General features: G+C 42.4%; 10 protein-coding genes across 11 annotated transcripts; 6 read left to right on the forward strand and 4 right to left on the reverse strand.

Moving 5' to 3' along the window:
* Positions 1 to 11,075: 11,075 nt before the first annotated feature.
* On the reverse strand, positions 11,076 to 12,011 carry LOC139476944 (splicing factor 3A subunit 2-like). Its single transcript, XM_071259502.1, has 2 exons — positions 11,512 to 12,011; positions 11,076 to 11,115 (listed from the first exon to the last, which is right to left on the reverse strand). The coding sequence occupies exons 1-2, from the start codon at positions 12,009 to 12,011 to the stop codon at positions 11,076 to 11,078; spliced, it is 540 nt and encodes a 179-aa protein (XP_071115603.1).
* A 37,641-nt stretch (positions 12,012 to 49,652) lies between these two features.
* LOC139477006 (axonemal dynein light chain domain-containing protein 1-like) lies at positions 49,653 to 91,497 on the reverse strand. The gene is made up of 26 exons (XM_071259566.1): positions 91,446 to 91,497; positions 90,000 to 90,158; positions 88,977 to 89,149; positions 88,402 to 88,502; positions 87,853 to 87,961; positions 87,074 to 87,159; positions 86,213 to 86,269; positions 85,094 to 85,202; positions 83,807 to 83,881; positions 82,141 to 82,235; positions 80,926 to 81,018; positions 80,324 to 80,390; positions 79,412 to 79,570; positions 77,982 to 78,250; positions 77,751 to 77,832; positions 73,261 to 73,443; positions 72,357 to 72,408; positions 70,803 to 71,019; positions 65,864 to 65,957; positions 62,530 to 62,720; positions 58,564 to 58,660; positions 57,198 to 57,437; positions 55,604 to 55,837; positions 53,921 to 54,010; positions 52,691 to 52,788; positions 49,653 to 51,982 (listed from the first exon to the last, which is right to left on the reverse strand). Exons 2-26 carry the CDS (start codon positions 90,121 to 90,123, stop codon positions 51,676 to 51,678), a joined length of 3,402 nt encoding a protein of 1,133 aa, XP_071115667.1. The 5' UTR covers positions 90,124 to 90,158; positions 91,446 to 91,497; the 3' UTR covers positions 49,653 to 51,675.
* A 35-nt stretch (positions 91,498 to 91,532) lies between these two features.
* Positions 91,533 to 101,005, forward strand: LOC139476984 (surfeit locus protein 2-like). The gene is made up of 6 exons (XM_071259533.1): positions 91,533 to 91,629; positions 91,939 to 92,096; positions 93,900 to 94,003; positions 95,175 to 95,330; positions 97,514 to 97,629; positions 98,404 to 101,005. The coding sequence occupies exons 1-6, from the start codon at positions 91,534 to 91,536 to the stop codon at positions 98,452 to 98,454; spliced, it is 681 nt and encodes a 226-aa protein (XP_071115634.1). The 5' UTR covers position 91,533; the 3' UTR covers positions 98,455 to 101,005.
* A 6-nt stretch (positions 101,006 to 101,011) lies between these two features.
* On the reverse strand, positions 101,012 to 130,950 carry LOC139476985 (serine/threonine-protein phosphatase 1 regulatory subunit 10-like). Of its 2 annotated transcripts, none has more exons than XM_071259534.1 (20): positions 130,634 to 130,950; positions 120,539 to 120,582; positions 115,401 to 115,498; positions 114,809 to 114,895; positions 114,126 to 114,310; positions 113,541 to 113,624; positions 112,014 to 112,347; positions 110,545 to 110,699; positions 109,588 to 109,802; positions 109,002 to 109,176; positions 108,169 to 108,345; positions 107,579 to 107,646; positions 107,247 to 107,300; positions 106,685 to 106,809; positions 106,265 to 106,340; positions 105,248 to 105,466; positions 104,671 to 104,749; positions 104,265 to 104,405; positions 103,801 to 104,073; positions 101,012 to 102,939 (listed from the first exon to the last, which is right to left on the reverse strand). In XM_071259534.1, the coding sequence occupies exons 2-20, from the start codon at positions 120,548 to 120,550 to the stop codon at positions 102,830 to 102,832; spliced, it is 2,667 nt and encodes an 888-aa protein (XP_071115635.1). In that variant the 5' UTR covers positions 120,551 to 120,582; positions 130,634 to 130,950; the 3' UTR covers positions 101,012 to 102,829. The 2 variants fall into 2 exon arrangements, with proteins under 2 accessions (XP_071115635.1, XP_071115636.1); XM_071259535.1 differs by having other exon boundaries at positions 120,525 to 120,582.
* Positions 130,951 to 131,668: 718 nt separating this feature from the next.
* LOC139477021 (small ribosomal subunit protein mS40-like) lies at positions 131,669 to 142,297 on the forward strand. Its single transcript, XM_071259582.1, has 6 exons — positions 131,669 to 131,716; positions 132,911 to 133,067; positions 137,126 to 137,220; positions 138,698 to 138,769; positions 140,086 to 140,212; positions 141,813 to 142,297. The coding sequence occupies exons 1-6, from the start codon at positions 131,669 to 131,671 to the stop codon at positions 141,893 to 141,895; spliced, it is 582 nt and encodes a 193-aa protein (XP_071115683.1). The 3' UTR covers positions 141,896 to 142,297.
* Positions 142,298 to 148,177: 5,880 nt separating this feature from the next.
* LOC139476987 (hamartin-like) lies at positions 148,178 to 177,213 on the reverse strand. The gene is made up of 22 exons (XM_071259538.1): positions 177,127 to 177,213; positions 170,742 to 170,937; positions 170,128 to 170,231; positions 168,888 to 169,037; positions 168,416 to 168,560; positions 166,902 to 167,056; positions 165,873 to 165,946; positions 165,085 to 165,242; positions 163,186 to 163,383; positions 161,442 to 161,524; positions 159,346 to 159,880; positions 157,899 to 158,510; positions 156,901 to 157,056; positions 156,428 to 156,594; positions 154,883 to 155,013; positions 154,348 to 154,444; positions 153,878 to 153,973; positions 153,341 to 153,482; positions 153,047 to 153,135; positions 151,562 to 151,630; positions 150,407 to 150,524; positions 148,178 to 148,990 (listed from the first exon to the last, which is right to left on the reverse strand). Exons 2-22 carry the CDS (start codon positions 170,863 to 170,865, stop codon positions 148,599 to 148,601), a joined length of 3,795 nt encoding a protein of 1,264 aa, XP_071115639.1. The 5' UTR covers positions 170,866 to 170,937; positions 177,127 to 177,213; the 3' UTR covers positions 148,178 to 148,598.
* Positions 177,214 to 177,665: 452 nt separating this feature from the next.
* On the forward strand, positions 177,666 to 209,924 carry LOC139477049 (uncharacterized). Its single transcript, XM_071259612.1, has 23 exons — positions 177,666 to 177,931; positions 181,796 to 181,854; positions 182,850 to 183,020; positions 184,389 to 184,502; positions 185,066 to 185,144; positions 186,688 to 186,769; positions 187,551 to 187,652; positions 191,041 to 191,116; positions 192,170 to 192,334; positions 193,825 to 193,892; positions 194,457 to 194,542; positions 194,675 to 194,778; positions 196,059 to 196,153; positions 197,066 to 197,160; positions 200,016 to 200,131; positions 201,025 to 201,169; positions 201,315 to 201,478; positions 202,026 to 202,290; positions 203,552 to 203,628; positions 204,341 to 204,701; positions 205,412 to 206,075; positions 206,448 to 206,620; positions 208,403 to 209,924. The coding sequence occupies exons 1-23, from the start codon at positions 177,745 to 177,747 to the stop codon at positions 209,191 to 209,193; spliced, it is 4,239 nt and encodes a 1,412-aa protein (XP_071115713.1). The 5' UTR covers positions 177,666 to 177,744; the 3' UTR covers positions 209,194 to 209,924.
* An 11,205-nt stretch (positions 209,925 to 221,129) lies between these two features.
* LOC139476945 (uncharacterized) lies at positions 221,130 to 227,509 on the forward strand. Its single transcript, XM_071259503.1, has 6 exons — positions 221,130 to 221,170; positions 222,302 to 222,350; positions 223,596 to 223,713; positions 225,653 to 225,832; positions 226,956 to 227,002; positions 227,383 to 227,509. The coding sequence occupies exons 1-6, from the start codon at positions 221,130 to 221,132 to the stop codon at positions 227,503 to 227,505; spliced, it is 558 nt and encodes a 185-aa protein (XP_071115604.1). The 3' UTR covers positions 227,506 to 227,509.
* A 1,654-nt stretch (positions 227,510 to 229,163) lies between these two features.
* On the forward strand, positions 229,164 to 236,506 carry LOC139477030 (uncharacterized). The gene is made up of 6 exons (XM_071259590.1): positions 229,164 to 229,272; positions 231,048 to 231,093; positions 232,579 to 232,691; positions 234,750 to 234,929; positions 235,553 to 235,599; positions 236,352 to 236,506. The coding sequence occupies exons 2-6, from the start codon at positions 231,053 to 231,055 to the stop codon at positions 236,475 to 236,477; spliced, it is 507 nt and encodes a 168-aa protein (XP_071115691.1). The 5' UTR covers positions 229,164 to 229,272; positions 231,048 to 231,052; the 3' UTR covers positions 236,478 to 236,506.
* A 4,986-nt stretch (positions 236,507 to 241,492) lies between these two features.
* LOC139477027 (uncharacterized) lies at positions 241,493 to 247,152 on the forward strand. Its single transcript, XM_071259586.1, has 6 exons — positions 241,493 to 241,599; positions 242,658 to 242,698; positions 244,189 to 244,301; positions 245,000 to 245,179; positions 245,795 to 245,841; positions 246,982 to 247,152. Exons 2-6 carry the CDS (start codon positions 242,658 to 242,660, stop codon positions 247,105 to 247,107), a joined length of 507 nt encoding a protein of 168 aa, XP_071115687.1. The 5' UTR covers positions 241,493 to 241,599; the 3' UTR covers positions 247,108 to 247,152.
* The last annotated feature ends 13,889 nt before the right edge of the window (positions 247,153 to 261,041 follow it).

Here is a 261,041-nt window from a genome sequence, read left to right on the forward strand (position 1 = left end):
CATGCGTGACGAGAGCTCACGTGCCATGAATGGTATGCACGTGCAGCATGCTACCCTCGAGTATCTCCTAACGTTTTAATTGCTTTCTTTAGCTCGGTTTTAAACAGTTATTCCATGGCATTTTGTGACCATGGCACGAAGGCGATTATCAAACTCTACAGGATGGCAAATAATCGGCATGCATAACGCAGGAATGTCTTGTAATGCCATTGGTCGGAATTTGGGGTATCGTCACACTGTCGTAAGCTGTTTAGTCGAGAAACATGCTCAGACCGGTGATGTACAGATCGTGACACATCGCGAAGACAGGGACCTTCTTCGTCTCATACGCCGAGAACCCTTTTTAACAAGTACTGGTCTGAAACAGCTGTGGTTGCCCAATCGTCGCTCAGCACCAGAACCGTCAGGAAACGACTGAAAGCAGCAGGACTGATGGCTAGACGAGTCCTTGTTGAGAGATCATCACAAAGCTGCTCGTTTAGCATGGTGTCTTGCGCGACAGAACTGGAATCTGAGAATTTCGAGACGGATCCATTGGTCAGACGAAAGTCGCTTTCTGCTCCACGTCACTGATGGAAGAACGAGAGTTTGGAGGCACCGGAACACGGCCTACACCCCCAGGAACATTAAACCGACTGTTGCATACGGCAGGGCTCGGTAATGGTTTGGGGGTGTATCGGTCATGATTGCAGGTTGGATTCGGTCACCATTAGGGGCAACTTAACAGGGGCTCAGTACATCCGGGACGTTTTGAGGTCAGTCGTCGTTCCTCATTTTGACAACCAACCTCTTGCTGCTCGACATCAGTACATGGATGACAATGCTAAGGCCTCGTCATTCGCATGCAGTCATGGATTACCAATGCAATAACGACTCTGCCCTGGCCAGCAATGAGCCCAGATTTGAACCCCCTTGAACATGTTTGGGATATTCCGGGGCGGTGCATATAGGCACGATATCCTCCTGTACAAGATTTACGCCAATTGGAAGCAGCATTACATCAGGAGTGGTTGTTGTTGACAAAGTCTGACTGGCGGTATGAGACGTAGGGTGGAATGCGTCATCCGGGCATGGTTATACCCGCTACTGATCTGTTTCACGTGTCATGTCAAGTAGAGACTTTAAGGAACAGTTTCACATGAAACATCAAACATAACTCGTTTACTTAATGCTGCAGCTTCATACTTTTTTAGGTATTGTTTAAGGTAAAAAACAGTACCTGTGTTACCATGATGTTTTTGTCGGTAAATTTCAATCACAACTCACCAATATCTTCTTTATTTGTTGTCAAATGTTTGGTCTATCCGATGACATTGGTATCTCCCAGCTCCTGTGGTCAGTCACCCCATGCATTGATTTTTGCCATTTGTCATGGTTCAGAAATAGGGGTGTGCTTAACTTTTTTCTTTGTGTATATATTTCAATTTATCTACAATCTGCGACCGCCTCCGTGGTGTAGTTGTAGAGCGTCCGCCCGGAGAGCGGAAGGTCCGGGGTTCAATCCCCGGCCACGTCATACCAAAAGATATTAAAAGATGAAACTTGTTGTTACCCTGGCATTAAGTGGCTCAAACAAGGACCGGTCGGCTCGGAGTCAGTATACTGTGTCTGAGTGGGGCATTCATGCTAAACTGCGGCATGGTATCTCAGTGGGTTAGCACTATAAATCGGCATCAGTCCAGACTATTACAAGCAGCCACACACACACACACGTGCATGCACGTCGCTATATATGTGCAATAATCTTGGACGCGACGTTAAACCCCATCTACAATCTGCTACTTGTCCACCTGTAAAATGTCTATAAATGTTATCTTAACATGAGGTGGGGTAGCTGGTGGTTAAACCTTTCGCTCGTCACGCAGATTACCGTGTTCGAGACCCCATATGAGTCCATTGTGTCACACTGTACATATTGCTCGAATAGTACTAAAAGCGGCGTAAAACCATACTCACTCACTCACTCTTAAATGCCTTCAGCGACAGCATAGTTCTATAAGTTTGTTTGTTGTTTATCGCCACACTCGGCAATATTCCAGATTTATGACGGCGGTCTGTAAATAGTCGAGTCTGGACCAGACAATTCAGTGATTGACATCATGAGCATCGATCCACGCAACTGGGATACAATGACATGCATCAACCAACTCAGCGAACCTGACCACCCGATCCCGTTAGTCGCCTCTTTCGACAAGCATAGTCGCCTGTTACGGCAAGCATGGGTTGCTGGAGACCTATTCTACCCCAGATCTTCAAGGCTCTGTATTTCTATTGATACCAGATAGGCTTGTGTACGTGATGTCGTGAAAATAATGTGGTTCAGAAGAATGTCTTGTAAAAAGCAAAATAATATTACAACTTGTTGTCAACTTGGCCTCTCTTCATGTTGCGTTTTGGCGCCGTGTTGATGCCTGGCATCAGGGCCCATACTTACTGTTTATGCAAATTGTTAGTGGCGGGTTCTGCCGGTTGGGCAGGACATGCTTACCCTTTTCGCGAACACCTGGTGTCATCACTGATTTTCAGTGGTCCATTCATATAACTTCACAGCTATTTCACCCTTTGCACCAAAATGTAATCTGTTTCGGTGGATAATCTAGACTGGCATTCTCTGGCATTGACTATTTGTATGTTCATGTTCTTACAACAACGGGGGCACGGGTGGCCCTGTCGTCTAAGGCGCCGCGATTCGCTGTGCAGAGTTGCGCCCCTTGGGCACGCCAGAAACCTATGATTGTGGGTTCGAATCCCGGTTCGCCCCGATTATGTTTCTAGGTTTGTCAGCACCACCGAAGTGGTAAACGTCTAAGACCTGCATCACTTCGGGCTTTCCTCCCACATTAAGCTGACACGCCGCGATATAACTGGAATACTTCTAAAAGCGGCGTTAAACCCAACTCACTCCCTCACTCTTACAACAACATACTTGTGCTCAGTATATCCGTTTTCAAGAACTGGGGTTTTAGTTGAATATTTATGTTGGATATACATGAAAAACTTTGCGTCCGTCGAGCTCAGCCAAGCCAATTCATAAATATCATGCTTGCCGGACAAATAGGTCCTATAAACAAAACATGCTTGTTTCTCTTCACTTTGTCCAAAAAACAATAATTGTCATCATTGGTCGTCAGGACGGGTTACCTCAAAAAGTGAAACTTTTAAAACGGAATTAAAAAACGAATTAAGCATGTAAAGAATATAAACAAATAAATTCCCAACAGTCGGTCGGTGGTGAAACGAAAAGGGTGTTTATGTGGCCTAACCCGGATAGTGAAGGTCATATCTCCAGTACCAGTGGAGCTCTGTTGGAGGGGTTTATGTAAGACTGGGAATGTAGGTAAGTGGGGCTGGTTACGGAAAGGGCAGGCCGTTTATTTCTGTCGAGAGGATAGATGAGATGCATTATGCCTGTCGAACATACTGACCTTTGTCTAACATTGAACCTGGATCTGTAAGGAGTATTCTCGAGGAAATATTCATTCATTCAGTCCCGAGATTTTAAGGAAGGGTTTTCTTCCGTGTTTATAATTTCGAGTAGTCTCTTCACCTGTGATTGTTTTCGTTTTTTTGCTCCAATTTCTTTATGGAAGATGATTGTATGGTTTGGATCTTCGGTTGTTTTCAACCTTTAGTTTGACATTTTGGTAAGGAATATATTCCTGATATTCGTGCCTGGTATTAAGAGGATATTCCACCGTTTGGGGATATATGGCTCACGTGGTCTGTGTTTGCACACACACACACACACACACACACACACACACACACACACACACACACACACACACACACACCATAGTGGGATACGCTGGTCAGAATAGGGGGTCATTGCCGGCGTTGCCCACTAGACTTCCCGTCTCGCATGGTACCTGGGTGTCAAGCTGGCGTTGTCCACTAGACTTCCCGTCTCGCATGGTACCTGGGTGTCAAGCCTGCGTTGCCCACTAGACTTCCCGTCTCGCATGGTACCTGGGTGTCAAGCCGGCGTTGCCCACTAGATTTCTCGTCTCGCATGGCACCTGGATGTCAAGCCGGCGTTGCCTACAAGACTTCCCCTTTAGCATGGTACCTGGATGTCAAGCCTGCGATGCCCACTAGACTTCCCGTCTCGCATGGTTTCGTCCTAGAAACCTATGATTGTGGGTTCGATTCCCTGTTCGCCCCGATTATGTTTCTTGGTTTGCCATACCCGTGCTCGTGAGTTTCACCAAGTGGTAAACGTCTGAGACCTGCATCACTTCGGGCTTTCCCCCTACATGATGTTGATACGCCGCGATATAACTGGAAATCTGTTAAAAGCAGCGTTAAGACCAACTCACTCACTCACTAATAAGAGCTTTTAGAGCTGATTTACAGTATTCATCAGACTGTATGACATGAGGGCTGACTGAAGCTGTCCAAATATCGAGCAATATTCCAGCCTTTGGTTCAACATTTCACAATTTTTGAGATTCAATCGAGCATGCTCAATCTAATAAGATGTCAAAGAGCGTCATACAACTCTTGCCCAAACGTTACATCATTCAAGGAACCGTGAAGATCCGGGGTAGAATAGCTCTAAAAGGCGACTATGCTTGTCGTAAGAGGCGACTAACGGGATCGGGTGGTCAGGCTCGCTTACTTGGTTGATGCATGTCATCGATCCCAATTGCGTGGATCGATGCTCATGATATCAATCACTGGATTGTCTGTCCAGACTCGATTATTTAGACCGCCGTCATATAGCTAGAATATTGCTGAGTGCGGCGTAAAACAACAAACCAACCAACATCATTCAAGACCCCGGTAAGGCTTTCAAAACGTTGAATGGAAGACTAGTGAGGGGAGCATTTCCAAATTTGATGCATCAGTGACCAAAATGATGTCCGAAGCATTTCTCTATTTTGACTTGTACCATATGTTCCCGTGTTTTTTCAGGTGTACACTGCACCTACTTTTGCATATGTTTGTGTCGGGTGCCACAGGTGGGGATGGATTACTCACCTTTTCGCGAACAGCTGGTACCATCACTTTTTGATAGTGATTCATAAACACATGCTTATGACATAGTCGGAATCGTACAACAAATTTCATGTTATTATGGGAAGGGTTTTGTCGCATTTATATTGTATAGTGAGTCCTTGCTTTCTGTGCAGCCACGTGCTCCGATAACCTTGATGAGTCTCCATGCTATCACGTGCAGACTGTTTTAAGATGTGAGGTGAAATTGAGACTATTGCATTTATATAGGGACGTGAATGCACGTGTGTGTGTGTGTGTGTGTGTCTGCGCGCGTGTGTTAGTGTTAGTGTCAGTGTGTGTGTGTGTGTGTGTGTGTGTGTGTGTGCTTTAGCAGTACTGGTGGGTTGTTGGGTACATGGATGTATGACTCCACCAATAAATGCTTCATATAGCGTGAAAGGAAATCTTGTCTCATTTGCAGTAACTGATGCTGTGTCAACACTCTGAACATGTGACGTGTTTAATGAGAAGATGCAACTGTGTTTATCTCGTTGACCTTAATTTGACAAACATGAAAAGTGTATTAAAATTTTATACTTTTATTCAACATCGCGTAATTGCATGTTTGGGGTAGGTGAATGTCAAGGGCGGTGTCAGGTGAGAAAACGTCCGGGTGGGATAGTGACAGAATATCCGACCGGACCATCTCTCACAGCCTCTTAACTCTAGAATATAGACTGTCGCTATCTCTGAAAATATATGATATTATATTAATAGAATCAACTCATAAATTGAAAAGGAGCCCTAATGAGAAGGAAGAACCTGTGAAAAGCTAGACTTGCTTCATTTAGGGCTTTCGCATTACAGAAAGAGGTAGGCGGAAGGAAAATAATGGTTCAGGAACTGTGAGACAGGCTACCCAGAATGTAATACTAAATATTCCATTAGATGAGAACGACCTTGTTCGTTCCAAACCCAAAATACCCATCGCTGCTTGTTCCTCGGCTCGTCAATATTTAACCCACAACTGATCTTCCATATGTCGGTGTCATCAGTGACGGCGTGACTGCTTCAACAACATCATCAACGAAGAAGCTTAGGCTGTATGTTGATACATGTGTTTGTTTTTGTAACCAGTAATATACCTTGTGTTAGTTGTGCAGAACCCGCGGAGTACCGGGGTCACAAAAGGTCTCCCGCAACCCACGCATGTAGCGTCGACATAACGGGTCGAGTGGTCAGGCACGGCTACTGGGTGGTCAAGCACGGCTTCTGGGTGGTCAGGCACGGCTACTGGGTGGTCAGGCACGGCTACTTGGTGGTCAGGCACGGCTGCTGGGTGGTCAGGCACGGCTACTGGGTGGTCAGGCACGGCTTCTGGGTGGTCAGGCACCGCTACTGGGTGGTCAGGCACCGCTTCTGGGTGGTCAGGCACGGCTACTGGGTGGTCAGGCACGGCTTCTGGGTGGTCAGGCACGGCTACTGGGTGGTCAGGCACGGCTACTGGGTGGTCAAGCACGGCTTCTGGGTGGTCAGGCACGGCTTCTGGGTGGTCAGGCACGGCTACTGGGTGGTCAGGCACGGCTACTGGGTGGTCAAGCACGGCTTCTGGGTGGTCAGGCACCGCTACTGGGTGGTCAGGCACGGCTACTGGGTGGTCAGGCACGGCTGCTGGGTGGTCAGGCACCGCTACTGGGTACACAGGTGTAGTAACATGATGTCCGCACGTCAACAGGTGTAGTAACATGATGTCCGCACGTCAACAGGTGTAGTAACATAATGTCCGCACGCATTAGAATAAGCATAGTCTAACAAATCCCCATAAACAGCCGTTCATTAAAAACTCCGAACGCTGTGTTAACCGCCTGTAACTACACAATGGAAGGAGCCCATTTGACGTCAGTTAATCCTAATTACACAAAAACCCAGTTCGAATCGATTACAGTGAGCTGTTTGAAGTGTGGTAACAACGTTTGAAGTTTGAAGTGTGGCAATAACTTTTGAAGCAAATTATGACAAAGTGAAGTTAGTTTTATTTACATTCCAATTTAAAACGTCACGTGATGGCCATTTAAGAAATGCAATATTTTAATACGTGTTATGCGTAATTACATTTGCATAAATACGTTTGTCTCATAGTCGCCGCATGTAGTTGGAAGAAACGTGTACTGTGTAACTGCGCGTTTGCCATATCGAGAATGATGACAGACTACCATGTTTCGGGGCGGTCGGGTAGCCTAGTGGTTAAAGCGTTCGCTCGTCACGCCGAAGACCCGGGTTCGATTCCCGACATGGGTACAATGTGTGAAGCCCATTTCTGGTGTCCCCCGCCGTGATATTGCTGGAATATTGCTAAAAGCGGCGTAAAACCAAACTCACTCACTCACTCACTACCATGTTTCGGAGATTTATAACAGAGTAACTGTTGAGTCAATCAGTTGAGTAAATGGTACTCACTAGATAATCAAAATCAGAGTTCACCAATTCAGTGAACACATTTCAGTTTTCGTGTACATATTTCAGTTTTCGTGTACATATTTCAGTTTTCGTGTACATATTTCAGTTTTCGTGTACACATTTCAGTTTTCGTGTACATATTTCAGTTTTCGGGTACATATTTCAGTTTTCGGGTACATATTTCAGTTTTCGGGCACATATTTCAGTTTTCGTGTACACATTTCAGTTTTCGGGTACACATTTCAGTTTTCGGGTACATATTTCAGTTTTCGGGTACATATTTCAGTTTTCGTGTAAACATTTCAGTTTTCGGGTACATATTTCAGTTTTCGGGTACATATTTCAGTTTTCGTGTACATATTTCAGTTTTCGTGAACACATTTCAGTTTTCGTGTACACATTTCAGTTTTCGGGTACATATTTCAGTTTTCGTGTACACATTTCAGTTTTCGTGTACATATTTCAGTTTTCGTGTACATATTTCAGTTTTCGTGTACACATTTCAGTTTTCGTGTACATATTTCAGTTTTCGGGTACATATTTCAGTTTTCGGGTACATATTTCAGTTTTCGGGTACATATTTCAGTTTTCGTGTACACATTTCAATTTTCGGGTACACATTTCAGTTTTCGGGTACATATTTCAGTTTTCGTGTACATATTTCAGTTTTCGTGTACACATTTCAATTTTCGGGTACATATTTCAGTTTTCGGGTACATATTTCAGTTTTCGGGTACATATTTCAGTTTTCGTGAACACATTTCAGTTTTCGGGTACACATTTCAGTTTTCGGGTACATATTTCAGTTTTTGACACTAACCAAGGAGTTAATCCCCTCCTAAAACAACAACACACATCAAAGGCGTACCGGCGCACTAACAATAACGTCGAGGGGTGGAATCACAAACTCAACAAACTTGCCAGGAAGAATCATCCGAACATTTTTGAAGTTATTTCAAAGAGAACAATCCAACGTAGAAGTCGCCATTCAACGAATTGGAGCCCACCGGTCAGCACCACCCAGAAAGAGAAGATACCGACTGATTGACAACCGTCTTCAGGCTCTGAAAGACAATCTCGTCAACAACGTCATCGGCGACGTTGAGTACACAGATCACGTTGGTTACCTGATCCACTTGGAGTGAATGACTTGAACACAACGTGTATGCCAGTGCAACCGCAAATTTATTATAGAATGTATTTATGTATTTACCATTTTATTTTAAGATATAAGTTATTGTTGTTTTTGTAGAAATTATAATGTACATCTATGAAATATTAAAGTATTAGAGTTATTAAATTTGTTAAATGTAAAGTACTTTTGTGCAACTATACTATACTTCAGCATCTAATAAATTACTACTGTAATTACGGTTTACGCATTTCTGTGTTTTTCTTGTAATTTGAGAGTCCCGGCATAGCAATATCCCGTTTTTACTGTAGCGTGACCAGTCTTACTGTAGCTTCACGAAAGCGAAGAGATTTTAGAGTTGATTATGGCTAGGTTTCGCTCTTCCGGCCCATAACCTCCTGCGAATGGAAAAAATCGAAGGGTCGTCGTCGTCCTGCGAATACCCCGTTTCACATATCGTTTGGGGGAATCCAGATATGACGTATTCTGTGTCAGAGGCAGTTGGACGTAGCCGAGGGTTAGTTTATACAGAGACCATATAATAGATATGGTCTCTGGTTTATATTAATATATGGTCTGGTGTTGACTAACATTTAGTCCCAGAAATCAAGTTTTCCTATTTAAAAATATATATCTACAAAATAAAAGGTAAATGTAAAATGGTCCTCATGCAGAAAAAGTATTAATTTCTGGCCTAGAGCCAAGGCAGTCTAGACTTGCGAAATTATTCTAGATTTGGGTTGGATTCAATTTTAATTTATGCTCTAGGGTATGGGTAGACTAACATTTAGTCTCTGAAATCTTATATTACACAATAACCATCTTGACTCTAAAAATAAAAAAATATTTCCCTGTGCTGATTCCATATGTGGAATAAAGCTAGCTTAAGTTGGCTAGACTTGCTTTTGTGTGCGTTTCTAGATTTTTTTTTTTTTCATCAAATAAATATATTCCACGGTCATGGTGCGGGACTAGGGTATGGGATACAGTCTAGATCTGGTGTAGACCAAAAAATAGTTTCTGAAAATAAATTATTTTAAGCTTTGGATTTCGTTAATTGTCTGAGTCCATATGATATCTTCGTGTTCAGGCACTGGGGAAGTTTTGACTTGACTATCTATGCACGTGACAAGAATATGTTCTTGTTTTTAACGTCGCACTCGGCAATATTACAGCTATATTGCGGCGGTCTGTAAATAATCGAATCATGACCAGACAATCCAGTGATTCATATCATGATCTACGCAATTGGGATGCGATGACCTGGGCTGACTGAAGCTGTCCAAATATCGAGCAATATTCCAGCCTTTGGTTCAACATTTCACAATTTTTGAGATTCAATCGAGCATGCTCAATCTAATAAGATGTCAAAGAGCGTCATACAACTCTTGCCCAAACGTTACATCATTCAAGGAACCGTGAAGATCCGGGGTAGAATAGCTCTAAAAGGCGACTATGCTTGTAGTAAGAGGCGACTAACGGGATCGGGTGGTCAGGCTCGCTTACTTGGTTGATGCTTGTCATCGATCCCAATTGCGTGGATCGATGCTCATGATATCAATCACTGGATTGTCTGTCCAGACTCAATTATTTAGACCGCCGTCATATAGCTAGAATATTGCTGAGTGCGGCGTAAAACAACAAACCAACCAACATCATTCAAGACCCCGGTAAGGCTTTCAAAACGTTGAATGGAAGACTAGTGAGGGGAGCATTTCCAAATTTGATGCATCAGTGACCAAAATGATGTCCGAAGCATTTCTCTATTTTGACTTGTACCATATGTTCCCGTGTTTTTTCAGGTGTACACTGCACCTACTTTTGCATGTGTTTGTGTCGGGTGCCACAGGTGGGGATGGATTACTCACCTTTTCGCGAACAGCTGGTACCATCACTTTTTGATAGTGATTCATAAACACATGCTTATGATATAAACGGAATCGTACAACAAATTTCATGTTATTATGGGAAGGGTTTTGTCGCATTTATATTGTATAGTGAGTCCTTGCTTTCTGTGCAGCCACGTGCTCCGATAACCTTGATGAGTCTCCATGCTATCACGTGCAGACTGTTTTAAGATGTGAGGTGAAATTGAGACTATTGCATTTATATAGGGACGTGAATGCACGTGTGTGTGTGTGTGTGTGTGTGTGTGTGTCTGCGCGCGTGTGTTAGTGTTAGTGTCAGTGTGTGTGTGTGTGTGTGTGTGTGTGTGTGTGTGCTTTAGCAGTACTGGTGGGTTGTTGGGTACATGGATGTATGACTCCACCAATAAATGCTTCATATAGCGTGAAAGGAAATCTTGTCTCATTTGCAGTAACTGATGCTGTGTCAACACTCTGAACATGTGACGTGTTTAATGAGACGATGCAACTGTGTTTATCTCGTTGACCTTAATTTGACAAACATGAAAAGTGTATTAAAATTTTATACTTTTATTCAACATCGCGTAATTGCATGTTTGGGGTAGGTGAATGTCAAGGGCGGTGTCAGGTGAGAAAACGTCCGGGTGGGATAGTGACAGAATATCCGACCGGACCATCTCTCACAGCCTCTTAACTCTAGAATATGGACTGTCGCTATCTCTGAAAGTATATGATATTATATTAATAGAATCAACTCATAAATTGAAAAGGAGCCCTAATGAGAAGGAAGAACCTGTGAAAAGCTAGACTTGCTTCATTTAGGGCTTTCGCATTACAGAAAGAGGTAGGCGGAAGGAAAATAATGGTTCAGGAACTGTGAGACAGGCTACCCAGAATGTAATACTAAATATTCCATTAGATGAGAACGACCTTGTTCGTTCCAAACCCAAAATACCCATCGCTGCTTGTTCCTCGGCTCGTCAATATTTAACCCACAACTGATCTTCCATATGTCGGTGTCATCAGTGACGGCTTGACTGCTTCAACAACATCATCAACGAAGAAGCTTAGGCTGTATGTTGATACGTGTGTTTGTTTTTGTAACCAGTAATATACCTTGTGTTAGTTGTGCAGAACCCGCGGAGTACCGGGGTCACAAAAGGTCTCCCGCAACCCACGCATGTAGCGTCGACATAACGGGTCGAGTGGTCAGGCACGGCTACTGGGTGGTCAAGCACGGCTTCTGGGTGGTCAGGCACCGCTACTGGGTGGTCAGGCACGGCTACTGGGTGGTCAGGCACGGCTGCTGGTTGGTCAGGCACGGCTTCTGGGTGGTCAGGCACGGCTTCTGGGTGGTCAGGCACCGCTACTGGGTGGTCAGGCACGGCTACTGGGTGGTCAGGCACGGCTTCTGGGTGGTCAGGCACGGCTACTGGGTGGTCAGGCACGGCTACTGGGTGGTCAGGCACGGCTACTGGGTGGTCAAGCACGGCTTCTGGGTGGTCAGGCACCGCTACTGGGTGGTCAGGCACGGCTACTGGGTGGTCAGGCACGGCTTCTGGATGGTCAGGCACCGCTGCTGGGTGGTCAGGCACGGCTGCTGGGTGGTCAGGCATGGCTGCTGGGTGGTCAGGCACGGCTGCTGGGTGGTCAGGCACCGCTGCTGGGTGGTCAGGCACCGCTGCTGGGTGGTCAGGCACGGCTACTGGGTGGTCAGGCACGGCTACTGGGTGGTCAGGCACCGCTACTGGGTGGTCAGGCACGGCTACTGGGTGGTCAGGCACGGCTTCTGGGTGGTCAGGCACCGCTACTGGGTGGTCAGGCACGGCTACTGGGTGGTCAGGCACGGCTTCTGGGTGGTCAGGCACGGCTGCTGGGTGGTCAGGCACGGCTACTGGGTGGTCAGGCACGGCTGCTGGGTGGTCAGGCATGGCTACTGGGTGGTCAGGCACGGCTACTGGGTGGTCAGGCACGGCTACTGGGTGGTCAGGCACCGCTACTGGGTGGTCAGGCACCGCTACTGGGTGGTCAGGCACCGCTACTGGATGGTCAAGCACGGCTACTGGGTGGTCAGGCACGGCTACTGGGTGGTCAGGCACGGCTACTGGGTGGTCAGGCACCGCTACTGGGTGGTCAGGCACCGCTACTGGGTGGTCAGGCACCGCTACTGGGTGGTCAAGCACGGCTACTGGGTGGTCAGGCACGGCTACTGGGTGGTCAGGCACGGCTACTGGGTGGTCAGGCACCGCTACTGGGTGGTCAGGCACCGCTACTGGGTGGTCAGGCACCGCTACTGGGTGGTCAGGCACGGCTTCTGGGTGGTCAGGCACGGCTACTGGGTGGTCAGGCACGGCTGCTGGGTGGTCAGGCACGGCTACTGGGTGGTCAGGCACGGCTGCTGGGTGGTCAGGCACGGCTACTGGGTGGTCAGGCACGGCTTCTGGGTGGTCAGGCACGGCTGCTGGGTGGTCAGGCACCGCTACTGGGTGGTCAGGCACCGCTACTGGGTGGTCAGGCACCGCTACTGGGTGGTCAGGCATGGCTACTGGGTGGTCAGGCACGGCTACTGGGTGTATTGCGTATCATCTTACCCCAACGGCGTGGTCGCATGCTCATAATATCAATCACTGGTTTCTCGGGTCCAGACTGGATACTTAAAACGGCCACCGTCATAACTGCAGGGCAAAAGCAAATATACACTTGAAAATTGGATTTGACCAAAACATTACAAACGTCATCAACACGTTACAAGACCGAAAGCAGTCGCACTGCAAACTTCAGGGCCAAAACACAACTATGATACCCGTCTCAAGTACTTCACCATCGAATAACCATTTCTTGTTTGTTTCATTTTTAGCCAGCATTAACCATTGGTATATATTTTCCTTTGTCCGGCAGTGTAGGTTGAATAGTGATGAGTGGCTCGTTAAACAACAAACAAACAACTCGAAACGCAGAGTCATCCAGCTTATATTCAATGATGTGCATCCTTGTAACACAATTTTCGCACGTCAACAGGTGTAGTAAGATGATGTCCGCACGTCCACAGGTGTAGTAACATAATGTCCGCACATCCACAGGTGTAGTAACACAATGTCCGCACGTCCACAGGTGTAGTAACATAATGTCCGCACGTCCACAGGTGTAGTAACACAATGTCCGCACGTCCACAGGTGTAGTAACACAATGTCCGCACGTCCATAGGTGTAGTAACACAATGTTGGCACGTCCACAGGTGTAGTAACACAATGTCCGCACGTCAACAGGTGTAGTAACATGATGTCCGCACGTCCACAGGTGTAGTAACATGATGTCCGCACGTCAACAGGTGTAGTAACATAATGTCCGCACGTCCACAGGTGTAGTAACACAATGTCCGCACGTCCATAGGTGTAGTAACACAATGTTGGCACGTCCACAGGTGTAGTAACACAATGTCCGCACGTCAACAGGTGTAGTAACATGATGTCCGCACGTCCACAGGTGTAGTAACATGATGTCCGCACGTCAACAGGTGTAGTAACATAATGTCCGCACGTCCACAGGTGTAGTAACATGATGTCCGCACGTCAACAGGTGTAGTAACATAATGTCCGCACGTCCACAGGTGTAGTAACATGATGTCCGCACGTCCACAGGTGTAGTAACATGATGTCCGCACGTCCACAGGTGTAGTAACATGATGTCCGCACGTCAACAGGTGTAGTAACATAATGTCCGCACGTCAACAGGTGTAGTAACATGATGTCCGCACGCATTAGACTAAGCATTAGTCTAACAAATCCCCATAAATAGCCGTTCATTAAAAACTCCGAACGCTGTGTTAACTGCCTGTAACAATGGAAGGAGCCCATTTGGCGTCAGTTAATCCTAATTACACAAAAACCCAGTTCGAATCGATTACAGTGAGCTGTTTGAAGTGTGGTAACAACGTTTGAAGTTTGAAGTGTGGCAATAACTTTTGAAGCAAATTATGACAAAGTGAAGTTAGTTTTATTTACATTCCAATTTAAAACGTCACGTGATGGCCTTTTAAGAAATGCAATATTTTAATACGTGTTATGCGTAATTACATTTGCATGTAGTTGGAAGAAACGTGTACTGTAACTGCGCGTTTGCCATATCGAGAATGATGACAGACTACCTTACTTACTTACTTACTTTGGAGATTTAGCGTGCGCTTTCCGACTGATGCGTATTTCGCACACGGGCCCGGCCAGGCCATTTAATGTGTTTCCGAAAGGGGCGAAGGTGGTCTGTGCAACCCAAGAAGGGGCTTTAGGGGTTGCTTATATATAATTTGGGAATTTTGAGATGTGGAATAGATGCCGATGGGGTTGGGGACGAGAACTAAGGGAGCTGGGTATGGTGGATGTTTGTTTGTTTATGTGATTTTGATTTGGTAGGTTATTATGTTTTTAGACGCGTTTTATTAGTTCCGTTTTGATTACGAATACGCCTAAGGCCTTGAAGTTTTCTAGTTTATTTTGTGGGTTTAGTAGTTCTTCTAGAGTGAGAGCCTTGTTTAGATTGAGGGTGGTTTGTAATGCGGTTCGATGTGTGAGGTAGTGTGTGCAGTGGATGAGTGCGTGTTCTGGGGTTTCTGGTTGTTTGCAGTGTGGGCAGTTACCTGTAGTGGTTTTTTTTATTTTTTTAGGTGGTTATTTAGGTTGGTGTGTCCTGTTTGGAGTTTAGTGATTACTCTGTCGATTTTTTTTGATGGATGGAGAATTTTTGGTTTGGTTAGTGGTTTGATGAGCACTCTTTTGATTTGGCTATTTGAGTTTAGATATAGGTTATGCCATTTTTGTGATTTTTTGTTTGTTTACACTTTTAATTTCTGATTTTGAGATGGGTAAGTTTAAGCTTATTTCTGGGATTTTGAGGGATAGTTTAGCTGCTTTATCGGCGTTTTCATTACCGTATATTCCTACGTGGGCGGGTATCCACAAGAAGGTTATTTGTTTGCCTGCCTTAGTTAGGTCGTTGGAGCTTTTAAGTATTTGATTTATTAATTTAGGTCGGTTTTTGGTATTTTTGTTTTGGAGGGCTTGCAGTCCACTTAGGGAGTCAGTAAGTATTAGGATTTTTTTTTGTGTTTTTTGGATTCTTGATTGTGGAGGGCTGAGGCAATGCCCATTAGTTCTGCCGTGAATATTGATTGGTTATTTGGGAGTCGGAAGGATTGTGTGGTTTTAGTTGGTTGTGTGGTATGGACTCCGAAACCCGTGTGTTTGGAGGTCGGATCTGAGGATCCATCCGTGTAAATGTGACACCAATTTGCCAATTTTTGTGTATGTATGCTAGTGTGGTAGTTTTAGCTATGTTTGGGTCGGTTTGTTTATTTATTTGGCTAGCTAGTGTTGTGTCTATTTTGGGTATTTTAAGTTTAGGGGTGAAGATATTTGATTGTTTGCAGTTTTGTTTAAGATTTTTAATTTGGTGTTCATTTAGGTAGTTTGTTATTCTTTGGGATATTGGGGTAAGTAAGGGGTGTTTACGAGCTAGAGCTTGGTTTTTAGGGCTGATGTTTTGGTTTATTAAGTTTTGGATGAGAGGGTTTGATTGGGACGCGGCCCAGAAATTTAAGCTTAGCTGTTCCCTGCGTAGACTTAGTGGCATTTCTCCTGTTAAGGCCTGAAGTGAGGTGTAGGAGGTGCCATGTTGGGTGCGTGTAATGAGTTTGAGAGCCTGATATTGTATTGAGTCAAGTTTTTTAGATAGAGAGTTGTTTAGGGTGTTGTATATGGCGCAGCCATAGTCTAGTTTTTATCTAATTAGGGATATGTAGAAAGAGAGGAGAGTATCTTTGGAGGCTCCCCAGTTAGAGCCAGTTAGGCATCTTGGGGTGTTTAGGTCTTTACTGCATTTAGTTGTTAGGTTTTGGATGTGAGCATCCCAGGTGAGATGTTCATCGAAAATAAGTCCTAAGAATTTGGTTTGTTTTTGAAATTTGATTGTTTGATTGTTTAGCTGGAGGATTGGGGAGGCGGGTTTCATGTTTTTATGTTTGAATACTATTCCTGTTGTTTTTTCTGAGTTAAGGGAGAAGCCCCATTTGTCAGCCCATTGTTGTATTTTATTAAGAGATTTTTGGAGTAGATTTTTGGCCATTTTCATGCTTTTAGTGCGGATCCAGATGGCTCCATCTGAATTTTGATGTGTTTACTTTAGGGGATAGACCCTCGAATAGATCGTTTATCATTATATTGAAGAGGGACTACCATGTTTCGGAGATTTATAACAGAGTAACTGTTGAGTCAATCAGTTGAGTCAAATGGTACTCACTAGATTATCAAAATCAGAGTTCACCAATTCAGTGAACACATTTCAGTTTTCGTGTACACATTTCAGTTTTCGTGTACATATTTCAGTTTTCGTGTACACATTTCAGTTTTCGTGTACATATTTCAGTTTTCGTGTACACATTTCAGTTTTCGTGTACATATTTCAGTTTTCGTGTACACATTTCAGTTTTCGGGTACATATTTCAGTTTTCGTGTACATATTTCAGTTTTCGTGTACACATTTCAGTTTTCGTGTACATATTTCAGTTTTCGTGTACACATTTCAGTTTTCGTGTACACATTTCAGTTTTCGTGTACATATTTCAGTTTTCGTGTACACATTTCAGTTTTCGTGTACATATTTCAGTTTTCGGGTACATATTTCAGTTTTCGTGTACACATTTCAGTTTTTGACACTAACCAAGGAGTTAATCCCCTCCTAAAACAACAACACACATCAAAGCCGTACCGGCGCACTAACAATAACGTCGAGGGGTGGAATCACAAACTCAAAACAAACTTGCCAGGAAGAGCCATCCGAACATTTCAAAGAGAACAATCCAACGTAGAAGTCGCCATTCAACGAATTGGAGCCCACTGGTCAGCACCACCCAGAAAGAGAAGATACCGGCTGATTGACAACCGTCTTCAGGCTCTGAAAGACAATCTCGTCAACAACGTCATCGGCGACGTTGAGTACACAGATCACGTTGGTGACCTGATCCACTTGGAGTGAATGACTTGAACACAACGTGTATGCCAGTGCAACCGCAAATTTATTATAGAATGTATTTATGTATTTACCATTTTATTTTAAGATATAAGTTATTGTTGTTTTTGTAGAAATTATAATGTACATCTATGAAATATTAAAGTATTAGAGTTATTAAATTTGTTAAATGTAAAGTACTTTTGTGCAACTATACTATACTTCAGCATCTAATAAATTACTACTGTAATTACGGTTCACGCATTTCTGTGTTTTTCTTGTAATTTGAGAGTCAGGGCATAGCAATATCCCGTTTTTACTGTAGCGTGACCAGTCTTACTGTAGCTTCACGAAAGAGAACAGATTTTAGAGTTGATTATGGCTAGGTTTCGCTCCTCCGGCCCATAACCTCCTGCGAATGGACAAAAATCGAAGGGTCGTCGTCCTGCGAATACCCCGTTTCACATATCGTTTGGGGGAATCCAGATATGACGTATTCTGTGTCAGAGGCAGTTGGACGTAGCCGAGGGTTAGTTTATACAGAGACCATATAATAGATATGGTCTCTGGTTTATATTAATATATGGTCTGGTGTTGACTAACATTTAGTCCAAGAAATCAAGTTTTCCTATTTAAAAATATATATCTACAAAATAAAAGGTAAATGTAAAATGGTCCTCATGCAGAAAAAGTATTAATTTCTGGCCTAGAGCCCAGGCAGTCTAGACTTGCGAAATTATTCTAGATTTGAGTTGGATTCAATTTTAATTTATGCTCTAGGGTATGGGTAGACTAACATTTAGTCTCTGAAATCTTATATTACACAATAACCATCTTGACTCTAAAAATAAAAAAAATATTTCCCTATGCTGATTCCATATGTGGAATAAAGCTAGCTTAAAGTTGGCTAGACTTGCTTTTGTGTGCGTTTCTAGATTATTATTTTTTTCATAAAATAAATATATTCCACGGTCATGGTGCGGGACTAGGGTATGGGAAACAGTCTAGATCTGGTGTAGACCAAAAAATAGTTTCTGAAAATAAATTATTTTAAGCTTTTGATTTCGTTAATTGTCTGGGTCCATATGATATCTTCATGCTCAGGCACTGGGGAAGTCTTGACTTGACAAACTATGCACGTGACAAGAATATGTTGTTGTTTTTAACGTCGCACTCGGCAATATTACAGCTATATTGCGGTGGTCTGTAAATAAACGAATCAAGACCAGACAGTCCAGTGATTCATATCATGATCTACGCAATTAGGATGCGATGACATGCATCAACCATGTCAGCGAGCCTAACCACCCGATCGCGTTAGTCGCCTCTTATGACAAGCATGGGTTGTTGAAGACCTTTTTCTAACCCGGATCTTTACGGCAAGTTTTGGTTGGGATGGGCGTGGTTAGGGTGTATGGTTAGGGTTATCGGTTACTGCAACTGAGACAAGATTTTCTTTCACACCTGTGTGTGAGAAACCAATTTGAGATAACTGGTATTAAACATATTAGTGAGATCTAATTCAGGTCAATGATTGGCTACTCCATGGTGGTGACCTAATGACGGACTACGTTCCTGATCATGAAAATAGACAAAATATACATCAATTCGGTGCTATATAACTATAGTGACATAATCAAATAACCATAAGTATCTATACGTATCGCGATACATTGGTCACGATATGATACATATCGCGATACATTGTCACGATACAATACATATCACGATACATAGTAATGAAATGATACATATCACGATACATAGGTCACGATATGATATGTATCGCGATACATAGGCCACGATGTGATACGTATCGCGATACATAGGTCACGATATGATACGTATCGCGATACATGGGTCACGATATGATACGTATCGCGATACGTAGGTCACGATATGATACGAATTGCGATACATAGGTCACGATATGATACGTATCGCGATACATAGGTCAAGACATGATAAGTATTTTGATCGAATAATCACATCCAATCGAGTGGAAACTGTTTGACAATATGTATTTTAGAACAAATTCACAATGAAAAGTTAGCTATAGACAGATGTTTGTAGTGGCTATTGCCTGTTGTGAACTTAAAACGCTAATAACAACACATTTTGCAATATTTGACAAACAAAAACGCTGGGGTCATTAAACGAGTAGTAATATATTTTAGCAAGTGTATGGTCTTGTATCGACACAGAACAAATGTATCGTGCATCGTATCGTCGCATGTAAACTCACGATGCACCACTACACCGATGAATCGTTTCACCCCTAATGTAAATACATGTAAATACATGTAAATGTAAATATATGTAAATGTAAATGTAAATGTAAATAAATGTAAATGTAAATATATGTAAATGTAAATAAATGTAAATGTAAATATATGTAAATGTAAATAAATGTAAATATAAATAAATGTAAATGTAAATAAATGTAAATAAATGTAAATGTTGGTGCACATCCCCGAGGTTGTTTTGTAACTATTTGTAAAGCCAATACAATCAACGTAACTTTGGTCTGTTGAGGTATGAGGTGTTAAGAGATTTGATTGTACAAGACAAGGTGCAGTTACCTGCTTCTGAATAATGTCTTAATGTTGGACCACAAACACCAACTGCTATAGTATAAATAGTGATTATTCGATGCACGAAGCACACCTTCCTGAAAAGCTTATATGTGAATGTGTTCAGACAGGTCCAGACATCTGGTTCAAAAACGTAATTTGAGTAATGCTCGTTTAGAGTAATGACGGTACTTTAAAATATGTCCTGGTTGGTAACGCCATGAACGGGTTATTACGTTCTATGTTTATTAATGACGTAGCTGTGGGAGTATTCAGTGACAAACGTGGTCGTAATCTTTGAACTTTGATCGATCAGCAAACTCGAGCTTTTACATCATGAAAACCAGATTGCAAGCATCACGAGAATTGAAAACGATCTTTCAAGTCCTTCACTCTGTCATCAGCTGGTCACTGAAACACCATCTGGCGTAGATACTCCCGAATTCCCCCGACAAGCTGACGACGTGCGATTTAATCAACAAGCCACGCGTGAAACGAAGAAAGAATGGAGGCAGTATGTTATTTAAACGATGCAACATGTGCCTCGTTTCCCTGTGGTCAGTGAGAGACAATGCACCCAACGCGCCAGACAGACTTGGCAATCCCGAGTAGACAGGTTGTACATTACAGGGAATACATTGCAGAGCGCACGGACTTAGCATGCAGGTGGCATGTATTTCACTCGTCACCTGTCAGTCAGCATGGTGTATTGACATGCAAGTTACATCCCACTCTATCTAATGCGTTTCATGGACATGTGGGAATTGTGTGCATATGTGAGAGAGAGAGAGAGAGAGAGAGAGAGAGAGAGAGAGAGAGAGAGAGAGAGAGAGAGAGAGAGAGAGAGGGAGGGAGGGAGAGGGGGGAGGGAGGGGGGAGAGAGAGAGAGAGAGAGAGAGGGAGGGAGGGAGAGGGGGGAGGGAGGGGGGAGAGAGAGAGAGAGGAGAGAGAGAGGGGGAGGAGGGAGAGAGAGAGAGGGGAGGAGGGAGAGAGAGAGGGGGGGAGGAAGAGAGAGAGAGGGGGGAGAGAGAGAGGGGGGGAGGAAGAGAGAGAGAGAGAGAGAGAGATCCTGTTATGTACAAAACAATTACATGTAATATGCCCTTTTCTATTTGTTTAAAAAATATAATTCAGCAACTGTTTTTGTTCGAAATCGAGCCAAAACATTGTGTGAAATCAATGATTAAAAATAAAACTCCATCAAGTGCTCATGATAAACATCCATTTCATACCATTTGCAACAGCTTGGCTAATTTGGTAGCCTAGCCCATGAAATTGGAATATATTGTAATTCAAACAGGACTAATCCACTTTAGTCATGCGTTAACGGCTAATCGCATATTATTAATAACACAACCAAATGTAAATGGCACTTGCTTATCAGATGAAAATGATCACACATTTACACTGATTACAACTATTCAGTTTTATTGTATGTGCTCACACGTGAACATAAATTGCAAAGTACCTGTCTAAAACGAGAATCAGGTAATAATTTTGCTGAGTAGTCGTTACGTTACAGTTCCGCCTCAGCAATAATTGGTTGGTTGTTGTGTTTGTTGTTTAACGCCACACTCAGCAATATTACAGCTATATGACGGCGGTCTGTAAATAATCGAGTCTGGACCAGACAATCCAGTGATTAAAATCATGAGCATCGATACACACAATCGGGATCGATGACATGCATCAACCAAGTCAGCGAGCCTGACCACCCAATCCTGTTAGTCACCTTTTACGACAAGCATGGGTTGCTGAAGACCTATTCTACCCCAGAATCTTCACGGGTCGCCTCAGCAATAAAGTACATACGGAACGTATTAACATGTACACATTGAGACAGTTCAGTTATACTACTCAAAAGAAGTAAAGGATCACCCGATTCTTTTATATAACTACAGGTAATCTCTCATTTCAGGGCAGATTAAGAATAGTAATATGCCAGAATCGATTATCCTTAACTTCTTTTGAGTAGTATATTTTTAATTTTCATAGCTATCACGTGATTTGAACCATAATTATCAATTATTTACTTATAAGTGACATATTATTGCAATTTATTGGAATCGTTTGGTCATGTACACAACAACACACATGTACTGCTAAATAAATATTTTATGCAGAATTATTAAAACATGTTTAACACGTTTTCGATTTTGTAATGGACAACAGCTGTGATGCATGTTGATTGTTATCTAATAATATTCATTTACCTAATTAGAAATACCAGTTTTGTAATATGTCATGTCCGAATAAAAATATTTTCTCAATGTTATGTAATTTTATGATCGTTGACACGGCCTTGTAGTGGAGGCTAAGGACAGAAGATTTAACGTCTCACAACAATGACGCGATGTGTGTTAACAAGCTTGCTCCATGCGTGACCTAGGTCACCCTCCACCTCTGGTTATACCAACAGTGTCGGTATAGGAGGGAGATGTTTTGTGACGTTGACATATGTTCTCAAAGGATAACGTGATGTTATTCGTAAGGTGTATTGTTTTTTTTTAACTTGAATCAAAAGGAGAAACATCCTTGATATTTGTTCGTTGTTTCAAAAAGAGACCATTGCATGCAAAAAGCACATCTCGAAATACTTTATCGTTAATTAATTATCTCCATGATAAGCGTTTAAAATCTGCAGATGACGAACCAAAGGGGCCATCCCAAATCCCAAAAGGAAATAAAAGCTGACAGTTTTTATGAGCGGGAATCGAGATATGTCGTCCCACCTATCGTTACTGATTTAAATACTTATATGCTTGCTGTAAAAGGCGACTATGCTTGTCGTAAGAGGCGACTAACGGGATCGGGTAGTCAGGCTCGCTGACTTGGTTGATGCATGTATCGTATCCCAATTGCGTGGATCAATGCTCATGATGTCAATCACTGGATTGTCTGGTGCAGACTCGATTATATACAAACCGCCATCGTATAGCTGGAATATTGGTGAGTGCGGCGTTAAACAACAAACAAACATATTAATAATTCAGGGACTAAATGTTGACTTCACTAGTGCTCGTGTGTCCTTGTCATGAAAACAAGCAGGTAGTTAAACAGGTGTTTGTTTGCACCCGTATAAATCATGAGGAATCACGTGTGAAATCAACACTATTGTCTATGAGTGAGTGAGTCAGTATATGCACGTGATTCATCATGGTGTATATTTGCATTTGGGGGGTGGGGTAACTTTTTATACAATATCTCTGCCTCTGTGAAATATATTTTCATTGTGTGTTCTGTCTAAGCTCGCATAATGGTTCAGGCAGATTTCGATACACAGTAATAGTGGTTTTATTGTCACAGTTCAATGGTATTTGTGTTTTACCTACTCACAAGGTTTGAAAATGATGTAAAACAACACGATGTTTGTCAATGTTTACGCTGTAAATTAGAATAACAATTAAATGAAACATTTTTGTCAAATTCATTTAACCAACCATAGCACCCAAAACATAATTTGGATAGTTTAATGACTTAATGAAACTGTTACTTCCAGTTTTGTCACATTGTGCATTTTCCCTTGAATTTATGCAGTTTTGACCCCCTGAAAATTTACGCACACACGTGCAAGCTTATTATCCAACGAAAAGCGTGTATAAATTCCCTTTTTATGGAATAGAAAAGATTGTATGTATACAGCAAAACGAGAGAACGAAAATCATGAATCCACCCCTGGCCATCTGTCGACTGTAAACGCCAGCAGCAATGGGCGGTCTTCTTTAACGTGTCTGCTTTTTCATTTTCAAGTGTCACTTGCACGCTTGTTTAAAGTCATTCATGAGTTTCTTCTTTCAACACTAAATGCATAAAACATTTTGAAAATGACAGCTCTTCTGGAAGCACTGTTCGCCCCAACTCAAGTGAACCAAGTTCATTACGATGTCGTTCTGTTGTTAGGAAAATACAAGATCTTGAAAGGAAACAAACACGTGCTCTTAGTTCATTAGAGAGTCAGTTGGCAATGAGAAACGAGGCTTAATGAGTTATTACTAATACCCCGAAACCCTCCACAGAATGCAGAGGATATTATGTGCAGAACATCCACATTAACGATGGGTGAATCAGTGCGTGTTTGGACGGGAACAGATATAGATAGCCTTGCTCCAAGGCTGTACTAAAAGATAAGTCCATGGATGTGTAGTAATTCTGTCCTCCTAATAGGCAAGTCTAGATCTGTGGACAGTACCCAGTCTCTTATGAGGACAACGTATTCTTATTATTACATAATCTAGAAATTATGAATTAAACAAATAATCGTTGCCTGAGAGACTTGTGCAAGTCTACGATACAGACAACTGTTTCTTTTGAAGAGGACGACCAAACTTCAAGATTTCCTGACAGTTATGAAATATATGTCATATAGAATTTACGAGAATCGAACTTCGCACATCTTTATCTCGTTTAAACGGAACTTGATTGCGACTTCACATAAAATAGATATCATTTGTAATATTGAGATAGTCAAAATGTCGCCTTGAAGAACAGGTTGTCTCGTACATATCTGGAATTATTCTAACGATCTACTACCAATGACTAATCGAAAATCTTTAATAATTAGGCCAGTCAAAATCTTCAGTTTCTGAATTTTAAGTAATCTTTATTTATGTTTACATTTCAGAGACAAAATGTTTGTTTGAAGTGTATGAAGGATTAGTAAATTTAAAAGTGAGTGAGTGTGGTTTTACGCCGCTTTTAGCAATAATCCAGCAATATCACGGAGTGGGACACCAGAAATGGGCTTCACACATTGTACCAATGTCGGGAATCGAACCCGGGTCTTCGGCGTGACGAGCGAACGCTTTAACCTCGAGGCTACCCGACCGCCCCAGTAAATTTAAAAGGCAATCTTAGCGCTACCATGATCCTAGCTTTAATACTCCAACAAAGGTTGATGGAGTCGATATTTAACAAGGGTAACATTTAGTCCCTGAATTATTAATATGTTTGTTTGTTGTTTAACACCGCGCTCAGCAATATTCCAGCTATACGATGGCGGTCTGTATATAATCGAGTCTGCACCAGACAATCTAGTGATTGGCATCGAGAGCATCGATCCTCGCATTTAGGATACGATGACATGCATCAACCAAGTCAGCGAGCCTGACTACCCGATCCCGTTAGTTATCTCTTCCGGTAAGCATGGGCTGCTGCAGATCTATCCTACCCCGGACCTTCGCGGGTCTTCAAATGATATGAACCCTCAGGACTTTAACTGATAGACAGACGGCATTCGAGCATCGAACGTTTTATTAAACAGACCATGGTCCCTCAGTAAAACGGTTCCTCGACGATTGGTTTGTATTAGCCCTTTTAGCTGAGCTGGTTTATTGGTTAAGTGTTGCCCAGTTCCGCCAGTTACCACTTCACACAAGGCAGCAGTGTGAAGTCGACGTGAGCGACCTAAAGACATACCCACGTATATTGTTAGGTACAGTGAGAACCGCTTTCAAGAATAACGCGGCACGTGTTTGTTGTTTCCAGCCATGTTCGGGTTCACCGGGAAACCACTGCTGTTAGGTGTCCAACTTAGAAATAACGACCGTCATAAACGCCGCGTTCCCCAGCTGTGGGTACGTTTGCACCTACTCGAGTTGTTAATGTCACAGTGGAAACCGCATCACGAGTTATCCTTGAAAGTTCATTTATCCCAAATACTTAATTGTTTCAATGTGTTTCCGGGCAGGACCCCCAAACTCTAGCGCTGTCCCTAGATGACAGTTAACGTCACCTTTCATTGACGTATCTTGCGTTTGTACATGTACGCGGGTCACTGGCCCTGCAACACGTCATGTAATACCTCTCTCTACAAAATGGATGACGTGCCAAGATCATCAACAGATGAGGACGTATTTATGGAAGCCTTTTAGGGCCATTTGTGTTTTAATTTTGTTCGATACTATCTTGAAATTTCAAGATACTTAGTTGAAATTTCAAGAAACTAAGTTGAATTACAAATTCAAATAGTTGGATTTGGCCGAAATATGTTTAAATAGTTACCGTGTTTCGTTTTGTCGCTGTGTGTACATCTGACTACACTTCTTAACGTTATGACAGGACAGACCGACTGTCAACAACGTCTGATCGTGGGCGTGACGTCTCATAGACTAGGGTTAGAGTAGCTTCCCTTTGACAAAGGGCAGTTACTCAAGCGGACAGACCGATGGATTGCCGCGAAAGGAAAATAAAAACAATTGTTGTTTTGCGTATATCTTGCTTCGCCACTGTATAAGAAACAGATTTCAGTTGGATCTATATTGGCTACTGTCACTGTCCGACTGACACATCACTTAACCTGTCACGTAATAAATATTAATGCGCGCATTCCAGGAAAACTCGCAATGTTTCGGTAATGTTTGTGAGAGAGGTAAAGTGATTTTGAAGCACAGAATTAAGAATGACATTATATGATAAAGAGGTTATCACGCTTGTGTGTTTGTGGATGGGAAATATCCTCTATTAGGAATAAACACTATGTATTTAGCTGGCCAAGGCTCGGTAAATACAATGTTTATTCCTAATGCAGGATATTTACCATCCCCATACACACAAGCGGGAAAAGGCTCGCTAAATACAATGTTTATTCCTAATGCAGGATATTTACCACCCCCCAACACACTCGCGTCTCTGGGCGCTGTAACCACTTTACTAATCTCGACATATTTCGCAATCCGTAACACTGCATAAAATATGAGTTACACGATATTAATGCTGAGATGATTAGGGTGGTGATGGTTATAATTTCATTCAATGAACGTCATAAATGTAATGGAAATATACACTGTCGTTTTCTCATGTGTACCGACCATTCCGCCATTATCGACAAAAATATACAAAACGTGTAAATAAACTCTATACAGTCGGGAAAAATTCTTTCTGACTCTCAGGTCATATTATTTCTTATGAACAAGGATTTTGTCTGAAAATATTTACGTGTATTTACGTGTATATGTTACATGGGTGCATAATCAAAATTCGCCGTCATTCTCTTGGTGTTCAAACATGGCAGAAAAAGGCCGAGAAGAGCGGTAGCCACTTTACTAATCTCTCCATCGCGATCCTAGCATTGTATAAAGTATGAGTTACACGATGTTAAAGGTAAGATGATTGGTGTGATTATGGTTATATTTTTTACTTTGCGCACTCAGTGTTTGATCTAAATTCACAGTTGAAAAAAGGGCATTTTCTCGGGACCATATATGGTCCCTTGGCACTATGCGGGTGTGAAAAGTGAGGGACCATATATGGTCCCGTGGCACCAAGAGGGTTAACGCCGCTTTTGACAGCGTTACCAGTTATATCACGGCGTGTCAGCTTCATGTTCGAGGAAAGCCCGAAGTGATGCAGGTCTCAGACGTTTACCAAATTTACCACTTCCGTGAAACCCACGAGCACGGGTATGGTGCTGACAAACCTAGAAACATAATCGGGGCGAACCGGGATTCGAACCCACAATCATAGGTTTCTGGCGTGCCCGAGTGACGCAGATCTGCACGCGGCGCCTTAGACGACTGTTCCACCCGTGCCCCCATGTTGAATACTAAATGAGCTGCCGATTAATACTAATTTTATGAAACGAGGGAATAGATCTGGTACTGGACGAGTGAAAGCGAAATATGAACGAACTATCGAAGTGCATTTAAGATATGCGTCCTGCATTCGTATCTAAAGACAGATGGCAAAATCTTTTCCTTTAAACGATACAGTAATAAATTATGTAATTTCCTTTCGTCAGCTTAAAGTAAATCCCGAGGCAAACTTTAAACCACTTTGATCACACAATGTGACAGGATATGTTAATTAATTTCTCTTTTTTAATGTGCACCGGTTGACGCGTGTGACGTTAAGTGCAAACACTCTTGCCACGTATGTGTTAATAAGCGAGCCATACTAAACTGATGGTCAAGTTAAACCGCTCGTCACACGTGCTTGAAGTACACCAGGTCGTGTTAATTTCACTTTACAGGTGTCAGGTGTCAACATGTCGGGCAGATGCACGTGCAGCACGCATTCCATTGATATGACACATGGAAACATTGGACTCCCTGACACAGGTCTCGATATTAATGCATGAAAAAAAATGTGATTTGTTGAAGCACGTGACACATTCATTGAACTCTCGCGGGAAAGAACGACATTAAAAAAAATCTGTGTGTACTCGACGAGGGCTCTGCGGTCGTAAAAACTGAACCGAAAAAGAGTTAATTAAAGAACATAAATAGCAGAATATGTCAATTTGCAATCATGAAAAAAGGAATGCCAAGAGATAAGATATCGGACGATGTCGAAACTCACATGTAAGATTGCTTTAACGTGCATGGAAATAAATTACAGAGTTATCGTGTGGGATATCGATTACAAGTGGTATTCGGGTTGAGGCAATGAATTATGTAGTGACTTCCTTCATTTAAAATGTTATCTGGGCGCTGTCCTTACGTGAACCATGGGCTGCATGTACCTGTTCAATAAGGGCGGTGAGCGAGCCCCGTGGTTAAAGCGTTCGCTCGTCTCGCCGAAGACCCAGGGTCTGTTCCCCAAATGGTACACTGAGGCACATTCGGGTGTCCCCTGCCATGGCCGGATGTTACTAGAGACTATATAGTGTCTGATGGTACTGTGAGTGTGTGAGTGAGTTAAGATTTACAGTCTGAAATTGAATGACTGTGCAGTAACTGATCCTTTGATGGCGACCAGATAACTGCAGAGTCATAGCCCACGAAGAGTGAGTGGATGTAAGTTTACGCCGCAGTTAGGGACATGTCCCGCTATATCGTGGCGGCCTATAGATGAGCGTCTGGGGCAGGTAAACCAAGGGTTGACAGCATGAATAACGATTTACGCCTTCGGAGTGGCCTGTGGTGTTTGAGACAGAATATCATTTCCAGTCAGCATCAAAACATTAATAGAAAATTCTGAAAACTTGAGCAAGTTTAGAGAGAGAGAGAGAGAGAGAGAGAGAGAGAGAGAGAGAGAGAGAGAGAGTGTGTGTACTGTGGTATTTTTGTCTGTGTGTGTATGTCTGACTGTGTGTATGTGTCTGTGTTGGGTGTATGTGAGTAAGTGGTGTGTGTCTGCGTGGTCTCTATATCTGCCTTGTGTGGTGTAGGTGTGTCTGTCTGTGTGTATGTGTCTGTGGTGTGTGTAGGTGAGTAATGTGTGTGTCTGTGTCCCTCTCTTTGTCTTGTGTGGTGTGTCTGTACGTGAGTGTGTGCATGGTGTGTAAGTCTGTGTGTGATGCGTCTGTGCGTGAGTGAGTGTGTGGTGTGTAAGTATTTTTGTTGTTACGCCAATTATAAATCTATGTTGGTATATATACATATAAACGAGAACAAAGCTCCCTTTGACGCACGGGCCCTCGGGTCATGAGTTCGGCGGCTGTTGAAACGCTCTACTCTCTAAAGATCCTCCCTTTACTTACCCACGTTGGAGACTTTTATGGAAAACAGTGTTAACCATAAATACGTTACACTGAAAAGACGACTTGTTAACTCATCCATTCCCAGACCCACCCTAAGACGAGACTTGGGATATAATTTCAGCCCACCGGAAGCCTGACATAAAAGAACAGATAACAGAAAAATGCTGAAAAAATGAATACATTTTACATTTAATGCACCACTACCGAGACGAAACATTCCGCCATTATTATCACCAACACAACTCCTTTGATCACAGAGCCACCGGGTAATCTCATGGTATCGTGTTTGCGTGATTATGCATACAGAGGTAATCACGCGCGTGGGTGTGACGGTTTTACTTTGTTTTATGACGGTTTTATTAGACTCATTAGTTTGAGTAACTGCCTCTGCCAATTGACATATGGTGATAGTTACCGTTACGTAGTATTTCCACTAACAGGACACAGAGTGCATGGCCCAGTTTGGTGGTTGCCTTTCCCCAAGGTATAGCGTGAGTTGGTGAGTGAGTTGGGTTTAACGCCGCTTACAATAATATTTCAGTTATATTACGGCGTGTCAGGTGAGGTGAGGTGAAATGGGGCTTAACGTCGCGTCCAAGATTATTGCACATAGCGACGTGCATGCACGTGTGTGTGTGTGTGTGTGTGTGGCTGCTTGTACTAGTCCGGACTGATGCCGATTTATAGTGCTAGCACACTGAGATACCATGCCGCAGTTTAACATGAATACCCCACTCAGACACAGTATACTGACCCCGAGCCGACCAGTCCTTGTTTTAAGCCCCTTAATGCCGAGCGCCAGACAGGGTAATAACGAGAACCATCTTTCGCTCTCCGGGCAGACGCTCTACCACTAGACCACGGAGGCGGCCCACTCTCCGGGCAGACGCTTTACCACTAGACCACGGAGACGGTCCCACTCTCCGGGAGGGCGCTCTACCACTAGACCACGGAGGCGGCCCACTCTCCCGGCAGACGCTCTACCACTAGACCACGGAGGCGGTCTCACTCTCCGTGCAGACGCTCTACCACCAGACCACGGAGGCGGTCACTTGCAGAAAGTACTTTAAGCTGAAACAATAAAAAAAACAATAAAAGGACGTGTGTAGTTTGAAAGCAATGGTGAGAAAGAATATCTCACAAACATGAGAAATGTATAAAAAGAGTGTTACATTGCCATACAAGCCATTACAACACCCGTTCACCATTAGTAAACGGCGAAGGTCCGCACCAAATGATCGCTTAACGACATAATTATAAACATTTTCCCTAATGGGGCCTTTACACAGGATGGCGACCTTTGTGCCTCCCGCGTGCGACCTTAGAATTTGCCAGGTCGTCGTTTGAGGCTCAAAGGATGCAGAATGGTTGCCTAGGTCGTTCCAAGGTGGTACACAGGAGGTTCAGACATCGCCATGGACACCATGGTCGCCGTGAATTTTTGAACATGTTAAATCAGTCGCACAAAGGTCGCCGAGGAGGTTGGTTGTTCAAAGGTGTCTCAAAGGCGGCAGAAGGGAGGCACAAGCATTGCCGTTGTTGCAGAATGAAGGCACAGGGGTCGCCTAATGGTCGCCAGGTAATAGATGCGCTCTGCTGAAATACTGTCCCGTAAATCTGGGCGATGCTTCTGCCTCCCTTGTGCCTCCTTTGGGCGGCCAACAGCGTGCATTGAACGATGAGTATGGCGACCGCCGTGCCTCCATTCGGCGACCATGGCAACACGTGAGACACCATGGCAATGTTTCTACCTCCTTTTCTGCCTCCTTTGAGCTACCTGTAGTGCCTCCTCGGCCTGCCTATAAATGGAGGGCTTGTACCTGCAGTGTTTCAGCACGCACTACCAAACCCACCGAGCAACACTCCAAACAAATCTAAAACTAGATAAAGCCATAACCCTAGAATCAATCCTAAATCCACATAACAATATAGAAAAATTTAAAGCACTTGGCGTATACTTAACTAAAACCAATCTAATGATCCGCATCTAAAAACACTCAACCACACCACATAAACAAACAAACACACACCAACACACTCCCTTAGTACACTACCACACCCCTAGGCATGCATTCCAAATTTCAAAATCTCCAAAACTTATATAAGCAACCACTAAAACCCCCCTCTGGTTGCAACACCTTTATTTTCCCTTCAAAACCACGCTAAATGGCCCGACCGGGCCCGTGTGCGAAATACGCTCCAGTCGGAAAGCGCACGTTAAATCTCCAAACGTAAGTAAGTAAGTATGCAGTGTTTCATTGTGGTTGCAGACGTTGAACAACTCGGGCAGTTACTGCTGAACAACTGCTGGAGCAGTTACATAGAAACATGATTTTCTGGGTTTAGGCGACCATTGAGCGACCTGGCCAGTTTTTGATCGCTCAAAGGTGACACAAAAGTCGCAGCCCTGTGTAATGGGGGCTTAAATTAGCATCGCGGATGAAAACATGACCCTCGTTAATCTTTCCTGCTCATCAAAATTCTCAACAAACACGTATCACACGTGCAAGTCTCATGTTTGTCATCCTTCATCTGTAACTTCAAAAACACGCCACTTTGTCAGTGGTGTAGAGGACCCGTGTAGATCCGGGGTAGAAAAGATCTTCAGCAACCCATGCTTGCCATAAAAGGCGAGTATGCCTGTCGAAAGAGGCGACTAACGGGATCGGGTTATCAGGCTCGCTGACTTGGTTGATGCATGTCATCGATCCCAATTGCGTGGATCGATGCTCCTGATGTCACTCACTGGATTGTCTGGTCTAGATTCGATTATTTACAGACCGCCGTCATATAGCTGGATAATTGCTGAGTGCGGCGTTAAACAACAAACAAACAAACAAACAAACAGTGTTGTAGAGCTGGGCGGAGTGTGGACTCTGTGCATGGCCCTGGTATGGGTTGTGTGGTCGTTAGCGCATTTCGCCCTGACAGAATGTCAAGTCCATGTGGGGTTCAGAATAGTTGCAGTCAACCGAGATCTCGATATGATGGACCTGTGTTCTCCTCCCATAAACCAACCTCCAAACTGCGCAAGTGTTCTCATGCGTGAACTAGGAAACCCAGTTTATGACAGCGGTTGGTGATGGATGCATTCTGTGGTAGTTAGAATGTCCCCTTTGTTTGCTGGATATGTATTTGTTTGTTTGTTGTTTTACGCCGCACTCACCAATATGACGACGGTCTGAAAATAATCGAGTTTGCGGTCACTGTTTTCGGTCATCGGGTACCTCACATTAGCGTGTTCATAAGTACCCGTGACGATCCGGGGTAGAATTGGTCTTCAGCAACCCATGCTTGTCGTAAGAGGGGACTAACGTTTTGTTTGTTGTTTAACACCGCACTCAGAAATATTCCAGCTATATGACAGCGGTCTGTTAATAGTCGAGTCTGGGCCAGACACGAGGTTAAAGTGTCCCTCGTCACAAGACCAGGACTCAATAGGCCGCCGTTAGACTGCTGATATAGCGCTGCACATTAACAAACAAAAAACCTTTATGAAAATTGATTTTCAAGTTTTTATTATCCAGCACTTGCACAACCTCAATTAAGAGAGGCTGCCGTCAATTTATATTAATTATTATATCCGCGTTCATATTTATTTAGTAGCATCCTTCATGTTAATATGAAATCCAATATGTATTCTGAAAGTCTCTATTGTTTAGCGTATTTTGACACAATCTGTAGCGCTTTATATTAAGTAAATGAGATATTCTGGCTCAATTATTAAAAGGGCGCCATTATTCATCGTCCGTTTGATATTCCTTTAACGTGACGCAACAACCGGAAATATACAGGTGCCTATGTCACGTGGTCCACTTTTGACTGATGCAAGATACCTGATATGTACACGCCAACGTCACGCGCCCATCACTGATGTGTGTGGTGTTGCCATCGACATTTTTATTTTCTACTTGGAGAACGCGATGGTGACCTAAATTTTTAAATAATGAATAGAATTACGAACATTGATTTACTATTATTACAATTGACATGATATTCATAATTGTTAATTCAAAAGTTAGTCTATGAAATCTTATATTACACAATATCCTTCTCGACTCTAAAAAAAAAAAAAAAAATTCCCTATGCTGATTTCAGATGTGGAATAGAGCTAGCTGGAGCTGGCTAGACTTGCTTTTGTATTCGTTTCTAGATTATTATTTTTTCATAAAATAAATATATTCTACAGTCATGGTGCAGGATTAAAGTTAGTGGTATAACTGGACTTGATATTATTAGTAATCCAGGATAAGATGAACTAACTCACAAAACGTGTTTAAGACAAGAAGGCGGTGCGCAGATATTCGGCACACATATTTTGGTTCTTGGAGAGGGTGTACGCATGTTATGCACGTGCAGTTCATGACGATGAAATTGACTACACTCCCGTGGACACACGTGCTGCTCATAAGCCTATGAAGAGGTCGGTATGACAAGTCGATACCTGAATTCTGAAAAAGTCGTTTGATAGAAGTTAATTACAAACAAATAAACATGCCAAGGCTATGATTAGCCAGTTATGTCTAAATAAATCCAGCTAGCATCATTACGTTGACAGTGTGCTGAAATCACATAAACGATCACATGCGATTAATTAAGGAGTAGACCCGTGAAGATTCCGGGGTAGAATAGGTCTTCAGCAACCCATGCTTGCCGTAAAAGGCGACTATGCTTGTCGTAAAAGGCGACTAACGGGATCGGGTGGTCAGGCTCGCGGACTTGGTTGACACATGTCATCGATCCCAATTGCGTGGATCGATGCTCATGATGTCAATCACTGCATTGTCTGGTCCAGACTCGATTATTTTACAGACCGCCGTCATATAGCTGGTTTATTGCTGAGTGCGGCGTTAAACAACAAACAAACAAACAAACAAAATTAAGGAGTATGGATTGCTAAGACCAATTCTAATCCGGATCTGGACCATCCTCGATAACCGTGTCTTTTATATCTCAATGCTATTATGGTATATGTATATCAAAATAGAATTGAGATAATTGATGTAATTATACCCTGGATACACGAGGATGGGATATGGCCAATGGTCTAATTATCTCAAACTGTTCGGAAATCGCGGTTTTTATAAATGATTATAGCTTTATTGTTAAATTCAATGCCAAAACATAGTTTCTATACAGTCGAACACAGAAAACAGATGTGTAACACTCCATTGACAACCATTTTTTCAGCCAAGAGATAGTCTTAACAAGTTACTTTCAGAAATAAAATTATCTTATTTAAAAATATATATCTACAAAGTAATAAATAAAATCCAAATGGAGCCCTGAACAATGCTTAATTTCCACATTTCTCAGCTTGAGTCAGATTCAAGGTTAATTTCTCCTCTAGAGACAGACTACCAGGAAGACTAATGGATTATCTAAGCGATTTTTTCAACCCATGTTTCTTAATTTCATCAAAGACCATTTGTAACAACAAACCAACCAACTGATTCAAAATATTCGGAAACAAACTATAGTGTATGTAGATACTCCCTTAACAACATATATATAATTAATCAAAATATTTTTAATTCATTTTTCCGCCTGAAATGATATTAGGAATGTAGGCCAAAGGTTAAGCACATGTGTATCCCTTCTTAAAATGACACTTCAGAACCGAGTAAGGATTCAATTGAGATACAAGATAATCATTGTTTGTGTTCTTGTGAAGGAAATATATGTAAGTGATATACCTTAACACGAGACTGCTTTTGTATACCTCTACAGTCGCGGAATACAATTGATGACATGTAGCTACTGTGTATTCCGGGTGACAACAAGTCCCCAGTTACCTCTAAACAGGACGTGGTCTTGTGGTAGAGCGTCCGCCCGGAGAGCGGAAGGTCCAGGGTTCGATCCCGGGCCGCGTCATACAAAAAGACGTTAAAAGATTGTACTTGTTGTTACCCTGTCTGGCGCTCGGCATTAAGGGGCTAAAACAAGGACTGGTCGGCTCGGAGTCAGTATACTGTGTCTGAGAGGGGTATTCGTGTTAAACTGCGGCATGGTATCTCAGTGAGCTAGCACTATAAATCGGCATCAGTCCGGACTAGTACAAGCAGCCACACACACACATACACGTGCATGCACGTCGCTAGATAAGTGCAATAATCTTGGACGCGACGTTAAACCCAATTTCACCTCACCTCTAAACAGGAGACAAAATTGATCGGGTTGTCAGGCTCGCTGACTCGGCTGATGCATATCATCGTATCCCAACTGCGCATATCAATGTTCATGATATCAATCACTGGATTGTCTGGCCCGGGGCGCTGTTCATAATAATAACCACATGTGTCCGATTCAGATTCGATTTACATGCCACATTGCTATAGCTGGAATACTGCTGAGTGCGGCGTATAACAATATTCAAACACATAGAGGAACTACAGCATGGAACAACGCGAGAAGTTTACAGCCTAACTTAAACAATTACAAGGACGTCTCTTAAACAATTACAAGGACGTCCAATTCCAGTGGGTTTTGACAGGGGCGGACGTTTATACATTACCGAACAATGAAGGCTCCTTAAGATCTTTACCCAATCGTTACAAAGTTACAAACCATGCAACGCACAAACAACTTGAACCTATGACAAGCCGACATGACAATAAAACCACGGATATAAACCCCATTGACCTATATATGTCCGACAGACGAAATACCCGTTTCCTGTCGTCTCGGGTAAAGATTGTTGTCTTTAATTCCCACGGATATGACAGGTGCTTAGAGCACGATATTCAAACATATAAAAACTACCCTACCCACACCAATACGCACCCATACCTGCTTTTGTTAAGCCCGATACCATATCAAAGGGGAGCGTCACTTCAATACCTGGTTATTTGGCTCATGATGGAATTTTCGAAAATTAATCGAAAATGATAAAATTAGTTTGAAGTAGGAAAATTCAACAAATTGATCGCAAATAACAGTGGAGTATTTTTATGTCTTAAAAGCTTCCGTGCGTCTTTGTTGAGGTGTAGAATTTCGATATTACCATGCGTGACTCATTTTGTTGAAATAGAGCCTCCTTTGATATGAGGCCTCCGGGGAAAGGTGAGGTGAGGTGAAATGGGGTTTAACGTCGCGTCCAAGATTACTGCACTTATGTGTGTGGCTGCTTGTACTAGTCCGGACTGATGCCGCACACTGAGATACCATGCCGCAGTTTAACATGAATACTCCACTCAGACACAGTATACTGACTCCGAGCCGGCCAGTCCTTGTTTTAGCCCCTTAATGCCGAGCGCCAGACAGGGTAACACCAAGTACCATCTTTTAACGTCTTTTGGTATGACGCGGCTGGGGATCGAACCCCGGACCTTCCTCTCTCCGGGCGGACGCTCTACCATTAGACCACGGAGGCGGTCCTCCCGGGGAAAGAGACTCAACTGCTTCAACAAGGCTGTCGGTCATATAAATGTATGTCGACTCTAGAATGTGATTATATTGTCAGAAAATGTGTGACCCATTCAAAGACATTGAACAAATGTAAACTATCACAATATCACCAAGTCAGGACGCCGTGTCCAGGGTACCGAGGAGCCGTAATTGACATGTCGTTCAGAATAAAACTCTGAAGGGTAGAATTTGTTTGTTTATTTATTTGCTTGTTGTTTAACACCGCCCTCAGCAATATTCCAGCTATGTGACGGCGGTCTGTAATCAATCGAGTCTGGACCAGACAATCCATGATTGATATCATGAGCATCGATCTACACAATTGGGATACGATGACATGCGTCAACCAAGTCAGCGAGTCTGACCACCCGATCCCGTTAGTCGCCTCTTACGACAAGCATAGTCACCCCTGACGGCAAGCATTGGTTGCTGAAGACCTATTCTAACCCGGATCTTCACGGGTCTTATTTGAATCTCTATCCGCATATGACCACTCGGATATCGAAGCCTATGTTAGCTTAGCTTAGTCTAGCATGTGTACCAAATAATAGCCAAACATGAGTTTGTCAGACCTTGTTCTGGGGTATACATTTAACGTAAACCAGCTTGCACTGACATAAACAGACACTCCACTTCAACAGCTATGCTTTAACAATGAGGTATATCTTCGCTTTATTAGATATCAACGGTTGGACTTGTGTAAATGGATTATAAATATCAAAACTGGGGCAGTTGTATTATATTTTAAAAGGATGTAATTGCTAAAATGTATATTTCGGTGATTATCTGGTTATCTAGGATTCTCTGCGCCATCATTGGCTATTACGAGTTCTGTCCCTTCTATCGACCAATCAGATTCCATCACTCATATCACGTGCATTTGCTTCAAACAAATTGGCGGCGCCCAGTGAAAACGATCTGATTGATAACCAAGACCTATATTGTAATAAAACGGATCGTACGACGCGAAAAACCCAAATCACTTGAGCATTTTGATTAAAAAAAAGAAAGATTTGCAAAGTATCTTTCGACACCCATTTGACGGTACATATGTTTCGAAATCTGCACGTTGAAATCCTTGTAGGTCGTTAGGTCAATTTTGATTGGACTATGCAAAGACTCGTTAGTCCAGCCAAAATGTAACTCCGGAATACCAAGTTCGTCAAGAATGGAAACTGGATTTTATAGTCAGTTAACGCCCTTGCCTCACGAAGATGCCCCAACCATTGACGCGCCTCTTACGAGGAGCATAGGCTACAGGAGAATCTCCCCAGGGTTTGAATGTTTATTACATGGTCTCAAAATGTTGTTGGTATATATCTCTAGACATGGTGGAAATGATAACTTTACCCGGGTCCGGTTTGTTTGTTTGTTTGTTTGTTTGCTGTCAAACGCCGCACTCAGCAGTATTCCAGCCATATGACGGCGGCCTGTCGAGTCGGGACCAGACAATTCAGTGATTTTATTATCCAGTTCTTTCACAACTTTCAATTAAGAGAGGATGCTGTCGGTTTATATTAATTATTATATCCGCATCCATTATTCGCATCCTTCAAGTTAATATGAAATCCAATATAAATTCTGAAAGTCGTTATTGTTTAGGGTTAATGAGATATTCTGGCTCATCTATTAAAAGCAGCCATTATTATTGGCATGATATTCATAATTGTTAATTCAAAAGTTTACGCCTGTGATAAAACTGGACATGATATTAATGGTAATACAGGATAATTTGAACCAAGTTTGAGACAAGGAGGCGGTGCGCAGTATTTGGGCCACATATGTCGGTTGTAAGAGAGGGTTTTCGCATGTTGTGCACGTGCAGGTCATGATAAAATTGACAACACTCCCAAGGTCACTCGTGTTGCTCATAAGACTATAACGAGGTCGACGTGACAAGTCGACACCAGAATTCTCTGAAAGTCGTTTGATAGAAGTTAATTATAAACAAATACACATGTCAAAGCTATGTTTATACCATCCTCCCGAGGCTAATAGCCACGGTTGGTGCTACGATCGTGCCCAGTAATTCCAGCCTGGTTCGGCGAGGGTGGAAACTGGACTTTTATAGTCAGTTAACTCCCTTGCCTCGGGAAGATGTGTTTATCCAGGTATCTGAATATGGATTCAGCTAGCAATATTAGTTTACAGTATGCAGTGTTAGATATTGGCACTAGTCCTGTAGTCCTTGCCAAACTGCCCAAGGGTTTTGCTATATGTTATCATTATAAGCACTAGTGAACTAAAACTGTCAGTTTCTACCTCTGGTATGCTGTTCATTATTGCTTTCTGGGGTAAAGATTATTCCATTTTTTCAGCAAAAGAATTGCCTTCGTTGTCAGGATCCTTCTCAATTGTTGTTATCTATGCAAATTTGATGTCACCGTTTTCAGTCATCAGCACGTACTATAGTGTACCAATGGCGATCCGGGGTAGAATAGGTCTTCAGCAACCCACGCTTGTCGTAAGAAGCGACTATGCTTGTCGTAAGAGGCGACTAACGTTTTCTTTGGTGTTTAACGCCGCAGTCAGCAATATTCCAGCTATATGACAGCGGTCTGTAAATAATTGACTGGACCAAACAATCCAGTGATTGACATCATCAGCATCGACGACATGCATCAACCAAGTCAGCGAGCCTGACCACCCGATTCCGTTAGTCGCCTCATACGACAAGCAAAGTCATCTTTCACGACAGGCATCGGTTGCTGAAGACCTATTCTAACCCGGATCCTCAGGGACAGACAACTGGAATATTGCTGACTGTGGCGTTAAACAACAAACAACAAACCTACTATTATGTGCCACTGAACTCGCCATTAGAACTATTTGTTAGCCGACACAGGAGACGCACATGTCAATCGTACTACTTGCTGCGGACCACCCACTACCCCTCTCTTCATAATGGTACGCGCCAGTGGGTGGACCTCAGACTTAGTCATAATTGTCAGGTCACGACTAAACTTATCCTTGGTTACAAGTTCCTACGCAGAGATACCACGGTAAAAAAGCGTGAGCAATGCACGACTCTCTGAACATTCTGCCGACATTTTGCACGAGTTGTCCGTGCTTACACAGGAATATCACGGTAAGCACGAGCCATGCACGACTCTCTGAACACTCTGCCGACACTTCACATGAAAACCCACGCTTTTCCACGTTGATACCACGGTAAACACGAGTTATACGTGCTTCCACGTGGATATCACGAGCAATGCACGACTCACACGTGCACATTGTTTATCCTGTGAAATGTGTTTGTGTTAGTCATTTTACACCAGCGTCAACCCATCAGCACCCTTTCATACAGTTTACAAAATATGATAGGATGAGCGCTGAACACGATGCCGTATTCAATCACTCGATTCAAGAACTCGAAAAGTGACCGAAATATCACCAACACGTACGTCCATACCCTCCACCCCTTGGTGACCGCCTCCGTGGTCTAGTGGTAGAGCGTCCGCCCGAAGAGCGGAGGGTCCGGGGTTCGATCATCATACCAAAAGACGTTAAAAGATGGTACTTGTTGTTACCCTGTCTGGCGCTCGCCATTAAGGGGCTAAAACAAGGACTGGTCGGCTCGGAGTCAGTATACTGTGTCTGAGTGGAGTATTCATGTTAAAACTGCGGCATGGTACCTCAGTGAACTAGCACTATAAATCGGCATCAGTCCGGACTAGTACAAGCAGCCACACAAACACACACACGTACATGCACGTCGCTATGTAAGTGCAATAATCTTGGTTGTTTTCAAAGTAATAGCTACAAATTTGCAATATTATGTGATAATGAATTAGATCTGCATATGGAGACATGCAAATATTGTTAAAATTGAAACCCACAACGTTGTGAGTGCGTTTGCTATTTTTAACCATGAACCATATTTCTCTATGAGACTTACCTCCCTAATGGTAATAGGTTTACTCCTGTAGCATGACACGTCAATTATTCACACTGTGCAAAAGTGCTAATATCTCCCGACATAGAAACTGGGTCAACGTTTCACCACAGCGAAATGTTGTATGGGGAAATAGGTCAGACAGAGCTCGACTGGTATCCTGCCCTTCGCCCGTCAGCAGCTGCAGGGAACGAGCGCAAGCGATCTACTGCATTAAAACCTGTCTGGGACATCTCGTGTTTCACTCTTATGATTGTTGGCGAATAACATAAACATGAGAGAGCATGAAGCCTAATGTTTTCTCTGTCGCCACATCGTCTTACCCATTTAAACATGGAAATCTCCGTTCTATTATGATCTTAGATTAATAAGTGTATGCCAGTTAGCCAGTTAAATCTCTTAAAAGCCACCACAAATTCAACCGGAATCGAAGGGGACATCCTCCACCCCAACCCACGACCTCAGGAATTCTCTTTAAAAGTCACGTTAAAATGACCTTTGGAGAACTTTGACCGACTAATAAAACGACGATATTAGCCAATCAGAAAGCAGCTTTCTCAAGTTTTACGACACTAGATTCAAACTATCGACTTCCATTTCAGATTACGCTTTGAAAAGTTTCGATTCAAATTGTGAAAACCGACCAAAGGAAACTTCTGAAATGTCTAACAAATGGCCGAGATTGTACGACAGTATTTCTCATGCACGGGCCATGGAAATCTCTTCCGTTTGAAGTGCGAGACAGGCAATGATTTTGACGAAATCAGTCGTTCACCCCGAAACTGTCGCTCGGAACACCTCGCATTAAATTTTTCGAGGATAAATGATTAGAAAACACATTCCGACTGTCACCTTCCCGATCCCGTAAGCGACGAGCCGATTGGTGGGATGAAAGGTCGTTCTGAGTTGACCTGTAATGAGATGTTCTCAGATCTTTGTTGAGCGAAGCGAGAACCAGGATCTGATTTTAATGAGATTGTGATTTGATAGATAGATGGCTGGCTCAGTTTAGGCAGCTTTTTAATGTAGATCTCTGCCGTACTCGCGTTCAGAGTAGGCATTTTGATTTGTTATTGATTTCAACCTCATGAGCCAGAGAAAGTTTGTGTTAAAATAGTGAGAAGAGGTGTGTGTGTGTGTGTGTGTGTGTGTGACGTCATTTTCGACACGAATCTGGTGGCGAATGTGTGTGTGTGTGTGTGTGTGTGTGTTGGTGACGTCATTTTCGACACGAATCTGGTGGCGAATGGATCCAGGGCATATATACCCAACGGAAGGAAGATAGTATACACTTGATATATATGAGGATGTAATAAGACTGTTGCTAAATGCGGCGTAAATTGATATAAGGGCTCAATCTTGGGCGCTAACCTTAAACCCCATATCACCTCACACACACACACACACACACACACACACACACACACACACCATATATATATATATATATAAATATCGTCAGCGCGTTTTGTTTTAACTTTCCGCCTTGTTTGTTTGCTAATACTCACTGATTTGTCGCTGTCATTCACCCACAATCGGCCGTGTTATAACTGGAATACGTTTCTAAGCGGCGTTTAGCCAAACTCACTCACCCACAAATGAAAATTTATAAAAGGCTTAAGTAAGTCTATATATTGCCGAATCTAACCACGGTATATGTAACTGCTATTCATATTCTATACCAAGAATCTCTCAGACGTGGCCGAAGGGGAGTTTGTTAGTACAGAATATTAGTTACATGATCCCTGTTAGATTCAGCAATATCTAGACTTACTGAACAACGCGTTACACGTGTTTCTCCAGCAACACCAAGAGGCGGATCTCTGATTCTGAGATTCGCTGTGCAGAGTTGCGTCCCTTGGGCACGCCAGAAACCTATGTTTTAGGGTTCGAATCCCGGTTCTCCCCTCTAATGTTTCTAGGTTTGTCAGCACCATACCCGTGCTCGTGGGTTTCACCGAAGTGGTAAACGTCCGAGACCTGCATCACTTCGGTCTTTCCTCCCACATTAAGCTGACACGCCGTGATATGACTGGAATACTGTTAAAAGCGGCGTTAAACTAAACTCACTCACTCACTCTGATTCTGAAAACGGTAAATGGCGTAAGTGTATGTTTATATCATACCGAAGTCACGAAGCGAAGGAAATCACGTGATCAGCTTACACATGTTTGTTGTCTGACGCCGCACAGTATTCCGGGTATGGGACGGAGGCCTGTAAATAATCGAATCTGGACCAGACAATCTAGTGATCGATAAAATGAGCAACGAAACACTCCGCCGGGGTACGATGACACCAGCAACCAAGTGATCGAACCTGACCGTCCAAAATACGTCGCCTCTTATAACCAACATCGGTTGCTGTGGGTCAATTACGTCGCCTCTTATAACCAACATAGGTTGCTGGGGGCCAATGACGTCGCCTCTTATAACTAACATAGGTTGCTGGGGGCCAATTCTAACCAGGAATTCTCAGTAATATGTCTGAAAAAAGAAGGGGATTGGTGAAGAATACGGAAGCCTCTTAGGGCCAACTACATTTTTATCTTTTGAAATTTCAAGATACACAGGTTGAAATTTCAAGACAATAAGTTGAACTTTCAAGATATTTACTAGACAGTTCTACTTATTATCTTGAAAGTTCAAGATACTAACTTGAATTTTCAAGTTAATACGCTACCTCGGAATATATTTACATAATGTAAATGTTAAGGTGTTAGTTCACTACACTGGTGACGGCAAGTTGTGAACAGGTTAGTAGTGGTGACGTAATGTCAAATTATAATCTTGAAATTTCAACGTGGTTTGTTAAACATAGAATTTTGAAATTCCACCATAGAATCCTGAAATCTCAACTTCGTATCTTGAAAGTTAAAGAAAAAAAGAAGGAAACAGCACATAGCCCTAAAAGGCCTCCGTAGAAGTGAGTGACTGCATAACGTGCGTGCTTCTCTAAGTCTGTCAGCGACGCCCATTGTACATGAGTGCGTTTGTGTTTATTATGGGCAACCGGACTTCTCTTTTGTCTACACATAATCCTTAAAGCGTAACTACCACTTGATCTGCGTTTTTCTATGGCTGTGTACTCTTAGCTCCCTTCCCCGTGCCAGGATCTGCCGATCGCGGGAAGAGTAATGCCGATTATGTTCGTTGGTTTGTCAGCACCGTAGTCGTGTGATGAGCCCCTTTTGCCTGCTTTACTTGGTAAATCCTCGATATTACTCCGAAACACTGATAGTTGCGTTATGACCAACTCATCCTCGATTATAAAGAGTATTTTGTATACATTTTCAAAATAAAGATGAGATTTAATGCACTGGGTAATCGAGGATGCGATGAACTTACACACGTTTGGCTCTGAAACGTCTAAAGATCCTGGTTGGAATAGGACTCCAGCAACCCATGCTAGTCGTAAGAGGCGACTCACGGGATGGGGTGGTCAGGCTGGCTGACTTGGTTGATGCTTGTCATCGTATCCCAATTGTGTAGATCGATGCTCATGATGGCAGTCACTGGATCGTTTGGTCGATTACAGAAACGTCAGCAAGGACGACATTTAGTCTAATGCCTGGAGATTCTGAGTGGGTCCCCGGACGTCATGCTTGACCCAAAAGTGGCCATGTTCGATTCTTTACAGATCGTTGTGATAAAACTTGAATATTGCCTACTGTGGCGTTAAACAACATTGACTGGACGTGGAAAGTAACTTCAGGCTTTCTTCCCACATTAAACTTTCTTCCCTTAATTATAAAGTATAGCAAGGAGGCCTGATCAATTCTCATTGGTACACAGATCGTCTCACTCATCAACGCTAACCATGACGTCACACATTTGCCCGAACTCCGAACAGCGATACCTCGTTCCTGTCAAGAGCTTTAGAATGTTCCCGCGCTGGAAGAAAATCCTTCTGTGTACTAATTCGTGACGGTACTTGCGTTGTGTAATCTTTATGACGTGTAGAGGCGGATTCTAGAAGATCTTTTCTCAATGTATCGAGTTTTAGCTGATGGACATGCTGATACCTTTTGTTAAAGGCCTGAAATCGGTCAATGAAATAGGTACCAAATTTACCCAATTACTAAGATTACCCAATGAACTAAGAGAACGGATTATTTGTCCCGAGTGAATGGATTGTGTTAATCCCAAGCCTTTGGCTCGTATTTCCGAGTTTCGTCCAGATTATGACTTATAACCAATTGATTTTTTTAGGGAGAAAGTGAAGAAAAAACGTATGAAATGTCAACCCTGCAGAGAAAAAACTCCATTGAAAGAAGCCTATTGTTCAGGGCCCCGTTCCACAAAGCGATCTTTGCGCTACGACTGTAGTAAGTCAGTGTTAAAGAATGGGAGTTACGATCGACTTAGCGCTAAGATCACTTTGTGGAACGGGTCCCAGATGACGTTATGTAATCAATGTGTGGCGTCATGAATAATTGATGACGTCATATCGCAATTTTATTAACAATGAAGCACTGTAACGTCACATGGCTTCCTTTGACCAATGTGCAAATATTGGAAATGTATTACAGATCAGATGTTTGTCCGGCAAATCAGTGGCACAAGCTGTGCGGGCTCATTTCTTGAGGAACCACTTCTGCAATGCTCTTATCGTGTTTGATGGTTATTGTGGTGTTTTTCGACCAAGGATGAGACCCATCAGAGAAAAACTGGAAGTGAGATTGGAGTGGATGTGGATTTCACACCGGACATGATTCTGAAAATGAAGAAAGACCCTTTTGGCAAATGTGAAAGAAACAAACAGAAATTCATCGCTCTGTTGGGGTCAAAATCGAAAAAGGTGGGTTTTCAGATTACACACTCATCCGGAGATGCTGACTATGACATTGCAATGACGTCTGCCTGTACATTGGCTCAAACACAGCCTGTGGTAGTGGTACGGAATGACACCGACCTTCTCATCCTGTTGCAATATCACTTCAAACCCGATACCATGAGGCCATCTTTCTTCAGACAAGTACAAAGATCATTGACATCTTCATCCTATAGATGATCCTTGATCCTAATCTCAGCCATTCTTTGCTTTTTGTACATGCATTGTCAGGGACCGACACAACATCGAGGCCATATTGCATAGGGATGGTCTCAGGAACATTCAAAGGTTTTCATGGTGACAGGTGGAAGCCATGCAGAAATCGAGCAGGCTGGTAATCAGGCACTTGCAATCCTCTACGGCTGTATGCCTGGCTTGGATTTGAATTCTGAACGTGTGACAAAATTCATTGAGAAGGTATGTATCAAGCTCAAATTACCTACCCCTTCGACACCTTAAGCTTCCACCGACATCAGATGCTGCCAGATTGCCCAGCCAACGAGTCTGACTCCAAATGCAGGCCTGGCTAGGCAACAATATGGATGCGACAGAATGGGGCTGGACGCTTCACAAGAGCAACAAGGGCACTATATTGAGACCAATCACAAGGCACCAAGCTGTCACTCCTAAATATCTGTTGAAAATAATCAGATAATGCAAAGGGATGTCATGTTCAAATGGACCAAGTCATGACTTTTCTGACATTACTGAATAATCGTCTCTTCATGTCCAGTATACATGGTATATGAGTGTGATTATAAAGACTGTCTTGAACTTTAGACATTTAAATTGATAGTAAGTTTGACTTGTAAACTGTATTATTGCAGGGTTATTCCCTCTTTATAAGCCCGTGTTAAGTATTTTGTACTCCGATATGGAACAATTGCATTTATTTCACATTTCGGGCAGCCGTAATTTATTTCTGTGCAAGATTTCATTTCAAATTGTTAAATATATATTCCCCTGTCTTGATCCTATGAAGTTGATTATAGAGTCATCGTCCATGTTTAGATTTTGATTGATTCTTTTTTTTCTCAATTTTTCGATTTTCGTTTGTTCTGATGGCGGCCATCTTGGATTTGACCTTTTTGGGTGTTTCCCCAAGTCAAATTTTGGTAAACTATTTTTTTGTTAGAGTAGACCTATCAAGGCAGTGAAATGTGTTAAAAAACCTTTTTCGTCAATTTTGTTGAACCTTCATGAAAAATAAACCTTTAATTACCGGACTATTACACCCAATCGTTCTACCCTAGGTACTATGTACAGATGTGTTGCCAAAGGTTTAATATAACTCGTATGAAATAATAAGAAATTAAATATTAAAATTTAAAATCTAGGAGTTCTGATCTCGCACTTTTAATAACACCTGTACGTGAGGACACACGCCACTCATTATCTCCTCCAACAGAAAGTTGTTTATGAACAAACAGCGTCCCGCATGCCAGATGAGAAACCTGATAACACACGCACCCGTCCGAGATAGCCTTATCGGATCAGCTCTCAATGCATGGCTGTCCCATGATGCAACAGTATGAAGATCCGCATTTCTCTGCCTCTGTTGTAGTCGTGTAGCTGTGGTCGGGAAGCCCATTGGTTAAAGCTTTCGCTCGTCACGCCGAACCGGTTCGAATCGCCACATGGGTACAATGTGTGAAGCCCATTTCTGGTGTTCCCTGCCGTGATATTGCTAAATGCAGCGTAAAACCTTACTCACTCAATCACTTTTGTATTGTCTGTCTGCTCTGTTGTTTTGTGTCTGCCTGTTGTAATGCCTGTCTGATCAATTGTATTGTATGTCTGCCTGCCTCTCTTGTATTGACTGTCTGCCTGTTATATTGTCTGTCTCTAATGTATTGTCTGTCTGATCTATTGTATTGTCTGTCTGCCTGTTGTATTGTCTGTCTGATCTGTTGTATTGACTGTCTGCTTGCCTCTGTTGTAATGTCTGTCTGATCTGTTGTATTGTCTGTCTAATCTGTTGTATTGTCTGTCTAATGTGTTGTATTGTCTGTCTCTAATGTATTGTCTGTCTGCCTGTTGTGTTGTCTGTCTTATCTGTTGTATTGTCTGCCTCTAATGTATTGTCTGTCTGATCTGTTGTATTGTCTGTCTGCCTGTTGTGTTGTCTATCAGCCTGTTGTATCGCCTGTCTGCCTGTTGTATTGTATGTCTGCCTGTTGTATTGTCTGTCTGCCTGTTGTATTGTATGTCTGCCTGTTGTGTTGTATGTCTAATCTATTGTAATGCCTGTCTGCCTGTTGTGTTGTCTGTCTGCCTGTTGTATTGTATGTCTGCCTGTTGTATTGTCTGTCTCTAATGTATTGTCTGTCTCTAATGTATTGTCTGTCTCTAATGTATTGTCTGTCTGCCTGTTGTATTGTATGTCTGCCTGTTGTGTTGTCTGTCTGATCTGTTAAATTGCCTGTCTGCCTGTTGTGTTGTCTGTCTCTAATGTATTGTCTGTCTGCCTGTTGTATTGTATGTCTGCCTGTTGTGTTGTCTGTCTGATCTGTTATATTGCTTGTCTGCCTGTTGTATTGTATGTCTGCCTGTTGTGTTGTCTGTCTCTAATGTATTGTCTGTCTGCCTGTTGTATTGTATGTCTGCCTGTTGTGTTGTCTGTCTGATCTGTTGTATTGCTTGTCTGCCTGTTGTATTGTATGTCTGCCTGTTGTGTTGTCTGTCTCTAATGTATTGTCTGTCTGCCTGTTGTATTGTATGTCTGCCTGTTGTGTTGTCTGTCTGATCTGTTATATTGCCTGTCTGCCTGTTGTATTGTATGTCTGCCTGTTGTATTGTATGTCTGCCTGTTGTGTTGTCTGTCTGATCTGTTATATTGCTTGTCTGCCTGTTGTATTGTATGTCTGCCTGTTGTGTTGTCTGTCTCTAATGTATTGTCTGTCTGCCTGTTGTATTGTATGTCTGCCTGTTGTGTTGTCTGTCTGATCTGTTGTATTGCTTGTCTGCCTGTTGTATTGTATGTCTGCCTGTTGTGTTGTCTGTCTCTAATGTATTGCCTGTCTGCCTGTTGTATTGTATGTCTGCCTGTTGTGTTGTCTGTCTCTAATGTATTGTCTGTCTGCCTGTTGTATTGTATGTCTGCCTGTTGTGTTGTCTGTCTGATCTGTTATATTGCCTGTCTGCCTGTTGTATTGTATGTCTGCCTGTTGTATTGTATGTCTGCCTGTTGTGTTGTCTGTCTGATCTGTTATATTGCTTGTCTGCCTGTTGTATTGTATGTCTGCCTGTTGTGTTGTCTGTCTCTAATGCATTGTCTGTCTGCCTGTTGTATTGTATGTCTGCCTGTTGTGTTGTCTGTCTGATCTGTTATATTGTATGTCTGCCTCAGTCTGTGTGCCCAGTGTCTACCCTCCTGCCTGTCTCTCAACAAGTATATCTACCAGAGTCTCTCTGCACATCTATATCAGTCTGTGTGCCCAGTGTCTACCCTCCTGCCTGTCTCTCAACAAGTATATCTACCAGACTCTCTGCACATCTATTTCAGTCTGTGTGCCCAGTGTCTACACTCCTGCCTGTCTCTCAACAAGTATATCTACCAGACTCTCTGCACATCTATTTCAGTCTGTGTGCCCAGTGTCTACACTCCTGCCTGTCTCTCAACAAGTATATCTACCAGACTCTCTGCACATCTATTTCAGTCTGTGTGCCCAGTGTCTACCCTCCTGCCAGCCTCTCAACAAGTATATCTACCAGACTCTCTGCACATCTATTTCAGTCTGTGTGCCCCGTGTCTACCCCCTGGCGTCTCTCAACAAGTATATCTACCAGACTCTCTGCACATCTATTTCAGTCTGTGTGCCCAGTGTCTACCCTCCTGCCAGCCTCTCAACAAGTATATCTACCAGACTCTCTGCACATCTATTTCAGTCTGTGTGCCCCGTGTCTACCCCCTGGCCTGTCTCTCAACAAGTATATCTACCAGACTCTCTGCACATCTATTTCAGTCTGTGTGCCCAGTGTCTACCCTCCTGCCAGCCTCTCAACAAGTATATCTACCAGACTCTCTGCACATCTATCTCAGTCTGTGTGCCCCGTGTCTACCCCCTGGCCTGTCTCTCAACAAGTATATCTACCAGACTCTCTGCACATCTATCTCAGTCTGTGTGCCCAGTGTCTACCCTCCTGCCTGTCTCTCAACAAGTATATCTACCAGAGTCTCTCTGCACATCTATCTCAGTCTGTGTGCCAGTGTCCACCCCCTGGCCTGTCTCTAACCCACGATCACAGGTTCCTGGCATGCTCAAGGGATGCAACTCTGCAAAAAAACAAACTCCACACGACGTTTGTTGCCCTTCATGATTTAATGTTACAAATTGTAAAACACAGGAGAAAGAATCTAAATTCAACATTTTATAAATATCACAGACAAATACCTTCATACAATATTCAATATAGATAAAACTTTTGACATTTGGTAACAGCAGAATGGTATTCAGCAAAATATTCAGTTTAAAATACTGGTTTGCATATAGATGGTATAGTCATATCAAAACAATGAAAACAAATGTTTGGACGGAAATTCAAACTTCACAACTTCAAGGCAAATATTTGACCTGATCTTGTGTACCTTGGCAAGCATTGATGATAAAAATATTCAGCAGTATTACATGTTATGGATTGGATGGTTAAACGGCGCTTGAAACACAATGTCTGCGATCTACATGCAGGCTCAGTATGGGCGAAATCCCATGGTGATGCAGATCAAAGACGTTTACCATTTTGGTCAAACCCACATGCCTCTGTATGGTGCTGACAGACCAAAGATCATTATCACACACAATGTGGAATTCAGCCACATGATCATGGGATCCTGCTGTGCCTAAGGGACACAACTCACAGTGAATTGTCATAGAGACAGACTTGACACAGTGTCTGGCATGTACATGAAGTCCTCGGGAAACAGCACACTGCCATTTAAGACAGAACCATCATCTACAAGTGGTTCAAGCATGTCTTCATACACACAAAATGCACAATAAATAAAAAAAATATCAAAGCAAAATATTTCAAATAACTGCAGGCCTTCAGGAGTACACAACTGTTACATGCAAAAACCGGTCATACATACACGGGTGTTGCATACAATCATGACTTTCATCACACATAGCCGTGAAGATAACACTCAGAGCAATATCAGGAGTTGGGTTAAATGCCGCTTTAAACAATACCCCAGTCATGTCACGGCGTGTCATCTTGATGTGGGGGGAAAGCTCCTGTGACGCAGGTCTCAGACTTTTACCACTTTGGTGAAATCACAAACATGAGTATGGTGCTGACAAACCAAGACACAATCAACATGATATGAGATTGGAACCCAGTATTACCGATTCCAGGCAGGTGGAAAGAATGCAGATCCGCACTGTGAGGGTCACCTTGGACAACTGGGCCACCTTCCTATTTATTAAAATATGAATTATGAGGAACAAGATGTTTATTTAATGCGGCCCTACAGAGAGAGGTTTGGAAAATGTGAAAGTTAAAAATTTGCTTTTTATCATTTTTATAATCTGCTAGCTCAGTGAGTGAAAAAAGTTGCATTAATTCCAGTTTAAAAAATATGAATATATGAATTGTTGATTCAGTGCACTCTGTTCAGAGCTTCCATTACCACACGTTTCACAGATAACATGACATTGCCTTTTTATCCCACACAGGATATTGTTAATTCAGCAGATGTGTCTAATGTTACAGACTCCTACTAAATACTTACATGCCACAACAACAGCATACCATAGCCAGATAACTGCATATATTCATAAATATACAGAAATATATATAACAATGAGTAGGTGCTGGAGATTTTCCATGGTTTCTACTTTGGTGTGGTGTTGACAAACCTCACAGAGAGGGAATCTGGGATTCGAACCCTCAAACGTTTCAACAGGTCTTTTTTGTGAAATCACGAAAGGTTTTATAGACAGCAGTCGAAATACCAATTACAACTGCAATTCAGTAATACTTTTTATCGTTACCAATATATAGCAAACCTAATTTTAATATTTATCTGTTTAAAGGCATATGGTTCGGATGACTTCATTGAACATAGTTACAAGATAACACATGACATATTTTAAGCTGTTGAGATGGGCTGGGGGTAAGGAATGAAATATGATGACATCTCCCCCTTCCTCCTAATCTACTTCTTCTTCCCTTTGGCCGATGACTTCTTTTGCGGACTGTGAGGAACAGGAAGCTTCTTCTCCTCCTTCTTCTCAGCCCGCCGGACGACGGGGGTGGTGGCTGGGGTTCTGCTGGAGGTAGGGGTGTGGGTGGAGATGGAGGAGGGCGTGGTGAGGCTGATGGGCGTGGTCTCCTCCTGGTCCCGGCCGGTCAGCTGGGTCATCTTCTTCTCCAGGGCCCGGAGCTGCTCCTTTACCACAGTCAGCTCAATCTCAGCCGAGGCAGCTCGCTCTTCTGCCTCCTGGGCGCGCTGCTCTGTGTCTCTGTGGGGAGTGAGTGAGTGAGTGAGTGGAGGGTAGTTGGGATAGTGAGTGAGTGGTGGGTAGTTGGGATAGTGAGTGAGTGGTGGGTGGGTAGTTGGGATAGTGAGTGAGTGAGTGGAGGGTAGTTGGGATAGTGAGTGAGTGGAGGGTAGTTGGCATAGTGAGTGAGTGGTTGGGATAGTGAGTGAGTGGTGGGTGGGTAGTTGGGAGAGTGAGTGAGTGAGGGGTGGGTAGTTGGGAGAGTGAGTGAGTGAGGGGTGGGTAGTTGGGAGAGTGAGTGAGTGAGGGGTGGGTAGTTGGGAGAGTGAGTGAGTGAGTGGAGGGTGGTTGGGATAGTGAGTGAGTGGTGGGTGGGTGGTTGGTAGTTGGGAGAGTGAGTGAGTGAGTGAGTGATTGGGATAGTGAGTGGTTGGGATAGTGAGTGAGTGAGTGAGTGAGTGCGTGAGTGAAGCAGCTCCTGGCTGACATGGGTGTGGTTGGGTGGATAGTGACGATCAAATCAGTTTGCTAAATCAATTTGACTTCCTAGAAGTATGTTTCTGTTTCCTAGAATGATTCTGTTTAAGTTTAATAATCTTGTTACAAATAGTTGCAATGAGACAACGGCAGTGATTTTCAACGTAGCAAACATTTTCAGAGTTTCCATCATAAATTGTCCAGCATCATTAAGAGATGATGACAAGGATGACCTCCCTGATGTCAACTTACAACAACTGGCTCTGCAGGTTGCCAACAGCAGCCAGGGCCTCAAAGGCTCGTTTTGTGTCTGGAGTTCCCGACTTGCTGGCAGTCTGTGTTTCAGGAGCCTGGAAACAACAAACATTATCTATATACCACTCAAAAGAAGTTAAGGAAACCCAATTGTTACATGTGAAAACAGTTAATTTATAGTCATATGAGTTAGGAAGTGAGTTGGGTTTACACTGCTTTTAACAGTATTCCAGTTATATCACAGCATGTCAGCTAAATGTGGGATGAAAGCCCGAAGTGATGCAGGTCTCGACGTTTACCACTTCGGTGAAACCCACGAGCACAGGTATGGTGCTGACAAACCTGGAAACATAATCAGTGCGAACCAGGATTTGAACCCACAATCACAGGTTTCTGCGTGCCCAAGGGACGCAACTCTGCACAGCAAATCGCGGCGCCTTAGACAATTGGGCCACCCTTCCCCTTATAGTCACATGAAACAATGACATGGTAGATTAACTGGTCATATGAAAAACTTAGATGTTCTTTTACTTCTTTTGAGTAGTATACACTGACAGTGTATTACTGTATAAGTGTATTACACACCACCAAATGAGTGAGTGAGTGAGTTGGGTTTAACACCGCTTTTAACAGTATTCCAGTTATATCGCGGCGTGTCAGCTGTATGTAGGAGGAAAGCCCGAAGTGATGCAGGTCTCAGACGTTTACCACTTCGGTGAAACCCATGAGCACGGGTATGGTGCTGACAAACCTAGAAACATAATCGAACCAGGATTTAAACCCACAATCATAGGTTTCTGGTGTGCCCAAGGGACGCAACTCTGCACAGCGAATCGTGGCGCCTTAGATGACAGGGCCACCCATGCCCCCTTGCCACCAAATGACGAAAACTCATGGGATCAGTCTCTTGCTGTGTAAGAACATTGTATTACTATCTGATAAATATGTAAATGAGGTACCTCAGCAGGAATTACATTTAATAAAGCTTCATGAATTCATGCAATGTATGCTTGCTCGATATACTACTGTCTAAGGGAGCAACTATTTGATTTTCATATTTTGGTTTGAGATCAGCATTTATTTTTTCAAATGTTTATGAGCTCAATTTTTGTGATTATTTAAAAAAAAAAAAAAAAAAAAAAAAATGAACTATATTTTAGGGGCACTTTAAAAAGGTTCAGTCAAATAGGGATTTGATTATTCTTTTAGCACACATATTCCTCTCACTGCCTGGACATCGGAATGTAGCCCTTCCACGTGGGTGTTGTCATCCGTGCCGATCAGTTCCAGCTTCTCTCCGGCGTCCTCCACAGGGGCCTGGGGGATACGTGACACGTGAAAATCTGACATTCGGAACTATTTTTCAAGGTGTATCAGCCTAAACAGTTACAATATGGAACTAATATATTCACTTGAAACATTTCAGAAACTGAACAATTTAGTAAATGATACATCTGTCACCCACAAATGTCAACAGCTTGACAATCAGAACGTTCAGAGTGATTTATTTGAGGCTTGTGAAATTTAAGTAAATAATCTTAATGTTGCAACATAAGACTTCATAGGTCGATGAACACTTACACTCGTAAGTAAAGAGGTGAGTGTGTTGGGTTTTACGCCGCTTTTAACAGTATTCCAGTTATATCACGGCGTGTCAGCTTAATGTGGGAGGAAAGCCCGAAGTGATGCAGGTTTCAGACGTTTACCACTTTGGTGAAACCCACGAGCACGGGTATGGTGCTGACAAACCTAGAAACATAATAGGGGCGAACCATGATTCGAACCCACAATCATAGGTTTCTGGCGTGCCCAAGGGACGCAACTCTTCACAGCGAATCGCGGCGCCTTAGACGACTGGGCCACCCTAAGTAAAGAGGAGGTGTATCCCCAATACACCTCTGGTTAAAACAAGGTGGGTGAGATGAAATGGGATTTAACATCGCGTCAAAGATTATTGCACTTACATAGCGACCTGCATGCACGTGTGTGTGGGGCTGCGTGTACTAGTCTGGACTGATGCCGATTTAAAGTGCTAGCTCACTGAGATACCATGCCGCAGTTTAACATGAATACCCCACTCAGACACAGTATACTGACTCTGAGCCGACCAGTCCTTGTTTGAGCCCCTTAATGCCGAGCGCCAGACAGGGTAACAACAAGTACCATCTTTTAACGTCTTTTGGTATGATGCTGCCGGGGATCGAACCCCAGACCTTCCGCTCTCCGGGCAGACGCTCCACCACTAGACCACAGAGGTGGTCGGTAAAAACAAATAAATCACGGCAACAAGGCTATAAGTGAGTACTTTTCAGTCTTGTACATGCGACTTCTGGCTGAAGTCGGCAACTGGAGTTAATCAACTTGCCTTTGCGCTTGGCTTGTGACAATCAAAGTTTGTTTCCCCGTTTAACAGAAAACATCAAATCAAATTACTAAATCAGCACTTTTAACAAACCCAGTGGCAGAGGAAGTATTTACCAGTTTTTGATACCAGTCCCAATACAAACTACATCAGTCTACCAGTTTCATTCAAGAAATGTGTAGACTATCACCCAGACCGAGCAGAAACAACAGAGAGTTGGTAGCCAAGCATACAGCAAACAAGTGCTAAAGTGAGCGTGGCTCACTAATACCCCCGACCCGCCTAGTGTGTCAGTAGTTACAAATTAAATAGCTAGGATAGGGTTAGCTTAGGGTTTGAAAAATTCATAAAAAAATGGAAAATTAATAAAAACATTTTTTTTCTTTTGACTGCACCCCTTCATATGTACTAAGATTGAGATGAATCCACTGAATAATTTAAGAGAAATCGCGGGGACAAAGTTTTCGGACGGACAGAAGGACAGACAGACGGAACCTTGGTATAACTATATACCCCCCGACATTTTGTCGGGGGTATAATAATCTTACCGGTTGATTCTGTTCTTGTTCTTGTTCTTTTGTCTTCTCTGCATCGGCTGTTTCTTCAGCTGTTTCCTCGACTGTCGTCTGCTCCACACGTTTGTCTGTCGTCTGCTCTTCCGTCTGCTCTTCTGTCTGCCCTGCCGTCTGCTCTTCCGTCTGCCCTGCTGTCTGCTCTGAAGTCTGACCGGTGCTGCCCTCTGCTGGAGTGGGAGTGGGGGCCGGAGTAGTCTCCTCTTGTTTCTGCAGATCAGAGGGTCCTACAGTTACTTCCTCTACAACTTCTATCTCAAGAAATCAAGAAATTTCCATCATTGAGAAATCACCGCTTTTTATGAGATAATTGATTTCAGTCCCTGATGCACCCCAGTATGTGGTATTTAATAATAGTCACTCTGAAAAGGAAAACATCCCATCTGTGGCGATGTTAGACATCCAGACACTCAACTTTAGTTTTCAGGAACATAAAACAAGCCTTGTAAGGGTCAGTTCTACACCGCATGTCAAATTCCAAGCTCTCTGTTGTCCCAAAACTTGTAATACAATCTCTTCGTCGATTCTATCGTGTTTTCTGTCCCAAAAGTATGGCCACACATATACTGACTCTTGAAATAACTTTAAATCAGCATCACCTACTATTACACATATTGCGATTCCAAATGCCTAACAACAATGATTGAGAAGGAAGTATGGTACATTTCTTTAAATATTAGATTCCGCGGTGATGCGGTTGTATTTCAGTCTTTCTTTATTGTTTAACGCTGCACTCACCAATATTCCAGCTACATGACGCCGGTCTGTAAATAATTGACTCTGGACCAGACAATCAAGTGATTGACATCATGAACATCGATCTACACATTTGGGATATGATGACATGCATCAACCAAGTCAGTGCTGGATCACCTGATCCTGTTAGTCGCCACTTACGACAAGCATAGTCGCCTGTTACGACAAGAATGGGTTGCTGAAGACCTATTCTTTAACTGGACCCAATGCGGTTATCAACCCAGCTGTTTCAATCAGAAGTGGTTATTCTGATTTGAAACCTCAGATCGACCAATCAATTTGGATTATTTTCCAAATTAATGGTAGAAGCCATCTTTAATGGCTTTTAAAATCTCTCTCTCTCTCTCTTTCTCTCTCTCTCACTAGCCCACGGAGATGGTCAAAACACAATGAACATAATGCTAATTGAATGCAGTTTGCAGAATGATGTACAGATTTTTTTATTTCACTGAATCAAACTTGCAACCTTTGTATGTGAAATCAAAGCTGATAAAACACTTCACTTGTTAAAAAGGTTTGGTTTGAGATGTCAGTGATAAATAAATATGCTTCCTCCAGTTCATTGAAAGAGTGTTTGAAATATAAAATATACCATGGAAATTGTTGTTTATGACAAGATTATCAATTAGAGAATGGTACCTCAGCAAGCTCAGAAAAGACTACCAATCCCTAAGTTACAAAACTACTCGATACTCAGTAATTCAGGGTAAGTACACCTCCACCTCAGTCATTCTCAGATCAATGTTCGGGTTACGAAACATCTTCAGTTTGGTTCTACTCCCTGTAAAACAATCAATGTTCTCTCTTCTCCTACCTGGGGTGTTGGAGCTTCTGGTGGTGGCTGCTGCTGCTGCTGCTGCTCCGGTGGCTCCTGTGGCTCCTGTGGTGGCTCCAGTGGCTCCTTATCATGGTATCCTTCAGGTCTGACTGAGCTGACCTGTGTCTTGGACTGACTGTCCGAAGGTCCGAGGCGAGGGAACAGCTCCTCCACCGTCTCACCGGTCAACTGACTGGTCAAGATCTTAGCTGTGTGGGTCCAGTCCTCACATTCGCCCTGATGGACAGATATTTCAACATCAATTATTTCTTGACAAACATGCATATTGAAGAAATTCTCTGTTCTTGTCAAGGGCCGACCACATAAATAGAGTGTCAGTCAGACTGGTGACCTGGCTGATTGTGTGTCATCATACCCCGATGGCATGGGACGCTGCTCATAATATCAATCAAGGGTTTGTCTAGTCCAGACTTAAAAACATACAGGCCACAATCACATGACTGGAAATTGTGTGGTGTTAAACACAAAGAAAACAAGAAACACTTAAATAGCCACAACCCACACTGAAAACACCGGCCTATATTTCTTTAGGAAATCAGCTGGGGTCACAGACTCATTGACATTCAAGTAGAGGGAGAGTGCTTCCTAAAGATGGAGGACATGAGCATTATTGACAGCATTTTAGCCACAGCTCTGCATTTGGTGTTGTCAAAATTCAGGTGTTGAAAGTATTTTTTATACACATTAATAAACTGAATTCAAAATGATTTCTAAATTTTTTGCTCATTTCTTTAAATGACGGATTGGGGTCCCTATCATCCCCGTCCTTAAATAAGCCTAGTCTAGTGGATCTGGTCCCTATAATCCATGTCCTTAAATTTGTCCGGTCTAGTGGATCAGGTCCCTGTCAACCACGTCCTTAAATGAGTCCGGTCTAGTGGATCAGGTCCCTATCATCCTCGTCCTTAAATAAGCCTGGTATACTGGATCAGGTCCCTCTCATCCCCGTCCTTAAATGAGTCCAGTCTAGTGGGTCAGGTCCCTATCATCCCCGTCCTTAAATGAGTCTGGTCTAGTGGATCAGGGTCCCTATCGTCCCCGTCCTTCAATGAGTGAGTGAGTATGGTCTTACGCCGCTTTTAGCAATATTCCCGCAATATCACGGCGGGGGACACCAGAGATGGGCTTCACACATTGTACCCATGCTGGGAATCGAGCCCAGGTCTTCGGCGTGACGAGCAAATGCTTTATCCACTAGGCTACCCTACCGCCCCCATCCTTAAATAAGCCCGGTCTAGTGGATCGGGTCCCTATAATTATGTCCTTCAATAAGCCCCTTCTAGTGGATTGGGTGCATTTCATCCATTTCCGTTACGGGGAACAATAATGAGGATGTACTCACCCTCAGCCTCCGCAGGTCCCGGAGTTCCTGGTCGGCGTGCTCCTCCATGTTGTCCTGGCGCTGCAGCGTGTTGTCCAAGACGATGCCGTCACAGCAGCTGGCAACACCACAAGCGGAACAACATAACACGCTGTTTCCTACAAAGTCATGTCATCTTTCACTAATTTAATTACTTCAATTTATAGATTCTTAAAAAAAAGTATAAAAGTCTGAAACAAGAAACAATTCCTCAAAAAAAGTTGCAGTTCCAATGATGTCTTGACTAGGATTGTCATCTAGTGTTCAATGACAGTGCTATACCCAAAAACATGAACCCAAAAATAAGGTAGGAGGCACATTGCAGTAATAGATTTAGTACTTGTTTCTTTTAATTACAAAGTGAGATTATTGTAATAAATGTTATATTTGGGATAACACTTTCTTAGTAAAGTACAGATTCTAGTACTTTTTGGGGTTGAGTCCCGTCCGGGATTCGAACCCGTACCACCTGAGTGAGGCACCTAATCGCCAGAACGCAAAGATTATTACTTTTATTTTTCCCCTTCTGCCTTCCAACGGCTTGAATATTGCTGAGAGTGACAACAAAGAAGCAAACAAACAAACAAACAAATAAACAAACAAACAAACATTTGGCAAATATGATTCAGGACACCATATTAACAGATAGAACCATACATGACATAGGTCTGTACCGATACACATGTCGCAGTATGATGCCTATCAAGACAGTGAAATTGCGGTATGATACCCATCTTGATAGTGAAATTCTGATATCATAAATGATAACTACCTCAGGAGCAGGGCTGGACGAGTCCAAATTTAGTACTTGGGCACCCGACTCTACCTAATCTGGGTACCTGCTGTAGGTCTAAAGAGTTGGGTACAAAATGTCTGATTGGGAATTGTTTTACTGCAGCCCTGGCAAAAACTATTTAGATACATGTCATGGGCGGATACAGCTTTTTTGAAAAGGGGGGGTGCGCAATTAAGATCTATTTATTGTCTTTGGTGGTAATTTATACAGAAATACAGATTTTTTTCGAAATAAAAAGGGGGTGTGTGCACCCCCCCTCTGTATCCGCCCATGCATGTATCAAACGATCATATCATGGTACACTGAATTCGATGGAAGCTTTATTTTTACTCAAACATATACAAGTCAAAAGGAATGTGTGCATCGTCAGAAAGAAATGGGAACATTAATTACTTGTAGTGTAACCGCTGAGCTATAGTGATTTTTTTGTCATTAAACAATATATCACGTGACTAACCATCAGTCCAGGTAGTACTGTGGGTACCGGGGTCCTACTCAGGACCCACCCGACCCATGTACCCGAGCTACCCGTCCCAGCCCTACTCAGGAGTGAAATTGTAGTACCGGTAAGATACCCCCCAAAATCTAGAGTATCTAATGGTTAGTCCCTCCTCGTGCCCTGAAAATATTCAAATTAAAATGCATCCCGTCTCACACTGGGATGAAAATCTAACAATGAATGGATTCAGGCCTTGAAGCATATAACGTTTCAAGTTGAAAATACAGCGCCAAACATTTCAACTCCAACAAACATGAAAACATAGCGCCAGAACAATGTCTGGCTTCCAGATGGCCGAGACCCAACAACCTTCACTTCATGGTGAACAGACACCACTGGGCCCCATCCACAAAGTGATCTCAGCTTCGACTGTTGTCAAACTATGGGAGCTAGAATCATCTTAGCACAAAGATGCAAATTCTTTCCAAAACCTTGGACCAGTTGTCAAAATAGAACAAATGACGCTTAGTCAAAATGTGGGGTGTGAGGTGTGTGTGGGGTGCGTGTATGTATGGTGTGTGTGTGTGGTGTGTGGAGTGTGTATGTATGGTGTGTGTGTGTTTGGTGTGTGTGTATGGTGTGTGGTGTGTGTATGTATGGTGTGTGTGTATGGTGTGTGGAGTGTGTATGTATGGTGTGTGTGTATGGTGTGTGGAGTGTGTATGTACGGTGTGTGTGTGTGGAGTGTGTATGTATGGTGTGTGTGTGTGTGGTGTGTGTGTGGGTTGTGTATGTATGGTGTGTGGAGTGTGTATGTATGGTGTGTGTGTGTGTGGTGTGTGTGTATGGCGTGTGGAGTGTGTATGTATGGTGTGTGTGTATGGTGTGTGGAGTGTGTATGTATGGTGTGTGTGTATGGTGTGTGGAGTGTGTATGTATGGTGTGTGTGTATGGTGTGTGGAGTGTGTATGTATGGTGTGTGTGTGTGGTGTGTGTGTATGGCGTGTGGAGTGTGTATGTATGGTGTGTGTGTGTGTGGTGTGTGTGTATGGTGTGTGTGTGGTGTGTATGTATGGTATGTGGAGTGTGTATGTATGGTGTGTGTGTGTAACACACTGTGTATGGTGTGTGTGTGGGTTGTGTATGTATGGTGTGTGTATGTGTGTATGGTGTGTGTGTGTGGTGTGTATGTACGGTGTGTGGAGTGTGTGGGGTGGTGTGTGTGTTTGTGTGTGTGTGTGTGGTGGTGTGTGAGAGTGTGTGTGGAGGGGTGGCGGTGGTGTGTGTGTGGAGGGGTGTTTTGTGTGTGTGTGTGGAGGGGTGTGTGTCTGTGTGTGTGTGGGGTGCTGTGGGTGTGGGTGTGTGTGGAGGGGTGGCGGTGGTGTGTGTGGAGGTGTGTGTGTGTGGAGGGGTGTGTGAGTGTGTGTGTGTGTGTGTGTGGTGGTGTGTGTGGAGGGGTGTGTGTCTGTGTGTGTGGGGGGGGGGGGGTGGGGGGGGCTGTGGGTGTGGGGGTGTGTGGAGGGGTGGCGGTGGTGTGTGTGGAGGTGTGTGTGGAGGTGTGTGTGTGTGGAGGGGTGTGTGAGTGTGTGTGTGTGTGTGTGTGTGGTGGTGTGTGTGGAGGGGTGTGTGAGTGTGGGTGGGTGTCCTTGAGGATTACTCCTGCAGTACTTGCATCAATGGACTCCCTATATCTTGAACTATTAGCATTACGGTTATGACAAGGTCCCCTTGACTTTCTTACCTAGCTTCAATCACCGTTAGACCCTTCAATATATAAGAAAATAAATAAGTTTGATCACATTGAAAAAGAATAGTGTTAGCAGGGATGAGATCAAATGGCCAAATCTCGGTTCTTTTGATCATGTGGAATGTTTGTGTGATGTGACATGAAGTGTCACGTTGTTGTTGTTATGTTGCCATAGGAACCATGTCCCACACAGTTAAAGTACTGATGAAACTAGGAATAGTGAAGTTGTGGCTACATCATACACTCAAAGCAACATGTATTACTTGTCTGGAGCAAGCTGGGAAACAATTATTCTTCTGTTTTTCCATAAGTTTGATTTTCAGGCCTGGAGGTCATGTAAAAAAAGCAAAAAACAGGATTTTTTTTCACTTTCTACTTTCAGGCAGATCTGAACCAAGTCGTACAAAAGCCGCCGGACATCCCTTTGTGTCGTGAGGCCCTGGGTTAACATGCCAAGTTGAACAGACAACGGAACCTGAGTCAACGCGAGTGACTCACAAGGTGAGAGGGTGAGACAGAGAGGAGGCCGTGGCCACCACCGGCACGTCTTCAACGTAGATGTAGACGCTGTGGTTGTACACCTCCAGAATCCGCCTGGCAGAGGGACGTGTGCACAACATGGGTTAGATAAGTTCACAGGCGGGTTAAAACAGGGTTAAAATAGCCAGGAAATGAAAGACCAGTCTTTGTCTGAGGTAGTATTGAGGTAGGACTGGATAGACTGGTAGTACAGTGGCAGAGAATGGTAGAATGGTTAATAAGATCATGACAGCATTATGGTAGGACTGTGGCAGTATTGAGGTAGGGCTGGGTAGACTGGTAGTGTGGTGGTAGAGAATGGTAGAATGGTTAATAAGATCAGGACAGTATTGTGATAGGACTGTGGTAGTATTGAGGAACTATTCCTGGCAGTAAAGCGCTTGCATGTAGGAAGAACTAACACTATGTAATGTCACAGGCACTTACAGGGTGACATAGTTGGAGAATTTCTGCAGCCTCTCAAACAGTGACTTGGCATTCTCGTGCAGCAGGGGTATCGACGAGCTGCCCAGTAGCACCATCTCACCAGCCTCCACAGAGTTACCCTCCTTGTCAGGTGCAAGACGCAGCAACATCTGCACCATCCACTGCACCATCTCAGCATGCAACGTTGACACCTACACACCAGACACCAGGTTCATCATTGTCCTACACAAGTGGAAAGGATCTCGAGGAAAACAGAGGAACTCTATATACTGCTCAATACTTGCTAAGGACATCATGCCTTCGACTTAAGATGACTATTTTGGTCCTTAGCTGATGTTGTGTAGTATATGCTACACAAACAGTCTCACTTATTTTACTAACATTCATTTCATCAATTCATCTATTCCATTACGACACAGTAGGCCAAGCGATTTAAGGCACTCTGATTGGAGTTAAGTCCCTTAGGTATGGTTAGGATGTGCTGATTGTGGGTTCAACTTCCAGGTTAACCTTGATTCAGATCCATGCTCTTGGGTTTCACAAAAGTGATAAATAGAGATTATTATACGAGCATGTGTGTCATAATGATTTTACGAAACAAGAGTAGAATTCACGAGAGTGAATTCTTGTATTTCCTGACAAACATGAAAACACAAATTCTTACACAAGTTTTGTAAAATCAGTATTACCCATTATTTCTTTAACCTTCGGAGCTCCGCTTTAGAAAAAACACTGATCACGACTGCCAACTTAGAAAACAACAATGACATCAACATCCGGATAACATAAACAATAGAGTCTAAGTCAAAGTCATTGCTTTGGAAACTAAAAAAATACATTTTTCAAAAATTCCAAACTATCAAAAGGCACCAGTTCACTACTAGACCTACCTATGTGCCAATTTTGGTTAAGATATCTCTTATGGTTATTGAGTTCTGTAGGGATTATCCTTGAAATTTTTACCTATGAGAGAAAATCTCCCTGGTCGAAAAGCAATGAGATTTGGGGTGTGATGAGATTTTGCTAATTTTCTGAGATACATGTATTTCATCTTGACACAGTGGGGAAACTGTATTTGATTGTTGGTACTTGTGACACAACTAATGTTGCAATTAATGTTACTAGATTATAAAGATATATCCTCGGATATCCTTTTTTCGAACACTAATCATTCCACTGTGAATACATGTATTTAAAAATATTAGCATTAGTATTCACATAAAATTACATTCGACTCATATTTCTGTAGGAGAAATAACACTAATATTCATGTATTTCTGTTCATTGTCGACTTGATGGGAAATTATTCACGAGGACAATTATAGATTGTTTAGGAGGCATGTTTAACACCATCAGCTGTTCATTTCATTGGCATGCAGGAGACAACAATCTGCAGGTATCAAATTTCAACAATGTGTGTTTAGATCGTAATTCAATATATTTGACATGAAATAGCAAATGTTGTAAATGGTATTACAGTTTGTTGGCAAAAATATATTATTCACATTCCAGTGCTTTCGTCAATTTCCGTCTGACATGTGTACAATATCAGAGGCCGGGTTTCTGACCATATCAAATTAAATCTATCAATATGGACTTTTCAATTATTTAGATGTGACAGTTCATTATACAATGACTATTGCTCCATGTTCACCCTGTGGTTTTATTAGCAACAATTAATTCATTTATTTCACACAGAAGGCGGCGTGTTTGCCATGTGCAGCAGCCAGAAAATGTTTACGAAAAAACTGTTGACATTCACGATGTATAAGAGTTACCTTTGAATGATTAAGTCATAGTTCCCAATTTTATGGACGAATTTGGAAGCAAAGTATCGTAGCATATTCTAAAAAATCTAAATCCAACTTGCTTTTTGGCCACAAGAATTAGTTCAAAATTTGTAATTCACGCACAGTGGCCATTCTTGCACGAGTCATCTTCCCGAGGCAAGTGAGTTAACTGACAATAAAAGTCCAGTTTCCACCCTTGACGAACTAGGCTGGTATTATGGAGTTACATTTTGGCTGGACTAATGAGTCTATGCATAGTCCAATCAAAATGGCACACCGAAATCGAAATCCGGTTTGTAAAGTGTCAAGCTTAGTTCGGTCAACAAATATTTTCTATATCTTTTCATGTTTTTAATCAAGTTGCTCACGTGATTTGATGCACTTCGTGCTGTAAGACTCGTTTGATCACAATATAGATCTTGATTATCGATCAGATCGTCTTGACTGGGCGCCACTGTTTTGTTTGGAGCAAATGCAAGTGATACGAGAGGTTGAATCTGATTGGTCAATAGGAGAGGCATAGGTAGCACTACGATCGAGCCCAGAATTTCCATCCTAGTTCGGCAAGGGTGGAAACTGGTAACTCTCTTGCCTAAGGAAGATGTGCACGAGTGTACGTTCATGAAAACATTGTATATGAAGGCTATAGACGAATCTCAACTAAAATACGATTGTTTCTGATCTGAAATTTGCAGATTATTATGGAGAAAGAGTTGTTTGTATATTAATTTAGTTTTTGGTTTGCCGTCATTCCCAAATCGGAATTTGCTCATGTTTTGAAACTTTACCAGTGATTGCCTTTTTGTCTCTTGATTTCTGGACGGACGCACATACATTTAGATCAATGGCTTTGATTTCTGCTAGGATTTAAGTCTTAAAAAAATATGTTAAACGACTTGGAGTTGTAGATCACGGAATAAGATTTTCGTGCGCTGCCAAAGTGTTTGGTTTGTAAAAGCAAACACTCGTTTTGCCAATCGGGGTTGCACTCTCCACCATTGTCAGCTGATGCAAAGCTCCATGCAATGTTATAGGAATCGGTTATGAATAAACTTGCGTGTAAGTTTTTTATTGACATTTTTAGGTACCGTAGATAAATTTATTCAAGCAATACGACATTTTCGATTTTCGTAGGTGAAAATGAGAGTGTTAATGCAGATAAAACTATTAAAAAGATCTACGCGGTTTCCAATCGTGCTGATTGACTGTTGATGCAATATCTATGACAACTGTGCGAGAATATCGCGGAATCAAGGCCTAAGTTAATCCCTGGTTCTGCTTCGGTAATGAAACGTGACGGACGGATGGAGAGCACCCACTCCAATATCCCCCTTCCACTTCATGGGGGGGGAGATAATAAATAGGGATACTTAGTTCAATAAATTTTGGTCATGTTGCCCCACAGTATCAAATATATCAGATGCTGAGTAGTATATTATTGTCTGCAACCTGCACTACTCGGTGATGGCGGATATTATGCAGAAATACTGAAATATGACACAAATACTGTTCACTCAGTCTGTCCATCAATGGCCTTGACCTACCTGCTCAACCAGCTTAGCATCCTCGCTGTCGATGGTGTTGCTGGCAGTGGTCGCCCACTTCTGCGTCTTCCTCACCGTGTCGTGGATGTCAATGCTGCAACAGACAACAGCTCATTGCTTATAGTTGGGCAGACTTGCGTCTGTGTAAGTTGCCCTGACATGGATCATCCTTGGTTATCCAGGGTATTATATCTCCAGTCTATCAGAATAAATACCCTGGACCCATTCACAACCACTTTGTTTCAGCGGCAACGTCCTCCATTTCTCATGTCACTAACTTAATGATTTTCTCTCATTTAAATCAAAACCAATCAAACCTACTGAAGACACAGATCTACAAACAAAATACCAGCCTTGTATGAATGAGCTCTTTAAAAGTTTAATCTAATCAGAAAACTTTGTTTGCCTGAAAAAGTTTTCCGGTGTACAGGTACTAATAATGAAACAAGCGAGTCAAGTGCTGGGAACATCATAGATGTTATCTGGCTGTTGATATTGTTGAGAGTTTGTCTTTAGTGATTGTAAGTTGCAGGAAATGATTGAAGTGCTAGCAAAATGTTTTGAGTGGCCAGATCTTAACAGGAAGTATGAAGTAGACATTTTGTTTGTTGTAATGTTTCATGGTTTTTTAACATTTTTTTCTCCAATTGGTACATAAGTATGTTTGTTTGTTGTTTATCGCCGCACTCAGCAATATTCCAGCTATATGACGTCAGTCTGTAAATAATCGAGTCTGGACCAGACAATCCAGTAATTGACATCATGAACATCGATCCACACAATTGGGATATGATGACATGCATCAACCAAGTCAGCTAGCCTGAACACCTGATCCCATAAGTCGACTCTTACGACAAGCAGAGTCACCTTTTACCAAGCATGGGTTGCTTAAGACCTATTCTACCCCGGATCTTCAAGTATCTGGTACATAAGTCAAGCATGTTAAACTGATGTGTGGATAGGATGAACCAGCTTGGATTCAGCTAGGATTCCTCTGCGGATTCAGGTCTACATGAAAAAGTCAGTAAAAATTCCAAAATGGAATAAAAAATTAATAATTTTGTTTTACTATCAGTGTTAGCAAATAGAAAAAGATTACTTGTATTTTATTACTAACCAGACCAATAAAAGACTTGGATAAGAAGCTTAGCAATATAACATTGGAGATAACAATGTGAGTGAGAGATATTCCAAATTTTATACCACAAAAAGTTAGATAGTTCCATGAGTTGTGCGTGTTTAAAATGAAACTAAAAATTATATGCTTTCTTAAAAATAATTACCAAGCATAGATGAATATGCAAAAAACACAAAGCAAAATATTACTCAAATTTGAACTCTTATTTGAACCCCTGAACAAAAACGGTTCATACCATGTACATAAATTCATCCATTATATATGACAGTGTGTTTCTTCAACATGTCAAGACTGACTTTTGTATCAAAAGAAAAAAGCTGTGCAGACAATAAGAAAATTAGAAACATCATGTTAGTAAGTCGCATGCATAGGTGGATCCAGAGGGGACGCTTTCAATCTCAATAAATTCTGATTTATATTAAAAGATTAAAAGAATGAGTGATCAGGGTTCTGAACCCATGACCAGTGTATCCTGTCATCACCAAGGGATGCAACTCTGCACAGCTAATTGCAGACCCCACTGTACCCCATTACATGAAGTGTTTGTTTGTTGTTTAATGCTGCAGTCAACAATATTCCAGCCATATCACAGCAACCTGTAAACAATCAAAGGAGACAGACCAGTGATTGATATTACAAGCAATGTCCCACATCAGGTTACGGTTGCACAGAATCAAACAAGTCATCATCAGCCAATCCATTTCGTCGCCTCTTACAACAAAAAAGGCTTGTCACTAGGGCTGGGACGGGTAACTCAGGTACTCGGGTACTCGAGTCAGGTGGGGACTGAGAAGGACCTGGGTACCCACAGACCTACCCGAACCCGTGGTTGGTCATGTGATATATTGTTTAATGACAAAAATGATCTTGAACTGTATCGTTACACCACAAGTCACTGATGTTCGCATTTCTTTCTGACTATGCACCCACACTATTATGTTTGAATAAAGATAAAATTTCATGCTGTAAACTTCAGTGTATGCATGACCAGATCGTTTTATACGTGTATCTAAATACATTTTGTCCAGAGCTACAGTCAAACTATTCCCAATGGGACATTTTGTACCTATCTCTTGAGACCCACAGCGAGAACCAGGGTGGGATTGGGTAATAGGGGGGCGGGTACCTGGGTAGGGTCAGGTACCCGGGAAGGGTCGGGTAATAGGGGGGCGGGTACCTGGGTAGGGTCGCGTACCCAGGAAGGGTTGGGTAATAGGGGGTGGGTACCTGGGTAGGGTCGGGTACCTGGGAAGGGTTGGGTAATAGGGGGGCGGGTACCTGGGTAGGGTCGGGTAATAGGTGGGTGTTGGTACCAGGGTAGGGTCGGGTAATAGGGGGGCGGGTACCTGGGTAGGGTCGGGTACCCGGGAAGGGTCAGGTAATAGGTGGGTGTTGGTTCCAGGGTAGGGTCAGGTAATAGGGGGCGGGTACCTGGTTAGGGTCGGGTACCCTGGAAGGGTCGGTTAAAAGGTGGGTGGGTACCCGGTCAGGGTTTGGTAATAGGGTGGCGGGTACTACGGTAGGGTCGGGTAATAGGGGGGCGGGTACCCGGGTAGGGTCGGGTAATAGGTGGGTGGGTACCTTCGTGTAATAGGGGGGTGTTGGTACCAGGGTAGGGTTTGGTAATAGGGGGGCCGGGTACCACGGTAGGGTCGGGTAATAGGTGGGTGTTGGTACCAGGGTAGGGTCGGGTAATAGGGGGGGGGTACCCGGGTAGGGTCAGGTAATAGGTGGGCGGGTACCAGGGTAGTAAATTTGGACTCGTCCAAGCCCTACTTGCGACCTAATCTAACATAGAATCCCCACATAATTGGAAGTTAGTTACAGAAGCGGAAAACAGAATGAAGGTGGAAGGGTTAACTCACACTGGTGTAGAAGACAATGCGGAGAGAGTACCAGTGACAAACTAGCAACATTAGTGAACTAGACAATGCTGGGAGAGTGTCACCACAGAACGTACTGGTGCTGGGTTGTTCTGGCAGGGAGCAGATTGTACACAAGTCGTTTATCTGTACACTTAACATATACAATATCAATAACGTCGTTAAGACACATACTATTTCTATTTAATCAGGACTATTTTTTATTTCTTTTGTCATGATTATTTTTCTAGTTTTACTTTGAAACATTCACCTTTAGGTTTTTGGAAAAGAAACCTCGGCCCATTTCCGCATAGTGATTTTAGCACTAAGGTGATCGTAACTCCCCTACTTAAACAGAGGCTTATGCTTATCGTAGTGCTAAGTTTCAAATCATATTCAAGTGTTTAGAGTGAGTGAGTGAGTGAGTTGGGTTTAACACCGCTTTTAACAGTATTCCAGTTATATCACGGCGTGTCAGCTTAGTGTGAGAGGAAAGCCCAAAGTGATGCAGGTCTCAGACGTTTACCACATCGGTGAAACCCACGAGCACGGATATGGTGCTGACAAACCTAGAAACATAATCGGGACGAACCGGGATTCGAACCCACAATCATAGGTTTCTGGCGTGCCCAAGGGACGCAGCTCTGCACAGCGAATCGCGGCGCATTAGACGACTGGGCCACCCGTGCCCCCTTCCAGTGTTTAGAAATAAAGAAATAAAAAAATAGGAAGCCTGCTAGATAATATCCATAATCTGAATTATCGAGCTGGCTTCCATTTCTCCTTTGCTATTCCTATTCTTTACCTATCAGTTCTAATTACCCCCGGCCTCCCGTTTGGCCATTGTCCATTACTAATTACCAATCAGTGATAATTTAGTCCTGGCTTCCAGTTGTCCACACCATCAGCGCTAATTACTGTAAAGTGTTGGCTTTCATTGTCTGTTGCTAATCACCTGCATGTTTCAGCATCAATTATCTGCTGTCTTCCCTTGTTAGTTTCCGCCTTTTGTTATCTTATTACTTTTGTTGTTCTTACATGTACATTTATCATCCAAAACTGGCTCCCACAGGAGATATCGCTTGGATGAGATCAAGCGATATCTACACTGTAGATATCGCTGCAATGAAATTACATCACAATGCTTTGCAGACCATTGTGACATCACTGGTTACCATGACGTCACAATCAAATGACATCACTAATGACTCTGCTACTGAAGCTGTTAGCAGTACTTTTTATACTGAAGACACTGCTAATTACTGTCTACTAACTGAAAAAGTCGGAAGTATGATGTTGGATGATAAATAAAATCTCACCCTGGTGTCTTTTGATATCAAATTTATCAACACTTGTTGATAAAAGTGGAAAAAATCCTTGGCAAGCCTCGGAATATTTCCACTTTTATCAACTCGTGTTGATATATTTGATATCAAAAGACACTCGGGTGAGATTCTCTATATATACAGCTCAAAAGAAGTTAAGGATCACCCGATTCTTTCATATTGGTAAAGTTAATCAGTCATGGCATGAGAGATTAACTATAGTAATATGAAAGAATCAGGTGATCCTTAACTTCTTTTGAGTAGTATATATGCTCTCTGCCTCATAGCATTCATTCATCTGATGACAGAGTAAGCATGTACTCCGAAACGTTGTGTTCCTCATAATAAAGAAGTTGACATCCATAAAATTCTCTTCCTTACATCTTGCAAAGTTTAAAAGTATCCCCGAAGTTCAGAACAGATGTGGACAAGTGTGGCTATTACTCTACACTACCTTGATTAACATGACCATGACTCAAGTTCCCCCTGTATGCCTGAACTCGGGTAAGAAAGGAAATAGCAAACTCTGTGAACAACCTGCTCCAGGAACGAGTAAGAACAGCAGCCTATCATGGCCGTCATGCTGCCATGCTGCATGGCATTGTCGTGTCTACCTAGTGTGTTCCCGCCCCTCCTGCTTGTCCTCCTGCTTCTGGGTGGTGCCGACGTACTCCAGACACTGGTCCACGGCCACCACCCAGTCGTCCAGGGTGTGGTAGAAGCTGCTCCAATCTGTCTCCTGCAGGGTCATGGTGCCGTTCAGGGCCGACGTCAGGCGCGTCTCCCACAGCTCGATAGCGTTCGTCAGGTGGATCACGCTCGTCGCTACTCCTGTGAATGAGTGAGGCAACTCTTTTTAATCATTCAGATTATGGATTCAACCAAATCGTCTCCAAGACCCAATAACAAAATAAAATTAAAAAGTTTTCCAAATTTAGTCACTTGTCTGAAGCCCAATTCTAGTAAACTTTGGTTCAGTCTTGTAAGGTCAGCTAACATTGCATCCAAGCTTACTGCACTTATATAGCAAGTGGGGGTATTCATATGGCGACACTAACACCTGATCATGAAGATGCAAAGAGAGAAGCTGAAGATGATAGACTCAAATGTTTTTGTCACAGATTGAAAATAGTATATATTTCTTGACAATAATAATAAACAGTCCAAAAGTCCAAACAGTTCCAAAATAGATTTCTGGGGGTCAATGACTCAAGAGTACCTGCGAATCTGAAAGCACACAATATTTATCTCCTAAATGTCATCTCAACCACAGCTCATTATACATCAAGAGACTTCCTTGTTCTTGTCTGGTGTTTGTTTCTAGTGTCTAGTGAGGATGAGATGGCTCGTGTCTAGTGTCTCATGTTTAGTGTCTCGTGATGTGTCTAGTGAGGATGAGATGGCTCGTGTCTAGTGTCTCATGTTTAGTGTCTCGTGATGTGTCTAGTGAGGATGAGATGGCTTGTGTCTAGTGTCTCATGTTTAGTGTCTCGTGATGTGTCTAGTGAGGATGAGATGGCTCGTGTCTTGTGTCTCATGTTTAGTGTCTCGTGATGTGTCTAGTGAGGATGAGATGGCTCGTGTCTTGTGTCTCATGTTTAGTGTCTCGTGATGTGTCTAGTGAGGATGAGATGGCTTGTGTCTAGTGTCTCATGTTTAGTGTCTCGTGATGTGTCTAGTGAGGATGAGATGGCTTGTGTCTAGTGTCTCATGTTTAGTGTCTCGTGAGGATGAGATGGCTCGTGTCTAGTGTCTCATGTTAAGTGTCTCGTGATGTGTCTAGTGAGGATGAGATGGCTTGTGTCTAGTGTCTCATGTTAAGTGTCTCGTGATGTGTCTAGTGAGGATGAGATGGCTCGTGTCTAGTGTCTCATGTTTAGTGTCTCGTGATGTGTCTAGTGAGGATGAGATGGCTTGAGTCTAGTGTCTCATGTTAAGTGTCTCGTGATGTGTCTAGTGAGGATGAGATGGCTTGTGTCTAGTGTCTCATGTTAAGTGTCTCGTGATGTATCTAGTGAGGATGAGATGGCTCGTGTCTAGTGTCTCATGTTAAGTGTCTCGTGATGTGTCTAGTGAGGATGAGATTGCTCGTGTCTAGTGTCTCATGTTTAGTGTCTCGTGATGTGTCTAGTGAGGATGAGATGGCTTGTTCAAGCTGCTGAACTTACCATTTTCTCCACTGATTCTGTTCGTGAACTGTTTTAATAATTCCTCCACTTCCTGAAAAATGACCAAATGACAGAATGTGATACACACTAAAGAACTCAATATCTGCCTTAATTGAAATAGATTTTCTTTTCAATGTTTCTTTGGAGGTTTCTGAGGAGATGTTTAGCTCAGGTATCAGATGGCATTATCGTTTGTTCAAATATTTTCAACGCCAGCTATATGACAGCTGTTTCGAGTCTTGACCAGACAATCCAGTGACTGATTGCATGTCATCGATACACACAATTGGGATTCAATGACATGCATCAAGCAAGTCACCAAATGAGGTTGATTCTACACCACTGTGCACAGTACTTCAGTCATAGCCGTTTTAACAGTATTCCAGTTATATCACGGCGTGTCAGCTTAATGTGGGAGGAAAGCCCGAAGTGATGCAGGTCTCAGATGTTTACCACTTCGGTGAAACCCACAAGCACGGGTATGGTGCTGACAAACCTAGAAACATAATCGGGGCGAACCGGGATTTGAACCCATAATCACAGATTTCTGGTGTGCCAAAGGGACGCGAATCTGCACACCGAATCACGGCGCCTTAGACGACTGGGCCACCCGTGCCCCCAATGCCCCTTTTAACAGTATTCCAGTTATATCACAGTGTGTCAAGTTAATGAGGGAGGAAAGCCCAAAGTGAAACCCACGAGCACGGGTACGGTGCTGACAAACCTAGAAATATAATCGGGCCAAACCTGCATGAAGCAAAACATACAGAGAAAATTACAGGAAACAATTTCACCTATAACCCTAAAACAGTACACTGAGAAACCATCTGCATCATCATCATCAGTTAAACACAAGCCTCAACAATAAACATGCAAGAAAACAGCTTCCTTAGCATCTGCTTACATCATTGAGGACGATCATATTGTCCTGCTCCTGGTGTGAGCGTCCATCGAGGCCCGAGTGACGTCCGAACACCTTCAGGGCACTGTCCGTCCAGCCATCCATCTCTTTCCGGATGTGGATCAGCTCGTCCTCATTGGACAGAAGTAGATCTCCCGCAAACACTTCTGCCTCCTTTGACAGATTCTGAAGATAACACAAATGACATCTATGACATTTGCTATGAATAAAATCCAAATGTTACTTTGGTCCACGGCAATTAATTTTAATTTTTTTATGAGCCTAAAAAATAAATGTTGAATGTTGTTTTTCAAATTCCTGCACTTTGCAATAATGACATAAATTTGTAATTTTGTTAAAACTTTAAGTAATTAATTAAATTATTTAATTCAATTCAAATCAACCCTGAAACATTGTAATAATTGTCATCTCCCTCTTTGCATGGTGTGAGGAATAATCCGTTCTACAAGGAAATGAACTTCTCTGGTTATGAAATTTTAGAAAATTTGTTAAAAATTAAGCTGAAAACATATACCATGGTTGTTCCTATAAAAGATATAAGGATGGATTGATCATATACTGTAAACCAAGAATTTGATGCAAGCATGAAATTAATGTGAAAAATGCGAGTGTTCCCTGCATGCATGAATAAAGTGACAAATGGACATATTGAAGTACTGTAAATCTTGAAATTAATGCGTCTCCAAATTAATACGACTGCTGACCCCTAGCCGAAAATGCGACTTAAAACCCCTCCCTCAACCCCATCCCCAGTGGAATGATACATATCCTTACCTTAATCCAATCAAACATCAAATAACACCACTTATTAGCGCTGAGTAAAGCACTTCCGTAAAAACATTAGACAGTGTTTTCCAAAATACAACACAAAGTATATATGTTTTTTTTCTGTTGACTGGCATTAAGGAAGTTCAAAGGCTACAAAATAATTGAACCAACAACAGTTCACTGATTGGTGTGGTCAGTGATGCCTAGTTTGACACAAGTGGGTAGAACTCTTGACCCCAGCAGTGATAAATCACCGGATGCCTATTGTGTAATTCCTATTCTTTAAATAACATTATTATATACTTGTTACAACTGCTGCTCAATAAACAGTGTTTGTGTTTATATTCAAGTTGGTATTTCCGCTATCTAAAGCATGCAGATTGTTGATAGTCATTTTGGAGACATGAATGCGAAGTTTCATTAATGCAAACAAAGACCACTTGCATTTTTCGCATTTAATTCACGCTCGTGTTAATTTCAAGATTTACAGCATTTTGTCATGTCAGATTCACTGTATATGGGTGAAAACAATGACACATATAACAAAGCTTATACTGAACAATGGAACTGAGCCGTACATTTGTCCAGCTACACTTCTCAACTTGGGCAACAACACCTGGAAACTACAACCTTCTTTGTCAGCCCGACCTATCCCATTTGAATATGCCAAGTATGCGTTATTTGGAATTTCCTGCTTTTGAAATCATTGAAGTTCGATCGTATGTCAACAACTTGAAGTTAAGTCAAAATGCAATCCCATACTGAGTCTACAGTCTTGGTTTTACCGTTTGCTGATTAGTTATAAATGTTCATAGACAGGTCCACTCTCACTAATTTCATGATGTACTTTTGGCCATGGGTTGTCACTCGAATTGGGGGACACATTAACTTCGTGATTTACTTGATTTGTCTTGCTGCACACCCTCTTAAATACAACTAACACCGTCACTCCCCAAATGGTAACTATGGTGGATGGCCCCTGGGGATTTGTCATGGAGCTTGTACATACATCTATACCATTCAGTGAAGCAAGCAGTTGGATGTCTGAAGAAATTGGCTCAGTTAGCCATAGTTTTGTAGTGCAACAGTGCATCCCATCATGCCGAACAAAATTTGCAAGAAAACATATGATTCATTTTTATGATTACAGAATATTATATACACACAAAACACCATGGCATGGGACCTGAGTCTGGACCACCCTGCCCTGTATCAGGTCCATGCCCTGAAAATACTTCTATTAAGGGCGTATGTTTTATCAAAAGACCTAAAGAATTACATTTGGGGTTTCAGATCATTGTACAGAAAATTGTATAATCCCAAGTATCTTAGACCACCCCGCCATGGACCACATCCTGTACCACCCACACCCTGCCCTGGACCACGTCACCCTGGACCACCTCATCCTGGACAACCCTGCCCTGGACCACATCACCCTGGACAGCCCTGCCCTGGACCACCCCATCCTGGACAACCCTGCCCTGAACCACATTGCCCTGGACCACATCACCCTGGACCACCCCATCCTGGATCACATCACCCTGGACCACCCCATCCTGGACCACCCTGCCCTGGACCACATCACCCTGGACCACCCTGCCCTGGACAACCCCATCCTGGACAACCCGACTCTGGACCACGTCACCCTGGACCACCTGACCTGGACCACAGCCCTGAACCACCCCGCCCTAGATCAGCATGCCATAGACCACCCCACCCTGGACCACCCATTCTGGACCAGCCAATCCTAGACCCCACCTGGACCAGATCCATGCCCTGAAAAGGCTTCGATGGAGGTATTATGTTTTTATCAATGAAACCCTAATAGTTGACAACACTTCTAGACACCTCAGTCAACTGCACCACCGCCCCTGGCCTGCTTGTGACATGAATACCTCCAGTTAATGTGGGAAAAACATTTGTGAAACATGCATGCTCTGTGACTTTCTTGATGCAATAGTGAAGCACATACAGCTATTGTGAAAATATCATACAGCTCAACTTTTGTTAGGGGTATCAGACAAAAACTCTCAAAACTTTTTGAATTTGCACTCATTGTGGCAGGCATGTTTGACGTTGGATAAAAATATTTTCCTTCAGTTTTGAAAGATACCTCACACCTCTTAAACCGTATTTTTGTTTAAAACATACTCAAAGACTTCAGAAAGAAAAACATTGAAATCCTTGAACCATTGTGAAAAGTCAAGTCCGACGAACCAGTGATCGACGTTAAGACCATGTCACACCCTATCCTGGTACAGTGACTTGCAATCAACAAAACGACCGAGCCACCATTCAAGTCGCTACAAACCTAAAACAACCGAAATTGTACAACTGTAGCCGGGTGTGGAGTCATCCCACAGATGACATCCTTACCTTGTCAGCTTGCTGACGGGGTTAACCTCTTTGGTCATGTGGACAAGGTGTCCGACCTCGGATCAGAAGGTCCGTGGTTTGAATCCTATCACGGGACTCGGAAATTATATTGCCGCTACATTGGCGTCCAACCTGGGGCTGAGCACGTTCATATTAAATTTGAGCAAGATAAGCCTCAGTACCCTACTTTGCGGCCCGGGACGTGCCTTCTGTTGACGGGGGAGTATGTAGCAGGGCGTAGAGTCGTCCCACAGATGACATCCTTACCTTATCAGCTTGCTTGCTGGTTAACCTCTTTGGTCATGTGGACAAGGTGTCCGACCTCGGATCAGAAGGTCTGTGGTTCAAATCCCATCACGGGACTCGGAAATTATATCGCTGCTACTTTGACGCCCAACGTGGGGCTGAGCACGTTCATATTAAATTTGAATAAGCCTTAGTACCCTTCTGTTGACGGGGGAGTATGTAGCAGGGCGTGGAGTCATCCCACAGATGACATCCTTACCTTGTCAGCTTGCTGACGGGGTTAACCTCTTTGGTCATGTGGACAAGGTGTCCGACCTCTGATCAGAAGGTCTGTGGTTCGAATCCCATCACGGGAATTGGAAATTTGATGGCCGCTACACAGCAACACCAACTCACAAAGGAAGGTGTCTCAGTGGGTATGATGTTTGGTGTATTCTCTCTCATATTACTATGACTGTGATGATCGTCATTTTGTGGGAAAGGTAAGATGATTATGTGAGTTATTTAGTCGAACTGTCAGAACATTAAAAAAAAGATGTTACTGACAGAAGGAAATGCCTATTTCACCCGAACCAACTCCATCCACCCAGACTTAGGAAATAAAAAAAATCATCTGACATCAAACAGAATCGTGGAGTTGTGTTTGCAAAGGTCAAGGGCAAGTTTTGAGAGTATGTCCTTGACCCCTTCAGATAATGACCTCTGTGGAATCTGTTCAGCAAGGTGAAGGACAGTTTATCCACAAGGACACAACCAACTTAACAAAAGTTGAGCAGTGTACAGGCAAATGGTTTACAAACTCTGTTTTATCCTTTGGAGGCAATGTTTGGAAAGAAATGCACATAAAATTACAAACATGTACACTGATGTATGCAGATTTACCATCATTTTACTGTTTTCACTGTATAAACAATGGGAATTCTATCTGGCTGTAATATAGTGAACACAAACAATAATTGTTCTAAACAACAGTAAGACAGTTTCATCTTTATCAAAGCAGTATGTGAGTAATCAAACAATGCAATGATGACACACATCATCATCATCATCATCATCATCATCATCATCATCATCATCATTACCTCCTCCCAGGCCTGGATGTCGTCTCGGAGACTGATCATCTTCTTCTTGTCGGGGATCTTCACCATGTTACCCTCCGCGTTGCTAAAATGATAACACAACATCTCATTACAGGAATGTTATAATGAACTAATTCATACTATACCAGCTAATTTTTGTGTGCCCTGTTAAAGACAGGGATCTTATTAGTAAGACAGCCAAAACTCCAATACTTGGACCATGGGCCTACTCACAAGCAGTTCTTCTGGAAGTCCAGCACCCAGTGCTCCACTCCTGCCCTGATGCCCCGGAGGTGCTCTCTCATCTCCTCCTCCCGCTGCTTCAGGGCGATGTTGAAATCCTCAATCTGGTCCCGCCACACTTCCACATGGCCCTGAATCTCGGTCAGCTGCTCTGTGTCCTTGTCGCTCAGTAGCACTGTAAAGTGGTTGGCCAGCTTGGCCCAGGCCTTCTCGCTGACATGCATCCGTTTGGCCGTCGTCAATCTGCATTCTTCTGTCACCTGATTGAAGAAAACATTTTTTAGTGTTTGTTGTTTTATGCTACAGTCAACAATACTCAAATTATATCACAGGAGTGTACTGACCTCGAGGATGAGCTGTATGACTACAGGGAGTGTACTGACCTCGTGGGTGAGGCTGTATGACTACAGGGAGTGTACTGACTTCGAGGGCAAGGCTGTATGACTACAGGGAGTGTACTGACCACGAGGGTGAGGCTGTATGACTACAGGGAGTGTACTGACCACAAGGGCAAGGCTGTATGACTACAGGGAGTGTACTGACCGCGAGGGCGAGGCTGTATGACTACAGGGAGACTACTGACCTCGAGGATGAGGCTGTATGACTACAGGGAGTGTACTGACAACGAGGGTGAGGCTGTATTACTACAGGGAGTGTACTGACCTCGAGGACAAGGCTATATGACTACAGAGACTGTACTGACCACGAGGGTGAGGCTGTATGACTACAGGGACTGTACTGACCTCGTGGGTGAGGCTGTATGACTACAGGGAGTGTACTGACCTCGAGGGCAAGGCTGTATGACTACAGGGAGTGTACTGACCATGAGGGTGAGGCTGTATGACTACAGAGACTGTACTGACCACGAGGGTGAGGCTGTATGACTACAGGGAGTGTACTGACCTTGAGGGTGAGGCTGTATGACTACAGGGAGTGTACTGACCACGAGGGCGAGGCTGTATGACTACAGGGAGTGTACTGACCTTGAAGGCGAGGCCGTATGACAACAGGGAGTTTACTGACCTCGAGGGAGAGGCTGTATGATTACAGGAAGTCTATAACCTTGAGGGTGAGGCTGTATGACTACAGGGAGTGTACTGACCACGAGGGTGAGGCTGTATGACTACAGGGAGTGTACTGACCTTGAGGGTGAGGCTGTATGACTACAGGGAGTGTACTGACAACGAGGGCGAGGCTGTATGACTACAGGGAGTGTACTGACCTTGAAGGCGAGGCCGTATGACAACAGGGAGTTTACTGACCTCGAGGGAGAGGCTGTATGATTACAGGAAGTCTATAACCTTGAGGGCGAGGCTGTATGACTACAAGGAGACTACTGACCTTCAGGGCGAGACTGTATGGTTACAGGGAGACTACTGACCTCGAGGGCGAGACTGTATGGTTACAGGGAGACTACTGACCTTCAGGGCGAGACTGTATGCAGCCGTGCTCCACAGCTCCCTCTCATCAGACAACATGAACACTTGGCGTTCCAAGCGCCGGCGCTGCAGCTCATACAGGTCATGGTACTCTGCCAGCAGACTGGCGTTCTTCTGTGCATCGCCAAGAGCTGTCTTCAGCTGCAGGACATTCACAGCATCACGTCAGTGAGGAGAAAAACAGGCTCAATTCTTTCTTTTCATTCAAAAACAAAAAACACATTTTTCTGTTTTCAAGCCATGAATAATTCCTACCCAGTCTGTGGTCTTACATATTCTCAAGAAGTGTCAGTTCCCATGACACTTTGAACATGGAAAAAGGACTGGAAAGTCCAGACCTTATTTCTCAGTATCCAACACCTAAATGACAATACATGTGCACATGCAAACCTCCAATAGGATAATACTACTCACTGCAAAAAAAGCATATAGATCTAGGAAACACAACAATAGGTCTTGAAACATTACATTTTAGGAGCCAATTGCTTGTAGAGAAAACATGTTGGGACCACTGGCTTATAGGGAAAACATGTTAGGAGTCACTGCCTTGTAGGGAATACATGTCAGGAGCAAAATTGCTTGTAGGGAATACATGCTAGGAGCCACTGGCTTGTAGGGAAAATATGCTAGGAGCCACTGGCTTGTAGGGAATACATGTTAAGAGCCACTGGTTTGTAGGGAATACATGTTAGGAGCCACTGGCTTGTAGGGAAAACATGCTAGGAGCCACTGGCTTGTAGGGAATACATGTTAGGAGCCACTGGCTTGTAGGGAATTCATGTCAGGAGCCACTGGCTTGTAGGGAATACATGTTAGGAGCCACTGGCTTGTAGGGAAAGGAGCATGTCAGGAGCCACTGGCTTGTAGGGAAGGAAGCATGTTACCGAGACTCACATCTTCCTGAGCTTTCTGTGCCTCCCTGGTCACTCTCTGGTCATGCTCCTTGACGTCGGTCAGCTCACTGAAACACAACATGACTTACACTAAACCCATCAATATATTGTCAGGGTAAAGGCGAGGTTTTTATCAGTTTTACATTTTTTAGAGTTTTACAGATCACAGGACAAAAGCAAAAAAAACACAATCAGTTGCTTGACAACAATATAAGGTTCTATACCGAAACACGCCTCCACAGTAAATAGAGAAGTTGTTAGCCATTAATTGCCTCTATTTTGTCACCCGTCAACGTCTAAGAAATGCAAAGCAAACAATTCAGAAATATGTTGAATTTACTTTTATTTGCCCTCCAAAATATCTGTGTGGGATTTATATAAAAAATACAACCAAAAACATACACAACTACAAAAATCTTGATCAAATGCAAGGTAAAGTCTCAGGCCATGGGAAACACTTCACACAGACCTCAAGGCCTTCTCTGACAGAATATATTTGTTACTGTGAAAATAGTCACCATCTTTCACTGGAACCCAAATTAGTATTTATTTTTCCCGCTGAGCTACCCAATGATGATAAGAAGAAAGGAAACATTGACTCACTTTGTTAGGACACTGATGGTAGATTTGAACCTCATGAGTTCCTCGGTGAGCCGCCGGTCCAGTGCCCGCTGTGCCATCACCTCCTCATGAAGACTGTAGAAACACAGGAACACATTGTCATGAACACATTGTCATAAACACATTGTTATGAACACATTGTTATGAACACATTGTCACGAAAACATTGTTATGAACACATTGTCATGAACACATTGTCATGACCACATTGTCATGACCCCATTGTTATGAACACATTGTCATGAAAAAACATTGTCATGAACACATTGTCATACACACAATGTTATGAACACATTGTCATGAACACATTGTCATGACCACATTGTCATAAACACATTGTCATAAAGACATTGTCATAAACACAATGTTATGAACAGATTGTCATGAAAACATTGTCATGAACACATTGTCATAAACACATTGTCATCAACACATTGTCATGAACATTGTCATGAACATTGTCATGAACATGTTGTCATGAACACATTGTCATGAACATATCATCATAAACACATTGTCATAAACACATTGTCATGAACACATTGTTATGAACACATTGTTATGAACACATTGTCATAAACACATTGTCATGAACACATTGTCATGACCACATTGCCATGAACACATTGCCATGAACACATTATCATGAACATGTTGTCATGAACACATTGTGATAAACACATTGTCATGAACATATCGTCATGAACATATCGTCATAAACACATTGTCATGAACACATTGTTAAGAACACATTGTTATGAACACATTGTCATAACACATTGTCATGAACACACTGTCATGAACACATTGCCATGACCCCATTGTCATGAACACATTGTCATGAACATGTTATAAACATTGTCATGAACACATTGTCATGAACACATTATCATGAAAACATTGTCATAAACACATTGTTATGAACACATTGTCAAACACATTGTTCAGAACACACTCCACAATAGAAAATCTTTCCACATTTCTCTTTAAATAAGAAAAAGGCCAATTATTTTCTGAACATATCAAACAATAATTGCCATTTCCCTTCAAATCTTTTCACTTTGCTCAGTGCATCCTACAAACAAATAAAGCCCCACAAAAACCAGCTTGGGTTACCATCAGGAAAAGCTAATAACAAGCTTAATACACTGCATCCAGGGGACGACATAAAGAAGCTGTTGCTGTGAACTGACTGACCTCTTGATCTGCTGTGGCACTTTGTTGAGGAGGGCGCTGTACTTATCTCTCAGCATCGCCAGCAACTCCCCTCTCTCCACACACTCCACGCTCACCTGGACACAGATACAACTCAGTAGGCAACATCGAACACGTTACTTCTGTCACAGATCCCCCCTCACTTAGCCTCTGTCCCAAACATCTAAACATTCTTGTAACAAGCAATAACCACATCAAGCAGCCTTTTATCTAAACATTGACAGTGACATTTTGACTACAGTATAGTTGTCCTGCTCACTCCTGCAAAGACTTCACCTTAGAGAAGTCACAATGAAAGCATTCCCCCCACCCCCTAAAGCAATATTCCAGCTTATGACGGCGGTCTGAAAAACAATCGAGTCTGGACCACACAATCCATGATTGACATCATGAGCATCGATCCACTCAATTGAGATATAATGACATGCATCAACCAAATCAGCGAGCCCACCACCAGTTCCTGTTAGTTACCTAATGACAAGCATAGTCGCCTTTTATGGCAAGCATGGGTTGCTCAAGACATATTCTACCCCGGATCTTCATGGGTCAAAAAAGTTCATGAAACAGGTTGGTGTGTATTATACACAAGAAAACATAGCAACAGGCACAGTGCAGTAATAAATTTAGCAATTAAACTGAGAAATGTATTTTGATTTTTTTCTCATGCAAATATGTTACAGATAAAAATCTGAAATACAAGTAAAAAAATTTGCCTGACTCTGATTATACATAAACTGTAACATGAGACTCTTGGTATTATTACAATACCAAGAGTATACATGCTTACCTTGTACAGACACAATTTGGGGGTCTCAGAATTTGTGAGTGAATGTTGTTTTATGTCACAGTCATCAATACAACAGCTACTGAAGCTGTAACATGCTGTTACAATCTTGCCCGCAATATCTCAGTGCTGTACTTCAGTGGCCACCCATGGACCTCCAATCTCCTAAATACTGTCTGTTTGTATTTCTTTCTTAAAATACCACAGGGGGTAAAAAGATTTTACGGAATACTTGACAATATTCCAGCTATTCATATCTGGACCAGACAATCCAGTGATTGGTATTATGATTGATATTATTCCATCAGAGAACGATGACATCCAATCAACCGAGTCACCGAACCTGACCACTGAATCCAGTAAATTGCCTCTAAAGACAAGCATAGGTTGCTGAGGCTGACTTCTAGCCTGGAGCCCGGTGCAGCTGTGTCCAAAGACGGTATCTCAATTAACTGATATCAGCCAGAAAATAAAATGAATCATGTCTTTTTTCCCTCCCACTGGTGAGGCAAGGTGAAATGGGGTTTAACGTCGCGTCCAAGATTATTACTTATATACCGAATGCATGCACGTGTGTGTGTGGCTGCTTGTACTAGTCTGGACTGATGACGATTTATAGTGCTAGCTCGCTGAGATACCATGCCGCAGTTTAACATGAATACCCCACTCAGACACAGTATACTGACTCCGAGCCGACCAGTCCTTGTTTAAGCCCCTTAACGCCGATCCCTGCCACTGAATTTTATAAATAACACCAGTGTCTGAAGCAGGGAAAGCAGCCCTTGGTAGGTGAGTAGAATGGTTGATGGATGTATGTTGGAACCCAGCAAATACAGGGTAGTGAGAGAGAAATAGTGGACACACCTGTCTGATCAGCTCATGGAAGATTATGTTGTAAACATTTTGCTCTTTCTTGATCAGTTCCAACAGATTGTGCATCTGAAACATTCACACACAATGTTGTTAAGAACAGGTTTCAATAGAGTGTTGTGTTTATGGCATACATTTAAACACTGATGTTCACACTGTGTAAATTTGAATAGTGAATTTACGCAAAGTCTGCACGTTGTGTTTTTCGTTGATACTTCATGCACACAAATATATTGATGTCAGTTCTTATAGATAAGTCAAAAATAATAAATTCACAGACTGCTTATTTATTGAGCAACAAAAAAACTGAAGACAATGATACGAAATCAGTGCCATCGTCCATCGCAATAATGCAATACAATCTCCGGCAAGCCTTTTATCAGTACCCTTAAAGTATGGCCGTTACGGCCACCTTAGCACTAAGATATTGTGGAACGGGGTCTAGATCACTAAACGATGGTCAATACAAGTGATGGAATAGCTCGCCCTACCTGTAAATATCCCTGTACACGGGCCCCAGGCAATGGTACTAAAGTTTCCCTCGCTATTGCACCCTTCAATATAGCGCTAACTCAGCCATAATGCGCAATAACACATGGCTCCCAAAATATACTTACAATTTTAATAAACTCAAGTTTTACACTGACATGATGTTTTCACAATCTCACAAAATTTATCAGCTGATCACTTTGAGCTTGTAACATCGGAAATACCAGTCAAAAAATCTGAACCGAAGTATGCATTCAATCCCATTATTCTACTATCTGGTTAAACGTATTCATCGTAAATATAAACTTACGTTTGCAAAATGTTTATTAATTATTTATTAAAAATTTCATTTAATATTGTTTACAATAATTTCAGCGAAATCATGTGTGAAGTGATCGATAGATCGCAAAACTCACCGTTATTTACAGCAACCATGGTCAGATTTACCGCTATTAACGCCTTGAAACAAACTTTAATTGACAGAGAATGGATACGTATATATCATAAATGCCATACTTTGACTCGTTAAAAGTCATATTTGTGGCAATTTGACTATTATATGTCAACATAACGTTTCATAATCAAAATACATGGCATAAAAGCCCCTACAGTGACTGGACAAAATGTTCCATACGTAAAAATATCCTGCAATAGCAATCAGCTGTACCAAAGTGCTGTGCTTTGGTTGCTATGATTCTACATATACAAAATAAAAGCTGCAACTAAAGTAACACGATATTGGAATATAGTAACATGCTGCCTGTGTGTGTGAGTGTATGGTAGAGCGCTCACCTGTGTTGGTCCCTTGACGACGACATCGTTGTCCGCTACACCAGCCTTCTCCAGCATGTCCTCCAGGGACCGCTTCAGCTGGAGGACCTCGTACCTGCTGGCCGGCTTCCTGCACACAACATACAGTCAGTCAGTGAGTGAGTGAGTGAGTGAGTGAGTGAGTGAGTGAGTGAGTGGGAGGTGGTTGTAAGTGGGTGAGTGAGTGAGTGGTAGGGGTGAGTGAGTGAGTGAGTGAGTGAGTGAGTGAGTGAGTGGGTGAGTGAGTGGGTGGGTGGGTGGGTGGGTGAGTGAGTGAGTGGTGGGGGTGAGTAGGTGAGTGAGTAGGAGTTGGGTGGTGTGAGTGAGTGAGTGAGTGAGTGAGTGAGTGAGTGAGTGAGTGAGTGGGAGGTGGTTGTAAGTGGGTGAGTGAGTGGTAGGGGTGAGTGATTGAGTGAGTGAGTGAGTGAGTGAGTGAGTGAGTGAGTGAGTGAGTGAGTGATTGAGTGAGTGAGTGAGTGAGTGAGTGAGTGAGTGAGTGAGTGAGTGAGTGAGTGAGTGAGTGAGTGAGTGAGTGAGTGAGGTCAGGTTAATGTGGGAAGTAGTGTGCCCAAGTTGATGCAGGTCTTACATCAACTTAAAACCATCATCAGCCTAGCCTAGATTAGAGTACAGGGTACGGGATTTATGAAAGTTGCAGAGCTAAGATCACTTTTCAGGGAGAATGGCTGACCTGCACAAAGTGATCCTACTTTCTCTATGGAAACTCCAGTCCTTTAATACAGACTTACGTCAGACATAGTGATAAGACCCCTTTGTACAATGGTCAGGCTCGCTGACTTGGTTCATGCATGTCATTGATCCCAATTGCGTGGATCGATGCTCATGATATTAATCACTGGATTGTCTGGTCCAGACTCGATTATTTACAGACTGCCGTCATATAGCTGGAATATTGCTGACAGAGGCGTTACACAACAAACCAAACCAACCTTTGCACAAGTGGGCCCTGGGCCTCTACAACATGACCTCCACTCTGGATGACTCCAAATGATTGACTAGTCCAACCTGTTTCACCAACACGACACAGACAGACAATGTGGCTCGTGTGTTTGTGGAAGTGGGTGAGAACTAAAGACTTACAGAGACGGGAACTTGACCAGGTGCTTCTCATGGTCGTCTGGCTGTGTGGAGTATTTACTGGAATCAAACATGCGTAAGTAAACATCAACATCAACCTGAGGCTTTCAAGGTCATTTATGAATTTTTTAGCTCTAAACATAAAACTGGTGGTCATAAAATTAAAATATTCAAATTTCTTTTGTGTCAACACTCGTATTTTGTATTTTTTATAATTCTATGTCATGAAGGTCAAGACCCTGACAGTCTTTTGTCGGGACAGGCATGGAAACACCTTGTGATATAGTTCATTACTGAATGGGGTTTCAGACTCGGCAGTAATAAAAAAAGTCTAAATTGGGAGTTGTAGTTTTGTCTACTTTCTTGAATTTTACGCTTGGTGGATCTGTAAACCAAATAATAATACTGACTGAGTATGGTTTTACGCCGCTTTTAGCAATATTCCAGCAATATCAAGGCGGGGGACTCCAGAAATGGGCTTCACACATAGTACCCATGTCGGGAATCGAACCCGGGTCTTGGGCGTGACAAGCGAACGCTTTAACCACTAGGCTACCCGACCGCCCCTCCAAATAATAATAAGCCAGAAATGAAACCTGGGTGTTGATCACAGCTACCAAACTGACCACTAGGTGACCCCACCAGGTGAAACACACCTTGTCGTAGGCCAGCATAAAGTAATCAGTACATTAGCACCTCATTCGGATTGTGTCATGGCTCAAATCGGAGATACCGGGTCATATTCTTTCTTTAAAATAAGAATGGAAATAGAACGCCTTCTTCCTCACATTATGGGAAAGAAGATGTGTAACAATTACTTCCTACTGGGCTTATTGACAGGAATGATGTTGTTAGTGTCCTTACTCTTCATGATATTCAATCCCCAGGACGCCCTTGTTCTTGACGATGTGGTACTCGTCTGGCAGCAGGGTGTCTGGGAGCTGGAGGGCCTGCAACATTGACCACTGGTTATTGTTGGAACATTGACCACTGGTTATTGCTGGGATGTTGACCACCGGTTATTGTTGGGACTTTGACCACCGGTTATTGTTGGGACTTTGACCACCGGTTATTGTTGGGACTTTGACCACCGGTTATTGTTGGGACGTTGACCACTGGTTATTGCTGGGACAGTGACCAATGATTATTGCTGGGACTTTGACCACCGGTTATTGTTGGGACATTGACCACTGGTTACTAACTCACATCATCAGCTCTAACCCCCATCATCAGCTCTAACCCACATCATCAGCTCTAACACACATCATCAGCTCTAACTCACATCATCAGCTCTAACTCACATCATCAGCTCTAACCCACATCATCAGCTCTAACTCACATCATCAGCTCTAACCCACATCATCAGCTCTAACCCACATTATCAGATCTAACCCACATCATCAGCTCTAACCCACATCATCAGCTCTAACTCACATCATCAGCTCTAATCCACATCATCAGCTCTAACTCACATCATCAGCTCTAACTCACATCATCAGCTCTAATCCACGTCATCAGCTCTAACCCACATCATCAGATCTAACCCACATCATCAGCTCTAACTCACATCATCAGCTCTAATCCACATCATCAGATCTTACCCACATCATCAGCTCTAACCCACATCATCAGCTCTAACCCACCTGTCTTGGTTTTTCCTCAGTGTCTCTCCTGACAATGCTCTTGTCAATTTTCTCCGGCCGCTCTGCTGTTGCCTTTGTTTGAGGAACGTCGTAGAGGAACGAGATGTCCCTGTGATGCAGATCATATCACGTACATCTTCAGAACAGACATGACTGAAGCAATAATGTTAGCATTTTTCTATTTACGGATCCTGTTGTTCTGGTATTTACACTGACACAAGCTAATGAGTCAGCAAATTGATTGGTCCCCACTACAGTGAGTGAGTGAGTGAGTGAGTGAGTGAGTGAGTGAGTGAGTGAGTGAGGTTTTACACCGCTTTTAGCAATATTCCAGCAATATCACGGAGGGGCGACACCAGAAATAGGCTTCACATATTGTACCCATGTCAGGAATCAAACCCAGGTCTTCGGCGAGACGACAAACGCCTTAACCACTAGGCTAAACGACTTTCCCTTCACCACCACAGCCTAAAGTGACATTTGCTTTCCTGGATCATGGAACATAGTGGAGTCCACTGTAAAGTCCTGACACTGCATGTTCTGAGTTACCTCCCTGCACCACACGTGCATGCTGTGTTCTCAGTGAGATGCTTGAATCGATCCCGTCGCTGGAAGTGCCACACATTGGCTGGACGCTGTCGGCCTTGAACCTTTGTAATACATGAAAACTATCTCAAACAAAGACGAGTGATAGACGGTGTGACTTGGTGGGCTTGCGTTTTGTGCCACAACATTTTGATTCTACTAGCCTGAAATTGCATCTTTGCATCATTTATGCAGATGTTAGTGTTTTTGAATAAGCTTTTTATGTTTGTTTGTTGTTTCGCGCAACAAGCAGCAATATTCCTTCTATATGATCGTTGTCTGTAAATAATCGAGTCTGGACCAGACAATCCAATGATTGATATCATGAGCATCGATCTGACGTACGCATTTGGGATCGATGATATGCATCGAACCAGCAATGTAGTGAGCACTAAGATTTCATTTTAAAGAGATTTTGTATAACTCATGTCTTCCAAGCACTAGGTGTACTTTTTCTGAACATTCATAACCATCACAAAATTTATTTGGAAATTTGTCTTTTCTCTTCGAAAGCAAAAATTTCTTATTTTGCAACGCACTGAGGAAGTATTTAGATTCCTGTGTCGAGATGGCGGTCCTAGTTGGTCCTTCAACACAGGAGCCTGTGTAAGAGCAAAGAGGACGTCTTCCGGGAGGAAGTCACTCTGCAGGGATGTTGGGAGGGGCTTCGTCTTGTCCACTGATGTGCTGGACCTCAGATTAGGCAAGACACCTGTATAAAAGTTGATACAAATAATCAGTACTGATGGACAAGGCAATCAAAGCTAGTAAAGAGACAAGATTTGAGAACAAGCAGACATTTAACATCTTTAAGTTCATTGAAGCCCATATAATTTTATGTACCAATACTGTGGTATTGCTAATTAATGATGATTATAATTTTTTTTGTTTTGTTAATGCTGTACTCATCAATATTCCAGATGTATGAAATAAAAAACAAGGCAACCCCGACCTCATCTCCAAGATATTTTTAATTGCCAGACATGACAAAAAGACATATTTTCTCAGAAATTCCACTTATTGGGAAACTTTGCACTGCACCTCTTCTATTAGTATGGAAACTGTTCCCTAAATTTGAAAAGAATCCATGAAGTAGTTTTCTAGTTACAAGTCGCACAAAGGTTTAAGTAAAAAACTTTAAGGTAAATAAACTTAAAAAGCTGTATTTTTTCAGAAAATCAAGATAGTGAAATCAAACTTTGCACTGCGCCTCTCCCATTGGTATAGAAAGTGTTCACTAAGTTTGAAAAGAATCTATGCTGTAGTTTTCAAGTTATGGTTTGCACAGAAATGTCCTCGGAAGGATGGATGGAACGACAGGTTTCCTTGGTATAACTCTATAACCCCACCCTCTAAGTCAGGGGTAAATACTAAAATAATGAAGTCTGGACTAGACAATCCAGTGATTGACATAATGAGCAAATAAAATTAGTAATAATAATGACGATGATGATCTGACCTCAAATACAACATAAGAAGCACTTTCGTAGAAAACAGTAATCTATGCATCGCTTGTTATCAGATCTGTCCAGGAACACAGAATACAAAATAAGAATCCTTACTCTGGTTGCTATCTGCAGGCACCATAGTGCCACTTCCCTCCATCCCAGCAGATCGGTCCATCAGTGGAGGGGTCGGCATCGGCATCTGGGGATCCATAGCAGCTGGCGCCACGGTGGCACTCATTGTCTTACTTTGGAGAGTCCACTGTAGTTAGCTGGCTGAAACCAATATGTAGAAGTTGTCACATGGAGGTTTTCATATCAAACCCCGACACCCCATATCAGCCAAATTATAAAATGTGTCTATTTTCAAGTGAATGCAATACACTTTCTCCTTATTCGGAAAACATTGTCTCGGGAAAGCTACCCGAGCAGCTGAGAAGACAACGCACTAAGGGACATAACTCTAATTTTTTACCACCCGGGCTGATAGCGATCACCAATTTAAAATGCATTGATAGTCAGATCAGCCTGTTGGTGAGGTGAGGTGAAATGGGGTTTAACGTCGCGTCCATGATTATTGCACTTATATAGCGACGTGCATGTACGTGTGTGTGTTTGTGTGGCTGCTTGTACTAGTCCGGACTGATGACGATTTATAGTGCTAGCTCACTGAGATACCATGCCATGGTTTAACATGAATACCCTACTCAAACACAGTATACTGACTCTGAGCCGACCAGTCCTTGTTTTAGCCCCTTTATGCTGAGCGCCAGACAGGGTAACAACAAGTACCATCTTTTAACGTCTTTTGGTGAGACGCGTCCGGGAACGAACCCCGGACCTTCCGCTCTCCAGGCGGACGCTCTACCACTAGACAACTTATCAATATCATATCATGACAATGGCTCCGTCTTAGACCAAGGACCAATTGACTACAAAATATAATATTCTGTAGACGACAGTACACACTAACATTCCCCATTTCATGTTGCATTTGTCTTTGTTTTCACTTATCTTACATAACTGTTGCAATCATTATAAGCCCATTATTACGACTTTTAAAAAATCAATTTGAATATCAAAATTAAAGCTTTACATGATTTGTTAGTTGCTAATGCCACAATAAGCAATATTCCACCTATTTGACAGTGGCCTGTAAAAACATCGAGTCAGGGCCAGACAATCCCGTGATTGATATTATGCGTCTTGTACATCACAGGTAGCTGGGGACCTATTCTTACCTGCAATACCCACCGGGATAATTTTCAAGACATCTAGTTAGATGATTAAATAATGGGGTGTGACAGTTACAATTCACCACGTATAAGGCCATACAAATGATTAATCCGAATGTACTAATTTTGCACATAAACGATCAACCTCAGGGTTAGAATAGATCCGAACGGATCAAGATCGATCTATCATCATATTATTTCCAGGTATTCCATATCATTCAAGTAAAGCAAAGCTTTTTGATAACACCAACATGATATATATCTATTAAATCAAACAGTGGAACTAAAAATCAAGCAACACATATAATAAAAGACAACATAAACATACTTTTGATGGGGACAGAATTCATGCTTCGGCCATTTTGGTTTATACGTCGCCATGGACAGCGGAAGCGGAAGTAGGATTAGACTCAAAGATGGCTTCCAAAGAACACGTGAAAGCATTACCAAAAGAAATTAAGGAACTGCTGAATAAATACCCCGTTTTAGAACACATAAAAGATTCAAATAAGGTAAGTTTGGTTTACACTTGGCAAATTTGGTAGTTTAGTTCTTTTCCAAATAAAGTTTAGACAATTTGTCTTCTTATCTGTGATATTTTGTTTTACAGTGTGTGTCATACATTTATCGTATTAACAGTAAAGGGGTTAATAAAATAATTAACACCATGCTATTAAAGTGATTTACTTATATTTACGGAACATAATTGATGTTTTACCGGAATGTGATCTAAATATTAAATGATACCTCTTAGCAAAGGGAGACAACTTTTGCATCCATGAAATATGATATGACCTGTCCTTTAAATTTTGCTCTTGCAGATAAAATGTACATTGAGTGGGCATGAAATGCCTTGCAAGACAGATATCGTGTCTGGTTACGTGAATGGGAAGAAGTTCATCAAGTTGTATAAAGATAAGGAATATAACTACGACAGATTAAAACCACATCTTGTTCCAAGCACCAGGAGACATCATGAGTAAGTGCGATTATCATTATAAATTGGTTTGGGCCATCATGTATAATACACTATGGTATAGTTGTCAGTGCTCCAGATAGATGCTGCACATTCTAAGATGCTTTGCTAAAAGATCAAAGGTGCGACTGTACTTTATCCTGCGACAAAGTACAATTTTTTAGTTACGTCATAACGGACTGACGTCATGGCGCTGTTCAAATCAGAGCCATATGTATTTGAGTATAAACACATTCTAGTTTTTTTATGTTTTCTTGATGACAAATTAGACTTTACTGAAATTGAGGGTAGTGCTCGTTTCTGGAGCAGAACTCCAAAACAGTTAAATATTCCTGGATGAAACTTGCAATATAGATCATTCTTATGGTGAACTGGTGCCTTTTAATGATTTGGGATATCGAAAAATACTGAACAGCATTATTTTTTTCTTCACTGAACTGAAGACATCCAATGGCAATGAACCGAAAGTTGGGTATAAGAGCCAAACTCATTTCTGAATTGCACCAGACCTGGGGGATCTGTCATGTCCTGATGACTCTTGTTCTCAAGACACCTTACGTGGCAACCTGTGTTACCCTAGCATGTTCTGGTCACTTGATGACAAACTTGGCTAATGTGTAGATGTAAAACACTTCCATGAAGATCTAGGTCAGAATAGGTCTTCAGCAGTTTATGCTTGTCGTAAGAGGTGACTAACGGGATCGGGTGGTCAGACTCACTGACTTTGTTGTTGTCAACTTATCCCAACTGTGTAGATTGATGCTCATGATGTCAATAACTGCATTGTCTGGTCCAGACTCACCATCATATAACTGGAATATTGCTAAGTGCGGCGTTAAACAACAAATAAATCACACACCTCCAGATGTGCCTCAATTCTGGTTATCATTGTTTGTGAATGATTCCTATTCTAATGTGTACTGATGCAATGATAGATTTGAAGTGCATGATTGGATGTGGAGAATTATGCTGTTGGATGTCAGTGATAATAGATGCATCTTCCCGAGGCAAGAGAGTTAACTGACTTTAAAAGTCCAGTTTCCACCCTTGCCGAACTAGGCTGGAATTCCTGGGCTCGATCGTAGCGCCACCAGTGGGTGGCTATTACGAGTTATGTCCTTTCCAAGCCTCTCCTATTGACCAATCAGATTCCACCTGTCGTATCACTTGCATTTGCTTCAAACAAAACAGCGGCGCCTAGTCAAGACAATCTGATCGATAATCAATGTCTATATTGTGATAAACGGGTCTTACATCACGAAATGCACCTTGATTAAAAACTTGAAAAGATTTGGAAAATATCTGTTGACAACGAGTTGGCGGTGCACATGCTTTGCAAATCCTTTAATCAACCGAAATCTGCACGACAGTTTACAAACTGGATTTCGATTTCGTTGTGCGATTTTTATTGGACTATGCATAGACTTGTTAGTCCAGCTAAAATGTAACTCCATAATACCAGCCTAGTTCAGCAAGGGTGGAAACTGGACTTTTATAGTTAGTTAAATCTCTTGCCTCAGGAAGATGCTATGGATGATGTATCCCCAATCATGTATTTCATTTATGGAATGCTTTTTAATTTTGTAAAGTATGGTTAAAACAAGTTATTTGACCAACAATGTGTGGAAAGAAGCAGTAAAAAATGCAACCGATTATATCCTGATGATTGATCAATTTGAACAAATATGACCCATGTTTGATGACAGCTGTCCATTCCATCACTAATCTGTGATATACATGAGTGGAGTATGGCCAGAGAGATTAAAGTATGGAGGATTTATCAGGACGACACATGTTTTGTTCCAGACATCAGTTGTTCTGCCTCCTGACATTCACCCACATCAACAAGACGCCGGTGGCCGTAGACCGTCACTTGAAGGGGAGGAAATACAGCAAGGCTTTGAAGAGATGTATGGTTATCAATTCTCTCAGTTGCATTATTGATTTTATTTTGCCTATACATTGAACTTTGAATAGTTGTTCCCACCAATGAGGGGCGGTCGGGTAGCCTAGTGGTTAAAGCGTTCGCTCGTCACGCCGAAGACCCGGGTTCGATTCCAGACATGGGTACAACGTGTGAAGCCCATTTCTGGTGTCCCTCGTCATGATATTGCTGGAATATTGCTAAAAGCGGCGTAAAACCACACTCACTCACTCCCAACAGTGATGACGCCAAAGTTTGAGGTTTGGGGTTCGAATCTGATGGCTGGCACAGTGGCCATATTTAAAAAAATCTGCTCATTGCCATTAATCAGCCATTTTGTACAAGTTTGTATATATTTTTTTTGCGGGTTTCAACGATTGTTCTTTTTACAGTATTCCAATTTTGACGATGCATGTATAGGTTTTATGGTGACCTCATATTTTGTTCAAATAATAAGAATTTAGTATTCATGCAGTAAATGCTTGACTTTTGTTAAGTGTCTGACTTTGTTGACATTTTAACCTGTGGACTTGATAGTGCTATGTTGTGACCGAAACTGAACATTAAGTGTGATGTTTCGAATGTTAAGCAGAGCACTGCCAATTATGCAGGTAAAGCCAAACTTTCCTTCTTTCTTGGTTATATTTTGTGTAAATCCCTGGGCACAGTGGCTGATAAAAAAATAAATAAAGACATTTTCTTTTTTCAAGTAGTATTGTGAGTGTGTTTTCATTTGTGTAATGAATACAGGTTGAAGTACTGTTCTAATATTCATCTCACAGAACTCTCGAGTTGGAGATAGTGGGACTTAAATCAGATGCATTAATCATCGATGTGATGTTGGATAGATGAATTAAGCAATACGTGTGTGGTGCATGGGGTTATAAATAAGGGGGCGGTCGTGTAGCCTAGTGGTTAAAGCGTTTGCTTGTCACGCCCAAGACCCGGGTTCGATTCCCGACATGGGTACAATGTGTGAAGCCCATTTCTGGTGTCCCCCGCTGTGATATTGCTGGAATATTGCTAAAAGCGACGTAAAACCATACTCACTCACTATAAATAAGGTCTTGACTGTCACCTGTTGTAGTTGTAGTGCTCGATTTAAAAACTTGAAAAAACACTTCTGTTATCAATTATGTTGGTTTGAATGATTCAAGGGACCAAGTGCCAGGAGACGGGGGAAGTGTTCCGTCCGTTACGCAAGAGGAAGAGGGAGGAAGACGAACCTGAAGATGGCAACAGTTTCCATGATTCTGACAGGGACTCTGACGAAGACGTGGACACAGATGATAGCTACAGTGATCTATATCCACGTAAGGCAGCAGAGATTATGCCAGCCTGCCTGGTATCTATTGCCAGTTATGGTTTATAGGTCATTGGCGCTGTGTGAGAAAGATATTGAATGTTAAAGTAATCCCCGTGGGGATTCTGAGTAAGATTATTGGTCCCCAGACACCCATGCTTGTCTCTCTGAATGGATTCTGGGTAAGATTATTGGTCCCCAGACACCCATGCTTGTCTCTCTGAAGGGATTCTGGGTAAGATGATTGGTCCCCAGACACCTATGCTTGTCTCCCTGAAGGGATTCTGGGTAAGATTATTGGTCCCCAGACACCTATGCTAGTCTCTCTGAATGGATTCTGGGTAAGATGATTGGTCCCCAGACACCTATGCTAGTCTCTCTGAAGGGATTCTGGGTAAGATTATTGGTCTCCAGACACCTATGCTTGTCTCTCTGAAGGGATTCTGGGTAAGATGATTGGTCTCCAGACACCTATGCTTGTCTCCCTGAAGGGATTCTGGGTAAGATGATTGGTCCCCAGACACCTATGCTTGTCTCTCTGAATGGATTCTGGGTAAGATGATTGGTCTCCAGACACCTATGCTTGTCTCCCTGAAGGGATTCTGGGTAAGATTATTGGTCCCCAGACACCCATGCTTGTCTCTCTGAAGTCCCCAGACACCTATGCTTGTCTCCCTGAAGTCCCCAGACACCTATGCTTGTCTCCCTGAAGTCCCCAGACACCTATGCTTGTCTCCCTGAAGTCCCCAGACACCTATGCTTGTCTCCTTGAAGTCCCCAGACACCTATGCTTGTCACACTGTAGTCCCCAGACACCTATGCTTGTCTCCCTGATGTCCCCAGACACCTATGCTTGTCTCCCTGAAGTCCCCAGACACCTATGCTTGACTCCCTGAAGTCCCCAGACACCTATGCTTGTCTCCCTGAGGTCCCCAGACACCTATGCTTGTCCCTGAAGTCCCCAGACACCTATGCTTGTCTCCCTGAAGTCCCCAGACACCTATGCTTGTCTCCCTGAAGTCCCCAGACACCTATGCTTGTCTCCCTGAGGTCCCCAGACACCTATGCTTGTCTCCTTGAAGTCCCCAGACACCTATGCTTGTCACACTGAAGTCCCCAGACACCTATGCTTGTCTCCCTGATGTCCCCAGACACCTATGCTTGTCTCCCTGAGGTCCCCAGACACCTATGCTTGTCCCTGAAGTCCCCAGACACCTATGCTTGTCTCCCTGAAGTCCCCAGACACCTATGCTTGTCTCCCTGAAGTCCCCAGACACCTATGCTTGTCACACTGAAGTCCCCAGACACCTATGCTTGTCACACTGAAGTCCCCGGACACCTATGCTTGTCTCCCTGAAGTCCCCAGACACCTATGCGTGACTCCCTGAAGTCCCCAGACACCTATGCTTGTCTCCCTGAGGTCCCCAGACACCTATGCTTGTCCCTGAAGTCCCCAGACACCTATGCTTGTCTCCCTGAAGTCCCCAGACACCTATGCTTGTCTCCCTGAAGTCCCCAGACACCTATGCTTGTCTCCCTGAAGTCCCCAGACACCTATGCTTGTCTCCCTGAAGTCCCCAGACACCTATGCTTGTCTCCCTGAAGTCCCCAGACACCTATGCTTGACTCCCTGAAGGGAGTATTTTGGGGAACAATTTATTTTGGGGGGCGATAAAATCCCAGCCAACCCCCTCCCCACTCCCTGAATATCAAATGGTTGGCCCCTTAACCCCCTTGTTCATAAAAAGGACTTGTCTGACATTGTCCAGGTTGGATTATATTCAGGGATTCATCATTATTTATAAAGCTGTAAAACATATATATATTTATACATTTTTTCAACTTCCTTAAAGAGGCTGTACATAATGTTGATATCTCATAAAAGAAATAAATGACGAGTTGTTTATCGTACAATAAAACACCGCTGGGAGAACAAACCACTTGTCTCAGGTTGTTTATTCTTCATGCAGTGTTTTATTTTATGATAAGCAACTCTCACTCATCATTTATTTCATAAGTAAGATCTTAGCATGACAACCATATGGAGTGACAATAGACAGTTGTATGTATGTGTTGTGAATGTTGTAAACAAGTAAATCTTCGCCATTACATCTGGGAGATACACCTGCAGGCTGGCCACACACGTACACAGAGGTTAGAGCTGTGTTCCATAGTTTGTCCTTCGTGTTTCAGCTCAGTATTTTGGCGGGGACGGCCTGAACTCGGACTTCGAGTGTGACGTGGAGGAGGACGAAGGGGCAGCGGTCACGACACTGAGCAGGGGGGCCTCAAAAAAGACGTCAAAATGGGTGGGTTGGATGATGTGTTTTAGCTCACCTGATCAACCCTCCTCTATGTCTCCAGGGCTAGCATTTCAGTAAAACTACACTAACACCACTAACATCCATTCCTGTGGTGCTTGCGATCACAAATTACCTGCCCTTGATTTCCATTTGCCAGTTTGATTGGCTACACTACTAGGTCTAACGTACCAATCAGAATGTGAGTTAGAAACCAGCCTCAATGTTGGGTTGGCCAGTCCCATTTATTATGGCTGTATGATAGATGAGGCAAACCAATCTGATAAACATGGGATTACAATCCGATAAGATATGCAAATGAAGTCACCTAGCTGGAACTACTTTCAGTCTCTACACGTCAATCAATGCCTTTTTTCTCAATAAACTATTGGCTACCGTTACCAATATGCCGAGACAGGAGTTTCCTAATGTGCCGCCGAGTTTCTGCAGCAGACATAGCTGCATGTAATTTGGCACTATATGATAAATGGGCACTTCACTCAAACATTGTATTCATACACCATGGACTGATTGACTTGAATTACGCCTTAAATATTTGTTGACTTGAATTACGCCTTAAATATTTGTTGTTTTAAGAATGCCATTATTTGTAAATATCATATTAGGTATAAAGAGTATGTGTATTATGTATGCCCACCAAATGTTTGCATAAAACAATTTTTGTTCCTAATGTATATTTACAATACAGATAATCTCTTCTAGTAATCTCTGTTGATTTTTAGTCAAATTTTGACATGTTCTTTTCATTTGTTTTAATTGCAGGCCAAACGAAAACATGACAATAAACATAAGAAGATGAAATCCGGAGATTAACATTGCCGATGGTGTGGTTATTCTGACATGGACTCCATCTCTGCAAGGCTGGATGCTTGTGTGTGAACTTACAATGGAACAGTGAGGGGATTACCTAGGGCTGATGATGATGATGATAATGATGAACCTTGAAGACTATTCATTCAATGAGGACGAGGTGGAGACTGACTCAACCACTCACTGTTTGACAGTGTCGCAGGTCGGGGCTGTGTGGCATCAGTGCATTGCTTGATCGAGGTGAAACACGTCTCACATCATTATAGAATTTTGCAGAAATAATTTCCAGTGACAATCTGTGTGCTGTAAAGAGACTGCAGTGGAGTTCACTGAAAGGTGTTTGCAAGTCTGAGTGAGCAGTACTTGACATCAAGATTCATGTGTCATTTTTTATTCTGAACTGAGTACATTTCACAAGGTCTGAGACGGGTCCAAATTTACTATCCGGGTACCCACCGTAGGTCTCAAGGTTGGGTACAAAATGTCTGGTTAGGAAGCCCTGGCAAAAACTGTTTAGATAATGGTCTGATCATGCATACTCTGAAGTGAACTGGAGTTTATTTTTACTCAAACGTATAAAGTCAGAAAGAATATGTGCATATTCAGAAAGAAATGCGAACATAAGCGACTTTTATTGTTATTGAAATATAAATAATATATCACGTGACTAATCTTGGGTCCTACTCAGGACCCACCCGACCCGAGTTACCAGCCCAGCCCAGCCCCGCCCAGCCCAGCCCAACATTTCACCCTTATGAAGGCAAACCATCTTCCCAAGGCAAGAGTGTCCACTAGCCTATGTTAAAGTCTAGTTCTCTTGGCTCGATCGTGGTGTCACCCCGTGTAGAACACAAGTTATCTCCCTTGTGATGAATACACAATATCCAATCAGATTGCTTTCTTATTTCAAATGGCTTTTAAAAAGATGACTACAAAAGCAGATGACCTGGTTGATCAAATAACAAAAATATTCCAGATTTCACTCCCGACAGACAAACAAAATGACAGATTACAACAGTGAAGATACTTATCACTGCACTCTTACAAAAGGGACACGGGTGGCCCAGTCGTCTAAGACGCCGCGATTCGCTGTGCAGAGTTGCGTCCCTTTGGTACGCCAGAAACCTATGATTGTGGGTTCAAATCCCGGTTCGCCCCGATTATGTTTCTAGGTTTGTCAGCACCATACCTGTGCTCATGGGTTTCAACGAAGTGGTTAACGTCGAGTCAAAGACCTGTATCACTTCGGGCTTTCCTCCCACATTAAGCTGACACGTCGTGATATAACTGTAATACTGTTAAAAGCGGCATTAAACACAACTCACTCACTCACTCTTACAATAACAGAGGCCTACAGACTACACAGTATCAAGTAACACTGCACGGCACGCTAACATGAAATGTTCAGCAGGGGTTGGCTAAAAACAGCACTGCATCTCGTCACTGCAATAAGCATTTATTTGTGGTTCCGAGTCCCTTAACAATGAAGTTTGCACTCAAAGATATGAAAGTACTTGGACTGGTATAGTCGATGTTCCCTTGGTGTAGTGTTATTTACAATGTTATTTGTTGTATGTGAATGTACAATCAATAAATATTACGTTATTGGTAGACAATTCTGAGAACACACTGTTTAGCAGCACTGAGGTGCTCAGGACTTGAGTTGTGACTAATAACTGAAGTTTTGGTTCATTAACAGATTAAGATACCATATTATTATTTCTGGTCATGTGTTGATACAGGTATACAAGTATTTGAATGGATACTTTGTTTGTGAAGTTAACACAACCAACAGATTTGTAGTTTCTATTGACAAAATAGGGCTTCTCAACTTGTGTGCCATCACATCAAAATGGAGGACGGTGTATGTTCAATGACAGGACATTTTGAGGCATCGAGTTTCCAAAAGTTTCAGTTATGAAAAATATGTCACTTGGCCGACACTGGACTGGTATTGTGCAATCTGCTTAAAATCCTACTCCCGTGCAAAACCTCTGCCGAGGACACTGGTGAATTTCCTAATTGGCATTAAGCCTTTTAAATCATGGTATGAGGGAGCAAAGCAATTAGACCAGCATATCTGATTTGTGTTTACGAGAAATGAGATAAACGACCAGTTCTGAATGTAAATAATAAAGGCTACACCATTATAGTGTTTTGAATATTTCTTGCCATCGTTTCTTAACATCAAGGCATCTACACCCAAAGAGTATACATTGAAAGAACATTTGTGATCTGCGGGGGATATTTAAAAAAAATCAAAATTTCAGAATTGAGTGAACACACAATGCCATTTAGAAAGTAGTCAAATGTAACAAAACACTTTCTCAGTAAAGTACAGATCCTAGGTCTCTTTTGGGTTGAGTCTTGTCAATTCAGAATTGACAGTTTTTCTTTCATGAAGCTGATATCTGACTGGGCACTCATTGCTCAGTTCACTCGAGACAACCCTCTGTGGATCGATCTATGCAGAGAGGTATCATGTAGAGTAGAAGATTAAAAACAACTGCCTTGATTATTTGTTGTTCATATACAATGAAATAAAGATGTAACACATGGGTACAAAATATGAATTACTTTTATTCAGCTGCATTATGCAGCTGCGCCATCAGCTGCTCATGTAGTGCACATACGATGCATACAAAGATTGCATTGGAATATCTTACACATGCAGGAAAGTTGCTTTCCGTCATGCATGCTATGTACAAAAAATCACAGGTGAGCGGTGAGGACGTCCTGATAAGGCATCCTCGCCAGTGTTGTGATTCTAGCACTGTCAACACATGTCAATGTTTGAAAGACCATCATTTCGTAAAGGCATAAAAATTTAGCTTCTCAGCACTCATGTCAAGTCAAATGAATTTAAAAATTTCACATTGGACTCCCATGGGCTGATAACTTCGATGATCAACATACCAGTTAATTTTCATAAATTGTCAATTTCTACCGATTGAATTATCTTACATGTACAAAGAGGTTTGTCTGCATGCTAAAATCTTGATCACTGACACTTTGATTGATCATGCAGTGTGTTTGAATTTATCGAGAACATGTACATAATAATCACAGAAAAATAGTTTGAACATTTTGTTTCCCATGATGAAAACAAAGTTTGATTTCACACTGTTTCATAACACCATCCGTTCAACTCCTTGTGAGCATTGGAAAACAAGCACCATTTCTCTTGCCTGGAACATTCCCAATCCTGTACCATGGCGGTAACAGTAGGTCATTGTTAAAAGGTTCATAGAATAGATGGTCAATTGCAATATTTGAGCATGTCTGTTGAATGGTATTTCAACCTGAATGTCGAACAATATTTGGATCATATTCAAAATAAGACTTTCATTTCAATACATTACACGCTGTTCAATAAGATCTGTAATTAAGAATCTACATGGTCTTCGTTGGAAGAGCTATCAAAGATTGTGCGGCATAACTCTTACACTTCATGGAGTAAGGATTGTCAAGCACATATGCCAACAAGTCCGCAAGGCTGGTATCAACTGAGATCGAATCTCTTCACACTCCTGTTTGAACAATGAACACACTTGACTGAGATCCGATTCCGTGACCATGGAATGCTCTTGGAACTGTCCACATTAAGATGTCAACGACTTCAGTGGTTGAGAAATCAACTCCCAAGGTTTGGGGATGCATTAGCAGTTCTGTGTGGGAACAGACATGGGTATGATGAATAAATAAGTCTTTGGTCCATGTTCTTTGGAGAGAAGTTGAGTGACTTAGTCCCACTGGGAGTACTGACTGAGGTGCACAAGTCGAGCTGCTAGCGCAAGACTGTTGTGTAATACTGCATACAGCTGCCCCATGGCAACACTGCTAAATTACATCAGTGTTCTTGTTAATTCTGAAAGACTGGATGAGCTACACGCCGACAGAGACTTCTCCTCACATCGTCAGTGTATCTTGTAGCATGGTGGTGAAGCTTGAGGGTCAGCCCGAGGACTGTCATTGGCCGTTCACATTTCAATCTGGCTTATGCCATATTTGTGTCATTCACATTTAACAATGTGTTGTCACACATCCATATCGTGTTCTTAGCATTCAACATCAACATCTTAACATTCCTTATGAATACAGTAACACCACTGTAACGTGGCTGCAACACCACTGTAACGTGGCTGCAACACCACTGAAATGTGGCTGCAACACCACTGTAATGTGGCTGCAACACCACTGTAACGTGGCTGCAACACCACTGTAACGTGGCTGCAACATGACTGTAACATGGCCGTGTGCCACCTGAATGACTCACTGGTGCATGGTGCACGCTGCACCCGCTCCCTCAGCCCCAGCGACGGACGGCCTGCCTGTTGCCAGACTGTAGATAACCTTATTAAGCTGCGTGGGCGGATGGTCATGGGTTCGGTGGGCCGTTCACACCAGGATGTAGAAAGTTACAGCTATTGCCAAACCTGCAGCCTCCTGGCTGAACAAAGTGTCGACAGACAGGTCGTGTTCTCGGCCCTGGAATCAGTAAGAAGCTCCGTTGTGACAAGGTAGAGGATTCAGGACATATCTTACACTCATACATTAAGACAACAATAACTGAATTTTTAGATTCTATCAATTTCTTTTCGTCAAGTGAAGCGGAAGGTATTATATGTTTTCTTAAACATACAAACTGTTCAAAGCATCTATGTACAATAACTGTGAATGTCATTAAAATCAGATTTTAGTTCTTGCAACTTTTAAACAAAGATCCGAGAACATCCTACATCGTGTCAAAGGTTATTTTCAACATTCAATTAGAGGTGAGGTGAGGTGAGGTGAAATGGGGTTTAACGTTGCGTCCAAGATTATTGCACGTATATAGCGACGTGCATGTACATGTGTGTGGCTGCTTGTACTAGTCCGGACTGATGCCGATTTATAGTGCTATCTCACTGAGATGCCATGCCGCAGTTTAACATGAATACCCCACTCAGACACAGTATACTGACTCCAAGCCGACCAGTCCTTGTTTTAGCCCCTGAATGCCGAGCGCCTGACAGGGTTGTAACAAGTGCCATCTTTTAACGTCTTTTGGTATGACGCGGCTGGGGATCGAACCCCAGACCTTCCGCTCTCCGGGTGGACGCTCTACCACTAGACTACAGAGGCGGTCCATTCAGTTAGAACATTGCATTCATTGCAATAATGGAACACAACGCATTACATCCTCCTCATTTCTCCTTGTCCTGTTATCAGGTAAAAAAAAAGTTACCTTTCAAAGCCAATAACAGAAGTGATAAACAATAGTCTGCTGCAGACTTCGGGCCAGATATCGGCCTCTAAATGGGTCCAGACACCGTAGCCTTACAGTGGTCTTGAAAGTTGAACACATACCTCCTCGTCCTCCCCGGCCTCTCATCATGCGAGGGGGCAGTCCTCGAGGTGGTCCTCCCCTCATGTAGGGCATTCCTCCTCGGCCTCTCATCGGGGGCCCGTGCGGAGGTCCCCCCATCATGTTCTCCCCCCAGTCATCGCTGTCACCAGGGCCTCCAGGCCCCCCGGGACCACCTATCCCAGGCCCCCCTGGACCACCCATTCCAGGGCCGAGGCCACCCATACCAGGCCCCCCGGGACCACCCATTCCAGGGCCAGGGCCAGGACCGGGACCTGAAACAAACCATGTACAATGCTAAAATGCTGATCACAGGACACAAAAAGGGCGATCACATGACACAAAAAGGGCGATCACATGACACAAAAATGCTGATCACAAGACATCTCGTATAATGATCACATCTGATCACTAATATTAAGACAAAAGCCTCTGGATCAAAAGCAAATGCAATCTTGTGACTAACCTGGAAATCGAGGTGGCATTGGTCCCCCCATGGGAGGGAATCCTGGGGGTGCTGTCCCCAGGAGTCCTGGTCTTGCTCCTGGGATCATGGGGCCATGTGGACCAGGTGGACCATTTTCTGGACCGAACCCCTGCATGAAGTCTGAAACATGGCAACACATCAATATTGGACAACATATTAAGTAGCAGAAACTATGGCAATCAATGTCTCACCACGACAGAGATAATCAATTAAAACATCCACTCAGGGTTTCAGATCAGTTCATTTTCAAAAACACTGACTGATTGTCATCCAAACTTTCTAAAAGATACTTTATAATTTGTCATTGGGGAATGTCCTATCAAACAATGCTGACATTATGACAATGTCCAAATGGTATTTAGCTCCAGCAGATTCCTCCACTTACCAGGGAGTTGTTGTTTGAACGGCTCCAAAGCATGTCGCAGATTCTCAGATAGTTCCCCGGTCTTTCCTTCAGATCCCGCCTAGAAACAGAAGTGACATATTGAGAGAAATGTCCATTTGAGGCTAAAATTACAATCAGAGAGCATCACAACCAAATTAATTCAAAACTCACTGAGGATATCAGTTACCTCCCTTGGGATAACGAGTGAATGTTTTTTTATAATGTAGTTGTCAGTAATTCAGCTGTAACTGCAGACTGGAATTTTTCTAAACTGTGTGGCAAAAGAAAGTGTACACTGAAAATGGATTTGACCCAAAAATGACAAACATTATCAACACGTACTATGCTGAAACAGTCATCAAAACACTCCAACATGAGGGTCCAAACATCACAATCATATCCGTATCATAAACATCACCATCACCATCGAATAACAATTTCTTGTATTTATTCTTGACATATTTTTTGCCGCCATCAAACTTTCTTCTACGTGGCAGTTTAGTCTGGGTCAGTGTGCACCATGACACACATTCACCCAGGTCACAGATTCCCTTGGAACCCTTCCACCTACACTTACCAGATAAGAAGCAATGACATTCTGGATGTTAGCCAGCGCTGTGTTGGTGGCCTGCTGTGCTGATGGATCGTGCTGTTGTTGCTGGATGGACGCGAGAACGTTGGCCAGTTCTGGGGGCAGGCTATAGGGGTCGACTGTGGGGGGTGGGGGAAGCTGCTGTACGGTGGTCTGGGGGTACAGGTTTTCATACGTGTAACTCAGCTCCTCTCCTGCATTCTCCTGTGAGAGAGAACAAGGGGTGATGTACAGCTCATTGGTTACTTTACATAACAAGGTATTGGAGAACACAAACACTTCCAGACTTTAACAAGTGTAACGCTGTACTCGGCAATATCCCAGCTATGTGATGGTGCAGTTTAAGTAACTGAATCCGGGGCAGACAATCAAGTGATTGATATTATGATCCCATCCTGGCAGCTGAGTTGCCTCTTATGACAAACAAGGTGGACTGGACGTATTCTGAGCGGGAATCGATTAAAGCGATTGCCTTGGAAGCTGAGAGTGCTGGCAGAGAGGCTGCCAATCACAACACTGTAATGAAATCAGACTCGCAAGTGACAGTATTGTTTGTTTGTTGTTTAACGCCACACTAAGCAATATTCCAGCTTTATGTTGGCGGTCTGTAAATAATCAAGTCTGGACCAGGTAATCCAGTGATTGGCATTATGAGCACTGATCCATGATGACATGCATCAACCAAGTCAGCGAGCTTTACCACCCGTAAGTTGCCTCTTACTTATGGCAAGCATTGGTTGCTGAAGACCATTCTACCCTGGATCTCGACAGGTCACAAGTGACAGTAACATTCCAAGACAATAGTGTATCGTCAATACAGTTGACACAGTGACACTAAAACAACTGTGCACATATACTAAAACATTTGTGCACATACTTTCCAAAACTTCATGTACATTCAAAACAGAAACCTTTCATTGACATTGTAATACATGACATAACAATTGCATTGATATTTTATTTCCCCTCTCTCTGCCTGTACAACTAAAGGATTGTACTTACGTCTTCAAGGGGAATGATTCTTGGTTGCGAGGGTTCAATTGACTCTAGCTCTGGTTCACTGGGAGTGTCTGGGACCCTGCATCATCAACAGGTGACATTGTCAGGATGTTGTCAAGCCATCAGTGTTACTTACTATTCAGCCATTTAATTTCAATAAATTATTCTTTTCCATCTGAAGCATCATTCTAAGTATAGGCATTCATGTTCATGTCTCAATGTTGAAAGCGTAATTCCTAAACCAGAAACATACTTCAGATGACATAGAGAAAATAAATCCCTGCAATTAATATCTTGTGATAATATTTTACAAAATTTATTTAAATATTTCATAAAGACATACATCTAAAGAAATGATACTTTAAATGATGCCATTTTTATAGGTTTGAAAAGGAAAATTAAAAAATTAATGAAAATACTTACATAGTTTTTGAGAAGAAAATTGCCTGTAGAACCTTCTGTTCTCTGGCCTTCTGAATGTCCTTCTCCGTACTGTTGGCGCCATAGTCAAAGACGGAAGAATCATCAAAGAATGGAGGGGTTCGCCACTGCAAGACAGACCATAAATACTTAGGAACAAAGGTAAGTGTGAGTCATGAGGTTAACACTGCTCTGGACAGTATTCCATTTATATCACGACCTGTCAGCTTACTGTGGGTTCCAGCCATGGGTATTGTGAGACAAACCTAGAAACATAATCACTGCTCCCCAAAACAATTAAACAAGCTTATAGTTGTCAAAGAGAAAATCTCGGGTACGAATTTGTGAGAGAGCTAGCTTCAATGTTGCTTTGAAGGAATTTCAGTTGTAAACGAGTGTTTCAACTAAATAATGAATGTGAACTAAATTTATATCCTCGCTGAAGGGATACAAGTAATGCTTTGATGATAAAAATAAAACCCCGAGTAGATTAGTGATTATCGGTAGTAACCATTTGATAATAAAATGAAAACTATTGCTAATCACTTATTATCAAAGTACTCACCGGCAGAGCCTCAACCATGTTGTCGTTGATTAATCTTTTAGCACTTTCCATGGCCTGAAATAGAACATTTTAAATGAAACAGTTGTTACATGTACATACAATACATGGAAAGCCACAATTTATTCAAATTAATGTGAAAACAATACTGTTAATATTTAGTCAGCCTTGAAAAGAGGCAAAAGCAAGGATTGCTGACTATAAAGCAAGTTATAATGATTAATCAAACTATACCCTCCTTGCATGTCAACTCAAACTTGAGGACCATACCCATTGTGTATTCCTCGGCAGTATACAATGTACTTCAGTACTTCAGAATGATAAAGAACCCCTACCTTCCTATCCATCATCATCTCTTGCTTCTTCAGCATGTTGAAGGAGTCCTTGGGTCGGTTGACATTCACTGAAACACAAAACATGGTACTCATGTTTACCTAGTTCTAGTGACTGCCATCAGGAAGAACATGCTTAGGCATCGTAACATCCACACTCCAGATATCTTAGTGGATAGGAAGACATGATAAAAGCATGAGTTTACGAAACGATTGTCAGAATAGTATTTCCCGTGTAAAGGCCAAGGTAATATTTCAGTTCTTACACAGGTTTGTAAAATCAGTTAACACACAGGCGAGTGTAATAATTTCTTTATTGTCCATTATTTCTTATCCTTTTGAGCCCCCTTTCAGAAAAATGCACTTATCCCGACTGCCGACTTAAAAGAAAACCACAATTGTCGAATGATGTCAACAATCTTTAGCTATGACATCGTTTCTATGTGACATTATGTGACCTTACATCACAATATGATTCAAATGCTGTCAACAGTGCCATTTAGGTGACGTACACAATACACTGGTGCTCGTGATGTGATGTTTGCACAGGTGCACAAGAGATCTTAATGGACAAAGGTTAATATGCTAATTACCTCGTTCAGTTTCATCCAAGTCAAAGTAGAAGAATTCCCGTATTCTCGACTCGTCTGCCCAGGAGACATTCTTCTTGGGTTTCCGCCTCTTTGTACTTCCTGTTGTCAACAAGGACTTGGGCTCCTGCGTGGAGTACTCGGGGAGATCATCTATCATCGGCTCTGCATTGCTCTCAGCTGACAAACCAATCACATTCATAAACATCTCAATTTCAAAATAATGTCATTTTAATCCATGTCAATCCAGTGTTCATATTTGGGTTGGTTGTGTGGCCTTGGGGTTATGTCATATAGTATTGGCGCCAAGGGACCCGACATGTTTAACTGTTCACATACGAGTTAGGACAATTTCGAACACACCCATCACTTGTGCACACATTTTTACAAACAAATAAATATTTCAGCTTGGTTGGTTGGTTGGTTGGTTGGTTTGTTGTTTAACGCCGCACTAAGCAATATTCCAGCTATATGACGGCGGTCTGTAAATAATCGAGTCTGGACCAGACAATCCAGTGATTGATATCATGAGCATCGATCCATGCAATTGGAATCGATGACCGTGCATCAACCAAGTCAGCGAGCCTGACCACCCGATCCCGTTAGTCGCCTTTTACGACAAGCATAGTCGCTTTTTACGGCAAGCATGGGTTGCTATTCTACCCTGGAGGTGTATTTCCCATTTCAGTATACTCAACACATACAAATAATCTCTTGATGTAAAATGTGAGAAACCCTTCATTATACATTCATTAATAGGTAGCAAAAAAGGTTTCAAAAACTGAAAGAAAAAATATCTACAAAAGCTGTGACTCGGCCACAAGAATTGAACATACTTAGTTGATCAGGATCTTCATTCAAGTGGAGGTCATGGTTGGCCATTTCTCCCTCTAGTTTGTCCACTACTGATTTCATATCTGCATCCTCCGTATCCATCTTCTCCTCAGGAGACGGGGATCTCCGGTCATCCTTGGATGTCTCTTCTGCTGTTTCCAGAGTATCTTTGTAAAACTGATTAGGAAAGATATTGTTTTATTATCACAATGTATAAAACACTGCTCAGACAATTGCAATCATCAAAGCTTAAGTCTTAAATAATAAAACATATATTTCCAGTCCAAATACATCACTAACAGTTCACAAACTTAGACAATTTCTCACAATCCAACAATTCTGAACAGCAAAGTGACTGACATGGGATAGAAATTAGCACTAGCCTGGACCAGTTTTGTTAATAAGATATCCTTAGGGTGAGTAGAATGTTAAACAATTTTGGTGGGCACTGCAATATGTTATTGGTATTCAGGCTAGTAGGCTTTCTTGGTAAATGTCCATCCTTTAGACTAATGTTCCTTATATTGAGAACAAGATGATTTCAGAGATTAAATATGACACCTAGGAAGAGATTTCCTCAATACTTACAGAGGGTACAGAGGGCAGCTTCTGAGCCAGGGCTGTTGTGGGACTAGGTGGGACTTGTGACGTGGGTGATGTGTTGGACATCGTGGGTGAGGTCGGCGACGTTGGGGTGGTTGTGGGTTTCCCTGGGGAGATCTTCTTTCTTCGCTTCACAGCGTATGATGTAGGTTTGGTGATTAAACTGTCCATGAAACCACTGCTTTCGTGAAACTCTGGAGCTGGAGACAAAACAGTTCATGCATGAAAGTCATGAATAAAAAAGTAGGTATATTGCAAACACTGGTTCAAGTTTGCTCTTTTTTTATATTCAGCAATATTCAGGCTATATGACTGCGATCTGTAAATAATCTAATCTGGACCAGACAATCCAGTGATTGACATCATGAGCATCAGTCCACGCAATTGGGATACAATGACATGCATCAACCAAGTCAGCGAGTCTGACCACCCGATCCCGTCAGTCACCTCTTACGACAAGAATAGTCACCTCTTACGGCAATCATGAGTTGCTGAAGACCTATTCTACCCCGGATCTTCGCGGGTCCTGTTTCAAGTACATGATAGCAGTGATATATTCTAAACTCATCCCATTCTTTCAAGCATTTATCAAAACATTAATCAACCTTGGTAGGAAAAGTTTTTTTACAACAAAGTCAGTCATATTCCAGATATATTATCCCATCCTGCAAATAAACAGAGTTTGGGCCAGGAAAACCAGTGGTTGATAACCTGAGCAGCGATCTCTCCAACTTAAGTTACATAACAGATTGCCTGGATGCTTCATGGGTGAATCTCTGAGAGGTGTACACTGCTAGCTCCATGTCATACTGACTGTAACAGAACAGTAGCCTTCAAACCAACCAGGAATTGGGATGATCGGCATAACTGTCAAATCATTTGAAAAAAAGACAAAATTTAAGTCAGTTAACATAATACAATGTTAATATGATGAACACTTACGTTTTTTAGGTGGAATGACTTTTATTCTGCCATGTATCTCTGTTGGAGATACAGCAGCACGAGAAGAGTTGAGAGCGGAAGCAGTAGACAGTGGTGGCATGCTTAACGTGAGGCGGGGTTTCTTCTCAGGAATTTCATCTGGCTTAGCGTCTTGACTGCAATATAATTCAGCAACGTGAGAAACTAATTTTTGTACACATTCCTGTAATAATTAACTTGCTATAGAATCCTTAAAATTCTAATAGCTCTTAATATCATGTTAAGGGGAGATAATTTGTCCCTACAGAGTTATCTCCCCTGTAACATAAACTTACACAACAGGAGCAGCATTACTTGGAAACATGTTTCAATTATTTTTTTAAATAAAATTAGTTAATTTTATATTTCGTATAATTTGTTTGCAATATAAATGTTTTGTACCCTTGTCATACATAACCATCATAGAACTAAATATATCAGTATTCTGATTCTGCGACACAGTTATTTTGCTTGATTTTATGTATGACCTGCCGGAAGAAAAGGGTGCTATGGATTCCAGGAAACAATTGTGATGTTTGACGTCATTTTAATAGTTTCAAGATTGTCATAAAGACTGAAAACTGGGACTTTGCATAAAATGAGTACAAATGGTTTAGGCCATTTATCTCTGTAATAAATAGAAATTGCTGCTGGAGAATTGTATTTTTGTGGCCCTAAGAAATGCATTTTTCAAAAATAACGAGAAGTCAAAATGTGAGTTTTCCCCCATGAGGTCCCTTATGTCATTGTGGGTCACATTTGTAATCTCCCTTGAAACACAAACCCGCTTTTGTTGGTAGGTGGGGGGAAATTTCAGATTTTGTTTTCGTCAAAAAGTTTGTAACATGTTGTCATGTGTGCAGAGTTATTTAATCTTGTCTCGTTAACCCATTGTAAGCAGTGGTAGAAACTAACATTTTAGTCCACTAGTCCTTATGATCCCTTAACTATTGGGTAGTTTGGCAAGGACTATAGGACAATTTCTCATGCTGTTAAGCTTTATTTTCTTGTTGCTGCGTCTATTGTATTTAGTTCAATTTGTATATTGTGTTCTCCCACTATTCCTTTTCAAGGCAGAATATGTGAACCATATTTTTATAAAGTATCCCACCTTAATATTTTGTTGTGCATGCAACTTTAGATAAGACCAGAATTTCACAATGTCATGAATGACTTTTTGTAAAATTTTAGAAAATTAACAGTGAATTTCACTGAAATCAAGCATATTCTAACAAATCTCTTATCTCACGTAATTTACAGTATGTGATGTTTTGTAATATGGTTCTAAAGCGGGTCAAGAAATAAACAGACCCAAACTGTTCGTAATGGTAATAAATACAAGAGAACTGACCAAAATCTCCATAGTAACTGCAAACTCTTTCAAAACAAAGCAGTCATGAGACCTGTCAATGATTGAAACCCCCTCAATCTTCTGGGATTCAAATACTTACACAGAACGCTTAAGCAATGGAAGTTTATTTGTGTCTTGGGACTTCTTTTTAACAGGGGCTACTGCCTTATCTTCACCGATGCCAGTCGACCGAAATTTGGCAGCAAATGTTTTCACAGTCTTTGGTCGTTTTTTGGCATCCTCCTTACTACTGTCCTTATCTGACTTAGAATCAGGCTTCTGCCCTAGTCTGTCACTGTGATCACTGGAGTGGTTGGACCCATCCTTATCGCCCTCCTTATCACTGTGATGATGAGATTTCTCCCTCCTCTCCTTACTGTCTTTCCCATCCTTTGTCTCTTTATGCTTGTCCTTCTTCTTCTTTTTGTTCTTATCTGAAAACAAACACAAGTTTGTTTTTTGTTCTGATTCAGTTCCAACACTGGCCTTTCGGGAAATAGTTGTTGTTGGTTTGTTGTTTAATGCCGCACTTAGCAATATTCCAGCTATATGACGGCGGTCTGTAAATAATAGAGTCTGGACCAGACAATCCAGTGATCGATATCATGAGCATCGATCCACGCAATTGGGATCGATGACATGCATCAACCAAGTCAGCGAGCCTGACCACCCTATCCGTTTGTCGCCTTTTACGACAAGCATAGTCACCTTTTACGGCAAGCATGGGTTGCTGAAGACCTATTCTACCCCGGAATTTCGGGAAATAAATCTATGAACATCTTCCTGAGGCAAGGGAGTCAACTGACAATAAAAGTCCAGTTTCCATCCTTGTCGAACGAGACTGGAATTATGGAGTTATGTTTTGGCTAGCCTAACGGATCTATGCATAGTCCAATCCAAATCACATAATGAAAACAACATCAGGTACATAAACAACATGGCAGACACCGTGCAGATTTCGGGGGATTGCAGGATTTGAAGAGCATGAGTACCATCAACTTGGCATTGACAGATGGATAACAGAATCTTTTCATGTTTTTAATCAAGTTGCTCAAATGATTTGATGCACTTCGCAAGTCAAAACCCATTTTATTACAATGAAGATCTTGATTTGCTTATTTGTTTGTTGTTTAACACCACACTCTGCAATTTTCCAGCTATATGACAGCGGTCTGTAAATAACTTGAGTCTGGACCAGACATTCAAGTGATTGATATCATGAGCATTGATCTACGCAACTGGGATACAATGACATGCATCAATCAAGCCAGCAAGCTTGACCACCAGATCCCATTTGTCGCCTCTTACAACCAAAGTTGCCTTTTATGGCAAGCATGGGTTGCTGAAGACCTATTCTACTCCGGATCTTCATGGGTCCATTTTGTTTGAAGCAAATGTAAGTGATATGAAAGGTGGAATCTGATTGTTAAATAGGAGGGGCACAGAAGGAACATTACTCGTAGTAGCCACTGGTGGCGCTACAATCGAGCCACGCAATTCTAGCCTAGTTCTGCAAGGGTGGAAACTGGACTTTTACAGTCAGCTAATTCCCTTGCCTCAGGAAGATGAGCTATGAACTGATGCCTCAGAAGAGAAGGTTTCTCCACCTGCCAATTATTATACTCACCATTTTCGTTTTCGGCATTGCTATTTCTCCCACGGATCTTCTTCATCCAACTTTCAACAATATTAGTTGATAAGATTTTTATTTCTGTAAAGAAAGACATTAACATTAATAAATGAACTTTGAAATCTTCAACACTGCAGCTTCTGTGACACATTATCACAGCACAATAGGTTTAGAATTAAAGAGTTGTGGCAATGACTAATAGATAAACCTATGCTGTGTTCAAATTAGACGTTAACAACAGTTTCGTAATCCATAAATAGTCCAGGTCTAACAACAGATTCTCATGCCATTGTGTTTAACTTCAAATGAAACAAGTATCAAATCTATGGTTAAAACCTCTAAATTAGTTTGTTTGTTGTTTAACGCTGCACTTAGCAATATTTCAGCTATATGATGGCGATCATTAAATAACTGAGTCAGGACCAGACAATCCAGTAATTGATTAACATTGATCCACGCAATTTGGATACGATGACATGCAAGCAACCAATTCCCCAAGTCTGACACCCGATTCGTTCAGTCGCCTCTTACGAGTGTTGGTCCAGAGTACAGGAGTACCAACATGACCATCGTTTAACTTACTTTCATCCTCAGACTTGCTGAGCTGTTTGATGAGTTTAGCTGCATTATTTTGCTTGAGTATTTGAATGGTGACGGGAAGGTTCTGATACAGCTTGAGCATCTCTATGAGGAGCGGTTTGTTGTCCTCATCCTTGCACTCCTGCAGCCAGGAGTTGAGGGTCGTCCACCCATCACTCTCCAGTAACCTGAAAATGATCATCCTTTACCAAATGCCCTTGTTATACATTATAAGTGGAGTGACCATTCTAATCACACCAATCTAAATACGCAAAATAACGTACAAAATGTTGCACATCTGTGAATGTATTATTCTGCTGGTACAACTCAAGATTTAATGACACGTTTTTATATTAGAGCACACATCATGCTAGTGTAGTAGTTTTAATTACTTATCTTGGAATATACCTTCCACACCACACCCTTTTGGGTGTAGATGTCAGAGGCCTCACAAATGACAGGACATGTACAACAAACAAAAATATAGAAGTGTGGCTTTACTTTTTTGCATTCTGAACTATCCAATCATATTCGTTTTTCGACACACAGACCCCCCCAATCTTCATACAGAGAGGTATCATATCGAAGTATGAAAACATGTTTTGATAAGTCAGAGTGTGTTGACACAGCAACCGTATCAACGAACACAGAATCCAATGAAGAAACAAGATGAAGGATGCACCTACTTGGCCAGGGCATCCTCGGACTGGGTAGCTTTCAGGATGTTGATGTAGATGCACTTTCCCACCTTCTTCACAGCATCTTTCATTAAACTGCAATATCACCAGTACAAGATTAATGTCGTTGCAACTTGTGATAAACTTCTCATGCTCAAATGTGTTAATATCATGCATGCTTACATTTAAAACTATTCTGAATTCAATTGAGTGAATGTCGTTTTACAGCATCGTCAGCACTATTTCAGCTATCACGGTGGCCTGTCAATAATTGAAGCTGGGCAAAGCAAACCAGTGGTTGATAGCAGGGAAGGACTCACAATGAACTGTGGTCATACGCTGCAACCAAGCCCAATCTCTCGAACATGGGATGCTGATCACATATTTCGCAGAGAGAGAGAGAGAGAGAGAGAGAGAGTGAGAGAGTGGTGTTCATGTCACTTTGAACAATATTCACGTTATTTCATGGTGTGTCAGCTTGCGGGGAAAGCCCAAAGAGAAGCAGGTTTGCTGAGGAATCCCAACAGTGAATATTTTTCAGTGGTATCTCAACAGAGAATATTTAAAATAAACACTTGATAGTCAATGATAAAAATTGTACCCTGATATTCTGGCTGCTTCGTCGGGTCCCTTAATTCCTCCTGTGCGGGTCAACAAAGGACTGAGAGCACTCAGAAGCTGCTGTGGATCTAACGGCCCCTGGTAACATGTGCAACTGTTGTGTCAATATCATGGAGGGGAGGACAATGGAATACACAGCTTGTTTCTCTTGCCCCCCTTTACTCTACATGGAATGGTCAAAATAGGTGCCCATCGCAATTATAAAACATCGCTAACCAATGCAACAGGGCACTGGGAACAAGAATTAAATATTGATTTTTTTCTCAGCTTAATGAATGTGCGGTTAAACAGATTTCAAGTATCAGAAATTGTTTTTATGAGGTAATGTTTACTCTAAATGTCTTAGCTTTGTTTGTTTGTTGTTTAACGCCGCACTTAGCAATATTCCAGCTATAATACGGCGGTCTGTAAATAATCGAGTCTGGACCAGACAATCCAGTGATTGGTATCATGATCATCGATCCACGCAATTGGGATCGATGACATGCATCCACCAAGTCAGCCTGACCACCCGATCCCGTTAGTCGCCTTTTACGACAAGCATAGTTGCCTTTTATGGCAAGTATGGGTTGCTGAAGACCTATTCTACCACGGAACTTCCAGGCAAAATGTCTTAGCACCCGTAGTAATGTTCTGCTAATGACAGGTCATATCTTGCGTTAAATCAAGAGAAACAAGACGTTCACCCCACTCAATCAAGAATTTCTTGTTTTATACTTTTCATAGACTTTTTTTATTGCTTGCCTATCAATGTTCCATGAGTATTTTAATTATATCATTATAGACTTTGTTGTCTTGACAAGATGTTTGAAAAACAGTGACACGGCACTGTAGCTCACCTGGATATGTTGTCAACAGTTTAAAATGTTAACAGACGGACAATCAATATAAATTGCTGTCAGCATTAATATTCAAATATTTTTGTTAAACACAGGAGTAGGTATTAACACATAAGTCTTATGATTTGAACAAAAAAAATCATCCTAAAACATACATCAGCCACAGTTCAGCTCTGTCATTCTTGCAATTTTAGAGCCGAAGTTTAAAGATCCAAATAAGAATTTTGAGACAATTTAGGAACATTGCCAGTTTGAGTTCAAATATAAAATAGCCCACTACTAACTACAAAAGTACCAAGCTTCATCTTGACAAAAAGATGACTGAGCATTAATAGGTTTTTCAATATGGCTGCAATGGTGGCCATATTGAAAATCAGATCCAAACCTCTTGAGCAAATTTGGATGCCACCATTGGTGGAACAAGTGTTTGAAGTTCCAACTTCAGACGTTCAATTGTTTCTGAGATGTTTACAGTACGTAGAAATGAGCATGGTAAAACAGTCAAGGTAAAAAAAATCAAAATTTAAAAAAGAAAAAGGAAACAACTATTGAGGCCCACTTCCAACAACACATACCAAAGTTCTTACTTTATGACAGAATCGGTTGGGTAATGCCCATAAGAAGTTTCAGCATGGTTGAAATGCAAATGTTAAATCCCGGTCAAATTATAGAATATCACACACAAAATGGAACATAAGTTCAACCCAACTAACTACTTTTGAATAATGATGGCCAAGTATCTGCCATGAATAGGTTTTCCAATATGGCCGCTGTTGCGACCATATTGAAAATGAACATGGCTGCTGTGGCGACCATATTGAATATTGGATTGAAACCAGTAGAACAAATTAGAGTGTCATCATTGTTGGGAAGAATTATGTGAAGTTTCAGCTAGTTTAGTGGTTTCTGAGACGATGTGTACTCCGGACAAGCAGGCCACGACATCAGCTCACTTGACTTTCAGCCAGGTGAGCTACAAATTCATAATTGAAGTTATAATTATTGCATATTCAGTCATGTTTGCCTTCAAATACTTCACATCTGAGTCAAAAAGTTATTCTGAAAAATATAATTTGGTGGCCCTTACACTATATATCAAGAATGAATGTTTGCATCCACAGCTGACACTACAACATGGTCAATTTTAAACAATTCTGATGCCTTAGAACTATATACTTTGCATACTCTTTATTGGAATCAAATCAAGAATTCCTTGTTATTCATGTTCAATAGATCTATTGTATTTTCAATGTTATCGGGTTTTATAATACCCATGTAAAGTAAAGCAGTTTGGAAAAAGACAACCCAGTATTTATCCTGCTCAGCTGACACCACTTTTTTATATTCTTTTCTTCTTTTGTTAATTTTTTTTTAATAACAGTTTTGCATAACAACAAACAATTAAAATTCTTATAGTTTAAGAACATTTAAATTTTTAAGTCAATTTTATTTCATATCTTAAATCGTGAGATGGACTAGGATATTTTGAGTTATTTTTACACATTATTGTTATTGTTTGGGTTTATTTTGAATCAATTTTTATGTAACTAAGATTGTAAAAATATTAATAGTCCCAGATTTCCTAACAACGGAAGAAGTCAAAGAGTGTGGGTAATTTTACTACAAAGTAACAAATAGTGCACACAGGTATACGTTTTTATTTTCATTTTCACCACTGTCATATACTGGTGAGTGAGTGAGTGAGTTTGGTTTTTACGCCGCTTTTAGCAGTATTCCAGCACTATCACGCCGGGGGACACCAGAAATGGGCTTCACACATTGTGCCCATGTCGGGAATCGAACCCAGGGCTTCGGCGTGACGAGCGAACGCTTTAACCACTAGGATACCCGACAGCCCCTATATACCGGTAGCTGTAACGGTAACTGTAGCTGGAATATTGCTGAGTGCGGCATTAAAAAAACAAACAAACAAACACTTTGATTTTTTAGGTAGAGGCTTCGCGCTTTTGGCAACCAATGACATTAATATGTATAAAGAATTGAGGGAAAATTCAAGCAATCAAAGAAGGAAAGTACTACAAATACAAGATTAATAGGGATAAGGATAAACAAATGATGAAGGGAATTCTTTAAAGAACAGAGATATAAACAACAAGGACTGTACTTCAGTTTGGTAGAAACAGCTGTTATGAGGAAATGGGCGGTAACTATGTAAACTGAAATAATTTATTACACCCCAAACTAACCAACATAGCATTTGTTCCAATTTCAATCAAACCTTTCTTTTCAAACATACACATATTTGTATATTTCTTAACTGTCTCAGCAATAAATGTTCTTGTAATACTCACATATTCAGATTTATTGTACTGTTATAGTATGCGCACTATTCATAATTAGAGTTAATCATATATTGGACAATATATTATTGTTTTTAAACATGTACTCTTGGTAAATGGAGTATTTAAATGGATATCTAGAAATAATATATCTTTTTCGATAATAATGAAGAGACAGGGTGGTTTTATGCTGTTGTTAGCATTATTCAAGCAATATCACGGCAGGGGACACCAGAAAAGGGCTATTATACCCATGTGGGGAATCGAACCTGGGCCTCCGGTGAACACTTTAACAACTAGGCTACCCAACACTGCCCTCAAATCATTAGATAATTAAGCAAAAGAAACATTAGCCCAGGTCGGCCATTTTTGTATGGCAGAATAAATACTTGTCTTGAACTTGGTTCAAGTTGAAAACCTGTGCAGCAATTCTAAATTCGGGGTAAGTAAAAAATAACTTCATGGATTAATTAAAGAAAATTACAAACTTTTCTGAACTGGGCAGGGCCACAAAGTGAAATTTGCCAACAATCATCTCTCATTCTTTAACAGGCTCACACTAACCATGGCACCGAGATCTCTTTGTGGGGTGGCCCAGCTATTGTTCCACAAGCCCTCACAATATTTACTAGTCAAGGGATAGAATGCCTATGGCAATTTGAGAAGGGGTTCACACTGTACAGCTTATTCAATCTAGTAATGGAGGATACTTTGGAAAGCACTTAACATTCAACGATAGCCTGAAAGGGTGTAGGTTTTAGACATTTACCATTTTGGCATTACAAACATGCAAGGGAAAGGCACCAACAGACCACACATTTTCAAGTTAATTTCTCGTATTATTGATAGACAGCAACTTAAGGATTATTTAAATGTTTAAATTAATTGCACAGACCTCTATTGCATAGACGTTTGTCAGAATTGTTTCAACTGGTCAAACTTGACTGTCATTCAATGAACATATTGTAAATTTCTCATTTTATTATCCAGCACTAGTGGGAGAATCACAACTGATAAGTTAATTTGTTTTTAATACTGATTTAATTTCTAGCATGAGGCAAGGCTCCATTAGTAATATACAGATGTACTAAGACATTGCATTCATGGATTCCAGTCTTGGGTGGTGAGGCCAAGAGATATTCATAAAAAGTTTTCTCAGGAAACTACCACCCACTTTGTAAAAAAATGGAATCTTTTAGACATTTTTTTTCTGGATGTGTTACAAAACAAGGTTGTCTGATGGTAACTGCACATTCAAAACTAATATTATGATGCCTGACAAGTCCCTTTAACATTCAAATGTGGTTTATGAATTTCCAATCAGCCGTTTTTGGCCAGCATGAACAATTTGGAACCATACGCAGCACAAGATTGTTCCACTAGTCCTATATTTTATGTGCCAATTTCGAAGAATTAGGTCTAAAAGAAAAAGTCTTGCCTACAAAGCCAACTGATTACTGTGCTCAATTGTCCATCGAGTCAACCCTAGTTTAGACTTTTTTCATTTCACTTAGATATCTAAGATGAAAAAATACCAACATGACATAATCAAGGACAAACTACTCAAAAACATAACTGCAAGTTACTTGGTAATACTGCTTAGAATATGTTTGTAGTATTCAACAACCAATAATCTAATCATTTTTAAAAACTACTTTTAATAATCAATTCCATTTCAACATACCCCAAAAAGGTTATATTTTATCCATGCAAACCAACAATTTGAAATAAACTTACATTTTTTGTTTAGGATATAATTATTTTTTTTTCAATCAGTTGAATACCATATACCTCCAAAAGGACAAACATGACTGAACATGCTACCTGCTCCTAACAATGAAGTCCTGAAAGATTCGGACAATAGACTCTATGGAACATGGATTAGCTTTCAGATAGAACTTACGCAAATACTTTAGAGAAAAAGTATTTATTCTTGAACTAATGTATGTAGTAATCTTTATATACCATTATTGCCTTACGTTGTTATCCATACCACAACTGCAGATACAGGGCAAACTTCAATCTGGAATTAAAATTCAACCATTTCAATCTCCAAGAACTCTCTGAACATATTCATGTGTCACCGAGGCAGCCATTATCATCTGGCTGTGTGTCAGGTGTTGTTGCTATGGCCATTATTTCTGGCGTCATGGTCCTATGCTAGTGCATGCTATGGCTCTAGACTAGTTTTGTTTCACATCAATTGATGTGAAAGAGGCAGATCTGAAATGTAAATCTCAATTTCTTGGCTGGACAGGCCAACCACATAATTTGGAATTCTGGAACAGATCATTTTCTTTGCCAAAAAGCATCAGTCTTTATTCCAAAAAATGAATAAAGACTTTCTGATTTTCAAAACTACTATTCAGAATATCAAATATTTATAAAAATCAAAATCAAGTTCCAGCCTTCTTTTTACATGCTGCTGAAATCCATCCTTGGGGAGTTTTCTGGAAAGAAAAGATTCCATTTGCTCACATACAAATTGACTCAAGGTTGTCGCCATATTGACTAGTGTTTACCAATACCAGAACATTACCTTCATGTGGGCAGATGATCCAATCCTCTGTGAGTCATTGTACTAAGTTAGCTTATGTCACCTACCTTGTGTCCTTGTCTTCGCCAAATACACAGAAGCATATTAACATCAGAGTAAAAGCTATTTGTTTAATACATGTGCCATTTCTTCTCAATGCCACAATCTTCCCGATTCAGCACTACTATTGGCCTTGACCTTCACCCTGCTTTATTAAAAAAAAAAAAAATCCCATGGTTTTCAGGTTGTTATGCCCTTGACCTTAACTTGGAATGAATGGTGTTTCATGGTGCTGTCCATTTCAGTGGTGTGCAAATGAACACGAGACAGTGAACATGAGACATTCCATGCAAATAGTTTGGTTTCAAAGTGTCAAACTGTAATCACATGGAACCTTTATCTTAGAAAACCCCCAAAATATTCCTCAACCTTTTACGATCACATTCTTTTGGGAGTGCCATTCGATCCAGTGTCCTTGACCTTCAAGGTCAACAAATCAATACCCTTAAAACTCAATGGAATATTGTTGAAATCAACAGTGCCCAACTTCGGATATTCAGGAAAATCATGACATACCAGCTTCACTTCATAAAGTCCAAAGGTCATTACACCATCAACATACAAAGGTCAAGACAGGCGGCCCATGGCCACATACACATGACTTGTTCGAAGTATTTATGATGAAACTTACAAAATGTTGACAATTTGAATGGATAAACAAATTAGCTGACTTTTTAAACGATTGAAATGGTCAGATTATTATTGCTTAACTTGACATAACTTGACCTTAAAGGTCAAATACTGCAGAATCTGCTTTAGTTATTTTATAGAGAGATATGCTAAAAAAAATCCAAATTTCTAAAGGACTTGTTTTTCAAACACTTTAGGAGACCAGATTAAGAACAAGGTCACTTTCCACCATAAATAACCTTGGTCTACATGCAGGGAATATATATCAGAGTTCTGTTCTGCAAACATGCGAGTCACTTAAATGGCCAAAACTTCTCCCAAAATAAAGTTATTGTTTCAGGTCAAGTTCATTTTTCAATACAAAGAAAGTTGCCTGATATCGCAAGATTGCAAATGGGTATCAGTTGGATAATGTTTTAGAACTGATTCCTACATTTTTCTAAAATACTGGATAAAAGATCTGAAGACAATCTCACTAAATACCAAATTGTTTGACTGCCATAAATTCCCTACAAAGATTCAGCTTCACAAGCCCAGAACTTGTAGTTATAAAGAAGATCTTTTGTGTCAAACATCACACAGAAAAATGGATTAATGTTCATATCATTGCCAACATAAATCCGGGTCAAGCGCACAAAAGGTCATTTCCAAGAACATAATGTTGCTTTAACATAATTTTAGTTCTCTTGAAAATTTTCGTTTTTTGAAATTAACTTTCGTCGTGTAAAAAATCAGAGGTACAGAAGCTCACCCTTACTTAAAAATCAGAGGTACAGAAGCTCACCTTTACTTGATCTAAACTTGAATGGTATTGCATTATTATTTCTGGAAATATCCTTACACATGGTGCTTGACTGATACCAAATTATTAAGACATACAAACCGAACTGATTTATAGTGGTCACAAAATCTAAGAGTTAATTACTTGAAGTGCCATGAGAGAAACGTCATTTAACGAAGCCAATATTAATTGAAAATTACCTTTTCACAAAGTGAACCAAATCAAACAGTCCAAAAATAACCGGGAGCTCAGCATCAATTTGACTGAATAGCAACCACATCATAAAGAATGCTTTCAACATTTGTGAGGATTCCATGTTTGTAAACCAGCAAAATCCTAGAAGGGTTTATAGTTTGTTGTTTAACGCTGCACTCAGCAATATTCCAGCCATATGACAGCAGTCTATAATATTCCAGTCTGGACCAGACAATCCTGTGATTGACATCATGAGCATCGACCCACGCAACTGGGATAAGATAACATGCATTAACCAAGTCAGCGAGAAAGTAGGACATATCTGGCAAGTACATTTGCCACAAATACTATTCAAAATCATTCACAATCCATATTTTTGATGGTCAATGTGGCAGCCATTTTGATTATTTTCAAAATTAAAATCTTACCTTTTTTAAGAGCAAGTCAATGTTAACACCTGTCTGCAATATTGAAGGCTTTTTTTTTGCGGCAGCCTGTAAATAATTCAGCTTGGGCCAGACAAATCAATGACAAAGCAATGATCTACCAAGTCAGGGAGTCTGGGACCCCAAATCCTCTTGGTCAGGTCTTAGGACAAGCAGAGAGTACCGACGGTAGCGTAACAGATGTATCAACATTCGATGCAATAGAAAATGTTCTACATAGTGTTACTGAAATTTACAGTGTAACGTAAAACGCTATCAAACTATTGGAGGTTTTTTTTATATTACTGTGTACAAATTCATTAAAATATACCTAAAATTGAAACATAATTACATATAACTTTATGGTTCATTCCTTGGTGGAAAGATATGGACGACATTAATTTGAAATGCTCTAGTTTGAGGTCTTGTTATCAACATCAAGGCTAGCTTCAGGAAAAGGAAGATCTTGAAATCCATATTATTCCTGTTCTTCCAACATCAATTTCCATTCAACCATGTGACCAGACAAAGTGACTGCCCCATGTTCTTCACAAACAGTACTTGTAGGGCCAAGATAACCTTGAACTGTGATAATGTTTGATGTTTAACGCCGCACTCAATAATATCCCCGCCACATGACAAAGAAAAATCAAATTAAAAAAATCAATAAATAATAATAATAATAAAAAAAAAGCCTGTGATGAAGATGAGCATCTATCCATGCAACTGTGTTTGTTGTTTAACGCCACACTCAGCAATATTCCAGCTTTATGACAGTGGTCTGTGAAATAATCAAGTCTGGGCCAGACAATCAAGTGATTGATATCATGAGCATTGATCCACGCAATTGGAATGTGATGACATGTATCAAACCAAGTCAGTGAGCCTTACCACCCGATCCTGTTAGTCGCCTTTTATGTCACATCACTGCCTGTTTGTGGCATTGGTTGCTGAAGACCTATTCTAACACAATCTTCATGGGTGCACTGTGATAATGGTGGAATACTTCACACAAGTTCCACATCATTTCCAACTTCAACAAGGAGTGAGTGTCATGTCAAATCCATGTCAACACTCATCAACCACGCCACGGTAGCTTGGAGGTCTACTGTCACATGGTTAGCCTGGAGAGGAAGAGCTCCTTCTTGTTGTCCAATGACTTGTTTATTTGTTTGTTGTTTAACACTGCACTCAGCCATATTCCAGCTATATGGTAGCGGAATGTAAATAATCTGGACCAGACAATCCAGTGGTTGATATCATGAGCATCTATCTGCGCGACTGGGATACAATGACATGCATCAACCAAGTCAGTGAGCATGACCACCCGATCCCATTAGTCGTCTCATGACAAGCAGTTGCCTTTATGGCAAGCATGGATTGCTGAAGACTTATTCAACCCCTTAACTCAATGTCTAGAGCTAACAGTAAAATGATTCTCGGTTTTTCAAGATTTGCAATTGAAATGTAAAATGGTTTACAATTACACGCTCTTGAAAACAATGCCTGAATAAAGACAAGTTTGGCCTTAACCAATAACATTCAAAAACAAACCTGTTTCCCCTTTTGGTGCATTCTTAACTTACAATGGTTGCATATGGCAAAAATAATTATATTAAAAATATTAACTTGCCAACACATTTTCCTGACAAAACGATAGAAACACTTACCTCAAACAAGCGATATGACCTCCCAAGAAAACATATCAGACAACTGCTTCCAAAGGTTAACGTTTCTGTATTTAAAATATCTGTATATAGTTTTGCATGCATATGCCATTTCCTAGCTGCTTTTGCAAAGCATCAAAACACTATCAGTTGAGGTTATCTATACTTTCTCAAAGAAGAAAAAATCCTAAATTATTACTGGAGTGGAATTTGTTATTTTGAAGCCCTCTGCAAAAACCTTCTTGCCTTCACTCTTTTTACTTCTTGCTGACCAATGGTGTTATACTTAAAAAAAATGAATTCATAATCAGGGATAATTTTAGGGTGGGGTTCTGTGCTTTAAGGCTCTAAATTTGAAAAAAGGCCCATATTTTCAAATTCATAATGGCATTTTAACATTGTGCTTTATGGTGTTCCTCTGGAATATTTGAATTTTTCACATATAAGGCCCATGTCAGAAAATTCCTAGAGTGAACACGACTTTGTATTCAACAATTTTCTGTGAATCCCTTGAAACTTGGAATTAATACTAGTATATGCACAGCATTAGAAATTCATTTTTAAGCCTAGACCAAAGTACTTGTGAAAAACATTTCACTGTCTTCAAGAATTTATACCTTGTCTAGTTCTACTCATTTGTAGTGAAATAATTCTGAACTGGTAAAGAATAGCTTTCAAATGTTAGTGATTGGAGCTGTATTTATTCAGTCAAATTACTCATGGACTGGCAGAGTGAATTTCAAAGCTGAATGCATACAGTACACTATTCATCTTTTACAAAAATAACCTAACTTCATTCAGTGGCAATTTTTTATTTTCAATTTCTTTAACTCTAAGAATAACTTGTAAAGGATACTGTGCACGTACTCAACACTGACCAATGGTGGTTTTTAATGATATTTAAGCCGTGTCTGTCCCGGCTGTGCCATAAGCAATCATATACGTAAGTATTACATACATTAGTTTTAGCAAAGTTGAAGGGCACTTTGTCAATTTATGCTTGCACATATTCCTTTTAATTGTAATCAGGTTGGAAGCCCATTGTGACTTGACACGCAAGTCATGCTCTTTTGTTCAAAGAAACAGCAAACTGACTTGTAAGGAGGCCGAAAATTGTTCAAGTCTTGGATTTGTTACCATGTCATTGCACTTGACAATGTCACCACTGTTCTCCAAAAAGCCCATTGTGAAAAGCCTGTCAATTCTGCTCGTAGCAATCTGTCACTGGGTAAACATGTTTTAAGGTAAGAGTTGGATGAACACAATTGGACCCAAACTTTTAATCATAATAAAATTTAGTCTATTTTTTTATAACATTTATTTAAAGCATAGGTATTACAGTAAATGTAGTATATAGCTAGCATTGAGTATTAACTTTTGAATAATGTTTGATTTATTAGCATTTAGAACGAAGAAATTGTTTTTTATAAAGGACAATAATCCAAAATATCAGCAAAAAAGGTATGAAATACAAAAATAAACATAACCATAGCTTGACATGATTTTCATCCCAAATGCTCCTTATGTTTTTCACTAGTCCTATTTAAAACAATGCCTCTTTATCAGTTGGTGATAGTTCCGACAAAATCATCCAACAGACCAACAAATTGGTTTGTTTGTCATTTAGTGTTAATCAACAGAATCTTAATGGTGTTAATGATCAGTATCTTGGGGACATCCTGCAGGGCCCTGGTCCACAAAGCGACCGCAGAACTAGGACTGTCGTAAGTCTATGACAAAGTAGAAGTTACAATCGTTTTAGCACAACAATCACTTGATGAAATGGCCCTGGACTATCATGCCCAGGCATAGGACATGCTTGGAGTCTTGACTCGTCCGTTTTCATTGGTTAGGGGATACTTGCACTGACATTATACACAGGCATGTCGGGACACACATCAATACCCAGGTTAATCCACATATATTTTCCAATCCACGGACACTTGACAATTTAGTGTACATTAATAAACAAAGCCAAGTTGTTTATTTTTTCATAAATAAACAAGTTTAGAAATAAACACAAACTGGTATAAGTTTTGTTGTGTATGAACCAGCTCAGCTTATTACAAGTCACACGATGGGGAATCAAGTATTTAGATAGGTCCACAGTTTTGCTGCTATTATGCTATTGGCTGTCGAGCTGGTTTACACAATATTACAGCCAAACACGAACACCACAGGGCTTCTGACATAAACCCATATGCATGTCCCATATTTGATTCCATTGTTCCAAGCAACCACAAACAATCAAACTGAACTGGTATTTTTCATGCCTTTTTGAATAATTAATTCTGTATGTACTATTTTCTTGGAAGTATTGCACTGAATGTATATTATTTCAATGTTCAACATTGTCTGCTGTCTGTATATATTTATGGACAACTTTTACACATTTGACCATCTGATGTGAATACACTGTTTAAAACAAAAGCTTGCACTGACAGTTGAGAAAAAAATGTTTTCAATACTAATCAATATACACTGCAATTAACCATCATGAATTACAAAACATAGCAGTAAATGTTTAACTGTGTTGGCAATACCTATCCAAAATGTCATAGTTTGAGAAATAAACATGTAGAAGAAGCATGTACCAAGCATTTAAGTTTCTAGAAGCAGTCTCAAAGAGAATGACAAGCATGCTGAAACAGCCTTGATTTCAGTAAATAGAGAGAAACTGTTAGTTCAAAGATAATCTTTCCATGCAGTTTACAGGAGGAACACATCCACTTTGTTGTAAATAATACCCGTCTACAGATAGTATTTATTTTTTATTTTTTTTATGGATGTCTGAACCTATATTTATAGTATAAGGAATAAAACTTAAATAACGAGTCATTTTTTATTTCCCCAAAGTAACAATAAATTTCAATCAAAACAAAACGATAGTGTCAAGGTTAGAGGTCTATTTTTGAGGCCTGTACACAATCGTAGTTACCATTGATTACTTGTCCTAGGATTTCTCTTGAATAGTTACAAAACTAGACATGCAGTTTTATTTACTGACAATATTTATTGACAATGTAAAATTTATGGTTTTGTAATATTTGTATTTATTCCTACCACCAACACTGTTTTTGAGATAAATATATTTGAAAAACAAGTAAAAACACCCATAGTATGCCTTAAAAGCACCAAGTGCCCTGAAATCTGATATCAACCAGCTCTTGGTCTCAGCCCTCACATATTATACACTGCACTCTGTATGTCTATTCATTTCCTTGAACAGTCTTAAGAAATAACTTCAAGACTTGTCCAGATGCCTAGTGTAAACCTTAATTCACTAGTAGGTAAAATGTTCACAATGTCTTCATTTGTCAGTGATATTCAGTTCCAATTTGAAGTCAAACTTGAAGTATTGAGACCTGGTTCAGAATAATCCCCAAATGCTACTAGTCAGTAAGGACTACATAATTGGATTTTCACTTGTACTCAAGATGAGCTGACTGGTGTTTATTTCAAGGTCTGCTTGTATGAAGTGTATCCGTTTTCTTCTTTCATAATTCACAATGTGCTGAGTTTCTTCAATGAATGGCTGTAAACTATTGATCGAGTGAATGCATTGTGATGTGCTGATTGAAAGTTCTTATTTAAACCATACATGAAAACTGACAGTGTGAAATATGTATAAAATCATAAATAGCCAGTCCATGAATAACAATCTTAAAAAGTCAAACCTTATTCAAAAAATAGTTCTCACTTGCTAAAAACAAATAAACATCCTAATTCTCATACCTTTTCAATTTTATACTGTCCGGAAGAAGCATAACTATTAGTTTATTTATTATAGTTTATTTATTTATTTCATAATTCAACAAACACAATATTGTAAAGATCTTAAGGGAAACAATCTATTGTTTGTCACAAAGCAAATTATGAATATTTTTGAAGATAAGAAAACATTGACCTACCACAAATTGGTTACTACTTTCACCTTTATTCATCCACAAGTAATATATTAATTCACGATGAGTCATTGACAAAAATGTGATTCTTTTATCCCCTAAAATGCTGAATGATAAATGTCATTGTCTACTAATTGTTAGGATGGATAAGTATTAAGCAACAAGTTATGTCAGTGTATACTTTCAAACTACAAACATCTGACATAAGCCAATCAGACATCTTTTATTAATACAAAAATCTCATAAAGATTTGTTTTAGTCACATCACCCAATAATTTCAATATAAATAAAAAACTATTTTTTTTAGATATAACACCATATAATTTCGCCAAAATGTTCGACTTCAAATAACCTCAACTATGCAAGAGCTATCTGCAACTTCAAACGAATACTCAGAGATCGATGACCAGCTGATGACATTGTCAAATCTTTGTGTGAATGTTCCAAATATTGAAAAAAATGTCATATGTAGTTATTAAAACCATACTGTAGGGTTATCTGCAGGAACAGTCAACTTCAAGGTGTTAAAAGACGGCATACCTTTGCTCATCTAACATCAATCATTAAAAGTGCTTCCATGGTGCGTCACGAGTTATCTCCCTTTGCCCGCACCGCTCAGTGTGCAGTTCGTTGAACGATAGCCTAATCATGCTAACTGTTGAAATTCTGAATGTACAATGCGTAGATGAATAAGAGTTCACAACAACAAATTAAATTTTGGTCTCCGTCTAATGACACGTGCACGCTGTGTCACCATTATGTGCGATATTGCTTCAACAATTATTTCTCTTAATTACTGAAGCGTTAGTTTAAGCCTTATTCTGGCAGGTTGACGAAAACGTGTTTCAATGAGTAGGCTAACGTTTAGTTATATATTTGTTGACGGCACATTTTTTACACATTTAGTAAAAGAATGTTTCATTATCCATTAAAATGTGATAGATGTGATGATGTGCACGTTAATTATTTCTTTACTCAAACGCCAAACAAAATCTAGTTTGTTTCATGAAACCAAGATGCCCCTACATGATATGTTTACATAAAATGTTGCTTATAATTTTGCATAGGCAATGTTTATAATGCGTTAACTCAAAAACAGGACAACGTAGAATAAAATAGGCTACTTATATGTGTAAATTTGTTTTGTCTATCAGTCAAGATCTACATCTTAATAGGCAATTGTTGATGATGCGCAATATTCATATATTCCATTATTCAAATGTATTTCTCCGTTGCTATACAGTGAACGTGTGTTGTTACATGCAGTTGTTTTGAATGCGCGTACATGTTTACCAAGTCAACACGTACATGCAATCACAAGTCATGGTCAAAGACGCTATGTACCACACCCACGTTCTAGCCACGCCCCTTAACAAGCGCATGCCATATATGGAAATAACGGCGCAGTTTTTTGGTTTCTGCATAGATGCAATATTAAACTGATTCGCATGTTAACTGATCCTTTAAACATAGAAAAGATGTTATTTGAATGTTCAAGACAACTGATGTGTTGGTAAAAATATTTGAAGTTGAATTGCACTTTCCTTGCAAGATGGAGAACTTGCAGATATTCAATATGGCGACAGTGCAACCTTGGCCTACCTGTGTGTGAGCACCATCCAGGAATCCTTTGTTTAGGAACATAGATAAACCTGTAAACAGCCTCAAACTTGCTAAAATAGAAAATTGAATTAATTTATATTTCTCACGAATAATTACAAATGGAAACAACGTGAAAACACGTTGCTATACATTATGCCGTCCATTTTCTTTCTCACAGAATGTTCGTGAGTCTCGTCTTCATATTCCGATTACGAGCCAATCCCATATATATAACAAGTAAACGCTAGATGTGGAAGAAATAATTCTAATCACCTTATATCTGGTGATAAAAGAGACTTGTTTTACATGATCGTGAAACCAGTGTCTCTTTACAATATTGAAAGATTATGAAGTTCGTGATTCATGGCCTCGATTTCAGGGGGCCCCGATTTCAACGATATGAGCTATCAAATCTTCAGTCCAAACAAATCCCTCAGCAGACGATATTTTCCATGGTATCAGGCTATATCATATCTTGTAACTTGTGTCGAAGATTTAAGTGTCGATGTGTAGCGAGAAAAAGACAATATTCCAGAAAATTTCCAAGCTCAACGCACAGGGCCAAAACAAAGAAGCTCAAGCGCCCAAATGTTGAGACGAAGGGCGTTACTATGACGTCAATAGTGTCATCGGAGAACCGACAGGGGAATGCAAGGAAGCGCGCCTCATGTTTGACAACATTGGTATGCAAATGCATGCTGCTCCATATCTCAGATATCCGTGATTGTCAATATCATGATTGAATAACGATAATAATCCGGAATTAGTTGCTTAAAAATGAAATATTAGACATTTACATGGGATGATAATTCAATTCCGACTTCTCCGTTCTAACTCTATGAATAATTCATCACTTATACTCTCCAACCAACCAACTTACAAGTTCATTTCACAACAAGTAGCATTAATGTAATATATATACATTATTATGAAATCACTTTAGATAAATTAAGGCAAAAATTGTCTTACCTTTAACAAAGAATGATCAAAAGAGAAAAATAGGCATGTTAACCGACTGCTTCAAGACTAACTCCCTCGGAATATACCATTTGCAGAAAGGGTTTTCCTCCGACACCTGTTAAAAATTAATACGCACATCTATCTAAATTAAGAAGAGTCGGCATACATTTTATCAATAAGTAGATGTCAGTATTGTAGTGTTATTGCATAAAACTTCCCTCCTGGTCACAGATGCAATATGTTGGTTTATTTGATCCGATTGTAGAGACAATATACCCCGCATGGTATGGTCCATTATTATCATTATACGCAAGGACAGATAACTCTAGACTATTTCTAAGCTGCAGCATGGCGAGATTGTGTGTTGAAGTTGTACACAAACTTCTAAATATTCCGGTATTCAGACTTTGCATGCTCTTTGCCCCAAGTGCATTATGTTACCCATAAAATGATTCTAAGTTAACCATTATTCGATGACTGGCGTAATTTTGCACTTGCCATATCTATTTGAGAAAGGTTTCGATACTTAAATGAAGAATAAACTGGATGACATTGACATGGTGTTATTTTCACCCTATTACGATTTCCTTTCCGCTTAGGCCCCCTGTAGTATCTCAAGTCATGTATACTCCTGTAATATATCAGGATCAAAATCATACAGGTTTGTTTGATGAAAGAAACAAGAAAAAAATATTTTGCTGTGGTGACAGATCAACGTGGGTTTTCATGTGCTTTGAGGTTGTGTTCAAGATTATTGCACTTGATTAGCGACGTGCGTGTGTTTGTCTGCTTGTACTAGCCTTACTTACTTTGGAGATTTAACGTGCGCTTTCCGACTGATGCGTATTTCGCACACGGGTTGTACTAGCCTGGACTAATGCCAGTTTTATAGTGCAAGCACACTGATATACCATGCCACAGTTTAACATGGATACCCTCCTCAAACGCAGTACTGGATCCAAGCCGACCAGTTTTTGTTTTATCCTCTTATGGCCAAGCTCCAGGCAGGGTGACAGGTATTAGTACTTAACACGTCTTTTGGTAAGATGCTCCCTGTTATCGAGCCACAGACCCTCCGCTCTCGGGGCAGACATCTTTCCCCCAGACCTTGAAGGTGGTTAAACTGAAGTAGTTATTATGTGTTTCAGTTTAAAGTACCTTGTCCTCAGGTGACATTCAGAAGTTGTGGTATGATGTAAACAAGATTGATTTTATTCAATTAATGGTACAGATGGCAGTTACTCCAAGAACCTTTATTAATTTTCTGTTGGACACAAGATATTTTTTTGTTAGCTGCTACTGGACATACATTTTTGGGGTACAACATGTGAAGCCCATTTCTGGTGTCCCCTGCCGTGATGTTGCGTGAATATTGCTGAAAGTGGCATACAATCACTCACTTTGATACATGTTTTTCACTTAAAGAAGGCGTCAAACAGTCATTTCTTTTGTCTACAGCACATGTGTTTCAGGACATTCTACCAACCGTTTGTATTGCCTCCAACCTTAAACATCACTCCCATCAGGAAACTAGCAGAATCCATTCCCATTAAAATATTTGGAATAATAAAGTATGTTTCTCCATCCCAGGCACTGCGACTGATTCGACCTATCAGCCAGTCTACATACAGACTGCAGACTGAGAAGGAAGATGCAGATCCCGAAGATGATGGACCAATGGAGCGACAGCAACCTAGACGTCAAATGGTTGATCCAGATACCAGCATCCGGTATTTAGCCAGTTCTTGTAAGTGGTGAAATTCAAAGATATCCTAGGAAAAGAATCTGTTGACATCAGAGAACCTATGCATGCATGTTGATATATTGCTATTGTTTCCATCACATTTGATTGGCTGTGAAAGGTATGCATTATTTTGGGGTTTCTATTTCCATAAACCAAATGTAAAATGGCCCCACCCACGAACCAACTACTGCTCCCTGATTGGCAGATAACAGAATGGCTTGTGTTGCCTTATTGTGCTGAGCAATGTCACTGATTCCATATTGTTGTTTACAATGTTTTAAGTGTTAATCATTAAATAAGCAGTCTGAGAAGTTATTACAGTGAACATATTTATTTATAAGAATTAACTTCAATACTTCAATATGATTTTGCATTTATGGAGGTAAAAACACTTGGGTGCACACTTTGCATTATTCTGCGAAGCGGATTGACACAGTATGCACAATGCACACAAGACCCTTGAAGATCTGGGGTAGAATAGGTCTTCAGCAACCCATGCTTGCTGTTAAAGGCAATTATGCTTGTCGTAAGAGGCGACTAACGGGATAGTTTGGTCAGACTCACTGACTTGGTTGATGCATGTCATCATATTCCAATTGCGTGGATCAATCACTGGATTGTCATGTCCATATTCGATTATTTACAGACCGCCGTCATATAGCTAGAATATTGCTGAGTGTGCCTTAAACAACAGACCAACCAACCAACCAACCAAAATGCACACCATGTTTAAAGGGGCACTGATCTAACGCAATTCCCCGGGACTGGTTGTTGCCTTTGTTATTGTTTTTTCACAGTGAGTACCCGGATGTAGAGCAGAAATCTAGACTAGCTCGCGACCTCTGTTGCGCCATTCGTAAGCGCATCAGTCACTTTTATGGTAATAAGAGCGTATGGTCACATTGATCAACAAAATGAAATACAGTTTTCGAGATAATAAGGAAATGTAGGTATCTTTGTGGGTAGCATCGGTAATGGTGACGAAGTTTTGATTAGTCACTTGCTTGGTAATTTTGCGATTTTCGTTTACACTATTTTGACTTGCAACACAAAGTAAATATTTCATCTGAGCATTGCTTTTTTTATAGTGTGTATATTTTTTTACTGTCAAAATGTGTAACATATTTATTAAACGTCTAAATATTCAGTTATTTTACAAAGTGACTGAAAAACGTTTCCATCTGTATTATTATGATAACGAATTCCAAACATTTTGATGTTTAATGTCATCACCAAGAGACTGAAAATGTTACGTTGAAAAGTACATTTCTATGTTGTTTGGCTTCTAATCCTACATAATAATCTGTTGTGATGTTTGTAGGCCCTTTTGATCGTCTTAATCAATCTGGAAAGATTTTTTAGTCAAAATGACTGAAATATTTACACATTTTATAAATTGCCTGAGAGAATCACATTTTACAAATTGACGGTAATCTATACACGCTTACAAAGGAAATGACCTGTGGAAACAACGTCTATCGCGCATTGAAGAATTTCCCAACCAAGACGTAGAGAAACAAGAACGAATCGGTTCAAATGAAGGAAAACAAAATGCAAATACCATAATTACAACTTACCAAATTTATGTGTATAAATTGGCTGCTTCCTTGTTCGAGGAATGTATCCGTGAATATCCACACAAAGGAATAATGTGCCACTCATCTGCAGCTATACAAAATAACTTATTCGATGTCACGTGTCTCTGTAACTATCAAATATTCTAAAAGATATATATCGTTTCGGGATATTATAACCAGTGTTCGTTTCTCAACTGATCACTTGGATTGTTTCAGGTGTTTCACATAGGTGTCAAGTCTCAAGGGTTGGCTGAGAAAGGCCACGTGACAACTATTTTCATTACGTCCACGGTTCCTAAAAAATCCACTGAGTTTGATAACAATGAGCAACCAATCAACGTATTATCAGTTAACCCTTTGAACAAAGTATGTTGTTTTTACATCGGCACTTCACGCCATGATATGAGTGTATTCCCTTTGTTTTAGTAAACCTAGACATGTAAACACTCACTTTTGACATATCCACTGTGCAAGATAACAGTGATTAATCAATCAACGTATTTTCTGTTAATCCTTTGATGACTAGGAACGATCCGTTGATTTACCTAAAAAAATTAAATCAACTGATCATTCATCTCTTGCTGGGCTGCCACGTGCATATTACATAACGCACATTTCACCTCACTTCAAACCTGGATTTAGATTGAATAATTACCCCAGACACAATAAATGCCAAATGAGAACCTTTGTAAGGTAATCTAAGTGGTGCTACCACTAATTGTACCTGTAATAAATTCATTAACTGAGCATCAAGTGAATGACGACAAATACACAAGTGTAGGGTTATACGAGAAAACGTGGATGACAACAAGGGAGTAGTAATCGTATTATTGACGCAATCCGAAATCCGAAAATGCTTTCACTGCATGGATACTTTTTTTTAGTATTAAACTATAACCATCTGGGGTATTTCCAAATGACGACTTCCGATGAGCTCCGCCGTTCTTTTTGTCTGTTTGTTTAAGCTGAAGAAATTAATTAACATGCGCCCTTTGTCGAATCTTTATAGATCACATTTAACCAATCAGTGTTTATTCAAAAATGCGTAAAACAAATATTGCCTCCGGCCTCCAAGTGTATTTAGCTGTCCTTGCAGACGGTAGCCCAGTCTCTGGTCACGCTCAGTTGCGTTGCGTATCATCCGGGTACTCACGGGGGAAAAAACAATAACAAAGGCAACAACCAGTCCGGGGAATGGCGTTAGATCAGTGCCCCTTTAACGTATCACATTGGCTTCAATCCCACATGAAGCTGACCTTCAGTCATATGGCTGACATACTGCTCAACATGCTCAATGCAGCATTAAACCAAACTTGCTGGTAACATGACTCATGTTTATTTGGGTGTGTTGGAGAGTGGCAAATATTATCTTGGTATTATTTAAAGCCATGCATCACTTGGCTTATGGAAATATGGCCTAATTTCCAAGTTTGTGCTGTGATTGTTACCAAATGAACATGCCTTTGTGAAGTAAACAAGCCCAACCTAATATCATACTACTGTATTATGAAGTAAATGTGTAACTTAGTGAAATTAAGAGCCAAGTGTTGTGACATGTCATGCTTGTATGGCATGTGTTGTGACATGTGTCATGCTTATATCGGATGTGTTGTGACGTGTCATGCTAGTGATGTAAGGGAGATAACTCTCATTCCAGAAGTTCTGGTGGTGTTATGATAGCGTGTTAATTGTATCGGTTAAGTTGACAGTTGTAAGTATAGAATGTTACCTTGATTGTGTCGTGTGTTGTCATAGTGTTTTGGAATGATTGTGTCTGTTGAGATGATCGTTTTGTCAGTTGTATTATGAAAGTCTAACGAATAACGAGTTCTGAAGCTTGTATGGGATGTGTTGCAGCGAGTTCTGTTGTCTATCACTGGATATGGTCCCTTGTCAATAGATCTGTTTGATATTGATTTGGATTGACCTTGAGTGAAGCTCTGACTATTTGGAACTTGAAATATTGGGTAGGATGAAAAATGACAAGCTACTCAAAACACAAATTGCCTAGTAACACATTATCTAGCCGGTCTGGCTGGCTAGAACTGCTGAAATCTTTTTTCACACATTGGCTCAAGTAACGCAAGTAATGCATTTGGCATTATTAAATCTATGAGTTTGATAATACTCAAAGTCACCAAGAGCACCCGTGAAGATTCGGGTTAGAATAGGTCTTCAGCATCCCATGCTTGCCTTAGAGGACTATGCTTGTCGTAAGAAACAGGATTGGGTGGTCAGGCTCGCTGACTTGGTTGACGTATGTCATAGTATCCCAATTGCGTAGATTGGCACTCTTGATGTCCATCACAGGACTGTCTGGTCTCGACTCCATTATTTAAAGAGCGCCTTCATATAGCTGGAAAATTGCAGAGTGCAGGCTTAACAAACAAACTGAAGCTGATGCTGATGCTGATGCAGGGTGTTGCATGTACAAGCCTGTGTAGTACTGAGGGTGTGTCATCTGGGGCAGTGCTTGTGTTTCAGCCTACAGGGAAGCGTATGGGGACGACCCTGTGTGGAGACACTACAGACGGAACTTTAAGGGTTCACTGCCGCCCAGAACACGGAAGACATGTGTGGTAAGTCCTCAGACTCTGACACCGGTAGTATTGGATCAGAATCTCTAAATGCTATGTCATTGAAATATGCTGTGATAGGGAAACTCAGTGTGCAGGTGGGGAATAAATCTGACTGGAGCATGTTTGGATTATTACCTGTGAGAAATGACAGACATTCTGAGAGATCTGATTTCAAACTTTCAGTATTACTTTGTGAGGGATGGGTATTCCTTCCATTGTTATGACAGGTGTGTCCACTATTTCTCTCTCACTACCCTGTATTTGCTGGGTTCCATCATACATCCATCAACCATTCTACTCACCTACCAAGGGCTGCTTTCCCTGCTTCAGACACTGGTGTTATTTAAAAAATTCAGTGGCAGGGATCGGCGTTAAGGTACTAAAACAAGGACTGGTCGGCTCGGAGTCAGTATACTGTGTCTGAATGAGGTATTCATGTTAAACTGTGGCATAGTATCTCGAGGGCTAGCACTATGAAACTGGCATGAGTCTGGGCTAGTACAACAAGCACACACACACACACACACACACACACACACACACACACACACACACACACACACACACACACACACACACACACAATGACGTCACAATGGTCTGCAAAGCGGAGCCAAGCAATATCAGTTTTGCATGATAATTGGGGTTTTAAGTTCGACTCATTGGTGACAATGGCGTGACACTGGTTATTACTGTTTACCTTGTTTACATGTAAACAAGTTGAAAGAATGATTTTGGATGATATATATCAACACCCGTTGATAAAGTTTTGTTTCACCTATCCTTTTAACTCACCAGGACCAAAGGCTCCGACTGAGGCGTAAAACAACATTCATTAAGTCATTGATTGTTTGGATTCCAAGTAATCTGTTGTGTCAGACAAATATTTATATACCAGGGTGGGCTAAAAAAAACTAATAGTCTTGGTTCTCAGGCACGGCCTGCATCATCATAAAGTTTGCCACACATTTCATTTTAATTTCCATATTTACAAAAAAATTCTTAATCATGTTAGATATTCAATGTCCAGTGGTAGTCAAATACTGTATTCAAGTATTTAACTCATCAAGAAATACTTCCAACATGGGTACAATGTGTGAAGCCCATTTCTGGTGTCCCCCGCCGTGATATTGCTGGAGTATTGCTAAAAGCTCACTCACTCACTCACTCACTCACTCACTCACTCACTCACTCACTCACTCACTCACTCACTCACGCCTTGCCCAGGGCCCTGTTCCACAAAGCGATCTTAGCGCTAGGTCGATCGTAACTCCCTTTCTTTAACACTGACTTACGACAGTCATAGCGCTAAGATTGCTTTGTGGAACTGGTCCCAGATTGATTGTACACAACAGTTCAGTTTATTTGGTTACATACTAAATAAACACATGCACAAGCACTATATTTTCAAAAGCCATTGCCTGATAACCAATTCTGTTATTTTTTTAAGCCTCACTTTGAAACATTCTGTTTGCAGAGGAAGGGGGAGATAGCAACAGGCAGTCCGTGTCCAGTTTGTCGAGATGAGTTCCTGGTGTTGGACATGACGGTGAGAACTCCTGCTACATCAACCTGGAGCTGTGTGATATCATGACACAGCGATAGAAACTAACAGTTTTAGTCCTTGTAATGATACCATAAAGCAAAACCCTTATAAAGGGCAAGTATATATTAGTCCTTATGATACCTTAACTTTAGGGCCTTTTGGCAAGGACTACAGGACTACTGACAGTTTCTAATACTGAAACATTGAGCTAACCGGACATTGTATGCCATGTGTGAGACATATTCCAAGGACTACAGGACTACTGACAGTTTCTAATACTGAAACATTGAGCTAACCGGACATTGTATGCCATGTGTTAGACATATTCCAACAGTGTGAGATATTGTATCCCATGTGTTTGACATATTCCGACAGTGTGAGATATTGTATGCCATGTGTCAGACATATTCCGACAGTGTGAGATATTGTATGCCATGTGTGAGACATATTCTGACAGTGTGTGATATTGTATGCCATGTGTCAGACATATTCTGACAGTGTGTGACATTGTATGCCATGTGTGAGACATATTCTGTCAGTGTGAGATATTGTATCCCATATGTTTGACATATTCCGACAGTGTGAGATATTGTATGCCATGTGTGAGACATATTCTGACAGTGTGTGATATTGTATGCCATGTGTCAGACATATTCTGACAGTGTGAGATATTGTATGCCATGTGTCAGACATATTCTGACATTGTGTGACATTGTATGCCATGTGTGAGACATATTCTGACAGTGTGTGATATTGTATGCCATGTGTCAGACATATTCTGACAGTGTGAGATATTGTATGCCATGTGTCAGACATATTCTGACATTGTGAGACATTGTATGCCATGTGTGAGACATATTCTGACAGTGTGTGATATTGTATGCCATGTGTGAGACATATTCTGACAGTGTGTGACATTGTATGCCATGTGTGAGACATATTCTGACAGTGTGTGATATTGTATGCCATGTGTCAGACATATTCTGACAGTGTGAGATATTGTATGCCATGTGTGAGACATATTCTGACATTGTGAGACATTGTATGCCATGTGTGAGACATATTCTGACATTGTGTGACATTGTATGCCATGTGTGAGACATATTCTGACAGTGTGTGATATTGTATGCCATGTGTGAGACATATTCTGACAGTGTGAGATATTGTATGCCATGTGTCAGACATATTCTGACATTGTGAGACATTGTATGCCATGTGTGAGACATATTCCGACAGTGTGTGATGTTGTGTTCCAACAGTGTTAGAGATTGTATGCTGAGGGTATGTGATGTATATTATTTTGAATCTCTCTCCCTCAGAATGTTGGTTTGCTGGAGCAGTTCATCTCTCCGTACACGGGGGAGGTGTACGACTACATGAAGACGGGACTGTGCCAGACGCAGCACAAGAAGCTGGTGCTGGAGGTGCTCAAGGCCAGGAACCACGGTGAGGGGCCACAGTGTGAGGCTATGGTGTAACCTGTGTCTCTCCTCCACCTCCCTGACTTAGTGTCAGGTTAGGTACACTGTAGGCCCTGTTTGACTGGTAGATTAATGTCAACTATGGTAGATGAATGCCGACTGTGGTAGATTAATGCTGACTATGGAAGATTTATGCCGTCTGTTGTGGATTAAAGCTGTGATGGATTAATGCTGACTGTGGTAGATGAATGCCGACTGTGGTAGATGAATGCCGACTGTGGTAGATTAATGCTGACTGTGATGGATTAATGAGGACTGTGACAGATTAATGCCGACTGTGGTAGATTAATGCCGACCGTGGTATATTAATGCCGACTGTGGTGGATTAATGCCGACTGTGGTGGATTAATGCCGACCGTGGTAGATGAATGCCGACTAAGGTAGATTAATGCCGACTGTGGTAGATTAATGCCGACTAAGGTAGATTAATGCCGTCTGTGGTAGATTAATGCCGACTGGTAGATTAATGCCGACTGTAAAAGATTAATGCCGACTGTAAAAGATTAATGCCGACTGGTGGATGAATGCCAACTGTGGTAGATTAATGTGGACTGTGATGGATTAATGTGGACTGTGGTAGATTAATGCCGACTGTAGTAGATTAATGCCGACTGTTGTAGATTAATGCAGACTGTGGTGGATGAATGCCAACCGTGGTGGATTGATGCTGACTGTGGTAGATTACTGCTGACTGTGATGGATTAATGTGGACTGTGGAAGATTAATGCTGACTGTGGTAGATTAATGCCAGCTGTGGTAGAATGTGGTAGATTAATGCCGACTGTGACAGATTAATGCCGACTGGTAGATTAATGCTGTGGTAGATTAATGCCGACAGTGGTAGATGAATGCCGAGTAAGGTAGATTAATGCCGACTGTGGTAGATAAATGCCGACTGTGATGGATTAATGCGGACTGTGATAGATTAATACCAACTGTGGTAGATTATCGCTGACTGTGTTAGATGAATGCCGACTGTGGTAGATTTATGCAGACTGTGGAAGATTAATGCTGACTGTGGTAGATTAATGCTGACTGTGGTAGATTAATGCAGACTGTGATAGATTAATACCGACTGTGGTAAATTAATGCTGACTGTGGTAGATTAATGCCAACTGTAAGGGATTAATGTGGACTGTGATAGATTAATACCGACTGTGGTAGATTAGTGCCGACTGTGGTAGATGAATGTCTACTAAGGTACATAAATGCCGACTGTGGTAGATTAATGCAGACTGTGATGGATTAATACCGATGGTGGTAGATTAATGCAGAATGTGGTAGATTAATGCTGACTGTGGTAGATTAATGCAGACTGTGGTAGATTAATGCAGACTGTGGTAGATTAATGCTGACTGTGGTAGATTAATGCAGACTGTGGTAGATTAATGCTGACTGTGGTTGATTAATGCTGACTGTGGTTGATGAATGCAGACTGTGGTAGATTAATGCAGACTGTGGTGGATGAATGCCGACCGTGGTAGATTAATGCCGACCGTGGTAGATTAATGCCGACTGTGGTGTATAGTATTTTGCTTGATCCAGGGTGTTGTCTATTGTTGCAGGTCTCATCCAGTCAGCAGTTCCCTTCAGGAGATATGATTACAGTGAATATATGGAAGACCGAGGGAAGAAAGAAGATGTATGACTGGCCAGTGTCGCGTGTGTTTGTGAATAAAGTGGACAGAGCTGGCCCTGGTTGTGTCTCACTGCATGTGGGGAGTCGGGTTAGAACATGTCCCCAGCAATCTGTGCCGGACGTAAAAGGAGACGCAGTGGATCAGGGAGTCAGAATCAGTGACCAGCTTGATTGCGTCTCATTGTATCCTGTACCAGATAACGTTGGGGTAGCGTCAAGATAACCCTGAGGTACTTTCAGCCAATCTAAATAAAGGATGCGTGGGTTCTTGAGGTGATCAGATGTGTGCTCATTTCTTTACCACCTGAATTTTGATGTTTTTTAACATATGAAAACACACAGACTGAATCTTCCATCAATGGTTCTCACCTAGTGTATCGTAGACGAGGTGATCAGAAACAACCAGGTGCATAAAATATCCACACTAGTGAGTCTTATATTATATATTGACGAGGTGAAATGGCTGCTTGTACCAGTCTGTAGTCCGCCCACAGTGACCAGTGGCAGTGGAGGAAGATCCGGGGTAGAATAGGTCTTCAGGAATCAATGCTTGTCGTAAGAGGCGACTAACGGGATCGGGTGGTTTGGCTCGCTTACTTGATTGATGCATGTCATCCTCTCCCAACTGCATGGATTGATGCTCATGATGTCAATTACTGATTATCTGGTCCAGGCTCCGTTATTTACAGACCACCGTCATATAGCTGGAATATTGCTGAGTGTGGCGTTAAACAACAAACAAACCTGTTGTTACCCTGACTGGCGCTAAAACAAGGACTGTTGGGCTTGGATTATGCTGTCAGATATACCATGCCACATTGAATGGGGTATCAGTGGGCTATCAAATCGGCATCAGTCCGGACTAGTACAAGCAGCCACACACTCGTGCATGAACGTCGCTATATATATATGCAATAACCTTGGACGGGACGTTAAACCCCATTTCACCTCACCAATTCTCAGCTCCCAGGGGAGTATACAGCCAATCTGCTTGTTAGGGGCTAGGCCCTTGACAATTACCATCTTATCCTACCGGGTACCCATTCATTGCTGGGAGACAACTTGAGTGAGCAACGTTACCACCAACCTTTGTTCAAGGTCAAAGTGTCAAGGTCATGTATTCATCTGCACACCTGTTACAAGTGATCTCTTCATCCATGCCACAACAAACAGGATTGCATACAACAGGATAAATATTCATTTATTTTCAGAAGCGAATTACTGACACATTGATCTTGTCTGCAACGCAAAACAGACTTGACATACCATACTGTCTTGGGTACAAGCTCGGGGGCCTTGAATGATGGATCCAAAAGAGCAACCTGAACGTAATGTGAAAATAAGGATTGACATTTCTTATGTGAAAGTGCAAGAGAAACAAAACCCTCTACACCTAAGGCGAGGCTTTTCCGGCTTGGCTTACAGATCATTCTGTAAAAAAAAATCCAGCCCTGTTCCGCAAAGCAATCATAGCACTGACTATCGGAAGCCAATGAGAGGTACAATCACCTTTACGCTACAACTATAAGCTTTCAATAGTTGTAGCACAAAAACTGCATGAGAAAGTTAAAAGAAAATTTTATACAAAAAGGGGTTCATAACTTATACCCAAGACATTTTGGTTCATCTGGTATGTAAGTAATAGGCAGGATGTTCGTGTAAGTCATTCAATGTGCACTGGGGAAAAAATACTGGATTGTCTCAATGCCCATTTAGTAATAACAATCTGGTTGCTAAGTTCAGTGAATAGGACTACATATTTCATACAGACATTAGGGATAATAGTTTCATGAGCTAATAAATATCACAGACCTTGCGAAGTTTCTAGTCAGGATCTCACTGCAGCAGCGGGTAACTTCCTCACTGGGGTACCACTGAACTGTACCCAGGGACGAATGTACCACGGATCCATTGCTGATTGCCCTGGACCATAGGATTATATTACGTACCACGATGCCATAGCTTTGTGCCCAGGACTGTAGGATTATATTACGTACCACCGCTTTGTGCCGAGGACTAGGATTATATTACGTACCACCGCGCCATTGCTTTGTGCCCAGGACTGTAGGATTATATTACGTACCACCGCGCCATTGCTTTGTGCCCAGGATTGTAGGATTATATTACGTACCACCGCGCCATAGCTTTGTACCCAGGATTGTAGGATTATATTACGTGCCATTGCTTTGTGCCCAGGACTGTAGGATTATATTACGTACCACAGCTTTGTGCCCAGGACTGTAGGATTATATTACGTACCACAGCTTTGAGCCCAGGACTGTAGGATTATATTACGTACCATAGCTTTATGCCCAGGATTATATTACGTACACCGCGCCATAACTTTGTACCCAGGACTGTAGGATTATATTACGTACCACAGCTTTATGCCCAGGATTGTAGGATTATATTACGTACCACCGCGCCATAGCTTTGTGCCCAGGACTGTAGGATTATATTACACACCACCGCGCCATAGCTTTGTACCCAGGACTGTAGGATTATATTACGTACCACAGCTTTATGCCCAGGATTGTAGGATTATATTACGTACCACCGTGCCATAGCTTTGTGCCCAGGATTGTAGGATTATATTATGTACCACCGTGCCATAGCTTTGTGCCCAGGATTGTAGGATTATATTACGTACCACCGTGCCAAAGCTTTGTGCCCAGGACTGTAGGATTATATTACGTACCACCGCGCCATAGCTTTGTGCCCAGGACTGTAGGATTATATTACGTACCACCGTGCCATAGCTTTGTGCCCAGGACTATAGGATTATATTACGTGCCATTGCTTTGTACCCAGGATTGTAGGATTATATTACGTACCACCGTGCCATAGCTTTGTACCCAGGATTGTAGGATTATATTACGTACCACCGCGCCATAGCTTTGTGCCCAGGATTGTAGGATTATATTACGTACCACCGTGCCATAGCTTTGTGCCCAGGACTGTAGGATTATATTACGTACCACCGTGCCATAGCTTTGTGCCCAGGACTGTAGGATTATATTACGTACCACCGCGCCATAGCTTTGTGCCCAGGACTGTAGGATTATATTACGTACCACCGCGCCATAGCTTTGTGCCCAGGACTGTAGGATTATATTACGTACCACCGTGCCATAGCTTTGTGCCCAGGATTGTAGGATTATATTACGTACCACCGTGCCATAGCTTTGTGCCCAGGATTGTAGGATTATATTACGTACCACCGTGCCATAGCTTTGTGCCCAGGATTGTAGGATTATATTACGTACCACCGTGCCATAGCTTTGTGCCCAGGACTAGGATTATATTACGTACCACCGTGCCATAGCTTTGTGCCCAGGACTGTAGGATTATATTACGTGCCATTGCTTTGTACCCAGGATTGGAGGATTATATTACGTACCACCGTGCCATAGCTTTGTGCCCAGGATTGTAGGATTATATTACGTACAACCGTGCCATAGCTTTGTACCCAGGACTGTAGGATTATATTACGTACCACCGTGCCATAGCTTTGTGCCCAGGACTGTAGGATTATATTACGTGCCATAGCTTTGTGCCCAGGATTGTAGGATTATATTACGTACCACAGATCTATTGCTTAGTGTACCACGGTGCCATTGCTGTCTACCCAGGGAAACAACAGACGCTTTCACACGATAAAGACACTTTGCGACAACATGGCCTCTCCCAATCTGCTGGAGAATAGTTGGTGAGTTATTGCTGCAGGGTACATGGGGGGGGGGTGGGGGGGGGGGGGAAGGGATGGATGATGCAGGGTACACCACAGTCACGGTAAACACCATCAGCCTCACTGCTGCTTGTACTTATGTTGGCAAGATTGTTAAGGCTTTGTAAACTAAGCAAAAAAAGGTATTTTGTTTCAAGGTTGTTTGGTTTGGTTTGGTTTTTTAACACCGCACAAAGCTATATGACAGCGGTCTGTAAATAATCGAGTCTGGACCAGACAATCCAGTGATTGACATCATGAGCATCGATCCACACAATAGGAATACGATGACATGCATCAACCAAGTCAGTGAGCCTGACCACCCGATCCCGTTAGTGGCCTCTTACGGTAAGCAAGGGTTGCTATTCTACTTGTTTCAAGTACTTGCTCCACTCCTCTCATAGAGATTTGTGTATGGATCAATTAAAATGTCCACATTGATTAACTAGTTGCACATAAAAGTTTCACCAAGCAGCATCTCTGTAGGATTCGCACACAAATATTCCTGTCTGCATCAAATACAAGGTGAGCATCATTGATAAGTAACAGACAGACACTAGGGCCTGGCCTGGAAATTAAACATTATTTTACAATGAATACTGTTGGTAGTATAAAACAAGCTGGAGTGATAATCAAGACTTTTATCATAAACTACTTCACAATGGGAAAAGAAACTGCCATTTCAGCAGTAGCTGAGCTTGTAATGATGTTGTGTGGGTAGATGTATACTCATATTGAAAGGGCAACATACAGGAATCTTTTCAATCCACTGACTTGCCCCTAAGGCTTATGGACAATTGATTTGTTTGTTGTTTAACACCGCACTCGGCAATATTCCAGCTATATGACTGCGGTCTGTAAATAATCGAGTCTGGACCAGACAATCCTGTGATTAATATCATGAGCATCGATCCATGAAATTGGGATCGATGACATGCATCAACCAAGTCAGTGAGCCTGACCACCTAATCCCCTTAAGTCGCCTCTTACGACAAGCATGGGTTGCTAGACCGATTCTAACTTGATCCTGTTGGTAATGAACATTTTGTAACCATACATAAGTTTCTTTGGCAGATCTGAATCTATTAAACATACCGGTGATATGACCCTCCCAAATCTCCCCATAATTGACTGTTAAGACTCGCCTAATTATCTAACTGGAAATTAGAAACAAAAGACTTGCTCTCATTCATAATTGTTATAAGTTTGACACCATTTGAAAAAGACTCAGAAATAGTTTGTAAAAATATCTTTTCAAGTGGCACAACAGAACTGTAGCTCACCTGACAATAAATTAACAACTAAAGATTAACTTTGGTTCATATGTGCCTGTAGGCTTCATTTACACTTCACGACCAGATGATGAGGGTGTTGACATAATTCAGTGAGTTTCGTTGAATATTGAGGATGCAGTATCAGAGCAGAGACGGCAGGAATGTCGGGGAATCAAACACAGACTTAGGCATGACAGGACAACACTTTACCCAACTCTACCACCCTGGAGCAGAAATTTCCATTTTAAAAATGTATAAAAAAATCCTTAAACATTCCAAGTCCAATGGCAGTAAAATACTGTGATCCAGTATATTACTCATCAAGAAATACATTTATGTCGGGAGGCCCTTTCCCAGGTTGATTGTGCACAACTGTTTATTTGGTTACATACTAGTTTGAACAACAGAAAAATAACCACAAAAACACCGCCCACCTGCCCGCACCATATTTTTTTTTAAAAGCCTTTGCCTGAGAACCAATTCTTTTCTTTTTTAAGCCTCATGGAACCAGCATGCATGTTTCCAGGAAGCAACAGTTGCCAAGTTTAAATTCCAATTAAACTTGGTACGCATTTATTTCATATCATCAAGATAATTATTTCAAAATTTCAGTGTTTATTGGTGAACAGTATTTTGTGAGTAAATGAGGAGTCATTTGGGCCACTTGCACAAAGCGATCTTAGCGCTAAGACTATCGTAAGCCTGTGTTAAAGTATGGGAGTTCCGATCATCTTAGCGCTAAGATCACTTTGTGCAAGTGGGCACTGGTCCAAACCTGGCTCAGTGTCATCTTATGGTGTTTTATAAGCTTGTCCTACTTGACTAAACAGACTCTTACTAGACTCAGGCTTCGGACGAGTGGTTAAAGTTGCACTAAGCAGTATTCCTGGGTATTCCTGGGGACACCAAGAACCAACAGTTTCAAGTACTGTTAGCTCACCTGGTAGTCTGAGTGACCTTATATCCCAATCCATTCTTTGCCTGACCGAGCCCATCTGACGGACAAACATGTCATGTCATTGTTATGGCCACAACACCTCAAATTCAAAAAACATATAAAGTATTCAACCCAACTGTAAGCACAACTGATTGTCACAGCAAATATTTTTTAAGATTAATATGTAGTAAGGATGTTTTAACTCTGATTACAGTATTGTATAAAACCCCACCTATATATTTAAAGATGAATGCCTTTTCAAAGAATTTGGCAATGTTGTGCTAAGTCCATTGCTCTTCTGACATTTTCCCTCCATGTCATAATATTGAATGAACAATACTGAAATGTATAAGTACAAATCATCATATACTCAACACTGGCAAACAAAAAACAAAATCAGGATTGTCTCCCTTAGCGAGGGAGATAACTCACATCAAAGCAGACGCAGATGGACATGAAAAATTCGTTTCTGCAAGAATATGCAATTTCACAGTGTACTGCACTCGACAATGTCAGACATTGGTGGAAACAGCCTTGTTCCCCATGATGAGAAGTAATATTAACTGAAGATAACCAACCCCAAGCCATGTGGTACCATACTCCAGAATGAAAGCAGATGGGTTGTCTCCCCTTGATGCAGTGCCATCTATCCAGCTGGAATTGATGGCTGAGCAAGTAAGCTGCAGCATGAATGAAGACCAATTGGCAACATAATACAGATAGGACTTCACAAGATCAACTGAAATTTGTCATTTAGTATCCAACACAGAGATGTCACTTTGTTGACTTCTCCCAAACGCCGCTGTCCATTGTTCGTGTGCTCTGAGAAGACAAAGACTGGATGTCTTCGCTGTCTGTTGACTTCGTCTTCCCGTCATACCCTAAAGGACTTGCTCCATCTTGGGACGTGATGGACATAGAATCGTAACTCTTTGAAAGATGCTTGCCGTGTACTAAGCTTGGATCATCTCCAAGCTTGGATGTGTCTTGAGTTACTGTTTCCGATGCCACAACACGACGTGTGTCGGAACTGTCCTGCTGTCCTGGAGATTCACATTGCCCTTCAACACACTCCACCACTGACTTGTCGCTGTCAGGCGGAACAGATCGTGCTCTACTGATGGCTGACTGGTTTTCAGTTTGTTTTTTTGGTGCATTTCTGGAAACTGTAAAAAAAAGTTTCAATTTGTACTCCATCTATGTCTAGATTTGTGTGTTGTTTAACATTGCAGTCAGCAATATTCCAGCTATGTTATGGAATCCTGGAATAAATGAGTGGACGAGACAAACCAGTGGTTGACATAATGAGCAACACACCACACTGTCTGGGTACAACGACATGCAATCAGTGAAGTCGCCAAGGACCACACAATCTATTCTGTTGCCTAGGTTACTGGAAACCTTTTTCAACCTGGAATCCTGCAGGGAATTGAATTTAGAATGAAACCAAAATCTAGAACCAGAAAAAGAAAGAATTTAACAACTGTCAACACCTCCTTCAACAGATGGAAATATTATTAAGAAATAAACAATGAGTGGGAGTGTTTATCAAACAATAAAACACTGCAGGGAGAATAAACCATGAGGGGCGCATTTATTTCTTTTATGAGATATCAAAATTACGTACAGCCTCTTAAGGATGTTAGTAAAAAGTACACACTTTAAAAATATTTTCCCATATTTAAATAAAGATGCCCCCTGAATAAAATCCGACCGAGGCAATGTCGGACAAGTCCATTTTATGAACAGGATTTGGTCTTTCCCACATATTCTCACTATCTTCACATTAATTATCTGTACCTTTCTCCCAATACAGATTGTCATATCTCTCTCACTTTTGGAAGGGATCGTTTGGGCATTGCGTTTATCTACGTTGCCAAGCTACATCTATGGGGAACAACTCACGAGACACTTCCCTCTCAAAAATAACGTTTAATTTACAATGTCATCAATGTTCGAATCTCCAGAAAACACGCTTTGTTCTTCATTGTTATTTGCAATTTATCGCGTAGCTATCTGATATTATCAATTCAAACAACCATCACAGGTGATGAGCATAGTTGAGACTGTCACAAACCATCATTAGACGACATGACATCGAGAGACTTTGCAACAGTGGATGACATGGTTTCTGAGGCCAGGCGTTTTATATTTTTGGAATTACGGACCCGCCGAATCTAATTTTTGAGAAAATGTAAAAAAAATAATTTAAAAAATCAGATTTCCATTTTTTTTCCCCCGCCAAAAGACACGTTGTCAGTTATTTTATTTGTTATCATCACCTTCCAGTAAAAAACATATGAATTTACCGTTGTAAACTAGTATAGAGATACATAATTGATCTTTGTTGATCTCGAAGCCGAAAACATGAATAGCCTCCCTTGACAATTGTCCGTGTTGTAAGTGGTAGAATTTTTTTTATTGTTACAAGGGGCTTTATCTTCACAAATGGCGGTCTTTTTTAAAAAAAAATGCATTTGGCTTTTTTTTCCTCCACCAACCCTGGACTTTGGGCTGAAAAATCCGTAATCCTAAAAATATATAAAGCCTGGCCTAAGTCCGAGATGTTTCATGTGCCTCACCTTGTCGAAGGACGCGGAGCTGCTGATTGAGCTGGTCGGTGAGTGTGAAGAGTTCAAGCACCTTGCCCTCGTACTCCTGGTTGACCCGCACAGACAGCCTGTACTTCTCCTCCACAGCCTGCACACAGAGGGAGACACGTTAACCCGACTCGTAGACCACCCTAGATTGTTGGGGACATAGTCTAACACAGAATAACTATGATGTACGCTTAAACTAATTTAGAAACATAAAAAGCAGAACATAGTGACTGAGTGAGTTGGTTTTAATGCTGCTTTGACCAGTTATAACGTTATATCATGGTATATATCAGCTGAATGTGGGAGGAAAGCCCAAACTGATGCAGGTCTCAGATGCTTTGATGAAACCCAGGAGCATGGGTATGGTGCTGACAAACCTGGAAACATAATTGAGGCGGACCGGGATTTGAACCAATGATTTTTGGTGTGCCTTAGTGACACAATTGCGATGCCTTTGACCGCTGGGCCATTCGTTCCCCCTTAGCCAGCTCATAAAGACACACATAGCTTTCTGGCGACCATCTTCCCGAGGCAAGAACTTGGCTGGAATTCCTGGGCTCGATTGTGGCACCACCAGTGGCTATTACGAGTTATGTCCCTTCTAAGCCTCGACTATGGACCAATCAGATTCCACCTCTCATATCACTTGCATTTGCTTCAAATAAAACGGCGGCGTCCAGTCAGGACGATCTGATCGATAATCAAGATCTTTATTGTGATAAAACAGCTCTTACATCGCGAAATGGATAAAATCACATTAACACCTTGATTAAAAACATGAAAAGATTTGAAAAATATCTGTTGACCACAAGTTGGCGGTGCACATGCTTTGCAAATCCTGTAATTGACGGAAATGAGCACGACAGTTATCGAATTGGATTGTGATTTTGTTGTGCAATTTTGATTGAACTATGCAAAGACTCGTTAATCCAGCCAAAATGTAACTCCATAATACTCAAGTTGGGCAAGGGTGGAAACTTGACTTTTATAGTCAGTTAGCTCCCTTGCCTCGGGAAGATGGCATGGATCTTGTTCTTGCATGGAATGACATAGAATGACACTTGGTCGTAACAATAGGTTGTATATGAAAACAGAAAAACAAACATAAAAAGTTTGATACATTTGATATCGACTTGCCTTTAATTCATTTCCATGTGTTGCTTTGACTCTTTCTAACATCGTCTTCATTTCACCCATGGCTATTTCCTGGAGGTGTAAACAAACATTTAAACACTGAAAACGCACATCAGATGACGGTTTCACTGACTGAGATTTGTAATCCTAATGGACCAACTATGATGGAAATACTATGAGCAAAGACAGCTTCATCACAGCAGCCACCGAAGTAACTGGTTGAGGTGAGGTGAGGTGAGGTGGGGTGGGGTGAGGTGAGATGGGGTGAGGTGGGGTGGGGTGGGGTGAGGTGAGGTGAGGTGAGGTGAGGTGAGGTGAGGTGAGGTGAGGTGAGGTGAGGTGAGGTGAGGTGTGTGTGTGTGTGTGTGCATGTGCATGCAGACGCTCTACCACAGAGGCGGTCCCACTCTCCGGGCAGACGCTCTACCACTAGACCACGGAGGAGGTCCCACTCTCCGGGCAGACGCTCTACCACTAGACCACGGAGGCGGTTCCACTCTCCGGGCAGACGCTCTACCACTAGACCACGGAGGAGGTCCCACTCTCCGGGCAGACGCTCTACCACTAGACCATGGAGGAGGTTCCACTCTCCGGGCAGACGCTCTACCACTAGACCACGGAGGAGGTCCCACTCTCCGGGCAGACGCTCTACCACTAGACCATGGAGGTGGTTCCACTCTCCGGGCAGACGCTCTACCACTAGACCACGGAGGAGGTTCCACTCTCCGGGCAGACTCTCTACCACTAGACCAAGGAGGAGGTCCCACTCTCCGGGCAGACGCTCTACCACTAGACCACGGAGGTGGTTCCACTCTCCAGGCAGACGCTCTACCACTAGACAAAGGAGGAGGTCCCACTCTCCGGGCAGACGCTCTACCACTAGACCACGGAGGTGGTTCCAATCTCCAGGCAGACACTCTACCACTAGACCACGGAGGAGGTTCCAATCTTTGGGCAGACGGTCTACCACTTGACCACGGAGGAGGTTCCACTCTCCGGGCAGACGCTCTACCACTAGACCACGGAGGAGGTCCCACTCTCCGGGCAGACTCTCTACCACTAGACCAAGGAGGAGGTTCCACTCTCCGGGCAGACTCTCTACCACTAGACCACGGAGGTGGTTCCACTCTCTGGGCAGACACTCTACCACTAGACCACGGAGGAGGTTCCAATCTCTGGGCAGACGGTCTACCACTTGACCACGGAGGAGGTTCCAATCTCCGGGCAGACGGTCTACCACTAGACCACGGAGGAGGTTCCAATCTCCGGGCAGACGGTCTACCACTAGACCACGGAGGAGGTTCCACTCTCCGGGCAGACTCTCTACCATTAGACCAAGGAGGCGTTCCTCAAGCTTTGTGACTTAGCTGATTGTGTGTCAGTGTACCTAGATGACAAGGATTGGCGCTCATATGGTGTTTTTGTATGTTATAGTTGATGGGGTAAATGAATGGTTGTCTGATCTGATGTGATAAGCCACAGCCCCACCTTGTCCTTCAGGGTCTCCTCACATTCGGACAGCCGGCGCTGCCTGGTATCTGACAGCACCGTCAGGCGGGACAGCTGGGTCTTCAGAGCTGAAACAACACAAGGAAGGAAGTAATGGTTCTGTCAGTCAGATGCTGAAGGGAGTGGGAGGAGGGAGGAAAAAATGGTGAGATGATGGTAGGGCTGTAGAGAAAGAAAGTGGGAGGGAGGAAAGGATAGGAGGGAGGGAGAGGGAGGGAGAGGGAGGGTATGAGTGTGCTGACTGTTAGAACAGTGCTCACATTGTCAACTCACATTTCAACTCGGCTTTCATCGTCATGACAACATGATCGTGTTGCGGGTGTGAGTGCTGCTGACGTTTGAGGAATTCGATCTTCTCCTGGTACTTGTGCTGCAACTCGCCCAGCAGCAGGATTTCCTTTTGCTGTGTAAACACCTGCAACATCCACAACAAACACCTGCAACATCCACAAAAACACCTGCAACATCAACACAAACACCTGCAACATCAACACATACACCTGCAACATCCACACAAACACCTGCAACATCCACACAAACACCTGCAACATCCACACAAAAACTCGAAACAAACAGTGAGTTTGTTTAACACTGTTTTGAACATTGTATCATCACATCACAGGGTGTCCACTACAGGTGGGAGGTAATCCCATGGAGATACATATACAGGTCATACCAGTTTGGTGAGACCAGCCACAGGGCAAATGGAGACAGACTGGATCGTACGTGATCCTGCCACAGGGCAAGTGGAGACAGACTGGTATGTACGTGATCCTGCCACAGGGTAAATGGAGACAGACTGGTACGTACATGATCCTTCAGTTTGTTGGTTCTGCTGACGGCTTCCTGCATCATCTCCAGCTGCTTCTCCTTCTCAAACAGACGATGTTCTGTCTCCTGCACCGCCTGCCAACATGAACACAATCATGAACGCAATAACGGACACAATCATGAACACAATCACAAACACAACCATGAACACGAAGATCCGGGGAAACAAATCTTCAGCAACCCATGCTTGCTGTAAAAGGCGACTATGCTTGTAGTAAAAAGCAACTAACGGGATTGGGTGGTCAGGCTCGCTCAATTGCGTGCATCGATGCTCATGATATCAATCACTGGATTGTCTGGTCCATACTCGATTATTTACAGACCGCCGTCATATAGCTGGAATATTGCTGAGTGCGGCAAAACAAACAAACAACAAACAATGTTGAACACAATCATGAACACAATCGTGTACACAATCACAATCATGAACTGCTTGTGTTTGTGCCTACCTTCTTGAGCTTATCGTGGTCTTCCCTTTGCGTGATAAGAAGACTCTTCAGCTCAGTGTTCGACATCTCAAAGTCTCTGTTTGCTTGCATCGTCACTCTGAGGATACAACATGTTCTATAAATAGAATCACAATGGAAAATGCTTGATTGCAGGGTACACAAAAACAATTTACAAGTTCCAATAACCTGCACCAAACATGCTCAAGCCACAACTGCTGATGAAAAATTTCCCTGATCACTCTTAAGGCTTGAGGACGGTGCTGGAGGACGGTGCTGGAGGACGGTGCGGGAGGACGGTGCGGGAGGACAGTGCGGGAGGACAGTGCGGGAGGACAGTGCGGGAGGACGGTGCGGGAGGACGGTGCTGGAGGACGGTGCGGGAGGACGGTGCTGGAGGACGGTGCGAGAGGACGGTACGGGAGGACGGTGCGGGAGGACGGTGCTGGAGGACGGTGCTGGAGGACGGTGCGGGAGGACGGTGCTCGAGGACGGTGCTGGAGGACGGTGCTGGCGGACGGTGCTGAATAAGACGTACCTGAACTGCACAAGCTTCTCGTACTCGTTGCTCTCCTTGGCCTGGCGCAGGTCCTGGTTCTCGTCCTGCAGAAGGCGGAGTGACACCTGCATGTTGTGGATCTTCTCCTCCAGCAGTCGCAGCTGCTCCATCTGAAAGTCAGCACCACGACATGAACCACACGGGGTGAGGATCAGAACCGCTGGCATCATCCACCCCAATACCATACCCACCTTGAGTGCCACTAGGACCCTCCACATAGACTGCCACTAGGACCACCCACCATCAGTGCCACTAGGACCACCCACCATAAGTGGCACTAGGACCACCCACCATCGGTGCCACTAGGACACACACCATAAGTGGCACTAGGACCACCCACCATGAGTGAACCTTAGACCATCCACCATGAGTGCCCCTTAGACCATCCACCATGAGTGCCCCTTAGACCATCCACCATGAGTGCCCCTTAGACCATCCACCATGAGTGCCCCTTAGACCATCCACCATAAGTGCCACTAGGACCACTCACTGTGAGTGCCACTAGGACCACCCACCATCAGTGGCACTAGGACCACCCACCATCAGTGCCACTAGGATCACCCACCACTAGCACCACCCACAATCAGTGCCACTAGGACCACCCACCATCAGTGCCACTAGGATCACCAACCATCAGTGCGACTAGGACCACCCACCATCAGTGCCACTAGGACCACCCACCATTAGCACCATCCACCATCAGTGCCATTAGGACCACCCACCAATGGTGCCACTAGGACCACCCACCAATGGTGCCGCTAGGACCACCCACCATCAGTGCCGCTAGGACCACCCACCATCGGTGCCTCTAGGACCACCCACCATCGGTGCCACTAGGACCACCCGACATTGGTGCCACTAGCACCACCCACCATCGGTGCCACTAGGACCACCCACCACTAGGACCACCCACCATCAGTGCCACTAGGCCCACCTACCATTAGCACCACCCACCATCAGTGCCACTAGGACCACCCACCATTGGTGCCACTAGCACCACCCACCATCGGTGCCACTAGCACCACCCACCATCGGTGCCACTAGGACCACCCACCACTAGGACCACCCACCATCAGCGCCACTAGGCCCACCCACCATTAGCACCACCCACCATCAGTGCCACTAGAACCACCCACCATCAGTGCCGCTAGGACCACCCACCATCAGTGCCGCTAGGACCACCCACCATCAGTGCCGCTAGGACCACCCACCATTAGCACCACACACCATGAGTGCCACTAGGACCACCCACCATCAGTGCCACTAGGACCACCCACCATGAGTGCCGCTAGGACTACCCATCATGAGTGCCACTATGACCACCCACCATTGGTGCCACTAGGACCACCCACCATCGGTGCCACTAGGACCACCTACCATCGGTGCCACTAGGACCACTCAACATTAGTGGCACTAGGACCATCAGTGCCACCAGGACCACCTTCCATTAGTGCCATTAGAACCACCCGCCATCAGGGTCATAAGTATGTCCTACCTACCTTTGGTATCGCTACAACCACCTACCATTGCTTTGTTCTGTTCCTCAAGGGCAATGGCATTAGCAATCTTCCTCAGTAGCCTCCGGTTCCTCTTGGCATGGAGGTCCCTCTTGTGTCTCTCATACTGCACCTGGTTCCCCAACATCAACACCTGCCCCCGAAGTATGTTCACCTCATCTGCTGGAGGGGCACCTGCAGGAAGGGAAAGACAGCTGAAGTCTCCACAAGACCTGATCCTAACAACTGTTATCTGACAACTGAAGTCTCTACAAGACCTGACCCTAACAACTGTTATCTGCTGGAGGGGCACCTGCAGGAAGGGAAAGACAGCTGAAGTCTCCACAAGACCTGACCCTAACAACTGTTATCTGACAGCTGAAGTCTACACAAGACCTGACCCTAACAACTGTTATCTGCTGGAGGGATATATGTGTAAAGAAACAACCCTGCATACCAACTTATAGGCTGCTCTTCACCAGCTAGTTCAGTGTACGTTACCTCCGAAGTGAGTCCAGTGGACAGTGTCCTTGCTGGTGAGCGGTATCCTGGTGAGTTCCTTGGCATGGAGCTCACTGCCCATCTGCAGGTGGCGTTCCAGTAGCTCCACGGGGGACACGGAGCTGAACAGCGGTATCTCAGGACCTGACCATTCTCCTGCCATCACAATGTAGCACATCAAAATATCAAAAGATGTCTAGAAAACTTGAAATGTAGTCTTCCTTTTTCTCTCTGAGGCACTTAGAACATGGATATGTAATTGAAAATAAGATTTGCAGGGATGATCAACTTCTTTATTACAATTGCAGTGATGTATCAGTGTTTTTGATTGTTTGCACTCAACAATGCTCCAGCTATATGACAGCGGTCTGTAAATAATCACGTCTGGACCAGACAATCCGACCCGTGAAGATCCAGGGTAGAATAGGTCTTCAGCAACCCATTCCTGCTCTAAAAGGCGACTATGCTTCTCGTAAGAGGTGACCAACGTGATTGGGTGGTCAGGCTTGCTGACTTGGTTGATGCATGTCATCGTATCCTAACTGCGTTGATGGATGCTCATGATGTCAATCACTGGATTGTCTGGTCTAGAATCAATTATTTACAGACCACCGTCATATAGCTTGAATATTGCTGAGTGTGGCGTTAAACAACAAATAATCAAACAAAAAACCCAGACAATCCAGTGACTGGCATTATGCGCATCGATCTACACGATTGTGATACGATGACATGCATCAACCATCAGCAAGCCTTACCACACAATCCCGTTAATCGAAAGCATCGGCTGCTGAAGACCAATTCTAACCTGGATCTTCATGGGTTGATGCACCAGTGTAGATTGTAACACAAGAATCAAGCAAGTGTACTAAAAAAGTTGATAATTCTCACTTTTGTGTCATTAGAAAAGGCCATTAATATACTTGGTGCTTTGACAATGCAATATTCCTTAATACTGCGCCAGAAAAAACCTTGGCCAGGGCTGACCAAAGTCTCACCTTGGTGTCCCGTCTTGTCACCCGTCTGCTTCTTATCAGGAACAATCAGCTGATTCCGACAATTCTGACACATGATCACACTAACCGGCGCCATGAGAGCCTGAAAGACATTCATGATATTGAATGTGTTGCCATCATTCTGAAGCACTGGAGGCAACTGCTGTTCCACTGCTTCTTCTTTGGCTTTGGGAATGTCTCTCTCTTCACATTTTGGCACATCTGGATTAACTTCAAATTCAGGTTCGTGGGGCGGGGGTTCCATGTTTTCAATTGGTAAAGTATCTATTGTAGTGTCAGACTGGCACTGAAAGCTGGTTGAAGCGCAGCGAGACGCTGGTTCTGTCTCCTCGATGACACCATTTTCCTGTTTAAACAAGGGACACGAAGAGGACCTTACAACACCACGTTTTTCAAATGTTTGTTCCCCATTGCCATTATTAGAAAGACTGTTAAACCGTATTCGGTTGACTTTTGTCATGAACTGTTTCACAGACTCCGCCGTCAGATGTTGACACGAAGATGAGGCGTCGTCGTAACTGTCACTGCTGTCCGATTTGATAGTTGCAGTTTCTCTGTTGATCTCAATCATCTCAGGGTCATCGCTTTCTCCATCTGAAATACAGATTAGACACAGCTACTTAGATGTGTGAATGAGTGAGTTGGGTTAATTGCCGATTTGAACAGTATTCTAGTGTGTCAGCTCAATGTGGGAGGAAAGCCCGAAGTGATACAGGTCTTAGACTTAGACTTAGCCCCCAGAGACTATTTCCTGTTCCGGCAAATGATATTCTGCAACTTGGTCTAATATTGAAGTTGCAAAACTTATTGAACGCCCCTCTTATCTAAACTCAGGTCCAAGACGTACTCAAGTTCGATTTGCTTCCCCTAAACATTTCACATCATCCTTTCTCAGTTAGAACCTTTTCACTACATTAGGTGTTTTTTCCAAAACATGCTTGTGTTAAAATGAAAGCAATCCTTAACTCGAATTGTTTGAAAAGTATGACTTAGAAGTTGACGGATGACAAAATAGACAGAATTTATGGACAACAACTTCTTTATTTACTGCAAGTGACATTTCGGAATAGATGTCATCCAAGGACAACGGTGTTAGGATCAATACGGAAAAAAGTCAGTAAATAAAGAAGGTGTTCTCCATAAATTGTGTCTTCTTTGTAATCTTTTCCTCATTCACATGAACCCACCTGATAGCTTTCATAACAATTTCTATACCTTGTCCTCTGTTAATGATACAACTTTTCACAAAAACCTGAATGATGACCTTTCCCTTTGTGACCTTAACTTTGACCTTCTCATGACACGGAGCAAGCGGAAAACATCCATGTAAGAATAATGGGAAAACTTGTTGCATGAGCATCATCACCAGTAGTGGTGGTCAAGCTCCAACAAAACTTCCAAGTCGTCCGAACCCCAACAAACAACACACCTTCATGTTCTCCCAGTTCCTTCATCACATGGTGAAGATCATCAATCGTCACAGCTTCAGCTGCAGAATCACATCTCTTCAACCCATCGATCACATTTGTCCCTCCATCGGCAACTGTGACACTGATCTGTGGGCCACTGTCGGCCACTGACCTTGACCCACTGTTGGGCACTGACCTTGACCCACCGTCGGGCACTGACCTTGACCCACCGTCGGGCACTGACCTTGACCCAGCATCAGGCAGTGACCTTGACCCGCTGTCGGGCACTGTCTGGTCACACTGCAGTTCGGGGATGCGGTCAAACCGTAGCTCCCGTATGGCCCTCCTCACTGGCATTGATTTCACCGCACCCTTCGGAGGCTCGGACGTGAACTCCGGTTTGAGGGGCGAGGGAGGGACGCTGCTTGGCTGGGATCCTGGCGTGATCTTCAGGTCAGGTAAGTTGTGAGGTCCTCGAGACGATGTGCTGCCAATGCTCTGCCGCTTCGGATCGCTTTTATGAAGAAGACTGCGGCTGCTGTTTCGACTGAGAGCCTGCACACAAAACACAATTAGAACACAACAAAATGATTATTTATTTGTCAGAACTGAATCTTTTACACTACAAAAAATCCATAACCTAAAAAAAATATCTTGTGATGTAAAATCTATAATTATCTACCGATTAACATCTTTGAGTAATTGCGTCAGAGAACATTGCTTAATATAATCGTATAATAACAGACTTGGACCATAACATTACCTAAAAACATTCAAGCCTGTGACAGACCAACCTGTTGCTAATAACTGGTACAAGCGTATCAATCAAGATCATTGGGGCACAATGACGCACAGTCATCAAGATCATTGGGGCACAATGACGCACAGTCATCAAGGTCATTGGGGCACAATGACGCACAGTCATCAAGGTCATTGGGGCACAATGACGCACAGTCATCAAGGTCATTGGGGCACAATGACGCACATTTATCAAGGTCATAAGGGCACAATAACGCACATTTATCAAGGTCATCAGGGCACAATAACTCACATTTATCAAGGTCATCAGGGCACAATAACGCACATTTATCAAGGTCATCAGGGCACAATAACGCACATTTATCAAGGTCATTGGGGCACAATGACATACATATATCAAGGTCATTGGGGCACAATGACGCACATTTATCAAGGTCATTGGGGCACAATGACGCACATTTATCAAGGTCATTGGGGCACAATGACGCACATTTATCAAGGTCATTGGGGCACAATGACGTACATATATCAAGGTCATTGGGGCACAATGACACATTCATCAAGGTCATTGGGGCACAATGACGTACATTTATCAAGGTCATTGGGGCACAATGACGCACATTTATCAAGGTCATTGGGGCACAATGACGCACATTTATCAAGGTCATTGGGGCACAATGACGTACATATATCAAGGTCATTGGGGCACAATGACACATTCATCAAGGTCATTGGGGCACAATGACGTACATTTATCAAGGTCATTGGGGCACAATGACACACCATCATCAAGGTCATAAGGGCACAATGACGTACATTTATCAAGGTCATTGGGGCACAATGACGTACATTTATCAAGGTCATTGGGGCACAATGACGTACATTTATCAAGGTCACTGGGGCACAATGACGCACAGTCAACAAGGTCATTGGGGCACAATGACGCACCGTCATCAAGGTCATTGGGGCACAATGACACACCGTCATCAAGGTCATTGGGGCACAATGACACACCATCATCAAGGTCATTGGGGCACAATGACACACCATCATCAAGGTCATTGGGGCACAATGACACACCATCATCAAGGTCATCAGGGCACAATGACACACCGTCATCAAGGTCATTGGGGCACAATGACGCACCATCATCAAGGTCATTGGGGCACAATGACACACCATCATCAAGGTCATTGGGGCACAATGACGCACAGTCATCAAGATCATTGGGGCACAATGACACACAGTCATCAAGGTCATTGGGGCACAATGACACACCGTCATCAAGGTCATTGGGGCACAATGACGCACAGTCAACAAGGTCATCAAGACTGATCTATATATACAAGAAACTCACTCTATCTGCCTCTTCACCCATGGTGGGTGTTTCCCTGGGGGTGGTGTCGATGGGTGTATGCATGGGTGTGTTGCCATATGTCCCTGCAAAATAGAAATTTACACATTTTGTATGGAAGTGATACAATTAAATCTAAAAATCCTTAAATAATTAACCATGGGACGGCCATGCAGTTACTGTGTGAAAGTGTTCTCACAAACATATCCTTCACGGAACTGATACAACACATCAGAGGAGCAACAGAACGGATGTGTCACGATACGACACGTATCCTGATACTATGATATACAATTCATATACCCATGACCGCACTTTTATTTCACAAGTTGATATTCTTTCTTCTTGGATGAATCACAACCCTGAATCATTTCTTTCTAAATTTCAGAGATCGAAGATGGGATATTGTAGGACAGACACCTCTAGGCTAGAGCACACGATGAATGTTATTGTATTAATAGCCCACCAGTATTTACTGGAGAATCTACAAGCTGGTTGTTGAACAGTTTCTGTTATTAGTCACGTGGTTTTACACCCACATAATCTGCAATGTACCAGCAATGTATCGCATGTATCACAATACAGGAGTTGTGTATCACTGTATTGTATCGTGGGCCTTGTATCAGGATACAATACAGTATTACAGTATCAGCACACAACTAATCAGCATCAGGCTTTTCAGTGGATGGAGAGTTTTTACCAACAGTCAGTATTAGACCAATTCATAAAAATGTGTCAGGCTGGAGCTGCCAATATCCAGGTGAGCTAAATGGATCATGGACAGAGACCACCTACCCAACAATGACTGCGGCATGCTGGATCTGCCAATGTCAGGTGAGCTAAATAGATCACAGACAGAGACCACCTACCTAACAAGGACTTCGACATGCTGGAACTGCCAATATCCAGGTGAGCTAAATGGATCATGGACAGAGACCACCTACCCAACAATGACTGCGGCATGCTGGATCTGCCAATGTCAGGTGAGCTAAATAGATCATGGACAGAGACCACCTACCTAACAAGGACTTCGACATGCTGGAGCTGCCAATATCCAGGTGAGCTAAATGGATCATGGACAGAGACCACCTACCTAACAAGGACTTCGACATGCTGGAGCTGCCAATATCCAGGTGAGCTAAATGGATCATGGACAGAGACCACCTACCCAACAATGACTGCGGCATGCTGGATCTGCCAATGTCAGGTGAGCTAAATAGTTCACAGACAGAGACCACCTACTTAACAAGGACTGTGGCATGCTGGAACTGCCAATATCCAGGTGAGCTAAATGGATCATGGACAGAGTGAGTGAGTGAGTATGGTTACAAGCCGCTTTTAGCAATATTCCAGCAATATCACGGCGGGGGACACCAGAAATGGGCTTCACACATTGTACCCATGTCGGGAATCGAACCTTGGTCTTCGGCTCATGGACAGAGACCACCTCCCTAACAATGACTGCAGCATGCTGGATCTGCCAATGTCAGGTGAGCTAAATAGATCACAGACAGAGACCACCTACCTAACAAGGACTTTGACATGCTGGAGCTGCCAATGTCAGGTGAGCTAAATAGATCACTGACAGAGACCACCTACCTAACAATGACTTTGACATGCTGGATCTGCCAATGTCAGGTGAGCTAAATAGATCACAGACAGAGATCACCTGCCTAACAATGACTGCGACATGCTGAATCTTGCAATGTCAGGTGAGCTAAATGGATCAAAGACAGAGTCCACTTACCTAACAATGACTGCGGCATGCTTGAGCTGCTGACGTCCAGGAAGCTGGTAGCAGGGGTGTTCCTCTGGGACTGTGGGGGAGTGGAGAGGCCAATGAGGACCGATGGGCTGTACTTCAGGTAGACATCAGGGTTCGGGACAGACAGGAACTCAACAATACTGTCGTAGCTTTTACCTTGAGACGATGCAACATCTTGGCCTACAGGGAGGGAAAGTATGTACATGAATCTCCAGCCAATTTGTACAGAATACCCACTGGGCATCAGATAGCAAATATTAGAAGTCATGACAGCTGGCATTTCCTTGAAGTTGATGAAATCTGCATCAATACAGGCAAAATCTTAGAGCTGTGTCAAATGTAATTCCAATACTTAAACATTGAACTACACGAGGGGATTGATAAGTTCTGAACCTTGCATCGAAAGACTTGACCTAAAGACTTCCAAATCATGTATTTTCCAAAATAATCCACATCCACATTGATACAATTTTGGCAACGATGGCGGAAGGATCTTATTCCAGTTACATAGAAGTCCTTCTCTTGGCTGTCCAAGATCTCAGCTGCGTTTGGCTTGAAATAGATTTCAGCTAGAGCCTTCATGTTTGGTAACAGGTAGAAGTGTGACGGAGCCAGATCAGGAGAATAAGGTGGGTGATGAAGGATAGATTGTAGCACTGGCACACTGTCCTGATGGAAGAGCAGACCATTTCTCAGCTTCATACTTCCCTTGAATCCTAATTTAATCATGTAATTGCATCAGAAGTGCAACATAATATGCTCCGTTTACTGTCTGGCCTTTTGGAAGATGACACCATGATGACACCCTCAGCATCGCGGAACAAGGAGGCCACAACCTTTCCAGCTGATGGGACAGTCTTTTCCTCCTTTGGTGGTGGTGATGAAAATACTTCTAGTGTTTCAATTGTTGTTTGGACTTGGACTGGAAGTGGTGAACCCAGGTTTCATTTATAGTCACAACTTGTTGCAAGAACCTTTCTGGCTCAGCTTCAAACAGAGCTATATTATCATGAAACATGTTGTGCCTGGTGCCTTCTCAATCAGATGTCAGAAACTTTGGATCCCCAAAAAATTGACAGTTTCTTCAAGTTTCTCTGATAATTGAAAATACTCTCTCCCGGGAAATGCCATCTGAACTAGCTATATGATGCTCTGTCATTCACTGGTTCTTCATTTCCATTTCATGGATTCTCAGCATCATTTCTGGTGATCACAGGCCTCCTCTCTGCTGTCCACCCACCTCTTTACAGGGGCAGAAGAAGGAGGATCCTTCTCTTGTGGTGTACTCATTACTTCATGGAAGGCTTTGGGCATTTAGCTCTTTTTCTGCACGTACTTGATCAATGCACATTCTCACCATTTTTCAAAGGTTACAGACTCCTGATTATTTTCCTGACTTGTCACAGTGAAACAATTTACTCAACTGACTCAGGTTTTTGAGGATATACCTCTGACATTATGTGACATCCACAACAAAAGATTTCACAATTTCGCAATTCCTTCTATGTGAGGCTCAGAACCTAACACCCAACCCTCATACAACAGAGGTAGCAGTAAGAGGATTGTGGGAGGCCCCAGTGATAGTGAGTGAGTGAGTTGGGTTTAACGCCGCTTTTAATAGTATGCCAGTCATATCACCTCGTGTCAGCTTAATGTGGGAGGAAAGCCCGAAGTGATGCAGGTCTCAGACGTTTACCACTTAGGTGAAACCCACGAGCATGGGTATGGTGCTGACAAACCTAGAAACATAATTGGGGCTACCCAGGATTCGAACCCACAATTATAGGTTTCTGGCGTGCAAAAGGGATGCAACTCTGCACAGTGAATCGCGGCGCCTTAGACGACTGGGCCACCCGTGCCCCCACCCAGTGATGGCATCACCTGGAGGGTGGTCCTGAGCCTGTGTGACGAGATCCCGGGCCGCCTGGTAGGAGTGGGCGAAGATAGGACACCGCAGCTGTTCCCACGTCCCCTCCAGGTGGTCCAGCGACATCTTGGTACATTCCACAACCACGTCCTGCGTCTCCATGCGCTTCCATCTGCCAAGAAACAGTGCACGGATGTTGGGCTTTCAACACAGATGCATTTTGGGTATCATGGATGAAAAAATGTGTGGGATGAAATCTTTTATTGAAACCCAAAGGTTTTAACATTAACATCTTGGCAACATCTACAAATATGGACAGGTAGAGGGCGCTAGCACATCTTAGGATCTAGGTAATCTAAACGTTAAGCAGTGTTTGATTTTTGGTTGGTTTGTTGTTTAACGCCGCACTCAGCAATATTCCAGCTATAGGACGGCGGTCTGTAAATAATCGAGTCTGGGCCAAACAATCCAGTGATTGATATCATGAGCATCGATCCACGCAATTGAGATCGATGACATTCTTCAACCAAGTCAGCCAGCCTCACCACCTGATCCCGTTAGTCGCCTCTTACGACAAACATAGTCGCCTGTTACGGCAAGCATGGGTTGCTGAAGATCTATTCTATCCCGGATCTTCGCGGGTCAAGCAGTGTTTGAAGTGAAGGAGGGTCTTGGTGTATAAAGGACGGGACTGCCTAATGGCTCATGCCTAGTTACCATTTTAAACTTTAGGGCGTTTTATTATTGTTGAAAGATGACTAGGCCACACGTCTAAAATGAAGAGATTTATTTAAACCCGAACCTGTTTGTAGATGTCTCTTGTTCTCGCGTCCCCACAATCAGGAAGGGATGGAGACGAACTCTCTCCAACATAGGCTGCAAAGGTCAACAGATTGACAGTTGGTTGAATATGTATAGTACTTACTGAAGGTGCGGTGAGGTGAAATGGGGTTTAATGTCATGTTCAAGATTATTGCACTTATATAGCGATGTGCATGCACGTGTGTGTGTGGTTGTGTGTGGCTGCTTGTACTAGTCCGGGCTGATGCCGATTTATAGTGCTAGCACACTGAGATACCATGCCGCAGTTTACCATGAATACCCCACTCAGACACAGTATACTGACTCCGAGACGACCAGTCCTTGCTTAGTACCATCTTTTAACGTTTTTTTGTATGACGAGGCTGGGGCTCGAACCTGCTCTCTGGGTGGACGCTCTTCGACCAGACCACGGAGGTGGTCATACTTACTGGAGGAGGAGGGAGATACAGAAACAGATACCAGCCCCAAAATATGGTCATCATGATGCCGTCAAGGACCAAGACATTTGGTGACAGACCTCATCAGACAGCTAAGCGTTGGGTGCCAATGTAGCGGCCATAACATTTCCAAATCTCATCATTATCTGAGGTCGTCTTGTCTGCATGACCACAGTGAGTGAGTGAGTGAGTGAGTGAGTGAGTGTGATACACCGCTTTTAGCAATATTCCAGCAATATCATGGCGGGGGACACCAGAAATGGGCTTCACACATTGTACCCATGTGAGGAATCGCACCCAGAGTGAGTGAGTGTGGTTTTACACTGCTTTTAGCAATATTTTAGCAATATCATGGTGTGGGACACCAGAAATGGGCTTCACACGTAGTACCCATGTGGGGAATTGAACCCGAACTTTGACATGACAAACCAACGTTTAACCACTAGACTACCCCGCCGCCCCACATGACAAAAGAGGTTAACCCCATCAGCTAGCTGGCAAGGTAAGGATGTCATCTGTGGGATGGCTCCACACCCTGATATACCAGTTAGACTGGAGTAGTCAAATCTCACCATGATAACTTCGTCAAACACGACAGCATTGTCCTTCTTTCGATACTGCTGGTGGAGGTACGTGAGGAAGGAGGAGGGGTACATTCCGTACAGGCGATGCAGCATGCTGTACAGCGCCACCTGGAGGTGCAGCAGGAATATGTCCGGAGTGTTGGCTGCAAGGGGAGACAAGCAGCTAGAGTATCAGTACAATACAATACAAAACAATGAGAATCATCTGGTGAAACAGGCAGGGACATCATCAGATTGTCTGGTACATGGATATGATGGATTTTGGTTTTAATGACACAATTTTTACCTTAAGTTTGTCATGTCTTTATCTCAAGTGGTCTTACACCACTTTTGCAATATTCCAGCAATATCACGGCGGGGGACACCAGAAATGGGCTTCACACATTGTACCCATGTGGGGAATTAAACCTGTGTCTTCAGCGTGACGAGCGCACACTTTAACCACTAGGCTACCCTACTGCCCCTTGTCTCCTTTGAGTGAGTGAGTGAGTGAGTGAGTGAGTGAGTGAGTGAGTGAGTGAGTGAGTATGGTTTTATGCCGCTGTTAGCAATATTCCAGCAATATCATGGCGCTGGACACCAGAAATGGGCTTCACACATTGTACCCATGTGGGGAATTGAACCTGGGTCTTCGGTGTGACGAGCGCACACTTTAACCACTAGGCTACCCTACTGCCCCTTGTCTCCTTTGAGTGAGTGAGTGAGTGAGTGAGTGAGTGAGTGAGTGAGTGAGTGAGTGAGTGAGTATGGTTTTATGCCGCTGTTAGCAATATTCCAGCAATATCATGGCGCTGGACACCAGAAATGGGCTTCACACATTGTACCCATGTCGGGAATTGAACCTGGGTCTTCGGTGTGACGAGCGAACGCTTTAACCACTAGGCTACCCGTCGCCCATCTCTTTTGAAAATCAGCTTGTGTTAAAGACTGCCTTGTGTACAACTATTAGAATATGTCTCATGATAACCTCTGAAGTTATCTCTGAGGCACATTTCATCTGCACCTATGCTATTACTTTTGTCATCGTTAAAATGAACAAAGTCTAGTATAAACTCGCATCTTTTATTCATTCTTAACTCATGCCGATCCTGTTTGCCCTTATCCTTATCCCATAGGTCATCAGCAACCCATGCTTGCCGTAAAAGGCGACAAACGGGATCGGGTGGTCAGGCTCGCTGACTTGGTTGATACATGTCATCGATCCCAATTGCGTGGATCAATGCTCATGATGCCAATCACTGGATTGTCTGGTCCAGACTCGATTATTTACAGACCGCCGTCATATAGCTGGAATATTGCTGAGTGCGGCGTTAAACAACAAACCAACCAACCAACCAACCCTTATCCTACCTTGTCCTGGTTCTCCTTCAATGACCTTTCAGCCACTAGTTCTCACCTGGTTTCTTAATACTGAATGTAGAGAGCCTGATGAAGATGTCAAATATTTCCTGCAGATGGGATGCAATGGTGACAGGGACAACCTTTCAGCAACTAGTTCTCACCTGGTTTCTTAATACTGAATGTAGAGAGCCTCATGAAGATGTCAAATATTTCCTGCAGATGGGATGCAATGGTGACAGGGACAACCGGCAACAGCATCGTCACGATCATCAGCGCAGTCATCACAACCGGGATGTCATTAGCATTCTGTAATAACACACAGGCTTCTGTTTCATCAGTGCATGCATTAGTAATGACACATGCATTAACACTTTTTGAGGAAGTGTAACAAAATCTTTTGAATGATTTTTTTCTATCTCATGACCTTGGCCTTTGACCTCATTGTAAGAATTCCAAAACTATTTGGAATAACTTCATTGTAGGATATCTCTGAGAATTTAAGAATTTCATCAGGTGCTAATTGTTTCCACCACCTTTGACACAATTGTGAAAATTAATTGCATAGTATGGATTTGACACTAATTAAAATATCTGGGACCATGGGGCAGTCCCTACTTAACCTTCCAGTCTTACCTTGAGACACTTGAGCAATGTAGAGAAGATGGGAGATTCCACTATCTTGTGCGTCCAGGGGGGTTGCTTGTAGACAATGAACATCAGTAGCTGCAGAGACTGGAGCTTCTCCTTGTTCTTCAACCCATCCTGTAGCTTGTCCAGCAATGGCTGAAATAGGACACGTGTAGATAAAGTTGGTCATCTTGTCATCTTGGTCCTATTCCATGAAATGACTGTAGAACTACGACTGTCATAAGTCTATGTTGAAGTATGGGAGTTACGATCATCCTTGCGCTACGACTGTCAAAAGCCTATGTTGAAGTATGGGAGTTACGATCATCTTAGCGCTACGACTGTCAAAAGTCTATGTTCAAGTATGGGAGTTACGATCATCTTAGCGCTACGACTGTCAAAAGCTTATGTTGAAGTATGGGAGTTACGATCATCTTAGCGCTACGACTGTCAAAAGTCTATGTTAAAGTATGAGAGTTATGATCATCTTAGCGCTACGACTGTCAAAAGTCTATGTTGAAGTATGGGAGTTACGATCATCTTAGCGCTACGACTGTCAAAAGTCTATGTTCAAGTATGGGAGTTACGATCATCTTAGCGCTACGACTGTCAAAAGCTTATGTTGAAGTATGGGAGTTACGATCATCTTAGCGCTACGACTGTCAAAAGTCTATGTTCAAGTATGAGAGTTACGATCATCTTAGCGCTACGACTGTCAAAAGCTTATGTTGAAGTATGGGAGTTACGATCATCTTAGCGCTACGACTGTCAAAAGCTTATGTTGAAGTATGGGAGTTACGATCATCTTAGCGCTACAACTGTCAAAAGCCTATGTTGAAGTATGAGAGTTACGATCATCTTAGCGCTACGACTGTCAAAAGCCTATGTTGAAGTATGAGAGTTACGATCATCTTAGCGCTAAGACTGTCAAAAGCCTATGTTCAAGTATGAGAGTTACGATCATCTTAGCGCTACTGTTGCTTTGTGGAACAGGGCCCTGGCCACAATCCTGCAAAGGCTGGAACTTGGCAGGAGGAGATAACTTTGTGATCTGATCATTTCCATATTGCAAAAACTGCTTTGTACTGTTCAAAAATAGGACTTTCAACAAGACTGCCATTGCCCGCTCTGATTGAGATGAGGACTGTCAACACCTGAGAGAAGCTATTTTCATTTCATACAGACTGAATACACGACAAGAGTTTACAGACATTCTGAGGTCATGTAGAACATGACAAATGCTTACCTTGTCCTGCGGCTCCCGGACCTCAGCTAGGATTTCCTCGATCCTGACAGAATGGGTGACGTAGTAATAGTCGACCAGAGTGTGGATCAGCCATGCCTCCCGCCCTGCAGACGTACACGAGGCAGTCAGTTGGGTGGAGTAAGTTTGTCACTACTTGCTCTACAGATCCACAAACCCTAACATTCCCTGATGTCAAATATAACAAAATTATGAAGGCTATCATAGTTAGGCTAAAAGTCTTGGTTATCTTTTACCAACAAATTGAAAAAAATCTTCAAATATTCCAAGCCCAACATTGGTAAAATACTGTATTCAAGTATTTTACTCATCAAGGAATACATTTATGTTGGGAGGCCCTTTCCCGGGTTGATTGTACACAATTGTTAATTCATTACCCAACTGTTAATTGGTTACATACTAGTAACTAGTAACCAACTAGTAACCCCCCCTCCGCCCCCAGACACACACACACACACACAATAAAAGAAAGAAAAAAAGAAAGACACCGCCCGCCCTCACTTTATTTTCAAAAAACAAAATGTTACAGCCATGGGAAAGCGAGTAGGCAGCTATTACGGACACTGCTTGGCAAAGGATGTGATGTTGAGGCTTGCCTGAGGTGAGATTGTCAAGGATGAGCTTCCGGATGTCGTCAGCCACGTCGATGTCTGACGACTCCAGAAGGGTGAACATCGCATTGATGTTCTGGGGTTGGTCGATCTGTATACTGGCAGCCATGACGCTCGGCTGTGCACCAATCTTCTTCAATCATTCTCCACAGAGGACCATCCACTGACCATCATCCACTGCCTGAAACGGAGGCAGGGGTTTATCAAAGACGTCAAACTAAATAAAAATGAATTTAATTATTAAATTAAGAAAATTTTTATAGTGCATTTTCCCATTAACATGATTAACAAACGTCCAAATACACTTCGACCATGATTGATCTAGTCAAAGGTGTTCTGGAAGAGACAGGTTTTGAGTGTCTTGCTTGTCAGATTTTCTGTTTCATGGATTTCTTGTGTTTGTTTGTTATTTAATGCTGCACTCATCAATATTCCAGCTTTGACAGCGATCTGTAAATAATCAAGTCTGGACCAGACAATCCAGTGATTGATATCATGCGCATCAATCCATGCAATTGGGATATGATGACATGCATCAATCAAGTCAGCGAGCATGACCACCCGATTCCGATAGTCATCTCTTACGACAAGCATAGTCGCCTCTAAGGGATTTAAGTAACTTGATTTAACTTGCACCAGGTACATGTTGACATGAAAACCCATTTGCACAAGACAAAACCAGGTTCCACCTGGTCCATAAATTATCAAAATTGAAACAAAGTCTTGTGACGGTGTCACATTAATTAACATTTGTTTGTTTGTTGTTTAACGCCGCACTCAGCAATATTCCAGCTATATGATGGCGGTCTGTATATAACTGACTCTGGACCAGACAATCCTGTGATTGACATTGCTGTAAAACATAATGGGAGCATGTGCACATAACTTTGATGACGGCATTCCCACCAAAACATACAATTTACAAATTGTGATATAGTATGGTAAATAAATCTTAGCAGTATGGAGTGTGTTCAAAGAACGATGTTGTGTGGACGAGTAAGGCATAGTCAGTCACAACTTTCGTATAGTTTTACTTGCACTTGGTGCATGTTGACAGAAATATTAACTTGCAGTTTTCAATAATAGGTTGCACTGGCCATGTTTAATATAGCTAAATCAAGCCCTGTGTAATACTATTTAAAATTGTTTTGTTTTTTAAGTTCTTACTTTATTAATTTCAAAGGTATTTTAACATTAAATTCTCTTCCTCTTTAACAGCGTTAGAAATTGGTACTAGCCCTTGCCAAACTGGCCAAAAGTTAAGGTTTCATAAGGACAAATAGAAATTTGCCATTTTGAAGGGTTTTGCTGTATGTTATCATTATAAGTGAGTGAGTGAGTTGGGTTTAACGCCGCTTTTAACAGTATTCCAGGTATATCGCGGCGTGTCAGCTTAATGTGGGAGGAAAGCCCGAAGTGATGCAGGTCTCGACGTTTACCACTTCGGTGAAACCCACGAGCACAGGTATGGTGCTGACAAACCTAGAAACATAATCGGGGCGAACCGGGATTCGAACCCACAATCATAGGTTTCTGGCGTGCCCAAGGGACGCAACTCTGCACAGCGTATCGCGGCGCCTTAGACGACTGGGCCATTGGTGCCCCCTATCATTATAAGGAATAGTGGACTAAATATGTTAGTTTCTACCCCTGTTTAATTGGCCTTGTTATCAGTGAAACATGTTACCTCGGCCAAGGCAGGGTTTCATTTAAGGAACTAGTAGAGATATAGCTAGCACCTGGTATGTTTGACATCACAACCTGGTTGCACTCAAATAAGGCCGGTGGGGTAGCCTAGTGGTTAAAGAGTTCGCTCATCATGAAGACCCGGGTTCGATTCCCGACATGGGTACAAAGTGTGAAGCCCATTTCTGGTGTCCCCCGACATGATATTGCTGGAATATTGCTAAAAGTGGAATAAATCCATACTCACTCAAACTGAACTTATACTCTATTAGGACTGGCTACCGATACAGATCATAGAGGTCAATAATCATCAACTAAATATCGATCAATTATCGATAAATATCAGAGAAGTTGGCTGGTTGGTTGATTTGTTGTTTAACGCCGCACTCAGCAATATTCCAGGTATATGACGGCGGTCTGTAAATAATCGAGGCTGAACCAGACAATCCAGTGATTAATATCATGAGCATCGACCCACGCAATTGGGATCGATGACCTGCATCAACCAAGTCAGCGAGTCTGACCACCCGATCCCGTTAGTCGCCTTTTATGACAAGCAAAGTAACCTTTTACAGAAGTAACTTTGAGCAAATACGCAAAAAGATTTCTGAAAGAAATCAACCTATTTCATTCCACTGGTGAGTGGTGGCACATTTATGCAGGGATTACTTTGTGGACATTTGAGATACAACAAAAACGGTTACTTTCCAATTCAGCAATTGACACTATTGACAATTACAAGTCTGTTTTGGTAAATCAAAACCTTCTTTTATCACAATAGTTTATGTAAGATATTATCAATGACACAATTTTCATATCAATAATAGTTAAGATTTCTTCCCATCGACATTATTTCCAATAACCAATCATTTTTGTAAGCCCTATTAACTACAGATGTATATAATTAGGGACATAAAATCTCAGATCGCAGATGAGGGCTTGGACGAGTCAAAACTTAACAGATAAAGTCTAGACAGATAACCCCTGAGTTGTACATTGATACACTGAGTCACTTGGCCTTCATCGTTAATCAGTGTTTGTGATAGATTTGTGCAACTGATCAAACAACTAACTAATTAATAGTTCAGGGCCCCAGATAATTGTTTGACCCATTGAGTATTTACTCACATGTCATCCTTCACAAGTTGCTTTGGATATTGAGTATATTTTACTCCCTTAGGGTAAGATCCCAATCTCATTAAAATCAGACCTTAGTTCTCGCTACCGCTAAACAAAGATCTGAGGACATCCCATTAGGGGTCACGTCAGAACGACCTTTCATCCGACCAATCAGTGCGTCGCTTACCAGATTATGAAAGTGACAGTCGGAATGTGATTTCTAATCATGCAATCTCGAAAACTTTAACATGGGGTATTCCAAAAGATAGTTACGGGTTTAATAACTGAATCCTTACTATCTAGACCATCTATTAGCGATTCCAGAATGTTTTTTGTTCAGGTTTCAAATTTGTAATCGAGAATTTGTCAAAATATGTCTCGAAGCGTAGTCGCCAACTTGAAATTTGTGCCGTAAAGAACGAGAAAGCTGCTTTCTGATTGGTCATTCCATTGGTCGGTCAAAGTTCGCGCAAGGTCGGTCTGACGTGACCCGTAATGTTTAGCGGTAGCGAGAACTAAAATCTGATTTTAATGAGATTGGGAAGAGCCTTTTTGATCACAGACAAGCTGTGGTTCTATTGACTCCCGAGATGCCAAAAACGAGCCTTTTCACTTGAAGATAAAGGCTAAAAGCTTTCCGAAACTTAGTCTTGTTTGTTTCCAGTGCCCCAATTATAATCATCAACATACCTTGTCCTTCACTCACATTCTCACAACAATCCACACACAGATCTCACATGCTCTGGTCTTGCAGGTGTGAACTGTGACCACCTTAGTCTCCTATGAGCAATGTTTGTTTGTTTATTGTCTAAATCCGCACTCAGCAATATTCCAGCTATATGGTCTGTAACAAATACGGAGTATGGACCAGACAATCCAGTGATTGACATCATGAGCATCGCCCTCCGCAAATGGGAAGCAATGACATGCATGAACCAAGTCACCACATGACCACCTGATCCTGTTAGTTGCCTCTTCCATGGACCAATTCTAACCTCATTCATCTAAAAATGTTGTGCTGGAAGACAGTTAACCCAAGGATATATGCTTAAAGAAAAGCATGTTAAACATGTTAAAAGCTTGATCAAAGGAGATATAACATAGTATGAATAATAGCGTACCTGATCTGTGACAATCAGGGGTCCGGAAAATTTAAAATCCCAATCGGACATTTACATTTATGCCACGCCCCCTTCAAACAGCGTGTTTTAGTACGACTTTTTACACACAAATTACAAGTTGTTACGTATTCATAATATGATGAATTATGAATTGTTTCAATTTAAATTGTTTAATTCACCAGACAATTAATAACAAATAATATCATTTTAGATATATATGGAAAACATTCGTTTGTTTCTGTTATAATAACGATCTGTCAACGTTGTGAACGGTCTAATTAATATTCATGAGTCTGCTCAAGTGTACGCGTTGTAACATTTGGATCGAGACTATTATCCCATATTTGGTTATCACGTGACCTCACGGGAAAATTTTTTTTTTTAAACTAAAGATTATTTAAAACAAGACAGATAATATAATCATAAATCCTAAACTATCGTTGATAGCAGTAGTTATTTGAATACTTTTTCATCTGTACTTAATTATTGACCATAAAAATTTTTGTTATCGATCGTCACAGAAAGCAAAATGGCGGTCAATCAAGATTCAATATACGACTAGCTACTGAAAACAATAAAATCTGCAAATCCTCGTTGTGTGTCAACCAAGTGAAAGTCGTTAGCCACGACTTACAAAATGATCATTCAGACTTTGATGGTTTGGCAGATCCGCTCGACTGATCTGCATCGGTCGACTGGCTGTCGTCACGCTTTCGCTTCTTGACTGAGGTTACGTATCATAGCATTGTGGGGATAATGAGGTACATCGATGATGCAAGGTATTTATGTACAGTTGTAAATACATTTTACTCAAATTAACAAGATGTTCTCAGTAATAAATCCTCGATTAATCAGTGTCAACTCAGTTTATTGCCTATTACAGTGATTGACCGATTGGACTATCATTCTAGGTACGATGTATTTACAGCAATCAAAACAAACAAAGCTTGTCAGTGTAGATAATCTTCATTGTGTTACAACTGCAGACAGAAATTGCTCAGTCCTAACTGTTGATCATGTCCGGTCATAATTTAAGAATGTCCGGACAATACTTTTTAAAATGTCCGGACAGAAAAATTTAAATGTCCAGTAAGCAATATTTTAGACCGGACATTTGAGATTCCCAATCGGACATGTCCGGCGCATATGACGGTTTCCGGACCCCTGGTGACAATCTATTACACAAACATTTTTTAAGTGTATGAACTCAAGTAAGGCCAAGAGGTTAGCACGAAAAATAATTTTTGTTCAAGGGATATCAAATACAGTTGGTGCATGGACTTGTACATGCTGCATAATATGTAATACATTCACCACATCAGACCTAGATTTATAACCCAATTTTAGATTGAATAATTACTCCATACATGGGAAATGCCAAATGGCAACCTTTGTCAGGTAATCTGAATGGTGCCACTACTAATTATACTGGTAATAAATTCATTAACTGAGCATCAAGTGAATGACAAGTACTACTCCCTTGTTACCATCCAAGTTTCATTGTATAACCATTTATATGACACATACATTGTTTGATTAATGCGCATATTCAAAGGGGCGGGGGATATTGAAGACTTTATCTTCTTGTTCCATTTACATCCCATAGTAGAAAGTATACAATAACCACATGCAATGGCAAAATTTGGTTTCATAAATTAAATGTTTATTTATTACAGTAAAGGTCTGTTGACATGACATGATTAACTATCACACTCTGAAACACAGAAATGGGATTAGAGGCCAACTAATCATCCACGCAATCAGAAAACCGATCATGCTTTTGCTACGATACTCTTTTTTTATTTTTGAAACTATACCCATCAAGGGTATTTCCAAATAATGACATCCAAAGAGCTTCCACTGTTTTTTTCTATTTGTTTAGGTTGAAGAAATCAAAGTTAACATGCACCCTTTTAATATCAAAATCTTCATAGATCACAGGTAACCAATCAGCATTTAGAAACCATTAAAAGATATTGCCTCAAAGTTTATTTCCACTGTCACTACAGACGGTAGCCCAGACTCTTGTAACTCTTAGTTAAGTTTGCCAGCAAATCAACTCACGGTTGTGTTTAGACAGCAGCGTAGAAGCTTGAGCCTAGTGACCCTTTGATTGATGACAAAATGCCATTAAACCATATATGCATACATGTAAATCCTCTGCACAGTTGTACTGTCAAGAATCTGCATTCAGTTGCAAACTTCAAAAAAATATTGGCTCAGACATGCACAAAGATCCTTACATTGATGTTGCTTTGATAAGAAGAAGGGTAAGCTGACATAACGTGTAATCAGCTGGTTATGCGAACTGCGTCAAAAATCAATATGCATATAACACTGGGCTCATGTAAGCTGTGAGATAGGCGGCAGTTTTCACTGAAAGCATAATATAAATTAATATCAACTCGTTTTCTGTTCAAAACTTAAACAAATACATAGATTACCTTCAGAAGTTGCAAAACAAACACTATGCGTGCGTGAATAACCTGTCCAGTGCCACTAATCTGTTCACTCGTGTACTGGCACCGGAAGTGACCCTCGCGCGTGTAGTTCAAGCTGAAGTCACGAGACCGGCGAGGATATAGTTGCATTCGTCTTATCAAATGACAGAGCTTGGATTCGTCTGTAATTTGTTCAGTTAATTAGTGGGATCTCTTTCACTAGTGATAGAGTGTTTGTGCAAAACTGTCCCCAACCCCCATATGATTCGAGTCTCAATATACCTGTCACCCCTTCTTTTGAGCTATTCCATTGTCGTCATACTACTTTTTAACACTATCTACAAATAAAAACAAGTATTCTTTTCCTATATCCATTATTGTGGAATAGATGTTATATTTTAAAACATATCATACAATGATTTAAAAAAAGTATTTTTCAAAATAATTATTGACATTAGAAGTAGATATCAACTAAGTTATTTTACTCTTTTTCAGTGACAAATTATACGCTGACAGGAAAATACTACACGATGCAACAAAATGGCGCCGTGCATGGAACCGGGGAAATTTTGACTTTTTTAACAATTGAATTATTTGTTCCAGTTCAACTGTCAACCTAAAATGGAACCCCACACGAGTCAAGATGTTGAAAACGAACGCTTGAAATTACAAAACGACATTCAAAAAATCCAAGACACTCTATACGAGGATAGCTACAGCGAGTACGACAGCAGCGACGATTCCTGCCTGGAAATCGACTTAGGAAGTTCTGAAAGGAATCCGTCCGCTTTGACCGTAACTGATGACGGTACGTCCGCACCATGTTATCGCAATGTCATGAAATATATTGAGGGTAGAATGTTCTTTGCCGGATCCTATCTTTATGACTTATCGAAGAATTAATGCACTTATTTTATAATATCTATCTATTTTTTATGATGATACCCTTGACAGTTGATACGAGGGGTGTGAGTCAGTGCAGGAATATCGCTGACTGTGGTGTAAAATAACGAACTAAAGTGTCCATATGTATTTTTAGTTTCAGTATGTGTATGAGGACTGGGCGGGTAGCTTGTTAACATTGTCAAGTTAAGGAAAAGTATCATTATATTAAACATGTAATGTAAAACATGTTAGCCTGCAACCTCGGGGTATCGCGGTACTTGTCATGTACACTAAACGGAACAAAATGCACTCACTAACCTTTATGATTATTCGTGTTCTCTGTTTCAGATATCATTCATGTTATCAAACAATGCATATTTTACTGATAAAAGTTCATTATTTACATTAGTAGCTCCGAGTAAAAGCCGGGCCTCGCGCTCTGTTTGACAAGGGAGAGAACTCCATCGTAACACGGTACAGGGAAAAGTTGTGTATGGAGGTCCGAATTGGACAAAAAGAGGACATAATTCTACTAACCACTGGGTATGATCATGCCAGACATCAGTGATTTGTCCAGACAAGTGCAAAGACAGCACAAGTAAAATTCTAAATGTGTTATCAGCAATAGGTATTCAATGCATTTTTACCGAAAAGTAAGGGAAAATTATTTTTATAAGTCAACAACAAAATATCAGAAATGATATTTTAAGATTGTCTAAAAAATATTGGATGACAATAATTTGTCACAAAATGGAAAAATGTTAAAAGTCAACAATAAATATATAAAAAGCACTCCTAGTATGCCCAAAGTATGTATTTATGTTTTGATTACTAGTGAAGAACGTATTTCTAAGTTTGGCATTATGGCCCTTATGATATCCCAATAGATTCTGGGCACAGAGCGGGGAAAAAATGTGCGGACTACGTAACTTCCGTTACCTCATTAGTCGCCATGAATATGCAGATGATCTAGTTCAGGTCGATAGAGAAAGTTTTCTTGGGGAACTGCGGGTTATATCGTTGGCCATTGATAGATGGGGGTAAGGCAATATTACAACAGATGCCAGAAATATGTATCAACGGATTAATAACTCCTTACTTTCAGCAGACGGAACATTCCGAGGAAATTGAAATTGTTTACGAAGTGAGCACTTCCTAGTTACCGATTTGCATTAATAGACAGTCGCTTAGAGGCGTGTCCCGCGTGAACTATCGGAAATCACAAATGCCGCGATACGATGAATGCCGCGGTACCATGGGGTCCGAGTATACTTGTCATGTATGCAAAACAGAACAAAATGCACTCACTAACCTTTATGATTAGGCCTATTTGTGTTCTCTACATCAGGTGTCATTATTTTATCTAATTATGCATATTGTACTGATAAAAGTTCATTCATTAGTCACGGCGAGTTAAAGCCGGGCCTCACACTCAGTTTGTCTCAGCTTGACCAGGGAGAGAACCTTTATGATTATTTGTGTTATCTATATCAGGTGTCATTATTTTATCTAATTATGCATATGGTACTGATAAAAGTTCATTCATTAGTCATGGCGAGTGAAAGCCAAGCCTCGCACTCAGTTTGACAAGGGAGAGAAATCCATCGTATTGTATCGATTGTTTGGGCACAGTGCATGTAAACATAAGGCTATATCTGTTTATCAAAAAGTACCAAAAAGAATTATATGCATGAACTGTCTATAAGAATCAGTTACGTTTGTTTGCTGGGATTTTAGCTGTGAGCTCAAAATCTTTTGTGTACATTGTACAGACATGTCATGTGAATAAAACAAAAGTGAAGGAAAATAATTCAATTTACAGACAGCTCGTTTTATTGTAAGTAAAACATTAACCATTTGAAGGTTGGTGAGGTAACCTAGTGGTTAACAAATTCACTCACCTTGATGCTGACACAGGTTAGATTCATCAAGTGTTACCATGGTTACAAACATCACAATCTCAATAAAATAGATCTTAGTTCTCGCTACCGCCAAAGAAATGTCTGAAGACTTCACATTATGTGTCATGTCTTAACATCTTTCTTCCGACGTGTCAGAGCGTAGGTTTTAGATCAGGAAAATGACATTCAGTATGTGTTTTCTCATGCTCCCAAGGCAAGGGAGTTAACTGACTGTAACTTGGCTGCAATTATGGACTTAAATTCTTGTTGGACAAACGAGGCTATGCTTAGTCCAAAAATATCGCGTAATCAACAAGACATCCGGTTTGTAAAATACATGGATTTTGGAGATTTCGGTCGACTGCAGGATTTGCAAAGCATGTGTACCGCCATCAGGGAGTCAGGTATTTTGCAAATTCTTGCATGTTTTTAATCAAGGTACACATGACGTGATTTGATGCACTTCGCGGGGTAAGACCCGTTTTATTCCAATACAGATCTTGATTATTGCCGTTTTGTTTGAAGCAAATGCAAGTGATATGAGACATGTAATCTGACCATGCTGATTGGTCAATAGGAGGAACGTAGAAGGGACATAACTCGTAATAGCCACTGGTGGAGCCTTGAAAATCCAGCCTAGTTCGGCAAGGGTGGTTTTATGGTCAGTTAACTCCCTTGCCTCGGGAAGAAGGTGTTTTCTAATCATGCAACCTTCAAAAGGTTAAAACAAGTTATTCCAAACAACAGTTATGGGCTGTACTCTGTCAAAATCATCATCTGTCTTTCTTCAAGGGGATAAACATTTGAACGGAAGAGACTTTATATAGCCTGCCATACAACCTCGGCTATCTATTCTATTCCAGAATGTTCTTTTGTTCAGTTTTCAAATTTTTATTCGAGAAATTTGTCACAATATTTTTCAAAGTGTAGTCTGGATTAGAAGTCACCAGTTTGAAACAAGTGCCACAAAGCTCGAGAAAGCTGCCTTCTGATTGGCTAATTTCGACTTCTTGTTAGTCATTTCACTGGTTGGTCAAAGTTGGTGAAAGGTCGTGCCCTGTGAAGGGATGTCTTCAAATCGATGTTTATCATGTTTATTGGTAAGGAGAACTAAGATCTGATTTTATTGAGATTGCAATTGTCACTGTGTGTGAAGACCATTCTGTTTCATAATATGATTTGAATGTTGTTAAACAATTGCAGTAAATCCTTTTCTCCACTCTATCACAAACACAAATGACTTGTTGTCCTTCATAATTGATAATTCATGTGATATGGATGCAACTCCAGTGATGCTTAAAATGACTACTTGCACATAAAGATAACAGAGAAAAATAGTGAACTGGTTGGGCGCATCTTCCTGAGGCAAGGGAGTTAGCTGACGATAAAAGTCCAGTTTGAACCCTTGCCGAACTGAACACCACCAGTAGTTGTTACAAGTTGTAACACTCGTATCACTTGCATTTGCTTCAAAAAAAATGGCGGCGGCCAGTAAAGACGATCTGATCGATAATCAAGATCTATATTGTGATAAAACGGGTCTTACATCGCAAAGTGCTTCAAATCACGTGAGCACCTTGATTATAAACATGAAAAGATTTGGAAAATATCTGCTGATGCTGAGTTATCGGTGCAAATCCTTTGCAAATCCTGCAATCGTCAGAAGTCTGAATGACACTTTACAAACTGGATTTCGATTTTGATTGGACTATGCATAGACTCGTTAGTCCAGCCAAAATGTAACTCCATAATTCCAGCCTGGTTTGGCAAGGGTGGAAACTTGACTTTTAAAGTTAGTTAACTCCCTTGCCTGGGGAAGATGGGCTGGGTGAGACAACCATGACTTTCCTAGGACAAGAACTGACTTACATAACGTTGTGCTGCAGATGCTCGAACCCATTCCAGCTTTGCTGAATCATCTGCAAGTCATTTCGATGGCACTGAGGTACGTGAAGAATCTGAGAATGCCGATTTGTTGACTTTTTAAAAATATTTTAAAAGTTTTATTTGCTTAGTTGATGTCAGAAGAACAGGGACTTAGTCAACAAGGATGTATCGATTTCAACAAAGGGCTTGTTAAGAAAAAACAACTTTCATATTTTAGCATTGTAGCATCCAGTGCAATAATGTGAAACTATTTATTGTTTTAATGACTATGATGACCCCAGCAATTTTGTCAGTCAAATAACAGAAAATGTGTTGTAATTAGCATATCAAGTTCACTACAAAAAAACCCCACTTGAAACGTGTCTACAGCTAGCTTTTCCTTTAAAACATGCTCTGAAATATATATAGTCAAGAAGTTTCCATGCAATTTGATGTAAATATGTGTATCGCGATATGTAACATATCTTTACCTATGTATCAAGATCCGTATTGTATCTTTACCTATGTATCAAGATCCGTATCGTATCGTTACCTATGTATCAAGACACATATCGTATCGTTACCCATGTATCAAAATCTGTATCGTATCGTTACCAATGTATCAAGATCTGTATTGTATCGTTACCTATGTATCAAGATCCGTATCGTATTGTTACCTCTGTATCAAGATCCGTATCGTATCGTTACCTTTGTATCAAGACCCGTATCGTATCGTTACCTATGTATCAAGACCCGTATCGTATCGTTACCTATGTATCAAGATCCGTATCGTATTGTTACCTATGTATCAAGATCTGTATCATATCGTTACCTATGTATCAAGATCCGTATCGTATCGTTACCTATGTATCAAGATCTGTATCATATCGTTACCTATGTATCAAGATCCATATCGTATCGTTACCCACGTATCTAGATCTGTATCGTATCGTGACTTTGCTGCATCGTTTCACCCCTAGTTCAAAGCGTTGTAAAACCCAGTTTACTCACTCGCTCATTAGTAGATACGAAATGTTTCCTGCACAACTTAATGACTCACATCACTGATTGCAGATATCGGAAGTGACAGATTTTGAGCAGGAGATAAATGTTGGTGATGCGGAGTCCGCGGAGCTGCCCGTGTCTGTGGAGTCCTGCCTTGCGCTGAACCGAGCTTACCAGGAAGTGATTGTGGACGTTCTCCGCCAGACAGAGGCTTCACTGGAGGAAAACAGACAGAAACAGGTAGCATGCTTTCCATGGTTACATCAAAACATGATCGAAATGATACTGTTTCTAGAGTTTGAATTGATTTCAGTTCTTGACCATGTTGACCCACGGACTATTTTTAAAAAAAGTTACTAGTCCACAAGTGTTTCTATTACTATAGTCTTTGTCCAGTATCAGTTTTCTGTATTCACTGATGAATAGAATTTCACTTGAGGTCTAACTCACTATTGTAAGTCTTACTTATTTAACAGACACAGTTGAGGGATGACGATTCTTATTTTGATTTTGAAATTCTGAGCTATTTGGAGTTATGTTTGTCTTATGTATACTCTTGTCACATTTACTGTGAATGTGGATGTGAACTCTTGTGACATTTGCTGTGAATGTGGATGTGAACTCTTGTGACATTTGCTATGAATGTGGATGTGAACTCTTGTGACATTTACTGTGAATGTGGATGTGAACTCTTGTGACATTTGCTATGAAATGTTGATGTGAACTCTTGTGACATTTACTGTGAATGTGGATGTGAACTCTTGTGACATTTACTGTGAATGTGGATGTGAACTCTTGTGACATTTGCTGTGGATGTGGATGTGAACTCTTGTGACATTTACTGTGAATGTGGATGTGAACTCTTGTGACATTTGCTGTGGATGTGGATGTGAACTCTTGTGACATTTACTGTGAATGTGGATGTGAACTCTTGTGACATTTGCTATGGATGTGGATGTGAACTCTTGTGACATTTACTGTGAATGTGGATATGAACTCTTGTGACATTTACTGTGAATGTGGATGTGATCTCTTGTGACATTTACTGTGAATGTGGATGTGAACTCTTGTGACATTTACTGTGAATGTGGATGTGAACTCTTGTGACATTTACTGTGGATGTGTAGCGACAGGCCCCACCTTCGGACAAGAAGGGGCTGCTGGGGATCATCTACCGTATTCGACGTATTAAACACCCGGGGTGCTCTCAAAATTGGAAATAGTGGGCTCTTATTAGAATATAATTTTGGTGAGAACAAAAACAGAGTTGAAAAATTGTAAATTTCGTACAGTAGTTTATGCTGACAGCCTGAAATGATACAAAAGAAAAGTATGTACGTATCATACACGACAGATATAATTTCCAGAATTTAATTGCCCACAATTAACGGTGGATATAACACACGAGTGAGTATTATACACGAATCAATAAGTCTTGTGTACATTGATCATTCGGAAGGGGTGCTAATTAGGATTGTTCACTAGCAAATATATTAGCAAATATCGCAATGGGTGCTTATTAGAGCGGGGCGCTTATTACGTCGAATACGGTCATCAGATTCCCAGGGGCTAAAAGAAGCAACTGATGCAATTGAAATTTTGTTACAGCAACACTTTGAGAAGGATGTGGTTTGCCAGCGAGAGAAGAATCTGAACTCTGCCCAGTCTAAGGTTCTGTACAAGCACTTCTCCATGCCCTACATCAAAGACCCGGCTGGAGGGGTAAGGCCTTCAAACTTTAATAATGTTAATCAAATAATTGTCAACGTAACTTATCGTAGTTTTTACTTCTATCTATAAGTTTTGGAATTTTGTTGTTGTCCTAATTAGTTGACCCTGAAGATCTGGGGTAGAATAGGTCTTCAGCAACCCATGTTTGCCGTAAAAGGCGACTATGCTTGTCGTAAAAGGTTGATGCATGTCATCTCTCCCAATTGTGTGGATCGATGCTCATGATATGAATCACTGGATTGTCTAGTCCAGACTTGATTATTTACAAACCGCCGTCATATAGCTGTAATATTGCTGAGTGCGGCGTAAAACAACAAACCAACCAACCAAAATATCATCAGTTATTTAATGGGAGACAACTCTGTATGACGACTCCTTTTCGAGTTGGCGACATCATGAGCAGGATTAGACCTAAAATGTGATGGAAATTATTGTATGTAGCTAGACTTATTAGGGTAGTGAAATTTGCATCATTCATTCAGCACCAATGATGATGATGATGATAATCGTTATGATGATCCAAGTAAATTATCTACCCCAAATCCCATTCCTAGGGCGCCCCTCCAAATGAAGATGTTCAAATGAAACAACTGATGAAGGAGCACAAGCAGGATATTCCACCGGACCGAGACTGTAAGTCCAACGCTCCCAGCTCATCCTCCAATATCCAGGGTGTATTATCTCCCTTCTGTTGGGATAAATACCCTGCACCCATTCACCACCATCGCTTTGTGTCAACCATAGTCTAAACATCATCAAAAATAGCTGACTAATCAGATTACATTCATGTGTAAGAGGAATCTGGTGCCAAGTTATGAGAGATGGAGATGCTGATGTCCAAAAGAAGCTTTGATGGTGAATTGGTCCTGGGTATCTGTTATATTAGAATGGGCCCTAAATGGCTAAAATAATGCTGATGCGACGTGACCGCCTCCGTGGTCTAGTGGTAGAGCATCCGCCCGGAGAGTGGAAGGTCCTGGGTTCAATCCCCGACCGCGTCATACCAAAAGATGTTAAAAGATGGTACTTGTTGTTACCCTGTCTGGCGCTCAGCAATAAGGGGCTAAAACAAGGACTGGTCGGCTCAGAGTCAGTATACTGTGTCTGAGTTGGGTATTCATGTTAAACTGTGGCATAGTATCTCAGTGAGCTAGCACTATAAATCGGCATCAGTCCGGACAAGTACAAGCAGCCACATGCATACACGTGCATGCACATCGCTATGTAAGTGCAATAATCTTGGACGCGACGTTTAACCCCATTTCACCTCACCGCACCTTCAGTAAGTACTGATGCGACGTTAATTTTAACTCATTCACCCATAGTCATATTAGAACAGACATACAGTACACTGGATAATGGAGGGTGAGCATGTACAGTTATGCCAGTTACTGAATATCATACAATGAATGTGTCACCAAGGTAAAGCAATTGTTGACTCCAAGCCTAGAATGTGTGATAATGTTAATGGGAGTACTCCTAGGTTTAATATTCAAAAACACTATCTTCTTACTCAGCATGTGCGATGGGGGAGCGTAGTGGTTGATGCTTTGATTCTTCATGTCAATGATCAAGGTTTTCGATTGCTCCCATGAGTATGTGTGAAGCACAAATTTGGTGTTCTGCCATAATGTGACTGGAATACCGTATTCGATGTAATAAGCGCCCGCTCTAATAAGCACCCATGGCGATATTTGCTGATATATTGGCTTGTGAACAATCCCCATTAGCACCCCTTCCGATTGATCAATGTACACAAGACTTATTTATTCGCGTATAATACACACTTGTGTGTTATATGCACCCTTAATTATGGGCAATTAAATTCTGGAAAAATATATCTGTCCTACATGAACATTTCAGGCTGTCACATGTATAAACCACGAAATTTATCTTTCAACTCTGTTTTTTTCACCAACCTAATATTCTAAAAAGAGCCCCCTATTTCTAATTTTGAGAGCGCCCTTGGCGCTTATTACGTCGAATACGGTAGGTTGAAAACAGAATAAGATCCCAACTCACTCGCTCAATCCCTGAAGCAGCACACCTCAACACCAAGAAAGAAGGCCATGTTATGGTAGAAGGTGTTACAGGTAGTCGTTGGATTCAATAGTGGTTGCTTTTCTCACCAGCGTTTCCCACTTGATTTAATTTCCATTGGGTGGAATGTGTTCAGGGCTGAATCGGGACAGGAAGAAGTTGTATGAAGCCATTGCTGAGGATGCCCTCCAACAGCTGCTGCAACCTCTTTTGATGAGGTAAGTGAGTGTAACCATGGTAACACAGAGATGGAGGGGATCAGGATGTTTCTAGGGAAGAGTAGATTCTGTGTCCGTTACTTGTAAGAGCAGACAAAGAAGGTTTTGGTGGTTTGTTTTGTTGATTGTATGTCATACTCTTGTGACTGACGTTGTTGGTGTGAGTGATGGTGCTGTGACTGACATTGCTGGTGCTGTGGCTGAAGTTGCTTTTGGTGTGAATGATGGTGTTGTGACTGACGTTGCTGGTGCTGTGACTGATGTTGCTGTAGGTGTGAGTGATGGTGCTGTGACTGACGTTGCTGTTGGTGTGAGTGATGGTGCTGTGACTGACATTGCTGGTGCTGTGATTGACGTTGCTGTTGGTGTGAGTGATGGTGCTGTGACTGACATTGCTGGTGCTGTGACTGACGTTGCTGTTGGTGTGAGTGATGGTGCTGTGACTGACGTTGCTGTTGGTGTGAGTGATGGTGCTGTGGCTGACGTTGCTGTTGGTGTGAGTGATGGTGCTGTGACTGATGTTGCTGTTGGTGTGAGTGATGGTGCTCTGGCTGATGGTGCTGTTGGTGTGAGTGATGGTGCTGTTGGTGTGAGTGATGGTGCTGTGACTGACATTGCTGGTGCTGTGACTGATGTTGCTGTGACCAACGTTGCTGTTGGTGTGAGTGATGGTGCTGTGACTGACGTTGCTGGTACTGTGACTGACGTTGCTGGTGTGAGTGTAGGTGCTGTGACTGACATTGCTGGTGCTGTGACTGACGTTGCTGTTGGTGTTGTGTAGACAGGAGCTGGAGCAGGACAAGCTGGAGAGATGCAGTGGGAAGGACGCTGCAGCCATCAGGGCCCGCATTCGCGCCATTGAGGAGGACATGGTACAGAAGAGGTGGGTCACCAGCCGCGATGTTCAGGCACTGTGTGCATTATGAAGGATCGTAACACAGCTCGACTTGTTGATTCAATTCCCAGGCTCAAACCTTTTGTCACTACAATCTCTGTTTTATGCTGACAACCTAACTAGATATCCTGGCAACATGTACCGATATTCGATCACTTCCCATTACGTATCAGTTACTTAGCAATCTTAGAATTTCCCCACACTGACAATGAGTTCATTTGTTATCACTTCCGGTATTTAGAGTTATCTCCCTTTGACGGTTAGCGTTTGTCGTAAACAATTACATTGAAATCTCAGCTAGCTGGGGATCAAACTGCTCATGGATTCAGGGCCAGATTTGGCTCTTACACCAAACATCATCTTTCCTGCCAGAGATGCTGATGTTAAGTGAATCCTGCATGTTCTGCACAAGGACTCGTACAGTTTGAGATGCAGCATCGGATTGGAGTACATTGAGTTCACTGCTTTTTCTCTAAACTCAATTTCATAACAGTGATGGCACACAAATTGGCAGTGCTCATTTGTGAATAGTTATTCCCGGGTCAGATGAATAACGTGAACATAAGGAATTATGTTTTTTTCTGACAAATGTTTGAACATGTCCCTAATATTAAGTGTTTGTGGCTGCTGTGCTCCCTGACATTAAGTGTTTGGGTCTGTTGTTCTCCCTGACATTAAGTGTTTGTGACTGTTGTGCTCCCTGACATTAAGTGTTTGTGACTGCTGTGCTCCCTGACATTAAGTGTTTGGGTCTGTTGTTCTCCCTGACATTAAGTGTTTGTGACTGTTGTGCTCCCTGACATTAAGTGTTTGTGACTGCTGTGCTCCCTGACATTAAGTGTTTGGGTCTGTTGTTCTCCCTGACATTAAGTGTTTGTGACTGTTGTGCTCCCTGACATTAAGTGTTTGTGACTGCTGTGCTCCCTGACATTAAGTGTTTGGGACTGCTGTGCTCCCTGACATTAAGTGTTTGTGACTGCTGTGCTCCCTGACATTAAGTGTTTGGGTCTGTTGTGCTCCCTGACATTAAGTGTTTGGGACTGTTGTGCTCCCTGACATTAAGTGTTTGGGACTGCTGTGCTCCCTGACATTAAGTGTTTGGGACTGCTGTGCTCCCTGACATTAAGTGTTTGTGACTGTTGTGCTCCCTGACATTAAGTGTTTGTGGTGTTGTGCTCCCTGACATTAAGTGTTTGGAACTGTTGTGCTCCCTGACATTAAGTGTTTGGGACTGCTGTGCTCCCTGACATTGAGTGTTTGTGACTGCTGTGCTCCCTGACATTGAGTGTTTGTGACTGTTGGGCTCCCTGACATTAAGTGTTTGTGACTGCTGTGCTCCCTGACATTAAGTGTTTGGAACTGTTGTGCTCCCTGACATTAAGTGTTTGGGACTGTTGTGCTCCCTGACATTAAGTGTTTGTGACTGCTGTGCTCCCTGACATTAAGTGTTTGGGACTGCTGTGCTCCCTGACATTAAGTGTTTGGAACTGTTGTGCTCCCTGACATTAAGTGTTTGTGACTGTTGTGCTCCCTGACATTAAGTGTTTGGGACTGCTGTGCTCCCTGACATTAAGTGTTTGGGACTGCTGTGCTCCCTGACATTAAGTGTTTGGGTCTGTTGTGCTCCCTGACATTAAGTGTTTGGGACTGTTGTGCTCCCTGACATTAAGTGTTTGGGTCTGTTGTGCTCCCTGACATTAAGTGTTTGGGACTGCTGTGCTCCCTGACATTAAGTGTTTGTGGCTGTTGTGCTCCCTGACATTAAGTGTTTGGGACTGTTGTGCTCCCTGACATTGAGTGTTTGTGACTGCTGTGCTCCCTGACATTAAGTGTTTGTGACTGCTGTGCTCCCTGACATTAAGTGTTTGTGACTGCTGTGCTCCCTGACATTAAGTGTTTGTGACTGCTGTGCTCCCTGACATTGAGTGTTTGTGACTGCTGTGCTCCCTGACATTAAGTGTTTGGGACTGTTGTGCTCCCTGACATTAAGTGTTTGGAACTGTTGTGCTCCCTGACATTAAGTGTTTGTGACTGCTGTGCTCCCTGACATTAAGTGTTTGTGACTGCTGTGCTCCCTGACATTGTTTGTGACCGCTGTGCTCCCTGACATTGAGTGTTTGTGACTGCTGTGCTCCCTGACATTAAGTGTTTGGGACTGTTGTGCTCCCTGACATTGAGTGTTTGTGACTGCTGTGCTCCCTGACATTAAGTGTTTGGGACTGTTGTGCTCCCTGACATTGAGTGTTTGTGACTGCTGTGCTCCCTGACATTGAGTGTTTGGGACTGTTGTGCTCCCTGACATTAAGTGTTTGGAACTGTTGTGCTCCCTGACATTAAGTGTTTGTGGGTGCTGTGCTCCCTGACATTAAGTGTTTGGGACTGCTGTGCTCCCTGACATTGAGTGTTTGGAACTGTTGTGCTCCCTGACATTGAGTGTTTGTGACTGCTGTGCTCCCTGACATTGAGTGTTTGGAACTGTTGTGCTCCCTGACATTAAGTGTTTGTGGTGTTGTGCTCCCTGACATTAAGTGTTTGGAACTGTTGTGCTCCCTGACATTAAGTGTTTGGGACTGCTGTGCTCCCTGACATTGAGTGTTTGTGACTGCTGTGCTCCCTTACATCGAGTGTTTGTGACTGTTGTGCTCCCTGACATAAAGTGTTTGTGACTGCTGTGCTCCCTGACATTAAGTGTTTGGAACTGTTGTGCTCCCTGACATTAAGTGTTTGGGACTGTTGTGCTCCCTGACATTAAGTGTTTGTGACTGCTGTGCTCCCTGACATTAAGTGTTTGGGACTGTTGTGATCCCTGACATTAAGTGTTTGGAACTGTTGTGCTCCCTGACATTAAGTGTTTGTGACTGTTGTGCTCCCTGACATTAAGTGTTTGGGACTGTTGTGCTCCCTGACATTAAGTGTTTGTGACTGTTGTGCTCCCTGACATTAAGTGTTTGTGACTGCTGTGCTCCCTGACATTAAGTGTTTGGGTCTGTTGTGCTCCCTGACATTAAGTGTTTGGGACTGTTGTGCTCCCTGATATTAAGTGTTTGGGACTGTTGTGCTCCCTGACATTAAGTGTTTGGGTCTTCTGTGCTCCCTGACATTGAGTGTTTGTGACTGTTGTGCTCCCTGACATTAAGTGTTTGTGACTGTTGTGCTCCCTGACATTAAGTGTTTGTGACTGCTGTGCTCCCTGACATTGAGTGTTTGGAACTGTTGTGCTCCCTGACATTAAGTGTTTGGGACTGTTGTGCTCCCTGATATTAAGTGTTTGGGACTGTTGTGCTCCCTGACATTAAGTGTTTGGGTCTGCTGTGCTCCCTGACACTCTGTGTATCATTGTAGTGATGTCTTTACAACATACTATCATTTATTCCAGAAAAACTTCCAGATCAGACCTCCTAAAAAATGTCGATACAACTAAAACAGACTGGATGAAAATATCAAATATTGCGGTAAGTATTTCAGCCAAATATGTGACTGTGAATGTGTTGTTACCAACATCATACGTTGTCTGTCTTAAAGGACGTAATAGGTTGAAAATTCATGTAATAGAATGGGTCTCAGCCCATCAGAATTTCAACATTTTTGTGCAAGGGAAGATAATCTGCTGTTGCTGGTACAGGTCCGTCTTTGAGTGGAAGTGCACTATCAGTTACCAGAGATCGCTTATGTTGTGGAGCCTACCAGAATATGTAAAAAGCGATGTGGGTGCGTGAGTGTATGTGTGCAAACGTTTGTTTGTGTGTTTGTTGAACACAGGGGTTTAACACAGCACACAGCAACATTCAACAATGTGACGGTGATGTGTACGTAATCAAGTCGGGACCAGACAATCCAGTGATTGATATCATGAGCATCAATCTACGATCAGTTGGGATATGGTGACATGCATCAACCAAGTCAGTGAGCCTGACTCGTGACCCCTTTACTAGCCTCCTACCACAAACACAGTATTATTCCTTGTATGTGAAGCCGCCTACATCATAAAAGTTAAATCATTTATTACAATACGATACCTCTCTTCAATTCACGTAAGGTGAACTATCTAATTCGAAAATCAGCATTGAAGTTCTCATTCTGTGTTCAAGTGAGTGTGGGGGCATGGGTGGCCCAGTCATCTAAGGCGCCGCGATTCGCTGTGCAGAGTTGCTTCCCTTAGGCCCGCCAGAAACCTATGATTGTGGGTTCGAATCCCGGTTCGCCCCGATTATGATTCTAGGTTTGTCAGCACCATACCCGGGCTCGTGGGTTTCACCGAAGTGGTAAACGTCTGAGACCTGCATCACTTCGGGCTTTCCTCCCACATTAAGCTGACATGCCGTGATATAACTGAAATACTGTTAAAAGCGGCGTTAAACACAACTCACTCACTCACTCAAGTGAGTGTAGCTTCCAAACCAGTGTATCTGCCATATTTGGATCTTCAAACAGAGTTATTGTGTCAGAGTGAAAGATCTGAGTTTAATGAGATTGTTGGTATGTGAAATGTGTGATGTGTGTTCCAGTACGATGGACGGAAGACCTGGCAGGAATGTCAGACCATGTGGAACAATGTACTCAGCCCCAACGTGAACCGTGGGAAGTGGGAACCCGAGGAGGAGAAACAGCTGTTGGCACTTGTTAGGGTCAACAAGGGTAAACACTGGGAGAAGGTCGCTGCCGACCTGCAGGTGAGATGGACCTGGGTGTGGGTGCAGACAGCAGTGTAGGGTTAACAAGGGGAAACACTGGGAGAAGGTTGCTGCCGACCTGGGTGTGGGTGCAGACAGCAGTGAAGGGTTTACAAGGGTAAACACTGGGAGAAGGTCGCTGCCGACCTGCAGGTGAGATGGACCTGGGTGTGGGTGCAGACAGCAGTGAAGGGTTAACAAGGGGAAACACTGGGAGAAGGTTGCTGCCGACCTGGGTGTGGGTGCAGACAGCAGTGAAGGGTTTACAAGGGGAAACACTGGGAGAAGGTCGCTGCCGACCTGCAGGTGAGATGGATCTGGGTATGGGTGCAGACAGCAGTGTAGGGTTAACAAGGGGAAACACTGGGAGAAGGTTGCTGCCGACCTGGGTGTGGGTGCAGACAGCAGTGAAGGGTTTACAAGGGGAAACACTGGGAGAAGGTCGCTGCCGACCTGCAGGTGAGATGGACCTGGGTGTGGGTGCAGACAGCAGTGAAGGGTTAACAAGGGGAAACACTGGGAGAAGGTCGCTGTCGACCTGGGTGTGGGTGCAGACAGCAGTGTAGGGTTAACAAGGGGAAACACTGGGAAAAGGTCGCTGCCGACCTGCAGGTGAGATGGACCTGGGTGTGGGTGCAGACAGCAGTGAAGGGTTAACAAGGGGAAACACTGGGAGAAGGTTGCTGCCGACCTGGGTGTGGGTGCAGACAGCAGTGTAGGGTTAACAAGGGGAAACACTGGGAGAAGGTTGCTGCTGACCTGGGTGTGGGTGCAGACAGTAGTGAAGGGTTAACAAGGGGAAACACTGGGAGAAGGTCGCTGCCGACCTGGGTGTGGGTGCAGACAGCAGTGTAGGGTTAACAAGGGGAAACACTGGGAGAAGGTCGCTGCCGACCTGGGTGTGGGTGCAGACAGCAGTGAAGGGTTAACAAGGGGAAACACTGGGAGAAGGTCGCTGCCGACCTGGGTGTGGGTGCAGACAGCAGTGAAGGGTTAACAAGGGGAAACACTGGGAGAAGGTCGCTGCCGACCTGGGTGTGGGTGCAGACAGCAGTGAAGGGTTAACAAGGGGAAACACTTGGAGAAGGTCGCTGCCGACCTGCAGGTGAGATGGATCTGGGTGTGGGTGCAGATAGCAGTGTAGGGTTAACAAGGGGAAACACTGGGAGAAGGTCCCTGCCGACCTGCAGGTGAGATGGATCTGGGTATGGGTGCAGACAGCAGTGTAGGGTTAACAAGGGGAAACACTGGGAGAAGGTCGCTGCCGACCTGCAGGTGAGATGGATCTGGGTGTGGGTGCAGACAGCAGTGTAGGGTTAACAAGGGGAAACACTGGGAGAAGGTCGCTGCCGACCTGCAGGTGAGATGGATCTGGGTGTGGGTGCAGACAGCAGTGTAGGGTTAACAAGGGGAAACATTGGGAGAAGGTCGCTGCCGACCTGCAGGTGATAATCTCACGGAGACGCTAATCAGCTATGCTCTTGTTTCAGACGGGGCGTACAGCCTTCCAGTGCTTGCAGCACTACCAAATGAATCTTAATCCAGAAAATTCTAACAGGTAGGTGAAGCTATGAGTTCTATTGAAGGTGTCCATATTTGGCCCAGTGGTCTGTCTGAGCTGGTGTTTTCCATGCAGAGTTATGTCCCTTAGTCCCCAATTTGTCATGCATTCAAATGCCAGATTTGCTTCTAATAAGATTTTACCTGTGCGTATGAGTTTTACCAGTGCGGTAAACATCTATGACCTGCAAAACATTTGACTTTTGTTCTAAATTACTATTACCAGCTGTTGTGACTGTTTCTGTTTGTTTGTTTGTTGTTTAACGCCGCACTCAGCAATATTCCTGCTATAAGACCGCGGTCTGTGAATAATTGAGCCTGGACCAGACAATCCAGTGATTGACATCATGAGCATCGATCTACACAAAAGGGATACGATGACATGCATCAACCAAGTCAGCAAGCCTGACCACCCAATCCCGTTAGCTGCCTCTTGAGTTGGAAGATAAATATTGTGCAGGACTGCAGAGGTACCATGGCCACGTAGGCCCACCTGGCATGATCAAGGAGATTGTCATTGTTCGTGGACAAGTTGAAATGAATGGAATAACTGTTGTTTCAGACCCTGGAAGAATGAGGAAGATCTGAAACTACTAGGTGTCGTCAGTGACATTCGTCACAGCGGACATAGATTGCTGTGGTCCAAAGGTGAGAAAGTGGGGATCATCACCTGTCTGAACTAAACCTAATCACTTGCCAAATACAGTTACACAAATGTGTTGTTTTGTGTTATTGTGTGTAAGATCGATGTTTTAGACAATTGTTGTGTGTGTGTAACAGTGTCGAGCTACATGGAGAACCGGAGTGGAACTCACTGCTTCAGCCGCTTCCAGCAGATCGACCCGGACATGAAGAGGGGGCCCTGGAGCACAGAGGAGGATGTGGTAGGTGGAGACAGTCAGCACTGCACCTGGCCCCTTTCAACCTCCATTTGCCCCCACTCCTGACCCTGTCCGACCCCCACCCGACCCAACACTGTCCGACCCCAGCCCAGACCCAACACTGTCCGACCCCCACCCCAGACCCTCTCCGACCCCCACCCCTGACCCAACACTGTCAGACCCCCACCCCTGACCCTCTCCGACCCCCACCCCTGACCTTGTCCGACCCCCACCCCTGACCCTGTCCGACCCCCACCCCTGACCTAACAGTGTCCGACCCCACCCCTGACCCAACACTGTCCGACCCCCACCCAGGACTCAACACTGTCCGACCCCCACCCCAGACTCAACACTGTCCGACCCCACCCCTGACCCAACACTGTCCAACCCCACACCTGACCCAACACTGTCCAACCCCACACCTGACCCAACACTGTCCGACCCCACCCCTGACCCAACACTGTCCCACCCCCACCCCTGACCCAACACTGTCCGACCCCACCCCAGACCCAACACTGTCAGACACCCACCTGACCCAACACTGTCTGACCCCCACCCCAGACCCAACACTGTCTGACCCCAACCCCAGACCCAACACTGTCCGACCCCACCCCAGACCCAACACTGTCTGACCCCCACCCAGACTCAATACTGTCCGACCCCACCCGACTCAACACTGTCAGACCCCACCCCAGACTCAACACTGTCCGACACCCATCCGACTCAACACTGTCCGACCCCACCACCCGACCCAACACTGTCCGACACCCACCCCAGACCCAACACTGTCAGACCCCACCCGACCCAACACTGTCCGACCTCCAGCCAGACTCAACACTGTCCGACCCCACCCCTGACTCAACACTGTCCGACCCCACCCCAGACTCAACACTGTCTGACCCCACCCCTGACTCAACACTGTCCGACCCCACCCCAGACTCAACACTGTCTGACCCCACCCCAGACTCAACACTGTCTGACCCCCACCCCAAACTCAACACTGTCTGACACTCTCACACCCCTGACCCAACACTGTCCACCCAACTCCAAAATCCCACCCTACACCATCCACCATACACCTTCCAACTCCACCTCACACTCCACTCTCCGGACTACCTTACCACACTCCACACTACCACACCCCACTGCACCCCACCCCACGACACCCCACCCCACCCTACCCCACCCCACCCCACACAAACTTGCTGATGATGTGAGACAACTGTTGGTTGTTGCTGTTATGAAGTAGGCTAGTAATAACTTTGGTATCACTTTGATAACAGAAACTGTTTGCGGCTGTGAAGATGTGTGGCACTCAGAGCTGGATGCGATTGGCTGAATTTGTCCCAGGAAGAAGCTCCATACAGTGTAGAGACAGGTCAGTAGTGATTAAGAGTTCAATGACTGCTATATATACACAGATTAATATATGAGCATGTGTCATTCTGACAGATTTCTTGTATTTCCTGAGCGAGAGTGAGAGTATTATCTGAATTCTTACACATGTTACCAAATATCAGTATACCTATTGGTAATAAATATGTATATCCTGCAGTGCAAGCTCTTGGTTTTCACCAAATCATGTTTTATAGAGCACTGTGCTGTATTGACTTCCATAGTAGGTGAGAAGGGCCCAGCTGTCTGAGGTGTCAGTCCTTGAAGTGCAGAGTTGTGTCCTCATAGTGGCACCAGGATGTGCTGATCCTGGGTTTTAGTCCTAGACTTGGACTGATTATGATCCTTGTTTGTCAGCACTATGCAGGAAGTATGTAGGCTCTGCTTCACCCTGGGTTGACCTCCCACAGTAATCTGACACCTTCTGAAATACTGTTCAGAAAGTTGTTGACCACGAAACCACTCACTGACGGGCATCCTACAGTCACACTGCTATGACTGAGTTTGTCAGTGGTTCTTGCCTGGGAATAATAAGTTCAGCAGGACAATGTTCATATTGACTCAATAAATCATCATTACTATGTCCAGTGAAAACCTGTCAATGTGGTCAACTTGTGTTTGATATTCTTGTACTTGAACGTAGTTACCCTGGGGGGTAATGCTCCATGCAGCAACAACAGGTTGCTGATGCCAATTTTCTCAAAGTATTACAGGAGGAAAACACTCATCATGCTAAACAAGGTGCAAATAATTGTGTCGACCCAATGCTTATGACAAGTGAGGGGTTCCTTTAAGAATATGTTTGAAGTCAGAAGCAGCTGGTGTGATGACGACGATGTCTTTGAGGGATGACACATGATGAGTGATCAGAGACCTTGTATGTGTGTTTGTGCAGGTGGCTGAACAGTCTCGACCCCAGCATCAGGCTGGGCAACTGGTCCTATGAGGAAGACAAGAAGCTGCTCAAGGCCATCACAGAACTAGGAACCAGTAAGTGCTTCAGGGTAATGAGGACATCAGCTCTATTAACACTTCCCTCCTCTCCCCACCTCCTTTCTTTCCTTGTCTGGGGCGGTCGGGTAGCCTAGTGGTTAAAGCGTTCGCTCGTCACGCCGAAGACCCGGGTTCGATTCCTGACATGGTACAATGTGTGAAGCCCATTTCTGGTGTCCCCCACTGTGATATTGCAGGAATATTGCTAAAAGCGGCGTAAAACCATACTCACTCACTCACTCACTCTTTCCTCGGCTCGTCATCCACCCATCCGTATCTCATCTCCTTTTTTCCTTGCCTCCTGCTGCCAATATCCTCACTCCTTCCTCTCACATGAACCTTTCGTCTCACTCCCTCCCCATCCCCTCACCCCCATCCCCTTCTGTGTCCTCCTTTCCTCTCACATGAACCTTTCCCCTTCGTCTCACTCCCTCCCCATCCCCTCACCCCCATCCCCTTCTGTGTCCTCCTTCCTTCACACATGAACCTTTCCCCTTCGTCTCACTCCCTCCCCATCCCCTCACCCCCATCCCCTTCTGTGTCCTCCTTTCCTCACACATGAACCTTTCCCCTTCGTCTCACTCCCTCCCCATCCCCTCACCCCCATCCCCTTCTGTGTCCTCCTTCCTTCACACATGAACCTTTCCCCTTCGTCTCACTCCCTCCCCATCCCCTCACCCCCATCCCATTTTGTGTCCTCCTTTCCTCACTTTTTGGGGGATTGTAAGCAGAATATACATCCAAGACTTTACGTAAAAGCCTCTAGATGAAACAGTTAGATCTTTCAAATGAATAAATCTGTAAAAAATCTTTAAGAATCATGTTCAAAGAAAAAACAAATTCTATGAATTTGAAACATTGTGTAGCAACGTCATGAAGATATGGAGATCCATAGTATGACATGGATTTGTTCGTGGGAAGAATTGAAAAATGTAGGTATTTTGAGAGGTATATGTTAGTAGGAGATATAGATCGACAATGTACTTGAGATTCAGCCATGACAGGTAGATTGAGTTAAGTTTTAAAAAAAATAGAATTTAAGAATTGGAGTTCATTGGAGTATGAACCCTTATAGAGTGAGGCCCAAACTGTTTGAACGTCGGAGCTTGCACAGTGGATGTGCATTTCTATGTTTTGTTCACGAGGATTGGTCGTAATGAGGATATTAGTGAACGATCATGCAATCAAACTCTCTGATGTTTCACAATGTATGCTAAAGCGCTGAGTTCAAGTTTAAAGGGTCTACATGATCAGAGTGAGTGAGTATGGTTTTACGCCGCTTTTAGCAATATTCCAGCAATATCACGGCGGGGGACACCAGAAATGGGCTTCACACATTGTACCCATGTCGGGAATCGAACCCGGGTCGTCGGCGTGACGAGCGAATGCTTTAACCACTAGGCTACCCGACCGCCCCTATTACATGATTAGAAACAACAGTTTTGTATGTCTTCGTGGTAGGGAATTTGGAAAAAGTCTGTCAGTGTTTACATCATTTCAAGAATACAGTCCTGTGAAATACTATGAACGTCAAATTGTGTCGGTTATGTGACCGGCCTCTCTTCCAATGGAAAAGCCTTGTATTGTGTAAACTTCAATTTAAATGTTTATTTGAAAAATAAGTAACAATTTAAGAATATCACTCCGATAAAGCTGATACTTTGTGCAGATTCAGAACATAAGGAACCTTCATGCACCATCACCTGCACCATCACCTGCACCACCACCTGCACCATCACCTGCACCACCACCTGCACCATCACCTGCACCACCACCTGCACCATCACCTGCACCATCACCTGCACCATCACCTGCACCATCACCTGCACCATCACCTGCACAATCACGTGCACCATCTCCTGCACCATCACCTGCACCATCACCTGCACCATCACCTGCACCATCATCTGCACCATCACCTGCACCATCACCTGCACCATCATCTGCACCATCATCTGCACCATCACCTGCACCATCACCTGCACCATCACCTGCACCATCACCTGCACCATCATCTGCACCAACACCTGCACCATCATCTGTACCATCACCTGCACCATCACGTGCACAATCACGTGCACCATCTCCTGCACCATCACCTGCACCATCACCTGCACCATCACCTGCACCAACACCTGCACAATCACCTGCACCACCACCTGCACCATCTACTGCACCATCGCCTGCACCATCACCTGCACCATCGTCTGCACCATCACCTTCACCATCACCTGCACCATCACCTGCACCATCACCTGCACCAACACCTGCACCATCACCTGAACCATCTACTGCACCACCACCTGCACCATCTACTGCACCACCACCTGCACCATCATCTGCACCATCACGTGCACCATCTACAGTACCATCACCTGCACCATCACCTGCACCATCACCTGCACCATCACCTGCACCATCTACTGCACCATCACCATCACCTGCACCATCACCTGCACCATCTACTGCACCATCACCATCACCTGCACCATCACCTGCACCATCGTCTGCACCATCGTCTACACCATCGTCTGCACCACCACCTGCACCACCACCTGCACCATAACCTGCACCATCGTCTGCACCATCGTCTGCACCATCGTCTGCACCACCACCTGCACCACCACCTGCACCATCACCTGCACTGTCACCTGCACCATAACCTGCACCATCGTCTGCACCACCACCTGCACCATCGTCTGCACCATCATCTGCACCACCACCTGCACCATCACCATCACCATTCATTTCCAGTTAGGACCTTGGTAGTAAGCGCAAGGTGCATTATGTAGTGCAGGATAAGTATTTATAATGAACGTAATACTCTGATTATGGAATTATTGTGTTTTCAGAGAGTTGGACAAAGATTGCTGCCAAGTTGAATGGTCGTACTGACAACATGGTTCTACAGAGGTACCGGCGGCTGGAAATCTGGCAGAGGAAGTGCAAGTGGTTTGATGAATTGCCGGTACGTGGGCAAGGTGTGACATCTAAAGTGAAGACAACAGAGAGAGTTCTGCTAGTGGGCACCTGTCAGTGTCACATCTGTTGTATATCAGTAGGAGACAGAGAGCTCTGCTTGGGGGCACCTGTCAGTGTCACATCTGTTGTATATCAGTAGGAGACAGAGAGCTCTGCTTGGGGGCACCTGTCAGTGTCACATCTGTTGTATATCAGTAGGAGACAACAAAGAGAGCTCTGCTAGTGGGCACCTGTCAGTGTCACATCTATTGTATATCTGTAGGAGACAGAGAGCTCTGCTTGGGGGCACCTGTCAGTGTCACATCTGTTGTATATCTGTAGGAGACAGAGAGCTCTGCTTGGGGGTACCTGTCAGTGTCACATCTGTTGTATATCTGTAGGAGACAGAGAGCTCTGCTTGGGGGCACCTGTCAGTGTCACATCTATTGTATATCTGTAGGAGACAGAGAGCTCTGCTTGGGGGCACCTGTCAGTGTCACATCTGTTGTATATCTGTAGGAGACAGAGAGCTCTGCTAGGGAGCACCTGTCAGTGTCACATCTGTTGTATATCTGTAGGAGACAGAGAGCTCTGCTAGGGAGCACCTGTCAGTGTCACATCTATTGTATATCTGTAGGAGACAGAGAGCTCTGCTTGGGGGCACCTGTCAGTGTCACTTGTTTTATATATCTGTAGGAGACAACAAAGAGAGCTCTGCTTGGGGGCACCTGTCAGTGTCACATCTGTTGTATATCTGTAGTAGACAACAAAGAGAGCTCTTCTAGGGGGCACCTGTCAGTGTCACATCTATTGTATATCTGTAGGAGACAACAAAGAGAGATCTGTTTGGGGGGCACCTGTCAGTGTCACATCTATTGTATATCTATTATATATCTGTAGGAGACAACAAAGAGAGCTCTGCTTGGGGGGCACCTGTCATCAGAAGAGTTGAAGGAGAGAGAGCACACGACATGGCGAAACTTTCAGGAGGGGATGGGAGTTCTCAAAGAAGACTATGCCAAACAGGAAAGGGATAGACAGAAAGGTGAATACATCTAAAACCACGTGCTCAGTGACAAAAGACATAGATCCTCAGTCTTTCAATACTAATGAGGTCTTGGGTTTCCCCATATATCATCAGATTGTATCATCACAAGAATGTATAATCACTGGAGTGTTCCTTCACACAGGGGATATTGTTGTTCCGCGTCCTCCCCCGCTCCTGGGATACGGAACATCCGCCCGGCAGAGGCTCATCGAACAACGGGTGCATCTGCAGAACATCATCCTCAAACACGTCCGATTCATCCAGAACAGTGACGTGGCTGACACCCAGGATGGAGATGAGGTTGATGTGAGTATGAAACACTGGGTGCAGGATCCTAGAGGTCAGAGAAACAGCTGTTGAAAGAATATTGCTGACTGGCGTTAATCAAGTCCCATATAGATGGAATGTTGCTGACTGGCCTTAAGCAAGTCCTATATAGCTTGAATATTGCTGACTGGTGTTAAGCAAGTCCTATATATCTGGAATATTGCTGACTGCCGTTAAGCTAGTCCTATATAGTTGGAATATTGCTGACTGGCGTTAAGCAAGTCCTATATAGCTTGAATATTGCTGACTGCCGTCAAGCTAGTCCTATATAGTTGGAATATTGCTGACTGCCGTTAAGCAAGTCCTATATTGTTGGAATATTGCTGACTGGCTTTAAGCAAGTCCTATATAGCTGGAATATTGCTGACTGCCGTTAAGTAAGTCCTATATAGCTGGAATGTTGATGTCTGCCGTTAAGCAAGTCCTATATAGTTGGAATATTGCTGACTGGCGTTAAGCAAGTCCCATACAGATGGAATATTGCTAACTGGCGTTTAACAAGTCCCATATTTCCATCTCATTCCAGACCCAAACTGCTGAGAAGTTGGCTGCCCAAATCCATTATTCCCACAACAGCAACATGTCGGTGAAGAAGCTGATAGAGCTGTCCCGGAACGTGAAGGGCGGCTTGCTGCAGGCGCGGGGCAAGGCCAGACTACACTCCAAGAGGAACTTCAACTTCAGAGCCGTTGAAAGGAATCGGCGATTGGAGCGGTCAATGAGAGGAGCTGTTCACTCCATTTATAAAACGAAAAAGAAAATGAAAAAAGGGAGGCCAAGAAAATTCTTCAGTAAGCAGTAGGGGTGATAGAATTGATGGAACTGTTAACACTTACCCAGGGATGTGAAATCTCCGCGGAAATGCGGAAAATCATTTTTTTTAAAACAGTAGTCCTCAAAAAATATCTTCCACTTAAAAATATAATCAAAGATTGATAAAAAAACACTTCTAAAAATGTTATTGAAAACTTGATAACCATCGCGGATTGTCCTGTTTCCGATCAGAGCTTTCCGCATCATAGGTTTTCAGATATCATACATTTTCTATCATGCCTTATGTCGACCTGATTGTGTAGAGACATGTATAAGCCTTTTGTCGACCTGATTGTGTAGAGTTCTGTGTACACCTTACGTCGACCTGATTGTGTAGAGATGTGTGTACGCCTTATGTCGACCTGATTGTGTAGAGGTATGTGTACGCCTTACGTCGACCTGATTGTTTAGAGTTATGTGTAAGCCTTACATCGACCTGATTGTGTAGAGATATGTGTAAGCCTTACGTCGACCTGATTGTGTAGAGATATGTGTAAGCCTTACATCGACCTGATTGTGTAGAGTTATGTGTAAGCCTTACATCGACCTGATTGTGTAGAGATATGTTTAAGCCTTACGTCGACCTGATTGTGTAGAGATATGTGTACGCTTACGTCGACCTGATTGTGTAGAGATATGTGTAAGCCTTACATCGACCTGATTGTGTAGAGTTATGTGTAAGCCTTACGTCGACCTGATTGTGTAGAGATATGTTTAAGCCTTACGTCGACCTGATTGTGTAGAGATATGTGTACGCTTACGTCGACCTGATTGTGTAGAGATATGTGTATGCCCTATGTGAGTGAGAAAGTGAGTATGGTTTTCGCTGCTTTTAGCAATATTCAAGCAATTTCAAGGAAATTCACCAGAAATGGGCTTGACACATTGTACCCATGTCGGGAATCTAACCTTGGTCTTCGGCGTGACGAACGAACACTTTAACCACCAGGCTACCCGACGGCCACCTATGCCCTATGTGTTTAAGTGGATCAGTACAGCTTGTGTCGGGTAATTCATGCATGGACTTCTCACACCGTGATGTGAAGTGATGTGAAATGGGGTTATCGTCACATTCAAGATTATTGCACTAAAATAGCAGTGTGTGTGTGCGGATGTGGGTGGGTGTGGACTGATGCCGGTTTTGTAGTGCTAGTCCACTGAGATACAATACTGCTGTTTAACATGGATACCCCACTCAGACACGTGTATCATTGTGTAAAGGTGTTTCTGATGTTGCAGATCGTACACTGGCAGGAAGTTCTTCCGAATTGGAGCTTCGCCAGATTAAAGTCAAGTCACTCAACATTGTCATGAAGGTGAGCTTACTGCCTTCATATCACTGATGTCATGCAGACTGTGTAGAGCCAATTCTACCCGGCTAGAATCACTGGGTTGGTGGAGTAGCTTTGTGGTTAAAGCATTGGCCACACGTGAGACCTTGGCCTTTTCCACGAAGTGATCTTAGCGCTAAGGCGATCCTAACTCCCATATCTTAACATGGACTTATGACAGTTGTATCGCTAAGGTGATCATAACTCCCATACCTAAACATGAACTTACGACAGTTGTACGCTAAGGTGATCTTAACTCCCATATCTTAACATGGACTTACGACTGTTGTCGTGCTAAGGTGATCATAACTCCCATATCTTAACATGGACTTACGACAGTAGCGCTAAGGTTGTCTTGTACCACAGCACCCTGGGCCCCAATCTACAAAGCGATCTTCACGCTCAGGTGATCGTCACTTCCAAAATTTAACATAGGCTTTTGATCTTTGTAGTGCTAAGATTGCTTTGTGGACCACGGCCCAGGGTATCACATTGATACTTTATGTTAAGTGTTACCTGCTACAGTCTGTGGATGTTCAAAGGGTTTCATTCACATTCAGTGGCAAAATCAATTGATTTGGGTCTCTCTAGAGTTATATCCCCTGTTTTGACCTTGGCCAACACCATTTTTCCAAATTAGAAGCAGGATCAAACATATCTGAGCTATCACTATCCAACTCTTTTGTTTTTTAAACAGGCCCTTGATGTTGATCCGCGGACAATGCTGGAAAATGCCTCTAAGTTTAAAAACATGAGTAAATCGTCAGCCCTTCCTTCCACCACCCCGAATGGAACTCCAGCCACGCCCACCCCCACTCCAGCCACGCCCACTGGCACCCCAGCTGCTGGCAGGAGAATCAAGGGGTCCAAAAGACAACTGTGCAAGGCTGAGGCCAAACAGCAGGCAAAGAAGGCGCCTCCCGCCCCAGGGGCACCGGAACCCATGGGGGAGCTGGACATGCTGCGGAGTGCTGAGAGTGAGAGGACACAGGAGGGGGACACCGAGGGGGACACCGAGGACACTGGGACACCAGGCAGGGGCACAGCGGGACGTGGGGGTAAGGGGAGTCCTCATGGTGTCAGTATGGATTAAGATGTTTCCCCCTTGGGGGTGGTAGGGTGTTCCTGATGGTTATGTGGTTAAAGCATTCACTATTCATGCCAAACTCCTGGGTTCAGTGCCCTCCCTGTACAGTGTGGAAAACCCATTGTGGGGTCCTCTGTCGGGATACTGCTGGTGCCCTCACATCATCATCCACACACTTACAGATAACAAGTGGGCGGTCGGGGAACCTGGTGGTTAAAGTGTTGCTCGTCACGTCGATGACCCGGGTTCGATTCCCGACATTTCTGGTGTCCCACGCCGTGATATTGCTGGAATATTGCTAATAGCGGCTTAAAACCATACTCACTCACTCACTACAGATAACAAGTCAATAAAACCCACACAGAGCATGTGGAGAAGTTGATTTCCTGGTCGCTGGCATTTTTCATGTAACATGGACTCCATTGTCGACACAAATCAGACATCATCATCATCATCATCATCATCATCAGGGTTTGCAGAGGCTTGAAAGGTCCTGGAATGTTTAGGTATACTACTAATCTGTCATGCATTTTCCAAACATTTTAAGGACCACCCAGGTTTTTACTTTATCTGTCAAGCCACGTCAAAACAAGTTAAGGACCACCTGATTCTATCATATAGCTATACTTATTCTGTCCTGCCACGTCAAAAGAACTGCTAGTAACTGTGTTTTCTTTACAGAAGATCAAGATGCTGCTCCCAGAAAGAAGAAATCAGTAACTTTTGTTCAAGGCACCAGTGTCGAGACTGTCAAACCTGCTAGTCGCCAAAGGTTTACCCGAATTGTCACAAAGACAGTGTCAAAACCTGATCTAGACCCAACGTCGCCTGATCCGGTGAAGTCGACTGCTTCCATCTCTACAGGCACCAATACTGAGTCGAGTGCTGAATCTGACAGTGATGAGCCACGCGTCTGTGAACGGTCCCTCCCATACCTACCACCTAATGTGACAAACTTGACTGCCTTCAAATCTCTGCTTCTCAATCGGAGAAAGAACATTACAAATGCAGGATCTTTGTATGATGTGAAATATTACCACATGCCCAACTCTCGCCCCAAGCATCAAAGAGTCCCGACTCCCAGTGAAGGGAATGATACAACAGAGTCTGACACAACAATGAAGTCCGACCAATCTCCCACCTTGACGACAAGCCATCTCAGGAAGATCCGCAACACCGAGCAATATGCTTTGCTGAAGGCCAGGTTCCAGGCGCTGTTTGTGTGGCCAGCTCTCGTCTCCACGATACACCCTCCGTTTGACAGGAAGGATTTCTGCCAGAAGGCCAAGACAATCACAGCTGGGGAGGAGGAGGTGGAGAACCTTCCACGAGCCAAGACTAAAGGGTTTGTACGATGACATAGAGAAATACGTGGACTATTTAGACCTGCATACTACAAGGCGGCCAAAAGGAATTCATTTTTAGTAACTGGTCCTATGGTAATTTGGAGTCCTTACAATTTCCAACTTTTGTTAGCAATCTAGGTTGTTTGTCCCTTCTCAGAACTCACTCTGCCCACTACAGGGGTAGATTTTTTTGGTCAAGTCCAACTGTCTGCATTTTGGAAAATTAAGTTTTGGAAGATTTTCACTTGTCTCAGACTAACAGATTAGTGGATATGTCTATCCCTGCACTCACTCACTCACTCAAACACCCACCCACCCACCCACCCACCCACCCACTCACTCACTCACTCACTCACTCACTCACTGTGCAGGTACCCCCTGAGTAGAGGCAGCAGGTTCTACAGGAAGCAGGTGATGTCCAGGGCTCACAAACAAGGCTCCAACAAGAAGAGCAGAGGCAGCCAGAACCAGTCTGACGATCAAGTTGATGCCCAGTCCACAACAGTTCAGTCCAGCTTTGACCAGTCACTTCCATCAGGATCAGGTAATCTAACTGGTCATCAAAAGTTTAAGTCCTTCACATACAGCATATGGAGCAGACTCTGGATCCATGTGATTGTGGAGTTAACATGGACGTGGATGTTCTAAGCAAGTATTTCTAAAATATTCTTGCACAATTCTCATCCATATTAAACAACATCTTCCCCCCAAAAAGTTAAGTTTCCACCCTTGCTGAACAAGACTGTAATTACTGGGATCGATTGTAGCGCCACCAGCTGCTATTACCAGTTATGTCCCTTCTAAACCTCTCCATTGGACCAATCAGATTCCACCTCTCGTATCACTTGCGTTTGCTTCACTCAAAATGGTGGCGCCGAGTCAGGACAATCTGATCGATAATCAAGATCTATATTGTGATAAAACGGGTCTTACATCGCGAAATGCATCAAATCACGTGAGCACCTTGATTAAAAACATGAAAAGATTTCATAAATATCTGCTGACAACAAGTTGGCGGTGCACATGCTTTGCAAATCCTTCAATTGACCGAGATCTGCACAACAGTTTAGGAACCGGATTTCGATTTCGGTGCACGATTTTGATTGGACTATGCATAGACTTGTTAGTCCAGCCAAAATGTAACTCCATAATACCAGCCTAGTTCGGCAAGGGTGGAAACTGGACTTTTATAGTCAGTTAACTCTCTTGCCTCGGGAAGATAATTAAACAACGGCTACCACTCATTCTTTAGTGTTCATTTTGATCTGCTTCAAGTACACACAAGATCCTCTTTTGATGCGTACTTTTTATGCATTTATAACAAACGTTATATTTGGGATAACACTTTCTTAGTAAAGTACAAATTATAGTAATTTTGGGGTTAGGTCCATCTGGGATTCGAAACCACACATTCAGAGTGAGGCACCTAATTGCCAGCACACAAAGTCAGCAATCTAACCCACCTAGCCAATGTGTCTTAGACGCAGTGTAAACCTATGACAAATGTGCGACTGTTTGTTGATATGTTTCAACATTAACAACACAACCCCCATGTATGTTGAGTCCACCCTCCATGTCCAAAGAATGTACCCGAGCTTGACGTACTTGAGTAGAATCTCACATCATCGGAGAGTTCGGTGTCTGTCCATTATGTTCATTTGTCGTACATTTTCCGGACACCAAAGCTGGACGATCCCAGCAGTGTTTGAGGTGTCTTTCTGCAGTTTCTAATAGGAGTACTTCGCCTGTACGTTGTGAGTGCTGTTAAAAGAGGTAATCTCCCTGACGTGATCCTGCATTCAGTACACACTGAAAAACACATGTACCGTATTTGACGTAATAAGCCCCCAGGGCAGTCTCAAGATTAGAAATAGGGGATCTTTTTAGAATGTAATTTTGGTGAGTAAAAAAGTAGAGTGGAAAGATCGTAAATTTCATGGTTAATGCTGACAGCCTGAAATGAATCAAAACAAAAGTCTGTGCGTATTATTCATGACAGATATATTTTCCAGAATCATAAATTAAGAGTGCATATAAGACATGAGTGTGTATGATACACGAATAAATAAGTGTACTTTAATCAATCGGAAGGGGTGCTAATCAGGTTTTTCACAAGCCAATATATTATAAGCAAATATCGCTGTGGGTGCTTATTAGAGCGGGGCGCTTATTACGTCGAATACGGTATTTGACTTTTGAAAACAAGAGTTCCATGCATCTTTGACTAGATGATCTTGCCTTCAGTAGTGACAACCGAGATGCTCCCATATGACGAGGCTGACCTATTACGAACATGCCAGTATCTGTATGTGATCTCTGTTTGTAGGTGAAGCCGATTTACACATCACCAGTGACAACATCATTACTCCCAGAGGAAGAGGCCGACCTCGAGGGAAGATGAAACGCAAAGTTGTGGAAGCGCCGACTCGATCACTCCGAGAGAGGAAAGAGAAAAGTCCACCTGAGAAGAAAGTTAAGAAAGAGAAAAGTGAGAACCCCATCCAGAGAGTTTCAGCCAAACGTGCGTTCCTGGGGCGGAATCTCCGACAGTCCATGCTGGACTCCATGGCGGCCATGGAGTCAGGACTGAGACCAGATCCAGCTCAAGACATTGCCCCATCAGCTAGCAACTCAGGGAATGATAGTCTCACCATAAACAGTCAAAAGCCTTCCACTAACGTGTCAAAGAACTATTCAGTTGCTCTGGCTTCTGATTTAGAATGTCTTCCCTTAGCAGCCTCCAAAACAACTGTACCATTAGAAGATGAAGATGTTAAAGCTTCAGTCTTGGGTTCTGTCGTACGGACAGTGAATTTCGGAGAGGTGACAGCGTCAGGTGTGGATATCCCATCCCAGTTGAACACAGTGCAAATGTCGAAGTCTGGTGGTATACCGAATCAAGGGATCCCAATGATCCTCACCTATATTAAGGGCGAGAATGGTGCGATGATCCCAGTACTGAATCCAGTTCCAATCGGTGTTGTGCCTACTGTTGGTTCGGGTCCAGTCAGTATTGCCCAGATCAAAACCCCAGCAGACCCTCCATCCCCTGGTGGTGCAGGGCATTCGGAGCCCCCTACATCTACATCTACATCTACATCTACATCTACATCATGATGGACGGATGGACGTACAGCGCTCACGTTGTTCTTGCCCTGCTATACAGGCCTGTCAGTGTGAAATAGAACTTCTTCACGGGTATATCTTAAAGGGAAATAACCCCTTTATAAGACTTTGAGGTTCTTCAAGGGCCAGAGCCCTGTCCTAGAAACATAGACCTGCAATCTTTGATATGGTAATTCAACACAGACTTACAACATTCACCTGTTTCATCTTCGAGACATTTGTAGTTTCTTCAATTCTGAGTTAACATACTTTTTTGCATATGTTGGTATCAAGGATACAATTGTTGCCATGAGTTGACCCTGTGAGGTTCATACTATGTTGCATGTTGTATTGAGGATTTTCAAATCCCATAAAAGGTATGTGTCAGCATTCTACCATAATACAGCAAAGCCATAAATCTCAGGACCTGCAAGCCCAATTGTATCAAGGTTATACTGCACATAATACTTCAAATTTCAATTTTACAATTTTATATATCGTACTGTTTTAGACAATTGCTGTATTCTCCAGGCAAAGTTCTGTCTGATCTGTTGGAAACAAGTACAACATAGTCACCAGGAGAAACAAGAACACACTCAGTCTACAGAAAATGTTTCATTTCGTATGACCTATTCCCAAAGGATTTTGGATTCATAGGAAATAACAATTTTGTAATGAGCAAGATTTGTACGTGAAAATATCGGCATGTGTCATTCTGACCAGGTTAAGTTTTGTTATCTGTTATCGATGCAAATAAATGTCGGAATTACGTAAAGAATGTCTTGATTTGTCTTTTAGTTTTGGACATGTAACCCATGCCCAGGCACCTTGGTCGTCTAGGTATAACTAACAGGATTAAAGCGCTCGCATTAATTCGATGTGATTTAAACAATATTTATTTCCAAGAAAAAGGAATGGGATTGGTGAACATGTTCAACCCATTGAGACATCTCTCCCTACAAAGAACATTTAACAATTAAAGAGTAAACTGAACATAAAATAATAAATTTAGATTGATTGTGCCTACTTTTAAGACATTTAGGCAAGAAGTAGGCATTCCAATGGCCATCAAGTGTGCTGCTCCCCTTCTTGCGGATCTGATTCTTTGTGCATATAAATCGGAATAGCCAAGAAGTTTAACTTAAGCTTCAGGTATATCGATGATCTGATATGATTTAAGCAATATTTATTTCCAAGAAAAAGGAATGGGATTGGTGAACCTCTCCCTACAAAGAACATTTAACAATTAATAAGAGTAAACTGAACATAAAAAAATAAATTTAGATTGATTGTGCCTACTTTTGCAAATATTATGATGATATACAAGTCATATCGATACATAAACAAACGCATATCACACATACAACAACTATTTAATCGATGTAATTGTTAAGAAGACATATTTAGATTTTAAATCTTTTTGATTTTGCAATGAACAAATGGACAGATTGTACGATAGCAAGGTTAGTATCAGTAGATGTTGTAGCATTTCCATATAATACGGAATCCAAGTCATATCCCTTTATATAGTAGTACTTATTATTCCGAAGATTACATTAGTTGCGACATGAAAAGAAGTAATGTGTAGGATCCTCATAAGGATATCCACAAGAGCAGGTAGTAGAATCACGAATAAGTTACCATGAGCCAAGACCGAAAAATTTCACTTATCGGTACCACTCAGAGTGGCAAATTCTAGTTGCAATTTTTTACATGCTATATATGTCTAGTTTATGTTTTGATATGATAACCATCGCAGATTGGTAGCTTATTAGAAGTTTTAACCCATTAAATCAGCATACCCTAGGAAAAACAGCCATAAACACGTATTTTGTTAATGTAATTTACTCTGACAGTAAAACGAGTACATACGGAATAAAAACATCATAGAGACCATGGTTAATCTCTTGGGCACACAATCAGAACACTAGTAGCAAGATAGACACAATTTTTATGGATAACAACTTCTTTAATACAGTATTAAAGAAGTTGTTATCCATAAAAATTGTGTCTATCTTGTCATCCGTCAACTTCTAAGTAATGCCTATCAAACAAGTTAGAACACTAGTAGCTTTGAAAATTGACTTGAAAGTTGAATTATATGTGTCCATAGTTGAGTAACTGGGCCTAATCACCGTCAAGCTCATCATCAGAGTCTGACAAATCTGAAAGCTATAACTGTGGTTCATCCTTGGCTTGGTTAGTGCAGGTTTGTAGCTTACACATGTCTGTGCACTTCAAGTCATTGGCGAGGCAAGAACAATCTGGCAGTTTGCATGAGCGGACATATTTGCAGGAGAGCAGCTGGAGAACGGCATCTGGTGCAGGTGAGCCACGCATCCACTGAATTGTCAGCTTGCCGTCCTCATCTGTTGTCCAACCACACTCCTTGGCACAGAAGAGTTGGTGTCTGAGTCTGTTCACCTCGGTTGTCTGGGCAGAAGGCAAGTACATTTGGCAGGTGATCTCCTGCAGCCCCTGGAACAATTCCATCGATACCTCCCATGAACGACCAAGTTCACTGAAGGCCTCCTGGTAGGTCTTGTCTGACTTAATCCTCTTCAACGTTGTCATCTTCCCCCGGACAGCAAAGGCACTGACTGTATCACAGCCAGTGAACGTGTGCATGCCGACGAGTGCATTACAGACATCTGCCAATTGCTGGTGTAGCTTCCGGATGTCTATGTACCTTGTGCGGTTCTTCGTCCCACATTTCTGGGCATTGGGCATGCGATACTGCTGCTGACTGACGCCGAGGGTCAAGACCAAGACATCAGTATCATCAGCAGTGATGACTACACTCTTGTAGCCATGTTCTGCTGCATGCAGAGCATGGAGCAGCAGGCGGGTGTCGGCTTCTTCTTGAGAAGGCTTCAGCTCTCCAGCCTCCTCCCACTCTTCTTTGGTCATCTTATAGCAGATGTCTTCGCAGGTAACATACAGTACCTTGTTCTCGAGTTTCTCTCTTTGTCTTGCTTTCTTCCATTCTTCCACCAGGAACTTGATCAGTCTGGTCTTGTTAGATGAGCTGCTCAGTAACTTTCACCATTGCTGAATATTGTGACCAGGTGCAATGTTTCTGAATTAGATTCCTGTGTCTGTGTCTTACATCGTTCTGCGTCTTTAATGGACTTCTCCTTATACACGTCAAAGACGACATTGATGCTTGGCTCTTCTTGCCTTCATGCAGAACAAGGGATAAGGCTGATTCTGCCAGCTGTTCGAAGGTTTTCTCATTACCGTCCAACTTCTGAATGAAGCTCATTCCGTCTATTACAGTTGCGGATGGATCTGGGAAATCTTCTGCAAAAAAACTCTTACATCTACCTGTCATTTATTGAAGGCACACCTGAAGCTGAAAGGGATATCATACATTATTTCATATTATTAAACATTAAATTCAACGAAATGAAGACGGACAATAATGTATTTGCCATTTTTTATTCATTGCAAAACTCCTACAGCCTTTCTTACACTGATTTAGATCAATTCCAGCTGCTATCTGAAATAAAACTAGTCTGTGTCTTATGTTTAAGGGGGCGGTGGGGTAGCCCAGTGGTTAAAGCGTTCGCTCGTCACGCCGAAGACCCGGGTTCGATTCCCGACATGGGCACATTGTGTGAAGCCCATTTTCTGGTGTCCCCCTCCGTGATATTGCTGGAATATTGCTAAGAGCGGCGTAGAACCAAACTCACTCACTCACTCTTATGTTTAAGAACTTCGCTATAGTGCAAAGTGTGAAATCCGAGGTATGTGGAAAAATAGTAATAAGCTACTTCTGCGGAAAGGTTATCATATCATTTTGCACTTGTATTGACCCGATATATATGTTAGTACCACTTAGGTTTTGCCACCCCAGGTTGTACCGATATGTGCTCTGGCCCATGGACTATAATGTTTATGCTGCGCTCAAATGGCGGTCCCCTGATGTGCCTGTGTATGGCAGCACGCAACCCAACAAAACTCGATTTTGAGTAAAGATCTCCCTCAGCATTTCTGACTTCGGCAGAAAAGAACCTCAGTCTCTCATTCAGTTGAGAAGCAGGAAGCTCTTTGAACTTGGGTTCAAAACCTCGGACACAAAGCCATTCTGGAAGTGAAAAAGATTGCCTTGTTCAGGGTACAAATGTGACAGTAAGTGGGAGTAATTTGTTATTAGTCCTATTACGGCGTTTAAATGAAATTTCCGTACATCCATTTAGCATAACATATCTCAAATCTTACAAAACGAAATATTTAATTTACGTTAAGATCTTGGTCAATCTCGTTATATTATTGCCAATTTTTGCGATGACACATTGGTCACGCTTTACATTGCTATCATGGCAATGGTGAAAGGGAGGTAACTCTCGCTGATGTTGATCGAATCTGCGTAGGAATTTTAGGTATGTGTTAATGTATTCTTTTATGTTTCAATGGCTTACGTCGAAATATTTTAACTCCCCAGGAGGTATTACGCCCAGTAGATTTGGAGAGGTTCCCATCCACGATGTCCTGTACTGCATTTGCATCAAGGGACGCGAAGCGGTCACTGGACGCTTGAACTTTTGGCTCTACTGAAACGCTGGCTGTATTTCCTAGAGCTCCTATTATAAAGTTGCAATAAATGTTTTTTACTCTGTTAAAAAATGATTTTCTTTTCTTTTCCCTTTGGCCAAGCCCAAGAAAAGTACATCATTTATGATTATGATTAGGTAATTAATGAAAAAAGGTAAATTTCATTTACCTTCAAATTCTTGAATTATCTCAGAAAATGTCTCGTCGGTCCCAATCACTCAATATTTCATCGAAATCTCCGATGTCGAAGTCAGGGTAAATTTCCATCTGTTCCTCCATGTTGATGATTTCAAAAATAGTTCCATTAATTAATGTATACATACACGGTGATGAGTCCCCACAAATTCAGTGATGTTATGCTCATTCGACAACACTTTTTAACCAATCAGATCAGAGAACATACCTAATTTTATGTTACAATTGAGTATAATGGGAAACTCACAATATACCTTGTAATATATAAACGTTGATTTTATAGGTCACATGTCACACGTTCGGGTATAATTGTAAATTCACAATATACGTTGTAATATATAACCATTGGTTTCATAGCTCACCATGTCACCACATCACACGTTCGAGTATAATGGTAAACTCACAATATACGTTGTAATATACAACTTTGATGTCCTCATGACTGAGGCATATACTTGCATATCCAGTTAATGTGTCCAAACGATACAGACTCGATTATTTACAGACCGCCGTCATGGAGTATTGCTGAGTGTGCCTAGAAACAAGCAAACTTTGCGACATTAATTTCACGTTCTTTAATCCAGAGAATCTAAACACTACGGATAATATTTGTTTCTGTTTGTTGTTTAACGCCACACTCAGCAATATTCCAGCTATATGACGGCGGTCTGTAAATAATCGAGTCTGGACCAGACAATCAAGTGATTGACATCATGAGCATCGATCAACGAAATTGGGATCGATGACATGCATCAACCAAGTCAGCGAGACTCACCACCCGATCCCGTTAGACACCTCATTCCATGCAATTGTGGACAAGTTTACGCAGGAGAAACATCGAACAATATCTACTCTACTGTATAAACATGGCCTCCTACTTGTACATATACTTGCCAACCACACTCTGTATATCACTTTCTTGAAAACGGTGTTAGAACCTACACCGAAACGTCGCTCTTATTTGTAATAAAGAAGTTGTTCATCCGTGAATAATGTTGGAAGGGTCTATTGATGATGTGGTGAATGAACCCGATTACATAATCAGCACCCAAGAATTCAGCATAGGCATTATTTACACCCACACTAGTGGATCATTTATGACTTGGTATGAAATAAACAATTGCAGAGCAAATTACCATAATTTCTGTCTATATTTCGAAATCAACTTTAGCAATGGATGCCACAGGATAGACGATGTCACCATAGGTGGTGCAATACACGTGTGTACATACATACACACGACAGTGCTGAACAGATAATATATTAGCCACATAAAGAAACTGTGCACGGAGAAAATATAGATATAAGGGCACACCGTCCATATATGAAAGATAGGTTTGAACACAGCAATTATTGGAGACATTCAAACGCTCATGCATGTGCCATGCGATATGACGTCATTGATGGGGGCCTATGGACGTGCATTGTGTTACTGCACGTGCATTCTGTGCAGCTGTACACAGCATGTGCAACTCAAAATTCACTGTCACTTTGGAAAGCATGATCTGTGGTCATTCAAAAATTCAAAACTTCTCAGGCGCAGACACAAGCATATCACAAGCAAATCATGCCAAGATTGACAGCTGCACAGCGTCATGAAGCCATTGGAATGATCCGAGGCAACAACAGGTGGCAACACATTTCCAATGCCATCGTAACACGATATCGGCATTGGTGAGGCGTTATCAGAACACAAATGACGTTGCCGACCAACCACGTTCAGGACGTCCCAGAGTAACGACGCCAAGACAGGACAGATGGATTCGAGTTACACATCTCGACACAGGTTCCAAACGGCAGTAACGACGTCCCAGACAATTCCTGGACTGCGTCGTATCCATCCCAACACTATCAGGAATCGTTTACGTCAGTACGGGATTCGACCACGACGCCCTGCCATACGTCCCATCCTGACACACCGTCATCGAGTCAACCGTCTAAGATGGTGTCGAAATCATGTTCGCCAACCTCGAATATGGTGGAGAAATGTTGTCTTTACAGATGAATCGAGGTTCAACATTTCCCACAGTGACGCGCGCCAACGTGTCTACCAGCGTTTGGGAGAACGTTATGCACGCAACTGTATTGTGGAAAGGAATCGTTTTGGAGGTGGCTCTGTGATGATTTGGGGTGGGATAACAGCACGGCACCGAACCCCTTTGGTGGTTGTTCAGGGCAATCTCACCGGGTGTTGGCTACAGAGATCAGATTCCTGCAACGTCATGGCCCGGGATTGACATTTCAACAGGACAACGCTCGTCCTCACACGGCTAGGGTCGCAATGGATTTCCTTCACCATAACAATGTCATGTTACTGCCATGGCCTGCAATTTCTCCAGATCTCTCCCCAATAGAGCATGTGTGGGATGAAATGGAGCGCCGTCTGCGTCGTCTTCCATATCCTCCAGATAACGTCCGTGACTTGGCACAGGATTTGAGGAGGATATGGCAGGCCATTCCCCAGGCCTTCCATGCCCATTTGGTGGACTCCATGTGTCGCCGATGCACTGCTGTGATTCACGCGCAGGGTGGTCATACACGTTATTGACTTTGTGACTTTGTCGTTTGACCCCCTACTCCATTTTGATCTTCTGACGTCATCGTAACAGATGTTGTTCAGGTCCCGTTGACATTTTCTTATGGTCCGATCATTCAGCTGCTACAGCGTCTGCATCATTTTGTTCTTGCTGTGTTGTATTTCAATCCTGAATATATTTTCTCCGTGCACAGTTTCTTTATGTGGCTTGTATACTTTTTAAAGGAGACCTTTATACATCAACATAAACGTTGTTGAAAAGACCATCTTTGTGTTCTAAATGCAGAAATAGGAGAATCCAAGCTCACATCGAATAATTTATACATTTAATCCTAAAGTGGATCACAGTTTCTTGTGTCGAGGAAGGATAACTCCCAAATGTTATTTTTGTTAACATTGGAAGGGTCTGTTGATGAAGTGATGAATAGACCCGAATTCGGCGTAGTAGCCTGTTATAAAGAGGGTGCCAACACTCTTCTCTAGGCATCCAACATACAACTTAATTTGTGTTGGCATCCATTCAAGAAACTCTTGAGGCTAAGTATTAATTGATTTTCACTCTTTGCAAGAAAAAAAAGGATGAAAAATATATTTCAACATTGAAATCTTCGCATCTGCGACCTAGATAAACATTTCATGACATCCAGTGTGCGGCATCAGGAATAACGCTTAACAGGACACGGCATCGGGAGTACAAAATGGGGTTGCAGCCTTAAAAAAGGCAGGGATGGTGCACATCACAGGAGCGCGGCCGATAGGAAGTGAGTCAGTGAGTTGGGTTTAACGCCGCTTTTAACATTATTCCAGTTATATCACGGCGTGTCAGCTTAATGTGGGAGGAAAGCCCGAAGTGATGCAGGTCTTAGATATTTACCACTTCGGTGAAACCTATGAGCACGGGTATATTGCTGACAATCCTAGAAACATAATCAGGCGAACCTGGATTCGAACCCACAATCATAGATTTCATTCGTACCCAATGGACGCAACTCTGCACAGCGAATTACGGCGCCTTAGACGAATGGGCAACCCCTGCCCCCGCCGATGGAAAGGGTGTGTTATGTCACACATCTCTTATAAAGCTTTCTTATTTTGTTTCTCTTGAGTTTCTAAAACTTTGCACTCATGTACTCATCGGAACTTGATATATGGAAAAAATGTCTCATTTCAAGGTTATAGGAATATGTGCTCAACTGCAAAAGAAATGCAAATCAATTTTTGTTGTTGTTAATGCACAACATAGTAATTTTGAAAAGAAATGTATACAAACGTAAAGAGACGCATTGAAGAAACACTGTTCACTATTTACATCATTCATTTTGAACACGTCGCAGGAACGCAGTCGTTTCGTCTCGTTTGACCTCTTTTTGCACGTGCAGCGCAAGTCAAATGCACAAATGCATGCATTTTCCCCCTTGTCAATCCTTTATAAGCCACCATATAAAACAAAAACAAAAAGCACTGAGCATTTCACACTCGACTTAACTGAACTCCATAGATGTGTTACCATTGGGATATACAGAGCGGATCAAGGTCAACTGCAGTGACGAGTCACTTTGGATGTTATGCGTCTACAATCACCAGACTGGTCGCTATGGACTCAACAGACAGGCAGTGTCCAAGACCGGCCTCGTTCTGGACGGCCGAGGGTCACTACTCCAGCGCAGGACCGTTACATCCGAGTGACACATCTGTGTGACCGACAGCGATTAGCGAAACAGACAGCTGCAACTGACCATACTGACTCAACGGCACCGCCAACAACGTCTGCAGTGGTCCAAACAGCGCCTGCGTTGGCGACGCCAACTGTGGCAACAAGTTGTCTTCTCATAAGGTTCAACCTTTCTCACGCCAAAGGCCGCATCAGAGTGTGGAGACGACGTAATGAGCGTTACGCTAACTGCTGTATGTAACAGGCCGAACGGTGGGGAGGAGGAAGCATCTTGGTGTGGGACTCTCTGGTCTTCCTCAGGATGAATAACAAATGAGCATGTCTAGGACGATATTGGAAGACGTCTTCAGGCAAGGCAGCCACATACACTTCGGGAACTGGAAGACTTTTTGGTGCAGGAATGGAACGGAATTCCTCAACCCTCTCTCAAATACTTAAATCAATGAGTCGGGGCTGTGCGGCCTGTATCGCAGCTAACGGAGGCCACTCTAACTATTTATAATTTTTCTGTTTTAGGGTACCTGGATTTTTCAATGACCACGGATGGTTGTCATCAAACAATCAACGCTAATTCTCTTTTATCATTTCTTAATATTATTTACATATATTTTATGGTTTTAATGTTATCCGCATTTTATCTACAACTTGCGTTTCTTTTGCTGTTGAGTATATATTAGTAGTTATGGTAACTTAGCTGCTTGAGATTGTGTCAGTATAACGTAAGTATTTGTCAGTTCCTAATTGCCAGGGGGCACGGGTGGCCCAGTCGTCTAAGGCGCTGCGATTCGCTGTGCAGAGTTGCGTCCCTTGGGCACGCCAGAAACCTATGATTGTGGGTTCGAATCCTGGTTAGCCCCGATTATGTTTCTAGGTTTGTCAGCACCATACCCGTGCTCGTGGGTTTCACCGAAGTGGTAAACGTCTGAAACCTGCATCACTTCGGGCTTTCCTCCCACATTAAGCTGACACGCCACAATATACCTGGAATACTGTTAAAAGCGGCGTTAAACCCAACTCAGTCATTCACTCCAAGTTTGCCACATCCTTTATCATCAAAGCGTTATATCTCCTTTCTATTATGATAAATACCTGAGACCCATTCGATACCATGCCTCTGGAAAATGAGTCACCCTCTTCATATCTCTTTAAAGTAACGTTCCATAGAATGTCTCTCGAAAAAGAATTTGGAAAGACTAAATAGACGTCGATCCACTTTATTTGTCACAACAGAATGAGGATATAATGAATAGGAATATGTAACAATCAAAATTGGGCCAAAAGTATATATCATTATTTTGAAAACGATTTGAGTAACGGATGACACAGTGCTGGACACATGAGACATTGAGATCTCATGACCTTGAGATTTGCCATTTTCCGTGTACTATCTTCATATTGAATAGGTGCCTACTGTTGTCCTCATTGTAAATATGTTATCACTGATCAAGTGTTCAGTCATGCTGTGTGGAAACATAAAATATGGAAAAGGTTTTGTTGCTTTTATTTGTTCCAAAATAACAAATCCTTTTAGAATATATTAAAATGACAGTCACTTCTAGATACTTTACATCTGCATGTAATAAATGTAGCTAACAATGAATCATTCATAACTTCAGAATCATCATTGTCTTCACTGATAAAACGATATTTGGAGTACACATGTGCACAACGTATGATATTTTTTTATCCCCGAAGAGCTCTATGATTCAAAATCAGTGTTTGCCGAAAAGCCATTTTTGTGCTCCAAAAGCAGAGATATCATTTAGAAAAGTTGTGCTCAAACTGTTGCAGTCGAGCGCACCATGTGCTTGTCACGTGACTATGCAAGGCGGGTAATGTGTCCAATCAGGTGAAGCCGTAAAAATGTGTCCCTTTCATTTTGTTGCGAAATTAATGACAGAAACGTGTGTTGCGATCTATTTATAAAGTTACACGTGTTAACGGAGGCAAAGGGTTATCTTAACTAAGTATTAAAATTAGCACACAAAATGTATTAAATAAACGGCAATTCTGCAATCAACATCGTGTGTCTGACAGGACGTGCAAGAGCGTAAGTGTGAACAGTATCATTCCTTTGGCTATCAACTTGTATTTGTTTCGTTTGTTGTAAGGTAGTATGTCTTCAGGGCACATATGTGCTGCTTGCGTTAAAAAATGCAATCTTCAGTGACAAAATGCAATCTTCAGTGCAAAAATGCAGTCTTCAGAAAAAATGCAAAACATATATGGACGGGCTCCGCCTTCACCTACAAATTAATTAGTCCCAGTGGTCGAGGCGTCTGAAAATGATCTTTGTCGAATTGAGGGCAAAAAGGCAGCAATGTGTGTTTGAGTTAATGATTAATGTTGGCCGCAGTCAGCAATATTCCAGCTCTGTCGCGGTGGTCAATGGTCTTACATCGACTCATATACACGACAATGTCGCTGCTATTTTGTATAGGTCGTACACCGACATAGACACATCATCTAGAGTGTTACCTCTATTTTGTATGGGTCGTACACCGACATAGACACATCAACTGGAATGTTACCTCTATTTTGTATTGGTCGTACGCCGACATAGACACATCAACTAGAGTGTAACTGCTATTTTGTACTTGTCGTACACCGACATAGACACACCAACTGGAGTGTTACCTCTATATTGTATTGGTCGTACACCGACATAGACACATCATCTAGAGTGTTACTGCTATTTTGTATTGGTCGTACACCGACATAGACACATCATCTAGAGTGTTACCTCTATTTTGCATGGGTCGTACACCGACATAGGCCCATCATCTAGAGTGTTACCTCTATTTTGTATTGGTCGTACACCGACATAGACATATAAACTAGAGTGTTACTGCTATTTTGTACTTGTCGTACACCGACATAGACACGTCGTCCTGAGTGTAACTGCTATTTTGTATTGGACATATCACCAGAAAGCCATTGCATGTGGGCGACTTTATGTAGAAATACGTTCCAATATTTCCAGGAACCATGTCTTTTGTCCTGCTCCTTGGAATTGTGCTGTGTATCAGGTAAGCCCACTGATTTAACACTTTATTCATCTTCCTGCAAATCGCCTTTGGGCGTCTTGGGGAAGAACCACCAGTACGACAAACTGACTAAAATGATTTTAACCGATGCTTGAAGAGCAATATAAGAAAGGAAACCTTTGCATGTACGAAACGGGTGGACAATATTCAAAATACCATAAATCTCCGTTAATCCGGAAATTCCACCCACTGGACGTGAACTGTTATATACTAATATACTGAACCAAATTAAAAACTTCACAATCCTTACATTTTAACATTTTGTCCAGTTATCATTGTGGGCCCTTATTGTGTATTTAAACAGTAATGGCCACGTATTGTCTTCAGATAACACCCGTTTTTGTGCCGGTGAATCGATCAAAATCATGTGCAGAGCAGTATAGTGGCAAAAGTGGTTTTTCACGTGCAGCTGGTCACGTGGCCACAATACCGCACGTGTTTTCAGCCATACTTGTTAGCATTCATTAACACAAAAAGAAAAACGCAAGAAAACAAAAGTCTTTACGGCCATTTGTCATGCACGCCTTTCAAATGTGCAACGTGAACGTGCCATCGGCATGTTGCAGACGGGAACGTCCGTAGCTGAAGTCGCAAGGACGATGGGTTGTAGTCGACGGACTGTTTATGATTTACAGACGCGTCTATAGCAGACGGGTACCACCGCTGATCGCCCGCGGCCAGGTCGACCACATGTGACGTCACATGCAGAGGATCGTCAGATTATCATACGTCAGCTTCGTAACCGATTTTTGACGGCTACATCAACCAGAAATGAACTGTTTAGGGGTAGACTGAGTGCGCAAACTGTTCGAAACCGTCTGAGAACTGCTTACCTTCAAGCACGACGGCCATACTGCGGGCCGATTCTGACTCAATTACACAGACGTCAACGTCAATTGTGGGCACAGCGACACTTACGATGGACTCAAGGAATTGGAATCAAGTCGTCTTCAGTGATGAATCCCGATTTAATCTTCGATTTGCTGATGGTAGGGCGAGGGGGTGGAGGAGCCGTCAGGAACGTTACGCCCAGTGTTATGTACAGGAAGTTGACAGATTTCGAGGCGGAAGTGTCATGGTGTGGGTATGCTTTCTGTGCAATGCACGTTCCAGGCTCCTTGTCATCCGTGGCAACCTCAACGCTGCTGCTTACCGCGACCAGGTACTGGCACCACCGGTTTGATCTTCCAACACACGACAATGCCAGACCCCACACAGAAATTTTGACAAGGAATTTCCTTCAGAATGCGGGAGTCAACGTCATGGACTGGCCGTCAAGGTCTCCCGACCTCAATCCCATCGAACACGTCTGGGATGCTCTTGGCAGAAGTCTGCGCACTCTCCAGAACCAACCACGGAATTTGCAAGATCTTGGCACCATTTTGCAGCAACAATGGCGTCGTCTTCCCAATGATGTGTTTACAAGCATCCCAAGGTCCATGCGGAGGCGTTGTGTGGCAGTTGTCAACGCACATGGTGGCCATACACGCTACTGAACTTGTGTGCCATCAGATTCTCGTGTTTGGGACTTATGATTTAAACTGTTGATGTAATTACCGAATACAGTAGGTGCTTGGAACAAATTATGGTTACCACCGTTAATTAAAATCCTTCTTTGGACATTAATGATTAAAAATTACCTTCTCTGATACATTTGTCCGTTGTATATCATATATGGGATTACTTTTAAAAATGTGAAGTTTTTAATTTGACTCAGTATATATGTAACAGTGTGTATCGTCACCATTGAGGTCACTCGCAAACAAGAAGATACACTACCTGTATCCAGCGAAAGCATGAGGTGGGGTTTGTGTCTGATTTATGTGCTGGCGTACACGGCGCTCTTGTGGCACTGGCTTGTGACAATATCTACATCCAATACCTCACCTCAAACTGGAATGATGTTTCCAACCAGCTGATGTCTTAGGCAATGAACTACTCGTCTTGCTTGACTTCGAATCTTGAAATGATCCTGACCATTCATGGGAGAGGAACCATACCGCCTGAGTTACTTCAATGAGTGACCGAGGTTACAGCCTAGTAACTGACCTGCCTTATGTTCACCCAGATATGTCCTAATCTCAATAACCACACATTGCTTGAAATCTTCCAACAAAATCATTAGCCTCAACGAATCACAATTCTGACCAGCTGCTTTTGATTAACACCATCTACAGTACATCTGACAAAGTCTCATACAAACGCCACATACATTTCATTAGCACTTCAAAAGAGCCCCTTTCAGAATTTGTACTTACATGCGGAATTGTCCTGAATTAATTGTTTCTGTAACAACACTATAACAAAAACACTGATGTGGTTGTAGACTGTTACCTGAGCATTTGGCACTCCATTACGTGATAATACTTCCCTGATTTTCTAATGATTAATACAAATAAAATGTTGTTTTAGCCCATCCTTCGCTCAGAACTACGACCAAATATGGCAGGACGTGCTGATGGGTGGTAGCGCCCCCCTCAACACCACGCAGATCGGTTTGTACGTCAGAGCAATGATGAGACCAGGTACGTACACGTAGAACTCACTCACTGTTGCCTTAACATTGTTACGTGTTACAAGCTTCTGAGAAAGGCCTAGGCAGGGAATCAGGGATGATGAGTGATCTTCACAAGAAATCTGGTCTCGACGCGATGACATGTGCTAGAGGTGTGCCCTTGTCTCTTAAATAGGGGAAATTTCTACGCAGTGCTCTCACCAGCCTAGTGACACTAGAGCATTACAGAATATTCCACATCAGTCCATGTTATTTCGGAAGGTTACATATCACGCCAGCATTTAAATATAGTCACGTACATTAAAAAGTACTACATTCCTGACAACTTATCACAGTGTGAACACAATGCAATGAGCGTCTAGCGAATTACAACCGAAACAACCGAGACATTTTGAAGTAACGTCTCGTGCGGACGGGACTGTGTTTGGTGATGACCTGTTCATTCGGCGGAGGTCGGCGGTAGTGTCTTCATTAAAGCGTCAAGTGGGACCCTACTACAGTTACCTAAACGTATTGTTGTTCGCCTGGATCATTTTAATTGGTGAAGAACAATATCAGACCATGAACTCGTGTTTCTGTCATGATTGGAAAACTATCGGAACCTACTAACCGATTAAAGGTGTCTATTGATTGACTGGCGACAAGACCGAAGCTATCCCGAAATATCATGCCACTGTCATCGCCCTATTGACTTTCGTCTTGTTTGCACCAGCTCTTTGTCAACCTCGTGTTTAGGATATAACCGTCAATATAGTGGTTGACTTTGTAATAATATTCTAAGGTTTTGGGGATGCATTTTTACCCCATAACAGTAGCATGGTTCACTTGTTCACAACGTCGCCCCTACTTCCAGGCAGGTGATCTACACCCGACAGACACTGCTCACATTATGTGATAGATAGACGTCATGTTCACAAAACTTCAGAGATTCATCTACACAAGAATTTGCCGAATAATCGACCGATTTCACATTTTTTTGTAAAATGAATAGCAATATGTGCTGCAATCTCATTGGTTGATAAACATTGTTAACTGGGATTATAAAATGAATGGCAACGTGCGCTGCATTCTGATTGGTTGTTAAACGCTGTTAACTGGGATTATAAAATGAATGGCAACATGTGCTGCATTCTGATTGATTGTTAAACGTTGTTAACTGGGATTATAAAATGAATGGCAACGTGTGCTGCAATCTGATTGGTTGATAAACGTTGTTAATCGGCATTCGAATCCCGAAAACCTTCTTGACTAATTACTGCGTATAAATACTATTTTCTTGATAAGTGTCACTTCTTTCTAAATCATAAATTTGAAAAAGATGCTACTCACGGGCCACACGGAAGCACGTGACGTTATCCATTGTATCATGACGCCATCTCACTCCAAATGACGTCATAGCATTCGGGAGCATACCACAATTGTGAAAGCGCATATAGAGAGAAAGTGCTTCAGAAACTTACAATTAATTCACAATGTGTTTTCAGCTTTGCGGGTGTTATTGAGTATGCTTAACATTTGAAACCTCTGTCGCCAAAACATTCAGTGCCTCGGTATTTCCAATCTTGAACCTCCCTTGAACCAAGTAGACAGTCATTAGAAATGTGTCATTCATTTCTACCGTGCCATCTTGCGTCATGAATCTTTGGTGTTCCACTCTGTCCGTTGCGCAGTGGTAATTACCAACAAATTTCATAACAAATTCAAAGAATGAGGTGAATCGTCTGAAAACAAATAGCTACTATACGTCGAACAGAACGTGATCTATGCGATAATTATCGTTTATTTCAGAACCGAGGCGGCAGGTTCGAGTATTCGCTCGTCACGCCGAAGACCCAGGTTCGACATGGGTAAAATGTATGAAAGCCATTTCTGGTGTCCTCCGCCTTGATATCTTGCTAAAATGTTGATACAAGCGACGTAAAACTCAACTCACTCATTCATAATTTCAGCACCTGCTCCCGAAGATCCCACTGCTACGACCCGGGTAGACTTCAAATTCTTCTGGAGAGAGGCATATAATGAGACAGAGAGGATAGCAGACGGCCTCTTCTCCTTCTTCGACGGCCACAAGGATGAAATCATCGATGAGAATGATCTACTTCCTCTGATGAATATTGCTGACAGAGACGGTAAGTTTATGCCGGTGTAGAATTAGGAGGCAAGGGTCCCCAAATCGTCCTAGGCACCGCGATTCGATGTGCAGAGTTGCGTCCCTTGGACACGCCAGAAACCTATGATTGTGGGTTCGAATCCCGGTTCGCCCTGATTATGTTTCTAGGTATGTCAGCACCCTACCCGTGCTCGTGGGTTTCACCAAAGTGGTAAACGTCTGAGACCTGCATCACTTCGGACTTTCCTCCAACATTAAGCTGACACAAGCTGATATAACTGAAAAATGTTAAAAGCGGCGTTAAACCCAACTCATTGACGCACTGCCTATCGGCCTCGGTCCTGTGAGGTGCACCATCCCTGCCTTTTTTAAGGCTGCAACCCATTTTGTACACCCGATGCCGAGTCCTGTTAGCGGCGTTAAACCCAACTCACTCACTCACTCACTCACTCACGCTGTAGAATTGCCCCCAACCAGCAACCTATTCTTGATAGATCGGGTTGTCAGGCTCGGTGAATTGGTTGATTGCGTGTCATAGTACCCCGATGTCGTGGATCGCTGCTCACGATATCGATCACTGGATTGTCTATTCTCGATTCGATTAATAGCATCCCACATCTGAATTCCTCAACCGATCAGATCAGATCAGGAATACTGCTGTGTGGTGTCAGGCATACTTTTTAATTCAAATTGTGTTGGGGCGGTCGCTCGTCACGCCGAAGACCCAGGTTCCCAACATGGGTACAATGTGTGAAGCCAATTTCTGGTGTCCCCCACCGTGATATTGCTGGAATATTGCTAAAAGCGGCGTAAAACCATAACACACTCAAATTGTGTGAGTGGTGGGCGCGACCGGTAGAGTAGGGCATACTTACCCTTTTCGCGAACACCTGGTGTCATCACTGATTTTCAGTGATCAATTCATATAATTTTCACCGATATGTTGCATTTACACACAATGGAATCCTTTTCGTCGGAAAATCGAGACTGGTAATTCTCTGGTGTTGACGTTTCATATTCCGACAGCCAGGTATGACATTTTATATTATATTTTAGTTGCTTTTACATTTTCTTTGTATGTTGTTACTTGTTCGGTTACAAATGGATATAATGCTTATACGTGGTTCTATTCTCAATTGTAGGCGACTGGGTTCTTAGCAGGGCTGAATTTGATTCCTACATGGATCTTGTAAGTATAGTATATTCATTGTATCAGTTTTGAGCTGTAACGTGATGGCCTGGAGGAGCAGATCATATAAAGTGGCCCGACTAAAATGGGATCGGTTGGTCAGGTTGTGACTTGGCTGGTTGCCAATCGTGACCAACTCGTGATATTCCGGATAGCCAAATAGCGACTCGTGCCCTTCTCGTGGTCATTTCTGCGACTGGGTTCCGTCTGGGCGCAAACTCGTTGCATAATGATTCACCTATATTTCCCCAATGTCATATATATTTCAGATGGTATTTAAAACACATTTAAACTTACGGTATTTATACAGTATAACTGAACACGTCTAACTGTGTATGGGTATATTTTTAGATGCAATATTATTTTGTTTGTTTGTTTAGGCTTACCAATATGCCGGGAATCAACGCTTGTTTCCTAGCAACGCCCATCATGCCCATGGCCAGGCCCACCAACACGGGAACAACCACCACCACCTCCACCAAGGGAAGCCATTCTTTGGCTGACACGTGAATTAAGGAATAAATGTTTAATCTAGTTTTCAGGAATATTTCGTTATGACATCCCCATGTCCCATGTCGTAAGATCCATCCCCATGACAGTTGATACATTTAGAGGTGTCAAACGTACATTTGATACCTGTATTTGTACACATGACGTCAGAGTACTTGATATAGTAGCCAATTTCGTCAATTTCATCATCATCTTCTTCTTCTTGGGGGCACGGGTGGCCCAGTCGTCTAAGGCGCTGCGATTCGCTGTGCAAAGTTGCGTCCCTTGGGCACGCCAGAAACCTATGATTGTGGGTTCAAATCCCGGTTCGCCCCGATTATGTTTCTAGGTTTGTCAGCACCATACCCGTGCTCGTGGGTTTCACGGAAGTGGCAAACGTCTGAGACCTGCCTCACTTCGGGCTTTCCTCCCACATTAAGCTGACACGCCGTGATATAACTGGAATACTATTAAAAGCGGCGTTAACCCAACTCACTCACTCACACTCTTCTTCTTCTTCATCATTTTGATCATCATCATTCCAAATGAAAGCCACGGGTATGGTGGGGTAGTCCAGTGGTTACAGCGTTCCCTCGTCACCCTGAAAGTTGTTGGTTGGTTGGTGTGTTTGTTGTTTAACGCCCCACTCAGCAATATTCCAGCTATATGACGGCGGTCTGTAAATAATTGAGTCTGGACCAGACAATCCAGTGATTAATATCATGAGCATCGATCCACACAATTGGGATCAATGACATGCATCAACCAAGTCAGCGAGCCTGACAACCCGATCCCGTTAGACGCATCGCACGACAAGCATTGTCGCCTTTTACGACAGGAATGGGTTGCTGAAGACCAATTCTACTCCGGATCTTCACGGGTCTTGAGATATGACCTTTTATTAGACCAAACTACACAGCTTTGTGTTGACCAGAGGGGTTTGTAACTCGAGAAATCAACTACAAGCTGTCAGGAACCAACCAGCGTCAGTACTTTATTAAAGGAAAGGGATGTGACGAGGTGAATTCACCAAGTTCGTTCAGGGACAATTTCAACAATGTTCACTGTAAATAGAAAACTTTGGCATTGACATACCCTGTTGACAAAACGGTCGCGATCTGATTGGCTATAAATAATATATTCAAATAATATATAAATATATGTTATATATAATCTTTTCTACATTGTCTGCTAAATGAATGACGGATTTCAGTGGGTGGTATATCCTGGCCAAACGGAGTACGGATAGTATTTGTTCTATAACAGCTGACACCTCGTGATATAACGGAAAAATGAACACAGGGCCTCTAAACATTCACTCACTCGCCAGTGTGTGACGGATCTAGGTACCCATCGTCACTTGAAAATCAAAGTACATACGACAGAAGAAAGGTTACCGTTGGTTACGAGTATGATTCATAAGGTGACCAGCTTAGAGCGAGTGAGTGAGTTGGGGCGATGCTCATGCTATCAACCACCGGTTTTCCTTCGTAGCCTAGTCATCTGACTACCATTGTGTTGATCTAGTCATCTAAAGTCCCACTGGTTTAATCTGTAAAGTATCACAATCCACAAGCTATTAAACAAACTGGAGAAACTTCCAAGAAGAAGCAAAAGTAAAGCATATATAGAAAGGTGTGTTGCGATCTATTTATACAGTTAAACATGTTAACGGAGCCAACAGGTTATCTTAACTAAGTATTAAAATTAGCACACAGACTGTGTTAAATACGCGGCAATTCTGCAATCAACATCGTGTTTCTTACAGGACGTGCAAGAGCGTAAGTGTGAACAGCATTATTCCTTTGGCTATCAACCTGTATTTGTTTCGTTTGTTGTAAAGTAGTATGGCTTCAGGGCACATGTGTGCTGCGTGCGTTAAAAAATGCAATCTTCAGTGACAAAATGCGATCTTCAGTGACAAAATGCGATCTTCAGCGCAAAAATGCAATCTTCAGTGCAAAAATGCAATCTTCAGAAAAAATGCAAAACATATATGGACGGGCTCCGCCTTTGTTTTTCACTTAAAAATTAATTGTTTCCAGTGGTCGAGGCGTCTGAAAATGATCTCTGTCGAATTGAGGACACAAAAGCAGCAATGTGTGTTTGAGTTAATGATTAATATTGGCCGCAGTCAGCAATATTCCAGCTCTGTCGCGGTGGTCAGTGGTCGTACATAGACTCAAATACACAACGATGTAACTGCTATTTTGTATGGGTCGTACACCGACATAGACACATCATCTAGAGTGTAACTGCTATTTTGTATTGGTCGTACACCGACATAGACACATCATCTAGAGTGTAACTGCTATTTTGTATTGGTCGTACACCGACATAGACACATCATCTAGAGTGTAACTGCTATTTTGTATAGGTCGTACATCGACATAGGCACATCATCTAGAGTGTTACCACTATTTTGCATTGGTCGTATACCGACATACACACATCATCTAGAGTGTAACTGCTATTTTGTATTGGTCGTACACCGACATAGACACATCATCTAGAGTGTTACCACTATTTTGCATTGGTCGTACACCGACATACACACATCATCTAGAGTGTAACTGCTATTTTGTATGGGTCGTACACCGACATAGACACATCATCTAGAGTGTTACCACTATTTTGCATTGGTCGTACACCGACATACACACATCATCTAGAGTGTAACTGCTATTTTGTATGGGTCGTACACCGACATAGACACATCATCTAGAGTGTTACCACTATTTTGCATTGGTCGTACACCGACATAGACACATCATCTAGAGTGTAACTGCTATTTTGTATGGGTCGTACACCGACATACACACATCATCTAGAGTGTTACCTCTATTTTGTACTTGTCGTACACCGACATAGACACATCATCTAGAGTGTTACCTCTATTTTGTATTGGTCGTACACCGACATAGACACATCAACTAGAGTGTTACCTCTATTTTGTATAGGTCGTACACCGACATAGACACATCATCTAGAGTGTTACTGCTATTTTGTATTGGTCGTACACCGACATAGACACATCATCTAGCGTGTAACTGCTATTTTGTATTGGTCGTACACCGACATAGACACATCATCTAGAGTGTTACTGCTATTTTGTATAGGTCGTACACCGACATAGACACATCATCTAGAGTGTTACTGCTATTTTGCATTGGTCGTACACCGACATAGACACATCATCTAGAGGGTTACTGCTATTTTGTATTGGTCGTACACCGACATAGACACATCATCTAGAGTGTTACTGCTATTTCGTATTGGTCGTACACCGACATAGACACATCATCTAGAGTGTAACTGCTATTTTGTATGGGTCGTACACCGACATAGACACATCATCTAGAGTGTAACTGCTATTTTGTATTGGTCGTACACCGACATAGACACATCATATACAGTGTAACTGCTATTTTGTATGGGTCGTACACCGACACAGACACATCGTCTTGAGTGTAACTGCTATTTTGTATTGGACATATCCCCAGAAAACCACTGCATGTGGGCGACTTTATGTAGAAATACGTTCCAATATTTCCAGGAACCATGTCTCCTGTCCTGCTCCTGGGAATTGTGCTTTGTGTCAGGTAAGCCCACTGTATTAACACTTTATTCATCTTCCTGCAAATTGACTAAAATGATTTTAACCGATGCTTGAAGAGCAATATAAGAAAGGAAACCTTTGCATGTACGAAACGGGTGGACAATATTCAAAATACCATAAATCTCCGTTAATCCGGAAATTCCACCCACTGCACGTGAACTGTTATATACTAGTATATGTAACAGTGTGTATCGCCACCATTGTGGTCACTCGCAAACAAGAAGATACACTACCTGTATCCAGCAAAACCATGAGGTGAGGTTTGTGTCTGATTTATGTGCTGGCGTACACGGCTCTCTTGTGGCACTGGCTTGTGACAATATCTACATCCAATACCTCACCTCAAACTGGAATGATGTTTCCAACCTGCTGATGTCTTAGGCAATGAACTACTCGTCTTGCTTGACTTCGAATCTTGAAATGATCCTGACCATTCATGGGAGAGGAACCATACTGCCTGAGTTACTTCAATGAGTGACCGAGGTTACAGCCTAGTAACTGACCTGCCTTATGTTCACCCAGATATGTCCCAATCTCAATAACCACACATTGCTTGAAATCTTCCAACAAAATCATTAGCCTCAACGAATCACAATTCTGACCAGCTGCTTTTGATTAACACCATCTACAGTACATCTGACAAAGTCTCATTTCCCCTAGCAAACGCCACATACATTTCATTAGCACCTCAAAAGAGCCCCTTTCAGAATTTGTACTTACATCCTGAATTGTCCTGAATTGTTCACTGTCTCGGTTCGTGAATCCTGAGTAGTGTTTAAAGGTCTCGATTGTCCCGCGATTGGACTCTCGTATATATGTACCGCCAACCTTCAAGTAACTGTCCGATGCCGAAACTTCTCGAACGATTACGTCTGTCATGTTTGCTGCAGACCACTGAAATCTGGTCACGACAGCACTCGACTTTTAGTAGCGCTTAAATCATTTGCCGCCACTGACAATTACTACAAATAAACTTACAACGATCTCTACTGCACCAAATATATCACCATCAGTAAGACCACCAACTAAGAATGGAAGATGGCCTGAGTGTAGTATTAGTTGTTCACTGGGCTTCACTGGGTGAATGTCCTGTTGTTGTTGCTGTTGTTGTTTGTCGCCTCTCCGCGGTCCGTTAGCCTAGTGGTTAAAGCGTTCGCTCGTCACGCCGAAGACCCGGGTTCGATACCAGACATGGGTACAATGTGTGAAGCCCATTTCTGGTGTCCCCCGCCGTGATATTGATTGAATATTGCTAAAAGCGGCGTAAAACCACACTCACTCACTCACAATTACCTCCCCTCAGAAACAACAGTGTATGCCATGAGTCAGTAACATATCCTGCCTGTAACGACACTGAAACAGAAACACTGACGTGGTTGTAGACTGTTACCTGAGCATTTGGCACTCCATTACGTGATAATACTTCCCTTATTTTCTAATGATTAATACAAGGAAGATGTTGTTTTAGCCCATCCTTCGCTCAGAACTACGACCAAATATGGCAGGACATGCTGATGGGTGGTAGCGCCCCCCTCAACACCACGCAGATCGGGTTGTACTTCAGAGCAATGATGAGACCAGGTACGTACACGTAGAACTCAGTCACTGTTGCCTAAACATTGTTACGTGTTACAAGCTTCTTAGAAAGGCCTAGGCAATCAGGGATGATGAGTGATCTTCACAAGAAATCTGGTCTGGACGCGATGACATGATGCGAGAGGTGTGCCCTTGTCTCTTAAACAGGGGAAATTTCTACACAGTGCTCTCACCAGTCTAGTGGCACTAGAGCATTACAGAATATTCCACATCAGTCCATGTTATTTCGGAAGTTTACATATCACACCAGCATTTAAATATAGTCACTTCCTCAAACTGCTTACACTAAAAAGTACTACATTCCTGACAACTTATCACAGTGTGAACACAATGCAATGAGTGTCTACCGAGTTTCAACCGAAACAACAGAAACGTCTCGTGCGGACGGGACTGTGTTTGGTGATGAGGGCGGCGGTAGTGTCTTAACTTCGTTAAAGCGTCAAGTGGGAGCTTACTACAGTTACCTAAACGTATTGTCGTTCCTTGTCATGGTCAGTTAAGCCATGAATTCGCAGATCGCCTTGTCAGCATCGGGTCAGCTTACTCCGAATTGTGCCCATTAGCATCTATACTCGCTTAAAATGAAACGCAACATCAGCTTTATACTCTCGTTAGTTTCACTTACTCTTCAGTCAATCTATCAATACGCGACAGTATCAGACCAGCCAGGCTCGTCAATGAGTGGGGAACTTAGAACGATCGGGATTCGACTCGATCGACTGCAAACCGCGCTCTCCTCTCCTTATTTTGACGGTATCATTTTTAAGTTTTCGGGCCTGGCCTGTCTTTGTCACATGTCCTCATAGATCATTTTATTTAGTTAAGAACAATATCAGACCATGAACTCGTGTTTGGTGTCGTGATTGGAAAACTATCAGAACCTACTAACCGATTGAAGGTGTCTATTGATTAACGGGCGACAAGACCGAAACTATCCCGAAATATCATGTCACTGTCACGGATTATAAAATGAATGGCACTGTGTGCTGCAATCTGACTGGTTGATAAACGTTGTTAAATGGTATTGTAAAATGAATGGCAACTTGTGCTGCAATCTGATTAGTTGTTAAACGTTGTTAACTGGGATTATAAAATGAATGGCAATGTGTGCTGCAATCTGATTGGTTGATAAACGTTGTTAAATGGCATTGTAAAATGAATGGCAACATGTGCTGCAATCTGACCTGAAACCTTCTGGACTATTTACTGCGTATACATTCTATTTTCTTCATAAGTGTCACCTCTTTCTCAATCATAAATTTGAAAAAGATGCTACTGGCCCGGCCACATGGAAGCACGTGACGTTATCCATTGTATCATGACGCCATCTCACTCCAAATGACGCCATAGCATTCGGGAGCATACCACAACTATGAAAGCGCATATAGAGAGAAAGTGATTCAGAAACTTACAATAAATTCACAATGTGTTTTCAGCTTTGCGGGTGTTATTGAGTATGCTTAACATTTGAAACCTCTGTCGCCCAAACATTTGAAAACTCTGTCGCCCAAACATTTGAAACCTCTGTCTCCAAAACATTTGAAACCTCTGTCACCCAAACATTTGAAACTTCTGTCGCCCAAACATTCAGTGCAGCAGCATCACATTCATCGCCTCGGTACTTCCAACCTTGAACTTCGTGAAGCTACGAGAGTAGCCTCCTTTGAACCAAGTAGACAGTCATTAGAAATGTGGTCCTCATTCGTGTCTACCGTGCCATCTTGCGTCATGAATCTTAGGTGTTCCACTCTGTCCGTTGCTCAGTCATAATTACCAACAAATTTCAAAACAAATTCAAAGAATGTGGTGACTCGTCTGAAAACAAATAGCTGCTATACGTCGAACAGAACGTGATCTATGCGATAATTATCGTTTATTTCAGAACCGAGGCGGCAGGTTCGAGTATTCGCTCGTCACGCCGAAGACCCAGGTTCGACATGGGTACAATGTATGAAAGCCATTTCTGGTGTCCTCCGCCTTGATATCTTGCTGAAATGTTGATACAAGCGACGTAAAACTCAACTCACTCATTCATAATTTCAGCACCTGCTCCCGAAGATCCCACTGCTACGACCCGGGCAGACTTCAAGTTCTTCTGGATAGAGGCATATCATGATACGGAGAGGATAGCAGACGGCCTCTTCTCCTTCTTCGACGGCCACAAGGATGAAATCATCGATGGAAATGATCTACTTCCTCTGATGAATATTGCTGACAGAGACGGTAAGTTTATGCCGGTGTAGAATTGGGGGGCACGAGCGGCCCAGTCATCTAAGGCGTCGCGATTCGCGTCCCTTGGACACGTCAGAAACCTATGATTGTGGGTTCGAATCCAGGTTCGCCCCGATTATGTTTCTATGTTTGTCAGCACCATACCCGTGCTCGTAGGTTTCACCGAAGTGGTAAATGTCTAAGACCTGCATCACTTCGGGCTTTCCTCCCACATTAAGCTTACACGCCGTGATATAACTGGAATAATGTTAAAAGCGGCGTTACACCAAACTCACTCACTCACTTCCTATCGTCCGCGCTCATGTGAGGTGCACCATCCCTGCCTTTTTTAAGGCCGCAACCCCATTTTGTACTCCCGATGCCGAGTCCTGTTAGCGGCGTTAAACCAAATTCACTCACTTTGTCTAGTCTCGATTCGATTAATAGCATCCCACATCTGAATTCCTCAACCGATCAGATCAGATCAGGAATACTGCTGTGTGGTGTCCCCACCGTGATATTGCTGGAATTGCTTATATTATATTTTAGTTGCTTTTACCTTTTCTTTGTTCGTTGTTCCTTGTTCGGTTACAAATGGATACAATGCTTAGACGTGGTTCCATTCTCAATTGTAGGCGACGGGGTTCTTAGCAGGGCTGAATTTAATTCCTACATGGATCTTGTAAGTATAGTATATTCATTGTATCAGTTTTGAGCTGTAACGTGATGGCCTGGAGGAGCAGATCATATAAAGTGGCCCGACTAAAATGGGATCGGTTGGTCAGGTTGTGTGACTTGGCTGATTGCCAATCGTGACCACTTCGTGATATTCCGGACAAGCCGAATAGCGACTCGTGCCCTTCTCGTGGCCATTTCTTCGACTGGGTTCCGTCTGAGCGCAAACGCGTTGCATAATGATTCACCTATATTTCCCCCATGTCATATATATTTCAGATGCTATTTAAAACACATTTGGACTTACGATATTTATACAGTATAACTGAACACGTCTAACTGTGTATGGGTATATTTTTAGATGCAATACATGTAAAATACAAAAAAATATTCATGAGGGATTCTTTGACCGAAGTACTTGAAGTCATACGCTCATCCTGATTGGATTTTCGTATTTTCGCACATCACATTCATCGATAGGGGGATGAGTCTTCTTGCAGGTTACGGAAATGGCCGAGTGGTGCTGATTGCATATTACTGTGCCACGATGACGTGGATGGCTGCTCTGGGAATGAGTTGGCCTGGTCCCGAATAGATTTCCACATCCGACGTCAGTTCACTCACTATGAAATGACAACGTTGGGAAATGATCACTGCACATAAAGGAATACTTTGTTCAGGGGTAATGTAAATGCATTTTTGCTGCAATTCATGTCTGAAATTGTTAATTCTCGATCAGCATTATCTGTGTTTGTTCAGGCTTACGATTACGCCGGGAATCAACGCTTGTTTCCTAGCAACGCCCATCATGCCCATGGCCAGGCCCACCAACATGGGAACAACCACCACCACCTCCACCACCAAGGGAAGCCATTCTTTGGCTGAGACGTGAATTATGGAATAAATGTTTAATCTAGTTTAAAGGAATATTTCTTTATGACATAAGATCCATCCCCATGACAGCTGATACATTTAGAGGTGTCGAACGTACATTTGATACCTGTATTTGTACACATGACGTCAGAGTACTTGATATAGTAGCCCAACTGTTAAGCTGTGTTCACGTAAATTTCATCATCATCATCATCATCATCATCATCATCTACTTCTTCTTCATCATTTTGATAATCGTCATTCCAAATGATAGCCACAGGTACGGCATTTCCCCGGGGCAAGAGAGTTAACTGACTATAAAAGTCCAGTTTCCACCCTTGCCGAACTAGGCTGGTATTATGGAGTTACATTTTGGCTGGACTAACGAGTCAATGCATAATCGCGCATCGAAATCGAAATCCGTTTCGTAAACTGTCATGCAGAGTTCGGTCGATTGCAGGATTTGCAAAGCATGTGCACGGCCAACTCGTTGTCAGCAGATATTTTCCAAATATTTTCATGTTTTTAATCAAGGTGCGCACGTGATTTGATACATTTCGCGATGTAAGACCCGTTTTATCACAATACAGATCTTGATTATCGATCAGATCGTCCTGACTGGAGGCCACCATTATGTGTGAAGCAAACGCAAGTGATACGAGAGGTGGAATCTGATTGGTCCATAGGAGAGGCTTAGAAGGGACATAACTGGTAATAGCCACTGGGGGCGCTACGATCGAGCCCAGTAATTCCAGCCTAGTTCTTTTAAGTCAGTTAGGTCTCTTGCCTCGGGAAGATGCAGGCGCTATGGGTTAGTCCAGTGGTAACAGCGTTCCCTCGTCACCCTGAAAGTTGTTGGTTGGTTGGTGTGTTTGTTGTTTAACGCCCCACTCAGCAATATTCCAGCTATATGACGACGGTCTGTAATTAATTGAGTCTGGACCAGACATTCCAGTGATTAAAATCATGAGCATCGATACCACGATTTGAGGTGAGGTTTAAAGCAGACGTCAGATGAATGGTCCACAGAATTTGGCGTCCCAAATGATAAACAATTGGAGATATGATTTGTTTGTTCGTTTGTTGTTTAACGCCGCAATATTCCTGCATCATCATCATCATCATCATCATCTACTTCTTCTTCTTCATCATTTTGATCATCGTCATTCCAAATGATAGCCACAGGTACGGCATCTCCCCGAGGCAAGAGAGTTAACTGACTATAAAAGTCCAGTTTCCACCCTTGCCGAACAAGGCTGGTATTATGGAGTTACATTTTGGCTGGACAAGCGAGTCAATGCATAATCGCGCACCGAAATCGAAATCCGTTTCGTAAACTGTCATGCTGAGTGCGGTCGATTCCAGGATTTGCAAAGCATGTGCACGGCCGACTCGTTGTCAGCAGATATTTTCCAAATATTTTCATGTTTTTAATCAAGGTGCGCACGTGATTTGATACATTTCGCGATGTAAGACCCGTTTTATCACAATACAGATCTTGATTATCGATCAGATCGTCCTGACTGGAGGCCACCATTATGTGTGAAGCAAACGGAAGTGATACGAGAGGTGGAATATGATTGGTCCATAGGAGAGGCTTAGAAGGGACATAACTGGTAATAGCCACTGGGGGCGCTACGATCGAGCCCAGTAATTCCAGTTCGGCAAGGGTGGAAACTGGACTTTTAAGTCAGTTAACTCTCTTGCCTCGGGAAGATGCAGGCACTATGGGATAGTCCAGTGGTTACAGCGTTCCCTCGTCACCCTTAAAGTTGTTGGTTGGTTGGTGTGTTTGTTGTTTAACGCCCCACTCAGCAATATTCCAGCTATATGACGACGGTCTGTAAATAATTAAGACTGGACCAGACAATCCAGTGATTAAAATCATGAGCATCGATACCACGATTTGAGGTGAGGTTTGAAGCAGACGTCAGATGAATGGTCCACAGAATTTGGCGTCCCAAATGATAAACAATTGGAGATATGATTTGTTTGTTTGTTTGTTGTTTAACGCCGCAATATTCCTGCTATATGACGGCGGTCTGTAATTAATCGTGTCTGGACCAGACAATCCAGTGATTGACATCATGAGCTTCGATCCACACAATTGAGAAACGATGACATGCATCAACCAAGTCAACGAGCCTGACAACCCGATCCCGTTAGTCGACAAGCACTGTCGTCTTTTACGACAGGAATGGGTTGCTGAAGACCAATTCTACTCCGTATCTTCACGGGTCTTGGGATATGACCTTTTATTAGACCAAACTACACAGCTTTGTGTTGACAAGAGGGGTTTGTAACTCGAGAAATCAACTACAAGCTGTTAGGAACCAACCAGCGTCAGTACTTTATAAAAGGAAAGGGATTTGACGAGGTGAATTCACCAAGTTCGTTCGGGGACAATTTCAACAATGTTCACTGTAAATAGAAAACTTTGGCATTGACATACCCCGTTGACAAAACGGTCGCGATCTGATTGGCTATAAATAATATATTCAAATAATATATAAATGTATGTTACATATAATCTTTTCTACATTGTCTGCTAAATGAATGACGGATTTCAGAGCGGGGTATATCCTGGTCAAGGTCGTGACCAAATGGAGCACGGATAGTATTTGTCTTATAACAGCTGACACCTCGTGATATAAGGGAAAAATGAACACAGGGCCTCTAAACATTCACTCACTCGCCAGTGTGTCACGGATCTAGGTACCGATCGTCACTTGAAAATCAAAGTACATACGACAGAAGAAAGGTTACCGTTGGTTACGAGTATGATTCATAAGGTGACCAGCTTAGAGCGAGTGAGTGAGTTGGGTGTAACGCCGCTTTAACAGTATTCCAGTTATATCACGGCGTGTCAGCTTAATGTGGGAGGAAAGCCCGAAGTGATACAGGTTTCAGACGTTTACCACTTCGGTAAAACCCACGAACACGGGTATGGTGCTGACATACCTAGAAACATAATCGGGGCGAACCTGGATTCGAACCCACAATCATGGAATCGCAGTGCCTAAGACGACTGGGCCACCCGTGACCCCGCCAAGCTTAGAAGCATCAGGAAGGGCTATCATACTGTGTTTAGCTTCATAACTCTTCTTCCTTGATCATAGGAGAGGTGAAAATGGGGTTTAACGTCGCTGTCTTACTGCACTTATATAGCGACGTGCATGTCTCTCATATCATGTCACACGTCATGTTCTAGCGTTCTATGGTATATGTGCACTGTGAAGAACTAAACCAAGCTCACATAGACACCCCCTCTGCCTCTAGTTGTTCACGGATGGAATGTATGTGAAGAACTAAACCACCCTCACATAGACACCCCCTCTGCCTCTAGTTGTTCACGGATGGAATGTATGTGAAGAACTAAACCACCCTCACATAGACACCCCCTCTGCCTCTAGTTGTTCACGGATGGAATGTATGTGAAGAACTAAACCACCCCCACATAGACAACCCCTCTGCCGCTAGTTGTTCGCGCATGGAATGCATGTGAAGAACCTATTAAAATAGGTGATGACATCAGAATGTAAGACAGTAACCATCTTGCTTGATCGCAGAGTAAACATGGTGCAGCGACTTAATGAGAAATGTTTGATGATTACTTAAAATGAAAGAAACAAGACATGGTTATTCGATGGTGATTTATTTGAGGGTATAGCAGTGTGTCGGAGACTGTTTGCAGACTAGGAACATTGTGATCATGTTTGTAATGTTTTGTCAAATCCAATTTACAAGTGTATACTTTCTTTGCCATGGCAGTTTAGTATTGTAGATCACAACTGTTTTAACCAGGATACCAGGATAACAGGTTTTAACAATTCGGTCAATATCCACATAATTTTAACAAGTACCTAGAAACAAAACATGTTTTATCTTGTTTCCTTTAAAGAAAATATACCAGTACCCATATACGAATATTGACAGGGGTGACCTCGTCTAGGTGAACACTACCAAACTGACTGTCGTTCATTTCCCGATGAACGTCAGTATGTCACGTGATTACGTTGTCAATCGAACGGAGACATACAGAACTACTTTAGGGGAATTCCTCAATGTCTAAAAATAACATTAAAAATCATTTACGAAAACTGAGCGCGACATCGATTCGGGCTATGGATGATGTTGGCTTTGAAGCCAGACAGATCATGTATATGTCGTGTCGTAACAGAGAATGCTTGACTTACCAAAAGAAATCACTGAGCTTCACACTGCCGTGTATTGTTTCGGGAAATCCAACCGCGCCGCCTCAAGTGGTAATCCCCGTCATCAGCTGCCGTAGTATGACTCAAACACTCACCCACAGTTCACAGAACGTTAATATCAATCCATTTTCAGCATCAGCCGGGTCTGGATTTCTTTCCAACGCCAACTTTACATGGTGCAACTTTTATTTCAAGTGAATGACATTGCCGTAGCCGCCATTTTCTGCCGTTTGTAAAATCAAGGGATATCACTCCAAATGGAATGTTTGGGACGGATGACGTCACGACGTTACGATCCTCAGCGTTCATATAGTTCGCTTTAAATAATTAAAGTTTGATGTTTAATGGATTGTTTTGTTATGATTTATGTTTCTGTCAATATAAGGATTGATGTTGTATTTGTTGACGTTCATCAGCTGAAGACAGTGCCTCACGTAAGCACGTTTTCCATGATGCGCGAAGCGAACTTCTATCCTTAATTGGAATATTTGCATGTTCAACTTTCAGATTACACATACTTCAAACTATTTGTCAGAATGTGAAATAAGAAGGTAGAGACTGTTTTAAATGACGTACAAATGGCAGAGGCAAGGAGAGGAGAGGGAAACGAGTAAGTTGACGTGACATATGTGATTGAATTTAACCCGGTTCAATTAGCCATGTTTTCGAATACCTGCAATTGCGAGCTAAATATCAATACTTCAGGTAACGCAGGGCTACATGTCAACACTTCCGGTAACTCCGGACTAAATGTCATTACTTCCGGTAACTCCGCACTGAATGTCAGTACTTCCAGTAACTCCGCTCTATATAAAACTCCACGGTCGTACACTGACGCGATCCGGGGAGCTTCGAGGAGTGACGTGGGAGAAAGATAAGGCGGGATCAGCAGTTCACTATTTGTCAGCTGGAAAAGGAAGGTGGGTTTCTGCTTAGATTATGTGATAGATATGCTCTTCAACTGTTGTTAATTAAAAACTCTAAAAGAATATAATATTAAAATATCACCGTCGCCCGTTGTTCAAAACAATGTGGAAAAAGAATATAATATTAAAATATCACCGTCGCCCGTTGTTCAAAACAATGTGGTACATTCAAATGTGTTCTTTAAGTTAACAAACGTTATTTACTGACACGACAGTGTTGTTAAATGAATATTTATTTACAGAAGTACTACATAGTTTAAATAATGTTAAGCATCCTTATTTCCGTGAATGGTAAATATATTATGCCATCAGAAACACGGATCTAGTGAGTTTAACGCCGCTTTCAACAGATTTCCATTCAAATTGCCACTTGTCGGCTTGATGTGGGAGGAAAGCCCGAAGTGATGCAGTCTTGGACGTTTATCACTTGGTGAAACTTACGATCACGCTGTTGAAAATCTAGAAACACATTCTTCGGGATTCGATCCATCGGTAATCTCAGCTACGCCTTAGAAGCGCATCTCTGCAGGAGAATTGCGCCTTAAGCTACAGGTTCCCCCTTGCTCCGGGCTGTTTGTACATGTAAGGGGTCGATACAGATTCCCTGATACATATACAACCACCTCAATGGTCCCGTGAGAGCGGAAGGTAGGTGGTTCGAGGCCCACTCGCGTCCTAAATATAACATCATTTGGTGCTTGATGTCAGTGCTCGATATCAAGGGACAAAATAAGGACGGCTCGGAGTGTTTGAGTGGGGTATCCATGTTAAACTTCGGCATGGTATCTCAGTGGGCTAGCACTATTAGAACACCGACATCAGTCTGAACTAGTGCAAGCACGCACGCACGAACGCACGCACGCACGCACGCACGCACGCACGCACGCACAAACACCCCCGACCCCCATGTCTATATTAATACAATACTCATATATGTTCCGGGGACGATTATCAATTAAACAGACGGCATTTATTCTATACTTTCTGCTATCACATCTGTTCATTTTAATATTTTGATATAAAAATGTAAAAAATGCTTTGATTGCTTTCAGATGGAGTTGAAACTTGTTTGCGTGTTTTTGGCTATTGTTGGGTGAGTTTACATGACTTATACTGGTTGAATTTACATGACTTAAACTGGGTGAGTTTACATGACTTATACTACGTGCGCGTGCCTCAAATACCCACAAAAATAGAGTTCGTCAGAAAACGAGTTCTCAGGTATATAAGATAAAGAAAAGATAACGAATCTATTTTCGTCCCCACATTATGTTAAAAAGGGCGGAGAGATTAATACGTGCCAGTTGCCATGCATGTCGTTAGAGCTGACTAACTCGTTTGCTTGGCTGGGAGAGGTACAGGATGTCGTAATACGGCTGACAGTATTACTGCAATATTAAAGCTGAACTGCCTAAAAAGAAAGTATACAGTTGAACATTTGGATTTGACCAAATAATTACAAACGCTGTCAAAACATTACTAGGATGAATACACTCGCAGAAACACAGCAAACTTCAGGTCCAAATTGCATTTGTAGAGTACACTTTCTTTTGTCCGGCAGTTTATATCGTAGCTGAACGATTTGAACATCATTATTGTTAAAAAAGGTCCATGAAAACCAGTGGTCGATAGTACGAACACCTTCTGATCCATCTTCGATGACACACAGTCAGCTTGGACGAAGTGTCCTACTCACCCGTTTAGCGCGTTCATAACCCTCCGATACACATTTCCCTGCCTCGTGGGATTTAGGAGAACAAAATGCAATTTTAAGCCCCATACATTCCATCTGTATCACGGCGCCCTGTTAATAATTGAGTTCAGACAGACAGACCAGTGGTTGACAGCATGAACAACGATCCAAGCATCATCGAAACGAAGACAAACAATTCGCAGAGCCACACATTGTAACTTACCATTCCCCTTGTTTGGCCTTAACGACAAGCTTAGCATCCCCTCGGCCAGGTGTGCCACGTTATCCCACGTGGCTCTCCACAGCCAGACACTGAAGCTACGTTTTATAATTTTAAGCATTATGGAATTTGTTACAGATCATATCAGCTATTTAACATTTCTGTTGCTTAATATCGCTTCAGTTTTGTAGGTATAACGTTGTCGGTCGGTATAATAATACCTGCTAATATTGTTCAAGGGGTGTTTGGTACTTTACAGAAACATATATATGACTTCACTTCCGATATGGTTTGGTTTTCTTTAAACGTTTAACGCCGCTTTTAGCAATATTCCAGCAATATCATGGCGGGGGGACACCACAAATGGGTTTCACTCTACTCGTGTAGGGAGTCGAACCCGGGTCACTGGTGTGACGAGGGAAAACTTTACGCAAAAGGCTACCCCTACGGCCCGTTCTCTTCATGAGAAGATAGCAGTGGCGAGAGACAATACAATTAATCATTTTTTTAAAAGTCATAAATTAATTTTAACCTCTATGCCTTTGTAGTTGTATTGTATAATATGTCAAAGAATTAAAACAAATTCAACTATTTTTATTCCATTTTCTTCGAAAGGTCGCTCGAATTCGTAAACCGAAAATTTTAAAGAGTGTTAAATGTTGACTTTCAGCTGTAGCCAGGCACAGCAGTACACACAGATATGGAACGACATGTTGAACGGCAACTCTCCTCCCCTCACGACGACGCTGGTTGGGTTGTTTTTTCGAAACATGATGCGACCACGTACGTTATTACGTTATTACTTATAAAATTATGACATGTATTATGTAGACATACCTACTTTGAAGGACACGGTGACCTAATTAGCTATAGCGTGCTAACAGTTGTGCAGAATTATGTCCCTTACACGAATCAGGGTCCTGTTTGTTCGAATACCGTCTACGCTCCGATTATGATACATAATTTATCAGCACCCGTTGGTTCAGTCGTATAAGGCGCCGCAATTCGCTTCCCCTAGGATCCGATAATCGTGGTTTCGGATCCCAGTTTCACTTCCTGTGTGTGTGTGCGTGTGTGCGCGCGCGCGCGCGCGCGTGTGTGTGTGTGTGTGTGTGTGTGTGTGTGTGTGTGTGTGTGTGTGTGTGTGTGTGTGTGTGCACGTGTGTGTGTGTTGGCACTTCTTGCATTCGACTTATGCTCTCTGAGATACCATGGCGCAGTTTAACACAGACACCCCACTAAGATTCAGTATCCTGACTCCAAGCCGACCAATCCGTGTTTTATCCTCGTAATGTCGATCCCCAGGCAGGGTAACAACAAGTGCCACATTTTAACGTCTTTTTGTATGACGTGGCCACCGACCCACGATCAACCGACCTTCTGCTCTCGGGGCACATGATCTATACACTGGACCACTAGAATTAGCTGTTGACCCTCGTAACACGTAAACTGGTTTTCAATTCGGCGTCGTGTCTGTACAGAGCCTGGCGCAACGACACCGACAGCCACATCCCGAAACGACTTCAAGTTCTACTGGATCAACGCCTACCTCGACACCGAGAAGATCGCCGACGGTCTCTTCTCCTACTTCGACGGCGTCAGGGATGAGGTTATCACCGAGGAGGATATCCTTCCGATGATGAACATCGCCGACACTGATGGTAATCCGCTGTAGCTTTATCATCAGGTGAACGAGAAACCGCGAGAATACCGTGTCTCCACGGTAACAAGTGAGACTTTGTCCACCGGGGCAGTCGAGCGCATGAGTTCGCACCCTATCCTAAATTAATGAGTGTATTTTTTCTAGAATGGGCACATCCTCGTGAAATCGAAACTGGGGGCAATTGTTAAAGATACAGCAATTCGCTGTGTAGAGTGGCGTCCCTTGGGCACGCCAGTTTGTGGGTTCGAATCCCGGTTCTCTCCGATTATATTTCTAGGTTTGTCAGCAATATGCCGGTGCACGTGGGTTTCACCGATGTGGTGAACGTCTGAGACCTGCATCACTTCGGGCTTTCCTCCCACATTAAGCTGACACGCTGTGATATAACTGGAATAATGTTAAAGGGCGTTAAACCCAACTCACTCACTTCACTCCAAGAGTAGTCTTCGGCGTGACGAGCTAACGCTTTAACAACTAGGCTACCCGTTCGCACCTTTATACATGTACCTGAAATACAGTTAAACCCCCATCACTCGCGTCACAATCAAAACAAAGACAATGATAAACATCGCCTCGTCACTTATTGTAAAGCAATGGTCTTTGTCTTATTCAGGGAGCGGAACCATCTCCAGAGCAGAATTCAACGCTTATATGGACTTGGTAAGTTGATAACAGGTTCTCTGTGCCACGGACATTGTATGTTGAAGCAGGATCACTCGGGGTATAAAAACCTAACCAGGGATGCATAAAACCCCATGTTCCCCTTGCTTTGTCACGTGACTTCCATTGACTCGGAAAAAGCGTGTACATTTTGCTTTGAAGCGGGGTATAAGGGATTTATTATGCCTGTCAGAAATCCACGAGCAACCTGATTTGCTCGTGGCGGGGTATAAGGCATTTATTCGCCCGCTGAGAAATTTATTCCCCTCCAAGGCAGGATACATCGTATTTTAACAAAATGGACCAATCAGATCTCGTCATTCTGACATGGGGAGATAAAGCGAATTGTCGTTTATAACGGATCCATGTTAGATTTTCCGGCTGACACATTGAGGATATTATTCAGGTCCACCTCCAGGGCAGTGTTGTTATATTTGAAATACATTGTATTGCTCATGTAACACCGCTGGTGGTCACCTAGAGTGATTAAAGGTTGTTGTTGAAAGGGTCCCCTCTTTTAGTGTGGCTCTGCGGGTATCGAACCACGGATCTTCCGTTTTCTGGCAGACACTCTATCCATCACAGAGGCGGTCCTAATACTACTTTCATGACATTAAGCTTTTCACTATATTTTCTTAGAAGCGTTTCAGACTAACAATGTACTTCGTACTGGTGAGTGTGATGTGATGGTCTACATTTTGTGATCAGTGTGGGACTAAGCATTATAGGGGCCAGTGGTAGCCCCGTCTTCTAAGGCGCCACGATTCGCTGTGCAGAGTTGCGTCCCTTGGGCACACCAGAAACCTATGATTGTGGGTTTGAATCCAGGTTCGCCCCGATTATGTTTCTAGGTTTGTCAGCACCATACCCGTGCTCGTGGGTTTTCACCGAAGTGGTAAACGTCTGAGACATGCATCAGTTCGGGCTTTCCTCCCACATTCAGCTGACACGCCGTGATTTAACTGGAATACTGTTAAAAGCGGCGCTAAACGTAACTCACTCACTTAGCCTTATGAATATTTCACTGCAAAAAAAAACAACCAAAAAACTTGAGCAACTACACATGAACTGGTGTTTCAGGGAACTGAAAAAAAGACCTGTATATCTGTCTCCCTATAAATTCATTTTTTGGTCCCTCAGGCATATGCTTACGCCGGTAACCAGCGTCTGCTGCCCAGTGGGGTCGTCCACCACAACACCCACCCACACGTCCACGCCGACAACGTCCACGTCCCTAATGGACGGCCCTTCCTTGTCGTGGGATGAAAGTAACTCGTTAGTTGTCTTCCATTAAACAGTTCCCCCGTTGTATTGTGTTGCTTTGTGTCATGTTTTAAGTGTTTTTGACGGTGTATGAAATGCCCGGTCGTCTTAGGCGTTAAATTTGTTGGGTAGAGTTGCGTCCCTTAGGCGTACCAGGAACTGCTGCGGTCGAGTTGTTCGAGTACCACATTTGCACTATGTATATAGGTTTGTCAGGACCATACCGTGGGTTTGTGATGAACGTGTGAAACCTGCATGAAGTTGGACATTCCTCCAACATCCCACCTCCAGCTGACACATTGTACAAAGGGGTCACACCAAACTCACTCACTCACATCTACACAGTCTACGATTACTACGTCTACTATTTCAATTATAACATCTACGCTTTCTATTTCAACGACTACTGTCACTAACGTACTGCTTTGTCTGCCATAATCACACCCCCACCCCCACTACTACTACTACTACTACTACCACTACTACTACTACTACTACTACTACTACTACTACTACTACTACTACTACTACTACTACTACTACTACCACTACTACTACTACTACTACTACTACTACTACTACTACGACGACGACGACGGCTACTACTACTGCTATTATTATTATTATTATTATTACTACTACTACTTCTACTATCGCTACTACTACTACTACTACTACTACTACTACTACTACTACAACTGCCACCACCATAATCACACCACCACCACCACCACTACTACTACTACTACTACTACTACTTCTACCACCACTACTACTACTACTGCTACTACCACCACCACCATAATCACACCACTACTACTACAACAACACGACTGCTAGCACTACCACTACTACTGCTACTACCGCTGCTTCTGCTACTACTACTACTACTACTACTACTATTACGACCACAGGGGCTGTCGGGTAGCCTAGTGGTTAAAGCATTCGCCCTCCACGCCGAAGACCCGGGTTCGATTCCCGACATGTGTACAATGTGTGAAGCCCATTTCTGGTGTCCCCGCCGTGATATTGCTGAACTATTGCTTAAAGCGGCGTAAAACCACACTCACTCACTCACTCACTCACTACGACCACAAGTGCCCCTACACATGCAGGTCACAGGGGTTGCTCGTCATGCCAAAGACCCGGGTTCGATTCCCGACATGGGTACAATGTGTGAAGCCCATTTCTGGTGTCCCAGCCGTGATATTGCTGGAATATTGCTAAACGCGGCGTAAAACCACACTCACTCACTCACTACGACCACAAGTGCCCCTACACATGTATACAGTTTGGTAGCCTGGAGGTCACAGGGGTTGCTCGTCATGCCAAAGACCCGGGTTCGATTCCCTACATGAGAGGTGAGGTGAGGTGAAATTAGGTTTAACGTCGCGTCCAAGATTATTGCACTTATATAGCGACTTGCATGCGCGCGCGCGCGCGCGTGTGTGTGTGTGTGTGTGTGTGTGTGTGTGTGTGTGTGGCTGCTTGTACTAGACCGGACTGATGCCGATTTATAGTGCTAGCTCACTGAGATACCATGCCGCAGTTTAACATGAATACCCCCACTCAGACACAGTATACTGACTCCGAGCCGACCAATCCTTGTTTTAGCCCCTTAATGCCGAGCGCCAGACAGGATAACAACAAGTACCATCTTTTAACGTCTTTTGGTATGACGCGGCCGGGGATCGAACTCCGGGCGGACGCTCTACCACGGAGGCGGTCCCCCTATATGAGAACAATGTATGAATCGATCCTTACAGCAATACGTTCGTCCACCACAGCACCACCGACAACGTCCACACCGACAACGTCCACACCAACAACGTCCACGTCACTCGCCGCCGAAAGTGCAAGGTATAACCAGGTCATTTAAATCTTCAGAAAGAGAGTGAGTGAGTGAGTGAGTGGGATGGTGTGCGGTGTCTTACTTTGATCTTTGGGACGGCAAACAAATGCATAAAACCATGAAAATATAAGCATTGATCCCGAAAACTGCCCGAGAGTGAGTGAGTTTGGTTTAACACCGCTTTTAACAGTATTCCAGTTATATCACGGCGTGTCTGCCCGAGAGACTGCGAACAGTTTATTTTGTTAAAAAAATAAATAAAAAAAAATAAAAAAAAATAAAAAAAAAATAATAAAAAAAAATAACTGGGTGTCGTTGCACTATTTTTGTCAGACATGTTCATTATACTCATTCGTTATTTTGGTTCATAAAAACAAATGCAATACGGGGTGATGTTCAAGCCGATTAACACTTTTGACATTACAGCTCAAAACCTAATCTTGATCATTAAATGGGACAGGAGTAGCCAAGTGGGTCAAGTGTTCGCTTGGCATGTCGAAGAGGAGGTTCGATTCCCCACATCAGTGCCATATGTAAATGCCGTTCTTATGTCCCGAGCCGTTGTCCCGAGCCGTCATATGCTATTGCGACGTTTAACAAGCCTATCCATCTCTAACACGGGATTTAAAATGAAACATGTTAGCCCGATTGGAAAATCTTCCTATTTAAATACCGTATTCGACGTCAAAATTAGAAATAGGGGTCTCTTATTAGAGTATAATTTTGATAAGAAAAAACAAACAGAGTTGAATGATCGTAAATTTCGTCGTTTATGCTGACAGTCTGAAATTATACAAATGAAAAGTATGTGCGTATCATACACGACAGATATATTTTTCAGAATTTAATTGCCCATTCTTAAAGGCTGCGTATTATACACGAATAAATAAGACTTGTGTACATTGATCAATCTGAAGGGGTGCTAATTGGGAATGTCCACTAGCAAATATATGAGCAAATATCGTCGTGGGCGCTTATTAGAGCGGGGCGCTTATTACCTCGAATACGGTAAGTTGTTTTAGTCATTTTTTTAGGTAACACAACGAAATCGTGTAGTGTACCACTTATAATTGCATCCACGTTTAATCGTGATATCCCAAAACTCACATTGAAATGTCAAGATCAGAAAGATTGCAATTGTTCAGACATGTTATATCTAGACGTGGGAGTGTCGAGATTTGTGAACACCGCCATATGGAGGTCTGTAGTACAGTGAAACTCACTTCCAGGCCATAGCATTCGGTGTTTCTCGTCTTGTGTTGGTCGGCGCATTGACGGACGGACGGACGGACGGACGGACAAAACATGAGAAAAACCTGCTGTGAATAAGTGGTCTGTTGTTTTCTATGTGTGTAAAGATGGTCCACGATGTTATCAATAGCGGGCTATATTTGACGTGCAGTGTTTGCTATAAAAGGAGGGGCGGTCGGGTAGCCTAGTGGTTAAAGTGTTCGCTCGTCACGCCGAAGAACCGGGGTCGATTCCCGACATGGGTACAATGTGTGAAGCTCACTTTTGGTGTCCCCCGCCATGATATTGCTGGAATATTGCTAAAAGCGGCGTAAAAATCACACTCACTCACTCACTGCTATAAAATGAGTGAGTGAGTGAGGATGGTTTGACGCCGCTTTGAGCAATATTCACGCGCATGATTTTGTTTTGTTGTTGAGCGGTTGGTAATCAATGAGCAGCGAGGGACAACAAACCAAAAATGGAGCGGCCTTAGCTTGACATAGCGACAATGGGCCCTACCTTGTACTTTAAACTTGTGGTTATCATTTACTCTCCAAACAAAGAGACGCATAGGTGGTAACAATATTTTCTGAAGTAAACACCGTGGATGGAAATTACTCCATGTTGCATTGCTTCGAGAACATAAAGTTTTACTGACAAGTGTTCCCAATCGGCTTGTTTATTTTGATCGATGACCTTTGAAATTTGCATTATTCGTTTTCTAGGCAGTTTTCACGTTTAAGTCATGTAATTTGTCACGGGTTTCTTCAGCAAATTAATTTTTTTACAGTCCATGAACGAAGTGAATTTAGAAAATCGGCATGCCAAGATTCAATGACAAAGCAAGAGATGAAGCTATCGGTATAGTTGAATGTTTTGAATCACAAGCGTCAGTGGCAAGGTGTTTCAACGTCCCCAAAGCACAATTTCCCCACAGGTGATCAGGGAGACCCCCATCCCCTCCCCTCCCCACCCAAGCAGCCCAAGATCGCTACATCCGGGTCCTGCCCCTCGAAACAGGGCGGAGCGGTTGGGTAGCCTAGCGGTTAAAGCGTACTATGTGAACCTGTGGATAGGGGGTGGGGGCGGCTCTGAATAAATTTAATACTTTCTAAATAAAAATATATCTTTCATGGGTACACCATGCCATTACATTACACTATGCACAACACATTATTTTCTTACTTACTAGCACAAAATTCATTAAACTCATTAACTTGTAATTCAGTGAATGACTAAATGTAACAATTAATTTACATATTGTTACAGCTTGTTTCACAATTTCAAAATTATTTCAGACTCTGCATTGGGCCTAAAATAATTTCCTGTACATTCTCCTTCAATTTCAACCACTCGTAGTCTTGTGCATGGTTAAAGCTTTCGCACGTCCCGCAGAAAGCCCTGATATGGTACATTACTGGTGCCCCCAGCTGTGATATTGCTGGAATATTGTTTCAATCAGCGAAAAAACCATACTCACCTCAACAATGACACGGAAGGCAAAATATCAATTAATTTCTATTTCCGCTATTTTTGCGGCATTAAATCCCATTAATGATCTCTGTTTGTTGTTTGCTTGATCGGGTGGTCACGCTCGCTGACACGGTGAGGTAGTGATGTAAAATTGGGTTTAACGTCGCGTCCAAGATTATTGCACTTATATTGCGACGTGCATGCACGTGTGTGTTTGTGGTTGTGTTTGGCTGCTTGTACTGCTCCGAACTAATGCCGATTTATAGTGTTCGCTCACTGAGATACCATGCCGCATTTTAACATGAATACCCCCACTCAGACACAGTATACTGACTCCGAGCCGACCAGTCCTTGTTTAAGCCCCTTAATGCCGAGCGCCAGTCAGGGTAACAACAAGTCTTTAAACGTCTTTTGGTATGACGCGGCCGGGAATCCAACCTCGGACCTTCCGCTCTCCGGGCGGACGCTCTACCACTAGACCACGGAGGCCGACAGCGTGGCTCGAGGCTTACAATAACAATCACTGGATTGTCTGGTCCGTCATATTGATGGAATATTGCTGAGAACAAACAAACAAACAATCAAATCAGGACGGCCTGTAACAACCATCGCCGTCACGGCGGGCGACGACAGCTATCTGCAGGCTTACGTCACAGCGGATTTTGTAACTATATTTCATTGTTTAAAACTAGCACGTGTCACTCGAATAGACACAACCCCTGCATTTAGGGCTTATCGCTAGGCTACTTCGTCTTCGTCATATTCAAGATGTCGCTGCCACTTGTCTGGCCTTTAATTTTTCACTACTTATGCCAGACTTTTTCTTTTATCCTTCGGATTTATGTCCCCAAAATATAGGGCGGGAGGTCGAAACTGTTTTTTTAAAGACAAAAAGCTAATTGTCTTTGGTTTCATCAAAATATTAATTAGGTAGGAAAGAAAAATACACTTGGGTCTGGAGGAATACGGGAAGCAATACGTTTAGAGTTACCTCCCTTCCGTTATCGCCGCTCAAGCTCCTTCCCAGCGCGTGACACCTTCGTTACACTCTCGGTAACATCGCTGCCACCAGTGTGGGCGCAGCCATTACAAGAATCTTGAAATTTGCCCTCTAACCCCAAATGTAGTTACGTTTATACTTTTGTTTATGTCTTTGGGAATGCCATCATATTTCATTATGGAAAGGTTTACGACTGACCATGTTTTCCAGATGAATTTACTTTGTTGTTTTAATAATCACAGATTGGTTCGAGATTGCAGACTAACGGAAAATCAACCAACTTCTACCTTACATTCTTACTATATCTACGATAGTTTTAATGAAACAGAAATTCAAATTGACAAACAAAGAAAGTAATTTAGCAGCGATAAGTGTATTCGGCGTCACGACAGTCGTCACTTGTTTGTAAACATAACGGTCATGCGGTTGCGAGTTCAACTCCAAGCATGGTTGTGGCCACCTATCACAGTGGGGAGTTATGACTGGTGGCAGCGATAGCATAGAGAGCTCCGCGAACTGGTTATCGCTGTGAAGAGCTTGATCGCCGCTGATTTTTGTTGATTCGTCATTATTCGTTGTTTTGAGATTTTTACGAAAAAAATTCAACAAGTTTTAATCATATCACTTTAAATCATTTATTTATAATGTAAGTGACAGTAAATTAATTTTCCTTTAACGTTGTACTTATTTCTGGTCGGTGGAATATAAACCCCACTGCTTATGTAAACAAATACAGTAAACTACGGTTATAACGAACTCAAAGGGACCTTAGTTTTTAGTTCGTTATAACCGTAGTTCGTTATAAGCATATATATGTAGCATATATACAGCCAATGGCCGGGAACAAAAGAACAGTTCGCTATATCCGCCAGTTCGTTATGAGCGTGTTCGTTATAAACGTAGTTTACTGTATTTCACACTACAGTTTTGTGTTGTCGGGGGATTCGTTAACCAAGTGTTCCCCAAGTTGTCTCACAGTGACGAAAATGTTTACTTGTCGCTGTCACGTGTAACACAGGAACAAAAGGAACACAGTTGTGGTCAGGCTCGGTAACTCGTCAATTAAAATATGTACCCCCCCCCCCCCCCCCCCCCCCCCTACATAAAGGGGGTACATATTTTTATTTACTGACCAATAACGAGTTCCTGTGGTGTCATATCCGGCGGCTTTTGGGCGTTGCTCACAATATCAATGCTTGATATGCCTGGCTCTATTTCGAATAAATAAGTTTTAATCCTGTCTTCATACTATCAACCACTGGTTTGTTTGGCCAAGCCAGGCCGTGGTGATATATCTGGAATATATAATGTTTCTGACAGCGGCGTAAAATAACACATAAACAAACGAGAACTAACAAATAGAACCAGGGTGGCGCTGATATATAAAAAGCATGGTTCGGCGTTTTCTCTTCGGGGCGGTGGGGTAGCCTAGTAGGTAAAGCGTTCGCTCGTCACGCCGAAGGCCCGGGTTCGATTCCTCACCTGACTACAATGTGTGCAGCCCATTTCTGGTGTCCCCCGTCGTGATATTTCTGGAATATTGCTTAAAGCGGCGTAAAACCACACACACTCACTCGTTCAATTATTCTCGGCTATATATCAGCTTTGTTTTTATCTTTTCAACTGTTTAAAGATCGTAACATCAAAGTTTCTTCAGAAGCAGAATCATTCGTCACCACTCGCCCCTTTCCGTAACCTGCAAGAAGACTCGTCCCCCATTCGGACAAGCCGAATGACGGCTACGGAAAGGCACGATTAGGGGAACACGCGAAAGAGGGAGGTAACTCTTGGTGTCCACAATGGTCAAGCCGCCCCAGAACAATACTAAAAATATTTAAATAAATAGTTTAGTGTCTTTTTCAAGATAGACAAATGTCTTTAGAAACTAGACCGTTAGCGTCGAGGCGTACATGTTTCGCTTTAATGCCATTGTTATCAAGGCCCTTACCGTGAATACTTAATGGTCCACACTCGACTAGTTGATTGGTCGAAGCGGCATGAAAATCTCCTCATTTGATTCTGCCAGAAGCTGTGATAGCATATTAATTTTGATCCGCGATCGGGGCCGTTGTCAACGCCACATTCACCACAATAGTGGATATTTTGACCTAGGAGACGTCATCCTTTTTGGAAAACAATGAACCATTCCATTTTTATTAACTGCAACTGGCATCTAAAATTTTATTTTTATTTTTTCACTTTGATTTTTCTGTCATAATTTAAAAAAATCCATTGATACCGCGAGCTACTATTTGTTTCTTTCATTTCTAAAACATTGAGTCTGAGCTCCGTTCTCTTATAACTAACTTTATAATAGTGTTATCTCTAGAACAATCTCGCGAATGTTGGGTATACATACATGACACATTCACAGTGACTACGCGCTACATGGAGAGCGATTAATAGAAAATCATGGCCTAAAAGTGCCCTTTTAATAAACTGACCACAAACACCTGATATACGTTTTCAATTATTAAGCATAAACAGTAAATATGATGATTATATGGGTATATATGAGTATTTTCCAGCATTTATATTTTGATGAAATTTTGTCAACTAGTTATGTTAACTAAATTCACAGGTTGAGAGATGACTCATATTTTTTTAACGTAAAATTGTATTTCACGTTTTTTCCAATCATTTGGAGATGAGGGGTCTTTTTCAATATTAAGTACTTTCCTAAGAACATCATCACTATCAATGTTAATATACAATTCCGTTCAATACAATATATAGAATAATTAATTCTTGTTAGCTCCTGGCGATGTTTTGGAATTTCTGAAGGAACTGAGATAAGCTCTTTTATACTGCAGGGCAAAAGAAAGTATACATTTGGAAATTGGACTTGACCAAATAATTACAAACGTTATCAAAACGTTACTAAGCTGAACAGTCGCCGAAACAGCTATGATAACCGTATCAAAAGCATCACCTTTGAAAACATGTTTTATTGTTCATTTCATTTTTATTAAACAAGGGTGTATACTTTCTTTTGTCCGGCAGTTAAGGTGAATATGTTTGAATTGAATAAAATTCAAATTTATTTCACTTACTTTACACTAAAAACGGTTTCACAGTTTAAATTGCAATTGCAATTACAATGAAATAGACATTGCTTTATAAAAAATATATTTGCTTATTTTTCTAGAGAAACTAAAAATATTCTAACTTCAAAGTTCAAATTAAATTTAAGCTGTGAACTGTAATTTATTTTGGCGTTATGTGTTTTGAGTTTAATTTCAACTTCAAAGTGAGTGTTAAAGAGGAGGAACAGAAATAAGTCCTTCTGGCATCCGGGGATTTTCAAATTGAAAAAGAAATCAAACGAAATTTCAAATAACGAATCTTGACAAAATAAATTTGTAAGTTATAAAAAATAATGGAAAAGTTCTCCCATTGTGTTAACATAAATGGTTGACAAAAAACTACATCAAAATACAAATACTGGAAAGTACTTCCAAGTCGTAAGAACGCGATGCTGAAATGTTAACTTCATATCTTCATGAAAGACTAACCGCTGTTGAAGGCCCCCGTCGTTTGCATGTTTATAGACCTAAGCGCTTGATATTATAACGAATTGGCTCAAACAATTACCACTCCATTCTTGAACACATTGTGGATACATTACTGATACATGGCCGGACATTTACCCGGTGGAGCGAGAGACGTGGCTGTGTCTTGCCGACTGGACCGCGCTCGAAAGCTGGCCATTTTCCATCTTACAAACTGCAGTGTGAATCGGCCTTTATGCTCTCAGCCCATTACCCCCATCGTAAAATCCTTTGACGGCAGGGGGTCCATTCACACACTGACTTTAATACCTTCGCACCCTCGCCTTCATCGCCGCCAACGCTGATGACTAAAATAAGAGCGACACCCCCCGAAGCCGTGCCATCATTGCCTTCCATTTTGCCTCTTCCGGTGCCAATGAACGCGGTGTTCTCTTATAATTAGGGTATATTGAAAGGGTTTGTAAAATGATGAATTCATATGTGACAATTAATCGATATCAGATGTTTTTATTTTGATATTTTTCTAAAAACGTCTAGACATAGGAAATGTCATGGTTATGCTCGGGTTTGCTATAATCTATGGAAACCATGGCTTGAATATAGCTCGTTTGAAGTTTAAAATGTAACAAAATACATACTTTTGGCATGTCTGTCATAGCTTTCTGTGTAGAATATCAATGGATCGACAGGCGTTTCCTTGCATAATGCAAACCCACATATCCTCGACAACATACTCCATGACATTACATGTGTTACATATGATGTATTAATGTGTATGTAAGATGTATTAATATGTATGTCAGATGTATTAATATGCATGTATGATGTATTAATGTGTATGTAAGATGTATTAATATGTATGTAAGATGTATCAATGAATATGTATGATGCATTAATGTGTATGCATTATGTATTAATGTGTATGTAAGACGTATAAATGTGTATGTAGGACGTATTCATGTGTATGTAAGATGTATTAATGTGTATGTAGATGCATTAATGTGTATGTATGATCTGTTAATGTGTATGCAGGATGTAGTAATGTGTATGCAGGATGCATTAATGTGCATGTAGGATGTATTAATGTGTATGCATGATGTATTAATGTGTATGTAGGATTATTAATGTATATGTAGGATGTATGAATGTGTATGTATGATGTGTTTATGTGTATGCAGGATGCATGGATGCGTATGCAGGATGTATTTATGTGTATGCAGGATGTATGAATGCGTATGTATGATGTATTTATGTGTATGCACGATGCATGGATACGTATGTATGATGTATTTATGGGTACGCAGGGTGTATGAATGCGTATGTAGGATGTATTTATGCGTATGCAGGATTCATGGATGGGTATGTATGATGTATTAATGTGTATGTAAGACGTATAAATGTGTATGTAGGACGTATTCATATGTATGTAAGATGTATTAATGTGTATGTAGATGCATTAATGTGTATGTATGATGTGTTAATGTGTATGCAGGATGTATTAATGTGTATATAGGATGCATTAATGTGCATGTATGATGCATTAATGTGTATGTATTATGTATTAATGTGTATGTAAGACGTATTAATGTGTATGTAGATGCATTAATGTGTATGTATGATGTGTTAATGTGTATGCATGATGTAGTAATGTGTATGCAGGATGTATTAATGTGTATATTGGATGCATTAATGTGCATGTAGGATGTATTAATGTGTATGCATGATGTAGTAATGTGTATGTAGGATTATTAATGTGTATGTAGGATGTATGAATGTGTATGTATGATGTGTTTATGTGTATGCAGGATGCATGGATGCGTATGCAGGATGTATTTATATGTATGCAGAATGCATGGATGCGTATGTATGATGTATTTATGTGTATGCACGATACATGGATGCGTATGTATGATGTATTTATGGGTACGCAGGGTGTATGAATGCGTATAAAGGATGTATTTATGTGTATGCAGGATTCATGGATGGGTATGTATGATGTATTTATGTGTATGCAGGATGTATGAATGCGTATGTATGATGTATTTATGTGTATTCAGGATGTATGAATGCGTATGTATGATGTATTTATGTGTATGCAGGGTGTATGAATGCGTATGTAGGATGTATTTATGTGAATCCAGGATGTATGAATGCGTTTGTAGGATGTATTTATATGTATGCAGGATGTATAAATGTGTATGTATGAGATATTTATGTGTCTGCAGGATCTATGAATGCGTATGTTTGATACGCCTTAGCGGGTGAGCTTCTGCAGCAGGTAATATGACAACCCGTGACCAGGGACACATCCAGTGGACACCACAAGGTAATACGGTCTCTTTTAACGAACACCCAGGTACTCCAGTTCGTTTTATCCGAAGTGGGGTTAGTAGTTTAGCCTAGTGGTTAACGCATTCTCTGGTCACGCTTAAGGCCCGGGTTCTATTCCCCACATTACTAAAATTGTCCCCGCTGGTGTCTCCCGCCGTGATATTGCTGGAATAATGCTAAAAACATACTCACTTACCATCTCCGAATTTCATAACATACTCTTTTCAAAAAGAAAGAAAAGCACAGGTAGATTTTTAGTAAATTTATTGTATCTATAAAAGTCGATATATTTAATTTAATATCATAGATACAAATATGAAATTTTGGAGCATAGGCATATGTTGTCGTTGTACAAAGGCATTGCAAACTGTTGATTGTCATGTCACATAAGGCCACAAGGTTGCGCTGAACTCGGTATCTCGTGTGACCGCCCCGGGCAGCAAGCACGGTTCTGCATCTCCCCGGCACTGACTGGATAAGTGTCCGAATTCTCAATTGGGTTAAGATCTGGAAATCTCGACTGCCAGGGCAAAACGTTGATGTTGGCATTATGAAGGTAGTCTATGAGCTGTGTGCGGTGGAGCGTTGTCCTGTTGAAACAGCTCCCTGTGGCGGTCAATGATTGGAAGAAGGTGAGGTTGAAGAATTTGATTCATATAGCGATTTGCTGTCAAATGTCCCTCAACCACAACCAAGTTGGATCTCCTAGTGTAGGATATGACCCCCCCCCCCCCTCCCCCCCCCCACACACACACATTTCATCTCCGCCACCGAAATTGTCGAATTCACGTACACAATGTGGGGCAAAACGCTCATTTCGACGACGATAAACACGTTGTCTTCCATCTCGCCGGGGAAGAAGATATCGTGATTCATCGCTAAACCACACTCGTCTCCAGTTTCTCAAATTCCAAGGCTGTATGGTATGTCACCAACGCAAGCGTCGCTGTCGATGGATCCAATTTATATACCGGATTTTTGGTGTAGTCAGGTTCAATGAACTATGTACTACCTGTGCGTTTCTTTTTTTTAAGAGTGTACATAAACAGCATTACGAATTGCCGCCCGTGGAAAAGAATGCCATTTTATGATCAAATCTCGTTGGGGGTTTCAGGGCAAATATGTGTCCTCTGCACGTCATGCTGGTTGTATGAGCTGACGATATGGATCAGGGGGCTACACTGTGTGATTATGTGTCATCGTTCCCCCAATGTGTTTATCGATGCTCATACTGTCAACCACGGGTTTGGGGCGGTGGGATAGCCTAACGGTTAAACGTTCCCTACTCACTCCTATGGGCCAGGTTCGATTCCCCACATGGGTGCAATGTGTGAAGCGCATTTCTGTTTGTTCCGTCGGGATGTAGCTGGGATATTGCTGAAAGCGGCGTAAAACAACACTCACTCACTCAATCACGGGTTTGTCTGACCATCGTGATATAGCTGGAATATTGCTAACTGCAGGATTATCAAATCTTTTTATCTTTTTATTTTTTAATGGTGAAGGGTGAGCGCAGGGACAGGACCGAACCCCCAACGTCATTATTACGGCAACTAGAAAAACTGCCTCCTGGGCACTAATTTACTTTAAACTTGAGATCACCCATCCAACTACTCTCCGCACCAGCATCAGGTCGGATTTCATTAATAAAACATAGACATATTTTTCGTGCAGTATGTTAGCATGCACGTTACTCGATATACATTAATATCCACGTTCTGCCTTGACGCTATGGGCTCGGCTACATGTATAAATACATCTCCAGTTTGACAACTGGCAACCCCTGAAAAACCTGCCCACGCATCGTCCAGTGTCACACAGACTAGAAAATCCAGATACGTGCACCGCGATGTAAACCAGCTCAGCAATAAACCAGCCTTACCATCCACACCTGGTCCTACCACAACTGCATTACGTGAGCAGAGAGTTAAATCGACGCCCTGAATCTATTCAGACGAAAATTCAAAATGGCGGCCATACAATCCAGACGACCTCCATTCAAGTAAATCCACCAGGCGTGAACATATAAACGCATAGGGAGACTTCATTATGTTCAAATATGTTCGCATCTCGCATGCTTTTCATATTTAGCCAGACGCTGGCAGTTAAATCGATAGAAAAAACAACATGCATGCCATTTATTTGACATTTCCCGAATGGTCAGCGTAACAACTTGTCTGGAAATTATGACTTCTCGTTTTATATATTTTATGAGAAAGCGCGCGATATTTGAGATTCACAGCTGAACGATTGAGATTAAGTTATGATTATATTCATTGTTCGTTTTGTTGTGTAAACTTGCCAGTAAGTTCCAGACAAATAACAAACACACTTGTTCACTGGCACGACAGAAGGAGCTCTGTAAATCGAGTCCCTTAAAACGTATAATTACAGTTAATAACAGCATTGTTTTCAGATGACAAACATTGTGCTGAAGTTGAAAGTCAAATACATATTTAAAAATATTTAACAAATAAATAAAATATTTTTTTTTTTAAATTTTATTTTTTAAATAGCATGCACAGTATTTTTTAGC

Source organism: Haliotis cracherodii, unplaced genomic scaffold, assembly GCF_022045235.1.
Source record: "Haliotis cracherodii isolate W230 unplaced genomic scaffold, xgHalCrac1.p SCAF_30, whole genome shotgun sequence".
Lineage (NCBI taxonomy): Eukaryota > Metazoa > Mollusca > Gastropoda > Lepetellida > Haliotidae > Haliotis > Haliotis cracherodii.

Excerpts from the sequence above, each read along its gene's own strand:
- LOC139476944 (XM_071259502.1), bottom strand. The coding sequence starts at position 12,011 with ATGCCTGACCACCCAGCAGCCGTGCCTGACCACCCAGCAGCGGTGCCT. Across the intron at positions 11,116-11,511 it reads TTCTGCACAACTAACACAAG|AGATAGCGACAGTCCATATT; the intron begins GTATATTACTGG and ends ATATACTTTCAG.
- LOC139477006 (XM_071259566.1), bottom strand. The coding sequence starts at position 90,123 with ATGAGTGCCACCGTGGCGCCAGCTGCTATGGATCCCCAGATGCCGATG. Across the intron at positions 55,838-57,197 it reads CAGAAGCTCCAACACCCCAG|AAACAAGAGGAGACTACTCC; the intron begins GTAGGAGAAGAG and ends TCTGATCTGCAG. Across the intron at positions 51,983-52,690 it reads AACCTGCAGAGCCAGTTGTT|AGACACAGAGCAGCGCGCCC; the intron begins GTAAGTTGACAT and ends CACTCCCCACAG.
- LOC139476984 (XM_071259533.1), top strand. The coding sequence starts at position 91,534 with ATGGCTTCCAAAGAACACGTGAAAGCATTACCAAAAGAAATTAAGGAA. Across the intron at positions 95,331-97,513 it reads CTACAGTGATCTATATCCAC|CTCAGTATTTTGGCGGGGAC; the intron begins GTAAGGCAGCAG and ends TTCGTGTTTCAG. Across the intron at positions 97,630-98,403 it reads CAAAAAAGACGTCAAAATGG|GCCAAACGAAAACATGACAA; the intron begins GTGGGTTGGATG and ends TTTTAATTGCAG.
- LOC139476985 (XM_071259534.1), bottom strand. Across the intron at positions 109,803-110,544 it reads AGTCATTCCACCTAAAAAAC|CTCCAGAGTTTCACGAAAGC; the intron begins GTAAGTGTTCAT and ends TTTTGTCTCCAG. Across the intron at positions 105,467-106,264 it reads GAATCATTCCCCTTGAAGAC|GAGAATGCAGGAGAGGAGCT; the intron begins GTAAGTACAATC and ends TCTCTCTCACAG.
- LOC139477021 (XM_071259582.1), top strand. The coding sequence starts at position 131,669 with ATGGCGAGATTGTGTGTTGAAGTTGTACACAAACTTCTAAATATTCCG. Across the intron at positions 131,717-132,910 it reads ACAAACTTCTAAATATTCCG|GCACTGCGACTGATTCGACC; the intron begins GTATTCAGACTT and ends TCTCCATCCCAG. Across the intron at positions 140,213-141,812 it reads GCTCAAGGCCAGGAACCACG|GTCTCATCCAGTCAGCAGTT; the intron begins GTGAGGGGCCAC and ends CTATTGTTGCAG.
- LOC139476987 (XM_071259538.1), bottom strand. The coding sequence starts at position 170,865 with ATGGCTGCCAGTATACAGATCGACCAACCCCAGAACATCAATGCGATG. Across the intron at positions 153,483-153,877 it reads CCAACAAACTGAAGGATCAT|GTGTTTACACAGCAAAAGGA; the intron begins GTACGTACCAGT and ends TGGATGTTGCAG. Across the intron at positions 148,991-150,406 it reads GCTCCGCGTCCTTCGACAAG|TTTCCAGAAATGCACCAAAA; the intron begins GTGAGGCACATG and ends TTTTTTTTACAG.
- LOC139477049 (XM_071259612.1), top strand. The coding sequence starts at position 177,745 with ATGGAACCCCACACGAGTCAAGATGTTGAAAACGAACGCTTGAAATTA. Across the intron at positions 177,932-181,795 it reads TTTGACCGTAACTGATGACG|ATGCTCGAACCCATTCCAGC; the intron begins GTACGTCCGCAC and ends GTTGTGCTGCAG. Across the intron at positions 197,161-200,015 it reads CATCACAGAACTAGGAACCA|AGAGTTGGACAAAGATTGCT; the intron begins GTAAGTGCTTCA and ends TTGTGTTTTCAG.
- LOC139476945 (XM_071259503.1), top strand. The coding sequence starts at position 221,130 with ATGTCTTTTGTCCTGCTCCTTGGAATTGTGCTGTGTATCAG. Across the intron at positions 223,714-225,652 it reads CAGAGCAATGATGAGACCAG|CACCTGCTCCCGAAGATCCC; the intron begins GTACGTACACGT and ends TCATAATTTCAG. Across the intron at positions 227,003-227,382 it reads TTGATTCCTACATGGATCTT|GCTTACCAATATGCCGGGAA; the intron begins GTAAGTATAGTA and ends TTGTTTGTTTAG.
- LOC139477030 (XM_071259590.1), top strand. The coding sequence starts at position 231,053 with ATGTCTCCTGTCCTGCTCCTGGGAATTGTGCTTTGTGTCAG. Across the intron at positions 232,692-234,749 it reads CAGAGCAATGATGAGACCAG|CACCTGCTCCCGAAGATCCC; the intron begins GTACGTACACGT and ends TCATAATTTCAG. Across the intron at positions 234,930-235,552 it reads GAATATTGCTGACAGAGACG|GCGACGGGGTTCTTAGCAGG; the intron begins GTAAGTTTATGC and ends TCTCAATTGTAG.
- LOC139477027 (XM_071259586.1), top strand. The coding sequence starts at position 242,658 with ATGGAGTTGAAACTTGTTTGCGTGTTTTTGGCTATTGTTGG. Across the intron at positions 242,699-244,188 it reads GTGTTTTTGGCTATTGTTGG|CTGTAGCCAGGCACAGCAGT; the intron begins GTGAGTTTACAT and ends GTTGACTTTCAG. Across the intron at positions 245,180-245,794 it reads GAACATCGCCGACACTGATG|GGAGCGGAACCATCTCCAGA; the intron begins GTAATCCGCTGT and ends TGTCTTATTCAG.